The 227,337-nt window shown below is 43.4% G+C and overlaps 1 protein-coding gene across 6 annotated transcripts; it reads right to left on the bottom strand.

Moving 5' to 3' along the window:
* Positions 1-56,304: 56,304 nt before the first annotated feature.
* On the bottom strand, positions 56,305-161,791 carry LPAR1 (lysophosphatidic acid receptor 1). Of its 6 annotated transcripts, none has more exons than XM_074953507.1 (5): positions 125,638-125,770; positions 117,069-117,145; positions 110,110-110,857; positions 98,638-98,889; positions 97,574-98,058 (listed from the first exon to the last, which is right to left on the bottom strand). In XM_074953507.1, the coding sequence occupies exons 3-5, from the start codon at positions 110,846-110,848 to the stop codon at positions 97,859-97,861; spliced, it is 1,191 nt and encodes a 396-aa protein (XP_074809608.1). In that variant the 5' UTR covers positions 110,849-110,857; positions 117,069-117,145; positions 125,638-125,770; the 3' UTR covers positions 97,574-97,858. The 6 variants fall into 6 exon arrangements, with proteins under 6 accessions (XP_074809609.1, XP_074809608.1, XP_074809604.1 ...); XM_074953503.1 differs by lacking the exon at positions 117,069-117,145 and adding an exon at positions 161,636-161,791 and having other exon boundaries at positions 97,577-98,058; positions 125,638-125,791; XM_074953504.1 differs by lacking the exon at positions 117,069-117,145 and adding an exon at positions 160,685-161,092 and having other exon boundaries at positions 97,577-98,058; positions 125,638-125,791.
* Between the last annotated feature and the right edge of the window lie 65,546 nt (positions 161,792-227,337).

The following is a 227,337-nucleotide window of genomic DNA, read 5'->3' as shown; positions in this document are numbered from 1 at the left end:
GAGGAGGATAGTTTTGCTGAGAGCAGAAGCATCTTGCTCATCAATCAAGGGGCAAGTTCTCATTTTGTCTTTATAAACAGGATTTAGCTTCTGAACTAGTGAACTAATCTGCAGTTGAGTCAAGGCCTAGACTCCCTCGAAAACCAGTGAGTCCAGTCCTTATTACTACAAATTAGTTCAATAGTTACCGTTTAGGATTTCTAAGGAACAAAACACAACACTCCCCTCAAAGCAAAACTTTCTGTTGACCTTAATTTCCCTGCCTTCCCATTCTCTCCTTATTATCCCATTTTCATGTGTTTAGCTTTTCCTCCTTTTCCTCTTCCCTTTCTGCTTTCAAATCTCCTTTTTTTAAAATCCTTGTTTCCTTTAAAACTTTTTGTACATATTCACTTCCTTTAAAAAAAATCCCATTCTTTTTCCTTTAATTTCCTTCTTCTTTCACACTCTGAGATAATATTTGCCGCACAAGATCAGACCATTAGCCTGTCACATCCTGCCCCGAGCAATGGCCAATACATGGATGCTACAGAGGACAGTGAACTCTCTTAATGGACACTGAGGGCTGCCACTGAAGTCAATGGGAGTTTGCCTGAGTAAAGCTGAACATAAAAAGTGAGGGCCAGATGCTCCATAGGTGTGTGGGGCTGTGTGAGGCAGGGTGAGGAAGGGTATAAATCTCTGCCCCTGCACAGCACAACACCACTGCAGTTCCTGGAGCACAGGGATTGCTCCCCGCGCTGTACCTCCCAGATAAGAAACCCTTCAAGAGGTAGGGTCCCTCCCCTTGCCCTGTGCACTGGCATGGGAGCAGGCCAGATACACAGGAGAGAGTAGGCTGCCTCCCCTGAAGGGATCCTGCAATGGGAGCACTTCTCCTGCATGCTGGGTTGCTTTGGGAGGAGTGCTGCATCTCCAAGGTGAAATTCCTCTTTGTGCTCCAGGTAGGGCAAAATGGGTCTGTGTAGCCTCCAACTAAGGACTGGGCGTCACAGGCTCAATTGAGCCCTCAATAAAGACTTTAGTATTTGGCCCTTCAAAATTTTGCCTAACATAAAATGTATCCAATGATGAACACTTGAACTGAGGAACAAAATGAACACTTTAGCAGGCTGGGCTATCTCAGCAAAGGAAAGAGTTTAAAATGAACTTCCAAACTGCCCTTGGCAGACCATATGATGAAACAACTTGGATGATAGCTCAAACAGAACAATAGTTAGACTCGGGAGTGGAGGATGGAAATTTTCTATTCGCTCTTTGTCCCAGTGGGCCCTGGTAAGACCTTATGAAATACGCTTGTTTATCTGAGAATTCACAAAGAAATTGAACACTTTTTTTAAAGCCCTGCTTCATTAGTTTCACAACATGTCCATTTTGTTATGTGCACAAGTAACACTGAAATATTATTCTGATGAGTTACAGTATTTGTCAATGCATACTGGATGGTTGTATAATTTGTGTTAGAATGAGTTTATAACTCAAAGGTTGAGTCACGCTTTTATACACCTCAATAGGAGTTCTACATGCAGAAAGGGCAGGATTAGGTCCTAAACCTGTTCCCAGTCAGATATTTCCTAGTTTTAGACTCCGATTGAAAATTGTACTTATACACTAGAGGTGCTCACCATACGTTTTTAAATGCCTTGGATCAAAAGTGATGGTGTTCAAATCTAATCTCCAAGAACAAGGGGTTGTTGAGGGGGCGGGGGGGATTTTCACAAGCACTCAGTTTTTTGCCTGATTTTCCTCCTGTTGATGTCAATGGTGCAATTCTCATTGATCAGAGTGACAGCAGTTAGGCAAATACTAACCACGTGTGAAAAAAAAAAAATCACAGCCCAGATTCACAGGCCTTGTGCACAGTAGTGAATTTCACCCTTAGTGGAAGCACCTATAGAGCAAGAGGGTCATCCTGTGGAGGGACAAATTCAATTTTAAATTATGGTACAAGGGCTGGGGTGTATGTTTAGGCCTAAATACACCCCTCAATCCACAGCACAGCTCCCACTGACTTCTTAGATTGCACCAAGAGTAAAATGTGGCAGTGTAGTAACTAAACTCTTACTTATCATTCATTACTGCTTCAGAGCCTTCTTGTCACATCCAGCATCACTCTAAGAAAATACCCTCTCCTTTAGCAATGCCATGGTTTCCTCTTGCTGTCTCATCCCCATCTGTTTTCTCTCCTTCTTCCTTCTCTGCCAGAGATCCCAGTTCCCATATGTAGACTTCACTCCCAACCCTTTTCACATTCCTTGTGCTAAAGTTATCAGCGAGGAAATAGTGCTGATATGCAGAGTGTCATTGGGAGACTACAGATGAATTGGGGTGCAAGGCAGCTGTTGTTTCAGGCTGTCTGCACCCTCAGGAAGACAACACTGCATCAGTTATTTGTGGGTCAGATCCGGGCTGCAGACATCTGACCTGGGCTAGGGCTACACTAGAGAGTTTACAGCAGCGCCATTATAAGCTCTCTAATGTAACCGCCCTCAGCTAATGGGAGGGCTCTCTCCCGTCAGCTGAGCTACTCTAGCCCTCCGAGTGGCGGTAGCCGTGTTGGCGGGAGAAGCTCTCCCACAGACATAAGTGCCGGTGTGGACAGCGCTTAGTCAGTATAACTTATGTCGCTCATGGGGGTGGCTTTTTCACACCCCTGAGCGACAAGTTATAGCACAGTAAGTGCTAGCATAGACATAGCCCTAGAGTTCCTTCTCTGGTAAAGCTGCTCAGGATCCCTGCAGGTGGTGTTTTTTGTGAGGAAAATTTAATATTTTCTGAACCAGTTTTTAATCTCTTGGTTCCCAGAGAAGAGAGAGAGGAAAGTTATCCAGCTTAGAATCTGGAATCTCATAGTTATATCTAATATGTAATCAGAAAGTGATACATGGTTCATCCCAGCAAAATGGAAGCTTTAGAGTAGTCATTAATGGGCCAGCGTGACTTCTGTGTTTAGTCAAGCTGTTTGCTTTCATCTAGGAGTCACCACAGAAGTCAGGTCTCAAAAGTGGGATTTATTAGTTGGAAAATAACTAGAAATAAAGCCAGCAATAAGGAAAGCAATGCAATGTGCTAGGTTTTTATAAACTGCAGTTTCAGCTCTGCTTCATGCTGTAGTCACATATTTTTTTACATAACCATCACTCAAAACATTTTGGATACAGCCACAAGAGCGTGGCTTAGTGTTTATAAACCACTGCTGCTTATTTCACCCAACCCAGGAGCTCACCATTACCAGAAACAGTGAAAAGAAATAAGCTGCTTCCTCTGGCCACAGTAGGGAGCTGCAGTCCCTGCTAGGGGATGATGGGATAAGAGTGCGAGGGCACATGTAAATTGTATACCAATGCGGCAGTGTATACGCCCAGAAGTCTCTCAGCCACCCTGTTGACCGAGAACTGCTTACATAGCTTGGGACACTGATATAATCTCAAGAACCACTGCTCCAGTAGAAGAACTACTTACATGGTCTTCATTACCATAGTATTTGAGGCTAGGGAAATGCTATTATCCCATTTTACAGTAGAGTAACCGAGGCACAGACTCCACAAAGAGACTAAGTGACTTGCTCCAAGTTACACAGGATGTCTGCTGCAGAGGAGGGACTAGTGCTGAGGTCTGCCGAGTCCCAGGCTGGCACCCCGCCCGCTGGACCATCCTTCCCGCTCTAAACAGGAAGGACAGTCTTGTGGTGAAGGCACTGGCCAGGGACTCGGGTAATCTAATTTCAGTCCCTGGCTCTGTTATATACTTCCTGCGTGACAGTCAGTATCCTCTCTTCTAAGTAAATACTTCTGTGAAACAAGCACCTCTTTCTATCCCAGGTGCAACTCCTCCCTAAAGGTCTCAAGAGCGGATTTAGATTGACAGAGCGGCTGAACTCGAAACAAATACATGTAAAGCTTGAGAGATTGAACCTGCATTTCTCTCTGATTCCAGTGCTGGCTTCAGCTAATCACCCCTCCTCCTTTCCCCTCACCTGGCATAAGAAGTCCTCAAACCCTGACGGCTGTTTCCATGCTGCTTAATGATATTTCCAGCCCGCCCAGTTAAAAGCTCATAATGTCACATGCTATAATCTTTCCTCACCCCACAACTGAGAAAGCGCCTTCTCACTGGAATAATACCCCTTTTTGTTGCACTTTCCTGACCAAGTCCTTCGCTCAGTGACACCGTTTCAGCCCCATTAAGGTCAATAGGGAGGTACCGGTGCGAACAAGAGAGAATTTGGTTGTCCTTGTCCAGCATTCCAGCCTTTGCAATATAAGAGTGAGCCTGAAATCTATGGTAGTTAGCAATTGTTCTTTTAAATGCAACAAAGAATGTTTCCACCCTTTTTGCATGGGGAAAGAAAAGATCTTTACCTAGCAAAACTTCCCACGATATGGGTAGAACTCACCCTTGTGTAGAGGACCACCAGCACATAGGCCATTTAAATGATTCCCTATTTTGGGGATGTAAGTGGTGCATAGACGTAGCGTTGGTGCAGTGCACGTGGGTGAATTTTATCCTGAGGATTCCTGGCTGTTGTATATTTTTCAGCTTGCTGTACAGAAATTGCATTATTTCAGTTTTCCTCTTTGTTTGAGATTTCAGCTTTGTTACTGTATGTTTGCTACCAAGAGGGGTATACAGTGTTCTGTTAACAATTTACTTAAACGCAAGTTGTTTTTCATTTGGGTTGAAGGGGGGGTAATCTCTTGTTTAAAAAAAATTGAATTTTTTTTTTTGCTGTTTGTTTGGATTTAAGTGTTCATGAAGAAGGTAGTAAAATATCAAGTAGATTTGATTTCACATCACATTTGACAAAAACATTCAGAGCATATATGAAGCTTTACCACTGAGGACATATAGTGTGAAGTGACTAACCAGAAAGTCCAAAGGACACAGAAATCCTCCTATTCATATTTTTATAGATTTTTATTAAAAAAAGTATGATTAAAATACATTTTGCATGCTTGGATTCATATTTGTAATGGTCTTTCATCAGCAACATGATGCAATCTTGGCCAAGAAGTGCCTCAAACATGTCCATGGACTAAACCTGATTGGTTAATCTAAATCAGATTCTTTCTAATGGGCTAAATACATGTTCTGTTCTTATAACTTCCTGTAATTATCTGATGTGCATTTCATAAATGATGCTTCTGAATGACATCCCAAGCAACAATGTATATTTCACAATAAATTTTGCACACTGGCACAGCCTGTGTAATTCTGGTGTGTAGTATTTAATAAAATGAAAGGTATATCGGGGGGGGTGGGAGGGAGAACACATGGGGCCCTCTTTTTATTCACCCCCCTCCTCCTAAATTCATGGCTTTGGAGTTTTGATACTGGGTAAGTTATTGAAACAGGATCTGTTTCATGTCAGAACAGAGGGTTTATCACGGTTTATTTTCTTCATTACATTTATATTAAACTATAGTTCAATGTTAACGTAGGACACTAATGATGGAGCTAAAAACCTGTATCCAGTACACATAGGTATTATCTGAAATAAAGGTCGCACTTTAAATTTAGGGTACATTTTTGTTTCTAATACCTTATTTTGTAACCCTTTCCAAAATGTAGGACTAAGTAAGCAAACATTGTATCAGCATCCGACAGCCAGAATAAATCAACTAAAAATGCACCAGAGCCATTAAAAAAAAATTACAAACATTTGAAAACCATTTGTCTTTTTACTGATGTGTTGTAAATCAAATACTGTTTATAGACCAATAAATTTATCCTGCAGCATGCGTGCAAGCACTGAATGTGTGTAAGTGAGCATGCATGCAACTTTGTATGTTTATCTGCTGTCCCACAGGACTCCTGTAAATGAGATGTGATAGCGCATGAATTTATCTAGGCGAGAAAACTTTTACGTAAACAAACAACTCCATGGAAGAGTGGGACTGCATTGAATTGAGAATCGCTGGATGAATGAAAGAGGGTTATTCACTCTCTGGGATGGTGAGCTCACTCAGGGCTAAATTTATCTTCTTTACGTAAAGGTATATTAACTTCAGAGCAATGATACTAGAGAACAGGCAGGCTTTAGTTACACCACAGACGGGGGAGCTTCTAGGGTCCTGCTGAAAAGCAGGAGGATGACACAGTATCCCTGTGAGGAAGGAACATCAGGGAACTGGAAGTTCTGCACGTGAGGAACATGACATTTTCTTCATGGATGAAATGCCAAACATACTCACCCCTGGCCTAAAAGCAGCCAGAACTCCAAGTTTATTTGGAGTCTAGTAGCTTCCGCTTACAGTTCCTCATTGTTATAATGAATTATTTGTATTGCAGTAGAGCCGAGAGTCCCCAATCCCATTGTGCAAGGTCTGTATGCACACACAACAAAAGGATGGTCCCCCCTGAACGAATTTACATTCTAAAAGGACAGGGTTCTGCTCAGTTCTTATTTGGTTATGGGTTGTGAAACAGCAATTCTTATCTCACTGTGGTGTCTGACTATGCATATCGCATAACAGTTACAGCTCTCAGTGGGTTTGCATGGCTCCTCCTCATTTGGAAAGGACTCCTGACTAGAACCGTACAAACTGTTCGGAACAAAACCTGAAACCACGCCAAGTCGCCTGCTTGTGGGTGTCATTACTAGCTCAGAGCAGTTCGTGAAAAGGTTTTTGGGAGCTTTTCAGCTGAACCTAGGCTCCACTTCAAGTGAAACTGGGCTGATTTGCAAGTCAATTTGCAAACACCTAGAAGATAATAAGGTGATAAGTAACAGTCAGCATGGATTTGTCAAGAACAAATCATGTCAAACCAACCTGATAGCTTTCTTTGATAGGGTAATAAGCTGCGAGGGGGAGGGGAAGAGCAGCAGATGTGGTATATCTTGTCTTTAGTAAGGCTTTTGGTACTGTCTTGCATGACATTCTCATAAACAAATTAGGGAAATACCACTTAGATGGAGCTACTATCAGGTGGGTAAATAACTGGTAGGAAAATCATTTCCAGAGAGTAGTTATCAGTGGTTCACAGTCATGCTGGAAGGGCATAACAAGTGGGGTCCCGCAGGAATCAGTTCTGGGTCCGGTTCTGTTCAATATCTTCATCAATGATTTAGATCATGGCATAGAGAGTACACTTATAAAGTTTGCGGATGATACCAAGCTGGGAGAGGTTGCAAATGCTTTGGAGGATAGGATTAAAATTCAAAATGATCTGGACAAACTGGAGAAATGGTCTGATGTAAATAGGATGAAATTCAATAAGGACAAATGCAAAGTACTCCACCTAGAAAGGAATAATCAGTTGCACACATACAAAATGGGAAATGACTGCCTAGGAAGGAGTACTGGAGAAAGATCTGGGGGTCATAGTGGACCACAAGCTAAATATGAGTCAACAATGTAACGCTGTTGCAAAAAAAAAAAAAAAAAAAAGCAAACATCATTCTGGGGTGTATTCGCAGGAGTGTTGTAAGCAAGACACGAGAAGTAATTCTTCTGCTCTACTCTGCGCTGATTAGGCCTCAACTGGAGTATTGTGTCCAGTTCTGGGCGCCACATTTCAGGAAAGATGTGGACAAACTGGAGAAAGTCCAGAGAAGAGCAACAAAAATGATTAAAGGTCTAGAAAACCTGACCTATGGAGGGAAGATTGAAAAAATTGGGTTTGTTTAGTCTGAAAAAGAGAAGACGAGGGGGAACACGATAACAGTTTTCAAGTACATAAAGATTGTTTACAAGGAGGAGGGAGAAAGATTGTTTTTCTTAACCTCTGAGGACATGACAAGAAGCAATGGGATAAATTGCAGCAAGGGAGGTTTAGGTTGGCCATTATGAAAAATTTCCTAACTGTCAGGGTGGTTAAGCACTGGAATAAATTGCCTAAGGAGGTTGTGGAATCTCCATCATTGGGGATTTTTAAGAGCAGGTTGGACAAACACCTGTAAGGGATGGTCTAGATAATACTTAGTGCTGCCTTGAGTATAGGGGACTGGACTAGACCTCTCGAAGTCCCTTCCAATTCTATGACTTATGAATTTGCCACAGTAACACACCAGGCAACAAACAGCATTTTGGGGAAAGGTCGTAGATGGGTCCCCATGTCCAGGGACAGATTAAACCATCAGTGGGCTTTGGCCTAGGTAAACATGCACTCCTGGCCTGGTGCAGAGGGAGATGTTTTAGAGAGCAAGCCTGCTCTGTCGTCACCAGGCAGCCGCAGTTCCTGTCCTGTGGGGCTTGGCCTGGCTCCTTGCTCCGGGCATCGTGAGATGGTGCAATGCCACTCACTCCAGTTGGGCCCATCATGACGGAGGAGTGGCTGGGCCAAACCTGAGTGGGGCTGTGACCCTGTGTGCCAGGTCACAAAGCCCAGAGCGAGGAGCCAGGCTGGGAGTCATTGCTGTGGGGTGGACTCACTCCGCAACATCTCCCCTCCCCACCGGTCTGGGATCAGGGCTGAGGTCCTGGGGCATAGGGTGAATTTTATGTTATGGTGGGAAGAAAAAAAAAAGCGAAGTGAGTTGGTGGATTGTCTTAGCGAGCAGTTTGGGAACCACTGGACTAGATGATCTAATAGTCATAGGTTTTCCTGGTGAAATGCTGGCTCCATTGCAGTCAATGGCAAATCTCAAATGATTGCTTCTCTCAGGTTTCTAGGGAAGGTAAAAACTGCTGTTTAATGTATGGTCACTAGGTGGCACCATTCTAGATATGACTAAGTTTTCTTCTGATTTTATTTTCCCCAGTATAAAAGCCCCCAATGCGTACATGGCACTCTCAGACTGGTAAATTGTGCTAAACAAACAGGGTCCCTCTCCATTTTGCAAGCCTGGTGCTGGAAACTCTCCCCAAGTGTGCAGGTCAACAGCATTTTGGATTTGATCACAACCTCCCTCCCCGCCCCCCGGCGACTTGCATGACAAATCATGTACACGAAAAGAACACATTCTTTATTCTGAAATGTACATTGACTCACATGACTTTGTACAAATATTTTTCTTGGATTGCCACCATACAAGCAGTTGCTACTAAACAATTTGCCTTTTTATGCCATCGTAGTCTGTAAATGAGCACAAAAGGTTTGACAGGTTTAAAAATAATTTTTGATAACACTTTACGGATAAGATAACTATATGTTGACTATGAGAAAAAAATTTACATATAGGTGTAGAGAACTACATTAACCTACTGAGAACGAACTGAGTCACCACAACATTACTGATTTTACTCAACTGACTTTGGAGAATAAGTCCTCAGATGTTCACTGGTTCATGCTATTGTGAGATGCATACATGGAAGGTGCTATTTAAGTCCAAGTTGGCCTAACATACACAATTTGGATCTGGATCAGAACTCCCCCATTGCTGGATTATTCGAATAATCTTTGTCCACTATGGAAGGTTATGGTATTATATTAACATTACAGTGAATACAGACATACCTTTTGTAAGGCGGGGGAATAAGGAGTCTATTGTGCTGGGTCGGTCTGGTGGGTTAATTGGATGGTTTGGTGAAGGACCTAGATGCGATCTGACTGGGCAACTGGTTCTTCTTGTCTGCCTGGTTCTCTGATTTTGCTCCTTTCTAGGATTATGAAAAGAGAGCTGGGATTTTCCTAGTGGGAAATCAATACTATCTAGTTGGTGTGAACACAGCACCGTTCACTAGTGACTCAAAGTTGTTATCATCTAATGACTGTAGTGGCTTATGCGAAATGAATATTGTTGGCTCAGTCCAATGTCCAGCAGACAAATTTCCACCTCAAACCCAGCAACAGCACTACTGGAATGCTGGCTGGTGGACTCAGAAGGGAAATCAAGGACAAAAAGAGCATGGGGGGTGTGCTACTTGCTCATCCCTAGAAGTAGGTCCTCTAGGCCAGATTGAGGCAGGGCATAGATCTCCAGGGCTGTCAATCCAGCACTGTCCACCAGCAGTAACTGCACATAGGACAGACATTTACATTCCTAGCCTTTGACCCAGAACAGGTTACATACTTATGCGTGTAAAGTAGCCCCACCGACTTCAAAATGATTTCAACGAGCCTGCTCATATGTTTAAAGTTAAGCATGGGTGTAACTGCTTTGCTGGATCAGGGCTTTAGTGTGAAACATTCTGTTTTCTCTTACTGAATCTTGACAAATATCACCAAAACATCCAGGTAGAAGCAAAAGAAAAGAGCAATATAGCATTGATCCAGAGTGTTTTTTCTCCATTCGGTCACTGGATGTTAGCTCTCAGTCCTGTGGAGGAAGAGGCTAAATTCAAACGCTCATGGCCCGTTAGGATTCCTATAGTTCCCAGCACTGGAGCTGAATCTAAATAGCTGGCTTTCTGATCTCCTCAGGCTAGTTTATTATTGCTACAGAACTTCATGTTTCATTCACAGATGGTTGTTTGGATAGGAGCACAGCTAAGTTATCCCAATGCACTCAATAGAACCAGGACCAAGAATGAATGCACACTCCCACATGTACATTAACATAGCGCTGACACGATCTCATGATCTCTGCAGAACTTTCCCAGTTACTGATTTTTCTAAACACTTCTCCAATTTATTCTAAACTCAACATTTCAATTATTTGTATTAGTAAAGTGTGTCTAGCAGTTACAATGGGGAACTAGGAGTCAGGACTCCTGGGTTTTGTTCCTGACTGCCACGGACTCACCAGGCGACCTTATGATTACAAAGGGCTTGACCATGAACCGCTGAAGTCAACGGGAGTTTTTACAATAATGGGAATGGGAGCAGGATTGAACCCTTAAGCCTCTTCCCGCATTCAGTTTCTCCAGCTGTGAAACTGTTATAATAACCCACTTCACAAGGATGTGTTGGAAAAATCAGAAGAAAAAAAACTTTCCATTTTTGAAGCACTTGGATGAGAGGAAGGTGATCAGGAACAAACAACATGGATTCACCAAGGGCAAGTCATGCCTGACTAACCTGATTGATGAGATAACTGGCTCTGTGAATATGGGGAAAGTGGTGGATGTGATATACCTTGAGTTTAGCAAAGCTTTTGATACGGTCTCCCACAGTATTCTTGCCAGCAAGTACGGATTGGACAAATGGACTATACGGTGGATAGAAAGCTGGCTAGATCGTCAGGCTCAATGGACAGTGGTAAATGGCTCAATGTCTAGTTGGCAGCTGGTATCAATTGGAGTGCCCCAGGGATCAGTCCTGGGGCCAGTTTTGTTCAACGTCTTCATTAATGATCTGTAATGCTCAGATAGTCGATCTGGAAGTTGATCAGGAGTCGATCGTCACATACCAAATTGGTGGATACGCAGTTACATGCTACCATGCGTATCATCTCCGTCACCCTGCATCCGACTCCACTCCCATGGCTCCCAGTTCTAAGCAATATTGCTCCTCCTCATATCAGACAAAAGGTTGCCACTGGCAGGTTACTGGAGAAAGTACATGCCAGCTCAAGCCTGCTGCTGCACAATGACCTTTTTAAACCACCAGCTGCACGTTTGCTGTCACGTTGCCCATTATGGTCTCATCCGCCATGCCAGGATGTTAGGATGGAAACACTCTGGCAAGAGGAATGGATACCTGTTATAATCCACAACCAGTCCCTCATCACTGACTCCACAATCTGCCCACCTGGCTTTGACCTGCCCTGTTGAACAGGTTCTGGACCTGGCAAGGTCCCTGTGCAGCCAACCAGTATCACTGGGGCCTTCAGGACAGCCCTTTGTGCAGCTGCGGTGTAATAAAGATGATGACACACATTGTTGATGAATGCCTGCTGACTAGGTTCAGCGGTGGCCTAGAAGAACTGCATCACACCACTGAAGATGCCATCGCTTGGCTAGAAGACAATGCACACGCTAAATAATAAATTAATGATCTGGATGATGGGATGGATTGCACCTGCAGCAAGTTTGCAGATGACACTAAGCTGGGGGGAGAGTTAGATATGCTGGAGGGTAGGGATAGGGTCCAGAGTGATCTAGACAAATTGGAGGATTGGGCCAAAAGAAATCTGATGAGGTTCAACAAGGACAAATGCAGAGTCCTGCACTCAGGATGGAAGAATCCCATGCATGGCTACAGGCTGGGGACTGATTGGTTAAGCAGCAGTTCTGCAGAAAAGAACCTGGGGATTACAGTGGATGAGCAGCTGGATAGGAGTCAGCAGTGTGCCCTTGGTGCCAAGAAGGCTAATGGCATATTGCACTGCATTAGTAGGAGCATTGCCTGCAGATAGAGCGGAATAATCACTTCCCTCAATTCGGCACTGGAGTATTGCATCCAGTTTTGGGCCCCCCCGCCCAACTACAGAAAGGATGTGGACAAATTGGAGAGAGTCCAGCGGAGGGCAACAAAAATGATCAGGGAGGTGGGGCACATGACTTATGTGGAGAGACTGAGGAAACTGGGGTTGTTTAGCCTGCAGAAAAGATGAATGAGGGGGGATGTGATATCAGCCTTCAACTACCTGAAGCGGGGTTCCAAAGTGGATGGAACTCAGCTGTTCTCAGTGGTGGAGGATGAAAGAACAGGGACCAATGGTCTCAAGTTGCAGTGGGGGAGGTCTAGGTTGGATATTAGGAAACACTATTTCACTAGGAGGGTGGTGAAGCATTGTAATGGGTTACCTAGGGAGGTGGTGGAATCTCCATCCTTAGAGGTTTTTAAGATCAGGCTTGACAAAGCCCTGGCTGGGAGGATTTAGTTGGGGATTGGTCCTGCTTAGAGCAGGGGGTTGGACTAGATGACTTCCTGAAGTCCCTTCCAACCCTAATAGTCTATGATTCACCACCAGAAATTTTTAAATATATTTGGACAGAAATTAACCTTTCTGGGGACCCAAGCAGATTGTGTTAGTCAGGAGTAAATGAGTATATCAGCAAGTCATTCATCTCTACTGTGTGCTACATTTCCTGGGGAGGGAGAAGTAAGGCAGTATTTTGTGGTTATCTTCCCCCCCACCCCTCAACCATCTCTCCCTATATATGGGATATAGTAAGGATGGATTCGGGGGGCAGGGGGAGAAAGAAAAAGTGCTCAGCTTTGGCCTAACTTTGCTGCCAATGAAAAAACTTCCATTGACTTCAGTGGGAGCAGAGTTAGTTACCACTGACTGCACTGGGAACAGAGGAGTTAGGCCAACACTGAGTGCTTTAGAAAATCCCATCCTAAATCTCAATTTTTATAATGTCAGTGGTTATGCAAGATAAAGCTTTACATCTAAGGTGAGATGAGGCAGGAAAGTTTCAATCAGTGAATGCAAGTTTATGAATTGCTGCATGTTATTCATAAAGTTATATAAATGTGACCTGTGGCTGACCTTCCTTGGCAGCTTCTTGACTTGCAATTAGAGATCTGCTGGCTACATTTTTGTTCTGGGGCCCAGACAGTTTGTCTAATTCCAGATACAGTACTCATTTTTGGCAAGCTGGATATCCAAACACCCTGAAACGGTCTCCTGGAATGGCTTCCCTTGAGAGTCATATACTTTCATTGGCAGATGAATGGAAGGTTTTTTGGTTCTTTTCCCCTCTTTTTTCCAGCTATAGTACGTTTGTAAGGAACAACACTGGCATCCAGTGACTGGCTAGGATAACAACAGGTGATCCCAGTGGATGCCCCCAGCACAAATACAACATGCTCCTATGTATCCTCTTTAACACACACACCCCTGAAATATGGTCAAGTGGGACTGTGTTTCCTGTAGTCTTCCACACATATCTGTATAAAAGCACTAATGTGCGACAGAGTCACAGCAACGCAGTTACATTGTCCTGTCCTCTCCCTGCTGTCTACGGGGCAGTGTTCATCATGGTCTTGGAACACACTGCTGTGTTCAGGTTGGGAAAGAATGAGCATTGTTCCCAGGCTCAACACTTCCTTCCTGGCTAGGCAGTTGCCAGCCCAGCCTATGCTGGTAGAAACCGAAAGCTGCTGCCATCTGGTAGCTCTGGGGTTGGCTTTCATGAAATGAGCCGGTGGTCTCAGTCCGGTCCTAGAGAACAGGTCTATACCATCAATGGCATTATGTGGTAGCCTGTTGGAGGGCTCCACAGAGAGGCCAAGGCTTGACGAGGCACCTTCTTCCTAGCTCTAGCAGTGCCCTGCCGAGAGCATGGGTAAAGCTCATTGGCAGGGTGGTATGGAAAAGCTGTTGCTCCCCATGCTGTACCTGTTCTGTGGGTGACAGCCTCTAAGGCTGTCAAGCAGGCAACTTTCATCATCAGTCAGTTCACCCCACCCAGCTGTTAAACTCCAGGGTCATTCAGGAGCCAAACGGGTACAGTGGTGCAAGGTCTCTGATACCTATCTACAGTAGATTTGCAAAGTGTTGAAGTGTGACTGGGATGGTTCTTGGAAGAATCAAGAGTGATGGACTCTCACAGTCTGCAGTGGTAAATTTACCCATACTCCTCCTCTGTGGCGTCTCAGGCATATCAATGGGATTGGGGTTCAGCTAAGTGATCCAGCAGCATTTTGCCAGCACAGCTTTATTTAAAAGCCATTTACCCAACCGTCTGTCCAAATGAGGCATAACACACACAGTAGCCTAGTGGAAATTTCATTAGACCTACCACAGTCAATTGATCGTTTGGCATTCTTCATGGAAGAAGGCAGACCCCTGTAAATGATATGCTGGATTGCTGTGAGAAATGTTCTTGTATCACCATTATTGATGGATCGAGTTCTGACTAGTAATTAATCCCATCTGAGTAGTTTATATGAGATGTTGACTACCACTCCCGTGCACCCAACAGATGTCAATGCTTAACTGAGCACTGAAATGAAAGCATCTGGCGCTTAACCCATCTCAAGCACAAAAGGTTAGTATTTGACCGGGGAACCATTTGAACCTGCACATCAACAGATGCCTGGAAATGACACACCTACAAAATAAGTGTTCAAACAAATGGGATGTCTCTAAGAAATGTTCAGCCATGTCCTTCATTCCCTCGCCACACTGTGGCCTAACCTGGACTAAAATGAAAACAGAAATGCAGAATTATCTGTACAGTCAGAAAATTAGTGCCTGATCCAACTCCCTTTCATGTCGGTGAAAAGATTCCCATTGGTCTCAGTGGGAGTTGGATACAGTCCACAGTGATCAGAAACATCTTATGGTCACTAAAGTTATTTTAAACACAAAATAAGCACCTACTGCACATCAGTGATCTTGCCATAGGATATGATCTCCTCTGTTCTCATGAACTAAGCAGAGTCCAGGTCTGGCCAACATTTGGATGCAAGACCTCCAAGAAATCAGCCTGTTGTAGGAAATAGTTCTGGTGATTCAGTAAGTGACCCTTTCCCCTGAATCAGTACTGAAGTAACACTCCTGCCTGATGTGTTGGGGGTGGGGATGGTGCAGTGTTACCAGTGGCACTGTCTTTCAGATGAGATGGAGACCTGAAGTTCTTGTTTTTTTTAAAAGTCCTATGGCAATTTCATAAGATTAAAGATTTTGGTCTTAGTGTCCTGGCCAAATCTGAATTTAGGTAATTACATTTTATTTAAATTTCCACTGCTGCTTCAACTAACAGTTATTCTTTATTCCTAAAATGCTTTGAAGCATTGCTGTGTGCCATTAAGTAGTTACAGCCTTCCACCCAAGGGTTGCACTGGTTATGTTTCAGTGGGAAGCACAACTATTCCTAAGTTTGTAAGGTGTTTGGGAATCCTTGGGATGTGGGACAATATATAAATGAGATCAGTCGTAGTGAAAACCATTTTCTATTGTGGGTCACTTCTTATAACACGGACGTTGTCATGGACTCTCTCTCACTCCAATCCTGCTTCCACACAGGTATTATACTAGATTGGTTATATTAAAAAGCATATTAAAAGAGTATTAAGGAAACAAGATTAAAATAACTCTTAAATGTGATGGGTGTGGCTGCTTGGTAACATCTGCTGCCATCCTCTTTCCACCACTCCTACCCCCGATTATCCTTGCTGGTTACTTTTGTCTCTGGGTGCACAACTTCACTTCTATCAGTAGTGAATCTCCTCCATTTCTCTCAGACACTCCAGTGAGGAGCGTAGCATAAATGGTCACTAGAGAAACCTTCTGAAAACTCTAACGGACTCTGAGGGCTGGGGTACACTTAGCGGAAGGTATCACAGCTCAAAGACTAGCAAAATTCTGACTACAGCAGCTCCATGGATCACCTGGAAATGCTCTGGACCACACAGTTTGGAGGGCCACTTGCTAGATACCGTTCCTTTCATGAATCTGGCCCTCTGTCTGACCTTCATGTTCTGTCTGATGTGGCTCTGTTTCCACAAAGCAAACTGGAGAAATATGAAATGATTCATTGGCTTTCATGCTGATTGCCTGCAATTTTCACAATCCTGTCAGATTTGGGATCTTTCCTCCTCTTGATGGGCCTGATCCTGAGAGGTGCTAAAAACACCCCTTTACTCTAGTGGATATAGGATCAGGCCATATGTGCATACCCCCTCCCAGTCATATTACAAGGAGCTCCCTGTTTGGATTCAGAGGAGAATGAGTTGACACCTTTGCACTTTGAGGATAGGGTGAGGTGAAGAAAAACTATCACATTCAGTAGTGGCAAGATCCACTGTGGAAAATCCTTTGTGTGTCATCACTGTCCCACCATTCATTAGCTCCTGGCAGTCTATAGCACCATAAGTCACATCCCCAAGTGGCAAACGTAAGGGACCAAAGAGGCAAAATATTGTATGTTGGGGGGCGGAAGGGGGGGGGGAGAGAAACATAAGTACTCTTTCCCTCCAAAAAAGGAGCCAAGAAATTATGGGGGGGGGGGTGATGTCTTGGCATGAGTGTGCCTTTATTCTATTGTGTTCAACACCGTGGAGCTTTGGCTTGGAAATGCATTGGTGCCAAAATACGATGCATACTCCAGTCACAGCAGTATACTGTACTGTCACAAAGACAGCACAGCATACTTTTGGGGAGGATAATGAAACAAGAATGGCAGGAAAGCAGCAGTCATGAGGTGGGATCTCAATGACCATTGTTCACAGAGTCCTTCAGTACCATTCTGTCAGAACATTTTGTGAAAGAGGGGACTTGCCACCCAGAAATCAACTAGCTACCACTGCTTTAACCAGAGGAGCTGTCGAGACGTAGGGCTTTCATTTCCTGCTTTGTTCTCGGATCAGAGCGATTTTGGCCAACTATGTTTGCCAGGTTGGGAAGACTTGGAGCCTCTAAGCATCTGTGGGCTCATATACATCACATAGGATTACCCTTTTGCAGAGAGCATATTAGCTCATCCAAATGTTTGACATTGCAAGTTACCAGGATGCAGAATTACTGGCAACACCATGTTGGTTGGGAAGTGGAAGGAAAGAGCCACAGGAACAAGGCATTCAATATTCCTGGTCAAATCATCAGCTCATTGATTCAGGCACCTTGCCTACGGAAGTGATCAGCGTTTATGGAGAAGACAGCCCCCAGGCTAAAGAAAGCACATAGATAACTGTGGATTGGAGGGGGATTAAAATACCCCAGTTTGGCCACATTTTTCAAACTGTGGTCCCTAAAATTGGGCTCCTAAATCCATATTTAGGCATCTAAATAAATGGCCTAATTTTCAGAGATGCTGATCGCCCACAGCTAGTTTTAGACGCCTACATTAGAAACTGGTGTCCTACGTACCTAGCCAAAAGTCTCATAGAAGATTAGGGTTGGAAGAGACCTCAGGAGGTCATCTAGTCCAATCCCCTGCTCAAAGCAGGACCTAATTCCCCCACTAAATCATCCCAGCCAGGGCTTTATCAAGCCTTACCTTAAAAACCTTGAAGGAAGGAGATTCCACCTCCCTAGGTAACCCATTCCAGTGCTTCACCACCCTCCTAGTGAAAGAGTTTTTCCTAATATCCAACCTAAACCTCCCCCACTGCAACTTGAGACCATTACTCCTTGTTCTGTCATCTGCTACCACTGAGAATAGTCTAGATCCATCCTCTTTGGAACCTCCTTTCAGGTAGTTGAAAGCAGCTATCAAATCCCCCCTCACTCTTCTCTTCTGCGGACTAAATAATCCCAGTTCCCTCAGCCTCTCCTCATAAGTCATGTATTCCAGACCCCTAATCATTTTTGTCTCACAAAGAGCCCAGCATGGAACCCTGATCACGAGACTCTCAGTCCTGTGCCTCAACAAGTCCATCCTGCCTCCCTCATTATTACACCCTAAATACATAAAAGTTGTCAGATAGTGACCCTTGCAGAGATTACAGCCCTACTGAATCAGGCTCAAATTCCTGGTGAGTGGGACGATCCAGGGCTGAAGGCTGTAATACCATGGTGGCGCTTGTGCCTGCGAATAAGGGATTGTTTTCAATCTCATTCTGGAACGCTCCGGCTGGGACATGTCTGTATGCATTACATTAAATCTCTAAAGGCTCCCCTGGCTTTTGCAGAATCAGAGATTTGTTCCTGGAAGTTGGACGCAGGCCTCATCTGAAGGAGCTGACTTTTGAGCCTGTACAATAAATCCTTGGCAAGAGCCTCAAACTTTAAAATAGGCTCGTTCTCTAAAAACAAAGCCAGAAGGTCCTTTTTCACATAACGTTTTTATAAACCACTTCAGGAGGAGAAGCTTTTTTTTTTATTAATATATTTTAAACAATGCATGGTAAAAATATGAAGGACCAAGACTAAGTTTTAACCATGGGAAGCTCACTGTGGCAGTTGAAGTAATGAACAGAGGGCAAAAGACAGTTTGCAGTGATTGAGCTGAGGGATCCCAGAACCCTAGGAAGATAAGGACAAGCACAATGGGGCTCTGATCCTGTTTGAGGCCCTGGAGCATTAGAATAATACAAATACCAATAATACTAGATTAGAGGTCTCCTGGTATTTTATCCATCCACTTTGAACAGTAACTACACAGTTTTAAAGTAATAGTTTGCATTAGGGTGACCAGATGTCCCAGTTTTATAGGGGCAGTCCCAATAATTGGGGCCTTTTCTTATATAGGTGCCAATTACCCCCCACCCCGACCCCGATTTTTTGCACTTACTATCTGGTCACCCTAGTTTGCATTCAAGAAATGGCTCAATTTAAGCATTCCCCACCCACATTTTTTGGCCAAATCTAGAAATATGCTGAAATCCCATGCCTTTTTCCAGCTGTTTTGACTCTCAACTGGTGGTTCTGTTTGAAAGTGGGAAAAGGAAAAGCTTTCTTAATGGTTTCTGGAGATTGTGGTAAGTGACTGAAACTTTAGATGCTGGAGGACTCATAAGATAGTCTAGGAATTAAGGGGTCCTTGCCAGTGGACTGGGGAAAAACCAAGTTCTGCTTAATTTAATATACTGTACTCTTCTCAACTATTGTATACATGACGGGGAAGCCAACTCTACAAAAAATGGGCCATTTCAACTGTTTCAAAATGCTCGCGTCAGGACTTTGCTTAAGCAATTCCTCTGCAACAGAGAATAGTTAGTCTCTGTGGAATAGGTTAGGTTAAAACTACATTAGAGAGATGCCTTTTAGGAAAATAAGTTAACTTAATAGGGCACATGCATCTTTGGTGTAATTCCAATTGAATGAGTTACATCATGGATGACTTTGACCTTAGCTGTTCATGGAGAAGGATAGTCCAATGGTTAGGGCAGTTGTCTGGGACTCGGAAAACTAGAGATCAAGTCCCTCCTCTACCACATGCTTCCTCTGTGACCATGGGTATGTCACTCCATCTCTTTGTGCCTTAGGTTTGCCATCTGTCAATGGGGATAACGGCACTTTTCTTCTGCATTGGAGTGTTGTGAGGTTAAAGGTGCTCAGATACAGCAGTCATGAGGGTCACAAGTATCTTAAATAGATATAATTTTAAGCATAAACAAAGCAGGGTTTAACACAGGAGCTCCCCAGGAGTACTGATCCTGCAAACACTTACTACTGGGCATAGTGTTCATAATCACGGTTGCTTCTATTGAGAACAGGACTGCACATGGCAGTAAGCACTATACCTGGTGTTTGCTGGATTGAGTCAATACAGCTAGTATGAAGAGCATGAAGTCTCCTATCTTCCACCATGTTCACACAAGAAGCGTCTTTCACCCCAGAAGTGGATCCCAACATCCGATAACCATTCCCTCCATCAACAAATCTTTCCCTCCAACACTACACATGTTCTAATAAGTCCTTATGAAAAGATGTCAAGTGATACAACCTTCACATACAGCATATAGAAGAACCTCATTAATTTGTATTTATGGTACTATGAATTACTGAATGTTGTGATTTAGTGAGTGAATAAACACAATAAAGAAAATCAAGGATGCTGCATAACAGGAGACTAGTTAAATTATTTTGACAATTATTTTTATGATACTATTGAAAAATGAGTCAAAAGTATAGAAATGAACTATGAACTTGTAGAAAACAAGCCACAGACTATTTTACAAAAACAATGATGTTTTGGTAATACAGGGCCCAACTGGAATGCTGTTTTATCCCATCTTTGTTGGGATATGGGGAGAAACCACCATTTCTGATGTGAACTGTACTGTATGCAAATTAACAACATGAAGATTAGCAGGGTTTGACTGTACTTTCTTTTGCGCACACAACATTCTTTGCAGTGATAGAGGATTTTGAAAGATAAGAATAGACGTAAGCCAGTAATTCCAAAAAGATACAGAACAATTTTTAAAGCTATTCTGCAGTAACTAAACAATGTATAAGCAAGATATATAGTCCACTGAAGAGACTTTAGCCAACTGGGACCTGCATTTGACATTACAAAAAAATGAAACGGGCAAACAGAACATATCAGAGGCATCTGAAATTAATGTGGGTTGCAGCATATGCCATATTCATCTCATGCATGTAAAAGTGTGCCATAGTCTGCTATCTTAGACTATACTAGGATACTAAAGCAGAATTGTAGCATTATTATAATCACTCTGAATCTAAAGTGAAGTAAGAACAACAATTTAGAATAACTTCACAATCATACTTTAACGGAGCACAGACTCACCACCGTGGCGCCTCCTGCCGGTCCACCGTGGCGCCTTACCTCCAGTCTAGCCGTGGAGCGCCCTCTGCAGGTGGTGTCCCACCCATTGCATGCTCTGCTGTGCTGTGCTGTCTGGGACCCACGTTGCTCCCTGACTTGTGGCGTCTTCTTCTGGACACAGCCCACCAGGTGTGGTCACCTGCCGCCCCAAAGTCTAGTCCCTTGCCTCAGGGTCAAGGCACAGTCCATCAGCCATGCTCCTCCATGGTAAGGTGCAGTGTAAGAGGAGGACCCAGGCCCATCCACTATTCTGGGTCCCGACGCAAGGACCCTCCAGCAGCAGCCTCCCATTGCCCTCCTTCAATCCCCTCTTCTCCCTGTGTACCCTGAGCCACTTCCCCTTGGCCCTTTTCATGAGCGGCCACTGCCTGGCAGGTACCAAGCCAGAGCCTGAGCAGCACTGCTCTAGCCTAGGTGCTCTGTCTACAGGGATCCAGGACTTCTCCCTTGCTTATCAGGAAGAGACTACTGTCTTCTGCTTTGCAGCCTTTATATAGGGACCATCCTGGCCCTGATTGGTTGCCTTTCTGCCCTTCTCTGATTGGCCAGGTTCTGCACAACTGCTCCAAGGCTGCTATTAACCCTTTGCCAGCCAGTGAGGGGCAGCAACCCCATCACACACGCTCCTCCTTAAGACCACACTCCAGGGGCGGGGTGTCTACCTCCTCAGCTTCCCTCACAGCTGGGCGCACAGGAGATCCCTCTCCTGTTGCAGGCTCTCCATTCTCTGGAGCAGCCTGCTTCCCTCTTCCAGTGTTTGGGTCACCACCGTAGCCTGCTCAGCTCCCGCGTGGGTTTCCCTCCCCGTTTGGGTCCCCACTGTAGCTCCCCCAGCTCCCATGTGGGTTCCCGGGTTTAGCTGGGGCCTCTTTGCCCCAGTCCCCATCTCTTTTTGGGCCTCAGCCTTTCCTGTCCCTCCAGCCTCGGCAGGCTCAGACTGGGCCTGCTGCTCTGGCCTCCCCCTCTGTCTCTGGGGGCAGTGCCTTTTTAAATGGCCCTTGTTGTGACAGTGAAAGCACCTCCTATGCCTTCTGGGCCCCTTGCCACAGCCCTCCCACAGTCTGTCCCTGGCTTAGCCCTTCCTTCAGGGCTAGCCTGAGCCCTGCAAGTCCCCTGAGGGCACTCCCTCTTTATGTGCCCTGATTTCCTACAGGCCCAACAAGCCTGAGGCCCCTGTTTCCCTCACAGGGGGCGCTCTCCCAGTTCTTTCCTTGTCCAAGTGTGGCCTCTGTGCCCCAACCCGGTAAGGGCACTCCCTTCTAAAGTGTCCCGGTTGCTCACAGGCAAAACAGCTCTTCTGCCTTGGCACCGGCCTCCCACCCTTGGTGTCTGGCCTCCCAGGAGGTCCATGTGCCCATCCCTGCAGCAGCCGGCATAGTCCCCATGGCTGCTTGGAGAGCTGGGCTGCACAGGTCCTCCGGTAATAGTCCATCTTCTCTGCCCTTGGTCTCTCAAGTCTCTAACATGGCACAGTTTTCCCAGTCCTTACTCTAGTCCCCTTGTATCGTGGGGGACACCGTGTATGCCTGTTCTTTTCGTTTGTTCTCCCTGTATACCCTGGGCCACTTCCCCTTGGAGCATGCACCTTCTTGGCCCTTTTTGTGAGGGGCCACTGCCTGGCAGGTAACAGGCCGGAGCTCTCTCTCTGCTCCCCTGAGCCTGCCCAGCACTGCTGTAGCCTAGGTGCTCTGTCTACAGGGAGCCAGTCCTTCTCCTTTGCTCATCAGGAAGAGACTGCTGTCTGCTCTGCTTTGCAGCCTTTATATAGCGTGGCCCTGATTGGCTGCCTTTCTGCCCTTCTCTGGTTGGCCAGGTTCTGCACAGCCGCTGCTATTAACCCTTTGCCAGCCAGTGAGGGGCAGCTGCCCCATCACACATACTTTTCAAAAATGCATTTGTTACGGTTCGGAGGTGAAGCTGTACCTTTGTGTGTGGATGTGCACTCTCTCTCTCGGGACCCTTTCCACGTGACAGGCCGACCCCTGTACTTCTCTCACGGTGGAATCCTGCAATTCACACCATTTTTAGACTGTACTGACCAAGGTAAAGCATGCTCCATTTATCAACCACTTCACCTGTAGTTTGGGCCCCTGCTATCAGGAGCTGCGAAGCGCCATTTAAAGTGGGTGTGTATGGCGCATAGATATGCACACTCCTCCTTGACCCTCCTCTTCCCCTCTCAGCCCCCTCCCCACAACAGCCTGACCCCCATGGCTCAAGAGTCCCTACACTTACCCCCTCCAAATCTGAGTGTGGGGGGTTGTGGCCTCGTGCATGAGGTCGCAGCATCGCTCAAATCTGGGCCAAACCTGAGTGGCGCTAAGACCCTGCATGCCAGGCTGCAAAACCACCCACCCAGATTTGACCTGGCCACCCATCTGGCCAAAACTGAGTGAGTAGCACTGAGACCTGGCGCATGGGGTTACAGCGCCACTCAGGTTTGGCCCAGTGAAAACCGGCTGGGCCATGGCCTGGGTGGCTCCCTTGCTCTGTGGCCTGTGCCTGCTTTAGACTTCTCTCCTGGAGCTCATGAACGGCATGAAATCACAGCGACTCAGGACAGCTTCTTTAAAACAAGTATTATTTATCTGGCCACTCAGCATGTGGACAGCTAGCCTAGAATATGGAAGTAGAGTTGTGATCTCTTGGGTATTTCAGGTTCATGGGCCTCCAGACAGAGACTTGTTGTGAGTACTTCTACTGACTCCAGTGAGACTGCACACCTGTGTAAGGGTGACAGGGCTGGATGCTGGAAGCCTCCATACGCCTTTAAGAAACAATACGATTCTAAAAATGGCCAATAACGAAGGACATGCACTCTGTTTTAATGTTCCCTCAGACCAGGTAAGTGCTGTTACAGACATTTGGAAAAAAATGAACAAAAACAACACTTCAGGTGAAATCCAGGACCCATTAGAGTCAATAAGCATTTTGCCATTGACTTCAGTGGGACCAGGATTTCACCCTTCATATTTTCACAGGCTACACTTTTACTTCCCACAGCCAGCAAGTTGTCCCAAAGCCACAAACCAGAACAAAATAGAGTTTCCAATCACATTTTCTCCCCACGGTATATCAATAGTGTATAGGACTAGGATAGGTTTCAGAGTAGCAGCTGTGTTAGTCTGTATTCGCAAAAAGAAAAGGAGGACTTGTGGCACCTTAGAGACTAACCAATTTATTTGAGCAAAAGCTTTCGTGAGCTACAGCTCACTTCATCGGGTGCATTCAGTGGAAAATACAGTGGGGAGATTTTATATACACAGAGAACATGAAACAATGGGTGTTACCATACACACTGTAATGAGAGTGATCAGGTAAGATGAGCTATTACCAGCAGCAGAGAAAAAAAAACTTCTGTAGTGATAATCAAGGTGGGCCATTTCCAGCAGTTGACAAGAACGTGTGAGGAACAGTAGGGGTGGTGGTGGGGGGAAATAAACATGGGGAAATAGTTTTACTTTGTGTAATGACACATCCACTCCCAGTCTCTATTCAAGCCTAATGTAATGGTGTCCAGTTTGCGAATTAAATTCCAATTCAGCAGTCTCTCGTTGGAGTCTGTTTTTGAAGTTTTTTTGTTGAAGAGTTGTGACTTTTAGGTCTGTAATCGAGTGACCAGAGAGATGGTAGTGTTCTCCGACTGGTTTTTGAATGTTATAATTCTTGACTTCTGATTTGTGTCCATTTATTCTTTTACGTAGAGACTGTCCGGTTTGGCCAATGTACATGGCAGAGGGGCATTGCTGGCACATGATGGCCTATATCATGTTGGTAGATGTGCAGGTGAACGAGCCTCTGATGGTGTGACTGATGTGATTAGGCCCTATGATGGTGTCCCCTAAATAGATATGTGGACACAGTTGGCAACGGGCTTTGTTGCAAGGATAGGTTCCTGGGTTAGTGGTTCTGTTGTGTAGCGTGTGGTTGCTGGTGATATTTGCTTCAGGTTGGGGGGCTGTCTGTAAGCAAGGACTGGCCTGTCTCCCAAGATCTGTGAGAGTGATCGGTCGTCCTTCAGGATAGGTTGTAGATCCTTGATGATGCGTTGGAGAGGTTTTAGTTGGGGGCTGAAGGTGACGGCTAGTGGCGTTCTGTTACTTCCTTTGTTGGGCCTGTCCTGTAGTAGGTAACTTCTGGGTACTCTTCTGGCTCTGTCAATATGTTTCTTCACTTCAGCAGGTGGATATTGTAGTTGTAAGAATGCTTGACAGAGATCTTGTAGGTGTTTGTCTCCGTCTGAGGGGTTGGAGCAAATGCAGTTGTATTGTAGAGCTTGGCTCTAGACAATGGATTGTGTGGTGTGGTCTGGATAAAAGCTGGAGGCATGTAGGTAGGAATAGCCGTCAGTAGGTTTCCGGTGTAGGGTGGTGTTTATGTGACCATCACTTATTAGCACTGTAGTGTCCAGGAAGAGGATCTCTTGTGTGGACTGGTCCAGGCTGAGGTTGATGGTGGGATGGAAATTGTTGAAATCATGGTGGAATTCCTCAAGGGCTTCTTTTCCATGGGTCCAGATGATGAAGATGTCATCAATGTAGCACAAGTAGAGTAGGGACTAGGATAGTATCCCTTTAAATAGTTTGTGAGCCCTCCTGTGGTGCTCCCTGTATTCAGTGTTTCAGAAAACAGCCAGAGCAGGCATGTGTATACGTAGCTAGGCCTTGCATGTTGTGAGTATGTAGTAAATGTATTTGATCCCCTCTGTACCCAGGTGGTTCCTGTACATTACGCTTGTTCTGTAAAAAACAAAAGACACACACAATTACTTCCATAACCCTAGCCGATTTGAAAGAGAGATCAAAACCAATCAATAGATTTAAATGCAAAAGGTCTCTTTACTTTACTTTACTCTTTACTTTCTTTGCTCTTTTCAGGGATGGGGTTAATTAAGATAAGTCAATAATCCTTTCAAAAGCCCTGTCATAGTATTTGTGCTCTACATTCACTTCATATTATTATTATTAATTAAGACTATGCCTCATTCAAAATTGCACATGCAATTTCACACCTAATTTTTGCAGGCAACTATCATCATTGCATATTCAAGTGGGGCATTTACTCAGGTTAATAACCAGCTACTGCCATCATGCATGCAAATCCTCACTTAGATGATTGTGTGTGCAAATTAGATCCACAATTGCATGCATGTTTTTTACATTTGTACACATACAGTTGAGCCCTATGTTTTTTCTGGAGAAGGGAAAGGACATGATTTGCAGTTCTTTTTGTTTGTTAAACAAACAAATCAGGAGATTGGAATTTGAAATGTTCTAAGAGTTTCAAGACAACATCTAGTCCAGGCTCCATATAATGACTGTCCCTCCCTGACTTGTTCTAATAATCAGATCCTCTTAAGCCGTAATGGCATCATGGAAAAAAGGAGAACTATCAATGTTATGGTCAGTTGAAAACAAAATAGGGCCCGATCCTTGGCAAGAAATGCTCAGCAAGAGAACTGAGCCCTTGCTGAGCCAAAACAAACCTCAGAAAAAAGCAATAATTCCACATCCTCCATATTAAACAAACATTCCATTCAGTTTATCGACTTATATTGTTTTATTGCTTTGGTGTCCAAATTCTAAATTAAGTCCTACATTTTATAGGAAACCAGAGGTCAAAAGCGATCCTTCAAAAGCAATAGACATCTCTTGGCCTCTGCATGGCCTTTTGGACCACCCACGATCTTCTTTATTGCATGTTGTGGGCATGCTTCCAAAAAGAGCGGAAGATCAACTTCAATAACAATGTTAAGCATAAATTTTAAAAAATCTTTGTTCTTAGAACGGACTTCCAAAAATAAAAATAATGTTGAAAGGCAGCAAAGTGAAACCTCCATAAACTAGTGTTTTATGAGGGACTTCTCTGCTGCTTTCACCAACATATTGCTACACTTCGAACCAAATTGTGACTATCCTTCTCTGGCTGTACTAGATGTGTCACTGGCTCAGAGAAGCTTCTTCCTCCATTTGTGCACCCAAACAGGAGTTAGGTGTAAAACTAGTTGTGGCCAGCTCTCCAGGCTCCCACCTGAAAGCCAGCGACAGAAAAGTGGGTGCTGAACCATTTTTAAAGGAGTAGGTTGGGATTTTCAAAGCAGCATATGGGACTTAAGCACTTGACTCCTACTGGAATTCAGTGAGATTTGAGTAAGTAAGAGGTAAAATAACACAGCTCTCCCTCCTATGCTAAAAGTAGAGAGAAAACTCCCCACTTCTTTTCTTGGTTTGTGTAAATAGCACTCTTCCACAGCTCCCTCTCCTGATAGACTGAAGGCTCCCTATCCTGTTTCAATCTGACAGTGTTGCCAACTCTCATAATTTTATATCAAGTCTTGTGATATTTAATGTTTTTCTTAAAGCTCCAGCTCCAGGAGTCATGTGATTAGTTGAGAATCTTAGCTTTCATTTGCAGTAAAAGGTTCTCTTCATGTACAGTGAAGTCAAAGCATGCAGAGAGTAGGAATTGGTAATAAGAAGTACTGCCACCTAATGGTTAAACTTTTATCCTAGATTCTAACAGGCCATCTACAACTGAAAATTCACATACACCACAAATATTCATCATTCTCTGATTTTATACTGATTGTCCTAGTGTCCACTCAACAACGAGGCACGACTTTTAAGGAGAGACATTCCAATCCACACTTGCAACTGACTAATTTTTTTTTGTCATTTCCCTTTGATCTCCTCATTTCTGAATTATTTTGTCAAATCACTGTTCCTTACACGTATGTAACTCCTGTTGCAAAAAGGGGAGTTGAATGGATCACTTAAATTACTCTGTAAGCGCTACACTGCTGAGGGGAGGAGGTTCCATATCTATGTGCGGTTGATAACTCTGATATCAAATATCTTCAGTTTAGAAGTCAAGAAATGATTATTTTCTCATTGTTATGCCTGCAAATCAGCTGGACTCTAGTAATCAAGCTGCTCTTTCTGTGTTTTACCTTTTCACCAGTAATATAGATTCTGCAGCCAGATCATAGCTGGAAATTTGGTGGGTGATGCAAGAGGCAGAAGAGCCTCCTGCTCATTCATAGCTGCAGTAGGCCTGCTGTGCTAACAGGAGTCAATAAAGGAAGCAGATATGACTCCAAGACATTCAGGGAATAGAACAGCAGAGTAAGAAAAGGGATATTTTTTCCCTTGGTCATTTTCCTAATCATAACCACTCCTCAATTCTGATCATCATGACCTGCCGAGAGGAAAGTACATCCCACAAAAAGGCTAAAGAGTCCATCTTAATATCACATGTTCCTATGTTCCTAAAACTGAACCAATATCCTGCCAGTTTGTCTTCTGTTCATTGCCCTGCTTTTGTATAAATTGATTAAGAAATTATGCATCTTAAAGGTCTTTCTACTTTGATTTAATTAATCCAAAGAGGAGGGGTTACTTACTGCTTTGTGGGTTATGAGTTTGTCTAGCAGGCTAACATGATCACCAATTTCAAATAACCAGACACTCCAAGAAGGAGGTTGTACAAGACGCAGACAAAGAACACAAGTACCCTGCAGTTAACTAGCAGAAGTCTAGAGACAGGCCTTGTTATCCTTACCACAGGATTTTGTGCACAAGATATAATAATAAAAACTCTGAGGTGCACTTTTAAACCATTTTAAATGACTTTACAGGATGTAGCAGATATAAAGCCAAGTGTTTGGAGCCAACTTGAAAGACTTGGGCTTATGCTAAATGTGTATAAAAAAATCGGTGGATCTATAAAATATTGGTGATAGGGGAACCCCAAAAGGTTTGACGAGTTGGACCAGATGCTTTCCTGAAGCTTATCTAAGTCACCATGCCTGGATCAGGCTCTTGCGTGAGATTTCTGCTTTCAGATGAGCTAGAAATACCACAAGAGACTCTCAAATATTTTGGTTCCTCTGTTTCTTTTGCCAGCCAAAAGCATAAGCACTAGAAAATGACTGAAAAAAGGGAAACCAAATATTTTCAACACTTAGAGACATTGGGGTCAGGACAGATGAAGACTTGGGTGAAGTATCAGTTCTTATTTTATCTAATGTGGTTGGCTCAGCCCTATTTTAAGCGTGTTTTCAGTGCGAACAAGATTGGGACTAACAATGACATGACACCTGTCAACTTCAATTGGAGCAGGATCAAACCCATGTGGTAATGTTCATAGATTATCAGAGTTGGAAGCGACCTCAGGAGGTCATCTAGTCCAACCCCCAAAGCAGCACCAATCCCCAATTTTTGTCCCAGATCCCTAAATGGCCCCCTTAAGGATTGAACTCACAACCCTGGGTTTAGCAGGCCAATGCTCAAACCACTGAGCTATCCCTCCCCCCTTGATACATGTGCAACAATGTTAGGATACATTCTTGATCAGGGTATGTGAAAAGATTGGGGGTGCACACAAACAAACCCACTCTTGTATGGTTGAACTCCCTCCCATACCCCAACCCGCTGCCCCAGCCTGGAGTCCCCTCCCACACCCAAACTCCTTCCCGGAGCCTGCACCCCACCCCAAAAACCCCACACCCTGCCCTGCCACATCCTTCACCCCAAACCCCTCATCTCCAGCCCCACCCCAAAGCCTACACCCCCCGCTGGAGCTCTTCCCTTTCCCCCCACATCCCAACCCCCTGCCCCAGCCCGGTGAAAGTGAGTGAGGGTGGGGGAGAGCAAGCAACGGAGGGAGGCGGGATTGGGGCCTCAGAGAAGGGGTGGGGCAGGGGGCAGGACAGGAGTGTATGGTTTTGTGCAATTAGAAAGTTGGCAACCTTATGTACCTTACCCAGCCCCTGGTTCAGAGAACAGGCTAGAAGGTTCCCTTGTCCTGTTCCTGTGGCCGCTTCTTTGTGCCCCTCCCTGCAGCCCCCGTGTGAGCCCAAGTTGCTATTAATTCCATAGTTGCATGCAGTGTAGATTGCCTCACCCACCTTCTCTCTTTTCCTATTAACTCCTCATTCATCAGGGCCAGAGAGGGCCTCTGTGCCAGGCCTTGCTCAAATGTTGTAGATTCCTGCTCATCCTGCTGCATTTATTGAAGCAGGCTTGTTGTTGAAATGGTTGTTAGGTGGGACTTGCTTTGTTAAAAGGATGGAAATCTAGTTCCCCAGCAAAATTGGACCATTTTCAAAAAATCGAAAAGAAAGGCAAAAACCAGTTTTCCAATTTTATGTTGGCTTTTTCACATCCTTCTAAAGCAAACCAGTTGAACAAACCCTCGGTGCCTTCTTTTATACTTTCTCCTCGGGAAGATGGCCTGGCCTGTTTCTTACAGAGGAATAGGGACAAAGCAGCATGTGTTTTATGGGCTAGTCATAAAGCATATGCATTTTCCAGTGGCCTCACAGGTGGTTTTGTAATCTGGAGTCCTACCTATCTCCACATGCCTTGCTGCTTGGCAGTCACACATTTAAGGCCTTCTCAGTGAACAGTTCCACATTGTTACTGGCTATAGGTCTTTAGTATCATGCTATTTTTAAATTAATACACAGCCAGTTTTCCCTCCCTTATGGAAAAGTGATATAGAGTTTAATAGAGCTAGTGGACTAAATTTTGCCTGCCTTACTCATGGTGAGTAATGTCTTACCCTGTGAATAGCTCCATTGACAACAATGAGTTGTGGCACAAGGCACTGCTCAGGGTGAATAAAGATGGCAGAATCTGGCCCTAAAGCAATTTGATTTTGATTTTCTGCTGGTTGAACTGATAGAGAGGGTGGGACTGCAAAGGGTATAGGGTTATTTTTTTGCTTTAAATGTTAAGATATTTCAGGCAGAAAAATATTCTTTTCCCTCCCTCTGGTTGCATTATGGTCTTTCCCTACATTTGTCCCACAAAAGCACTCCCCCACCAAAGTTACTGTATATCACTTCTTCACTTGTCTCATGTTTCCCCTCAGTAAATGTACATCTAACTCCAATGTGTTTTAACTCATGCATCCGATGAAGTGGGCTGTAGCCCATGAAAGCTTATGCTCTAATAAATTTGTGAGTGTCTAAGGTGCCACAAGTACTCCTGTTCTTTTTCCAGTGTCTTTGTGACTGCCCAAAAATTCCTCCCAGACCAGTTTCCTGGAAACCAAGGGTCAGCTCCAAGATTTCTTCATTAATCATTAAGCTTACTGCAGCTAGCACCTACATGACATATGAGTTCTCTCAAATGACACCCAGCACAAAGTGACCTCACACCTTTTCATATGCCACCCCCCTTTGCCTGCATTGCCCTCTCTGTACTCCAGGTGTCTCACTCTCTTCCTCCACGGCTTTATATCCATGATCCCTTGCATACAAATGAGCCTGATCCTGGAACTCTTAGTCAAATAGTCCCATTAAAACCAATATTAGAGAGAGAGAGAGAGAGATAGAGAGAGAGGTTACACCTACATATACAGTCAAATCAAGTATGTTAATCTAAGTGTCTTATACATTCACTAGCTGAGGGAAGGACATTGTGAAAGTCGATGAGTGAACCAGGAAGGCCTTGCTGAATGGTGCAGTTGTATGTGGCCAACATCTTGCAACTGGCCACAGAGGCAAAGAGAGAAGTAAACAAAGGCCCCACTTATTGTCATTCTCAACACATCTGATCACTCTGCTTCTGAAGCGATTGAGCTTTAGAAGCGGAGTGATCAGATGTGCTGGGAATGATAGCATGGACAGTCAAAACCAGGGGGATCTGTCCAGAGATAGCCATTGGCTATGTCTGGTGCTTGTTCTTGCCACTCAGTATGCTGCCTGGAAGTCATATTGAGACTCCTTAGGGGAACTATCCAAGCGGGGTGCCTGGAGCTGAGACAATGGCTTGGACTACTTGCCTGAGAAAGGATTAGAGGATCAGGTCATATATAGATGTCATCCAATAAATAGGAAGACATTTATATTTCGATTTGAGCATGTCCACTTTTTCATGGCACAGCAGCAGAAGAGGAAAATATAACAACAGGATAGGGAAAACTCCTAGCACAGCAATAACATGAGCAGATGACTGGAAAAAAAGTCAAGGAAATGCACAATTAGCATGCAGCTCCTCACATTCATATTGATGGCTCCCCACAGTCTTGCTCATATTTTTTTCCAGCAAGATCATTTCAAGTGGTGGAATCCAGAGAGCAGCTGGCAGCATCTAGTCTGATTCACATGCCCTCAGATGCAACAGGCAGGTTTATAGCTAAACCAGTGTCCTTTGAAGATTAACGGTATTTGTCCAAAAGCATCTTGACAGGCTCAGCAGCTGAGTGAGATGGAACTTTCTGCTTGACAGTTCTCACCATCATCAAATATGTGGATCACGATTCTAACATATCATGTCTCAGACCACAATCCGAGTTTCTTTCCTTTGACGTAGGTGGACAGGCATATTAAAATTTCCCGCAAATTTCCTCCCGTACGTTGGATTTTTTAGATGTTTTAAAATCTAAATTTGCTCTCTTCGTTAAACAAAACACAAAATTCTCCAAATCAATCTTTGTTTTGCTTTGGTTTTCTATTAGGGCAGCTATTGTGACAAATCATCCTACTCTTACGCAACAGGACTGCTTTTACAAAACTAGTTAGGCATAGTTATTACCAGCATTTAGTTCTATTGCATTACAGCTCCTAGAGGCTCCCATCAAAGATCAGGGCCCTGTTGTTCTAGGGGCTGAACAAACATATAGTAAAGAGACATTCCCTGCCCACAATTAAGGACAAGACACAACAGGTGGATGAAACAAATGGTAGGAGCAGAGCAGAGAGAATGAGGTCACAAGATGAGCACATTTTCACAGAGACTAGCTTTTGCCGGGGACAGAACAGGAATGGAGTCTTAGAACTTAGTAAGTAATCTAGCTAGGTATGTGTTAGATTATGATTCCTTTAAATGGCTGAGAAAATAGCTGTGCTGAATAGAATGAATATTCCTGTCTGTGCGTCTTTTTTGTAACTTAAAGTTTTGCCTAGAAGGATTCTCTATGTTTTGAATCTAATTACCCTGTAAGGTATTCACCATCCTGATTTTACAGAGATGATTTTTTTTTACTTCTATTAAAAGTCTTCTTGTAAGGAAACTGAATACTTTTTCATTGTTCTAAGATCCAAGGATTTGGGTCTGTGGTCACCTATGCAAATTGGTGAGGATTTTTACCAAACCTTCCCCAGGAAGTGGGGTGCAAGGGTTGGGAGGATTTTGGGGGGAAAGACGTGTCCAAACTACGTTTTCTCAGGAACCCAGATAAAGTTTGGTGGTGGCAGTGGAAGTCCAAGGGTAAAATAGTTTGTACCTTGGGGAAGTTTTAACCTAAACTGGTAAAAGTAAGCTTAGGGGGTTTTAATGCAGGTCCCCACATCTGTACCCTAGAGTTCAGAGTGGGGAAGGAACCTTGAAGTACTCCTTTTCTTTTTGCGAATACAGACTAACACAGCTGCTACTCTGAAACCTGTACATACCATGTAGATCACCTGCAGCCTCGCTGTCCTCACATGACAATGTTCTGTAGGTATAACCCATGCTTGGTCGTCCTCTGATGACCAGACCACTTATAGAGGTTTGTATTGATGCCCCAGGTTAGGCTGCCTACAGGGTTGACCCTGCGACTTCTGGATCTAAAAGCATGAACCTCTGTCACTTGAGTTAATCAACCAGGTCTCTTAGCCCAAAGGCAGTAGTGGACTCAGACAACCTCAAAGGGGGGCTTAAGCCAGTAGAGGAAGACTAAGAGATACACTATATTAGCATAGGTTACACTAGCATCATGGGAGAAGCCAGTCTTAAGGCAGGATTAGGAGGAGAGGAAGATAATGGCTCCACCATTTTTACAGGAACGTGTTCCACCCATAAGGGGTGGCCTGGAAGATAGCATGGAGGTTCTTGAGGGAGAAGTAGACTAATAGGGGGTGACTATTGCGAGGCTGATAATGTGATAAGATGTGTACATTTGACCAGTAGGCTGGAGCCAAGCTGTGACGTTCCTTAATAGGGCGACCAAGAAGCCTGTATTTGATGAGGTGGAGCTAGGGGAACCCCTGGAAGGATTGAAAGAGGTGGTGATGTAATTGAAACTGTGAATAAATATCTCAGCATCCACAGGCTTGGGAAAATGTGGAACTCGTACATTGCTCACATCAGCCTACAAAGAGCAGGTTTCATCTGTGGTGCTCAGGGTCCCCTTTCAGGTACAACAATAAAAAGGCCAAACAATGCTGATGACCCATTGAGGATCTGCACACACTCGCAAGGCTTACCCCGGAACTGGGTGCAATAGAAACCTCGCATCAATAGCATTACACAATGGGAACTGTTTGACCCAGGTCATAGCAAAAGAGCTTTCCAGCAAGTTGGAAAACAATATAAAAGGGGGGGAGGGATGTCATGACTGGGCCCCACACCTGGAAACACCTGAGGAAAAAGACTGAACTGGGGGAAGTAGAAGGGATGTCTAGCCTGTGTATGGAAGCATGATGGACTGTTTGTACTATTTAACAGTGAGTCACTGCTTGATTCAAATCCTATCTAGTATATAAGACTTAGACTGCGATTTTGTTTATTTCTTAGGTAACCATCTTTGATCTGTTTGCTATCACTTGTAATCACTTAAAATCTATTTTCTGTAGTTAATAAATCTGTTATATATTTTTTACCTAAAACAGTGTGGTTCGAGTGAAGTGCTTGGGGAAAAATCTTAGCTCAGGAACGAGAGTTGGTGCACGTTCACTTTCCTTTGTAGAAATGATGGACTGGGTAATAACTCATATATACTGATCAGGCTTTTGACCGGGGCAGGACGGTACAGCTCCGGGGTCCTGGACTGGGGAGCTAGCTGGAGCCTCTCTATTGTTGCTTCATGAGTGGCTGGCAGAACATTCATGAACACAGCAGGGTGTGGCCCCTGCCAATGGATGTTTGTGTGAGGGCAAGCTTGGAGGGCTTTGCAGCCTGTCACAATGTCACAGTGTGAGAGCACACCCAGACCGGTAAGACAGAGGGCTCAGTGATACCCCGGGTCCAGGTGGCACCCCGGGATGGGGGGTATCACAGTCTGTCTGTACCAACACCAATATTCTGAGCCTTCCAGTTCCCCTTCGATTGCCATTTTAAACCATTCTTTTAAGTATAATAAAAACAAATTGCAGGCTAAATCTTGACATGGCAAGTGCCAGCCTGAGAGTGTTTTATCTTTAAACATTACAAACAATATCCTGAATGAGTGGAATGTAAAAAAACAAAAACAAACCGTCTGTCATACTCAGTGGGGTTTTTTTGGTTTTGTGTTTCGCATTTGTCTAGTCATATTTTTATATTTACAAAATACTAATTTTCCGTGCAAATTATTTCCTTTGGCTAAATTACAACACGGGATGCCTTAAATACATCGGGATTTAAATATTGCACCGTGTGCTGGTGCAGCACCACCGTTTTAATGAGGGTTATATGATCAGGAAAGGTCATTAAGAGCATGACTGTCAAAGCGCATGGCATCCAGCTATGCACACAAAATATCAGGTGAGGCTCTGTGCCTAATTGGCATGTGCATAAACCAGGACTGTGCAGGCAAACTGGGGATAAGCACATGCAAACGATCAGTTAGACATATTTATGTATGCATGTCCCCAGTTTGCACATACAGCTGTGCTCCCAAGTTAGGTGCAGAATTGCGTATGAATTTCGTGCACAGTTGTGTTTTTCATCATTTGAAAACCAGGTTCCAAGGGTCATTAAGTGAATCATAGAGGTAAAAGATGGAAAAGCCCTGACAGTTCCTATGAACTGATACCCCTGCCCTCACAGGAATGTCCCTAACAATGCTCAGAACTGGCCACACTCTGGATCTGCTGGTTGGGTTGGGATTGGAGATTGAAGGAACAGATGTTATAGCCACAGCATTGTCCAATCATTGTTTCCTGTGGTTTGAAGTTGGGGCCAGTTTCTCCTGTTGGGGATGAGAATCAGGACCACCTGGCAATGGGGAGGGGGTGGAAAAGGGGAAGCTTGCTCCAGGCTCCCAAAATGACAGAGAGGTGGGTAGGCCTAATTTGAGTGAGTCATTGCAACCTGGCTTATGGGTTCACAGCACCACTCAGATTTGCTAGTTCAGGGAGTGACTCACCTAATCTGGCAGGGCCCAGATCCCACCATCATTGCTGCTGGCATCATCTTGTTGGGCCCAAGGCAACCTGCCAAGCCAACAGCTGGGAAGAAGGAGTGGGATCGCGGGCCAGGGATACCTCTCCCACTCGCAGTGGAGCTGGAGCTCAGGGGGAGGTTGGACTAGGAAAGGTCTCACAGCTGTACTCAGGGTGGAAACTCTCATCCTCTTGGGGATGACAGTGACCCCGCAAGCCTTGGCCTTCTCTGACCCCCCATCTCCTCCCATCTTCTTAACACTTTCATCTCCATGGTAATTTTTTTGGAAGGGTGGGGGCCTTCATTTCAGATTCTGTCCCAGGCCCCCCAAAACTTCTGTGCAGCTCTGCTGGGGATCTGTTTGGGGCTGGGGATCTCATACAGCCTGAGTGCTCCCAGACAGCAGTTAGGATGAATAGCATGTGGCCAAGAGGCCTATAATCTATCAATGGCTGAGCGCAACTTCATAATGATCTCTTGTCCTGGTAGCATGACCCATAGGCTCCCTTTTCCACAGCTTCACTCTCGCAGCCCACAGCAGCTTATGGATGGCCTGTAAAAGATACAGCCGGAGGGAAGGCAGGAGTGCTGGTGAGAGAAGCCTCCTGGGGAAGCTGAATGGTTGGTGGTCAGAAAGATTTTCACAAGTCCCTGACCTTGGAATTCATCTCCCATCTTAGTCCAGAACAGCCTGAATTGCTTTACCTTCTGGCTACTTGCAAAGCCCGTTTCTCAGGGCAGGGTTTTGTGGCCAGCTGGGTGCCCTTTGGGAATTGGCACAGTGCAGTGATTTTCGTATAGGCTGGGGATGGTGATGCTATTTTAGTTTGCCCTGGTATTAGTGAGCAAAGACAGCGGGTGAAATCCGGGCCCAACTGAAGTCAATGGGAGTTTATCCAGACTTCAAGGGGGTCAAGATTTCACCTTGTCTTCCTAATTGATTACACAGTTGCAGAGTGTGGGATTTTCAAATGTCCTCAGCATGGACCTAACTCTGCTCCCAGTGATGTCAGGGGGTGTTTGACCATTTAGCTTCAGGGGAGCAGAGTTAGTTTGAGCTGAGCGCTCGAGAGCCAACGGATGGACGTTTTGTGATTGTTTAAATCCAGATAAATACATTTTCTAATAGAATGTTTTAGCTGCTTTGAAATACTCAAAGCAACAGCACCTCCACAGGGATATCACTCCACAGTTTAGCAGACCTGGCAGTCAGGAATGTTTTAATAATCAGCCTCAATGTTCCCTCTCTTAACTTCACCCTCCTATTTATAGCCTCCCCTTTCCACTCTCCAAATAACTCCTCCTGCCCTGGTATTTACACCCTTCAGTCATTGTGAACGCTGTCATGCATGTCCTCTCCAGAGTCATTCCACAGCAAAGCTTTACTTAATCCTATAATCTGCCGTCATTATTCAATCCCTTCCATTCACAAACGATAGGAAATGGTCAAATTATGCAGGTAATTGGAGACAGCACTCAAGTGTTTGTGCTGATATCTGATGGATCATGTTCTGAAGGGCCTTCAGCAGCGCTGCCCCAGTTGGCAAGGTTTTTTCTATCCCCCATGGCAGAATGCAGTGTTTATTTCTTTAGAAGTCCAAAGAGGTGAAAGGTCAATGAGCAACTCTGGATTTTTAGCACTTCTACCTTAGCTGAAGGTGGAGGAGGTGCTTTAAGAGCAGACCATGAGGTGGGCTTTTTCCTGTGACTGACAGGCATTTGGTCAGGCAGGTCAGGAATGTTAGCTATTTGCAAAGGGCCTCCATGGCTGGAATTTCGAGAATTCTCCAGCGGAGGAAGAAAGTTACATTTGGCCAGCAACACACAAGCCAAAAACTTCCTTCATATTTTCAGCAGCACTGATAACCAAACTCCTATACGTTCCTGAAGCTTCCCTTCCTAAGGCCTCTATTTATCATAAACATGACAACACAGTGAAGATTTTTGCATGTGAGTGCATGGTAGACGAGTGAATCAGCAGATCACCAGCTGTGCAAACTTTATCAAATGCCTTATGGGAAGAGCCCATCATAAAATTGCACCAGAGACTGTCTGGAAACAGGTGCTCTGCAACAACATTGCAAGGGCAACAAGGTTGTCTTACACAGGGTGGTCCTTAGGAGTAAACCACCAGGCAGTGGCGGACATGAAGGTAAAAAAAGGGGTGGGGCGGGAGAAAGAGTGGCAAGTTATTCCCTAATCTTTAAAGGGGTTAATGCTGTGGATTCAGTGTGAGTTTAGCACAATAAGCATCTTGCAAGATCAAACCCTTAGACAACACTTACAAGGGGGAAAAAAAAACTAATTCCAAGGACAGTTATACAAGGGCAGTACATAAAAGGCCAAATCCTACTCCTAAATCTGATTTAGGGCACAAAATTAAGAGAGGTAAATTCCAGATTTATAGTTTAAAATCAACTCTTATCTAAGTATAGTTGCCATCCAATAGTTGTGCATGTTGTAATACACCATACGTTCGATACTTTCCACGGCAGAGTGAGTTCAGAGAGTAAATGGCAGCCTTAATGCCAAGCGCCTTTGGGTAAAATCGTAGCCCCATTTCAGTCAATGGGAGTTTTACCATGGACTTCAAAAGGAGCAGAGTCAGGATTCTGGTTTTAGTTATGGAGGTGTAAATCTGGAGTGACTCCACTGACTGCAGTGGGGTTACTCTACATTTATACCTGTGTACATGAGCCAAGAATCTGGTCATTAATGTTATTACAACATAACTTTTTATATTTCATATTCTTGGTTTTTAGGCAGTGCAAATAAAATATCACAAAGAGACACGGCTCCTGGGATTAAAAGCCTTTGACGTTGGTCATAGATTTAAATCCAGCCCAGTGTAGCGCCATCTCAAGGCCTATGGGAAAAGAGTTGATGGCCCACTTTAGTTAGTGGACAGAAAACGGAATTACCACCTTAGCTGAGCACTAAATGGACCCCTATAGCAGTCGTGATGGAGACACGAAGGACAGCATGGACATAGGGAAGGAACTAACCTCGAAGTCAGAACATCTCGGTCAGGACAGAAGTGCATTGTGAGGAAGCTTGCCTTGCTGGTCCTGGGCTGAATTGGTCTGTGGATAATTAGTGGGAAGACCAAAATTCATGAAAGCACAAGCAGCAATCACTCTCCTAACAAAGGGCAGCACCCTCAGTTTGCCTTTCTTAAAGTGTCTGGTGCACTTAAAAAGCCTGAGAGCAAAATTCTGCTCTTGCCTCAGCATTTTGATTATTGATCCAGGTCATCTGATCTTTAATGGCTTGAAAATGCTCACTGCTGCTGAGCAGACTGGGTTTTTTTTTCTTTTTACAAGAGTGCAAAGAGAGATTTGGAAAAGGCCAAAATAAAATGGTTTCCTCTCATGTTGGAATGATTGGACTGACTCAGGGAAGGAGGCAGGGGGTGGAAGGATACGGCGTTCTTTACCACCAATTCTAATTCAGCTCATGTTGGCCAACATTTGTTACCACTTGATGGCTGATCATAGGCCGGTACAAAGTGAGTTTGTTGGTCTCGGTCCCATCGCCTGCTGAGAGGCATCAGTTAAACCATCACCACCACAACCACCATTATTCGTGGATCCCCCTAGCCGAGGAGGCTAAGGACTGAGTGGGCACAGAGGCTGAACCATCCCTTCTCCCTCAGTGCCATGGAGGAGATATATTGCCCAGCAACATGGGGAAATGTGCGCTGCCACTCACTATGCTGCGTCTGACCTGTGGCTGACCAGATGATTCTAATCTCCAGTAACATCAGAGAGACTAACACCTTTCCCCTACCATAGGGCCTCAATTCAAAGCCCTTTCAAGTCCTTGGGCATCTTTCCTCTGTCTTCAGGGTTTTGAATCAGGTCTGCCATCCCATTCAATAAAAAAAATCAAAACCTATTCAAAACTATGTAAATGAGAAGACTCACAGGTGGGCTGAGACCTGGTACTCCAGATTTTAGTCCCCTTGCATTAAAACGCCTGCTCTAGAAACAAAGCCCCTCAAACACCGAGTTTGCCACTCTGAGGCTTTTGATTATAGTAGCACGGCCAGGTGCTGTGATGCTAAGGCCTTTTTTCTTGTTCCTAGACTTGCCTGTGTGAAGCCTGTGTTGCTTTGTGGCCTGTCCGTAAATAATGGCATGGGTGCACAGTAATGCTGCTGACTTCAGCGGTTGCACTCCAAATTTCTGGTCCCTCCAGTGCTGCTGTACTGTAGACTGATTGTCTTAATGAAATGCCTGCACAGTATGCCTTGCATACCAATCATACTCGCTTGGCTCCACAGAAGAAATGGGGAACACATTTCCATACAGCACAAAGAGGGAAAACAAAACAGGAAACACAGGGCTGGCAGCCTGACAGCTTAGGCTGCATCCTACACAATGCCCAATAGAAAACACCCCACAACAACTTGGCAGCTGGCTAGTGGAGGGCTGCTTTGATATGGTAACCAGAGTCCTTATCTTCCTCAAGGCTGAAGGTTTCATAGTGGAGTCTGTGAAGGCTCTCTCTTCCCATGTATGAAATGAACACGCCTGTTACAGAAAACTAGGGACCATAGCTTGGTGATGCTTTACACTAAATGGACATGGATTAATAATCCCATCTGACAACCACGTGTCTAGGTAAAGAATTCACTGCACTAGATGCCAAAGAAAGGCCTCAATAATTCACTACTTGCAAAGTCCTTTGGGTCTACAGCACATGTTAGGGCTTTATTATTCTGTTCCTTCCCTTACTGTGCTGTCAGGGCAAATTCCCTCCTCCCTCCTCTTGTATTTCTACAGCGATGGCACCGGGGAATCATAATGAAAACAGACCTCAGGTCTGGAGGCTGTTCTCAGACCTTCCATCTTCTTTCTCATGAACTGAAACGAGAATGTGTCTGGCTGAATAACTAATACAAACCTTCTAAGCCCTTATGGAAAATACAGCACTCTTATTGCAGGGAACTGATTTAGGGCCCAATTTGCACAGGAGCTCAGCAACTGCAGCCTCTTTGACTTCAAGGGGAGTTTGAGTGCTCTACCCTTTCAAAAATCGAGCCCTCACGTTAGATCCTGCATGGTGCTGAGCAGTCTGGCCACTATCTAGCAAAACAGCTGCTTAACTTGAAACACGTGCATAGTCCCATTGAAATCAATGGGAGCACACGTGTTTCTAGTTGCTTTGCTGGATCAGGGGCCTAATGCTGGCGAATCTTCAGACATATCACAGTTAAAGCAGAAAGCCGTTTACTTTTCATGTTTTTATTTTTTTCACCCTGACATCTGCCAACAGTGAAAGCTGTTTATGTTTCACCCTCTTCCTAGATCGTCATATTTTGAGCCCTGACCAAATTCCAGTAGGTAATTTCATTCTGCTTTCCTATAAACACTGTCCTGTGTAGCTTCAGTTGCATATAGCATCTGTGTCTTTTTGCCATCTAGTGCTGCAGTGTGCAGTGAAGTGGTTGCTGTCTTACACCCCAGATGTGGCTGCATTTTTGAGGTGGGTAGAGGGATCTTTAGGTTATTATCTGTATTACAGGGGCACATTAGAGATCACTTCCACGAGCAAGATTCATTCATCATTCTGAAGTCTCTACAAACACATAATAAAACACAGTCCCTGCCATGAAAAAATAATAATAATCCAGATAGACAAGATAGGCAAAGGGTGGGAGAACAGAAATACTACCTCCCCTTTCAAAGGGGGAAACACAGATAATGTGCTTTCAAGGACACACAGAAAGTCTGTAGCAGAGCCAGGAATAAAACCTATATCTCCTGAGTCTTAGTCCAGTGGATTAACCATTCGAGCATCATTCCTCTCTACAGCTGAGCCCTAATGTTAGTTGAATGCGAATGGGTCTACGGGTTAAAAGCAGTATTATAAGTGACTGGTTAATTTCAGTACTGCCGAACTCCTGTGTAAAAGTGCTATATTCTGTCTGCGCAAATTATTATTATTCCTTGTGCTATTATTACAGCATGTGAAGTCCAAATGTTTGTAACATCACGATCATTTCTATAGCATCAGAATGCAGTGCCAGAAAGGGCTGGTTAGTAGGGAGGGGGAATAGGCCCATGGAGGATCTGCATTGCAAAGGAGAGTATTTGGGAGGAATCTAAACTGGGGAGTAAGCATCTTGGGGGTGCACTTGGGAGCAGTTTGCCTGAGGGTCTGGATGGGGAGAGACGCATGTCTTCTGTGGCCTATGCTTGTAACACACCAACCTGAACTGGGACCCTGCCAGCGAGCCCACCTCTGGCAAGGCTGTAAATCGTTCAGCAAGCTAGGAGTACCAGAACTAGGAGGGCAGGGGGGCTTGGCACCCCCATAATGGAAATATTGTGAGGGCTCCAGCCCCCGCAAACTCATGCAGTCCTGCGGGAGGGAGACAGAAATGAGAACGGGACCCAGAGGGGCTGGACCAGTTGCTGCCGGGCCCAGGATTGGGCCAGGGAGGAGGAAGACGGACCCAGAGTGGATTGAACAGGCCCAGGAACAGATAGGATCCCCTGGTACATTCATTCTCAGCCAGGAGCCAGCTCTCCCCCGACAAGGCTGTCATCACTCCCCTTACTATCTCTCTGTGTCCCCATTCTCAGGGACCGTCTGCCCTCTCCTAGCAAACTTACAGCACAATTCTGGTCTGTAAAGCAGGACTGCCACTGGGCTGGGGGTAAATAAGATCAGGATCAGGTTAGGGCTCGTAAAGAAACCACAACTAGAGGGAAACCCACCTGGTTTTGGGTTTCATTACAAAGGCTCATTCAGCTTAACTGATGAATGATGGGACCTGCCTTGTTTTGCCCTCATATGCTTGAGTTGCACACAACATTAGCTAATGAAATCATGGTTTTCTTTATTAAAATCACACACACGTGTCATTATTAGTTCGTAGCAAACCCCATGGGGCTTCACAGTAAATTTATGCTCAGTATGATTTTTTCCTCACTGCTAATGAAAAGCACACTCTTGTGTTTGGAACATTTCCATATTTTTGGACAATAGAGTTACTCACTGAAGGTGGAAATGGACAGCGAGGTTGCTTTAAACATTAACATTACTAGTAAAGCCACTTACTCCATACAGGTTTCAGAGTAGCAGCTGTGTTAGTCTGTATTCGCAAAAAGAAAAGGAGGACTTGTGGCACCTTAGAGACAGTGGCTGGATCTCTTGATGATTACCTGTCTGTTCATTCCCTCTGGGGCACCTGGCATTGGCCAATGTCAGAAGACAGGATACTGGGCTAGATTGATCTTTGGTCTGACCGAGTATGGCCGTTCTTATGTTCTTAAGTCCTATATAGCCAAGGCAGTGTATACTTTTACCGTGTGCTCGTTGGCTGATGTAATCAAGGATGAGGAGTCTAGGCTACAACTCACCACTTAACACATGTTAAAAGCATACGCTGTCTTGTGTACACTTGACTTTTAGACCAGGCTATCTCACACCTTCTAACAACAGAACTTTACATCCTAGTCAAAACAAACCTGTAGGAACATACTGGGCCAGATCCTCAACTAGTATAAATATTTTAACGCCTTTAAAATCTCTGGAATTACATTGATTTACACCAGTCGATGAGCGAGTTCACAAGGTTTACAATTTGCTTACAGAAAAGTAAGAGCAGGAAAATAAATTGTGTAACTCCACTCGGTTACACACCACTCTTAGCTCTGTCACAAAACTCCTGTGTCTTTAACAACCACAACTGCATTTGCAACAGGGGTCAAAGGCACCTTCCAAAGCACAAACAGTGGCTGCTGTTTTGCAATCTGAATTCCCTAATGATAGAAATGTAGCTCTATCTCTGTCTTCCCACATCCCAAGCAACATGCTTTAGCTTCCCCTTCCATGGCTGTTGCAACAGTGCAAATATGAGACATGTGAATGAAATCCGTCTAATTCTATTCCGTTATCTGACATCACTTTGGAAATCAAAGGTCAGATTCAGAAGCCAAGGGAGCCTATTCTCAAAGTCTGCAACCTTTCTAGAACAGTATGTCATTCACTAAAAGTTAGACCATCTTCTAAGGACAGCCATAAAATAAAGAACTTTGCTTTCTACTGAAACCCTTTTTGGGTTTCCAGAATCAAACGTTTTGTACAATTTCAGAGCACTTAATTACGTTCAGTGGGTGGTTCATTCAATGGCTGGTTTCAGCCCAGCTCCCACAAAAAATCATATATATTTTGAGATTTTTATATTTTGCCTATACATTGTTAAATGCTTATCCTGTGAATGTTCATGATGTTTTGCTGAGTGAAATGGGCATGGTTTTCTTTCCACCAAGGGCAGCCCGGTTGCACCAATATTTAATTTAATTACCTAGAAACAGTCAATAACTGGAGTAGTCATTTCCTGCTGGCCTCTACCAATCTCAAGTAGTAGGGTGGATGCAACCAAGGCTCTCCTCATTCCAGGAGAAAGTAAGCAAGCATAGAGCACCCTGTTACACCCTGAGTACCCACAAAATCATAAAAAACTCTAAATGTTCTTACTCCCCTGCATGTGTGTCATCATCCAGCTTTTAGCCATCCTTTGAGCCTCATTTCTTCATCTATCAAAGGGAGATATTAATTCTTCTCTAGCTGACAGGAGAATAATGAGAATGAGAGGGATAGTACTTGTAAATGCTTTGAGATCTTCAGGTGAAAAGCATAAGAGAAGGCCAAGCTGGATATGAAGAAATAGTCTATTGGGCCAGAAAGTTTGTATTCTATAGGTTATTTATTGGTCCAATAAAAGGGACCACATTATCTACCTTGTAGTATATAGATAGAGGGTCGTATCCTTTTAAATGGCTCATGAACCCTCTAACTATGCTCACCATAGTCTGTGTTTTAGAAGCTGCCAGAAACCAGCCAGGGCTGCAGTGGGTTGTGTATAATTAATAAACACCACTATTTGGAACCCAGCTGTGGTGGTCTGGTTCCTTCAGGTTGCTGTTGCCATGAATACCACACCATAAACCCTTTTTCTCAAGGCCTGATGTTCATTGTAGGGTTTGGAATGTGACTATTTAAATATCACACCCTTTATTGAGGAGGCCTACAGTAGTCGTGAAAGGGTGTGATATTTAAATAGTCACATTCCAAACCCTACATCCTGCTGGTAGAACTCTCTTGATTTTAATTTTGATTAATAAACAGGTTTACGCATTCATCCGTATGGCTTTAGATTGACAGCTATTTTTGCAAATCGCTTAAATACGAGTTACGAAGCATACAAATGGCAGAGCCTGTTCCTTAAGTGCGTGCCAGCGAGCTAGTTGGGAATCTGTAAATCGTCGGGAAAAAAGTATGCAGGGTCACCAGATAGCTGAACCAAATATCACTTAATTCATGTAAACAATTCTGGCCACTTAAGATGAATTAAGTCTTGCCCTCTGGGGGTCACCCCATGAAAACAAGAGAGTATAAAGTAAACTGGATATGAACAGCATGATATTTATCAGCAGTAATGATCCTCTGGATTTTGCTGATATGGACTAGTTTATATCAAACCAGTGTTTTACATTCCTAGCTTCCCCCTTATCAGTCAAAGTAAATAATCTTCACTCAGTAACCTGTAAAAACCTTTATTTTAAAAGGGATGATTTCCACAGATCCTTCCTTCATCTCCCGGCAGTGGAAGTAACACAACTCATTTTTCCCTGCCCACCCCCAAATCTCAGGTGTCTGGATCATTGCTTACTGTACAGAGAATATTGCTACCCTTCTCCTCACATGCACACAGGAGTGCGAACACATGCCCCCCTCACCTGTAGCTGGGTCGGTAATTGTTGTTATATAGCAGCAGTGCCTAGTGGACGTAACTGTGCTAGGTGCTGTCCATACATGTACTGTACAAATAGAGGAGCTTGCAATCTGGATAGTTAAGAGAAGCAAAGGGTGGGAAGGAAAACAGAGGCACTGAGAGGTGAAGTGATTTGGCCAAGATTATAGCAGGTCAGTGGCAGAGGTGGGAATAAAATCCAGCGTGAGAACCTTGCCTCCTTGAAGTCAATGGCAAAACTCCTACTGACTTCAGTAGGCCCAGGATTTTAGCCCAGATCTCTTAAATCCCAGTGCAGTAACCTATCCATTAGGTAATGCTGCCTCCCATCAGTATTTATTTAGACTGGGATTTTCAAACTGCCTAGCACTGGCCTAACTCAGCTCCCACTGAAGTCAGTGGGTAACTCTGTGCCCAGGGAAGTCAACCATTTAGCAGAGGTAGGCCATCACTTGGCCCTTTTGAAAACCTCACCCTCCGCCTTTGTCTGTGGCTCCTGCTTCTTAAAGCCCCCTTCAAACACTCCTTACCCAAGCCACATTCCAACTGACTTCGTAGTGGTGAGTCTCCCCACCCCAGGTCAGTCATTTTTAAGCCTTGAGCCACCCTGAGTCAGGAAGCTGTATGTTTTCTTAATGTGCCTCTTTAAGAAATGCCATCTGAGGTAGGCTGCTTGCTCGCGGGATAGTGCATTAGCTGTAAGATCACGTATCTGATGCTGGCATCTCCCCCGACACAAGAATTTTTAAACAAATTAAGTGTCGTCTGCTAGCGTCCAGCAACAGCCCCAACTCAACCCTCATTGTTAACAAATGGCAGAGAGGTCTAGAAGGCAACAGCAGCTGGAATGGCTCAAACTCATGCACGTTTTTGAGCAACTCCCTTGAATTGCCAAGTGTATATAGATATAAAAGATCCCGAGATGACACTTGAGGAGAAGAGAAAAAATTGCAAGCTTTTTAACAACAGGGAAGAACAAGCCATCCCAAAACCCAGAAACCGGGACGCTGGGACAATCAGAGCAATGAAAAAGCACAGGGTTTCAAGCTTTTCAGCATCCTTCAATTAGTTAGTGGTAAAGTGCCACTTATTGAAAAGTAGTTGAGCTTTATGTCAAATGTGGGTGGGAAAAGGGAAGGCTTCTCCTTGTTTAAATTGGCTCTTTGAGCTCTTAATAAATGAAATGCACCTAAAACAACACAAAGTCTTTTAGCCTCCATCTGGAAAAAGCCATACCATGCAACGGCCATTATTCCTTTTGAAAACAAAAAGCCTTCTCTGAACTTGTCAGAAACTCCCTGAAGAAATCACCATCGAAGCTCTGCGTGAAAGGGTTTCAGTCCTCTCTCTTTCTTTAATTTTTCCCTTCCCCGTCTCCTGATTTCTCAAATCACTCCATTTCACTGAGTGTTTCAGAGGGTCCCATGCAAGGCTGTAGGCAGCTCAATGTTCAGCTCTGAGCAGCTGACGATGAAGAATTATGTAGACAACATGGGGGGAGTTCAGAGAAGAGCAACAAAAATGATTAAAGGGCTGGAGGATTCTTATGAGGGAAAAGTAAAAGAGCTAGATCAGGGGTGGGCAAACTTTTTGGGCTGAGGGCCACATCAGGATTCCAAAACTGTATGGAAGGCTGGGTAGGGAAGGCTGTGCCTCCCCAAACAGCCTGATCCCCGTCCCCTCCCACTTCCTGCCCCCCTCAGAATCTCTGACCCATCCAACCCCCCCGGCTCCTTGTCCCCGACCATCCCCTCCTGGTACCCCCCACCCCTAAATGCCCCCCCGGTACCCCAACCCCTATCCAACCCCCCCCTGCTCCCTGTCCCCTGACTGCCCCGACCCCCTGACAGGACCCCTGGAACTCCCACGCCTATCCAACCCCCATGTTCCCCATCCCCTGACCACCACCCCCTGAACCTCTGCCCCATCCAACTGCCCCCTGCTCCCTGTCCCCTGACTGCCCCCCAGAACTCCCCACCCCCTTACGATGCTGCTCAGAGCAGTGCCGGCATCTGCGCCGCCCGGCTGGAGCTCACAGCCCTGCCGCCCAGAGCGCTGGTGGCATGACAAGCTGAGGCTGCAGGGGAGGGGCCGGGGGCTAGCCTCCGTGGCTGGGAGCTCAAGGGCCAGGCAGGACGGTCCCAAAGGCTGGATGTGGCCCGCGGGCCGCAGTTTGCCCACCTTTGAGCTACATAGATGGATTGCTTGGGCAAGCGATGAATAGAGAACATGCCAGCCACGTAGCACACAGATATCTGAAGGGCAAACACACCCAGGAAGGGAAAGAATTAGACAGGACAGTGCTAGGCAGTATAATTAAGATCTCATCTACATGATGGTTAAAGCCCCATGGTCATTTGTGAAATACTGTGTCCACGCATAGGCCACAAGTGATCTGACAACCAGTTAGAACAGACTGATTTTCAACTGGTTTAACAACGGGTTAAACCTAAAAAGTTCAACTTGAACCAGTTTAGTGTCAGTGTCCATGCAGAGTACCAGGCGGCCGAAACAGTGCAACTAGTCCTCCCACTCCTGTCCCGCGGTGGGGCAATCTCCCAGCATGCAATGTATCCCTGCTCAATGGAATCCTCACCCAACTGCTGAGGGCAGGAGACAGAATTAACAAGGAACTGAATTCACTCCCACAAGAGAGAAAAATGGCCACAGGCATCATCACTTTCAGAACGAAATGTATGTGGACACAAACACCTTCCCCCGCACTTAGGCTCATCTCAATGAGCTCTCCCTCGTATCGATTGGGAGAAGCTGAGATACTACAGAGCTGGGGGCCCTGCATACCTCGACAGATAGATCTGTCTCTTTCCACGCAGGTGGTCTCCCTTCTCTCTCTCTTTCCTCACAGTAGGGCCAGCTTTCAAGGAGCTCCCTCACAATGGTTTCTGTTGCTCACACAACCATGCTGTTGTCCAGAGCCAGGCTAAGGATTTTGGGGAGAGCTAGTAAGAGGATCCATGGGGGTATGTGTCATAGGTAATGGACTCATTTTACAAAGAGCAGACGTGAAGGTTGCCCTTGGCCACCTGCTGCAGAATCAGAATCAGCTGCGTGTTCTTTTTTACACCTAGCATAAGATTTACCTTTCCAAGGCTATCTGCGTATGCACTTATTTGCTCTAAAAGCTGAAAATCTTCATTCTGTTCCTCCAGGTCAGGGGCCTGTGGCCACAAGCTTCATGGGCCCTAAGAAGAGTTGTGCCCAAGATTCTCCCTGCCCTTGTCTTCTCCTTCCACCTTCTGCTTTCCCCATCTCTGTCTGGCTCCCCCTTAATTTCACCCATCTGCTAGTCTCCTATTTAACCACCCGTCCCAGCCCCCAGGGGATTGGGACTGCAGGACTGATCATATAGCTGCTGCTTGGCACCTCTGGGCCACCTAAGAGACTTCCTCCACCCAGCACAATTCTGTCACCTCAACTTTTCCTGCTCTGAGACACACACAATGGGAGCTGGAGGGGAAGCCAAGCTGGGTGAGAGCTCTGGGTGACAGGCTGGCTGGCCAAGAGGAGAAGGAAAGGGAGCCTCAGCTGCTGGCCTCTCGCCTGCCAGTCTCCAGGAAGCAAAAATTTACAAAAAATATCATAAAATGTTGGCAGCCAGCCAAGAAAAGCCAGAATTATATGGGCAGCAGGCCAGGGAACAACAGGAATGAGAGGGTCTGGCCAAATGCCACAGGTTAGACAGGTCTTCCATAGGAAACCATCCTGCACCAGCAAACAGATGGAGCAAATAGATGACCTAGTAAGTCTTTGCAGCCCTAACTTTATGATTCTCAGGTCCTTCTTCTCTTACGTTAAATAGATGGCACAGCACTTCCCTGTTCTCCAGACTTGGGCCCTGCACCAAATGGGCAGACTTGTGAGAACCCATGAAGCTCATTGCAGAATCTGGGCCTTAGTATCTAAACTCTAGACCCGTGGTTCTCAACCTATTTACCATAGTGGGCTGCATATGCGGCCCAGAATGTGTTATATGGACCGCATCCAATACTACCTGTATGGCCCTGGGGATGTCACATGGGCCGCAGCTCTGTGCTGATTGGGCAGCAGGTTGAGAACCACTGCTCTAGCCTACTTCTCCAAATTATTGTTCAGTTTGGTGCCTAGTGCACGCCTAGCCTGTGCGCCCTGCATCAATGCACATGTTGTTTATTCAGTGTTAATAGACTTCAATATAAATAGTCCGACTTCCCCAGAAAATGGTTATCCAGGTCTAAAAGAAATCCCAGAAGTACCACAATGTTTTCATGAGGCTTGATTTGTACAGTAATTGTTTATGTTGGCTTCCTGCTCGTTATGTCAAGGCAAGGCAAGCTTTATGAAGCCTCTTTACGTTGCACATGACAAGTCATGGAGGCTCCGTCGTTAAACTTTAAATATTACATATAAAGGACTTTTGGGGAAAAAATTGAGATTGTGTCTATTTTGCATCTTTATGAGGTGTTAAAAAAGCGTGAGAGGATTTTTTTCCCAGGCATGTCAACTCTGGTTTTGCTGAAGGACTTACTCAGCTCACAGTATATAAAATGTTAGCTTTCTACCTTAATTGAAGGCCTTGGGTGGGTTGCTGATTCTTTAACAAAGACCTTTTTTTTTTGCAAGAGTGTTAACTAGTCAAAGTTAAACAGAGGTTAAAAACAAAAACAAGGGTTTTAAGCAGTCTGAGGGCTGAACTACCCACAAAAGGGCACTAAAATAACTAAATCAGTTTTAGTCCACTGTCTTTCTTATTGTGGTGCAAGTCTGTGTGTAGACACGCTGATTTTGGAATCTAAGTGTCCTATTTCAGTTTAGTTTTAGCTGATATTTTATCTACTTCATCCAAATCAAAATGGGACACACATTCTGGCATGGGAGTCTACACACAGACTTGCACCACAATAGTAGAAGATAACTGAAATTGATTTAGTAATTGTGTGTCTGTATAGAAGGCCCAAGTAAAAATCCCATCCCTTCTCAACTGCTTAACTTTCTCTCCCAGCCGTTCTAACGCCATCATTTCACAAGCTCTTCTGTCATCATAGTGCGTCTTAGATTGTAAGCTTGTTGTGGGGTGTGTGTTTGTATAGGACCTAGCACAATGGGGTCCTTGTCCATGACTGGAAATGTTAGGTACTATGTAATGCAAATAATAAACAAAAGGCTAAATTTCTATTGTGAAAATCTAGCCGAAAAAATCCCAACCACTATCAGGCCGCCTTTACAAATGACAGAGCAGGAATAGAAAGCACAAGCCTAATTCTTTCCCTCATGCTTAAAAAACTCAACGCTATGTAACCAAGCCTACCATTATGCTCGCGTAACTCTCATTTACGCATTGTGGCTCTCTATCCCCCTTTCATGGCTGGACCACATAGTGAGATTTATGAGTCTGCTACTGGCAGTGAGCTGACAGAGCTGGGTTTTCTTAGCTCAGGCAGTAGAGGCCTGTGGTTTTAGAGCCACAGGTTCCGAGTTTGATCCCCCCGTACCAACAACCCACCTGGGGCATCACGATACACTTGCACCCAGGTCACCCCTTCAGAGGCATGAATTAAAATGATTAAAATGCCACAATCATGGATTTAAGCAGCCCAGAATAAGGGCCAATGAGGGTTTGACAGTCTGGAAGAGGAAAGAGAATACAGAGCTACACTCAATGCCAAAAACGAAAACATTTAAACTGGCTTTGATTTTAATATGATTCACCAGAAGTAAACATCCCACAATGCTGCTAAATCATCCCGGGGCTCCAAAAAGCAAGTGTATTGCCTGCTGGAATGGAGCTGATTGCACCTATATGCAGCCATATTTGTAACAAATTGTCCCCACAGGAGAGCTCCCCTAAAAGGTCTTCTCACATACTTCATATTATACATGCCAAACACTTCCCTATAGTAGGTATAATCTATAAACCTGTATCTGAACTTGACATACCATTAATTTGCCAAGTAGTGTTGGCTCCATCCGTAGTTAAGAGTTATGAGAAAGTACTTTCATTTAATTAGGGGGAAAAATAACTAGATTCCCTAGTCTCCCACATATACAGCTCTCCTTACCAGGAGTTTATTACAGGCAGGGAGGGAACATGTTGTGGGAGCCTCGTTAAAGTGTTGGCAGCACCGTCACTGGTCTGGATTTACTTAGGACGATGTAGCAGACAATATGATGGTTTAAGATCACAATATATTTGTCCAGCTGTATTTTTATATTGTAGGGGTTTTTTCCTGGTAGCTTTAGAAATACTTATGAGGATGAGCAACTGTGTCTAAAAGCCCGTAAACGAAGAAAAGGAGAGGAAGGGATATATCGTATGACAAGGCATCGTCTCTGAACGTGAGGTAGCTGAGCGCTTGAAAAGACTTTTGTGACGCTTTAGAAGGACTTTCTTCTAAAACTGGACAGCTGAATTAACTCGTAAAAACTGGATGCTGTGGTTGGAAATTGAGTAGATTGTAATGGTAGGTAGCCTCAATTACGTAGACTAATCCCTAACGGCAGGAGTGGAAGACTAAAATGCGATGCTGGGAGGCTCCATTGGTATTTATATAAAGCTTTGACCGTCTCTTAGCTCTTGTCTACGCTGCAATGGATAATCGTGTTTTAACACAGGGTAAACACCACTCTTGTCGATTTTACGTAGACAAGGAACAAACATGTGTCACTAGTTGTGTTTCACCCTAAACAACACTTGGCATTTCTTCAGTGCCTTTATTAAGGACTTATCTACACTACAATTTGCAATCTCATTAGTTAATGTGCTAAAATATGATTACAAATTCTAGTGTAAACAATCCTTTAATAAAGACACTAAAAGGATGCAAAGTATTTCATTTATATAAATGTAATTCGTTATGTCAATAATGCAACATGTAAAGAATGAAAATACTTTTAAGGCAATGTCACCACAGTTTATGATTAGAATGGACAAAACAGAGTTCTAGGTACAAAGCACCTTCATGGCTTGGCTAAGTGTCCTAGGGTAATAAGTCTTTCCTAACTGTATCTTGTATTATTCTCATGTATTTCAAGGAATTTGTGTGTGCGCGCGTTTAAACCTCTCAAAACCATGGTGTCCCCTTTAACATCACTCGAGAACTTTTGTGCACATAATTTTATCGAAAAATTGTTTTAGGCGGCGTTCAGATAGGATGGTGCTGGGAGCCCTACAAATATAGTCGAGAGAGATATCTACTCCCTCTTGGTAACTGTACATGCGTCAACAAACATTTAAAACACAGTGCTGGTCAATACTGTTTGAAGTTTATGCAGATATTTTAAGAATAAAACTATTGGCTCTTTGATGTGCAAACTACCTTGCCTTTAAATCGGAGAACTTTTGATGGGGAAGAATTCCCTACAGCCTCTTTGCCTTTTGAAATGCCTTGTGCCTGCGCTTAGCTCTACTGACCAATAACTGGCTGGGATGCCTGTCTGTAGCTGTGACCCCAGGCACTGAACTCTAGATCCAGATCTGAACTTTAAGTGTAATTTGGATTTGTGGTTTTAGTGATAGGAGCGAGTCGTAAAGTTCAGCTCTGTTCCAAACTTCATTACACTCTGCTCTGGGTTTTCAGGTTAGGCACATCTCTAGTTATTACAGAATCTGAGCTCTTCAATGGATATCGGAGGTCACTGATCAAGAGGCAGGGTTCACAACAAAAGAGATGCTGCAGCTAGAACACGATGTAGATTTGTGTTTTTACAAACTATAAATTTGTACAATTAATAGCTTCAGAAAAATTTCCCTGCCTCATCATGAAAGTATATATCAAGACAGCTGCAGCTATCCACTCCATCTAGAGTAAAAACAGGGAACATGGAACACAATAGAGGTAAGGAAGCTAAACATTCAGTGAATGTTCTTTTTTTTTTATCTTGCAAAGAAATCTGTGGCACCCCCAAGAATGCCCTAACTCAGGGGTTCTCAAACTTCATTGCACTGTGACCCCCTTCTAACAAAAATTACTACACGATCCCAAGGGCTTCAGCCCCGAGCAGAGGGCCTGTAACCTGAGCCCCGGGCAGTGGGACTCAGGCTTCGGCTTCAGCCCCAGGCCCCAGCAAGTCTAACACTAGCCCTGGCGACCCCATTAAAACAGGGTCGTGACCCACTTTGGGGTCCTGACCCACAGGTTGAGAACTGCTGCTAACTATTTCCATTTGTCCACAGAGAACTCTGATGCTAGGGCTGCTGCCAAATAACTGAACTGGGAAAAACATTTTGGTTATTGACATGCAAATGACCTCATCAAACATTTCACCTCATTAAAGAACTCCCATGCTTACAACTGTCTGAGCAAACACCACCACATTTGAACTTGGGAAATATTTGCTTGGGCGAGACATACAAGTATGTTGATTATGTTGGGAGAAACTTTGGAATTTTAAAAAGTCTCCCAAACCCTTTTATAGGATTCCTAGAACCATTGTTGAAAAAAATTATTTAGCACTGTATTTTAACACAACTGGAGACAATTACACAACCGCCTAAAGAAACTGAGAAATCCAAATGACAGATTTCTTGGTTTCTCTGCCAAAATAAGTGACATGAGAACCATCATAGACAGGAGGTTGAAAGAATCATTCTCTTCCAAACTCTTGTTTTCATTTCCTTTGCTCATGGCAGCTGTGATTACATTAGCTTCCAAAAGAACTAGGCAGTTGGCAATTCAGAGTTCTCAAGGATATAGGATGGTAATTTCATTAACATACAGCACCAATTACATTTTTAAAAAGCCACGTGCTCAGTTCCTCCAGTGGAATCTTATAAAATAAGTTTTGCACTCTATTAACTTTAAGCAAACCGCTGAAGTTCCCCTTTACGTAGTGAAAAGCCACCTGCGTAACAAGTGCTCCTGGATTAATCTCTTTGATGCATGAGATGTAATTGCTGTTGCAAGTTCAAAAATTCTAGCTTCCAGCACTGGCTAGCGTCACTCTGGAAATGGACACTGGTTAGAGGACGTAGGTGGTGACTTCTGCCCATTGTACCAGCAATTAAAATCTACATAGGGACCATCACTTGACGAAGAAATAGAAACATCACAAAACATTCATCATGCACGCTAGGCTTGTTAACCCTTCTGTCTTTTGCAAACGATTCTTGCTGATTCAATCTTTCCCATATGTTTTCCAAAACTTTCAGTCACCCACATTTTAAAATATTTGGGGGGGGATGAGAGGTGTTTGCTGCTGTCTTCTGGACCTCATTCCGGGACTAGAGTTGCCTGTTTCACCAATCGGCTGATCCCTTTTCCCTTCCTTCCATGACAACCCACCAACTTTGAATTTCCACCATCAGTCCTACCGACTCCCACATGTGACATCAGAAATGCCTGCAGGAAAGGAGGAAAACCACTATTATACCCAGATAGTGCGGTGCCCCCCATTTCGCTGCAGGAGACACTGGAAGCTGGGAAGACTCTTCAAGTGCTGAGTCCTCTATCATGCCTACCTCCTCACTAAAGCAACCAGCAGAAGGGAAAGCAGATCTGGGAGCCAGGAGAACAGAGATGACATCCTCCCCAAACCTATTCCCCTCTTTGGGGAATCACCCTTGTTCTCTGAGCACTGACAGGCATGCACACCAAACATTGTACACTCATTGAGAAAACTTTATTAGTGGCTTAGTGTGGAGGGTCTTTTCCCCCCGTTAAGTTCAAACAGCCCATCTTCTACTTCTCATTGTAGTTACATGCGTGAAAAATCATGAGTTCATTGGTTCTCAACCTCAGAAAAGAATATAGCTGTATGTGTTTTGTACAAAGTACGCGTAAATATCCGTCCCTTGTTTAACTGACGCATGATCCCTGGACGCCTTCTCTAAGCCCACCTGCCCGCTCTCATCTCCCCCACTTTCACATTGCCCCTGCATACCTGCTAAACATTACAGGTGAAAATCCTGGCTCCACTGAAATCAATGGCAAAACTCCCATTGATTTCACACTCACTGGCAACTTTACGCTCTCTCTGCCTCCTTGGTGCTGAATTCCCTTTTTCAGGAATCCTTCTTAAATCTACATACTCTATCCACCTCTGCACAATAGCCTCATGACAGTATTCCAACACCTGTTACGTAACATTCCAGAGCTTTAAACTGACTGATAAACCTCAAGCAAGTTATTATTTAGGCATCTAACAACATGGAAAACCACCTCTCATGAACTTTACTTATGGTCCATTACATTGTTATGCACACTTGGGCGCACACACACAAACAAGTAATTTGGCATACAAAGGTCCCAAGTTCTTTAATACAAAGATCTCTTCTTCACTAAAATTTATTTGATGGCAGACCATGGATTTTCATTAGTATTTAATAATTCATACGAGTTTATATTTGGACAGGTGGTATCTCTTCTTAAAAGTAGCCATGTATGAGATGTCCAGATATTTGGCTGGCTTATCATAATGGAGGTTTCAGTTGTTTGACAGATTATATATTTGGTCTCATTAAAAAAATTAAATTGTACCTTAGCTCCAAGTAACTACTGTTGATGAGATGAAGGGTAAATAATTGTTTAGATACCCTCAAAAATGTCTCTCTCAGTGCAAAAAAAAAAAAAAGATTTCTTTTTTTAAAAAAATGTTTACAAAGTACGCTATATTATGTATTAAAAAAAATCCCTTTGCATTCCACAATGAATGAGGAAAAACACTCCAACACCATAAATACATCTTACAAAACACTCTTGTGCTTCAGTTTAGCCTCACGACTGTCTCTCTTTTAGAGCATTAAAGACATATCCTACGTTAAGGAGCTGACCATGAATAAACTTGGGACCTCTTGTGTACGTTACCTATTTCAAGACCACACTTCAAAAAAGAAAGTTAACTACCTTGTGACTAGAGTACTGTTTATTTCATAATCTAAACAAACACTGTAATACAGTCTATGCTTTTCTACTTTCCTGTGGACATTACAATGAGCATCTTTTTCGTAATTAAAATAATCCACCAACACAGAGAACAAGTGTGCTCTCACACCAGTGAAGAAGGTAGGAAGAGTCAGAATTTCCATCATTTTCCTGTGGCCTGTATTAGAAAAATATTTTTGTTTTGTTGTAGTTATGGTATCGTAGCTAAGAATACAAAGACTACAGCATGGTTTTTTCTCCCTGCACAGTTAATGTCCATCACAAGCATGCGGATGGTGATAAATATTAAGTGTCTATTAAATGAAATGCGTTCTTTTTTTAAAAACAAGACTAAGGGCCTACATGTAAATGCAGTGAAGCAGGTATACGCTTAATTAATCGGAGTTGATTTCAACTGGCACCAAGACAAAGCATATTCTGACAGTCTAGTTAGTGTAGTCTAAATAAGACTTTCCTAGTGCTACTTATGAATTCCATTGCAAGGCATCGGCTTTCTACTTTCAGAAAGTATAAGAAAGGACGAGGGCTATAGCATGGCCAGTTCTGCATACATGGTTGGTGTTGTGCGTGGGTGCGTTTTCTGGAAAAAAAAAAAAAAAAAAAAAAAAAGAGTTCTGTAGTCCATTAGTATTTAAAAATGTCTTGTGAGTTTGTTACTTTCCTTGTGCCCAGCCCTCTCTATGTGGTTTTCGAGCCTGTTATTGTTCGTCCATCAATAAAAATTCTCGGCGGTTCTTTTTGATCTTTCAGTTCCTTTTTAAACCACGGAATGATCATTACTGTGTACTCCAGCCAAGATGGTGTGATTGAGCGACGAAGCAGAGCGGTCAGAACCCTCGGTGGGGCCGTTGGCATTCTCACTGCGCTGACAGCAGAGGATCTGTTTGAAGGTAGCACTCATCTCCTTGTCCCGGTAGGAGTAGATGATGGGGTTCATGGCAGAGTTGAATTCAGCAAGTAGCAGGAAGAATTTTTCATAGGCCAGGACATTACACTGAGGACAGCAAACATCAAGGAGCAACAAGACTAATCCTGGGGTCCAGCAGATTATAAAAGCACCTAGTGAGAAAGAACAATCAAATATCAATGCTTTAATCACATAAAAGGCTGTGCAAATGATCTGACCAAAAGCAGCAATGTTTAATTTTATTTTTCTACAATAAATATACTCCCAGCAATGATTTCTTTGAGAGGTTTCTCTTAAAATCTGAAAATAACGTTTTCTGGCAGCACTTCAAACCAGAAGAAGAGCCACCCCTCCCCTTTAAATATCCCCTCCTTGGCAAATATATTTCCATTTAAAGGTGATAATGAGGAGCATTTTTCCACTTCAGCTAGAAACCTTTGATTAAATCTTGCTCTGGGGAGACAATGCTGCAATTTACTTCTCAAGCTAACAACAACAAAGACAACCCTTCTGTTAGCACTGTGAATGAAGCAGCAGAAAGAGAGAAGCGATGCAGGGAGTAATTCTCAAGGAAAAGAATTTGTTTGGGTCCTGCTAATCCATTTCAGGCCCATTATGTAACAGAAAGTACTAAACATGCCCTCCGTGCACTGAAAGGTAGTCGGTCAAAGGGCTTTATTTCCTTTCTTAGAGCTCTCTTCAGCAGAAATTCAGAAGCTCCTAAGGCTTCAGCAGCACGATTGTCAAAGAATCTTGCATTGATTAAAACACTTCCCCCCCCCCCTCCCCAACACTTGCAGAACAGATTGTGGGTAAAGCTCAGAACAAAATTCTGTATTTAAGTGCAGGGATGAAATCAAGTAGCTATTATTTTAATAGGGACAGTGAGTTTAGGTATGGTACTCTCTTACTGGGCACTTCAAGATGCTTCCAATATATACATAGAAGAGGAAGCTCTGACATGAAAATATTTGAGAGAGAAAATGGGGGGATTTCAATGCTCCTGAGATTTGCTGGATTGACATCAATGAAAAAATAAAGTCCCTACGTACAGACATATTTAGCACAGCAATGACAATACAAGCTTCCGTATATCGCCCTGTACATTCTATTCTGTTTAGGTTCTTATGCTGCAGCCATCACAGCGTTAGCGTACCCCCATTGTGACTGGAGGGGTCAACTCAAGGGGGAAAATAGTTTACTATGCATGGCCCGTTCATCCCACAGCCTCTTTGCTGTGTCTGCCAAGAAGGTGTCAGTTATTCTCACCTATGGCAAATGGTGGTTTTGTGCAATTTGGACACCTTTCATTGGGAAACAGATAGGCCATCAAATTCATTTCACACAGGCCATTGTTCAGCCACAGACCTTGCTCCAACAGAATGAAGGCCCCAGAACACTTATGCGAAGACTCAGGGTTGCACTGTTCTCTTGTTACCTACTTTTATAGACATGCTTGTATGCTCGGTGCCTCTGGGTGAAATCTCAATTATCTTTTTTCAAAATGGTTGAGTAAATAAATGCCATGCACTGACTGCACTATCCCCAGACCAATCCAAAGCAACACCACAATTTAAAGGAACTTTCAGACACCATTCCTCCTCAGGCACCTCCCATTCAAACTTCACCGAAAGACTGAGGCAAAGGCAACCTTCATAGCCCGAAGAATCACTGATGTCCGGGGTGACATGGAATGACTTCCAGGTCTGATAAATGGAGGGAGAAGGAAGAAGGTCAGAATGGATACTCAAAGAGCATGGGTGAAAGGGCATTGCGTCCACCAAGCGGATTTTAGTGTTGGTTTTTTTTTCAGGGAACGGGTGCTTTGCAAATATTGTGGCTATGCATAACAATAAAGTAGCCATGAGACCTTATTTCTCCACCTGTTGTAGCTCTTACATGATGCATCTGTCTAGGATTCAAATGAAATATCTTTGTGGCAGAGACTGTCTCGCTCCATGTTTTGAAAATACCTAGCACATTTACAGGTTTCAGAGTATCAGCCGTGTTAGTCTGTATCCGCAAAAAGAAAAGGAGTACTTGTGGCACCTTAGAGACTTGTTAGAACATTTAGGGGGCTATCACAACAAGCAAAAATCATCATCTTCATAAATCTGTCTTCTTAAAGAATAGGAAACAAAGGGTAGGAATAAATGGTCAGTTTTCAGCATGGTAAATAGCGGTGTCCCCCAGGGGTCTGTACTGGGACCAGTCCTATTCAACATATTCATAAATGATCTGGAAAAAGGGGTAAACAGTGAGGTGGCAAAATTTGCAGATGATACAAAACTACTCAAGATAGTTAAGTCCCAGGCAGACTGCGAAGAGCTACAAAAGGATCTCTCAAGACTAGTGACTGTGCGATAAAATGGCAGATGAAATTCAAGGTTGATAAGTGCAACATAACGCACATTGGAAAACATAATCCCAACTATACGTATAAAATGATGGGGTCTAAATTAGCTGTTACCACTCAAGAAAGAGATTTTGGAGTCACTGTGGACAGTTCTCTGAAAACATCCACTCAATGTGCAGCGGCAGTCAAAAAAGTGAACAGAATGTTGGGAATCATTAAGAAAGGGATAGATAAGAAGACGGATAATATCATACTGCCTCTATATAAATCCACAGTATGCCCACATCTTGAATACTGCGTGCAGATGTGGTCGCCCCATCTCAAAAAAGATCTATTGGAATTGGAAAAGGTTCAGAAAAGGGCAACAAAAATGATTAGTATTGAATGGCTGCCATATGAGGAGAGTTTAATAAGACTGGGACTTTTCAGCTTTGAAAAGAGACTACTAAGGGAGGGGGATATGATAGAGGTCTATAAAATCATGACCGGTATGGAGAAAGTAAATAAGGAAATGTTATTTACTCCTTCTCATAACACAAGAACTAGGGGGCACCAAATGAAATTAATAGGCAACAAATAAAAGGAAGTATTTTTTTCACACAAAGGATGTTGTGAAGGCCAAGACTGTAACAGGGTTCAAAAAAGAACTGGATAAGTTCATGGAGGATAGGTCCATCAATGGCGATTAGCAGAAGCTGGGAATGGGCGACAGGGGATGGATCAGTTGAGGAGTACCTGTTCTGTTCATTCCCTCTGGGGCACTTGGCATTGGCCACTGTTAGAAGACAGGATACTGGGCTACATGGACCTTTGGTCTGACCCAGTATGTCCGTTCTTATGTATGTTCCACTATCTGTGTTGTTGTATGTTCCAAATTTGGACTGTCTTGGGTAAATATGACATAACTGATTTACAAACAGTGAACAATTATGCACAACAGATGAATGGTACCAAACATTTAACTGTGATAGAATTTTTTTTTCCAAAGACATGCCTCATGAGAATAAACCCTTTGAGAAGATGGCATACAACACTATTAGCCGCTTGGACTCAGAGGGAACATAGTCTCCTACTGTTAATGTTTGGAATATCAACAAGAAAAAATGTATAATATGAGTAAGAACAAGATTATGTCATGGAGGTCAGAGATTCCATGACTTTCAGAGACCTCTGTGACATTTTCCACTTCAGCCCCAGCATGGTGGGGCCCCCGCAGTTCTCAGCCATGGAGGGCAGCAGGGGGCCTGGAGCTCTCAACCACTGCGTTGTTGGACATCCCCCATACAGCAGGGCTTGGGCTCTCATTCCCTTTCTCTGGCTGCAGTTGTCCCCCCGTCAATCCTTCCCCCCTATATTTTTAGTAAAAGTCACAGACAGGTTGCGGGCTTCCATGAATTTTGGTTTACTGCCTGCAACCTATCCGTTACTTTTACTAAAAATATCTGTGACAAAATATCAATCATAATTATGAGAAGATACCGCAGGAGTGAAGTATAGAACATAAAGGACCATCCGGAAACAAAGTGATGTTTATTTAGGTCTCTGCTTCAGTGCAAGATGTATAGTAGTCACATTCACACTTTATATCAACCAGTCACAATCTGTCAGTTTGGTCAATCATTGACGACAGTCTATGTTTCCTCTACCCATATATGCGGTCTTCAACCAATGGCTTTGCTTACACAAACAACGTGAGAGCCAATGAAAGAACAAGAGGCCCTCTTCTGAAGAAACAGACATCACTGGAAGTAGATCTGACAAGCGTGATTGAGAAAAGAACACATTTTCAGGTTGATGGATTTTGGGGCTTGTTTGTTTTTTAAGCAAAAGCAGACACATTGCAGATCCAAAACCAAATGAAGGTAAATGGAATTCAAGCCATTACCCCAGCATGCACAAGTCAGGCTTTCTGCAAGGGAAGAGCACTTGGTCTAGTTTTACTCGAGTTTCACAGATGTTTTTATTGCAGTTACAGTGTGAAAACAGAGCCCTGTTTTAGCTGGAAACCTATCCAGTACCAACTGCAATATAATGTTGTATTAAGCTTCACTTTGATGAGATTATTGGAAACTCAGAGACAACTTGTTCCCTTAGGGCTCAAGTGAGCCCAGCCCTGTAACAGACTATTCCAAGCTAGTCCCACCTGTGGCACTGGCTTCCCCGGACGAAGGAGGGGCAGTGCCAACGTAGCTGGCCCTGAGTGGGAGAGAACATATGACACCAAAGAGTGGTGCACGTGTCACATTCCTCCTCTGCTTGTAGTCAACACACCCAAGAACTCCCAATGGGCTGCTGTGTCTCTCTGCTGCCCCCTACTGCTCTGGTTTTAAGCCACAAAACAGCCTCAAGCCTTCACATTGTCCCACAGTAACCCACACGCCAAAGAGTTACGTGCTAATTTTTAAGTTACCGGACTGAACGGCAACTCTTTTAAAAGTTCTCCGATTAGCAGATGATGCATTTCCTAATTAGCGCTCTTTGCCCTTTTGCCTAAAATGGGATAAGATTACATTTATTCCATGAACATTCATTTTCTCCTACTTTACAACTGCAACATAAAATAGAAGGTGTCTGATCCCTGCCAAGTCACGCACCACGGTGATTTGCCTATTCCCAGTTTTCCAAGCTCAACAATTCCCCTGCTCCTCCCCCCTAAACGGGAGAGGAATATCAGCACTTCTTGCGAATATAAAAATAAAGTGTGTTTCGCTTGGACAAGAAAACAACGAGGCAAAGCCTGAAGGAATGAAAGAGACCAAGGTAATAAAATCTGAAAGAAAGACAGGAGGAAGGAAAGGGAAGTTATTGCACAGCTCTGATAAGATGTGATGTATTCTGAAGCACTCACTTCCTCCTGTTTAACCATATAATTCCCCCCCAACATACTCCCCTCTGTCCCAGGCCTGGCTGCAGCATTGCATTCACCATTTGCAAGCAATGCCTTTAACTTCGTCATGCCTGGTGCCTCATTTGAAAACTGGGGTGAATAGTACTCATATTGTATAGTCTCACTTGGACTGGAAGCTGTCTGGGCAGGGAGGTCTTTTTGTTTTGTGTTTTCACAGCTCCTAGCACAATGGGATCCTGGTCCAGGATTAGGACTCCCTAGGCACGACCCGTAAAACAAACAAACAATAATAGTGATACTTACGCAGCCAGGAAAAGTGCTTATTTACCTATAAACTACTGTAAGTCCTCTGTATTATTAGTTACTCCACATTAGTCCTTCCATAAATATGTCCATCCACTCTCCCATGCACAGGACTGTCCTCTCCCAGTACCCAAACTCCTCCCCACTTTTGTCCCCCTCCACTACGCCAGTCTCCGCTGCCCTGCTCTCCAGCCGGTCTCTCCTCCTGTTCCCATCAGAGGATTCGGCCTGGGCAGCTGCCTCTCTTGAGTCCACTCCCTACTCTGTTGGAGACATTGAGACCTAGGGCTAGGAGAAGAGGAGCGCTGCAGCTGTGAGGAGGATACTGGGTGTTGCAGCTGGTTACCTGCAGGGGAAGAAGTGTCGCAGCACTTGGTTGGTGGCGGAAAATGCAGGGTCGGGAGACTTTTGGGGTGGGAAGGGCAGGAGTGGAGTGGTGGGAATGCTGCCTGGGAATGATGTGAAAGTGAATTGGGATGTAGCATCCTGTAGAGGACAGGAAAAAAATGACTGCATTAAAATTAGCCCCAGACTAGCAGTACCCATACACTTGCAGGAGGGGTTACACTGCACTTGGTTAGAGCTGTCACTCAGGGCCAGGTGTAGCAGGAAGCATCTCCGGAAAACAACCTTAATTGAGCAAAATAAAGGCAGAAACGAGGCTCAGAAAGATCAAATCCTATAGGAGTCAAAGCGTGGTCAAACAGAGCAACAGGGATAGCGTCCATACTGCATGACAATTTCTAGGATTTTAGTCATGACAAATGCTAAATAGCTAAGTATGATTAATTTCTCCATAGGGAAAACTGTTAGCTCCAGTAACTTGGAATGTAGCTAACTAGCCACGAGACAGCCACATGGTTTTCATGCCTTTGATATCAGTAAGCTTCCTTAGGCTGCAATTCTCATGTGTGTAGCATGAAGAGCTAAACTCCCAATGAATTACATTAGCATTTATTTACAGCTTATTGTCTTTTTCCATTAATACAAAATTCAGAAGGTTCATTCTAAGTTGCATATTATTATCTGTAACAAGTAATAGTGAATACAGTTAATGGTTCTGCAAGTATACAGAATAGGAGTAATTTTTCTTCTATTTCTAGCCAGATATGATGCTCCCTTATTTTCTCCAAAATGGCTAATGTATCACCCAAAACTCTCAGCTCAAGAACAAATAGTTATTACTATGAGTTTGAAGCTTTGGTTGGAAATTTTGAGTCAGGTTTTTTCACATAGTTTTTATTTCAATTTCTAAAATGTGCCTGTCTGAAACTCAAGCTCCATGAAGATATTTTTAAAAAAGGCCAAGTTCTAACCAACCCAATTCAGCTCTCCACAACTCATCACAACAAAAGCTCTGCCCTTCCACTGACTCCCTCAGAAAACGTCTAGGGGAAAAGATGTTCCCTTACAAAATACACAGAAAGTCAACAAACTCAGGCTTCAGCAGAGCAAAGGGGAAGCAAGTTCCAGATTTGAAATCCCTCCTCTCAGAATGAGCTAGCCGATAAACATATGTAGGGACAGTGGCTTTGTTGAACACAGGGCAAAAGAATTCTACCTAGCAGTAAATGCCATCGCAACATGCCAACAGTTTCTGCCACTTTCAGAGAGTTCATCTGAGCAAGCTGACCCTCTGGTATGCATTGCTGAACAAATATGGAATAAGAAATGTGTTCCTGCATGAGCGTGACACTATTGTACACCAACACAGCAGTGTTTTGTTGAAAGCATGGTTGTGCTCTGACTATATACATTGTACTGTATGCTCTGCTGCAGTTCCCACCAGTTGTTTTTTTTAATTAAATGCTTCGATTGTATGCAAGAGGCAAACGTGATCTGTAACCGTTACGATGACATCAGAAAAACATGCCATATTCATCCCACCATAAAACAGTATGTACATATTGTAAGAGAATTCAGAGCAGGAGAACCAAAGCTAAGAGAGGAAGTGATACACCACGGAATGAGGGAAAGATGGCGTGCAGAAGGTAGCATGCCAGACAGAATACCACAAAGAGCCATGAATTGGTCATCCTACCGCATCAGTGTTTCCAGCAACATTTCACCAGGCCAGCCATTGGAACTCCCTATAGACATCACCATTCCAGAGTCACCTGTAAAATCCTGGTTCCATTCAAGTCAATAGCAAAACTCCCATTGCGTTCCATAAGGCCAGAATTTCTGCTCAAATATCACCACATTTGCTGCATTTTTCGGTCCACTTGCGAAAAGAATTTTCAATAAATTGTGTCTACCAAGATTACATCCCTCTCCTTCCTGAACCCCTATCTCTTTTTGATTCTTCCTTCAGATTGTTGGGATGTTGAGTTTGGTCCATTTTCATACAATGTAATACCCAGATTACCTATTATGCAGACATCCCAACTTTTCCCAGTATTTCTTTCCCCTCCCTTAGGGAATAAAGCACATGTCTGCTTTGATATCTGTTGCCATCTGATGCTGATCATTTAGGCATAGAATTTGTTCAGATTTTAGCAATGTGTGTGTGTGTGTGTCTCTCTCCTGTCAACAAATTACCCTCTTTCCTAGGACCGTGGCTGTTCTCCTCTTGAGCCACTTACACACTTCAACATTCTAGTGACTTAGTATCTTGTGAAAACATCCTTCATGCTCTGCCTTTGCTCTGTTTGTGGCGGGAACCAGTGCAAACATCTACTGACCTCACAGGGCTGACTTCCTCCCTGGGCTTGCTATTTAATCTCTCACCTTTGTCTTCCTTACCCTTTAGTTCTTTTTTTTTAAAAAAAATCACTCCATCTTTCCACATTATTGAAGTTTCTAGCATGCTGTTACAGTAGATATTTCTAGGGGGCATGCAGGATTCTTTGGCATATGTTAATCTTTGAACTCTTTTTCTGTTCTCTACCTACATCAATGTCATCACATGTTCTAAACCATTTATAATTCATAATATATGTGTACGTGATTTTCACTTCCTCACTATATTCTTTAGGTTGAGTGCATAATTTTAAAATCTTAAAAAATTAAAATAAATTTTTAAAAGTGTATATGTTGCTAGTTCTTTTTGCTTTTGGTTATGCTTCCTACAGTTCTACAATTTAGAAAGTGACTTTTTCTGAAGTATTATTCTCATTCCTTAACTTCCTCCATCCTCCTAGTATCTCCTCTGCTGGTTCCTCATCGCCATCCAATTACCTGCTTAACTGCTCAATAAAAGTGTGAAGCTGTCCTGCGGTAGCTCAAGAGCCTGGGTACCACTCACATGGCAGACTGTTAGGAAACATGACAAAACCCCCAAACTGGTTGTGAGTTCTATTTGCACCAACCAATCATCAAGAGTAAACTCCGCAAGTACTTACACACAGACAGTCCCCTTGGGTACTCCCCAGTCTCGCCATCCAGATAAGCATAACTTTGTGACAGATGGTCCCTTACATCAAAGACCACAGCAATATTCAGGTTACTCCCAGTCCCAAAAGTAGCAGTCACTCACCCCAGGTAAATTACACCTTTGATATCATAAAAAAGACACTGCTTGTAGCCAACGCTATAATAAACTATTTAAAATTTATTACTAGGAAAAGGAAATAAGACAGTTATTTACAAGGTTAAAGCAGGTAAGCAGATACACAAATGAGCTACAATCTTAAGTCTGAAAAGGTAATAGAAGCTTCTATAATAAGCAAGCTCTAGATTTCTTTTAGGGCCAACCCAGAGTCCAAGCAGCATAGAGATACAGTTCCTTCTTGTTAAGGTTTTTATTCGTTCCCTCCCATGTACTCTAAACTGTGAACTCAGCAGATGGGAGGAATTCACTTGCATGACTCTTTCATGGGGTGTGTGGAGGGAATAGCTGAAACACAAAGCCTTCTATCCTTTTTAATGTCCCACTATAGTCCATCTGGCACTGATGGCCTTTTCCTGTTGGGAAGGACGTAACCTCTTCTGCTGGAGATCAGCATTTCACACTAGTTAATCTCTCTCTCCTGTCTGGTGATAGTTACAGAGGCTTACGATACAAATGATTAAATATTACCTTACAATACGGAATACAGATGTTGATGAATGCATGAAGCAACTCACAAGCATTCAATGAACACTAAACACATTCTTATAATCTTAGTGCCTATTTGAAGAATACTAACACACAGGTGGGCAAGACTGGTTCCAACTATGTATTTGCCAGCGTTCAGCTGAGACCTGGGGACCTTGGCATGAGCTGACACCTAGTTTGCCAGCAGCACAAGATTTACCACTCTAGCCAGCCACTTCGGCTGCTTTGTCCATCACTATCTACCCAGAACTAAACGTGTCACTGACAGTATTTCTGAAAAACAAAAAACTCTTTACAGTTAAGCCTTCATCTTATTTAAAGTTTCCATCTCTATTGCAGGTCTCGGCACATGCAGTTTCTTGACACTAATGTCACTGGCTTTAACATGAATCAAAACAACTTTTTCCTTCCTGGCTCTTGTTAGAAGTTTGTGCACCCCGGGAGCAATGTCTCCTACACTGGCATCCAGAAAGCACCAACTTCTAGAGAAGTTGCAACATTCCCGATGGAAAGGAATTCTATCCTAAACTAGTGAGGAAAAACCTATTGAAATCTGTTGTATTCCTTCACGTTTAGTGCACTGTAATGGAAGACAATCAGAATGTTCCAGAGAAAAGACTGCATTTGCCCGTGACCGCTAGTGAGTATGAGTCACAACTGCACAGTGCGCTAATTAACATCACAGGACAGCACATCTTGAACAGGACGTAGCATGCAGGGTTCATCACCTAAATTCTTCACCACAGTCCTTTTCTCTCCTCTTCAAAGGAGCAGCAAAATCTCTGTGCCCTCTTCAGATTTTTTGTGCTAAACTCTTTTTGGGCAACTACACTGCTTGGTTTGCTATGCCAACTTGGTCACCACATTGTTGTTCTACCCACAGCTGAGCTCCAGTTTTCCACTACATTATAGACTACATATTTGTCATGATCTTGGCATGGTTGCTTCACTTTTTAAGAGAAAGAAAGAAAGAGGAAGAGAAAGAGAAAGAGAAAGAAATAAATGGCAGTTTTCCCCCCAAGAAGATTGGCAAGTGACAATTTATACTGTGAGAAAACCAATCCTAGTTTGAGCATAAGCTTTTGTGAGCTACAGCTCACTTCATCGGATGCATACTGTGGAAAGTGTAGAAGATCTTTTTATATACACACAAAGCATGAAAAAAATACCTCCCCCCACCCCACTCTCCTGCTGGTAATGATAATAATGGGGGGTGAGAAAACCTGGATTTGTGCTGGAAATGGCCCAACTTGATTATCATACACATTGTAAGGAGAGTGATCACTTTAGATAAGCTACTACCAGCAGGAGAGTGGGGTGGGAGGAGGTATTTTTTCATGCTTTGTGTGTATATAAAAAGATCTTCTACACTTTCCACAGTATGCATCCGATGAAGTGAGCTGTAGCTCACGAAAGCTTATGCTCAAATAAATTGGTTAGTCTCTAAGGTGCCACAAGTCCTCCTTTTCTTTTTGCGAATACAGACTAACACGGCTGTTACTCTGAAACCAATCCTAGTTTGTTAGCAGCACATGAGGTCTAGGAAAAACACAACATACATATAGTGAGCCTGCTATAGTCTCAGACTAATACACAAGCAAGTTTGCTCTGGAAGACTTGGCTTGATGGCAATCTTTCCACTGACAGTTGGATAAAGCCTTAGAACAGTCCTATTGTTTAAATAGTAGTTATGTGCACATGTGTTGTCTGTGGCTTCCTTATATCTAATGCTTGCAAATCACCAAATGCCCCTTCGTTTTCGATTTAGAGTTAAGAGCTCTTGAAACATCTCATAGCAACAGCTAAAACCCAGGAAAATATGAAGAGAAAAAAGAAAACGGGAGGCAGTGGGGATGCAAAGAGAAAGACTGATCACCTTATCTCTAAGTTGTGGGTTCAATTCCAGCACCAGCGCCTACTGAGAGCCGCTGCTGTCTGCTAGCTGTTTAGTAGCCACGTGAAATAAATTTGAGGGTCTCTGTCCCAATTGTAAGGGACCATCTCCTCCATCAGACTTGACTGACTGACTGAGACACTCCTACAAGAGAAGCCAAAGACTGAAGGGACATGGAAGTAAACCATATAGGTTTCCAATTATAATAGCTTTTTTTAAATTAAGGAGCACACAAAAGTCCTGCGTTTCACATATACAGTGTAAGTTATTTATTAAAAGGCATTCTTCGGGATTGGTGCATGAAATCTCCTTTCCTTGAACAACTGTAAAATCTTGGGCTGAAACAATTTAGCAACATGCATTTAACATCTCTTAAATTAAAGATCTGAAGGGGAAAAAATAATTCACCATTAATCCAATAACTGAATTTAGTGAGGTTCATGAATAAGTGAGTTCATTTTTTCCCTAAAGGAAGACAGTAAACTGTTTATCTATAGAAAAGCATTTTAAACAAAACAGGAAATCATTAAGTGACAATGGTCAAGATTTTGGCTGGTTTCTAAACCAGAAAGTTATGGGAAGCTAATGTATGAATGAGGTCCAGCTGTTCCCAAGGAAATTTAAATATTTTTCCCCTCCATAAAATAAAATGACAGTTCCCGAGCCTCACCCTTGCCAAAAACTTGACACAAACAGGAAGTTTTGGTGTCTATCATCATCTTGCAAAGTTAAATAATGGCCTTAGCGCTCCTAAGGGGGCACAACGGGTGACACAACCTCGCCTGTAATAGCAACTTGGCTGGAATGGGTGCATAAAATATCGTCGATGACAGGGTCTTGCAGAGTCCGACCTTTGCGGTACTTGTGCCATTGGCACAGACCTATGTAATACTGTGTTACACATTGGACAAGGGTCAAGGAAAAGCAGATGATGATTAAAGGAATTCAGATTTGGGGAGAGCTGGAAGGAGGAGAAGATATTTTCAGTGCATACATCCCCTCCCACCTGCAGCTTTTTAGGCTGGATTTGACTATTTGTTGGCAGCTGGACTACACAAATTTATAGCTTATGGCTACCACTGGATGTTATTTGCTTTAATTTTTTGAAAGAAACTGGCCCCCCAAAAAGTGAAGTAATTAATATTAGTTGGTCTGAAGCAGATGCTTAGAAGACTATGTAATCCCCCCCTTTCCTCCCTGGGTTACTTGGGAGCCAGCAACACTCACCTGCGTGCCTGATGATGTTGACATTAAAAGAGATCCTGAGTATACCAGTGGTGATGTTGGATAGGTGAGAATCCTTTATCTACTCCTCTGCTGCAGTCCCTTTACTCCTAAAGGAATTTACAATTGGCGGTGCCTCCCTCTGGCTGGTCCCTGTACACACTCAAGGGCGTGCCTCGGGAACCTCCAGGAATAAACCTATACTAACAACCACCACCTGTGGCATGGGTCTAACTCAAATATATAAATAATATACATCCCATGTACTTAAATTAGAGTTAACACACCTTTACCTAACAACAAAGTTAATGGTATAACCGACTAAGATTAAATGTCACTATTAATTTAAATCCACAGAGGGCAGTTGAATAAAACCAATTAACAAATATACTATACAGTAATAAATGAAACTTATCTAACTGGCATTTACACAGCCACTCTTTACCCCACCCCGGAGTGTAAACTCCTCTGGATTTCAAGTCCTAGGCGCTTGCGTGGGCATGCTGGAAGATCTGCAGCTGGAGACGGCACTCAGTTAGTTAGTTCTGTGGATCAGTCCAGCCAAGGCAACAAGCTGCACAACCCCACTGACGATTGGAGCCAGCCCCACCAAATGTCAGCAGCTCTGGGTCCTGGTTCGGTGTGATGATCACTCTGCCTCTCCTCAGACTCAGTCTCTCTGCTGTGCCCCTCCTCTTGCAAGTACTTGCCCAAACCAGAGTGGGGGTTACTCCCAGCCCTTCACTGCAGGCCCACCTCAGTCAGCTCCAGGCACAGCAATAGTCTCTGCCCTGGCTCCAGGGAAGCCACCAACCACCTATGAAGCTCCCTGCTCAATCAAGGCCCCTACAGGCTCTCGACAGCAGCTTCTGGCTTCCTAGCAGCAGCTCCTGGTATGGACAGAGCTCCACACCAGCAATCTGGCTCCTTTCCCAAAATTGAGCCCATTGCCTGCTCTCCTTGCACTCCTTGGAAGAGCAAGCATCTCACTTTTTCCCCAAGGCATCATGGGAGTTGTGGTCTCTAAGTCTAGATTGCAGCACACAGGATCTTCCCAACTGGAACACTCCCAATAAAGTTCAGAGGCCCCTCTAGTAAAGGGGGCCTACAACTACTATGTCCAAGATTTTTTAAAATGACTAATGAGTTTGAGGTGCCGACCTGAGAGACCTTAAAAGGACCACCTTTTCCAAAAGTGCTGAGCATCCACTCTATGAGAATCCGGCCTCTTTAGAGATGCCTCTAGTCGGACATTCAAAAACGTAGGTACACAAAATCACTAGGCAAGTTTGAAGATCTGGCCATATTTTTCTAAGCAGAAGCACTTAGCCAAGTAGGTCTTTTTTATGTAAGGCATTAAGCGCACCTGAACTTATACTCGGAATTTTAAAAGTAATTTCGCTGTTACGAATTTCTTTGACACTTGGTGCCCCTTTAATTTTTAAAAAAGCCATTCTGAACCTTGCTACAGCAGTAGACATGCTTATGCAAACACGAGGGCTCACCACAAGAGGTCATCTGAGGCACAGAGTGGACAATTGGCACGCTGAATGAAGCCGCTTACAAACCAGACTTCGTGAGCACCTGAGTCTGCAATGTATATTTAACACATTGAAGACTTTGGCGTTTCCTTACTACCACACATATTGCAGTTTTTAATCACAGAAAATTATTTCATGCTGAAGTTGAAAGTGCTTTCTTTTAAAAATGTCCTACCCCTCCCTCTCCCCGCTTCTAGTATTTTGGTACTTCTCCAAGTTCAATCACAATGCTACATTTAAACAATATGGTTTGTTTAATATCTTTTCAATGTGATTTCTTTTGTTGTTAAAGTCCTTAAGCATTACTTGTATTATGATTGGATCAGCTCCAACTGCAACGTAAGTTTCTGACAAAATGATGTGTGTGTGAAGTTTAAATATTAGGAGATGATGTGATCCCACTATAAGTAGGATGAAATTACTAGTGATAGCAGAAATAGAGTTATTAGAAACTCTTGGTTTCCTTAAGAGAGCTAAATTTGCTTCTAACTTAACACACTTCTGGAAAAAAGAAAAGGAGTACTTGTGGCACCTTAGAGACTAACCAATTTATTTGAGCATAAGCTTTCGTGAGCTACAGCTCACTTCATCGGATGCTCACGAAAGCTCATGCTCAAATAAATTGGTTAGTCTCTAAGGTGCCACAAGTACTCCTTTTCTTTTTGCGAATACAGACTAACACGGCTGTTACTCTGAAACACTTCTGGAAGCCACTCAGACATTATAGCCATGAGGATAGTATAAAATCTGAACAGAACAGAACAAGAATCTAAGACAGATAATTGTAATGATCAGATTCAATTCAAATTCCAAATCAACTCTGAGCAATCCAGATGTGTTTTCTCCCATCTAGTTATAGTTTAATGGTATCCAATTATGGCTAGGTAGTTAAGGAACGATCATAATCTTTTAAAGTAATTAACAGATCAACCCAACTACATTAAAGACTGAATTTTGATCTATAAAACACTGACAGCTGCACTCCCCTGGCGCAATATAGATCAATACACCCAGAATGAAACACACAAGAACTGGGGACAAAGCACTCTCAGCCAAGGGGATCGGGTTATGGAACAAACTTCCAGGGGAGATAAGGAAAATCCTGAGTCTGACTGTCTTTTTTGCAGGAAACACTGCAATACCTTCCTGTCTGAAAAGGCCTTTTCCACTATAAGAATGAGACTCAGCTATCAAACCCCCTTCTGCCTCTAAAGGTATTTCTACACTGGCAAGTTTCTGTGCCACAAGTTATACCACTTCTATTAAAATGCTGGAATTAAACTGCTGTTGCGTGTCCATACTGTGCTTCTCGTGACGCTGGAGGCGCATCCACATTAGCAGCTCTTGCAACGGCAAAGACAGCAGTGCATGATGGTAGGTATCCCACTGAGCAACTGGCTGCAGGGTGCTTTGGGAAGGGTTTGCAATGCCTCGTGGGACAGGCACAGTGTCACATAATGCAGGTTTCCCAGTCCCATTGTTCCATGGGCATCCTACTACATTATCAGCAGCTTTTCAACGGAAGGTGGGGGCGGGAAGGAAGAGTTTGTGACAGGGAGTGCGTGTGTGTGTGTGTGGAGGGGGGGAGAGAGACAGTGTGTTTTGAGGGGACAGAGTGTGTCAGCATGCTGTCTTGTATGTTCAGACAGCGGCAGGAAGCAACCAGTCCTCAGGCAGGGGGAGGGGGAGGGGGAGGGGGAAGGGGGAAGGGGGAAGGGGGAAGGGGAACCCCCCCCCCCCCCCACACACACACACACCCTGCCTCTGTGTTCAACAGCACCAGCATTCCACATTAATGGTTTGCTTTGTGTCCCGGAGCGGATCAGCACAGCACACAAGGGCTGTCAGAAATGGTGCTTTGAAAGGAGCGGGGCGTGTGTCTCCAGGGCAGCCGAGTTCCAAACAATGAGCAGAGCGGTCACTTGAGGCGTTACGGGACAGCTCCAGAGGCCAAGTACAGCCCAGAAAGCAATCAAGTGTCTACACTGGCAATAGAGCGCTGGAGCCTCGTCGAGGTGGGTTTTTGCAGCGCTGCAACTGAGGAGTTGCGGAGCACAAAGTGGCTTGGCAGTGTGCACACGTGTGCAGTTTGAGCGCAAACAGCTGCTTTACTGTGCAGGAACTTGCCAGCGTAGACCAGCCCTGAGCCCCTATCAACCAAAAAACAAAGTTATCCTGAAACCAATAAACCTTCAATGAAAAAGTTAATTAATGAAAACTAATTAACTAAACAAACACACACACCCCGCAAACCTTACCTCCTCAAGCAGAATTTTTACCCTGAATAGGGAGAGGTGCCAGAGACTCCATGAAGTCTGCCAGGGACCTCACTATTGCTATCAACTTTATGTTGAAGACTGTCAGATACTATTGGCAGGAGTATAAAACCCTCAGACAAAAGGCAGATAGTTATAACTCCATTTAGTCACAGAAGAAAGTCATTGGAAAGGGCACCCAAACTTTGCTCAAATGAGCACTATACTGGCAACTTGTCAGAAATCCAAAGGTGAAGTACAAATATGCATGAAATGGAGCAGAGCAAGTTTAATTCTACATACATTGGATCTAGGTGGCCTAGATCAGGTTGAACCATAATATGCTGGAAAATGTAGCCTCCAGCCTGGACTTCCGTATTCAAGATGACATGATAAAGCATAGAACTTTGGGGACTGTATTTAGCTTATACCTAACAGTTCGACTGTCTCTGCTTCATAGTTTCCATAGCCCTTCAAGTTTTCCTGGGATTCAGCTAACTGGCAGTGTCCGGACAAGCTCCCTTTACTACCAGGGAAATTAAAAGCAACAGAAACAGCCAGATGACATGCACTGGAGACGCTATACCACTACATATCAGTTAACAGAGGTTTAATTCATTTAAACTTCTATCTGTTGTAGATAATTCTCGGCTTTCACTGGTGTAGATATGTAACAAATCCACTGAATCTAACAGAGTTCCTTCAGATTCACAACGTGTAAGATATGAACACCTGGCTCAAGGAGTTGAATTCCTTTTCATGTTGCTAATCAATCTGCATGCACAATATACATACACCTAGGCCTCTCTTGGGTCACTCGGCAATGTGTTCTCATATTCTAAATCCACCGGTCAGTAAAAAACAAACACTCTCACACTGAGAATAGCACTTGCCTTTCAGCTGTGGACATTACCACAGTCTTCAAGTCATCATGATACTGCTAAAAACCTATATATAAATAGGTGTGATAAATAAGGGGGGAGGGGTAAGCTCCCTTTTATGGGCACCCAGCCAGCCAGTAGCTATAAAATCCCTCTTAGTAGCTGTTCTCTAATTGCTCAACCTGTAAAGGGTTAAAAAGTCTCACTGTTATGCATAGGTTAAGAGGAAGTGAGTGGACACCTGGCCAAAAGAGCCAATGGGAAGGCTAGAACTTTTTAAATGGAGAAAAGACTCTCCTTTTGTCTGTCTGTTGTTGTTCTCCCGGGAAGAGGCGGACAGGGCAGCAGTTATGCTGTGAGAAGCTTGGGGCCAGGTATGAAAAATCATCAGTATCAGATGAAACTACAAGAAACTACTCATTTAAAACCCCAGATGTGTAAGTAAATCAGGAAATGTCTAAGAAGACATGATTAGGTTTCTCTCTTATTTCTTTATGGCTTGAGGATTCCTCTGTGCTAACCCCAGGTGCCTTTGTTTTGCTTGTAACCATTAAGATGGACCTCAAGGAAGTTATTCTTGGTGCTTAATCCTTGTAGTTACTCTTTTAAAATCTAGCAATAGCCTGAGTTCCCAAATGTATTTTCTTCTTTTTAAAAAAATAAAAATATAATTTACCTTTTTAAAGAACATAACTGGATTTTTGTGTCTTAAGAGGTCTGGGCACATGTTGTTTAGTTAGCTGGTGGCAACAGCTGATTTCCTTTTTTCTTCCCCCTTTCTCAGCTCTTCCTGGGGGGGGGGGGAGGGCTTGAGGGTACCCCACAGGAAGGAATTCCCAAGTGCGCTTTCCTGGGCTCTCAAAGGGGTTCTGCGCTTGGATGGTAGCAGCATCTACCCATCCAAGGTCAGAGAAAAGCTGTAACCTTGGGAGTTTAATATAAACCTGGAGTGGCCAGTATTAATTTTTAAAATCCTTGCAGGCCCCCACCTTCTGCACTCAAAGTGCCAGAGTGGGGAATCCACCTTGACAATAGCCTTTTGATAATCATGACGAAGGACAGTGGTGTTAATGTTTGGAAGGCTGCTCGGTCTGCATATTTTTGACAATATGACTATTTTAACCTTTGATTCCCTGTTTGCCGCAGGCACGATGAAAGACTAGGGTTGGGCTGTGGTAGAAAGGAATCAAAAACTAGTGCTGACTCAGTCTTCTTTTAATTGCAGAATTTAACTGTTCTGATAGGCACAACGGCATTACAAGAGAAACCACCCTCAAAATTATTTCAGTACTAGTAGCAGAAAGCTCATGCTGTCTCACAACTATAATTCACAAAATCATGTGTGAAAAAATGGCTGAGAACTTAAAAAGTGGAAGATAACAGAACACAAATCCCAGCGATGATTCAACCAGGTGATATTCTAGACAAAGAGCTCTCAAATATGTGTAACCTTTTCCCAGTTACTCCACAGTGACTGAAGAAGAGCTCTGGGTAAGCTCAAAAGTGTGTCTCTCTCACCAACAGAAGTTGGTCCAATAAAAGATATTATCTCATCCACCTTGTCTCAGATATTTGAGGCATTCAATTCTAAAATTATTCTAGCATTTTTCAGGGCTTCAGCATGTCTGATGGGGCCACGCTCTGTTGGGGTGTTGGGGCAGATAATACAACCTGGTCAGGGGAGGTATTTCCTTTCCCTATTAGCTCCAGCCATATTTGGTTGTTCTCATCAGCAAAGCTCGCGCTGACAGCTCTTCACAGTGGTTGATGGGTCTGATGTCTGGGCTATGCAACTGGGGTTGACTAGCTGGTTGGTTCGTTATGCAAAACAGCTCTGCTGCACTGAGTGAGGAGGAGAAAGCTCACTGTGTATCCTGTACTGCAGTCACAGCCTTATAACAATTGCTTGTGAAGCTGGTGGATGGATTCAGAAGTTTTTTTGTGGCACTGGAGCTGTATCTTTCTGCCTGTTCACCTTAGGGGGTTACGGTGCAAGGAAGCGGACGGTTTAACATCCCTGCTGGACTTGTGTCTGCTCTCACACGGCCAGACAGGAATAGTGGTCACACACACTATTTCCTGCTCAACTCAGAAGAGTGCCTCATCCGTCAGTTGCCGCTCTAGCCACTGGATCTATCTGCTTGTCAGCTCCAGGCTAGACTATTGTAATCCACTACATTTGGGCAGATTGCAGAGGCCACCTGGATGTTAAAGCACCCGGCACCCCACCTACTAACTAAGAGCTGTGGCATGGTCTTACCAGTGCTTCATGCTCTACGCTGGCTGACTATTGACTGAGTCCATTTAAAGATCCTGTTCATTTATAAATCCTTAAGTGGCCTGAGGCCTGGTTACCTCAACAGCTGCCTCTTGTTCTGCATCATGGAATGGTCCCTGTATTCATCAGGGACACTGTGTTAAGAGCTCTCATAGTATGGGAGGAGAGCTTTTCCGGTGCACGACCTGCCGCTGTGGAACTGACTTCTGAACCTGAGTTTTACTACCTTTCAGACATGTTGCAAGATAGCCTTTTTCCTGCAAATGATTGCCCAACGGATAGGCAGGGCCCATGATTGCACTTGGGTCCTGATTCTTCGAATAAGAGAACATGATGGAGGATAGGAGGCACGAGAGCGACGCTCCCACAGAGGGACGTCTCTTGCTTAAGAATAAACATAGGAAGGGAACGCCCAGGGTTACTGCAGTGATGGGGACCTTAGAAATGCGTCCAGTACAACCAGTGAAAAACAAAACAAGAAAGTATCAGACGCACCACAGTTGTGAAAAATAAATGAACAAAGTATGTGCTGATATATATATATTTTAAGTTGTGCTTGCAGTTATGACTAGTTCAGTAATTCACAGAAGGTCTGGAAGACTTTTATTCAGTAGAAACTCACTTGCACTAAGGGATCAAAACAAGAAAAGAAATGGCTTTGTCTGCAAAGCTGGTATATACTAAGATTATACCATGAACAAATAAATAGCACATATGGCAATCCATCTGTGTATCAATTTATATAAGCAACCAACGGGCTTCTCTCTTCTGAGTATACAGGGGAGTATGCACCAAACTCTTGCAGCATTCGTATTGCTAGAACAGATCTGGCTAAATGTCTAGAGAAGGTACTTCTTAAAAAATAAATCTCAAGATTTATGAAAAAAATGAGTGAAGCATCAAATACATCTGTAACAAAGGAGGTAAAAAGTCACTACCCAAACAGAAGTTATATGATCGTCTCTGAAAAGCTAGTTAAGAGCTGCTACCTGCTTAGCATTTTTCCTGGCTGTACATCATGCATTTTCTGATGAGTACCAATACAAAACAGGTCTGTCCTATGCAGCTTTTGTCACAAGAGGATGAGCTGTCTTCCTGTGCTGAGTATATATATAACCACAATTTACAAAGCTGAGAAAGCACAGTGTCAGGTAACATCTGCTGACAAACTGATTCCTGATCAAAACAGCACTTTGACAGTGTTTCCGGGATACTCCCATGTACAGTTAAAGGGACTAGCAATGTGTTAACTCGGGGGAAGGGGAAGAGTATGGGTTAAGGAATCAGAATCCCCAAGCATTTTGTATCCTTGTCTGTGGCTCATTTAACAAATGTTACTTTTGACATCTATTTGACCATAGCATTGGTAATTAATTAGTGACAGAGGATTTATTTTTTTAATTGAAGACTTTGTAGCTGTTTTTCAGTGGTGCAAAAACTCTCTTTATTAACACCAAGAAAAGTGCTGGCACTCCCTGAGCATCGTACTGAAATACCACCCAGGCAAAACTCCAGCATGTGTGAGCGGAGGTGGAAGACGGGAAACCTCCTCCACTTAAAGCACACTCAAGAGAAGACAGGAAGTGAGCTAAGCATCCCACTGGGTTCTAGAAGAGGAGCCAGGCTAGCCAATCCTGCATCTCTTCATGGCATCTTGTTGTTCTTTCGGGGTACTTTCAGTTACATGTGACTAGTCCAGAAGGAACCTAATAAAACCAAGACCGTCTAATCCCAAAACTCATTCAGCTTGGAGATAGCTATTATAAACAGAGGACGTAAAGATGACCAGTTCTCTGCAGTGGACTCAGGTCTGTTTCAACAACAACAACAACAAAATAATCACTAATTCTATGCAAGTTTGAAAATGAAAAAAATATGTTTTAATAACCCCAGAGCAAAATGACAAAAGATCTAACCTGCAGCAACACTAAACCTACATTGTATTTTCTTTTTTTATACAGATTGCCATTCTCTCACCATGTTTCATTTGTTTTGAACAATGCACCCTTCTCTGTCCATGCTAGACTAGATTGTTATACAAAGGTCTTGCTACAACATGCTAATCCCCTGACAGGGTTAAAAATCACAGGTTTGTTTTGTGGTGTGGACAGGGACTTAATTTACGTAGTTTTCCTGAGCCTTTCTTCAGCCTTAAGCTACAACAGGGAAGTAGTTCAGCAGAGGAACAGAGCATGCAAGATTGAACTGGATTTCAACCATGTTGTAACTAGATCTCCACACATGGTAATTTCTACAGTGTAACTGCGTCCAAAATCTTGTCAAATTATCTTATATTTCCTATGCTTCTACTAGTTACTGTAGTGAGCTCCAGTCCATAAGCCTATTTATCTTGTGGTGTCTTTTTCCAACCCAAAGGAAAGGCAATAAAAGAGCAGGGAGACAACAGCCCTTCCATCTCAGAACCCCGTAATGCCGCTACTTTTCAATATGATTAATTTGTACTATCCTGGAAGCCCAACCAGACAATAAAAACACAATTACCAGAGGTACCACAGAAGTATGAGGCCACTCTTTCACAATATTTGTCTTTAAACTTGTCTAGTTCCCATGAATTTGCTTCCCAAGCTCTTCCTGCGATTGAAGAATCCTAGAGTGGTCTATCAAAATAACCCACCTAAATGCAGATGGCAAAATTCCAGTTGGGGAGGAGTTGGGTGTGGACCAAGGATAAGGCCAGTATGCTCACTAATGGTGAGGATCCACTCGCAATAACCACCTCTTGAAGGCAGTGCTGATGACATTACCACTAAGTCTGTCGCTGTGGAATGTTGGTTGTGGCAGTGACCGTCCCCTCACCTCCCGCATAAGACCAGTGTACACTGTGAGGGATGCAAGTTTCACCAAGTTTTTTTTAAAAAAAAATCTTCAGTGGTCCAATCTAGCCCACATAAGTCTTCACCATCTGCAGCTGACTATAACTAAATGTTTGCAATAAACTATGCTAGGAAATGTTTGAGGTGTCTGTTATTGATAGCTATCATATTAGTACATGATAATGTTTCTGAACCCCAATATTAGCCTGGAAACGCCTCTCTCATTCTAGCAGTTCTTTCAACCACTGGCAACTGCCTATCCTTTGGCAACTAAGTTTTTCATTTGTTTTTTCCACCTCTATTTTTAATGCACTGATTAAAAGTTTATTTCCCAGGGACTTTGAGAGAGAATTCCTTTTGAGATTTATTTGAAACTGGTATGTACATGAAGTGGAGGAGTAAGGCTTGAAGCTTTGGGGTTGTAAGAACACAGAACGATACCATGGATTTACTAAGGTAAGCAAATGAATCCTTTGTACTCAGGACAATATATGCTGCATGCCCAACTCTGCATTCTCTGCTTTACTGATAAATTCAATGTCCACTCTTTCAAAAGGTGTTTCTTTTAAAGACAAATGGGATTGAACCAAATATGGATCTACCCAAAAGCTTTGGGGGTGTTTGGCTCCAGGGTTTTAGTTACAGTAAAAGCCAGTCAATTTCTGGTCCACCTCTAGAGCCAAATTTCACCAAGACTCAGGAGGAGAAATCCTGATGCCAACAAAGTCAATAATTAAACTCCCATTGACATCAATGGGATAGGATTTAATCCAAGGTGTCCAGATCCTGGGTTCAGGCTCATCTGTACTCCTAAAAGGAGGGGGAAATGTTAATATAAGATGTTTTAGAGTATCCTGTACATCTTAGGAAACTAGCTAGTCCTCAGGTGATGGATGGAGTGTTATAGTAGTCAGAATTCTTACCTGGAGGGAGTCCTGACTGGTCAGTGTCCCTGGTCTGAGTTTTAGCATGACTAACTTCCCCTGTTGTTGGTACCTGATTAGTTCCTTGGATTGGGAGCAATCAGGGAGAGGCAAATAACATTGCTCAGACAAATGAAGATTTTAAATTTAGGAAATAAAAAAGTTAATTGGGGTAAAAATTTCAGAAGTGCTCAAGTCACGAGGAGCCTAAGATTCATTAAAACACAATGGGACATTGGCACTTCTGAAAATTTTATCTTATGTGCGTGCCTGTAATGTTAAAGTCATAGAGCCTGATCTTTCCACTGACTTCAGTGGGCTTTGGATCAAGTTCATAGCACACAATGTTACTACACAGTAATGAGAGAGAGAGAGCGCAGGTGGGTTGTTAAGTACCATTTGAAGGGAAAACCAAATGACTCATAAATCATGGTACTGACTGTAAAAACAATTACTGTTGATAAGTGCCATTACTTACTAAGGATAAGTAAAGATTTTATCACAGATCTTCCTGTACTTCACAAACAGAGGCATTTCTCAGTGCTCTGTTGACACAGATTAGTTCAAACTGTGAAGCAATAACTTCATAGTAACAGGCCTTCTTTTGCAACGTCACGGTCTCTTTCACATTTCAGACATGATTATCAGCAGGTTTATGATTCATTTTTAAGAAATAACATTTTGCAGACTGAGAAAAGATGGATCGAGTTATGTTGCCATAACAGTAAGCCCCAAGGAATGATCTGATATGAAAAGTGGCTCTTCGTACAATTGAGAGCTTTTCAAATATACTGAGGCTATTAAACTACTTTCTTAGCCTGCCAGATTGTATAATTTGATACCACAGTTCATCTTGCACACTCTCCATAGCACTGATAGCTACAGATGGCTGAATAGTTATCACTTGATTAATGAATATTTTCACGAATAAAAAAAACTAAGAACAGTTCATTACGATGCATATATTGTTCATTATTCACACATACTTAGAGACCAACTAAGGCTTAGTGAAAATTTTTGAATCCGCAAAGTTTAACATGAATTTTTACTATTTCAAAATGTGTCACAGACAAAATATTCTTCAATATTCTCCCCATTTAAAAAGTTTAACTCATCCAGTCAGTGAGCGGAAGCAATACCATGTAACTTAAGTGTCTGACCAAACACCACACAATCAATAGCAAGGAATTAAGAGTTAAATTTTCAAAAGTCCCTAAATCTCATTTCCAAAAGAGACATAGGAATCTAAGTGCTGACCTCACTTCTGAAAAAGAAGCTTCAGCTTCTAAATCATTTAGGCGCTTTGAAAATTTTATCCAAAATTAACAGTTTGCAAATAGCCTAGTGGCTGAAAATTATGTATCCAAACTATTCAGCAAATACTTACAAGTAACTAATTAACAGTTAAATTGGTTACTTATATCAGAGACAAGGTGGGTGAGGTAATATCTTTTACTGGACCAACTTCTGTTGGTGAGACCAACAAGCTTTCGAGTTTACACAGAGCCCTTCTTCTGGTCTGGGAATTAGGCCCTTAGATCAGAATTAGTTCATGAACCATTTGTTAAAGGGCTGAATCCATAATGGCTATTATTGATCTCGATCAGCTCTACTGTTATCTTAAACTTCATTTGTTTTATGGACAGTGAACAAAATAGGTTATCAAAAGCAGTTACAATATAGCAAATACTGTCAAAGAGCCAGCTCTTCTTCTGGCAGTCACACTCCATGCTTATTCAATCTTGAATGTGAAGAAAAATGCAGGGATATTTATGTCCATAATAAAGTTTTGCAACAAGTCAGCTATGTTTCATTTTATAAAACAGGCTCAGAATTACTATGCACTGCCAGGATAAAAACCCAGGTAAAATTTGGCATCCAAGTCCAGCTCGTAGGCTCTGAGACCCTTGAGATTGGGCCCACTGAAACAGGAGAATGCGGAGTCTGAGCTGAAAGGTGCTGACTGTAATGCTCTTGCAGTATCTCCTGATAATCAGTTCTTCCGCTTACCATCCAGCATCTGTGCAAGGTCCGAAAAGCGTAACTCTTGCCCGCCATCTGAATGGGAGCAAGGTCACGAAGATAAGGTTAAAAATAAACAAGGGAGTGGAGATGTGAACAAGGAAAAAATGGTAGAGAATAAAACCAAAGAAAGAAAAGTCACGTAGGACAAAACATGAATCACTGCTGTATTCTCTGGAATGTGTTTAAGAGGTCACATTTTCCTAAGTGTACACAGCTTTACATACACCACTTATGCTTATGTGGCAGGTCAGGAAAAGCGATATTGAACTTGTGAAAGCCTTCTGCTCATTAAAAATCGCATCACAACAAGATGGTGTGAATTTAGTGTTAGTGAATTTGCTGGATTTACAGTAATGGAGGCTGAAGTCCTCTAGCTACAGAACAACAAACTAATAAACTGGGAGTGATCAATTTATTTTTATATATTTTTAAATGGACACCTCTACCACTACAAACTGCCCTGACCACACCATATAGCCATCAATGGTAAAAACTTTCAGTCATTACTAACTGGGATTGAAGCTAAGAAATCTTATTTCATGCAGACCACCAAATAGCCAGCAGCAGATAAATTTCTGGTCACCATTAACTCAGTCATTCTTATTTAGAGATACAAGGCCCTATAGCCCAATAACCAACATGCAGAGCTATCTAGTCTGCTGTGATTGCTGTCTGGCTTGTAGCATCAATTTAAAAGGACTCTTTCAGAAATGAATTTATGTGTTAAGTCATTTTTAAATGGAAAGTGGTGTAACTCTACACTCAATTAGAAAGTAATAGTTGGTCTGTCAGGCTGGCCATTTACATCACAAAGGGAACAGGAAAGTCCTCCATGGCCTGTGCTTTTAGCCTATGACTCAGCAGTCCACCTCTGATTCTGAAATAAGCACACTTGTTTCTTATAAGTTCATTAACTGGAACAAAGGCCTTCCAGTCTTTGGAAGCGGGGAGGAGTTGGGAGGGTAACACTGCACAACATTCAAAGAAGCTGCCCACTCAGAACTAACTAGGATATTTTCATTCTATTCAATTAGTTTCATTCAATGATCATTTTCAAAATAATTTACACGCTATTTATCTTTATAGTGTGGATTAATTCCCTGAGCTGGTATACACAGACCAAGTTAAGTCCTGCAGAAGAAGACAGACAATGACACTTGAACGAAAGAGCTACAACTCCAGAAGCACATGTCCTCATTTCCACATGTTCATTACCATCTGTTTAGATGTGTTACATGCAGAGTATCTATACTGAACAACACTATCTCCTCAATAACGAGCCAAGATTACATTCTATAGTTATATATAGTAAGATATAACTCTGACTGGCTGTTTTACGGACATAAAAGTGCAGAGTTCTTCATGGAATAATCACATAAGCTCCAGAAGCTATGTACTGTAAACAAATGCTGATCTTTTGCATATTGTACAAAGTACATACTGTACCACTATCAATGACGTAGGAAAGCACTTTCTGCCCCTCATTTAACAATATATTTCCTCCTCTGATTAGGAACTAGACTTTTAAGCAAGATGTTTGATTGCTGAGATGTAATTTGGCAGTTTACTGATATCTTAGTCAGCAGAAATAAAAAGAGATTTGTTTCAGATCATAGAATCTCAAGGTTGGAAGGGAGCTCAGGAGGTCATCTAGTCCAACCCCCTGCTCATAGCAGGACCAACCCCCAATTTTTGGGGCAGATCCCTAAATGGCTCCCTCAAGGGCTGAACTCACAACCCTGGATTTAACAGGCCAATGCTCAAACCACTGAGCTATCCCTCCCCCCATACAATATTATGGTTGGAAGGGAGCTCATAAGGTCATCTAGTCCAACCCCCTGCTCAAAGCAGGACCAATCCCCAATTTTTGCCCCACATCCCTAAATGGCTCCCTCAAGGGCTGAACTCACAACCCTGGATTTAGCAGGCCAATACTCAAACCACTGAGCTATTGTTTCTTAGTTAACATTTAAGACCGTCAACTTTTAAAAAAACATCACTGGACTTTGGTTATTTTTGTTTATGCTTCCCTTTAGAACCATGAAAATAAAATGCTTTCCTTTATGGTCTTGACTACATTGCAGATTTTGATGTGTTTGGGGTATTAACCACTGTTTCTCTCTCTCTCTCCCCCCTCCCGCCCCCAGCTTGCCTGTTGAGATGTAATGGGGAGATAGGTGACCCTGGTTCTATTCCTAGCTCTGTTGTGAACTGCCTGTGTGACTTGGGGCAAGTCACTTGAAATCAGATTTTGAAAGCCATTTTCTATGCCCATAACATGCAGGTGGAACTCTTTGCAGGCATAATTTTGCCCTCACAATAGCATGCACCTGCAAGTTAGGTCAGATGGAAGTTTCATGTGTTATCTGCACAGTGGCCATATGGAGGCTGAGGCCCTATCATGCTAGATGTTGTACAGCACATGGTAAAAAACAATCCCTGAACAAACAAGCGTTTTATTTTATGGCTGCAATTATTTACTCAGATATCAAAATCACCAACACTGCAAAGTAACTGCTTCAACCCACTAAATAGACACCCACATGAGCTAAGCTGCAGGTGCAACATGGAAGCCTAATCACGAGCAGGCTAAACATTTGGCCCTTCATCCCTGGGCTTCAAGTCTCCCATTCTGGATAAGGAGATCGTACTTTGCTGGATGTAGGAGTTGCCAAACTAGACTCTCTAGGGCTAAATTCTTGGCTCTGAATCTGCCAGTTTTGTGCAATGGGACTGGTGTAGGGGGTGTAATTTAAAGCATTTCTAAACTGTTCCTACCCCAACCTGGGCTCAACTCATCTGTATAAAGTTTGCCTCCCTCTCCCTCCAATTTTCAAAGTTGTAAACTTTGGAAAACTCAAAGCGTATTTCACACAGCAATGAAAATCTCCAACAAATGTACAGTGTCTTCTTTTGGGAGCAATTGCATGTGAATAAAATATGCACTTGGAATGTGGAAGCTGGGTTGGGATGGTCTGGGGCTCTGTCATAGGAAAATAATAAGTGGAAATTTTACCCTGTAATCTCTGAATTAAAACATCTCTCCCTGCATTGTTGCTACTTCAGAAGAGACCCACCAAGAATCAGTGATACACTGGCCCTCCTCAGTATGAAAGGGCAAAGGCCCAAGTCATAAAAACATAACCTGGCCCATTTCCAGGCAATTCTTACATACTTTACTTGGGGAAGTGTGGAATGCACCTCTTGCCATGTAAATTAGGATTTTTGGCAACCCCTTCAAAGTATTGTTTCCATTTTAAACCAATACCCTGCATTGCACACCCAGTGGGTGGAGAGCTTCAAAGGGGGCAGGTGCAGACAGGAACTGGAGTGGATTAGACTAAAATAGGTCCATGCATACTATCCCTCCATTTTGGAATCTCTCTACTGAATAAAATGCTTGTGAGCATGGCATTGCCTCTGCCATACCAGAGAAACCCTCAGCTGAGAGGACGAGTTACCAAACCAGAAATAAAGGGCTTGGAACAAAATTTGCATTTCTTTCTACATATCCCAACCCTCCTGCCTGTCCAACAAAACAAAACACACACGTCAGCTTAACAATAGAACAAAACAGTAACACACACACACACACACACATCCCACCACAAAAAAACCCCCAAGATAAAAACAAAAACAAATCCCAGACTCAAAATAAATACTTGCTAAGACCCATGTCTTAGCAGCCCTACAGAATCCTAGGTCTGGCCTTCACCTGCCATTTTTACCAGTAAAATTATGTTGGTTAGGGTGTGATTTTTACCTAATACTGGGAAAAGTCATAGCATGGACACAATTATACTAGAGTAAAGGTGCCCTATATACTGGTATAGCTTATTCCCCTTCCCTTGCAGCAATAAGATATATCGGTATAGAAGTGCTTAGACTGGTGTAACTATGTCCACATTAGGGAGGTTTTGCCATTGTATGGGGGTTTATAAAGCGGTACAACTTTCTAAATTGGAACACTTACACTTTTAGCCTGTGCCCTGTTCTCCCTCACCATCCTCTCTGCAGAGGCTAGAATTAAGCTCCTTCTTTGTAACCCTTTCACCAGTTAAATTAGAGCAACAAGGTGAAGAAGATACCATTAATATTGAAATGTTCTCATTGTACAGTGAAAGGAAAGAAACATTTCACCATATGTTTATCATACTTCTATGGTCAACTGCCTCATCACCTAAACACTTGCCCAAATGCAGGTATGCATGTCAATATATTTTCAACTTTTTTTTAAAAAAACCAAAAGCAGACTCTTCAGCACTCCTTGTATATTAATGGGGACAACACAACTTACTTTGTACTTTAGTAATGAGCCAGTCCTTTCATTTTTCACATTGCATGTCAGTGGAAGAGATAAAATGTTTCAAAACACAATTTCCGTTTCTCATTTTTAGGTTCACATGATTTATAAATCACCGGCTTTTTGTTGTAAATATGTAGCTATCATTCCTAAAATATTATAGTTTCCAGAAATATGTACAGTTATATCCATATTAAAACGTACATATTTTGACCTGTGTGTTACTTACAAGACTGGCAATGAGCAGTGATCCTGACTCTACATATAAATCTGTTTCTTGGAATGTTAGCACAGCTGCACACCATTTAAGATGACTGTTCCATAGAATTTTCTTCACTGTTTGTTACTTAATTAGGTCCCAGTATTCCAGGACAAATATTAGTGAAAAAAATATGTGCACAATGTCAGTATTCCTGACGTTGCTTTGCTTGGCTACAAAGTGAAAATGCATTCAACTAATTCAGGTTCATACCTGGACCAAGATAGCAATTTGCTATTTGGCTGAATGTTTCTTTTAGATATAGAATTTTTTCAAGTTACCTAATTTAGCTGTTCAAAGTAGTAGCTTCTTATGCGGACATGCAATAGACTTATATAGCACATTCATTTTAAAGGTCTGATAAGAGAACTAATCTTTATTCATTAGATAGCTAAAGAAAGAGTAAAATGCATGAGTTCCAGAAAAAAACATCAAATGAAGAAAAAATAACAAACCTGTATATAAGAGCAGAGTGGGTGCTGAGACCACATCAAAATCTTAAACGCACAAGCAAAAGAGTGAGTAACAGAAAAAGGAAACTACCAGATCAGAGGAGAGAGGGGGAAAAGCTATTTTTGCGCCAGGAGATAAAAAGCTGGAGGCCAGCAGCCTTTACTACTTCTGAAGGCTGTGATTTCTTTTCTTTAAAAGATCTCTTTCAAAAGAAAGGAGGAAATTACCTCACAAACTTTAATGTATCTTTGCAATTATTCCTGTGTTGTTAATCACATTAATACACACACTGCATACAAGACAGTATCTTTATATAATAAAACAGGGTTGTAGGTTTTTACTCAAATGCAAAGCCTATAATGAAACAGTGAAAGCTGTTCCTTTACCCTCCCCTCCCCCCCCCCCCCGAACTCAATTCTTAGGGTATGTCTACACAGCAACTAGACACCCACGGCTGGCTCACGCCAGCTAACTTGGGCTTGCGGGGCTTGGACTGCGGGGCTGTTTCATTCCTGACTTCTAGGCTCGGGCTGGAATATGGGAGGATCCCAGAGCCCGGGCTCCAAACGTGGGATTTTTCTTTGCTGTACAGATACACCTTTAGAGACCCATTTTCAGTCAGGCTTATTATTACATCTTATGATATTACACTAAAAATACTGATTTCATTTAAAAACAATAGTAATTTACAAAGAATAGATCCTCTCCTCCATTCTGGTTCCCAGAAATTATTTCAACCTACTCCAATACTCAGCTGTTTCCCTGATAGTACAGTAGTCTGCAGCAGCAAACTGCCCTCTGGATACAAATGGCACATGCCAATTTATGTAGCAAGTTTATATTTTACCTGTCCTAGTTGCAGAACGTAGCTGTTGCTCTGTGAGAGTATTTCTAAGGCACCTATCACCATGGTACTTAAATTTTTCCTTTTCACAGTCACGTTCAATTTCCTGGAATTGATTTTTTTAAATTAATTGCAACTAAATATGCCTTCATTAACTTCCACAGACTCAATATTGCCAACCCTAAGCATTCCAAAATCATGGTTCAGGCCTCAAAAAATCATACAATTGTCTTTAAAATCATGAGGTTTTAAAAAATAATAGATTTGGGATTCTTTTCATTTGCCTTCTGGTTTTTGAATCCTTAGGGTTCATACTTTCAAGTTTCTGCAACCATGAGGGATAAAAACTTCTTCTTTTTTTTTTTTTTTTAAACGAAAGGTGAGATTTTGATGTATTCATGACTCCAAGAAAACCACCAGATCTCACAAGACTCGCAATAAAATTGAGAGACAGCAACACTGGAATGCTGATTTTGTTGTAATGGTTGCAATGCTAGAATTTGCATTGTTTGAGGTAGTTTTTAAACTTCATAGCAGCAGTAGGACATTACTAAAATCATAGAATCTCAGGGTTGGAAGGGAGCTCAGGAGGTCATCTAGTCCAACCCCCTGCTCAAAGCAGAACCAATCCCCAATTTTTGGGGCAGATCCCTAAATGGCCCCCTCAAGGATTGAACTCACAACCCTGGGTTTAGCAGGCCAATGCTCAAACCACTGAGCTGTCCCTCCCCTCAAACAAGTTAGATTTCAGAGAGAATACACCATTCTCAAAAATGATAAAATATCTAGTGGCTATACGTAACAGCCAATGGTCTACTAGTTATTTCAATAGGCCAATATGTAAACTAACATGTCATGTATTTTGTGGCAGACACATGGCGATGTAAGGTGGGTTTGGCAACCTTTATGCATGTAGGTAATCCTGCAAGTTGTCCTGACTGACAGCTGGCGGACAACTCACATGAACGAAGACTATTTAGATGAATAGAAGGGTTGTAGGCTCAGCCTCATATTGTTACTAATTATTTGCAATTCAGTAGTGCTGAGGTGCCTTAACTGGGGATCAGGGCCCCACAGTTCTAGGCAAAACATGCAACAAAAATATGGTCCCTGCCATTAATTGCTTTCAAGCCAAGTATAAGACAAGAGGATAACAGATGGATACAAACAGGTAGGCAGAACACAGGGGAACAATGAGACCCACCATTATGAACAGTGGGATAAGCAGTGTTTTAATGACATCATCGCAGAGGTATTTTTAAGGAGGGATTTGAAGCAGGAAAGCTGACCTATCTGAAAACCCATCTGATATGCCTATAAGAAACATGACTGCACAGAACTGTGAATGTTTCCTAACACTGCTCTGCTGGACTGCAAAGAAAATGTACCTCAGACCTGCCACATCCCAAACAAATGCCATCAATTGGAATTAGTTTTACAATGACTATGAAGCTTTATTTGGAGGACTGTAGGTGTGCTTATTTATTTAGGAAAGAGATCAGTCCAGCAGAGAGGTCTGCCTGAATGCCATCACTGCTTACTATGTTTTCTTTGCAATTTTCTCCAGTCTATGGTAGATTGCACTTTCTAGAGTAGCAGCAGATCCTGGTCGGTCTGACTGTAACCACACACATATACATGGTTCATAATTTTTCAGTGAAAGAAAAGCTGTTAAATCAAACATAGGCTGTCAGCTAAGACATAAAGGCATCACTGAGAGATTACTGTGTGTTCATAGTGATTTGTGGATAAAAACCATGGAAGTGTTCCTGTTACCATAAGGGAGTGCCAACACGTCAGTCTTTGCATTAACAACCTGCTTTCTCCATCAGCTACTGTATAGTTTTAGGCATACACTCCTTAGCGTTTCCTTTAGCAAACTTTTACCTGTACAAATAGCGTGACTGTCTTGAAAGGGCCTTAAAAAGGGATTACTTGCATAAGTAAGGACTATTGGCAAGAAGATTTGCAGGATAAGGACATGCGTAGCGAGGTTTCCTTGGACTTTTTGTTCTATGTTATTTTTAAGCACATCAAATTTGCAAATATGTTGATGGAAATTTATTTCCGTAGTGAGGTTGAAAAATCAGACATTCACTGATTGTTATCAGTTTCTGCTTAAGTCACGTTTGCAGACTTAAGTTATAGAGTTCACTATCATAGAAACAATACAGTGGTTCCAAAAATTCCAAACACAGATGCTAAAGCCAACATTTTCAAACATGGGTTTGAAACATTTAAATCCATATTCTATCTCCTCTTATGAGAGCAGAAAAAAAAACAGCCACAGACATCAACATCAAATAAGTCTCTCCAACACATTCCTAATTTTAAGTTTAATACTGTACGTACAATGGCCTGTATTCGAAAGCTAACATTTACTGACAATTTCCTATTCTATATGTAGGGAAATACAAAACTTATCTGATACTATTCTGTGTACTTCTGCTGGCAAATCTTAACTTTAATAGCCATCACTGTACTAAGGCTATAATGAAAGGAAAAGTTATTTTTGAGTGCATCTACATATTAAAGTATTTTCTTGCTTTGCTGGAAGATCCTACATAAATTACACCTGGAACAGCTGCAAGTACTGTTTACTGTAATGTTTTATTATTAATAAAAATGAAACTCTCAGAAGTACACTACTAGAATAAAAATATTTCTCTCTCTGTTTGTGACACTTTGGGCAATACATGTAGAACAAGCCAATTTTCATGACTCGTTTAGCACAAGAATTACACAATTTGACAAAAGTTAATAGCTGACATTTTTATCTAATTTTTTCCCCAGTGTTCTAGTTTTCAGTAAGGTCCTGTGGTTTTAGTTCTGTTTTCTAGGTAAGTTCTCTGAGGTACATGAAGGTCAAATGATTTGTGCAAGTTACAGTATGAGTCAGATTTGGCCTGGACAAGAAACCAAGATCCTCCAAGCTCCCAAACCCTTTGCTTTCAAACCACACGGCCACATGGGAACAAGTTTTCCAAAAATACAGTAGTTTGGATGAAACCATATTACAAAAGTGGTATGGGCATCTTTCCTATAGTGTGAATGTCCCCCTTCTGTTTTAACACATCCTATTGCACTGGAACATTGAGCGTGGGTCATTCTAAGGCCTGAGGTCTAAATCAAAGAATTTTACTTGCGTTCTGAAATAATCACATGTAGATCATCTTATACCCATTGAATTTCTAGTTAAGAAGTTACATACTTGGCCCACCCCTTCACAGAATCACAGATCTTCCCATTGCTCACTAATATCTTTGGGGTAGAGAGATTGTCTCACAAAAAGGTCTCAACCTCTAGTATTGTGAAGGTGTCAAGACTGACAAGTACATCTTTGTATGCAGTATTGTCATAGACCTGATGGTCCTAGGATATTAAAGAGACAAAGAGGGTGAGGATCTTTTCTTGAACCAACTTCCGTTGGGGAGAGAGACAAGTTTTCGAGCTTACAAGAGCAGCTCTGTGTAAGCTCAAAAGCGTGTCTCTCTCACAACAGAAGTTGGTTCAATAAAAGATATTACCTCACCCGCCTTGTCTCTCTAAGTACATCCTTGACTGTAATGCCGCTGAAGGAGAGTAGTTTTCTCAGAACTATTTCATTTCCTTTAGGTGGGGCTTTCAGCAGCTACATTTCACTACTCAGCCAACTGTTCGTTATTTCAACTTTGCCCAGCAGAAAACATTATTTTCTATATTCCAGGTGCAAGGATATGTCCAATACTTTTGTTAATGCATGTGTCATAAATATAAAGGGAAGGGTAAACACCTTTAAAATCCCTCCTGGCCAGAGGAAAAACCCTTTCACCTGTAAAGGGTTAAGAAGCTAGGATAACCTCGCTGGCACCTGACCTAAATGACCAATGGGGAGACAAGATACGTTAAAGCTGGAGGGGGGGAGAAAAAGTCTCTCTCTGTCTGTGTGTGTGATGCATTTGCTGGGAACAGAAAGGAATGGAGTCTTAGAACTTAGTAAGTAATCTAGCTAGATATGCGTTAGATTCTGTTTGTTTAAATGGCTGAGAAAATAAGCTGCGCTGAATGGAATGTATATTCCTGTTTTTGTGTCTTTTTGTAACTTAAGGTTTTGCCTAGAGGGATTCTCTATGTTTTGAATCTAATTACCCTGTAAGGTATTTACCATCCTGATTTTACAGAGGTGGTTCTTTTACTTTTTCTGCAATTAAAATTCTTCTTTTAAGAACCTGATTGCTTTTTTCATTCTTCTTAAGATCCAAGGGTTTGGGTCTGTGTTCACCTATGCAAACTGGTGAGGATTTTTATCAAGCCTTCCCCAGGAAAGGGGGTGTAGGGTTTGGGGAGGATTTTGAGGGGAAAGACGTTTCCAAGCGGGCTCTTTCCCGGTCATATATCTGTTAGACGCTTGGTGGTGGCAGCAATAAAGTCCAAGGGCAAAAGGTAAAATAGTTTGTACCTTGGGGAAGTTTTAACCTAAGCTGGTAAAAATAACCTTAGGAGGTTTTCATGCAGGTCCCCACATCTGTACCCTAGAGTTCAGAGTGGGGAAGGAACCTTGACAGCATGTTAATTATGCGCACCAGAATAGGGCCAAAGCCTCAATTTTGCTATTTAAAGAAACCCATTGAAAGAGATCCTAAAAAGTGCTTTTAAACTGAGAGTCTCTACAAGTCACTATTCCAAGACTCTTTACCAAGAACTGAACTTGGAGAAAGAGTACAGAACAAGAAGGATTACTCAAGATTCATCTTTATCCCACACATTGCTGAATGTGTCAGTTTCCATTTCCCCTCCAATATGTGCCTCCCTACAAAAGGTGTTAATCTGAACTGAATTTAGGAAAAGGTCTTTTATAAATGAGGCATCATTTCCTCCCACTGTAAGGTACTGGCCCTCCCACAGGGATTCCTCCCTCCCCCCAAACATAAGACCACATGCCTCCTTTAGGCCTCCACAGAAGTTCTTCAAACCATAGTCTCAAAGGAACCCAAAAGGAAAATAAATCTGTCCTAGGCTATGTCTACACTACGGAATAAGGTCGAATTTATAGAAGTCGGTTTTTTAGAAATCGGTTTTATATATTCGAGTGTGTGTATCCCCACAGAAGTGCATTAAGTGCATTAACTCGGCGGAGTGCTTCCACAGTACCGAGGCTAGAGTCGACTTCTGGAGCGTTGAACTGTAGCTATCCCACAGTTCCCGCAGTCTCCGCTGCCCATTGGAATTCTGGGTTGAGATCCCAATGCCTGATGGGGCTGAAACATTGTCGCGGGTGGTTCTGGGTACATATCGTCAGTCTCCCCCTTCCCTCCCTCCCTCCGTGAAAGCAAGGGCAGACAATTGTTTCGCGCCTTTTTTCCTGAGTTACCTGTGCGGACGCCATACCACCGCAAGCATGGAGCCCGCTCAGGTAACCGTCACCGTATGTCTCCTGGGTGCTGGCAGATGCGGCACGGCATTGCTACACAGTAGCAGCAACCCATTGCCTTGTGGCAGCAGACGGTACAATACGACTGGTAGCCGTCCTCGTCATGTCCGAGGTACTCCTGGTCGCCTGTGTGAGGTCGATCAGGAGCGCCTGGGCAGACATGGGCGCAGGGACTAAATTTTTAGTGACTTGACCAGGTCATTTTTTTTAGTCCGGCAGTCAGTCCTATTGAACCGTCTTATGGTGAGCAGGCAGGCAATATGTCCTTCTGCACCGTCTGCTGCCAGCCAAAGATGTAAAAGATAGATGGAGTGGATCAAAACAAGAAATAGACCAGATTTGTTTGTACTCATTTGCCTCCTCCCCTGTCTAGGGGAATCATTCCTCTAGGTCACACTGCAGTCACTCACAGAGAAGGTGCAGCGAGGTAGATCTAGCCATGTATCAATCAGAGGCCAGGCTAACCTCCTTGTTCCAATAAGAACAATAACTTAGGTGCACCATTTCTTATTGGAACCCTCCGTGAAGTCAACCCTGTAAGCCGTGTCCTCAGTCGCCCCTCCCTGCGTCAGAGCAACGGCAAACAATCGTGCATCTGAGTTGAGAGTGCTGTCCAGAGCAGCCCAATGGAGCACTCTGATTGGGCTAAAACATTGTCGCGGGTGGTTCTGGGTACATATTGTCCGGCCCCCGTTCCCTCCCTCCCTCCCTCCGTGAAGGCAAGGGCAGACAATTGTTTCGCGCCTTTTTTCCTGAGTTACCTGTGCGGACGCCATACCACCGCAAGCATGGAGCCCGCTCAGGTAACCGTCACCGTATGTCTCCTGGGTGCTGGCAGACGCGGTACGGCATTGCTACACAGTAGCAGCAACCCATTGCCTTCTGGCAGCAGACGGTGCAGTATGACTGGTAGCCGTCCTCGTCATGTCCGAGGTGCTCCTGGCCACGTCGGCTGGGAGCGCCTGGGCAGACATGGGCGCAGGGACTAAATTTTTGGTGACTTGACCAGGTCATTCTCTTTAGTCCTGCAGTCAGTCGTATTGAACCGTCTAATGGTGAGCAGGCAGGCAATACGGATTGCTAGCAGTCGTATTGTACCATCTTCTGCCGGGCAGGCAAAAGATGACGATGGCTAGCAATCGTATTGTACCATCTTCTGCCGGGCAGGCAAGAGATGACGATGGCTAGCAATCGTACTGTACCATCTTCTGCCGGGCAGGCAAGAGATGAGGATGGCTAGCAGTCGTACTGTGCCATCTTCTGCCGAGCAGCCATGAGATGTGGATGGCTTGCAGTCCTTCTGCACCGTCTGCTGCCAGCCAAAGATGTAAAAGATAGATGGAGTGGATCAAAACAAGAAATAGACCAGATTTGTTTTGTACTCATTTGCCTCCTCCCCTGTCTAGGGGACTCATTCCTCTAGGTCACACTGCAGTCACTCACAGAGAAGGTGCTGCGAGGTAGATCTAGCCATGTATCAATCAGAGGCCAGGCTAACCTCCTTGTTCCAATAAGAACAATAACTTAGGTGCACCATTTCTTATTGGAACCCTCCGTGAAGTCCTGCCTGAACTACTCCTTGATGTAAAGCCACCCCCTTTGTGGATTTTAGCCTCCTGAAGCCAACCCTGTAAGCCGTGTCGTCAGTCGCCCCTCCCTCCGTCAGAGCAACGGCAGACAATCATTCCGCGCCTTTTTTCTGTGCGGACGCCATACCAAGGCAAGCATGGAGTCCGCTCAGCTCACTTTGGCAATTAGGAGCACATTAAACACCACACGCATTATCCAGCAGTATATGCAGCACCAGAACCTGGCAAAGCGCTACCGGGCGAGGAGGCGACGTCAGCGCGGTCACGTGAGTGATCAGGACATGGACACAGATTTCTCTGAAAGCATGGGCCCTGCCAATGCATGCATAATGGTGCTAATGGGGCAGGTTCATGCTGTGGAACGCCGATTCTGGGCTCGGGAAACAAGCACAGACTGGTGGGACCGCATAGTGTTGCAGGTCTGGGACGATTCCCAGTGGCTGCGAAACTTTCGCATGCGTAAGGGCACTTTCATGGAACTTTGTGACTTGCTTTCCCCTGCCCTGAAGCGCATGAATACCAAGATGAGAGCAGCCCTCACAGTTGAGAAGCGAGTGGCGATAGCCCTGTGGAAGCTTGCAAGGCCAGACAGCTACCGGTCAGTTGGGAATCAATTTGGAGTGGGCAAATCTACTGTGGGGGCTGCTGTGATGCAAGTAGCCCACGCAATCAAAGATCTGCTGATATCAAGGGTAGTGACCTTGGGAAATGTGCAGGTCATAGTGGATGGCTTTGCTGCAATGGGATTCCCTAACTGTGGTGGGGCCATAGACGGAACCCATATCCCTATCTTGGCACCGGAGCACCAAGCCGGCGAGTACATAAACCGCAAGGGGTACTTTTCAATAGTGCTGCAAGCTCTGGTGGATCACAAGGGACGTTTCACCAACATCAACGTGGGATGGCCGGGAAAGGTACATGACGCTCACATCTTCAGGAACTCTGGTCTGTTTCAAAAGCTTCAAGAAGAGACTTTATTCCCAGACCAGAAAATAACTGTTGGTGATGTTGAAATGCCTATATGTATCCTTGGGGACCCAGCCTACCCCTTAATGCCATGGTTCATGAAGCCGTACACAGGCAGCCTGGACAGCAGTCAGGAGCTGTTCAACTACAGGCTGAGCAAGTGCAGAATGGTGGTAGAATGTGCATTTGGACGTTTAAAGGCGCGCTGGCGCAGTTTACTGACTCGGTTAGACCTCAGCGAAACCAATATTCCCACTGTTATTACTGCTTGCTGTGTGCTCCACAATATCTGTGAGAGTAAGGGGGAGACGTTTATGGCGGGGTGGGAGGTTGAGGCAAATCGCCTGGCTGCTGGTTATGCGCAGCCAGACACCAGGGCGGTTAGAAGAGCACAGGAGGGTGCGGTACGCATCAGAGAGGCTTTGAAAACCAGTTTCATGACTGGCCAGGCTACGGTGTGAAAGTTCTGTTTGTTTCTCCTTGATGAAACCCCCCTTGGTTCACTCTACTTCCTTGTAAGCTAACCACCCTCCCCTCCTCCCTTTGATCACCTCTTGCAGAGGCAATAAAGTCATTGTTGCTTCACATTCATGCATTCTTTATTCATTCATCACACAAATAGGGGGATGACTACCAAGGTAGCCCAGGAGGGGTGGTGGAGGAGGGAAGGAAAATGCCACACAGCACTTTAAAAGTTTACAACTTTAAAATTTATTGAATGACTGCCCCAAAAAAAGAAGGCTATCCTCTGTGGTGGAGTGGCTGGTTGGCCGGTGGCCACCCCACCGCGTTCTTGGGCGTCTGGGTGTGGAGGCTATGGAACTTGGGGAGGAGGGCGGTTGGTTACACAGGGGCTGTAGTGGCAGTCTGTGCTCCAGCTGCCTTTGCTGCAGCTCAACCATACACTGGAGCATACTGGTTTGGTCCTCCAGCAGCCTCAGCATTGAATCCTGCCTCCTCTCATCACGCTGTCGCCACATTCGAGCTTCAGCCCTCTCTTCAGCCCGCCACTTACTCTCTTCAGCCCACCACTTACTCTCTTCAGCTCACCACCTCTCCTCCTGGTCATTTTGTGCTTTCCTGCAGTCTGACATTATTTGCCTCCACGCATTCGTCTGTGCTCTGTCAGTGTGGGAGGACAGCATGAGCTCGGAGAACATTTCATCTCGAGTGCGTTTTTTTTTCTTTCTAATCTTCACTAGCCTCTGGGAAGGAGAAGATCCTGTGATCATTGAAACACATGCAGCTGGTGGAGAAAAGAAAAGGGACAGCGGTATTTAAAAAGACACATTTTATAAAACACTGGCTACACTCTTTCAGGGTAAAGCTTGCTGTTAACATTACATACATAGCACATGTGCTTTCGTTACAAGGTCGCATTTTGCCTCCCCCCACCGCGTGGCTACCCCCTCAACCCTCCCCCCTCCCTGTGGCTAACAGCGGGGAACATTTCTGTTCAGCCGCAGGCAAACAGCCCAGCAGGAATGGGCTCCTCTGAGTGTCCCCTGAAGAAAAGCACCCTATTTCAACCAGGTGACCATGGATTATATCTCACTCTCCTGAGGATAACACACGAACGGATGTTGCTTGAACGCCAGCAAACATACACTGCAATGCTTTGTTGTACAATGATTCCCGAGTACGTGTTACTGGCCTGGAGTGGTATAGTGTCCTACCATGAAGGACGCAATAAGTCTGCCCTCCCCAGAAACCTTTTGCAAAGGCTTTGGGAGTATATCCAGGAGAGCCGCGAATGCCAGGGCAGAGTAATCCTTTCACATGCTTGCTTTTAAACCATGTATAGTATTTTAAAAGGTACACTCACCGGAGGTCCCTTCTCCGCCTGCTGGGTCCAGGAGGCAGCCTTGGGTGGGTTCAGGGGGTACTGGCTCCAGGTCCAGGGTGAGAAACAGTTCCTGGCTGTCGGGAAAACCGGTTTCTCCGCTTGCTTGCTGTGAGCTATCTACAACCTCCTCCTCATCATCATCTTCTTCGTCCCCAAAACCTGCTTCCGTATTGCCTCCATCTCCATTGAAGGAGTCAAACAACATGGCTGGGGTAGTGGTGGCTGAACCCCCTAAAATGGCATAGAATCATAGAATCATAGAATATCAGGGTTGGAAGGGACCCCAGAAGGTCATCTAGTCCAACCCCCTGCTCGAAGCAGGACCAATTCCCAGTTAAATCATCCCAGCCAGGGCTTTGTCAAGCCTGACCTTAAAAACCTCTAAGGAAGGAGATTCTACCACCTCCCTAGGTAACGCATTCCAGTGTTTCACCACCCTCTTAGTGAAAAAGTTTTTCCTAATATCCAATCTAAACCTCCCCCATTGCAACTTGAGACCATTACTCCTCGTTCTGTCATCTGCTACCATTGAGAACAGTCTAGAGCCATCCTCTTTGGAACCCCCTTTCAGGTAGTTGAAAGCAGCTATCAAATCCCCCCTCATTCTTCTCTTCTGCAGACTAAACAATCCCAGCTCCCTCAGCCTCTCCTCATAAGTCATGTGCTCTAGACCCCTAATCATTTTTGTTGCCCTTCGCTGGACTTTTTCCAATTTTTCCACATCCTTCCTGTAGTGTGGGGCCCAAAACTGGACACAATACTCCAGATGAGGCCTCGCCAATGTTGAAGAGAGGGGAACGATCACGTCCCTCGATCTGCTCGCTATGCCCCTACTTATACATCCCAAAATGCCATTGGCCTTCTTGGCAACAAGGGCACACTGTTGACTCATATCCAGCTTCTCGTCCACTGTCACCCCTAGGTCCTTTTCCGCAGAACTGCTGCCTAGCCATTCGGTCCCTAGTCTGTAGCGGTGCATTGGATTCTTCCATCCTAAGTGCAGGACCCTGCACTTATCCTTATTGAACCTCATCAGATTTCTTTTGGCCCAATCCTCCAATTTGTCTAGGTCCTTCTGTATCCTATCCCTCCCCTCCAGCGTATCTACCACTCCTCCCAGTTTAGTATCATCTGCAAATTTGCTGAGAGTGCAATCCACACCATCCTCCAGATCATTTATGAAGATATTGAACAAAACCGGCCCCAGGACCGACCCCTGGGGCACTCCACTTGACACCGGCTGCCAACTAGACATGGAGCCATTTATCACTACCCGTTGAGCCCGACAATCTAGCCAGCTTTCTACCCACCTTATAGTGGGTATAGTGGGCATGCAGCTCATCATAGAAGCGGCATGTTTGGGGCTCTGACCCGGAGCGGCCGTTCGCCTCTCTGGTTTTCTGGTAGGCTTGCCTCAGCTCCTTCAGTTTCACGCGGCACTGCTTCGGGTCCCTGTTATGGCCTCTGTCCTTCATGCCCTGGGAGATCTTGACAAAGGTTTTGGCATTTCGAAAACTGGAACGGAGTTCTGATAGCACGGATTCCTCTCCCCATACAGCGATCAGATCCCGTACCTCCCGTTCGGTCCATGCTGGAGCTCTTTTGCGATTCTGAGACTCCATCATGGTCACCTCTGCTGATGAGCTCTGCATGGTCACCTGCAGCTTGCCACGCTGGCCAAACAGGAAATGAGATTCAAACGTTCGCGGTTCTTTTCCTGTCTACCTGGCCAGTGCATCTGAGTTGAGAGTGCTGTCCAGAGCGGTCAAAATGGAGCACTCTGGGATAGCTCCCGGAGGCCAATACCGTCGAATTGTGTCCACAGTACCCCAAATTCGACCCGGCAAGGTCGATTTAAGCGCTAATCCCCTTGTCAGGGGTGGAGTAAGGAAATCGATTTTAAGAGCCCTTTAAGTCGAAATAAAGGGCTTCATCGTGTGGACGGGTGCAGGTTTACATCGATTTAATGCTGCTAAATTCGACCTAAAGTCCTAGTGTAGACCAGGGCCTATTAAGTCAAAGGAGCCAAACTTCCAGATGGTTTCTCCCAGGGCGAAGCCATGAATTCAACAAGGAAATTTAAAATATTTTAGAGAAAAGCTGTTTACTGAAGATGCATCAGTATTACTTGTGGATGTAGTAGATTTCACTGGGAGGGGCAGTAGGGAAAGAAAGAAATATCTTTAGTTTTAAACTGTCCGAACATCAAACCAGAAGTAGAGTTCACAGGAAGGACTTACCACAGCATTTTCTAAACTCAAAGTTCAAATTACAGTCGCTTCAGCTATGTGCGCGAGCATTGGTTTGTTTTTGGAAAACAAAACTGTTGAGAAGCCTCGAGTCAGACATATGCCAACAGTGTCCAATATGTCAATCTCCATTATTTTGACGATCAAGTAGACCAGTAGAATTCATTTTTATTAAAGTATCATCCTTGACAACCAAACAAGTATTAAACTAGTTATGATAAAGCTGATTTCATGGCGAATAAGAGATAAACGATAATGAGTTGCAAGAAAATAAATTCCATTAGGAGTGCCAATTGAGTCAAATTCAGAGAGATTCTTTATGAAAAGAGTGCATGCAAAAACAGTGTTTTTTCTCAAACCAAAACCAAATCACTAAATGACTTTCAAAACTAAGGTTATTTTTCTGGTAAGGATTTACAGATTTTGGGCCAGATCCTCAGGTCATGCAAGTCTGAATAACTTCACTGACTTGAATGCAGCTATCTAGATTTACAGATGAGAATCTGGACCTATAGTTTGCTGATGCAAGAACTGACTTATCAATTGCATAACACATTTTTTAAATTTCCTATGTATTATAACTGGGTCTAAACCAGTTAGTACAATAGTCAAGATAGATTAAACAGGAAAAAAAATCAGGAAAGATTTTATGCCTGGGCTGGTAAATTATCTGCCTACTCTTTCCATGATGACAGTAATGACAAAAATTCAAGACATGTATGGCAAACTACATGGCAAAGGTATAGCGTAGCTGGATTTTCCTCGTCTATCATTCTCACAAACTGATTGTACTCAACCTTTTATCTAACAATACCTAACATTTTACGCAGGGGACATGCAAAAAAGGGCTGCATTATAAAACTAGCAGTATAGATCATCTTTAAAAAAAGAACTATAGCAGCTATTTCCTCCAATCAGAGCTTTGGACGTGTGTTAGTATTAAGTCACAATTGCTCTGAAAGTCCTTACGTGAAATCATCAAAAAACCCCAACGCAAATGACATCGAACACAAAAACACACAGTAAAAACAAAAATCAGACCTCTCTCAAACATATTTAAAATGCAGAAATCCTTAAGGTACCAAATTTGATTTCAATTTTTCATTCAAATCGTATCTTTGATGGTATAATATAATAGTTATCAGACATGTACCATATCCATCATTTATAACTAATGATTTTACAGTATGTTACAAACTCATTGTTTCTTCATGAATAAATACGTACAGTGTAGTAAGAGAATTTAATCCTATGAAATACATTAGATATGATCAATTTCGTCTATAGATCATCAGCTGCAACTTCCCAGTTTACTCGACCGCGGGCTAAATTCACAGTCTATGTGCTTTTAAAATATACCTATCTAAAAACACCAGGAGACCAAATACTGCTTCTCCTGTTTTAGAACAGAAAGTCATTGATGGCCAGACTCCGATTCCCGATGCCAATTCCTGAGTTTACAGAACTTGTTTTCCCTTTAGGCCTGAATCAACACACAAACAGCATTACCGTGCAGGGTTGGCGAAGGATGAACAAGCCCCTCACATTGAAGAGATTCTACTGTGCTTCCCAATTCCAGGAGCCCCCCGGTTCTTAAAGGTGCCCTTTGCAGAGTGGTTGTGGGAAGCAGAGCCCCCCACCAACACCACAACTGCCTTCTCTGTCAACATTAAAAGAAAACCCCTAACAACCCTCCAAATCAGGCCATGCCTCCTAAATAGAACAGTGCTTTAAAGTTAAGAAGAGATACGCATTTTCAATGTTCTCCTGGGGGACACAGATCAGCACCCAGGTCGCACCCTCCAGCAGCACCTGGCTCAAGCCAGGGAAGCTAATGATCCAACCAGTGGACCATATTCAATGATGAATCCTGGTCACGCGCCACCTCAGTCAGAAGAATGATCTCAGGGAAAATTATATTAAGGCTTCAGTGCACTGTGTGTTGACAAACTCTACAGGACCAGGATGAACAGATGAAACCATGAGTTTCCAGTCAACAGGGTGCCACAATTAACCACAGATGCCAAGTTAAATCCCTGCTCTACTAAAAGATCCTGATACTGACGTGTCGCACCGCTACAAAGTAGTGTTTGCTTTCGACCATAGAAATAATGGTCTATTGGCAGGGAAGGTCTGCCAGAGTTTAAGTAAAGCCACATCCAAGCTCTGCCTAGACAATCTTGCCTTCACCTCAGTCCCTGAGTCCACTCACCTGAGAGCTGATGAAATCCAGCTAATAAAAAGTTAGGTCAGCGGCCTTTAGATTTGAGGAAGTAATAGACATTCATGAAATGTAAGCATTCACCATCATATGAGCTGTGTCTATATGCCAGTATGGGGAATTAGCTCATTAAAACTGCTAAATGATATGGGGGTTGCTTTATATTTAAACAACAAACCTCTCTAATGCATGACAAAGATGGGCGGACACACTTGTGAGGTGCACTATATGTCAGTTACAACAGACAGACAACATACATATTGAAAACATCTTTTAAACAAGTCAGTCTCCACAGTATTGGCTGGTTTTCATCCTACCATGTAACAACTGCATGTCAAAAATCAATCAATCACCTGGTTAGGGACAAGTTACTGATAACACAGTGGAATTTGCTGTAACCAACTGCATATGTCGAGAAGTAGGTGACTTCCTGCTACATTCCTTTAACCAAGCAAAATGAAAATTACCCCCAGCCCGGAGGATTAATTCAGTTCATAAGAGCTCACTATATTACCTTAGTTATTGTCTGCCACATTTCATTTCAGTTTGGTACCCTGCTTGTGAAAGAGTTTCAGAGTCAGTAAAAAGAATTAAAGTCTCTTGTGCAAATCATAACTGTGGCAGGAAAAACACTCCCCTCAACAAGCAGTTCTACCCTTCCAGAAGTTTACCCTGAACTTTCAGATGTTTCCATCACATTTATCTCTCCATGGCAATGGTGGGGGTGGCCTTTAAAGAAAGTGACACTCTTTTATGGCAAAATGGTTAACAACTAAAATTCATTATAATCCTGCGTCCACCTCTATTTCAAAGTCTTGCAGGTTAAACTAAACTGATCACTCTCACACACTGCCAGTGCCCTTACATTTCAGGGAAAACAAATTGTGCGGGTTTTCCAGTTCCCAAGGAAGTCTAGGTGCAAGCAATCAGGAATTCATTGCTTGCTCCACCTAGGTCACAGAAGGCAGCTACGGAGTTAAAGTCAATATACATAACTAATTCTGGTAAAATAATATTGACAATGTGCAGGGAGGGAGGCTAAAAAAGGAAGGAATAAACCTGTGGCTCTGTTATATGCAACTTTGTCACATTTCTATCATTTAATTGGGAGGAGTTGTTACTATAATTTCAATGACAGACACAAGAGCCCAGTTCTGCAAACTCTGACTACTGGCTGTAGTTGCTCTTTTGAGTAGCCCCACTGACTCCCTCCTATGGAAGCACAGTACCAATACCACAGTGCAGTACGGATAGCCTCTAATGAGGCTGCACACTATAATGTGCGCCATGAATGACCCTCACTATTTGTTCATTTGTATTACCATAGAGCAGCGTTCTCAAACTGTGGGTTGGGACCCCAAAGTAGGTAGTGACCCCGTTTTAATGGGGTTGCCAAGGCTGGCATTAGATTTGCTGGGGCCCAGGGCCCAAGCCCCCCTGCCTGTGCCCAAAGCCAAATCCCAAGCCCCACCACCCGGGATCGAAGTCCAAGGGCTTCGGCCCTGGGCAGCGGGTATCAGGCTTCAGCCCTGGGCAATGGGGCTCACATTCCAGGCCCCCTGCCTGGGGCTGAAGCCCTCAGGCTTCAACTTCACACCCCCTGCCCCGGGGTGGCAAGGCTCAGGCTTCATTTCTTCCTCCCCGACCAGGACAGCGGGGCTTGGGCAGGCTCAGGCTTTGGTCCCACCTCCTGGGGTCGTGCAGTGATTTTTGTTGTCAGAAGGGGGTCGCGTTGAGATGAAGTTTGAGAACCCCTGCCATAGAGGCTATGAGAGACAGACAGTCCCTGCCATGAACAGCTAATATTTGAAATAGATAAGACACTTTTTTGCTTACCCTGTGTGTATCCCCATGTTACAGATAGGAAACTGAGAAACAGAGATTAAGGGCCAGATTTTTAAATGTCTTTAGCCATCTAAATATGCAGATATACCGCAAGTGCTTTTAGGAATTCCACTCGCAACTTATCTGTGTACCTAGACACCTAAATAGCATTAAAAAAAATCTGGCGGTAAGTACTTTTTCCAAAGTCACACAAGTACTGTAGTCTAAGATGATGCTCGGATTTGAACTTAGATCTCTGGAGTCCTGGTTCAGAGCTTTAATACCCGTCTTCCTCATATAGCAGTGAATGTTTCCAGCCCTGCATCTGGCTAGTGAAGAAGATTCAGATAACAACTTAACTAAAAACCCAATAGGAAAACTGGTTTAACTTCATCCTCAAAGAGCGTTCGAAGATAAGCAACAAAAGGGAAAAGCTGCATGTTTTAAGCTTATTGTATCAGTTCGGTTCTTTCTGCAAATTCCCTTTTCTACTTTAATATAACACTGCAATTATGAAATGCTGTCGGTATGGTTTGAGTCTCAGCCTAACTGAGACCCTGCTTTACGTCTGTGTTTGTTATATGAATCAATTCTGCATAAGCAGAGCAAAAAGGCATGTTATGGAGAAAGAGCTTTATGTTCTTGTTATATTACAGATTACCAAAGAGGCCTTGTTAAAAGAAAGGCCTCAACTATGAAATCACTTCCTTCTGTTTAAAATATTTTACTCAAGGGGAAAACAAACGGGCATGAAAAGCAAAAAAAGAAAAAAAAAATCTAGTTTCTGCTTTGACTCAGTCCCAGGATTCAACACCCTAGCAGTTCTGTGGGATGACGCAGTGTGCCGGCTCCCGACCGCTCCAGCCAGAGCTTCAAGTCCTCTTAGTCATTGGGGAAACAATGAGTCCTCTTATGCAACTCAATTGGATTCCACCCCACACATGTTGACAGCATAGCCATCAGAAGAGGATTCTTTTCCCTCTTGGGTGGCTGTCCGCTTGGAGCAAGGCAATGAGATGTGGGGATGGCAGACACTGTTAGGCATTTACTGGGGCTGATAAACAAGAAGTTCTTTTGTTTATCCGCCTCCCCTTGAAACTGCAGTAAGGAAGGATGGAAAAGAATTCTACGCTCATGGGCTAACTTCAGAAAGACCAGTTTATGTAAGTTTAGAAATCAATTGAAAGAACCCCTTGTTGACTGACTTATGGGGAGGATATTTATGGATTCAGAGAACTATAAAATAAGATCAACATTACATTTCTTTGCAGTGTTTGTTGATTTATATTTGAGGATTCCTCTAGAGCCCCTTTCCCCCCCCACTCATTTTTCATTCTGATCCTCACCTTACCCTCCCCACACTGCACCAAAGCAGCTCTGTGCTGAGCAAACCCGGCCTTCCAGTTCTAGAGGACTAGCACGCACTAACTGCATTCTTGAGTCAGCTGCAGGGAATTTCAGGGGAGAAGATCTTTTGAGAATAAAACCAAGGCACTTCCTTTCCCCTCTCTCTGTAGAGGGGCTGAGCTTTGCCTCAGACTTTAATGCACTACATTGCATTGACAGCTAGACCACCAAGAAAGCCCAACTTCTCCTCTTCTGGGTAATGTACTGACGCAGAAAGAGAAAGCTGATTTGGAAAGAGCCAAGTAGAATAGAGATAAACATTCCATGAGCTTTTCCACACGGGTCTGAAAATATATCTTATCCCATGGCTGGGAAACCAATCCCAGCACAGTTTCCCTACAGTGTACTTGTGCGGTCAGTTTGCTATACAGAAAGACATTTAGAAGCTGCTATAACTGAAATCAAGCTCATTTTGCTCACCATGAACATTTTCAACCAGACCTAAAAGCAGGCCTCTAGAAGTCAAGATTATGTTACCCCCCGCACCTTCTCTGGCTCCCCTCCCCCCCCAACAGTCTGATTTCTTACTGAGATCCATACTGGCGAATAATATAGTGTGGATATAGAAAGCTATGCTTTGAAAGTCTCACCGGAAAGCCCAGCTAGAAACTTCCACCTCTATTCATTGTGCAGTGATTGCATGAAAGGCATCACTCACTGGCTGATGGATCACCATTAATCCATGCCAACAAACTGTTGTCCCACCATTAAACCATGCCAACAAACTGTTGTCCTTAATACTGAGGAATAACTCATCTGAGAATTAGAGGAAATTAAACCTGAAGGCCAGAGTCCAAATGCACCTGGAGGCCAAAGTGGGAAAGCTAAGTCCATGTTTCATACATAGGCAAGTGTGCTGATTTTCAGAGGGGTTCAGCACCGGTGACTGTACAGGTGGTCAAAGGCTATAAAAACCATGCAACCTAATCAAGGCCCTCATTCAGTAAAGCACTTACATATGTGCTTAAGACCCAATGGGATTTAAGCCCATGCTTAAGTTCTTTGCTGAACTGGGGCCTTGATGGTAACTTTAGAGACCCAAGTTTGAATATGTTGGCCTCAAATACTAATTTTTACTTTTTTCGGTAATCCTTACAGTGGTCATCACTATGAAATCAGCATTTGCAAACCACAGCCACAAAGGTGACAGCTATAATAACTGTGTGGCTATGGTTGCTGAATGTTGACTTTTAATTGGCTTCTACAGATAAGGAAAATTACTGGAACAGACTGGTCGTCTACCTACTTCAGTCCCTTGGTCCCCACAGCCATCAATGTCCGATACTCCAGAAGAAGCCCCCCAAACATATAGCTAATGGCAAAAATACACCCAGTAAGTGGTACAGTGAGTTCCTTCCTGACCCCAGCTAGCAGTCAGCCCAATACCCTGGATCATGAGGATTCACAGCCCTTATAGATTTCATGTAAGCATCTAATCTATTTTTAAAAGGCTACTTCAAGTGCCCTATACTTAATATCGTGTTACGCACAGGACACACATTTCATAGAAGAGTTGGCCACACAGTAAAACAAAAACAGTAAAGTGCTGGAACCTGCGCATTCATTCTTGTTTTTTAAGGAAAGCAATTTTATAAGACTTCTCAAGAAGTGTTTTATGGGACTACAGCCACGTCTACACTAGCACTTATGTCAGCAAAACTTTTGTTGCTCAGGGGTGTGAAAAAAACACTCCCCTGAGCAACACAAGTTTTGCTGGCGTAAGCGCTCAGATGAGCATCTGTCACCAACATAGCTACCATTGCTTGTTGGGCCTGTTTTTATTATGCCAACGGGAGAGCTCCCTCCTGTCAGTATACTGCAGGCACACAAGCGCTCTTACAGTGACACATCTGTATTGGTACAGCTGTGCCACTGTAAGCTTGCGAGTGTAGACATGGCCTAAGATTAGTGCATACAGAGAATATGAGCATCACTGAATGGATGTCAGCACTATTACGGAATCAGTAATGTCAAGTGCAATGAGCCTGTTAAAATTATGTAGCAATCTGCATATGCTAACAATTATTATTCAGAACAACATACCAAGGAGCCATGGTGGTTGTTATTTAAAGATACTAGCAGTGACATTAAATTAGTGTGATTTATACTAATTAACCTTCTGAGTTTTTTCTACTGTTTTCAGCAATGCCCCAGGAGAGAAGGTCTCTCAGTTTAAGTTCTCAGCTCAGCCTTACTATTAAGGAAAGGCTGTATCTGATACTCAACTCTTCAGCATAAACTGGTTGAACTGCGAGGAGAAAGGAGAAGAGTGGAGAGAGATTTCCCCTGACTTTTACCTGCACAGACAATCTTAATCCCAAGCATAATTGGCATTAACTACCACATGAGATTTACTCAGTATTTTTTACTATTTCAAAGCACGGATAGAAATGCTTACTATTTGCCTGGTTTACGGGATTTAACCAGCCAGCTACATGACAGGAAGTACTTTACTGCGACACAGTTGGAAAGAGTGGCAGTTCATCCAAAAGGGAAAACATAGATTTGCTTTCAGAAGATATGCTCAGAGCTGAAGCTTTCTTCTGAACCTCATCTGCCTGCCTGAATTTGGCGAAAGGGAGGTAGGATGGGTTGGCTTTAAAAACAGTGCTGAGTGGAGCAGGGCAGTCCATGAATCAAGGGAAAAGTTTACCCATTTTATCTTACCCACCTCAAAACAATTTTTTCTACCCTAGAGAGAAAAGCAAAACATGATAATGATGCAAGTAAAGAGACAATACAGTAACATGGATTGTTGGTAAATTTCCAGCTTGTTCTTGCTATGGCACACAGACATTTGCTCCTCTACCGAAGCGTGAGCTAAGTCAGCACACCAACACTTACCTGCTTGTATTGAGGAAACTAAAGCACAGATGCTTGCCTCTTGCTCCAAGATTAATCAGTAGGCAGTTAAATATAAACTTCCACCAATTCATGTTAATGTAACTAATAATATAACAAAGATGTCCACGCATTTGAACATTATATAATAGAGATCTGAACCTAGCGAGACACACTTTCACTTCACTTGGTGAGATTTAATAGTTTTTGACAACATCAGTCACTGAACAGAGGGAACGGTTTTGTGCCACAGAAACAAGTCAAGCATTTGTTACCTGGACTATCTCCAAATATGGCAACAGACACCTGTGAGAGTGCGCCACTTCTTGAGCAACAAGAGAGGGAAAACACAGCGGGTACTTACCTGGGAGATGAAAAGCATGCAGCAAGTAGCAGCTACCTCTGTGCCACTTCTGCGCTGCAGCTGCTTAGCTCTGCCAAATACACAGGCCTAGCACCAGGAAGACTCTCGGTGGATAAAGTTTCTTTGAAAGAGGGTATATGTCTGCATTGGGGAGGTGTATAATGGACCAGGAAATGTAAGTGAAGCTCCACCTGGGGAAGGGACTGTTTCTGCCTTTTGCATATCAGCATTATAATCCATGTCCTGTTTTCCATCACTCCCTGAAGTGTTCCCCTTAAAAAAATTATATTACCAGGACAGATGTTGAATTATAGAATGATTGAGGTTCAGATATCACTGCCATAAATATGGTAATTGCAAGACTGGTATGAACACTTGGTGTTCGCTCGCTCATCACTCCCTTTCCCATCCCCCACAAATTTATGATGTGCCAATGGGAAGGTTGAGCATGCATGTTCCAGTTCTCCTCTAGCACTAATGAAATGTTTTATTAACTTACGCTATGGGAAACAGAGAGGAACATTTTTGCTGAAGTAGACACTCACCAAGCACAATGACCACGGTCTTCAGAAGACTCATCATGGTGTCCCGATTTCTGCGGGGCCCAGAACTATGTCTGGACATTCTCATAGTCCTTTGGCGGACATACCCAAAGATATGAGCATATAGGACCACCATGACCAAAAAAGTGACCAGGTTGAAAACAGCCCAGAAGACCAAGTAAGAGTCACTATAGAGTGGCGCCATATTGGAGCAGTGAGTGATATCACAGATACAGTTCCAGCCGACACTTGGTATGGCACCCATGACAATGGCCATAGTCCAGATGACAACAATTACTACCACCACTCGTCGGTTGCTCATCCGAGTATGCAGCTGCATTCGGAAGACTGTAATGTGCCTCTCAATAGCAATGGCCAGCAAATTGGCTACAGAGGCCGTCAGGCTAGTGTCAATGAGACCCTGGCGAAGAAGCCAGGTGCTTACAGTCAATCTTCTAGTGTTGGGTCCCGTGTTAAACATTAGGTAAAAGTAGGCCAGCCCTGCAAAGAAGTCCGCAGCAGCTAAGTTGGCCATTAAGTAATAAATAGGAAAGTGGAAGCGGCGGTTGACATAAATAGCCACCATAACCAAGAGGTTGGCCAGCATTATGAAGATACAGACGGTAATACCCAGTCCCATCACAAGCTTGCTGACAGTGTTCCATTCAGTGGCTAAGTATTTTCCACTCCGGTTATAAAAGAAGGCAATGGTTTCATTGTAGTAGCACTGGGGTTCACTCATGACTGTGGACTGAAAAAAAAAAAAAAAGAGAGAGAAAACAGACATCAGAACTTAAAGCAGCATTCCAGGGACTGCAAACCTGCCTCTGCAAGTAAGGCACATGCTGAAGCAAGGAAACATGAATAATTCTGCAGACAACATATTTAAATTCATACCCAAGATGACAATACAATTGTTGTTACAATGCTAGAACTGGCAGTCAGACTACAGGGAACCAAAGGTGCTTACATCCTGCTTGTATCCAGTCTTTGGAGGTAGAATTTTTTCTGTGGTAGCTGTAAGCTGCCTAGTAATTCTAACAGCCTGCTACATACACAGTCCTTCTAAAAAATAAATCAAGTTTAATACAGACAATGCTGCCCATGATATGTAATGTGAGAGCTTTAAACAGTATTAAAAGAACCATTAAGTATGTTACTGATACATAAAAATAGACTAGACTGCCTTGGGTAACTGTTACCATTCCTCTTCTTTCAGGGCACCTCCTTTTTAGCATGCATCTCAGCAAGCTCATCACTCAAGTTTTCCAATGGTGACATTCAGTAAAGGCTTTCCCCTACCATTCCTTCTGTTCTCTCCAGCATGGAATGCATGAGCTTACTTTAATAGCTGATCTCTGATTGTAAATGTCTTGGTGCAAGGGCTTGTCTACTCCATATCCTTCGTAGTACTCAGTACGCTGCCCATGAAATAAATAAAAACACCACAAACAAAAGCAACAGACCTGTTATTTTCACTATTTTCCCTCCCTCAATTTTAGTCTAATCAAGTCCCTCAACACCTGGGATTAAATAGTTTAAGCATCACTCCTTGCTCAGGTCTGTGCCTTAAATCAAAGTATCACCCAAGATAGCTTTTTTTAGTTTGGGGTGAGGTGAAGGAGGCAGGGAATATTCAGAAAGTTTTAGCCATACTAATATTAACAGCATCAAGCTTTATTTCTTGATTTCCTGACATTACAGCTGTATCAGGAACCAACTTAGAGATGAATGGTTTTTATCTATTCATTCTCCTTTCAGGATTGCCTTTTGACTGCTTATACGGGCTCAACAAACCAACCCTACACCCTACCAGTATCTTAAAACTTTTCTTAAAACATAAAAAAGGGCACTCTCTCATTAACTAAATTATTTCCTTCCCAAATCATTACGCAGGATGGAATTCCCAAAAGGCGAACTCCAGGGTACATACACTTATTTTTATATTATTGTTGTGGCACTATGTAGCACAACTTAAAGATGGTTTTAAAAAATCTTCTATTTATTCACGGTGTCTGACTCTCCGCTCTATTACACTAGTTTTATGCCTATGGAACTCAACTGACTGCACTGGAATTTCACCTGTGTAAGAATGGGTGGGAATCATGGAGTGGAGAACAAGGCCCACTATTAGAACTGGTCAAAATAAAATAATAATAATAAAAAATTTAATGACAAAATTGTTTATCCTCCTCAAAATAATTCAGAATTTTTCAGCCAGCTCTACTCATTGTGTATAAACCTGTACTTTTAGTATTACTAACCCGTTAGAACTAAGTATGCACACAACTGGGAAACAGAATTGGGGGGTGGAGTGGAGTAAAAACAGCCCCAGAAAGATTTCTTTGGAATTATTAAAAGTTATTTGCACTAATTTTTATTTGTGAAAGTCAACACTATTAGGGCAATTCCTGTAAACCAACATGGCAAAACTTTCCATGTACACACAAAACGTGTTGCAGAGCAGGTAAAACTTAAGTTAAGGAATAAAAATGTCCTTTTAGTTACAATAATTTTACCCTCCAACCTAAACACTTCTTAGCAGGCTGAGCTTAACTTTTATAACTCTTCAAATAAAGCCCTTTCCTAGACGTTTGGCCTTTAAGTCCTAATTATTTATCAATTAAAATCTCTTATAGAACCCCTCAATTGAATAGGACAACTCATGTACAGTGGATACCTTCAGTAGGACAGACTTAAGGACATAACACATATGGCTTTAAATTCTTTGTCTAAAGACTGAGAGAGAATAATAGGTCAAGTATAAAAACGCTTGGGAGAGAGGGGAAGTCGTATAGGATTTAATTAGTGAACATTATAAAAAGCTTTGCCAGAATCGGATTATCGGAAAACCAGACTTTTTGCAAATTTTACAGGAGTAAACTGGATGAAGTTCTCTGGCCTGTGTTATGCAGGAGGTCGGACTAGATGATCTAATGGTGCCTTCTGGTCTTAAATCTATCAATGGATGTTCTCTGTTACATTCATGCACTAAGTTTAGTGGCTGGAATTTCTTTTTCACAGATAGTCAATCCCCATATTTATGGTCTAGCTTCAGTGTTGCCTCTCCGCAACCGATTAGAGAAGTCAGTTTATCCTTGCAAATACAGTTTTGAGGACTGCATTTTTGTAGTTGTTCTGCAAAACAGAGCTAGCTTAAAAAATGCAATTCATATAACAGCTGAGTATATAGCATTGTCCCCTTCCTGTCAGAACCCCCACCACGCCATACACCCATAAGCAAGCTATGATAAAATCAATGCATTACAGGTAGCAATGTTAAGTGTAATGTATCTCAGTTATGTATAAAAAGCCAATCACCAAGCCAGCAGGAAATATATATGCACACAATGCATATATGAATATAGGGTATGCTTAAATTAGGATTGGTTAAATTCAGGAACGCTATAGAACTTGAGTATCCTAAAAAGTACCTGACTGTAGAGTCTAATAATACTGAAGACAGTGGGGCACAGTGCTCTACAAACTGCTCTTTTGAGGAGTTTCAAAAAGAAAGAGCTTTGCTTTTCAGTGGATGTTAGTCTAAAGTCTGTAACTGCTGGTAAGAGTCATCTCTATTCCCAAGGGAAAGAAAGGCATTTCTACATTTCAGACATGCAGGTGTTTGCTCTTGAGAAGGAAAAGGGCAATTGATTCATGGTCACTACTGGAGTTTTAAGAGACCTCAAGAGGAACATCTGGGATACTAATCAGGTGTGGTTTGCTGACATAGTTCAAACAGGGGAGCTTACAGCTGATCAGCTCTCCTAATTCCAGCACACATCTTTATAGAAGAGTTAACCACCCAACTACTGATGCTGAGATTCCAAGGCAATTCATTTATATACTGAATGATTCTACACGACAGCTTATGGCCAAGCAATAAAAGAATAGGGGATGTCTTTGGACATCCAAAGTGTTAACCTAACATAATGGCATAAGCAGACAGGCCTGTCCCCAGCTCCTGCCCCTTCAGGAAAGAGGCAGGGAAGTTTATATTTTAATTTCCTGAAGTTTTACTCTCAGCATTTCATAGCCCAGTTAAAAACAGATGTTCAAGGTCCTAAACTTTACCTTATCCATGTAATAGATTATTTTTGCAGAAGTTGATTTAAACTGAATTGCAAATGTTCATCTTAAATACATCTTTATAATGTCCAGGAAATAAGTCTATTATGAAGCATAGATGAGACAAATGAAAGGCAGAAGAGAAGGAAGCTAGACTCAGAGTACCTGGTTAATCACATCAGGCTGAGCTTACTTCTCAAAGAGCCAATTCCTCCCAACAAAATAAAATAAAAGTTTGTTAAGAGACAGTCACATTTGTAAAATTGTATTTATTAAAACAGTATTAGAAATAGTTCTAACCAAAGCAAGGCAGGGCCAGGAGATTCAGCACTCAGATTTAATGAATAAAATTCACTCTGCCCCTCTAACCAATGCCCAATCTTCACTCTTGCAGGAAAGCCAACTTTGCACAGGGCTCAAAGATGGCTATTTCCTATCTTTTTTCCTTTAGGCTCATAACTTCCATTTTTTAAAAACCCCACTAGGGCCAAATCATTGATATTGTCTTGTGACCACCCTGCAGGATATAGTGGGATGGGGAAAGAACATCCTGCCTCAGCTACTCTCCCTCCTCTGCCAGGTGTGTGAAAAACCTGGTATTAAGAGAATTGCAACAGCATCCACTCCATCGCTCTAGGGAATGGCACGGGAACAGCTCAGGGGCTAGCAAAGAGGAGCCAGTGAGTCAAGAGGACCAGGATATCTGAGGTTGGTGAAGATTCCATCACCACCTTTTCTCTTATGGTAGAGAATGTGAGTGAGAGGGGGGTGCTGGCTGGCTGAAGCAGGAACTCGAGAGAAGAGCTCTGGGAATTCACTGCAGCAAGACCGGGTTTTCAGGGTGAAAAACAAATACTGACAAGTTTTCAGACCACTAGCAATTGACTGATATTTTCTAAATGGAGCATACGTTAGCACTGGGAGGGTCTGAAGGGTTAATGGTCACGGTATATAAAGCCTGCTGGGATCTGACAGTTTTCAAAGCTCATTAGTGAACAGCTCTAAAATTAGCTACCCAGCCTACCTAAAAAAGAACACTCAAGTGCGTTATTTTTTTATTTATCATTGTGTAATCTTCAGACCTGGAAAATGGCTCATTCTGGAATTTCCAAATGTTTATTCAATGGTACCTGACGTTTTAAAAGCTGAAAGAATAAAAAAAAAAGTTTTAAAATCCCCCCCAATAACTTTTTATCAAAAAAGCAAAAAGCTCATCTAGAATTAAAATTAAAAATTCTGCCACATTTTTCTTATGTTGTTAGAAAACATGCAGAAGGGATGAAGGCTTTTTGTTTTTTTTTTTTAAATGTTGAGGGAGGGATCAAAATCATGCGTATAACAAAACATCAAATAAAACTCAACACCTGAAATTTTGCAAAGGGATTCAAGTTGTATGCAGCCTTCCCGAAGCCAATGAAACTCAGAGCAGACTGATTGCTTTTGCAAGATGAGATCTTGACTACCTTGCTTCCTAATTAACAAAGACCCCGGAGAGAAGCAGTAATCTGAGTGCCCTCAGAGAGATCCAGAAGACAGTTTCTTCAGCAGAAATTTAGAGTCAGGAAGGATGTGGGATTCTGTACTGAGAGAGACTTGGATTCACATAGACTATTTACTACAGGAGTTGTCAGGAAAAAAGCACGGCTGCTTTGAATTTAACTACATGACTTTAAATCTACCAATGTACCCGGAAGGCTAGACTTGAGAGACAAACCAGCAATCCCAGCCAGGGGCCCAGAATAAAGGGTAAAAGGTTAGTCAGCATATGAATAATTCCCCACCCATGCCATAATTACAAAACCGTATTTCAGAAAAGTAACATTGCAAGTTGAAAAGGGTCTGGTTAGTGGTAAACATAGAGTTAGAGCACAGACTAAAATGACTCGGCTGCAGAGTGCAAGATAAAAAGGAGGTACAAAAACCAAGTGTAACAAATACTCTTTTTTCCCTCTTTTTTTACACACAAATGTATTCATCAAAATGTATTTTTGAGTAAAGATATTAACCCTTATTTTCAAGTTCCTAAACTTAGAAGAAAGTAAATTCCTTGCTGTGAAGTCCACAAAAGAGGGAACGTGGGCACAGAGAGCCTGATTCTCCGCTGCCTCACATCATGTGTAGCTATTTACATCTTACAATAGGAGTGTAAAACATTATCTGGTAGCACTTTACATACATTTTGAACAGTCATTTTAGTTTGTGCTCTAAATCCGCATGAGAATCATGCCCAGAACGTCCACAGCCCATGACTGCCAAGACCACCACAAAAACCCAAAAGAACTGTAGGCATCAAGAGATGCACTGAAGGAAAGTCAACACCTTCTTTGGTTTTATAGGTAACCTGCCACATCATGGGGCAGCAATGAACAAGTCTGGCTGCTCACATACATGAATGGGCAGTGCTAATAACCATACTGCTCCTCTCTAAGGGCATGTCCACACGTACCGGTAGATTGGCACTGCAATCGATGCAGCGAGTGTCGATTTAGCAGGTCTGGTGAAGACACGCTAAATCAATGGGAGAGCACTCTCCCGTCGATTTGTGTACTCCACACCTCCCTGAGAAGTATAAGGGAAGTCGATAGGAGACACTCTCCCATCAACACAGCGCAGTGTAGCCACCACGATAAGTGGATCTAACTACGTCGAATTCAGTGACGTTATTCATGTAACTGAAGTTACGTAACTTAGATCAATTTAGTGCGGTCGTGTAGACCAGCCCTCTGGTACATCTACAGTGAAAGTAAAGATGTGATTGTTGCACAGATAGGGATACCTGTGCTAACTTTAACCTAGCTAGCACAGGTAACGATTGTAGTGCAAATGTGGCAGAATGGGCTTCAGTACAAGCTAGTAAGCCCTCTGGGTTGTCTGAGTATGAACAGAGATAATACCTTGTTCCCAGTGAAGTTAACTAGCTCATCTTCCTCTACCAGTCACACAGGTGCTCAGGGAAAGGGCTATGCATTACCTGCTTGAGACACAGAAGAGGGAGAATGTTTCAGTTACGGCAGGGCTCTGGAACCAGTTCACACGTCTGGATTGAACCCCAGCTCAGGGGAGTTTTCTGTTACTCCATTTTTTACTTATGTTACATGACTGGTTTTCTGGTTATAAACATTATCCTTTGAAGAAAACCCTGGCTGACTACCTTGGTGCTTTTGTTTCTCCCAAGCCAACCCAACTAATAGTGCAGCAAGTGAAACCTTATACCTTCTTCTGAGGCTCAAAATTCGTATTTCCAAAGTCATATATTTTTGATACACCTTCAAGATGTAAGCTGCGAGTTCTATTAACAGTGGTTCTGCCTCTCATTTATACTGCAGCCCTTTTAAAACCCCTCCAACCACGTAAAGAGGTCTCAAAGGGGTGGCAATTCTTATATTTACACCCATTTTAGGGTCCTTTCACATGGCTCTGGCAATGTAAGGTCCTTTTACATGGCTCTGGCAATGGGAATCAAGCCCAATATCTTTAGTATGCTTTTTGAACAAGTTGTGTTATGGCCCAGTGAAAGCTTGAATGACTATGGAGTGTAGCATCTGTCCTCAATATTGAGCGGTTTATGTGAAAGCGTACCAAAAGGAATGAACAGCCACTGGGGACTCTGCAGAAAGGAACAGTTTTACTACAAGAAAGCATAATTCATTGGAGACACAGATCCTGTTGGAAGCCATGATTACGACCTCCACAGGTTGCCTGTAAAACCAAAGAGGGTATTGACCTTCTTTAATGGTTATTCACTGTAAAGTTATTATGAAGAAAAATTCAAAAATAGTTCCCCTGGAATGAAAAAAGAACAGGCAGCAGGAAGTTTGGCTCTCTGACTCTCAAAATCCCTTTCTTACCAAGGGACGGTTGAGCAGTCTGCCAAAGGGTCCAACAGACCTAGCCTCAGATAAATGGAGTACTGGCAATTTTACTGAAGTTTTGTTTTGAATAGTAAAAGGAATTATGTTTCAGTCAGGTCCAGTTAGCCCTTTAAAACGTTACTACCGCATGCTCCCAGTCCCCCTGCAGATACCCTCGCTATCACTGCCAAAAGCATTTCCCTGCCGCCAGGCCAGCAAACAACAAACAACAACACACAAAAAACCCAACTACATATTTGGAATTTGTTGTCCAAGGCAGTTGAGGGAAATGAGAAGCCAAAAAAAGTTTAAAAAGAAATTTAAAAAGTGACATTTAAAAACAAGCAAACAAGAACATGCTATCACTAAAGCAAGTTCCTTTTCTGATATTTCCAGGCTTCTCAGAAGAATTCTACCCTGGAATGAGGAAAATGTAAAGTTTCTGGTGGTGCTTTCCTTTTGGGAAGTAAAGAGGACTGACAGAATGAGCAGCTACCTTCTGTCTTAGGTCTGTCTACTGAATGGCTGCTACTGGCTCCTTAACATGCAAGTGGTTTTAGATGAGAACTTAAAATGGAAACCGACATCTTCCAAAAACATGTAATCAGGCTGAGGTAAGGGAGAGGGGATGCTATTCTTCCAAGCTCTACTTGCAAAAAGAAGCTCTACTCCCCTAGGATGCCACTCACAGTAAATCATGCAGATGTTCAAAATACGATCACCCCCTTTCTCTGGAATCCTTGAGCTTGTCGCCTCCTTGGAGGGGGTTGAGATATCCCTGGGCTTTGACTCCTTCTTGCACTGGGGGTGAAGAGAGGGGTTTGAGGAGTGAGGCAGGGCAGGTGTGGTACTCTTCCAAGACCACTCTTGTGCTACAATACCACTGTCACTCAGTAGGTTGTGCAGGTCTTCATAATACGGTCCTTTATCTTTACATGCTTCGATGAGCAGAGCAATAGTTAACAATGGTAACATTTAAAGTATTGCATTAGGCATCTGAGTTAGTATCTACTGAGATTACTAGTCCAGTCCACGCACAGCTTGCGTCTCAGATTCTGCAAATGAAGGTACACCTCACTGCACCAGCCAGCCTTGAAAATGTGGACCAAATGCACTTCAGCAACCATAAAAGCCAGAGACTGACCGACTGTAATGAAAAACCTATATTCTGAAACAAGAAAGCATCATGAAAGAGGTGCCAGCTCACCATTTTCAGATAATGCTGAGCACCCAACCTAAAATGATCAGGCTCCTTTAACAGACGTCAAGCCAGGCAGCCATAAAATCACTCATTACCACCTTTGGAAATCTTGGCCAGAAAATCTCTGATGTCATTGGACTGCATTGCACAGCAAGTTGGGATGTTCACTTGGCAACTGCAGGTTTACTGCTCTTATTAAAATATTTGTAATTGCACCAGTTCTCAGAGGCCTCAATCAAGTTCTAGGCCTGATTGTGTTAATTGCTATACAAACACAGTCTCTGCACTGATGTACTTTGGGATGAAAGAAGCTATCAAAATGCATTCAGAGCTTTCAGTCCATAGTGAACTGCAGTGCCCAATCCTATTTATATCAAAATACCAATTGGCTTCAATGGGCGCAAGATTGGTTCTCTACAATAGGATGCTTGGATCACTCTCTACCTCCAAATAAGATACACCTTCCAGCTTTTCCATGCAGTGTACAAGGAAGGTAAGCATATGGGAAAACTTAGCCAGTAAGGAAAATGTTTATTTAGAATTATGTTTACTAGTATAGGACATTTAGCTTGGGGTAGAAAAACAAGTTTTTAAATGGAAATAGTAAGACTACTCAGTATTTACCTCTTGAAACACTTTTTCCTGGCAATATACTGGACCTTTGAGTACACAGACAGCATTGATCAGTCTCTCAGTTTACTTTGCTTTGATGGACTCTTTCATGAAACACGTGTAAACGGAATATATGAAGATGTACATAACAGAACCCCTCTTTTTGGGACACTGGCAACAATGGGCTCTCTATCAGTGACACATTCAAGCCCGACCAACCAGAAGTCCATAAAACACAATGCTATTCTACTCTGTAACCATGAATACATATTTTGAACACTGACCATTTCATTTGGTGCAATGAGAAAGCCACACAGTATTTTAGTTTCCCCTTATGAAATGCCTGTAATTGGGTGGATTCATGTTTATCACTAGTTATTCATTTCCTGGCCTGTCTGACCACTGTGGATTTGCTCTCTCATTCGAAGTACTCAGCGCTACCAGAGATCTGGTTTGGTAATGTCTTTAATCTGTTTACTCACCTGGAGGGGGAAAAATGCTACATACTTCACTCTGCTCAGTCCTGCAATTGGGAGCCAACCCCAAACCACAGACAATGCTGTTTTGTCTAAGTGGAGGGGACAGTAATAGCTTTGCTGCTTTTTTCTATATTAAGGCTGTCCTCAGGAGTCAATAGTTACGAGCATTAAAACTAAGTCTATTATCAAAACAGACTTCAGCGGGGACGCTGAGAGCGACAGTTCAACAGCCTATCAGGAATAGCCACTGTGGAGACAGAAGAACCCAAATCATCCTACAACAATCTAGACTAGGGAGATACTAGTAAGATAGTCTCATTAGTTTAAATTACAGCAACGCTTTCTGCTGGAATGAAAAATGTATCAACATTTCTCCCCTCTAATGTTTGTTGTTCATTTTATTCCAACACTGTCAGTGTAATTCCACTGATTGTACTGCAATTAAAGAGTTCAATTAATCACCTTTTCAAAGCTGCTGGCACTACCACTATTTAGCCACATGTCAGTGACTGGAGTTTTCTACTATGCCACATTTGGAAGAAGCAAACCCCAATGCTGTGCATTTCCCCCTTTTCTGAAGCAAATAGTTATTTCACATCACCTACATTAAAAGTCATGATATCTTGACCAAGGATTTCACCTTCACAATGGGCGTAAGGAGTGTAAGGAGGAGGTCGGCATGTCAGCATGTCTTACAGGATTGTTCAGTATAACGAGACAGGGAAAAGAGCTCAGATTAAGCACATGGAAGAATAAAGCGACAGTGCAAATTGAGGGCTGCTAGAAATGGGACTGAAAATACACAGGTCCAATATCAGCTACCATTGCATTCTCCCTGCCCTTTTCCCCTCCTACTCACTGCCACACTTTTAAAAAGGTACAGCATTAGTACATGGGAATCCAAGTCTCCTCCATGAAGAAGCAGGAACATGTGGAGAGGAGGGGGGAACAGAAACTTATTCCATTTCAAAAAGAGGAGAATTGCTTTCTGAAGACTGGTTTGGCAAGCGCAGAGAGGACAATGAAAGCTGTCTTCTGTACTCCCTTTAGAGCCATTCCAGCTATTTATTTGTGTGTCTCCATTTACATCTAGCACTAGGTAGCTCTCGCTGGCAAAAATCCTCTGCTGGCAAAATCAAAAATCAAAATATAAACAAAAACACAACAAGAGAACGACAGCCTTTCTAGCGTGTTTGAAGTGCTCGAAGAGCTCTTAGTTCATAATAGCAAATAATTTCTTCTTGAAGCAGTGAAATGTAAACAGGATGGATCAACTGTTTCTGGCTTCTAATTTCCCACTGTGGGAAAAAAATATAATAATCTCTCCCTTATCCGCCACCTCATCTTTAAAGGCAACCTTCTAATCACTCTATGCAGTAAATTATCTTATCTAGAACATCATTAGTTATTGTTTCCCCTTGCAAACAATATACAGCCTTCCAGGCATCCTGAAATGCTTTCTCAAGATTCCTGCTGGCCACTCAGTAAAGCTTTCTACCTACTACACTATGAGGCTCCTACAACGTCTCTCTCTGTGTAGCATTTTTGCCTCGATGAAGGTGAGGGGGAAAGATTGGCTGAAAGGAAGGAGGAAAAAGGAGTAGGAGAAAGTCACACTTTAAAAAAATCAGTCCAAGACTCTGAAGATGAAGAATCATGTTTGTTAAGTGCTGGTTATGTTGTGTCTTTACTACTACTTCAGTGAAGGGGGGTGATTTTTTTACTATTATTATTTGTATTGCAGTAATGCCTCTGAGCCCTAAGCATGAATCCGGATCCCAGTGTGCTAGATGCTGTACAAACACAAAACGAAAAGATGGCCCCCTGCCCCAAAGAACTTACAACCTACGGCTATCCATTTCTGTATGTGGGAAAAGTAACCAACACCTGAGAGATTTATTCTTAGATTCTTTCATCGTTCCAGTGCCTTTCCTTGAAGGATTTGAGAGGTGTTGGTACGTACAGTGAGCAGCTTTAACAGAAGTTATTCGTATTTCCTAGTCACCTCCTTCTCCTAAACTTCATAATCTTCACAAACTTCTAGGACTTAATCTGCATAGCCATCAGGATGTGCACACATTTTCACGTACAATGTGAGCACAAACTTGAGATGGAGAACATTTTAAGTTACATGCAAGTTTTAACAAAAGGGAGTTAAATTATATTGAACACTGTACTACATACAGTGACAAACCATAACCGTCCTTCCTGATCCACACACAATTTCACATTAAACAAAAGAAAGATTAAAATGGGGCAAAGATTTTAGGCACTGAAGGCAGAGAGGGACATTACTTATTTTGCAAGTTAGTGGTGAATCATATAAGATCACAGAATATCAGGGTTAGAAGGGACCTCAGGAGGTCATCTAGTCAAACCCCCTGCTCAAAGCAGGACCAATCCCCAACTAAATCATCCCAGCCAGGGCTTTATCAAGCCTGACCTTAAAAACTTCTAAGGAAGGAGATTCCACCACCTCCCTAGGTAACGCATTCCAGTGCTTCACCACCCTCCTGGTGAAAAAGTTTTTCTTCATATCCAACCTAAACCTCCCCCCACTGCAACTTGAGACCATTACTCCTTGTTCTGTCATCTGCTACCACTGAGAACAGTCTAGATCCATCCTCTTTGGAACCCCCTTTCAGGTAGTTGAAAGCAGCTATCAAATCCCCCCTCATTCTTCTTTTCCGCATACTGAATATAAAAAAAGAGGAGCTAACAGCCATACCAAATTGAATTGCAAAATTAATGTACAGTATGGACAGATTATGGATGATCTATGCTTGTACCAAAGAAAAACTATGGAAAAACGGTGATCTTTTATACTAGTTAAATCTTGACTAACTCTTTAAATCCTGTGTTAAAAGATGTGATAGACCCAAAGAACCTTGTTTGGGGTTAATGTAGGATGATCTTCAGTAAAAAGATACCACTCGAGGATTTCTACTGTTATTCATTATTAATTAACTCCAGCAAAAGTGGCCAATAAGAATATTACAAATTCTTACAATAAGACTTTTAGAAATAAAATGGCCTAACCATTTGGAAATTAGAAAGACAAGTCCCTACCGTGGAATGTGACTATATCTTTTTAAAATGTATTGGAAAAATAAAAATAAAAACAAAACATCTGAACACATTATGAGTTACTAGAATGAAAAACAAATGGATTCGTTTAATGTGTTGAACAGCCTCCTGGACCAGAGATTGCTTATACTAGGTTTCAATTCTGTGTGAGCAAACTGCCCTGAACATTCACCACCCTTCAGCTATAAATTTTACTCAGATCCCTTATGCCATGCACCCAAGTACCTAATCATTTTTTATCTGTGGTAACAGTATGCTGGAAGGGGGAAAAGGGTGGTGTACCGAGAACCTGAGACAGCTCAGCAGGGTGAGAGGGCTTATGAAGGGACTCTAGTGAGGCGGTTTTGATCATTCAGAAGACTTTACCAAAGCATCAGAACCTTTGACAGTGCTGAAATTAGTGATGGGCAATTCTCAAAAAGATTAGACAGTCTAGTGCCACCAAACAACTTTTGGAAGCTCATCTGAATTTTCAAAACTTTCAAAAAGCACCTGTTACCCACTCCAGAAAACGTTCAGGAAGGAGATCACCTTACCAACCTTAGTTTTTGGGGTGATACTGAAAGAATTTTACCTCTGGAAGTGCCATCAGGTGCAACTGTAGGCCCCACTCCTGGACAAGGATCTACAAGTGTGGACTCTTGTTCCTACACAGAGACCTACTGAGGTCAGTGGGAATCCATCCATGATTAAGGGACCATGGACCTCCCCGTGCAGGATCAGGGCCATAATGAAAGGATGGGGGTGGGGCAGAGAAGAATTAGATTTGCTCTTTCTAAAATAAATATATCCAGTGTTCTCAACGTATTTCCTAGATAACTGTCCACTGAACGTGAGGAAATCTGATTACATCCATAAATTGAGTTTTCAAAAAGAGGATCAATATTTTTTATGTAAATTAAATGTAATCCAGCTCCCGCAGGAGGTATGCGACCTTACTTCCAAACACAGAAGAAAAAAATCCCTGAAAATGTTGTCTCAATCTCCTCTGCAGCAAAAATGAAGTCACCTCTGCTGACTGGACAGAATAATATACGCCACAAAAACTATATTTTACTGAAGCATTGGGACTTCCTAAGTAGCCTGGAAGACATTTAAGTTTTATTAAGTTTTAAAGATTTAAAGTGCTTACAGAGAATACAAACAAAATAACAAACAAAGAAAAATCTCTGTGTGTTTAGTTTGCATTAATTGACTTGGTTCTAACCTAATCATCGTTCCCATAAGCCATTTTGGTTCCTTATGTTCATACCGGCTGTAAAAAATAAAATAAAATAAAATAAAAACCACACACACCTTACTTTTGCCTACAAATAGCAGCAATTCAAAATCTCACGTAGTAATTTATATTCACTTGTAGTGATCCTGGATGACATAGCGTACTACAAGCTATATGCCAGTTGGTTTACAGTCATTACACATTTTAAATTGACTAGCACCACAATCCTAAAGTCAGATTCATGCAGGTGCACTGATCACAATGGGAATTCATTCAGACACACAAGTCTGCCTATCTGGATCTTAATGAAGAATCAGAGTCTAGTTTTGTAATAGTGCGGTGATAAAACAGACATATAAAAAGAGATGAACTCACAAGTGTTTAGAGATTATATCTACGCTGTGTGTACACTGCAAAAAAAAAAAGTGTGTTAACTCGTGTTAACTAACCTGCGGTTTTTTTGTTTGAGGGGTTTTTTTTGTTTGTTTGTTTTTGCAGTTTAAACATACCCTACACGTGACTGAATTGTTCTTTTTCTAATGTAGGGGTAGGACAGTCCCTGCTAGCTCATGCAATATTTGGTCAACGTATATGAATTTAGTAGCAATATTTTGACCAGTATTTGGTCCTGTGTTTTCTCATTAACAAAAACAAATGGAGAGTAATTGTGTGAGTGAGAGAGAGAGAATGAGCATGCACATGACTGCGCCTAGAACAATTAGGCCCTGATCCCAGTTGGGACCTCAAGGTGTGACTAAAACACAAATAACAGTGGACTGTGAACTAGCTTCTATTAATAAAGTACTGTAGCTACTAACAGAATAGCGTCCCTTCACAAAAAGGACAACATTATGCAATGAATGCCGAGTATATCCAGAGTACAAAACATTAGAAGGAATTCTATCAATGACTTGAAACCAAGCTAGCCAATGATTAGGAATCCAATCTTCACATCTTTCTGTACACAAGTTTGATCAACTCTACTCTACCAGAATTTTGTATTAGTCTACTCACCTCAATTATCTGTGGTAGCGACATCTTTGAGGAGGGCACCAAAGCAGACGGCGCTGCCATGGTAGCTCAGCAGATGTTAACTATGTTAGGCCCTTCCTCCACACCTGAAGTATTGACACAGTTGGTCAGATCTCAATCATGCTGGCATCCACTCCTAGAAGGAAGGAAAAAACCTTTAGATCATCAAGAAAGCCATGTAAGCATAACCACCCAAATACCAAACTGCCTCCAAACCAATCTCCAATTAATTTAATTGCATGGCACAGTTTGCCTATTGGATACATGACCATTTAGAGAAGACTTTCAAGAGAAGTTTCAAAGGGCACCTTTGAAAGTTTCGTTCAGGACAATAAAATATTTAACCCAGCCATGTAAAACTAAATTTAAACATACTGAATCCAGCAACATGTTAACAAAAAAATTCCAATGTATGTTTTAAAATAAATGAAATATCGTGACATACATAGTACCAGCATTATGTGCATACATTTCTTCACCAGGAAAATTGTTTCAGAAAAATTAGTTTTCAGCTTGAATGATATTAACGATTTCTAAAGTACCAACATGATAAACCAACATTTTATTTTTTATTTGAAACTAAGATAATATAACTACTCTCAGATCTCTAATTGTAAACCAGAGATGGATCTCCCCTCCCCTCCAAACTGTCTAAATACTGCAGCATGATACAGTATGATCACATTAACTGCATAATTTTTCCCCATCAAAACAGACTAACTACTAGTAGCTTGAGTCTCAACATAACTGATACTCAGTTTTAAAAGCAAAATATGCTCATTCAAGAATGCAATTCAATACCTGAAAATTCCCCAAACTTCTTCAGAAACATCCCAGTGTTATATTTAAAAAAAAAAAAAATACAAACATTACTGCTCATTACCCATCTCTAAAGGAGACAGGCATTTGTAGTTAAAGGTAATATAATGATCTCAGCTTTCCCAAGACATGTTGAAATAATTTGGAGGATGAACAGAAGTACAGCAGCCCTTGATAATTTTTAGTTTGCATCATTCTTTTTTGTTTATGCTACTTACACCACCTGAACGTTTTTTTGTGAAGTATGGTAAATGTATTCCCTTAGGTCACTTATTGGTTTAAGGTTCAATTGTTGACTGATTTTTGTTTTATGGGGGGAGAATTTATTCAAACATTTTAACTTTGTCTTCCGTTGCCATAGATATATTCTTTCTAACATCCTCATTTTGTCAGGTATCTCTTGCACAGTTTTAGATAATTTATCTGGATAGTTTAATTGAGTGCGTAAAATGATATTTTAAACGAGTCTGCCGCTTCAGTAAGTATGCTAAAGCATTTCAGAAAACAGCAATGACCCTTTTTCTGAAAAATTTTAAGTCTGGCCTTTTGCTGCCTGTGTCTAGTGTGGACTTGTGTTGTTGATCTTCCAGCCTTGTATTACCACTGGTGCATTCCAGAAGCAGTAACAGTGGTGGGGGCATGAGTGTAGACAAGGCGCTGTCATTTATACCCCTATGTCATCTCACCCTTACCAGAGCTAGTCCAGATGTCATTCTGGCAAAACTGCCAGCAGCTGCCTGATCCCACCATTGCTACCACTAGTATAGCTAGTAATGCAACAGTAGAGGTTTAAGAAAAAGAAGGGGAACAGACAACACCATGGTGTCTTGGTAATTAATACACATGCATGCAATACAGTTGCAACATTCTATGCATCTGGTACTCTGTGTGAAAGGAATATACTTCAAATGGTCTCTCACTTAAGTTGCGGGTATTTAAAGATGTACTCAAATGTAGTTTGAGCTACTGGTCTCAGGCAGACATACACACATTTGTGAACTCTGGGCATGATTATTGCAACTCCTCTATAGAAATGAAGACACATTCTGAAAAAGCTCCCAATGATACAAAACAGAGCGGCCTGTGCGCTTCGGAATAGCACATTGCACCTCCTCAAGCTGTCCTGGCTCCCCACTGAACATGAAGTACAGTTCAAAGTCTCAGTCCCGATTAAAGTCCTTCGTAGGATCAACACTAGGTGCCTAAGAGATGTTTTCTTCCTTGGTAACCATGACAACCTCCCACAATGGCTACATGCCACAACTCTTGAACAACATGGGGAGATTCATGGAGTGCCGGAGACAGACCTTTCAGAGGAGCTGGGCCTACACTATGGAACTCACACTCACGGACAGAATGATGGTGCTCAGGACTAAATGCAAAACACACCGACAGCCAATATCTTGGTAAACAACTCAAGACATTTCTCCTACACGTTTTGAAGGAGGTAAGGAGAGCGATTGCCTTTACCGCTATTTCGGTCCTTGCAACATGCTCCGATACTAGAATAATAGTTCAAGACAAATTTGATTACATTAGACATGCCATCGTTAAAGTTTTTCCCACAAACCAAGAACAAAGGTGCAGTAGGAAAACAGATTTGTTAGTCAAATGCAAAAGAGTTCCCTATTCAGGTTGCTTTGGCCGAGGTTATACCAGCTTCTTTGTGTATTTCCCTTCATTATATGTACAAAAAATGAAATAAAGAATGGTGAAAAGAAATTAAGTTAGTGTGTTCTCTGAAACTAGTTTTAAGATGATCAAATTCCAGTATCTCAACTTTTGAAAATGGAATTTAGCAGTTTCATTCACAAACAAAACAAAAATCCCCAGCATCCCTGTATACTGATATATATATTAATGGCCATGGAAAAGATTTAAACGTTTTGTAGGCAAATTTAATGCTGTCCCTACCTAACATTGCCTTTCCTGGAAGATGATGTGGAAAACTGCTCCCACTGACTGTACTGAACATCCAACAGATATGCAAAAAAAAAAAAAAAAAAAAAAAAAAAAAAAAAGAGTTAATTGGTATTTATCAGACTGAGGCCACAGTGTAGTCATCTAGATCAACCCTGCCAGAAAAGGAGTACTTGTGGCACCTTAGAGACTAACAAATTTATTTGAGCATAAGCTTTCGTGAACTACAGCTCACTTCATCGGATGCATGCAGTGGAAAATACAGTGGGGAGATTTTATGTACACAGAGAACATGAAACAATGGGTGTTACCATACACACTGTAACGAGAATGATCAGGTAAGGTGAGCTATTACCAGCAGGAGAGGGGGAAAAAAACAAAAAACCCACAACCTTTTGTAGTGATAGTCAAGGTGGGCCATTTCTAGCAGTTGACAAGAATGTGTGAGGAACGGGGTGTGTGTGTGTGTGTGAATAAACATTGGGAAATAGTTTTACTTTGTGTAATGACCCATCCACTCCCAGTCTCTATTCAAGCCTAAGTTAACGGTGTCCAGTTTGCAAATTAATTCCAATTCAGCAGTCTCTCATTGGAGTCTGTTTTTGAAGTTTTTTTGTTGAAGAATTGCCACTTTTAGGTCTGTAATCGAGTGACCAGAGAGACTGAAGTGTTCTCCGACTGGTTTTTGAATGTTATGCTCAAATAAATTGGTTAGTCTCTAAGGTGCCACAAGTCCTCCTTTTCTTTTTGCGCAAACAGACTAACACAGCTGTTACTCTGAAACCTTTTTGAATGTTATAATTATTGAAGTCTGATTTGTGTCCATTAATTCTTTTACGTAGAGATTGTCCAGTTTGGCCAATGTACATGGCAGAGGGGCATTGCTGGCACATGATGACATATATCACACTGGTAGATGTGTAGGTGAACGAGCCTCTGATAGTGTGGCTGATGTGATTAGGCCCTATGATGGTGTCCCCTGAATCAATATGTGGACACAGTTGGCAATGGGCTTTGTTGCAAGGATAGGTTCCTGGGTTAGTGTTTTTGTTGTATGGTTGCTGGTGAGTATTTGCTTCAGGTTGGGGGGCTGTCTGTAAGAAAGGACTGGCCTGTCTCCCAAGATCTGTGAGAGTGATGGGTCGTCCTTCAGGATAGGTTGTAGATCCTTGATGATGCGCTGGAGAGGTTTCAGTTGGGGGCTGAAGGTGACAGCTAGTGGCGTTCTGTTATTTTCTTTGTTGGGCCTGTCCTGTAGTAGGTAACTTCTGGGTACTCTTCTGGCTCTGTCAATCTGTTTCTTCACTTCAGCAGGTGGGTACTGTAGTTGTAAGAACGCTTGATAGAGATCTTGTAGGTGTTTGTCTCCGTCTGAGGGGTTGGAGCAAATGCAGTTGCATCGTAGAGCTTGGCTCTAGACAATGGATCGTGTGCCAGTAAGTTTCCTATTCTTAATTCACTTTCCTCAAAGCCAACATATATTTAGCATGCCAAGTAAGAGCAGATAGTAATGTAGGAAAGCTGTATTCCACATGCTTCTCTGAGTCAGTCATGTCTTTTTTTTGTTTAAGCTCAGTCTCTGCCTGCCATTGTGTAAGGTATTCCTCCCTCCTAAATAGGGTCATCCTAGAAAGCTTGCTTCAGTTTCATACATAGCCCAGCATGCTTACATCACATGTAACTGAAACCGACCATCTTCCATGCACCAGGGTCAGTTTTTCCATCTTCTTTATATAGCTCTCCACTGAGCCCTCTTCTCCCCAGCTTAGCTCCTGCAAGAAATCTTTTCATTCTTTCCACACGGCATTCTGCTCCAGATCTCTACTACTGTCCTCACACTGAGGAAAAAACATGGGGACCTAGCCTTCCCCAAAAGGCCTTCAGAGGAAACTAAATAACCAAGACAGAGCACTTTAAAACTCCCAAATCCTTCGCAGTTTTGGCTATTTTATAACTCTCTGCTGTTTAGACTAAACAATGATGCCCTCTGACAAATACAGAAAGCAGATTAACACTGTGTGAATATTAGTGTGCGCTTATTTTATTTTTTACCAAAAGAAACTTCTTTATTTGATTAAACACGAATACGTCAGTAAAGATCTTTTCTAGTCCTTGGCCACTAGCTTCCCCTGCCGCTGGTTTGATAGATTTTATCACTTTCTCTCTAGCCTTGGTAAGCCTAGCGTAAATGCCTCATGAGGTCTTACTACCTTCTCCAAAGACAGCTGGAGATAATAGTCCACACACACTACATTTTTCCCATTGCTTCTTCTCTTCTCTTTTTATTCCCCAAATGTTGTTACTGTTGGAAATAGTGGTCAGGCTTCTAATGATAAAAAAGGGGAGGCTCCGGGCTGGGCCAAGGGGTTTGGCGTGTGGGAGGGGACTCCGGGCTGAGGCAGGGGGTTGGGAGTGGGTATGGGCTCTGGGGTGGGGCCAGAAATGAGGGGTTCAGGGTGCAGGAGGGGGATTCGGGCTGGGACAGGGGTGCGGGCTCTAGGGTGGGGCCAAGGGGGTGGAGTGTGGGAGGGGGTTCTGAGCTTGGTCAGGGGGTTGAGGTGCAGGCTCCAGCAGCAAGTTTGGGTGCTGAAGGGGACTCAGGCTTGGGGCAGGGATGTGGGAGGGTGTGTGTGGTCTGGGAGGGAGTTTGGGGGTGAGGGTGGGCAAGGGGTTGGGCTCAGGCTCCAGGAGCGAGTTTGGGTGTGGGAGGGGGCACGGACTCGACTCACCTCGGGTGGTGCCCCACATGTAGCAACATGTCCCTCAGTTCCTAGGCGGAGGCACAGCCAGGCGGCTCGGTACGCTGCCGTTGCCTGAAGGCGCTGCCCCTGCAGCTCCCATTGGCCATGGTTCCCGGCCAATGGGAGCTGCACAGCTGGCACTCGGGGCGGGGGCAGTGTGCGGAGCCCCCCTGGCTGACCCTTTGCCTAGGAGCCAAGGGACACTTTGCCACTTGCGGGGAGCCGTGTGAAGCCAGCTTGGGAGCCTGCCAGACTCGCACCAACCAGACTTTTAATGGCCCAGTCAGCAGTGCTGACCAGAGCTGCCAGGGTCCCCTTTCGACCGGGCATTTCAGTTGAAAACAGGACATCTGGCAACCCTATCTCCTTATATCCACCAGACAGCATCAAAAGACGAAAAAGATTCTGAATCCATTCGTCCTTAAATTGATTATGTTCACTATATCATGTACCAAAGTGAGAGATACAACACAAAAAGCATAAAACCTATTAAATGCTATCTTAATTTGATTTTATTTAGAAGTTTAATGCATCTTGGCTCATAACTCCTCGAATGGGGAGAAAGTGGTTATATCTGTTTCCATAAAAACTAACGATTTGTTTTAAGGTTTCTCCAAACAAATATAAACTAGAGTTAATTCAAAATTCCTAAACATACTCTGAGGACACGTCTAGTTATTCATTCACTTTGCCATATTTAATTGCTTCTACAAACATATAAATTATTTCTTTTAGCAGCTACATTTAACAGCCAAATAAAGAGAAGTATTTTAAGACTCTTCTGGGAATCACCAGCTTAAGCAGCAGAGGGTGCCACCAGATACAACGAGGGCTGAACTAGAATGTGTGTCCCGCGGTGTGAGCTTCTTCATTTGTTACATACCATAGATACTTTGACTAGATGCATTAGAGATACTTTAAAATGTTGAGCACAGCATCAGAGAGGCTACAGGCCTGACCTGCAAGATGCCAAGTGTCTAGGGCAGGGGTGGGCAAACTTTTTGGCCCGAGGGCCACATCAGTGTTGCAAAACTGTATGGGGGGCTGGGTAGGGAAGGCTGTGCCTCCCCAAACAGCCTGGCCCCTGCCCCATATTCGCCCCCTACCACTCCCCCTCAGAACCCCTAACCCATCCAACCCCCACTGCTCCTTGTCCCCTGACTGCCCCTTCCTGGGACCCCCTGCCCCAAACCACCCTCCCACTCCCTGTCCCCTGACTGCCCTGACCCCTATCCTCACCCCCACCCCCTGACAGGCCCCCCAGGACTCCCACGCGCTATCCAAGCCCCCCTGTTCCCTGACCCTTGACTGCCCCAGAACCTCCACCCCATTCAACTGCCCCCTGCTCCCTGTCCCCTGACTGCCCCCCAGGACCTCCGCCCCAACCGCCCGCTGTCTGCCCCCCGGGACCCCACACCAAACCCCCCCCACCGCGCCGCTCAGAGCGTCAGGAGCTTGCAGCCCCGCCTTCCGCACAGCGGCTTAACAGCAGAGGAGGGGCTGGGGGTAAGCCTCTTGGGCCAGGGGCTCAGGGGCTGGGCAGGATGGTCCCGCGCGCTGAAGTTTGCCCACCTCTGGTCTAGGGTGACCAGACAGCAAATATGAAAAATTGGGACTGGGGGGTGAGGGGTAATAGGAACCTATATAAGAAAAAGACCCAAAAATCGGGACTGTCCCTATAAAATCAGGACATCTGGTCACGCTACAAGTGTCTCCTGACAGATACTCTCTCATTCACTGCATTGGCAGTTGAAAGTGCTCAGTAATATGCAGGAACTAGCCAGGAAAGAGGAGAAGGCAGACCATAAAGAGAACCAAAGAATCAGAGACTTTCTCCGCAAGTGAAAATGGCAAGTGATATGGCTAATTTTTACCACCTGGCGACTTATTTGCAGTGAGCTGTTCAAACATAATATTAAGAGTTGAGAAGTAAAACTGAGACCTCAGGCCTCTACATGGGTTACAGTATTATTTTATGGGGTTTTTTTGGCAAACAAGAGTCACTCTAATGCTATGATCACAGGTGCCCATACAATCTCCTCATTCTGAAAGTTTACTTTGCATATGAGACTGAAGAACTAACCAGCACCGTTTTTTATTTGAATTGTATGTCCGTATATTAGGGAAACCAAATACATAACCTCATCTTTGAGGACTGAGTTCATTCTACACAAAAGGCACATTTCCAGCTCCCAAAATTTTCTTTTAGAAAATGAAAACTGGAGATGGGTTTTCAAGGCAACAAAATGGACCAAACAGATTTAAATTAGCTTGTAATTTAAAGATAGGTTACAGTGGTTATTTGTATGAGGCATTTAAGGTCTTTTGCAGTTCATACGGACATGGGAATTTGTCCTATATAAAAAGCAGGGAGTATATAGATTTTAAGTATTTTAAGTAATCACCAAAACAAATAATGAAACAGTTAAATTAAGTACTATCAATAATTGTATATTACTAATATACTGTAGTATACCACTAAAAATAAGGAAGCGTGAGACACCACTACAGCTCTTTGGTATTCAATTTTGGAGAAGTGAGAAGAGAGTGAAAATGTTGAGCTTATACAGCACGAAGATTAGTGAAGAACACGGTGGTGGTGTTCTGTCGACAGGCAGAATTCTGTTACGATAACTGACGGAAGTATCAGAAGTTATGAAGAGGTTCACATGCCCTGCAGGGGCATCTCCTTGTAGCTAGGTCTGGGAATTAGCTCTGGCCCCATCTGGCGCCTCCTTCCATCAGTTGGTTACTCACGCTGTGGCCCCGTTCTCCCTTTGTAACTCTGCCCTCCGACCAGGTCACTAGATTGTTTATCTGGACGGATAGGACTAAGTCCCATCGGACAAGCTGTCCATATGCTATTTCAAGCAGTCTTCCGTTCCAATTTTCCACGTCCTGTGCCACTCTCTCAGTGACTGGTAGGGGAACCCAGGCCTGCCTTCTATTCTGGGTTCCAGCCCTGAGGCCCTATGACTAGCAGTTTAATCCCAGACCCTGTTATTTCCCTGGGCTCCTTTCTACCCCTCCTCTCTCTCCTTGCCTATCTCGGAGTTTACCACTGGAGCTTCCTCCACACCCTGCGGCTACTTCACCCCTCCAGGCCTACATAGAATCAGAATCAGAATCATAGAATATCAGGGTTGGAAGGGACCTCAGGAGGTCATCTAGTCCAACCCCCTGCTCAAAGCAGGACCAATCCCCAATTTTTGCCCAGATCCCTAAATGGCCCCCTCAAGGATTGAACTCGCAACCCTGGGTTTAGCAGGCCAAAGCTCAAACCACTGAGCTATCCCTTCTCTTGTAAGACTGCCTAGTCCAGGCAGGATCCAGGGCTTATTCTCCCCTGGCCAACTCCCTTCTCTCTAGGGAATGACTACAGACTTCATACCTGCATCCCCTCTCCTGCTCTCACTTCCTAGCTTTATGGTTCTATCCCAGCTGGGCTTCATCTGTCCTAGGACCTATCAATCCCTGGTTCCCCTCCAGGTGCAGCATTTGAGATTAACTGGCCCCACCTGGCCCACATTAACCTGCTCAGGGCTTGGATGTGGCGTACATCCCATCACAGAAGTATTGCCGTTTACTTCCAGTGTGGTTGTAGCCATTTTGGCTCTAGTATAGAAGAGAGACAAGGTGGGTGAGGTAATATCTTTTAGTGGACCAACTTCTGTTGGTGAGAGAACAACAAGGAGTCTGGTGGCACCTTAAAGACTAACAGATTAATTTGAGCATAAGCTTTCGTGGGTAAAAACCTCACTTCTTCAGATGCATGTGTGGATACAGACTAACACGGCTACCCCCTGATACTTGTTGGTGAGAGAGAGGTTTTCGAGCTTACACACACTGAGAAGTTGTTCCAATCAAAGTAAAAAGTAGCCTAGAGCACAGTAGCCTGCTGATTCAATGAACCTCGCCCCAGTCCTCCACTTTCTTCACTGTCTTGCCACTGAATACCAAGTTTCAGAACTCATCGTTTAAGTCCACCATGGGAACAGCACGAGTTACTGGAGGGACTGCCTACCTCTGCGTGACCACGGCCTCCCACAACGGCTGCATTCCACTGGAGCAATCTAATTGTCAACCTCAGGAGTGAGGCTTGTGTGAGCAGAAGTCAACTTTTAAGACGATCTGCTTCTTGAAGAGATCAGAATGACCACAAACCTCAATGAATGTGAAGTTAAAAATACCTCCATGTTTCAGAACACGCAGACACCATGTACAAGAAACCAACAGATCAAGGTTCATTCAAAAGTACAAAATACTGAAAAGTGATGGGGACAATGTATTAACCAAAATCACTGATGCATGGAACTCTCTCTTCTCTTAATGTATATATGCACACACACACAAATAGTGCACACCCACAGAAAATCCCTGTAATAGAAGGGGCAACAGGATATGAGAAACGGGGTCACATCACCCACAAACATATGTATAGTTTCTGCTGAGTATTTTTTTCATAAAATGCTTATCTGAATTCCTCAACTAGCCTATCACGTGCAGTAAAGGAGGAGAAGTCACTAAAGTAATAGTAATTAAGCAGCTCATCTGGACTTAACAGCCAAAACCAGTAGAGAACATGTCAGAGCAGCACTAAAACACTGAAATCCCTGTCACAGTCAGATACACATGCACAGATTAACCTAAACCAACAGCCCAAAGCTAGTATCGTGTGTGTTGCTGCAACAACCTGCACTATTCTGAGTAACTAATTTTTATGTATTATATATAGAACCCTGGTTGGAATCCAGCTGGTGGCCGGATAGGTGGATTTCCCACCGGAGCATTCGCCTAGAACCACACTGTTGTGAGCCCCACCCCTTCATCTTTCATAACATCTTCTAGCTTATGGCATCTGGTAAATTTTTGAAGTGCTGGCTGACAAGAAAAATCTTAAAATCTTTCCAAGTAAAGGTTAAGACAGTTTCTAAGAGCTCTCCAGATTTAACATAAAATAATAGAGCATAAAACCTGAAAATACATAGGAAAACCATTGCACAGGCAAATTATAAAGGTCGGATCACAAACTAAGCAGGGGGGAAAAGTCAATACTGCCTGCTTGTACTGTGTCTGACTACTTGACCTGCTTAACAGAACTATTACGGTGAGAAGCTTCTGATAGATTATCAGGTTCTTGAAAGTGCTCCATCTGGAAATTAATAGGTCCATATTAAAAATACTCCACAACTCTGGCTGGATGATATACAATAGGCATTGCTGTAGAAACACACATACACGCACACAAAGTTGATTATGGTCTTGCATCAGTATAAAAATCAGGAATAACTCCATTTAAGTCAATGAAATTACATGGATATAAAATTAGTGAGTTCAGAATCAGGCCCTGAGCCCCTGGGGGAAAAAAAAAGGAAAAAGAATCCTCAGACAAAATTTAGTAGAGCAAAAAGGCACAGTGCCAGAAAATGCAATCGCTTATTAAAGAGGAACAAGTCTGAACCACAAAAGGACAAGGGCAGCTTCTTACTAATGAGGTTTTGACAGCTTGCTGTATTACAAGGCATTGAAAGAGTGCCAAGAATTAGTGAGCAGATTCAAACACATCATAACCAAACTATGAAATGGCAGGTGTTTAACACAAATATTGCTCTAATTACACCTACTGTTTATAGACAGTTATCTTTACAGTAAACACATCCAGCAAACAGACAACTATATGTGGGGAAGTACATAGGTGCCATACATTTAATGATGAAACTGCAGATTATGGAATTTCTTCTGCTTTATGAACATGACTAATCTCTACCAGATGCTATTTGGCCACAAGACAGTATTCAGCATCTAGAAAGCTTCATTTATTTTAAAACTCCAAGAATTGGGTTCGCTAAGATAATTGACACCGTAGTACAGATCTGACATACACAACACACAAATATCCCTAATGAATAAAGTGCACATCTCTCAAAAAATGTTGTACTTGATCATGTTAATCTCTGGATCATCTGTCCCAGACTCAACACGAAGAGGAACAAAAGTGTCATTTTTAAAGTTATTTTTAAAAGGTAGAAGAATAGATCTCTGTATAGAAGTAAAGGTGAGGTTGGAAGTACATGGGCAGTGGGACAGCATGTTGTTTGAACTCCACAACTAATTTGTTTGAGACCCTAAGTATATATTTACTTCATTGGAAAGAAGTCAAAGCTGTCATAAGCAGACTCATTAGGCCGAACGGTAAACTGGGATTTTAGAATTAGTAACTTTTCACTATGCCAGATTCTCTCTTTGATGATCTGCTTCAACCTTACAGTTTTAAACATTGAACCCAAATCAGAGCTAGGTAAGGAGTACTTGTGGCACCTTAGAGACTAACAAATTTATTAGAGCATAAACTTTCATGAGCTATAGCTCACTTCATCGGATGCATACAGCGGGAAATATAGTGGGGAGATTTTATATACACAGAGAACATGAAACAGTGGGTGTTACCATACACCCTGTAACAAGAGTGACCAGGAAAGGTGAGCTATTACCAGCAGGAGAGCAGGGGGGGAAAAACCTTTTGTAGTGATAATCAAACTGCTGGAAATGGCCCACCTTGATTATCACTATGAAAAGCGAGATCTTTCCAAGGGACAATGGCACACAGACAGACCCTCAGACATGCACCCATGAGCCCTGGATTGTCCTAGAACTCCCTTCCTTAGCTTCTGGTACAGAGGGCCAGGATAGTAGCAACTCACCTCTGCATCTTCTTCCAGACACAGTTTCTTCTGGTGGGCATCCATTGGCTGAAACTATATCCCTTAACCACTCTGTGACTCACTTTCTCCATATCAAAAGTGAGGGGGAGGGTAATAGTACTGCCTGCTATACCGGGGAGTTCTGAAACTTAAATCCTTATTTTTTGGAAAGTTCTTCGAGGTACTTGGATGGAAGGCACAACAGACTTACCAACAACTATGTGCCCCACCTGAAACTGGGTGCATACCCTAATTATTCTTTGTCATTGTGATCCATTTTTTTACAAAATATCTAAAACCAAAAGTACATGAGAAGTAAGTCATATTGCTTCTCATATTTAACAGTGTGTGTCACTTTTATTGCACGCTAACTAAATGCACTGTTTCGTGTTTATGTTTTTATATATGCACACACAAAGTGAATGTTTTCACTGTTCACTTTAACAATTTTACTGTTTTAATATTACATCTAGGCACCAATGTAATAAAAATTAACACAAAAATACTCAAAAAGAGTGTTTGTTAAAGATATTTATTTTATACACATAAATGTACATTTGTGGTTGTTTTGTGGGGAGACGGAAGGAAGAAAGGGTCGCAGTGGTTCCTGGTAGTTTTCTCGAGAATTTTATTTTATCATTTGGTCAATGCAGGCGCTGTTATGTGCTAGCAAACGTCACCGTAAAGTATGTAAATACGAAAGAGAGAAAATGGATCTAATTCTGCTCTGTTACAAAAGAGAATCTAGTTTAGTATTATCATATTACAGTCGTGCTACACACTACTAAAAATTTTAAGCATCTCAAACTACAACCACAAAATGTTGTCCTCTAGCTTCATCATCACAGCATAGACCATGTTACACCAAGTTTATGGACAACTAGGTTAAAGTAGCTATAAGAAATTTAACAATATTTCTATTAGACAAGAACACCAAATTGAAACCATTCTTGAAAAAAATGCTTAAGCAATTACTACGTTTTGTTTTTTGCAAGCGACCAAGGGCAATATTTTTATTAAGGCCACAAGGTCTTTGAAAACAGTGTTTTATTTTCAGGCCAAAAGTCAAACCTGGCAAATGCAGGTGAGAATCTATTGACTTCACTGTGACTTGACCCAGGTCTAAATTTGGCCAATTGTGCAACAGGCATTGGTTACTCTTGTTTTCTATGCAATAATTTACTCCAGTAGTTTACTTCAAACAAACCACTGTATAAATATGGCAACTATTTTTGGTTTTTATGGCTGCACCAGTATTTTAAAAAATGTGGACGCACAATTAGTTTTTATGCCAAAGTAATGTTTTATTAGGAGACATGGTCTTATTTTGTAGCAGTGAGCAGATTGTTGAATCTTGACCTTGAGTTCAGTACATGCTGTACTAAGACAAATAAATTTGCAGAAGCTAAACTCATGTGAAACTTTACCAAAATGACCTAGCTAAGCACACTGACTCAACTCAAATTGATTAAACTGTTATGACCCCAAAGATGCATGTTTGTTTATTTCCCCCCCCCCCCCCCCCCGCCAACCACCACAACCCATTACTCATTCCAGAATGTATTTTGCCTGAAGCTACAATCTAAGATAAACTCCTGCACTCTGCATTCAATTGCGAGGCGATTACAAGGATTACAATACATAATGCCTTTGTTTCAATAATTGGGGGTCTGGATAGCGATAGGAGAAGAGAATGACAAAGAGGAGGGATGCATATACAAAGATATTGATGTGACCAGTTACTAGACAACATCAAATTACTTAGATCTTTTGAGCAAGAGAAAATGTTTGCTGACAACACACATATTTAATGGGAAAATAATCTTTTCAGTTAGTGGAAAAGATCAAAGCTATCAAAATGTCCAGAACTGACATCTTGCATAAACAGAATTTATAATAGTTAAACGATGAGAATTCAAGTAAATAAAATACATGGCCCCAATCCTGAAAAAAAGTATCAAAGTACTTGATTTAAAGTACACAGACTTCAGTGGGACAACTCACTTGTGTTTGCAGGATTGGGTCTCATTTGTTAACACACTCGGATGTGTCAATCTACCAAGCCAGTATCAGCCAGCGTTTAGAGACATTTGTTTATAGACAGTTATCTACATTCTCATTTCAGCAAATCACTCTGTTTATCATCAACTATGTGTCTAACAAAAATCAAATTAGTACTTCCTTAATATTAATATCTGTGGCCAGCTCTATGGATGACAGAAGTTCTGTAATTTTACCTGATATTCCAGAAATTTGGTTTAGACAATTCGTACAAAATTCTATTCTCCCACAACCCCCAACAAAAAAGGAAAAAATTCATAACGAATTTGGGAGGGCTTCTGAGGACATGAAGTGTCACCTCAGAATAAGAACTTAAACAAATAAACATTTTTTTTTAAAAAAAAGACCAGATATCCCTACAATGTATTTTGAAATAGGGAAATCTGTAATATGCTATTTAGAGGAAAAAGGTTTTCAAATCGAATGACAAATCAATATAGACACATTTGAAAGCAGCAAAAAGCAGATTTCACGGAACCTTTGCCAGTTTAAGACGGTGTTAGGGTGGTGTATCAATTCAGGATCAGTGAACAGAGAATTTATTAATTAAAGAGGCCCATTTCTTTCAACTATCTATTCAAGTCTCTTCTGAAATCCCACTTCTGCCATGATATCTAAACAAAATTTGCTGATGCACAATGGCAAATTTAAGGGGTAATTAGAAATAAACAATTTAGTAGGCTGTATAAAGTAACAACCCTGCCTTACCAAGATGTGGCCAGTCACCAACTGGATCACTTTACTTACACTGTGCACCCCTTGCTCCTCTCCTCTTCAACTTGTGAGCTTCTCTGAGCAGGGACTGTACCTCCTTTTCTATTTAGGATGTGCCTAGAACAGTGTGGTGCTACCAAGTAGAGTTAATAATCCCATGAGAGCTTATTAATGTAGACTGTATTTCAGTACAGTCAAGAATTAATTAATTTTATTCTATGAACTGTGTTATTCAATTAACTTTGGCCTGAGGGGAAATATTGTTAGCTTGACTCCTTTACCAGACTTCATTATACTGAACATGATAAAGGGATTTTGGCAACCATTGCTATTTCTCTATTAATCACTATTTGAATACATTTTATAGTATTGTAATTAAACCAGTTTAAACAGCAGCAAATCTTCAATTACAGTGCATAACTCAAAAGAAATTCCCTCAATAGCAATGAAGGTAAGAATCTCTTTCAGACATCCACAAGACAGAAGAAACAGGAGTTCTTCTTAGGTTTCAACATTGCACTGCAACTTTCCGTAAAAGGAAGAGGCAGCTATTAACTGTTCACATGGTTTTGGACACAGCAAATGACACAAGTAACACCACCCTTGCAAGATATGCAATATTACCAGACTTCTCAGATGAAAAACAGCTATATTCTCCCACATAAAATATGTAACCCAGAGCCCTAACTGCCCCTCAATTCTACTGACTGGAAGCATTTTTTATTGGAGTGAACAGAGAGGGGTGGAAAACAAGAGCTGGCTACAGAGGCGCGCATTCTGTTCCCCACTGAGCTTTTACAGATGAATATGGATTCCTGAAGTTTTAATACAAGTTGTCAAAAGTCTGAGCAGGCAGTCCCAGAAAACTGAAAGACAACTCCTTCATCTCCCCTAAAGCAACATGTAATGGAACAGAACTCAGCTGTACGTTGCACATTGAAGAACACCAACACACAACTCCATGATCGCCAGAGTATTCACAACACACTAGCACATCCACCTCTCTCTCACACGCTCCTTTTCTTTCTTTGTTAGCAGCACATCTCAAACACTGAGAGAAAATCATCGGAGGCAAAATACACCGTTTAGACTGGGTTCATATCATATCCCTAAAAATATAAATGGCATTCGAGTGTCTTAAATTAAAGAAGGAGGGGAAGGAGCCAATCTATACAGTGAAACCTCCCAAAAATGTATTCAGTAAAAAAAAAAAAAAAAAACCTTTGGCGGTGGTCTCTGTCCATTTTCCAGAGGACAAATGTCCACATCACAAAAAAACACCAACACCATAACTGGCTCTAAGGAACCGGCAACCTTTATCAAGCCTCAGCAGAGAGGTCAAAGACTGATTGAATAGGCACAGAAACCAACTACTATCTCACTTCTCCAGGAGTTTCCTCCATGTCATTAAGGCATACTGGCAAGGAATGGGAGGAAGTTTGCTGCATCTCTATTCTAGTTTTGAGGGCTGTCAGTATAGCACCTTTCACAGGAGCGAACTTTACAGAGACAAAATTAAAGGCAGCTCCTAATCAAGATCGCATAATCTGAACGTTACAGCAGAATTTGAAATCCAAACCAATATCCAGCTCCATATTTTGCAAAAAGGCCTCTCTTCCTCTCCTTATAGTGGGATGGAGCAGTTATTTCTTAGCATATAGTCAATTGCATATTTCTTAGTACATAGTTAATTGCCACTTTTCATTTGGTATTAAATAATTACATCTCTTTTCAGCTCATTTTATTTAAAAGACAACTTCTCTTGTAAGTGGCATTTTCTCCAACAAAATCAGTCTCTACCCAGATGGGGTTTTGCTTACAAAACTCCTGAGCGGGCACTAGTGAAAGTGGAGAATTTCTGAGAACCAAAACAGATTGTGTCTCAGGTCTCTGACTGGTTTTCCCAGTGTGAATTCCATCATGCTTTACTTATTAAAAGACAGGCTTTGAGCTCAGATCAGAGAGAAACAATGGGATGGGATGGAATGAAAGGGACATCAGGGACATCCCCCTTCAAGAGTGACTTCAATTTTACTTGGTTTACTTACTAAAGCACTAGACATTTGACCTCAAAAGTTTCCTTGAAGTCTAAACTGAGGGCCTTCCTTCAATAAAAGTTCTATGTGTTCAAACTCTAGTTAATTAAGGTAAAAGGTCAAAAGCATGTTATTAAAAAAAGAAAATCAGATCAACCTCCTTCATTTCCACCAACCCTGCTGCCCGCATACCGTTCACTCTCAGGGCTCAGAGACAGTTATTAAAAAGGGGCTCTGGTCAAGCTTCCAACTTTCTGTGGATATAAAGGATTTTCAAACCTTTCATTTTCACAAGCATTGTACAGATATTCACCTTCTTAATATAAAAGAGAGTACTTGTCAAAGCAGATTACCCAGGGTATAACTGCTCTGTGAAGAGACCATCTTCTGTGCCAACCAATTTACCGTTTCTGTACAAATTAACCCCTATATTTAATTTTGTACCATGCACTTTCTTCCCCCTTCTGCATCCCATCACTTGTTCTTTCTTGCTACAAAAGCAGCTTTCCCTAGTTATTTCATAAACAAAATTTACCCTCACATGCCGTAATATTTTTCCACAACATGACAATCAACAGATGATCTCAGACTGAGGGATGATTTACATCAGTTGCATTCACAGCTCAGCTTTTGCTCAAAAATGACATCAGACAAACCTCTTGAAAAGGACCTTTGTGGCTAATCAAGGAAAGAGCATTGTCCTGGCAATACTGTGCATACTATAAAACAGCATCTTTTCCTGACCAAATACATTCAGCAACAAGTTTACTACAAACTGGAGAGACTTGTATTTTGAGCAGCCTCCACATATAAGCCGAATAGTTTCACTGACTCTGCAAGGATATTGCTTTGTCTGAACACAGGCACAATTGACTGTTCCTTCTTTATTGCTGTTGTTCAATTGGTTCTTTAAATAATCATCTGCCATTTATCTGCTAACTTCAACAATGCACCATAGTACAAACCAGGGGGCCACTGCTAGGAATAGGCTCATTAAAGCCAGTGGGACTACTCATATAAATAAGGGTGTGCAGGACCAGGAATCAGGTTCTCAGAACAATCTCATGTAAGGAGAACACTCTGAAGCAACAGTGAAGTGGTCATTGTATTATGAGAAGAAAACACTATGAAATATCATCTGAGCTATAATTCAAGTATTGTAATGAACTCAAAGAGCCCTCAACATTTTATTCTCTCTTATACAGAAGGCTTTTCCATGTGTCTAATCATTCCGTTCACTAGAGTTACCAATTTTGGTTGGACACATTCCTGGAGATTTCCCTCACATGACATAATCCTTAATTAAAGATTAATCTTTAATTCCTGGACGTTTGGCAACCCTACCATTCACCTGTCTTTGGACCCCCTCTATTTCGTTTGTATCTTTTTAGATAGAGTGACCGCAACTGAATACAGTATTACTTCAGGTGTGGGCATACAGCTAATTTATATAATGGCATTGTATTCTGAGCGTGCCTTTCTATCCCCTCTTTTATATAACTTAATGTTTGTTTTGACTGCTTCTGTACATAAAGAGGCTTTCAAAGAGCTATGCATGATGACACCTAGACCTTTCTCCTGAATGGTTTATTTAAAACAATGTTGATGAGTAGTTCAAATTACTCCTTTGCATTTGTCATTGACTTCAATGGGAGCAGAATTAGATTAACACAGATCACTTTTGAATACCATCCAAGATTTCTGAATTAGATATTTACTGTTTATTAGGACTCTCTGAATGCTTGAAATGAATGTTATTCTTCCTGCAACATGTTAGCATACAATGGTTTGTTTTTGCGGATGATTCATAAGTAAGAGAACACTGGCTCTGCTTTTAAAAAAAAAAAAAAAAATCACAGCAGCATTTGGGCAAGGGGATTTACCCTCCCCCAAGAAAAGAATTAGATAGCAAGTGGTATTAAGAAAACAAATCGGAATAGATTTCCTCTTTACATGCCTTGACAATGTTCCTTTAAGATACATGGAAAGTACAAAGAGCACCTTAGAAAAAGGCTATAAATCTCAGTGCTAGCATGAAATCATCTTAAAAAGTCTCTTCCGAATTATAAAAACATCCCATCATGCATGCAGTAAGATCAACAATAGCATATCTGATTAAAGAAAATAATTTTCTTGACTGTGCTTTCTGTGTACAAAACAATTATTTCCCTTCCCTTAGGGTATTAAACCAGATTTTTATCTCTAAGAAGTCTATTTCCTCAGTAACAGAAATTCAGACCTGAACAGCACATTTTACCAAGCTCTATGTAGCTTGAGGATACATTTTGAAAGGACAAACCCAGGGTACTTGATTTGATAAATGACATGAACTCAGAACACAGTTTAGAAAAATGCATTAAACTGCAGCGTCGGACTGAAGACTGAAATCCACTAACCGCTGAATAGGTACAAAATAGGCAACAGCAGTTCAAGTTTCTCCACACTGTCCCAGCGTGCCTGAGCCCTGGCCTTCAGAAATAAAAGGGTCCAAAACAGTCCAATCTCTTTTCCTATTCAGATCTGGATTCTTCAGTTGAAAGAGCCAACATTCAGCTGTCCACAATGACGACCAGGTTCCTATCTCAAGCTGAGTTTCCAGAGTTCAAGTTTTTCCCTCCATTACACATCTGTCAACACTGAACTTTATATACCATTATGTCAGTCATTCATCTAGCTTGGTTAAATCCCTCGTAAGTTCTTCACAGTCTTCTCTGGACTTCACTAATCTAAATAACTGTCATCTCAAATTTTGCTACCTCACTGCTCAACCCTTTTTGCAGATCATTAACAAATACATTAAAAACATGGGAGCTATCACAAAACCTCAAGGCACCTGGCTGTTAACCTTTTGCTATGATAGAATTGGCCATTTATCCCTATTTCTTTTTTCCTATGCCTTAGCCAGTTTTTGATTATTTACACACAGAGAATGCAAATTTCAGAGAAGCTTATTCCGTGACACTGAAGCGTTTGATTCTGAGCTTCTTAAAAAGGTACTGATGGGCTGTAGTTTTTAGGCTTTCTGGACACATACAAAGAGTGTCCAGGTTACAGTATGTTTGGCAATGGGATCTAAAAAGGGGCTAGATCTTGTTGCATCCGATGAAGTGAGCTTTAGCTCATGAAAGCTTATGCTCAAATAAATTTGTTAGTCCCTAAGGTGCCACAAATCCTCCTTTTCTTTTTGTAGATCTTGTTGGTAACTCTAGTATTGTGGTAGCACTTAGGAGCCCCAGTTATGGACCAAGGACCCCCAGCGTGGTCAGTGATGTACAATTATTGTTCAGGCAAACCTTGGATTCAGTTAAGGAAGAATGTCAGATGTCTTAACGTCATATGTTGGGTGGCCCTTTCTTCATTTGGGGAGTTCACTTTATCCATCATGTGTTAAGTTCAGGATGGGAAGAATGAGAGCAAAATCCCCTTGTTCATTTAGCAGTGGAGAATAGGAGACTTTCTTTGAATGTCCAGAATATCTTCAGCTTTCATTTTAAAAAATTAGTATTGCACTGGTTCATATGTATAAAGTGGTCTTCAAAGTCTGCACGCTGCTCGAGTGCATTTGCTAATGCTTGGAGCTCTTCCCAAGCAGCTTCAGAAATGCTGGATCTGTATGTTGCCACAGAAAACAGTGCTGCACTAGTTCATGCCTGGAGGCTAAAAAATGTGTTTGCAGTGTTGTAGTCATGTTGGTCCCAAGAGGTTAGAGAAACCAGATGGATGAGGTAGTAAAACTTCTGTGTTGCTCAAAAGTTTGTCTCTTTCAACCACAGAAGTTGGCCCAACAAAAAAATCTCACCTTGCCCACCCTGTCTCTCTAACAAACATTTGGTCAGTTTCAATGTTGCTATTGAGGACTCTGAGGGATGCTGTGAAACAGACAGCGGGCATGTTCCTTGCATTCTGCAGCTTAGGAAATCTTTGAGCTGAGCTCATGTAAATATCAGTTTGGAAGTTAATTTGTCTGAGCGTCTTCTTTCCTCTTGTGAACAGTCCATAAACTGGATGTGACTTTTTTCTTAAAATTAGCTTGTTCACTGTATTATGTTTCTGAGCTTCTTGGTGCACAGGCCGTCTCTTGCTATTTGGAGTGCTCAGCATGACCAACCATGAGTCCTGGATTCAGTCCTCTGGATGCTACTGCAATAGAAATACTGGTAAATGGTGAATAGTCTTTCCGAGCCCTATTTTGAGCCTACTGGTTTTCGCAAACTGTTCACATAAATATCTCCATTTACTGTTTGGTCATTTTAATGACATAGTCTGGTTTTTGTCCTGTGCCTGGGTGATCCAGCCACTGCAATTAGTAGGGCCACTGAATCTCCCCTGGGAGGTGCAGTTTAGGGGAAGAGATATAGCAGGGATGAAGAGGCTTGTGACTTCTTTAGGACAATTAAATATTGTACCTGCTGTATTATGTATAATATAGCCAAATATAATCTATGTATGTCCACTCCAAATTTAAAAGTAGCTAGGCTCCTTAAGTGAAGGAGTGAGAGAAACAGTACAAACCAGACCTATTGGTTGCCTCTCTAGGAAACTTTACAATCAATTTTCTCTTGTCACATGCACAGAAAGTTATTGTGTGAATGTTATTTATATCTCTAACAGTAAATAAATGGTTTTAAAATAAGGTGTTGGAATGAGGACTTCTGATAGGAATATGTCTATTTGTACACATATTTTTGCATGTCTAAAATCTTCTCCCCAAATTTTCATGTGAATAAAAATTCGTCAACAAGATGTTCACAGGAAAAACAAGCAAAGAAGGGTCTGAACATGGTTGGCAGAATTGTGAGTCAGTTTTAGTGAAGGTGCCTGTGAATAGCTCTGAAGAAGCAGTCAGTGAAGGGGAATGGATGGACAGAAAGGTCCCACTTCCCTTCCAGCAGTTAAAAGGAAGGAGGTTAGTTGTGGGACTTGAATTTGATCAGACCCATACCTATTGTGGACTGATCTGAAAGTCTGCACCCCTAACTTTTGGTGGTAGGCTGGTTTGCAGGTATAGATAATTGTGCACATGTGACGGAAGAGGAGAGGGCTTTACTTAGTTACAGTGCTAGTCTTTTCCTACTTGGTAGAACATGTTACTACGTTGGCTGTAAGCAACTGCAGAATCCAAGTTGTTGTGGAACTACAGCCAAGTGGGATGCAGCACTAACTTTGTTTAGGGCATGTCATGCAATAAGTACCAGGCGACTATGGCTATTGTCCGATAAGCCTGAATGCAATGGCGTGTGTGTATGTTCCTTTCTGAACACCTCAAAGCAAACAAACAAAAAGCTTGTTTCAGGAAGAAGAGGTACTTGGTAATTTAGACCCCAGTATCCTGTGCAGTGCCCTACTGAAGTCACAGAGGGGATCAGCCTGGGTGCAGTGGGTCAGGCACATAGGTCCATTTTGGGGCCACCTGTGAGTTCCAAAACCAACCGTATGAGGAGATTTTAATTTTCCTTTTGTTCTCTGGATCCCTAGGACTCCTTTGCACTCTGACTGTATCTTCACAATAAAAAAAATATGTTTTACTGGTTTCCCTATAGCGCTTTACATTTACGCTTTTGTTGAGAACTATCATGACATCATTCTGAAGTGTGCGCACATGTCTATCTCCATCCATGCAAATGTTCACTGAATCCCATGGGGAGAGTTTGAGGTAACTGCCATTTTAAATATTTGTAGAGAGTTAAAAACAGTTATCGTAGTTGCCCCTGATTTTTTTTTAAACCGTTTTACACTTTCTTACCCTTTAAAACGTTTTCCCCTCCTCTCTTGCTGTGTGAAGGACCCAAGCAAACAAGCAGGAACTTATTGACTATACTAGGAAACAGTGAAATCGAATACACAGGTAGTGCTGTCAACTAAAGACTTCTGGTGTTACAAGTAGTGTTGATTTTAAAGATGGCTGTATCCCTCCAATTTACTTTTCTGTCAGACTTATCTTTTTTGAATTCCAGGGAGAGCATCCTCTAAACTTTCTGATCAGAATGCTTGCCAATTCTGTCTATTCTATGGGCTAGGGAATTTTAAAGTTGGTTTACCTAAGAACTAAGATTGCTCAGTTGGGTGCATGCTAAAAAAATAAAGTTATCTTCTTGTTGTTGTTGCATCCTAAATAATTGCACGATTGTGCATAGTCTTCAGCATGTGGTAACTTGTTTTCACACATCAATCACTTGCTAAATTGAGAACTAAAATTAAAGAAATACATGTTCCTCTTTCCAGACAAGCTTTGGAACTGATCCACATTTAAAAATCCTGAACGTACTGAACGACCAGCATGACCTTCCTGATGATAAAAATGAAAACTGGCCTCCTGCTTCAGCTTTCTAGTAAATGTTGTTGGCAAATGAAAGGTGGGGCACAACTGGCTGAGTCGTGGCATTGAAGAAATTGAGGAAAGCAAAGTATGTGGCAGAGGGGTGGGGGATGGGAAATCATCCCTTTAGACTGCTTTTGATCTTTAAAAAGAAACTAATGTCAGCAACCAGTCTTGATTTTAAGTCTGGTACTATAGCCAGGACTTATTAGTGCCCATCAGGAGCATGTGAGATGAACAGTAATGAAAGTAATGAAGTAATGAAAATTTTAATTTGCAAGCCTTGGGATTTTGGTTGTTCTGGGCCACTTGGTTTGCTGGCCTTGTATTGTGCCAAAGATCAAAGGTATGATCTTCTTTCTGGGTCGCTGCTGTTCATCAGATAAGTTTGTTTGCGGCCTTGGGTGGAGGGAGGGACATGAGAATAGAGAATTTAAACCAGGCTATTAAGATAATTCTTCTTTATTGTCAATTGTTAATTGTTGCCAAACTTTAGCCAGCCTAACTACACAGAATACAGTACTGCAGAGTTACTTAAATGAGCAATTAACTGGACCAATGCAAATGTTAAACTAATATTGCACCAGAAAATATTTTCATATTTCCAGTTTGTTTTGAGAGGCTGATAAAGTTACTGTGTCTGCAATAGTGTGAGCCTGAAACCCATTAAACAAAGGTCTTGACAGTCTTCAATGTACAGCTATAGCAGGGAGAGATTGGCAAATGTCTATTTAAGATAACACGAATTAAACTCCCATTTGCACACCATGGTCAGGGTCCATGTAAATCTATATTCAGATGTTACATTTGGGATTTGGCTTGTTTTAATTCTGGACCTCCTTGACTTCAGCAATTCCGATTATTGTATTTTGTGGTAGTTTATTCTGCCTGAAGATTGAACAGCTGGTTTGTGGATGTGGAAGGAGAATGGTGTATTTGCTTTAGCTGTGCCCCCCTCAAGGCTGTTTAGAGAATTGTGATATTCTGTTATCATGCAGATGTAGATATCTAATGAAAAGGATATAATCTGAATGTTTAAATGCAAATTGGCTCCAAAAGAATGTCAGTGAATTGTTCAATTAAGAAAAAGGGCCTCTAACCTATGAAAGAAGCATGATTTTTTTTTTTCACTTTCTCTTTGAAAGGTTAGATTAAGAGTGAGTTTGCAAACTTCATATAAACTACTATACATGTCAGGTCTTGCTGCTTTTTCATACTGAGAAATGTTGGAGAAGGGAAAGAACTTCCTGATCTCTTCCCATTCTCCCTATGTGTGAACATTTTACACCTGGGAGTAGGGGATTTGTTTGCCTTCTGTTGTCTTAACTTTGCATAGAAATAAATACTGCTAATGGTAATAATTCTCGAGTGCACTTAGACTCAAAAACTGTAGCTAAAAGTTTGACATTTTTTCAGTGAATTCTACAGGATGACTATGTTGTGAATAGTATTATTTCATTTATTCTAAATGTACTATTCTTTAAATTGCATTGATTAACTTCTTGTTTTCAGATTATCGGTCAGGATAAAAAGTAGTAACTGATCGATTTTTCCATGGCCTTGCAAACACTTAAGCACATTATTTACTTTATTCTCACAGATATTCACATTGAAGTCAATCAGAGGGAGCAAGAGTGTTACCTGTATGAGCAAAGTTGCACACTTGTTTGAGGCTATGGCTACACTGGCAACAGAACAACAAAACTTTTGCCTTTCAGATGTGTTAAAAAACACTCTCCCGAAAGACAAAAGTTTTGCCGACGATCAGTGCCGGTGCGAACAGCGCTTTGTCGGCAGGAGCGCTCTCCTGCCGACAAAGCCAACACTGCTTGCTGGGGGTGGAAGATTTTGTCAGCAGGAGACCCGACAAACAGCAGCTACGCTGTGCGCCTTTTAGCGGCACGGCTGTATCGACACAGGCGTGTCGCTAAAAGCTGCATAGTGTAGACATAGCTTCAGAGTTTGCAAGACTGGGGCTTTAACTTATGCTGCAGACCTATCTTCAATGAGCTATCCATGGTGACTATGATGAGAATTTCCATCCCTCCCCATCCTCTCCATGTTCCTTCAAATCCAGAGTCCATCAGCAGATACCCGGAGTTCTGATGTGTTTTCAGCGGTTTATTTTGGAAGTATGAGCAGCTTTCAAAAAGTGCCAGAAACTGTTGCAGATTCTGGAAGCAGCATAACACGGTGCTGCATTTTTCTGTTTTTATTGGCTTTTATACAAAAACTACCCTTTTTATTTTAAGTTACTAGGCAACCACGGACAAAAGTGACTCCCTTCAATCAGACTGAAGGAAAGATACTTAGTTTCCGGTAATGAAATGCAATCTATGCATTTTGTAAAAAAATTCTTAATTGGAGTTCCATCTATGCTGGCAAAACTGTACAGTCTGGTGTCAGTCAAAACCGACAAACAAACCTTTAAATGATCCAAAAGATCAGTGTAGATGTTAGTTATACTACGTCTTTCAGGGCAGTTAAATCACAATCTCATGGGCTGAGCAGTTTGTGTTGCCTTCTTCCAGTATGGTTGGTTTTTTCTTTCCCCCCTCCCCCTCTTGTTTTCTTGGTGGTTCTTTTTCTTCACATTTATATCTGACTAGCAGTACATCAAACAAAAACGTTCATCTGGTCTGACTGAATCAGCAATATTTGCACCTCCGATAATGAAATTTAATTTTGTCTTGTTTAAATGATAGTACATTAATCAACAGTGAAAAGGACTAGTTTGAAGAACAAGTTAATCTTTCATTGAGTGTCAGTGAAATATGGGGGAGCATACATTAGAAAAAATCTAGTCCAGGTTAATTATAGCTGAAAGTTGTTCTGAACTGGTAACTTGAGTGATAGCTACTCACACAAGGAGAGAGACTAACACGGCTGCTACTCTGAAACAAGAAGAGAGGTAATTCTCAAATTAGTCTTACGTTATTTTGATTTCTGATGCTATTCTGACTGGTTATTTCCCCCCCCCGCCCCCGCAACCTGTCATGCAAAATCTTTTATACTCTAGTAATTAACATGAAGTGTAGAACTATCAAGTAAACCCTGAAAAATGCTATTAAGTTTAAAGCAATAAACATTACCCCAGGCAATGTAACCAAATTGTCCATTTACATCCTGCATTACAGCTTCCTTACCACATCAAAGCAACACCCCTACCATTTAACACAGCTCATCTCACAACTACTTACACATTGTAAAAACCACACCTAATCTCTCTAATGAATCACTCAACTCCTACCTGTTCCAATGCCTGTGTTGTATGAGAACCACAAACCACCCAAGAAAAACCCAGCTCATATAATTTACCTCTCTGTTCTACTATCCAGACTGTCAAAAGAAGAGTCCCGCGGGTCTAGGAAGATACAAATAAAAAAACCACGTTGACTGCACCTGACCTGAATAACGGACAGATATCATTGGTAAAAGAGAATCACAATTTTAAAAAGTTATGTCCCAAGAAAACTTAGCTGATGCAAACTGAAATGCTGTTTTGCTTTTCGTTACCCACAAAGGGCAACCATGAGACAATTTGTTAATGCACCGGCACTGCTGGCTGAATGTAGCAGTAACAGATATATGTACGGAGATTTAACTGCCAAGATCAATCCCTCAGCCCTTCTAGAATTCCCAACTATGCAGCTAGACCTGAAATTTGCAGGCCTTTGCATTCTTCTGCACCATTGATTTAAATAATTAATATTTGTAGTCTAATAGAACACTCATTCTGGAGGGAAAGGAAAAAATGGACATAACTTCAAACAATGTAACAACATTAAGTCACCAGTGTCACCACTAAGCCTGCAACGACGGCTCAAAACCAAACTTCAGCAAGGCAATTCAATGATTATTATGCCAGCACCAATGACAGAGTACCTTGCAGCTGAATCTACACATGATAGATCAACTGAAATTCATGTGGAACCTTTACGGATGCCTAGGGCCCTACCAAATTCACGGTCCTAGGATTTTAAAAATAGCAAATGTCATGATTTCAGCTATTTAAATCTGAGATTTCACGGCGTTGTAATTGTAGGGGTCCTGACCAAAAAGGAGTTGTGGGGGGGAGGGTTGCAATACTGCTACCCTTACGTCTGCGCTGCTTTCGGAGCTGGGCGCCCCGCTAACAGCCGCCACTTTCTGGCCACCCAGCTCTGAAGGCAGTGCAGAAGTAAGAGTGACAGTATCCCCTAAAATAACCTTGCGACCCCCCTGCAATTCCCTTTTGGGAAACCCTGCAACCCCCCCCAATTTGAGAACCTCTGGTCTCCCTGTGAAATTGGTATAGTGTAGGGTAAAAGCACACAAAAGACCAGGTTTCACAGGGGGAAACCAGATTTCACAGTCAGTGATGCGTTTTTCACAGCCGTGAATTTGGTAGGGCCCTAGCGATACCCCATAATAACAGACAGAACAACTTCAAACAAAGAAGCAAGACATGTTATGCCCATATCTTTGTGCAACAGGAGGATGAGCATATTGGTTCTCTTTCATCCCACATGCACACCCCCAAATAAAAGGAGTAGTCAGAGTGAGCTATGCAGTATCAACCAGGCACTTCAGGTATTGGTTACTTATTACTGCAGTTGATATATGTGTTAAGCTCAGTAATATTAAATAGCCACCAATATCTAGTAAGAAATCATAATACATAGGTCTATATTAGGGCTGTCGAGCGATTAAAAGAATTAATCGCACGATTAATCGTGCGGTTAAACAATAATAGAATACATTTATTTAAATATTTTTGGATGTTTTCTACATTTTCAAATGTATTGATTTCAATTACAATACAGAATACAAAGTGTACAGTGCTCACTTTATATTTATTTTTGATTACAAATATTTGCACTGTAAAAAACAAAAGAAATAGTATTTTTCAATCCACCTAATACAAATACTGTAGTGCAATCTCGGTCATGAAAATTGAACTTACAAATGGAGAATTATGTACAAAAAAAATAACTATTCAAAAATGAAACAAATGTAAAACATTAGAGCCTACAAGTCCACTCAATCCTACTTCTTGTTCATACCTTGCAATGCCGGCTACAAAAGTGCCATGCAAACGCCTGTTCTCACTTTCTGGTGACACTGTAAATAAGAAGAAGGCAGCATTATCTCCCGTCAATGTAAACAAACTTGTTTGTCTTAGCGATTGGCTGAACAAGAAGTAGGACTGAGTGGACTTGTAGGCTCTGAAGTTTTACATTGTTTTGTTTTTGAGTGCAGTTATGTAAAAAAAAAATCTACATTTGTAAATTGCACTCTCACGATAAAGAGATTGCACTACAGTACTTGTATGAGGTGAATTGAAAAATGCTATTTCTTTTGTTTGTCATTGTTACAATGCAAATATTTGTAATCAAAAGTAATATAAAGTGAGCACTATATACTTTATATTCTGTGTTGTAATTGAAATCAATATATTTGAAAATGTAGAAAAATATTTAATAAATTTCAATTGGTATTCTATTGTTTAACAGTGTGATTAAAACTGCGATTAATCGACAGCCCTAGTCTACATATAAAGTGAGGATTGAATCTCTAAGTGCAAAACTCACTTAACTTGAGCTTACAACCAACATCTCCATAAGAAAAACATATAGCCATAGTCTTTTTTTTAATCCAAACAAGAGCCAGCCATCTTCAAATGGCCAATAAGTTCCAAGAACAGTCTTTGCTTACTGCTGACATAGGACAGGTTGCCAACACATCATTTTACATGTCCTTCCTAAAAAGAAAGAAAGAAAAATACTTAAAAATGGAAGATAGTATGGGTTCCCTTTGCCAAATTTTACCATTCTCTTAAATCTCCAACGTGTTATGCAGAATGGCCTCGATTTTGATTTCAATCCCATTTTTTTGTTGCTTTCTCCTCTGTATATTATAGGATGAGATTTTTTTTCTAGCACACAAAGAAACTAACATTCATTAAACCATATCTGAAATTCACCCTGTGCAGAGACGACAGGTTTCAGAGTAGCAGCCATGTTAGTCTGTATCCGCAAAAAGAAAAGGAGTACTTGTGGCACCTTAGAGACTAACCAATTTATTTGAGCATAAGCTGCTATAGCTCACGAAAGCTTATGCTCAAATAAATTTGTTCGTCTCTAAGGTGCCACAAATACGCCTTTTCTTCCTGTGCAAAGAGGTTCATACAGCACTTCAGTCCCTTAAATAAGGACTGAGTAGGATTTAAGTGGTGCATAGACCTCCTCTAGCTGTATTTCACTCCACATGATTATCAAGATCATCAGCACCCTTTTCAGTAAGCTTAAAAAAAAACAAAAAAAAAACCGAACCAAAAAAAAAACACATTTCAGAGAACTTTGCCTGTTAGTCAGAAATGGAAGCAGAAAGAAGATACTGGACTTGCAAACTTTGTACCAACACATTTTTAATAACGGGTAAGATAGCCTCCAGTTTGTATGTAGCATGCCAAATTCAAGCTTAAATTTTTTTTCCCCCAAATGCTTGGTTCTATGATGTTTAACAATCTTAACATTGGTACAAAACTTTAGTGTACCACTCAATCCTCATTGCTACAGACAGCCCAAACAGCGTTCCCTCTAATATCATTTATAGTCTAATTTTTTGATGTAACTGCAAACTGCTTTCTTGTTCTCTGCTCATAATATTTCCACCGAACAGACCACCTATATAGCTGCTTGCGTGAGAATCACAGGCTATGAAACTGCAAGGAACAATGCTTAGCCCTGCTTTGCCCTGTATTTCCCCATTAGAAATGGGGTAATTTTAGGCATCCAACTTCCCTGATAATATTTTTAAAAATAAGTGTCTGCACATTTGCCAGTGCAGGATTCTGTCCAGGCCATTCATCCCAAAATTGACCTAAACAGAGTCAGAGGCAACATGGATATCATATCCGCAACAGATGTCTGCGCACACTGTCAGAAAGAGGTAAAGCGTGCCAACCAACCAGGATCTTTTAACCTGAGCAGACAAGTCTAAGGGTAATGTTTTCTTCTGTCAGAAGTAGAAGAAGAACATTTGTTTTCTTTTTAACAAGAAATTCTTCTTTCCTCTAGAGTAAACACCACTTGAACTAAACTACTCACAGTTTTATACCCACTAATCTAATTGCCTGCATTGTGGAGGTCAAAATGAATGTGGACTTTCTAAGAGGAGGATGCAGGACATACAGCATGATTAGCAAGTTGGTCCATGCACAGCAAACTATCTCTACAGAAACTTTGAATAGGTCATATTGACTTTAGAAAGAATATTGTTCCACCATACAGAAAAGCAGAGCCATCCTGGTCTGAAAATGGAGAAGCCAATTAAGAAAGGAGGACCTATAGACAAATTGTTGTCATACAAAGTAGACTTTTCATGGTCAGGTTACAAATTTGTAAAGTAATATTCGCATTCTCAGAAATATTAGAACATATTTTAATTCTAGAGCATATTCTTCCGCCCACCAATACCCATGAATCTGGAATCCAGGGATATAGTTAATCAGCTTGGGGCTACTGGTGGGGAGGGTGGGAACAGAAAGGGAGGAGGAAGCGGGCTGGAGATATTAGAGCAGACGTTTTTCAGACTTTTCCCTGTTTCTTCACTAAAAAAAACAAACACACACAAAATACTGGACTGTTTCGTACGTTAACATTTTGTTATAGCACAAGTGCTGAAACAGCGAGAATGTACTGGCAATATTTGCACTTCTTTTAAAAGCAGTTATACCACAAAGATTAACCTAAACAAAACCCAAATCCCTCGAAACACAAACAGCAGTCTTTTTCCTGTGGAGTACTACTTTCCTTTCTGGAAGCAATCTTGCCTTCCTCACCTAAATCCTAACTTGGGGCTTGATCCAAAATCCACTGAAGTCAAGGAGGGTGTTGTCATTGACATTCATGGCCCTTGGATCAAGCCCTTTAAAGTTTCTTAAAAAAAAAATAAATAAAAAAATATATAAATATATATAAATATATATATATATATATATAAAAGTTCCCCAGTTACTTGAAAATTTCCAGGACAGTTCTTACACTGCAATACTGTAGAATGTAATGTTTATATAACATTGCCTAATAGCATATACAGACACACTGTTGCAAGACACACATGGTGAAGGTTGTATTTTGACTATTACTTAAAATAGCTCATGAGCAAATTTCTTGGGAAATAATATGGATTTTTTTTTATATCATTTAATTCCGACAGCTAAAATGGGTGTGTCAGCCCAGACCTCTTCCATTCAAAAGGGAAATTATAACAACCTGATATTAAAGGGGCCCTTTCAGTTCAAAATCTAGTCAATTAAAAGAAGAGTTTCTGCTAATATCTACAACCACATTTTCCTATTTTTAGAAGTCTTTTTCTCTCCTTTGCTGCTGTTTAAAAGATCCTCACAAACAAGAGCGGAACCTGTGATGGGGCGAGGAGGGGGAGAACAATGAAACTGACTATGGACAAGATGTTAATCCACAAAGTAAACACACTGAAAAGACCAGACTTTTTGTTCAGTTACATGTTTCTTATTTGGGTATTATTTTTCACAACTGCAGTTAAAAATGGCACTTCTGTCTGAAGTTTTTGAATTTGACAGTGTCCCTTAAAAATACATACAGCTTTCATTCCCTAAAGAGAAACAGCTGAAGTTGACAAACTCAAATTATATTCTTATTGCCATTTTTCAAAGATACCAGTCCCACTGTGTAACTATTTCATTCCTTGGGCTTCTTCTAGGTGTTCCTGACCCACAGAATCAAGTATGTGTGCAAAGTGGACACATTCTTTCTTAAGATCCAAAATACCTTGTGTAGTTTTGTAAAATTATATATATATTTACATATAATCAGTCACCATATAGGACTTCTGCATTTACTGCTTGGGCACTGTAATATGGTTTATAAAAAGTTAGCATGGTGACAGGACACCACGTAACATTGCCCAACCCCCAGCACTTAAGATTTCTGATGGAAATATCTCACATCTGGAAGTTAATGAACAAAACATCTGGGAACTGAAAGAGACAAAATGGTGGAACAATCCCAAGGAGGAAAGCTGCTTAAAGAAATATTATTCTATTGGTTTAAACGAGAGACTTCTATTTAACTTTGGCCACATTAAATTCAATGAAAGATTTCACAAAACCCCTGTTACCTTATGATCAGGCCCTTCTGAAGCAATTCACTCCTCATTAGGATACTCTGAGCTGTTCATCACAACTGTGTTACTGTCTGCCCTATTTAAACCCTATGTGCATTTACAAGTTCCAAACAATTTCTCCTTCAACTCTGCATGATAGATTTTCTAACAAGCTTCATCCCTGTGCTGAGAATGCTTTAATAGTTGTCCAATTTTCTCTTTGCATATCTTAGGATGAAAACTATTTTTTATATTTATAATGCACTGCAAAACTTCCCAGTGACAAATATTTCATCTTGACTAGATCTCTTAGCACCTCTTAACATAAGTTAGTTGTTGCCTACTTGCACAGATCACTGGTTCAGTTACTAACCGGACTCAAAAGCTGTTTTTCATTTTTAAGTCATGTGTTTTGAAGTAGAGGGGAAAGGAAATATCACTAGTCACTTTTCTCCTGAAGTTTTTCTTCTCTAACTCTCTCTGTATAGCTGATAATATAAAATGATTCCAAGGAGTCTGTGACTAAGAGTTAAGCACCCAATTTCCACTACCCCACCAATGAAAAAATGAATACAAGGGAACAACATCAAATGGCAGAATTCAAAAAGAGGGCTCTCTGAAGTACATTTAAATGTATTTCCTTAATTATTTTGGTTAAATGCTAAACAAAACAAAAACCACACATATACCACCCAAGATCACCAGATCCCTTGAGTCATTAACATGATTTACAGGTTTGTATTACAGTAGAACCTCAGAGTTACAAATACCTGGGGAATGGAGGTTGTTCGTAACTCTGAACAAAACGTTATGGTGGTTCTTTCAAAAGTTTACAACAGAACATTGACTTAATGCAGTTCTGAAAATTTACTATGCAGAAGAAAAATGCTGCTTTCCCTTTATCTTTTAGTAGTTTACATTTAACACTGTACTGTACTGTAGTTGCCTTTTTGGAGGGGAGGGAGGTTTCTGCAGCTGCCTGATTGTGTACTTCTTGTTCCAAATGAGCTGTGTGGTTGGCTGGTCAGTTCGTAACTCTGAGGTTCTACTGTAAATACAAATCTTAAGTATGGACCTATCAAAGGGGTTATATAATTGTATATTTATAAATAAAATCACAGTGAACCAGTTCTGTATTGAGATTCCAACTAATGTCAGTACCTAATCCGTTGCTGAAACCACTGGAATATTTCATTTTAATGATACAGTACACTCATGCTAGTAGAAGGCTGCATGGCATGCAATTTTGACTGCCAAATTGAAACATGATTCTCAGACCTTAGTAACTCATTTTAAACCAAATGGGACAACGTAACAAACCTGACTTGGCATGAGAGAGTCTCTTTCTTTCCCAGTAGTTTCGTCTAGGCGAAGTCAAGTCACAGCCAGCCAAAATTTAGACAAAAAGTTACAGAAAGTATGTCATCTACTGAAGCTCAGAAGCCATATTTTCTCAAACTTTTAAAAGATTATAGCAGTGAGGGAAAAATATCAAGACAGTTTCTACTTCTCAATCAACAGATACCAGGGATCTTTGTAGGAAAAGTCAGGGGATGTAAGAAAACTAGGAGAAAGGCTCCATGATTAAAGGCTGGAGCTTGCATATGCGGAAGACAGCTCATATCAATGGGAGTTTGGGGAGGAGAAATATTGATAAAAGAGCTATCAAAAGAATCTTCTATTGAATTTCCAGGCAGAGAAGTTTCCAAGTCACCACAAAAAGCAGGAGAAAAGTAGAAAAGGGGAAAATAATGGGAGGGAAAGGAACAGAAGAGGTCTCTCCATCTCCTGTTTCACTCTGGTTCTACTCTCTCTTTCTTCTCCTTTCGTTTAACTTCAACCCTTTTGTCCTCAAACTCTCCTACAGCTCCCTGTTCTCTCTAACTTGTTCATACGTCTGCATTCCCATCTGCTCTTCATTCACTGAACTATAGTCCCTCCTCTTGTCCTTTTACAAGTTCCACTAGAACATTCAGAATGTAGTTGATAATGTTGGCAACAGGGTCTCGGTCTCTATTGAGCCAGCTTTTCTTTTAAGTGACTGATAGGAAAAAAGAGGTGGCAACCACTGAAGTAGGACTTTTCAGTGTGTGTCTGGTATAAAGAAATCCAGGGACATTGCATGGAAAAGCTGGATTGGTCCTAAGTAAATCAATGCTGGCAGCACTATTAATGTCCATTAATCAAAGAAACCACCATGACTTATTCCAGGCAGATTTTTAACTGTTTTGATCATTATGTTAGTCAAGAAGAAACAAGACCGGTATAGCAAGATTGCCCATTAAACATGATTAGTGGCAAGCTATTTACAAGACAACACACTATATAACATACACAGAGAGGAATAGGTGATACGCACAAACACCATGCTGTCTATATTCATACATACATGCACCAATAAATTAAGCAGATCAAAGACTGAGATACCAAAATAGAAAACACACATATTTGTTTTAAGAGTGTACGGATCAAGAACCATGCCGGTAGAATCTGGTCTGTCAAGGTCTCAGCAACATGGGTCACAGCCCTGCCCGGGGACAGGAGAGATCCAGGCAGTGAAAGGGTTAACCATTAAGAGCTGGAGCACCTCACCTGTATCGACCACCTCAGCCAGGATGGAAGTACTAAGTCTAGGGCAGCTTCACTCTTGGGCATCACAGGCCATATGGCATCAAGGAAAAGACACAAAATAAACTCTGAGCCATATCCCTCCAGCGCAACAAGCCTCTACCAATTCCAGCCTCCAACTCAAACCTAGGTCCCGCCCCTCCATTGGATCTCCCTTGGCCGCTCGGAGCTCAGAGCCCAGCTGCGGCTGGGATTACGAAAGGGGAATAACGCAGTGAAAAAAAAAAAAAAAAAAAAAAAAAAGAATTAAGCTCAGCCCTTAGGATCGGCTCGGGGACGCGAGGCAGCGACCAAAACGGGGAAAGCCACGTTCCTAGACAGAACCCAGCGGCCGAGAACCCGCCAAGCGCCACCCGCCTGGAAGCCAACACGCGACCGGGTGGATTTCCACAGCCCGCCGGCGGCGTGGGGCGAGCCCCACTTCCTCCGTTACCCTTGGACCCGGCGGCGAGACCCGCCCACGTGGAGCCCAGGCGCGCAAAAGCCGCCGGCGCGTCCGCAGCTCAGAGCTGGGTCTGGGCAGCCGCGGCTCCTCATTCCCCAGCACGGAGGGCCGAGGGGACCCGAGGGTGACCAGAGGTCCCGATGTTATAGGGACAGTCCCGATAATATTTGGGGCTTTGTCTTATTTAGGCGCCTATTCCTTCCCCCCCACCCCCACCCGCTGTCCGGTCACCCGAGGGGAACCCCACCACCCCCAAAAGCCATCGCTGGCTTGCACAGCTGCTGGGCGGGGGGTTAGGGTCAGACCCTGGAGCGGGGTTTGCTCCGACCTGATGCGAAGAGGAGCGGCTGGAGAAGAGAGGCGGGGGGGAGATTAAAAGCAGCGGCTGCCCAGGGCGCAGAAAGGCGCGTTACGGACGGACAGACAGAGGCAAACCCGGACAGTCTCCCCGCCGGGCTCCCCGCGGTTACCTGGGCTGGCCGAGCTCGCCTCCTCCTGCAGACGGCCGGCCGGCCGGACCCCGTCCCACGCGGGGCAGAGAGACCCAGCGGGCGCCGCTCCGCCTGCAGCCCGCCCGGTGCCGGAGTCCCGCTGCAGCGCCCAGCCCACTCACTCTGCGGCGGGAGAGCCGCGCGGGGGGCGCGCCCAGGCGGGCTGCAGCGCCAGCGCCATCCTCCGCCTCCTCCCACCCCGCCGGGCGCCGCGAGTGGGGCAGCGGCTCTGAGCGCGCGGGGCTGCGCTGCGCCGGGGCAGTGGGGCGCCGCCTGCTGCAGGGCCGGGGGGGTGCACGGAGAGCGCCCCCCTCCTCCGCCCTCCGGCCGCCGCAGGCGTCACCCTGCCCGCCCCCGCGATCAGCTCTGCCCCGCACGTCCCCCTCCGGCTGCCCCCGCGATCTGCCCTGCCCCGCACTCCCCCCTCTGTCTGCTCCCGCGATCTGCCCTGCCCCGCACTCCCCCCTCTGCCTGCTCCCGCGATCTGCCCTGCCCCGCACGCCCCCCTCTGCCTGCCCCGCGATCTGCCCTGCCCCGCCTGCCCCCGCGATCTGCCCTGCCCCGCACGCCCTCCTCCGCCAGCCCCCGCGATCTGCCCTGCCCCGCACGCCCCCTCTGTCTGCTCCCGCGATCTGCCCTGCCCCGCACGTCCCTCTCCGCCAGCCCCCGCGATCTGCCCTGCCCCCCACGCCCCCCTCCGCCTGCCCCCGCGATCTGCTCTGCCCCGCACGCCCCCCTCTGCCTGCCCCCGCGATCAGCCCTGCCCCGCACGCCCCCTCCGCCTGCCCCCGCGATCAGCCCTGCCCCGCACGTCCCCCTCCGGCTGCCCCCGCGATCTGCCGTGTCCCACCTGCCCCGCACGTCCCCCTCCGGCTGCTCCGCGATCTGCCCTGTCCCGCACGCCCCCCTCCGCCTGCCCCCAGGATCTGCCCTGCCCCGCACGCCCCCCTCCGCCTGCTCCCGCGATCTGCCCTGCTCCGCACGCCCCCCTCCGCCTGCTCCCGCGATCTGCCCTGCCCCACCTGCCCCGCACGCCCCCTCCGCCTGCCCCCGGGATCTGCCGTGCCCCACCTGCCCCGCACGCCCCCCTCCGGCTGCCCCCGCGATCTGCCCTGCCCCGGCTGCCCCATCTCCCCACGTACCCGCTCCATCAGCCCCCTCTACCCCGCACCTGCCCCACCTGCCCCCCGCGCTTGGGCCCTGCCCCGCATGCCCCCCCCCAGCTGCCCCCGCGCTCCTGCCTTGCCCCGCACCCACCTCCAGCCGCTCCCGCACGCGGGCCCTGCCCCCACGTGACCCGCACCCCCCCACACACCTGTCCCTGTGCTCGTATCCTCCCCCCACCTGTCCCGCACACCCCATCTCCCCACGTATCCCGTCCATCTGCCCCCCCCCGTGGTCATGCCCTTCCCCCAACCTGACCCCCACATCCGACCCCCTCATGCCACTTCCACACACCCCTCCAGCTGCCCTCCTGCTCATGCCCCTCCCCCATTTGCCTCCCACATCCCACCCCATGCCCCGCCTCCTCTCCACCTGCCTCACACACCCCTACAGCTGCCCCCGTGCTCGTGCCCCTCCTTTCCTCCTCCACCACACATCCCACCCCCATGCTCATTCCCCTCCTGCACCCACACCCCTCCAGCTGCCCCTATCCCCATGCCCCACACACCCCTCCCTCTGCCCAGTCCCTCTTCCCCACCTGCCTCCACCCCACCCCCATGTTCATACCCCTTCTCCCCACCGGTCTCCCAGCTCCCGTGGTATTTCCTTCTCCCGGCTCCATCCCCACCCGTTTTGTCTCCCTGATTGTCCCATTCAGCAAATCTCTGTGCCCTGTGTCTGGCCATCTCTCCTCTCATTCACTCGCCAGTTCTCCCTTTCCTATTTAGCACCTGTATTTATTAAACCCAGCATCGCGATCTGCCCAGATCCCAATAATCCCCCCACTCTCCTATACACGTGCATATAGTTTCCCAGGACTCAGGGTTTCATTCAGTTCTTTTAGGTCTCTTTCTCCCCCTGCCAGTCATTGCAGCCTTCATGGATAGCAAACACTATAGCTAAGGCTGAGTCTGTCACCCCGGGATTGGTGAGGGGAAGAGTTTCCTGAAATCCATGCAAAAGCTGCTGGTTTCATGATCATTACATTGTGGGTGGGGGAGCACTTGCTTTATAAATCCAATCACCTATGATGTCCTCCTGTTCTCTGATTATTAACAAAGACTTCGGTTTTTCTCCACAGACTTTTTTGCCATTTATCTCCTTGCCTTTCCCCTTCTTCACAACATGAAAGCCTCCTCTGCTTCCCTCCCTTTCCATTCATTCCTCTGCCTTATTTCATGTAACTCAGCAATCTCCTCCTGTCTGTAACTCTCCCCTGCTTTTCACAAACATGCTACCTATTTAGTCTTATAATAACCACATTCTCTTTCTCTATCCTGGCATCCCTGGTCTTCATGAATCCCTAAATCCCTTTCCTTGCGAGTGGATTTCAGTTCCTTACCCAGCCACAAAAAAGTCAAGTTTTCAAGTCAAGTGTAGTTCAATCTGGATGTATGATATCAACAGATTAAACCTTTAGGTGCATTATTTGTATACATCTTACAAGGATCTCTTGCAAGGACCAGTTGCAATTGAGCCCACTGCATATTGTCTTCTAGATACAGCTTTTTCCATGTACCCTTGAGAGGTACATGCTATGAAATAATGAATCCTGCTTGCCGATTGTGTTCAAAAATGTATTAGAGCAACACCCAATCGTTAGGAGTTCTGTCAGCATATCATTACAAACTCCAGGCCTGAGTCTCCTGGCAGTTACATCAGTGTAAAGGAAGAGTAACGACATTATTACAAAGTTTCAATCGTTCATACAACTGGTGTTAATCAGAGAAGAATTACATTCTTTGTTTTTAGTTGGGGGGGGGGGAACCTAAGTTATTTTAAACTGATACAGGCTGATTTTTTCTCTCAATATTAGCATTCATGTACTATCTACATGATAGATAAGGCTAAGAGTTTAAGAGTTTACACCTCACCCCATTTTCGGCATGTGTGACTTTATAGAGTGGGTGTTGTGGCCACTGGGGGCCAGGGGTTGATGAGGGTAAAACCGCCCACTTCACAGAGTGGCTGCATACATGAAAGGGGGCGTCAGGGCTGCTACTATAGTTAAGAGCTAATAGAGATTCTACTGTCCTTCTAAAGCTACAGGGGACCACATTATTTGTGATCCATATGAAGAGAGCATATGAGAATAATGTATCTTCAGTGCACCAATAGGATTATCAATTTGCCAAAGTCAGGAAACTCAGCGTTCAAGTTTTCAGGTGGACCTCAGCGACACTTGTAAATGTTCGTGTGTGAAAGGCAGGTGCAGGGTGTGATCCATCCACCTTCTGTCAAAGCATGGCCCAAGGTATGTGTTTGTTGGGGGTTGAGCCATGATGGAACTGGTTTAGCAGTCGAGAGTGGAAGGTGAAGAGGAGATATTCAGCAAAGTTGTGTTTCCAGTTTGTATTTCAGAGTGTGTAGGTTTGCATGCATCTGAAATTCAAAGCAGAATTTGGAGTTGCTAAACCTGTATACAAATCCAGGCCTTAACCCAGGCAATCAAAAATGGATCAGGTTTTGCACAGCTCTGTTTATTTGCACAATGGATCATTTGAAATTAGAGCCTTTTTATGACTTGACAGAAACACGCTATTATTTCAGCTCTGTATGCTACATAAAAGAGGTTAAATGTTTCCACTGTGCAGACTTTTTTACCATAAGCTTTTACTATCAAATAACTTATTTGTATTGCAGTGGCATCTAGGGGCCCCAGTCATGGACCAGGGCTCTACTGTGCTATATAATGGAAAGAGAGCCCCTGCCCCAGAATTTATAATCTAGACGCTGCAATGATGTAGTTCTCTTTGGAAAGATTCTATAGCTTTAAGAGATATTCCTTACACTTGAAAGAAGGAATACAGACAAAATCAAACATACACTATAAAGTATATCAAAGCCTTGTCATGAAGAAAATATTTCTTATTGTGTTTCCAAAGGAAGTGGAAGACAATACCACTAACTATCCTTAAATTACATCCCTGTTTGTGCACCATCAATATAATAGTACCCACTAGACTCAGTGGATACTGATGACTGTCATGTAACAGGGTATTGCTGTTACAAAGATCATCAATATCAACATGAGCAGATCTCTGAATGTAATATCTGGTTAACTCTTTGTTGTTAGGCATTAGGAAGAACTCAGCATTGTTGGTGTATCAAAAATAGCAATTTAAATTTTTAAACAAAATTGCACATCTAATTCACAGACTGATATACTGCTACTGAGCATGCACATTGGGTATCTCCATGGTGAAAAGACCAGTTACATGTTTACCTGGCTGTTTGCATGCAGAAATACCTGATTTGCACATGCAGCCATGCTAACTCCTGTGCATAAAATCAGAATTCAATGACACACCGTGACAGACTGTACCCCTATGTCTATCCTTTTTACAAGACTATGATAAATTTTGTACAGAATATGTCTTATGAGGTATCATTTAAAACTCATAATCTGCTGAACATTATTGTCCCAGTAAAATATGTGTAGCAACCCTGCATGTAAAGTTATAAGATTCTACTGCATAACGTTGCTGTGATATGTTCCAAAGTTAGAGAAGCAGGCCCAAACCAGTTTTTCAGAGACAAAATACCCCCACCAGGTATCAGCATAATCAAATGGAATATCATGGACTATCACCCAGCTAAGCGGCCATTTTTTGGCAAGAAGAAGGGGGTGAGCAAGAACTTTACATATTGGCAATGGAACAGCTAGAGTTTTCCATGTGAACATTCTGGCTGTCACCTGAACCCCAGCTGGAGGTAATCCTCAAAGAGGCGAGAAGGGTATAAGAATGAGAAACAGATGCTCCCAAATCACCTCTATCCCCTCATCTCTACTCACGACACCAACAATATTTGAAAGACAAAGGAAGCATTACTGAATTGTGTGTGTGTGTGTGTGTGTGCGCGTGTGTGTGTTGGTGTGTCCTGTCTGAAGCAACCCAGCCAGACTGCTGTAAGCTTATGGTGAGAAAAAACTTTTTTGCTTTAAGTTCACTTAGCTTGTTAAGTTACGTGTTGGTTACAAAGAAAATAAAAGGTAAAAGGCAAACTAATTCTGATTTTTATACCTCATTACTTGCAATCACTTAAAAACTATCTTTCTGTAGTTAATAAACTTGTTTTATTGTTTTGTCTAAACCAGCGTGTGTTTGGATTGAAGAAGTGTTTTTGAACCTCTGCTTGAGATAACATGATTTGTGCATATTGTTTTCCATTGATGAAATGACAGACTTTCTATGATCTTGTATTGGCCAGAGGGAGGGAGCTGGGCAATACAAGATGCACATTTCTGGGAACTAGTCTGGGACTGGAAGTTTTCTGGTGTCATCCTGTATGTAATTCATGAATGACTGGCCAGAGCATTCATCTAATTCAGCTGGGAGTGATTTTGCATGCTAGAGGCTACGTGTAAACTGGCAAGGAGTGATTGTACTCACTGCGAAGCAGTGTAAAAGGCACCCCAGACTGGGGAATTGAGGGGACACAGCTGTTCAGCAGTCCAGATTGTACCCTGGGTGGGGTAATATCACACATACACATGCTTTTTTTGTGTGTGACCTTAGGGGTCCTGCCCTAAAAATCCAAAAATGATTTCCTCAACATTATAATATTTTAAAACTCCTTAATAGTAAAGATGATCTTGTGTCGGGGGTAACACAAAGGATGAGATAGCACAGCTACCTTCTGTCATGTGAGGGATCTGGAGCCTTGATTCTGCAGTCAGAGTTGGATGGGACTCTTTGCAGGGGTATGGTTGCTTGGCCTATGTTTGCAAGCAAGCCAGCCTGGAGCTGCCACTTCTTAACAATCATGAAGATGATCACATGGAGTGGGAGGGATGTGCTAGTCTAATTTGTTCTTCAGCTCTCTGGCAGCTGTCTCTAAGAGTTTGTCTTCATGGCAGAAAAAACGGGGGGCATGCATTCTTAATTTGGGTTAGCTAATTAGAGTTAAAACAGTGAAGAAAGACACAGCAGCTCTTCTTTTAACTCAAGTTAGCAGCTGGAAATAACACCCATAGAGGACCCGAGGTTGAATTTGAGCTAGTAACCCGAGTTAAAAGTCAACACAGTGTGTCTTCATTGCTATTTTAACCCCAATCAGCTAACCTGGGTTAGCTACCCCAAGTGAAGGTTAACCCTTTTTTTCCCTCTCAGTTAAGACATACCTTAAGTGACAGTCTCATGGGAGCCTGGCTGACCTTGCTGTACTTCCAGGCAAGTACAACAAGACTGCAGGGGATGGAGCTATATAAAGAAAACGACACATATTGAAAGTAAGGTGGCCACTGCCACATCCCCAGAATATCAGACATTCCAGTACTTCCCGGAACAGCGTGGGCCCACCCTGCCAGTGTGACCTCACACTCACAGAGGATGCCATTTTGAAGAGCACATGAGGTCATGTCCGTGGGGGCAGATCTACATGCTCTTCAAAATGGTGTTCCCTGTCCACAATTCTGGACAAAAACACATCTGGTTTTGTCTCAGTACCACACAGGGGACAAAACTAGAGAAAAAGAGGACTGTCCAGCTTACAATGGGACAAATGGCTTGCCTAATTGAAAGGATAGAAGTTCAAATCCTTTTCTTGGGAAAGGTGATGGCCTCTGTGGTTAAAACCAGCAGTGATCTTTCAATTACCACTAAATCTACTATAAATTTCAGACATACTTACTTGGTATTGTAACAGTGACTTGTTATTTATCCATATATCAGATAATCAGATAACAATTGTTCACGCTGGCTGTAACCATGAAAGAAATGAGATCTTCACTGAGTCTTAGGAACAGGCAGACATTTAATACCAAGAGAACACCAGACGTCTGGAGCGTATTTACAAAATCATGTACAGATGTACTGAATATGATTAAATATGGAAGCAGTTTCTCACATCTAAAAGCCTGGAAAAATACATATTTCAATAATATGTTATCTAAATTCTATGCTCCTATTTTTGTAAGTAGATTTAAATCATAAGTACCCTTTACCTGTACACACATACAAACATATTTATATTTAATTCTTAGAACTGATACACTTTCAGCACTTCTGGAAAATTAGTCATGAAAATCTAATAGAGGCTAGGCAGCTAATCCCCCTTCATCATGAGCTTGAAAAATTATTCTAATGCTTTTGATTTAAACTGAACAAACAAATCCAGGAAATTCAGAATTAAGATGGAAAATCTGGTGTCTGCCCACTCATTTGTTTATGTATAATAATAAAGAGTTCTTTTAACAGTGGATGATTTCACATAGGATTTGCGATGTGCTATCTTCAGGTACAACAGGTCTTGTTAAGGAAAAAAAATTCAGCCTTAATTGGGTTTTTTATGCTTCAGGTCAGACCACAAATATTTTTTCTTTAATAAAGCAATAAGAAAATCCCAAACCTTAAGAAATGTCTGAGGTGAACACCACCACAATTAACTGCACTACAAAAATATTTTAAGTGGACATTGTTTAGCTGAACAAATGAAAAGGCCTTAAAAATCAACTCTGAAAATATTGTAATTTCTCAAACCAAGGCAGCTCAGCATTGTCACAGCATGTGTTATGCAGCGTAGCTATGACTCATGCAGAATACTGTAAACGCTTTTCAGGGCTTGATATTTTATCCACTATATATATTTAAGACCAGAATGTTAGTTACCAATTGTAAGTTCTGTAAGGTCTGTATGTTAAGACAGATCTGAGTAAATAACAATGGTAGCTGATATCCTGTGAATACTTACTCCTAGAAGAAGCTTTACGCAGATGGGAAGTGCCATTGAAGGAAAGCCAGGGTTTCAATGCAGAGTATTTGCCTAGTACCTTTTCCCAGTTGCTGACTTTCACGTGGTAAATAACCACCCCGACTTTCACAATAAGCGAAAAAACAAGCTAATCCCATTTTAAAACAAGGCCAGAACAAGCCAGTCCCAAAGAACCCCAACACTCTATGTGACTAGATCCCCCTGGCCTGCAGTCTGGGACTGTGGTGGGCCCAATGTGCACTCCTGACTCTCTCCTCCCCTTGCCCCTGCTTGCTGGGAGCTGATCAAAAAAAAAAAAAAAGAAGAAGAAGCAACAAGCTTCAAACCAGACAAGCTACAAGCCAACAAGCAACTCACCAGCCAATTAAGCCAAAAACAAGCCCAATTTCTCCTTTTTTTTCATGGGTTTGGCATGTGTGTACCTTTCCCAGCTGACTCTGTATGGCTTCCTGCAACAGTTTTAAAGAAACAGTACAACACAGCCTCACAGTTGAGCAGATCCTCCAAAAATCTATAAAGATTTCAAGGCAAGAAACAGTTTTCTATGCAGGGTCCCTCTCTGGCATGGAGCCGCACCTTCTCCCTGGTCAGGTCTACCAAAGTTGGTTTCCTTCTGTAGAGTATTCATACCCTAAATAGTTAACAGTATTGTATTGCAGTGTTGACCTAGTGAGTATTATATAGCAGACCTGAAGAAGAGCTCTGTCTTCCAAAATCTTCTCTCTTTCACCAACAGCTGTTGGTTCAATAACAGATATTACCTCACCCACCTTGGGTCTCTCCAGGGTATGTCTACACTACGAAAATAGGTCGAATTTATAGAAGTTGATTTTTTAGAAGGCGATTTTATACAGTCAATTGTGTGTGTCCCCACACTAATGCACTAAGCACAGTAAGTCAGCGGAGTGCGTCCGCAGTACCGAGGCTAGCGTCAAGTTTTGGAGCGTTGCACTGTGGGTAGCCATCCCACAGTTCCCGCAGTCTCCGCTGCCCATTGGAATTCTGGGTTAAGCTCCCAATGCCTGATGGGGCAAAAACATAGTCGTGGGTGGTTTTGGGTACATGTCGTCAGTTGCCCCTCCCTCCGTGAAAGCAACGGCAGACAATCGTTTCGCGCCTTTTTTCCGTGCGGGCGCCATACTGCTTTCAGCAGACGGTGCAGGAGGACTGCTAACTGTCATCATCATCCACCGCTTCCTCTGCCACTCTGCTCTCCAGATGCTATGAATCCACCTCGCAGGTCCTCTGTATGACCATCATCCTCCACCGCTTCCGTTGGCACTCTACTCTCCTGCTCTCCTGGTGGTCTCGCAGGGCCGCTTCCGCTGCAACTCTGCTTAGCTGTTCTTATCTCGCTTGTCACGGCAAGCGTGTAGCCAGCTCAGCTGTTGTGTCCTGGCAGCAGACGGTGCAGTAGGTCTGCAAAACTGGTCATCCAACCACCGCTTCCCCTGCAACGCTGCTCTCCTGCAGACACCATACCACTGCAAGCATGGAGCCCGCTCAGATCACCGCAGCAGTTATGAGCATTGTAAACACCTCGTGCATTATCATGCAGTATATGCAGAACCAGAACCTGCAAAAGCAGGCGAAGAGGAATGGCAGTGCAGGGACGAGAGTGATGAGGACATGGACACAGACTTCTCTCAAAGCACGGGCCCCGGAAATTTGGCCATCCTGGTGGCAATGGGGCAGGCTCATGCTGTGGAATGCTGATTCTGGGCTCGGGAAACAAGCACAGAGTGGTGGGAACCGCATAGTGTTGCGGGTCTGGGATGATTTCCAGTGGCTGCAAAACTTTCGCATGCGTAAGGGCACTTTCATGGAACTTTGTGACTTGCTTTCCCCGCCCTGAAGCGCAAGAATACCAAGATGAGAGCAGCCCTCACAGTTCACAAGCGAGTGGCAATAGCCTTCTGGAAGCTTGCAATGCCAGACAGCTATGGGTCAGTCGGGAATCAATTTGGAGTGGGCAAATCTACCGTGGGGGCTGCTGTGATCTATGTAGCCAATGCAATCACTGAGCTGCTGCTATCAAGAGTAGTGACTCTGGGAAATGTGCAGGTCATAGTGGATGGCTTTGCTGCAATGGGATTCCCTAACTGTGGTGGGGCGATAGACAGAACCCATATCCCTATCTTGGGACCGGAGCACCAAGGCAGCCAGTACATAAACCGAAAGGGGTACTTTTCAATGGTGCTGCAAGCACTGGTGGATCACAAGGGACGTTTCACCAATGTCAATGTGGGATGGCCGGGAAAGGTACATGACACTCGCATCTTCAGGAACTCTGGTCTGTTTCAACAGCTGCAGCAAGGGACTTACTTTCCAGACCAGAAAAAAACCATTGGGGATGTTGAAATGCCTACAGTTATCTGTGGGGACCCAGCCTACACATTAATGCCATGGCTCATGAAGCCGTACACAGGCAGCCTGGACAGTAGTCAGGAGCTGTTCAACTATAGGCTGAGCAAGTGCAGAATGGTGGTAGAATGTGCATTTGGGTGTTTAAAAGTGCGCTGGTGCAGTTTACTGACTCGGTTAGACCTCAGCGAAACCAATATTTCCATTGTTATTACTGCTTGCTGTGTGCTCCACAATATCTGTGAGAGTAAGGGGGAGATGTTTATGGTGGGGTGGGAAGTTGAGGCAAATTGCCTGGCCGCTGATTACGCACAGCCAGACACCAGGGCGGTTAGAAGAGCACAGCAGGGTGCGCTGCGCATCAGAAAAGCTTTGAAAACCAGTTTCATGGCTGACCAGGCTATGGTGTGACATTTCTGTTTGTTTCTCCTTGATGAAAACCAGCCCCCTTGGTTCACTCTACTTCCCTATAAACCAACTGCCCTCCCCTCCCCCCTTCGATCACCACTTGCAGAGGCAATAAAGTCATTGTTGTTTGAAATTCATGCATTCTTTATTAATTCATCACACTAATAGGGGGATAACTGCCAAGGTAGCCCAGGAGGGATAGGGGAGGAGGGAAGCACCGGGTGGCGTGGTGGATGAGGGGAGGAGGGAAGGACAAGGCCACACTGCACTTCAAAACTTATTGAATGCCAGCCTTCTGTTGCTTGGGCAGTCCTCTGGGGTGGAGTGGTTGGGTGCCTGGAGCTCCCCCGCCCTGCGTTCTTGGGTGTCTGGGTGAGGAGGATATGGAACTTGGGGAGGAGGGTGGTTGGTTACACAGGGGCTGCAGTGGTGGTCTGTGCCTTTCCTGCAGCTCAACCATATGCCGGAGCATATCAGTTTGATCCTCCAGTAGCCTCAGCATTTCATCCTGCCTCCTCTCATCACACTGTTGCCACCTCTCCTGTTGCTCCAGCCATCTATCCTCTCGCGCGTCCCTCCTGTCCTCACGTTCATTTTGTGCTTTCCTGGACTCTTCCATTGTCTGCCTACATGCATTCTGCTGGGCTCTTTCAGTGCGGGAGGACTGCATGAGCTCAGAGAACATTTCATCGCGAGTGCGTTTTTTTCGCCTTCTTATCTGCGCTAGCCTCTGGGACGGAGATGCTAGTCGCAGCGTTGAAACATTTGCAGCTGCGGGAGGAAAAAAAAGGGAGATTAAAATTGAAAAAGACACATTGGCCATTTAAAAAGAGGGGCTGATGTTTTTGGGTTAACGTGCAGCACAAACCCAACTAAACCCTCCCCACACCCAATTCTCTGAGATGATCGCTTCACCCGTCCCCCCACCACGTGGCTAGCAGCGGGGATGATTTCTTTTCAGCCACAGGCAAACAGCCCAGCAGGAACGGCCCCCTCTGATGTCCCCTTAATAAAATTGCCCTATTTCAACCAGGTGACCATGAATGATATCACTCTCCTGAGGATAACACAGAGAGATAAAGAATGGATGTTGCTTGAATGCCAGCAATCACTGGGACCACACGCTGCCATGCTTTCTTATGCAATGATTTCAGACTACGTGCTACTGGCCTGCCATGGTAAAGTGTCCTACCAAGGAGGATGCAATAAGGCTGTCCTCCCCAGAAACCTTTTGCAAAGGCTTTGGGAGTGCCTCCAGGACAGCTTCATTGAGATGTTCCTGGAGGATTTCCGCCCCATCCCCGGACACATTAACAGACTTTTCCAGTAGCTGTACTGGCTGTGAATGCATCCCAAGTCTTTAGGGCAAATTAGTCACTAAACACGCTTGTTTTTAAACCGTGTATTATATTTACAAAGGTACACTCACCAGAGGTGCCTTCTCCACCTTCAAGGTCCGGCAGCCCAGGTTGGGAGGGTATTGGATCCAGGGTGATAAATAGTTCCTGGCTGTTGGGGAGAATGGTTTCTCCACTTGCCTGGTGTGCGCTATGTTCAACCTCCCCCTCCTCATCATCTTCCTCATCCCCCAAATCCTCATCCCTGTTGCATGAGACTCCCCCCTTGCAGGAGTCCACGTACAGGGGTAGGGCAGTGGTAGGGGCACCCCCTAGAATTGCATGCAGCTCATCATAGAAGCGGCATGTCTGGGGCTCTGACCCCGAGTGGGTGTTTGCCTCTTGGGTTTTTTGGTAGGCTTGTCTAAGCTCCTTAAGTTTCATGCGGCACTGCTGCGGGTCCCTGTGATAGCCTCTGTCCTTCATGCCCTTGGAGATTTTTTCGAATATTTTGGCATTTCGTCTTTTGGAACGGAGTTCTGATAGCATGGATTCATCTCCCCATACAGCGATCAGATCCAGTACCTCCCGTTTGGTTCATGCTGGAGCTCTTTTGAGATTCTCGGCCTCCATGGTCACCTCTGCTGATGAGCTCGCCACGCTGGCCAAACAGGAAATGAAATTCCAAAGTTTGTGGGACTTTTCCTGTCTACCTGGCCAGTGCAGCCGAGTTGAGAGTGCTGTCCAGCGCGGTCACAATGGAGCACTCTGGGATAGCTCCCGGAGGCCAATACCGTCGAATTGCATCCACACTACCCCAAATTTGACCCAGCGATGTTGATTTCAGCCCTAATCCCCTTGTTGGGGAGGAGTGCAGAAATTGAATTTAAGAGCCCATTAAGATGACAAAAATGGCTTCGTTGTGTGGATGGGTGCATAGTTAAATCAATCTAACGCTGCTACATTTGACCTAAACTCATAGTGTAGACCAGGGCCTAGTATTGTATTGCCCTGGTAACCCAGTCCTGGACTCTTACAGACTTCCTGCCGCACTCAGCCTGTACCGTGGAGGATAATGAGACTAGAAGCAACTTTGTGTATCTTTGTCATCGTTTCTGAATTATGAACATTATACCTTCTGCCCACACAGGCAGAGGACGTGCCAGAAACTGATCACTGTCAGGTTGTGAGAGGCTAGCACTGGAGTAGCATCATTCTAAATAACTAAAATGCCTATTTTTTAAAATGGTATTTTGTGTTTATTGCTACTGCCACAAGGCTACCTTGGTATCATAGGCACCAATGTCTGTGCAGTTCCAGGCACAACATTTTATGCAAATTATCTTCTGACATGCAAATGAGTTCATTAAATATGTTGCATCTCCACATACAGTTTGCATAGGGCCAGAGACTTCAGCTGAAGGTCTTTAGTTTCTGTCTCAAACAGTGGTGAGGGTCAGACATAGAGCAGCACAAAACTTGATGGCTGTGGAAGATGGGTGCAGCTGGTGAGTGGCTGTGGTGAGCAGATGGGGGCTGTGTACAGTAGGGGAAGCCAGGACAGCTGTGTTTGTAGGGGTGTCTGGGCAGTTGTCAGAGGGGCTGGGTGGCTGGGGAAAGCCGAATCTGAAGGTGTCCAGGGAGGGAAGGCTGGAGGTAAGCTCAGTGGCTGGGGAAAGCTGAGGGTAGAGGTCTGGGTGGGTGGAGGGAGCTGAGTTTGTGTGGGGTTGCTGGGAGGGCATCTGGGATAAGAAAAAAAAAAGAACTGATGGGGGAACTAGGGGACAGGATTAATTGCTGGACAGGTGACAGGCAGATGTGAGGGTGAGAGCTCCTGCAGCAGGGACCAAAATCACCTTATCCAGTACATGTGGGAGAGTGGGCAACACTGTCACATGCACACACCCTGGGGATGGGCAAGGCAAGGGTAGTTCAAAAATCAAGAGACAGACCTAAAAAACACAATGCAATTTTTTTTTAAAGTGGGGCATCAGTTTTTGGGCCAATCTCATGATTTTGCGGGGTCCGACTCAGGATTTTTGATCTCTTGAAGTTGGCAAGACTGACGTCCGTACTGGATGCAGACATGACAGTGGGAAGCTGGTTGTTTACACAAATAGTTTCAGAGCTGAAAAGGCCATTAGCATATTCCTTCTTTGTTAGCATTTCAGCTGTTTGGGGGTTTTATTTAATTCATTCATTTATTATTATTATTATTAGAAAACTGTGTGTGAGAGTGAGAGATGCAGAGAGAGAGAGAGAGAGAGCAAGCGAGCAGGCGTGTGCATGTTTTGGGAGTGAAGCCAGGATGTTGTTCTGACCAGATTCTCAGACAATCAAGCACAGGCCCTGCTGTCAAACATTCTTCCTTGCAGACTGCAGCTGCAGAGAATGATTGCAACCTCCCAGGGGAAGAAGGGAGGCTAGCATTGCCCCTGAAGAAGAACAGCACCGGCTGGGAAGTTGGTGCAGTGGCTGGAGAAGTGCCGCTTTATCATAACCCCTCAGTAGCCTCCTTAGTGCGTGTGATTTGGAGCTCCAACAATAACGCAAAGCTGATCTCCCATGAGGATTGCTTGTTGGCCCACGGAACGGTAACCTGTGCCTTCTATGGTGAATCTGGGCCCATTGTCTATATTTTAATTTTTTTAAATGGTATTTGGACTGAAAACTGTGTGCTGTTTCACCACAGCGAGAGAGTTCTCAACAACTGACACACACACTCCCCTTTTCAGAAAAAAGGTTTTATATGGAGAAGTCTGAAAGATCCTTCTCTCCTGTACATAAAGTCCCACACATGCTTTTGTGATGGCTTTGTTTAAATTCCAGCTTTTTAAAGCGTTGTGAGCTAATCGCCAGTTGGGTAACTAAAATAGGTGCAAGTGACATGTTTACCCCTGGCTGCTAACAAAACGTTAGAAGATGTGCAATAGTATTTACTCTCAATTATTAAATATTATTTTCATTGAAGTGAATTTTGCTACGCTGGACAGCAAGGACCCCCCCCCCACAATACTAATAAATGTTCAGCTCTTTTTCTTTTCCTTCTCCTACAGCTTGATCCTGAGAAGTGTTGAGCATCCTCCATTATCACTGAATTCAATGGGAGAACACCTCACAGGATCTGCAAGACTCAAGAGTCTGAAACTTCAACCATATAAAATAGTGGAAAAGGAGGGCTGTAACATTAGCCAACTACAAAGGGTTTGGATACATTTAGTTAATGAAAGCCTTTGCTTGGAGGTAAGATTGGGAGATGTATGTCTGCAAAATAACAGCCCCAACAAGGAACATATGAATGCCAGATGGCTGGAGCTGTTCCATTAATGAACTGATGTTTTCATTGTTTTGAATATGATTGTGTAGCTCTCTGCGTATAATGATTTGATTGCAGCATTAAAAACTTTGGATAACTTTCCTATAATTATTCAGTTCTATGCATGTGAAAGAGGGTATGCCTGCGAGCCTTGTTTTCCATTGGTCTCAATGGGACCAGCAGGTGCTCAGCACCTCTGGAAATCAGGCCAATGCATATATATGTCATGCAGTTTTCTAATGGATGCAGAGCCAAAGAACAATGGTTTCTTTTCAAGTATGGGCTAAATTCACTCGTGGTATAACTCAGTTAAACGCAGGGATGAATATGACCCTATTTGTTCATAGAGGAATATATTTGGGGAAATCTCATCTGGATATGACAGTGTCTCTCAAGTGCCTTACAAGATTACTTCACAGAACATCTCATTTACCCAGAGTACAGTTTGCTTAAATGTATTTCTTATTAAGGAACTCACTAGTCATAATTAATCAGTGTCCAGCAAAACCTCGCCTCAGGTACCATTTGCCCAAACATGCTCCCCACTTGCACAACTCCACACATATTCACTTTCAGCTTGGACCCACAATGGCACAAGCCCCCTTCTTCCCAATCACACTCAAATGCAGAGCTGTCACTGTGACCTCATATATTTTCTTATTCACAAACAATATATAATAGACTAATGCTGCACTTCTGTCTATATCCGTGAGATATCTTAATCTTGCTGTGGTTCAGCCAGGATCCCCGGGCCTAAGCAGACGTATTGGACTGGGACTCCTGCTGGGCAAACTGGGGAGAAGGGTCCTGGATGTGTAGGAACTGGCAGGAGAAGTGGACAGCAAAGCTCCCTGCTGGCACCCTGGCTTTCCACGCACACCTATGCCCAACCTGACTGGAGTTCAAATCCCTGACCCCTAGTAGGGAAGTTCTGGTCCCCAGCTCCACTCCAATCCTCAGTTCATCTTGTTCATGCCTGGGAGACAGAAGATTAGGAAAGATGGAGGTAGGAGCCTGGGAAGAGGGAGCTAGGCTGCTCACTGGGGCCAGGGAAACGCAGCAGGGAGCCTTATTGCCCACCTCTGCTTCCCAGGACTGAGGACATCTGGACCTTCCCATCATTTATTTCCTCCCCGCTTGTGTGGGATGTGCTAAACTTGACAGAAAGAATCCCAGTTCCACAGAGCTGGTACAATCTCTCAGAGCAGGGCCTCTCTTTGAGGAGACACAGCAGGTTCATCGGAGGGAGCAGAGGTGCTCATGGTCCTTCTCTGGAGAACTGCCTGCCCTTCTCCCTGGCCCCTCTGGGTAACAGAACATGGGAGCAGGGTGTGGGTGCAGCTGCAGTGAAATCTGCTGTAGAAGCTGCGCCAGCAGCTCTCTTCTCTAGAGGGCCTGATGTGGTTTGCTCAGAAGGAGTCCCAGTCTGATGGACTCTACCTGGTATTTATATTATTGTAGCATCTAGTCAGGGCCCCAGGGCCCCATTGTGCGAGGTGCAGATCAAAAAGACAGTCCAAAGAATTTACAATCTCGCTAGGGGAGACAAGAGATGCAGACGTAAAGATAGACAGGGGAGTGCAATGAAACAATATCCGTCGGCCGATCAGCAGCAGTCTAACCTTTACGTTTTTTGTAGGTGTTATGACAAAGTGGACTCTCATTGTAGAAGGTTACCTTATCTGAGAAAAGCTGTTACTACTGCTGGCTGGGACTGTAGGGCTGTTAGGGGGAGCAGCGGCTAAAAGATTCTAGTCTGGAAACCAGAGAGGGGAACATAGGGCAGGAGGGCTAAGGCGGCAGCCACGGAGAAGGAAAGTTCTCGGGGAAGATTCAGTGCTTCGCCCACCTCCACGGGGGCAAATATCACAGTTATGAAGCAGAAGCACAATAACCACTGTTTAATTATTTAAAAGCCGCCTTCCGCCTCGGTGCAGTTTTCAGTGTGTGATGTCTAAGACTCTTATAGAAGAAGCCTGAAAGGAAGGTTAGAATGTCGGTGGAAATGACAAAAGGGAGTGATTTTAAATCTTCCAGATCTGTGCCTCTCAAGAGCGTGAAAAATAGCCAAAGAGTTAAATGTCGTTGTCCTCCTTAACACAGTCACATTTGGGACTGATCTCTGAATATCCAGGTTTGATTAAGGGATTTACACCCTGCTTTAAGTTGAAAACTAAACACAGCTTTACTTATAGAGCTTTTTAAAAAGTATATTTTATTTGCTACTTTTCTTAACTGTGACAGCACTCTTAGCAAAATAACAGCCCCTTATGCTTAGAAATGTGTATGCTGATTGGCTACCAGTATGAAATGAACACAGTGTTGCTGTTCAATCAAATAAATTCATGCTTCCCTTTCAGCTGCCCAGTTAGACATTTCCACTTGCCCCAAGTAATGAAGAAAGTGTAGGCAGTCATCTCAGCCCCTTTCATTAATAATTAAAGGCCCTTGTCTCCTGCAATTAACTATTACCTTTCAGTTATGAATGACTGTATTTGCAAACCCACAGATATTATTGTTTTCTGCACTTGCTCATGTGCGCGCCTAAGGTCCTGCCTAAGAGCAAGATTAGAGTATGATAGGGAACAGCTAGAGAGCTATTTGTTTCAATAGCAGAGGGATATTTACTTTGCTTGTGTTCTTTGGGGCTATGTTATATAGGGGGCCAGATTCTTAGCCAGTGTAAATTGGAGTAGCCCCCTTGCCTTTGAGTTATGCCAATTTACACAAGCTGAAAATCTGGCCCAGTATTGGATCAACCCAATTTATGTTTTAAGCCTCTCTTTGCTTTCCCCACATCTGCGTTTTGATCAAGGCCAGAAATTACCTCCTTGTACACTTAGGCAGCTTTGAAAATAACCCCCCCCACACACACCTTTTTTTTAATGGGAATTGGCTATCCAAATTGCAGGGGCCATTCTAACACTCCCTGCTTTAATTCTTTCAGACATAGTTGGCCTGATTCTGATCTTGCTAATACTGATGGAAATCAGAAGTAATTTGATTTTTTTTATCAATCGAGTTGCACCATAAAACTTGTAGAGACAAGATCAGAATTTGGATTTCTGCTTTATCCTAACCATGTCATGTAAGAATAAAGACAAAGTAGAGAATATTTCTTACAATAAGGATAATATATAAGGATCTCGGAGGCTTGTTCCTATAGTTTCATCAGATAGAGACGATGGATTTTCCTGTGGTTAAGGCACTTACCTGGGCCTTAGGAAACCTGGATTCAATGACAAACTCCCATCAGTCTCCTGATGATTTCAAATTAAGGCTGGGTGCTTTTCTAGAAGATGCACTTTAATCAGACAGAAGTATTGAACTCAGTAAAAGGATAACTGGGTGAAATGCTATGGCCTGTCTTATGCAGAAGGTCTGACTAGATGATATAATGATCCCTTCTGGCCTTAAAAATCTATGACCAATTAGCATTGGCATGATTCTAGGCCAGCCTGGTGTGGAAATTTATCATCTGTTCGGAAGAGATGACCAACAGTGATTAGAGGAAAAATGTAGTTCCGAGAGAGGGCATTGACCTTTGCACCACCTACCACCATTGTGCTGAGTATAGAGATTCTTACACATTCAGAGAAAAGACGATTGAATAAATCGAAACATTGGCTGGGTCAGTTGAATTTATCTCCTACTGACTTCAGGACACTGTTTGGGATTAGTAGAACAAGAAAGGTATTACTTTGATTGGAGAACTGAATCAAAATCAGCAAATTTTACATTAATTATTATTATTATTATTATTTTACTTAGAACAACTCCTAGATTTTCAGGATGGAATCACAGCTAAGACCTTGGAAGTAAGGATAATTAGCCAAAACTCAACTAAACACTACCATTTTGATACAATAGAAAAATGCAGCCAGATATTTGGCTACTTCAATAAAGCTGCATGGTTATTGAGAGACTGATTTTGGCACATACAATTAGTGATGGTTAATAACAAGATAGAGCAGCAAAGAATGTTCTATTCCCCCCCTCTTATTGTACACATTGTATCTTTTGCTCACAGAAGAGCATGAGACAGGTTTCAGTCAACACCTTTCTGACATAAACAGAGCCCAAATTGAGAAGCTGTCCCCTTTATCCCCCTCCAGCAAGACACACAAGAGTCTGTTCTTTTGTAGGTCTGTATAGCCTATGAACATTAATTAGCGATATGGAAGAATTTGTCTCCGAAAAGGGTGGAGGCTAAAGAAAACTCTGTTATTAAAATGCCTGAGCTGGACAGAAGTCTGTGGATTTGTTTCTCTATCTGCATTCAGCATAGACATATTAGAACCCTGTTCTTCACTCACAAAGAGTAACTCCCATTGAAGCCAATGGCATATACATCCTGTAGCTGGAGATTTGGTCAAATGGAATAATGGGGAGTGTGAGTGAGATGTGAGAAGTCCATATCTGTACATTGATAGTCTGACCTCTCAGTGGCCCATTCTTTCTACCGCACAACTAAGCCACATGACCAAAACTTTTATAACTTTGTTCCATCCTGAATGGAATTTTCTGTTCTACCGGGTGAATTCCATTGAAGAATACCAAGAGGAGGAGTTAGCCATCTAAGTACCTTTGCGAATCCCACCTGAATGTCTGCAAGATGGGAAGAATTTTATAGGACCAGGATTTTATACAGTTTCTTGATTATATGAATGCATGTGCAGGTGGTATTGTGCATGTTTTCTTTTGGCAGGAAATACCATGATGCCTGCTTCCTTTCAGTTGGCAATGATGGGGCAAGATTCGCAGGCAGAATTACACTACAAATACACCTCTCATTTGCACAAAATCCTGCCCTAAACCAGCTGAAGGCACTGGCTCTATGTGACTTGCCAACATATAACAAAAAAAGTATGCATAAATTGTGAGGAAATATCTGAGTCTGTTGCAGGACATGTCTTGGAATGTTATTTGCTCACCGAATTGTGTGTATTTTAAGAATAAAATCCACACGCAATCTATGGGTAAAATTTAAACTTGGCATAAATGGGCAGGTCTCCATTCACATAAATGGATTGGCACCTGGTTAGGCCAACGATGGGTTTGTGATATGTCCTAGCCAACCTGTGGCAGACAGTGGGAAAAGGTGTGAATTCTAAAATTCAAGATAGAACTTGTGTGCTATCCCCAAGCAGTCAGCTACACAAGCACATCCCTAGAACATGAGGGCACAAAAACCACGATTTTGCCTGTATACAACTCAAAAAACAACCTTGCTTAGATGAAACACTTCAGATATTTTTTAGCCAGCAGGAGACCCAAGAGAGACCAGCACTCATTCATGCTCAGCTCACCCACTGTTAGCAGAAGTCAGTACAATCAGTTGTACTTTTGAAACCTATGTTTACCAGATTTCAGGAAAACAAAAGGAACAAATATGGGTCTTCCCCTTTAAGGAAGACTGATTATGAGGGTATAAGATACCTGTTCCCAAGAGTTATCCTCTGTCTCCTATGAACATGCTTGTAGGAGGAAAGGCTGAGTGACTCTGAGGTGAGAGAGCTAGCAGCAGGTGAAGTGAGAAGCTCTGGGAACTAACTAGGTCAAGAGAAAATACTTGAGAATCAGATTTGTTTTAGCAGAGAAATATCTAAATATATAGCATGTATATTTTACAGAACATAGCATTAGAAATATGGCATCTATGTAAAAGAGTTATTGCATTGAGGAAAATTCTTTAAAAAATTATCTCAACAATTGTCATGACCTATGAAGAGTATAATCTCAGCTGGTCATTCAACGCAGCTGTTGGACATGACTCTTTCTTTAACTGTGACCAGTTCTCCATCTATATTGTCACTAATACAAAACTGTGTTTACTAAAATAAATTAAAGATTACACTTTGTGGGGACTGTAATGACTATAATATTAACAAGAGCAATCCTCCGGGGTCAGTCCTGTCCTTCCAAAATACAGGTGCACTGTGTATATATATTTTTTAACTCCAAAGATGCATTGCTTCCCCTATGAACACAAGCACTAGAGGTGTGCAGGCTGCAGGCTTGTCTCCCCAGCCCAGAAAGGACTAACCACAACCAAAGTCTGATTCTGGCGCTCAACTTTAAGGAGTCTGGTGGCACCTTAAAGACTAACAGATTTATTTGGGCATAAGCTTTCGTGGGTAAAAAACCCACTTCTTCAGAATCATGGAGTGAAAATTACAGATACAGGAATAAATATATTTTGGTACATGAAGAGAAGGGAGTTACCTTACAAGTGGAGAACCAACGTTGAAGGCCAATTCAGTCAGGGTGGATGTGGTCCACTCCCAATAAGTGATGAGGAGGTGTCAATACCAAGAGAGGGAAAATTGCTTTTGTAGTGAGCCAGCCACTCCCAGTCTCTGTTCAAGCACAAATTAATGGTGTTAAGTTTGCAAATGAATTGTAGCTCTGCAGTTTCTCTTTGAAGTCTGGTTTGGAAGTTTTTTTTGTTGAAGAATGGTTAGTTTTAAACCTGTTATAGAATGTCCAAGGAGATTGAAGTGTTCTCTTACTGGCTTTTGTATGTTAACTTTCCTGATGTCTGATTTGTGTCCATTTATCCTTTTATGTAGGGACTGTCTGGTTTGGCCACTGTACATGGCAGAGGGGCATTGCTGGCACATGATGGCATATATCACATTAGTAGATGTGCAGCTGAATGAGCCTCTGATGGTGTGGCTGGTGTGGTTGGGTCCTATGATGGTGTCGCTAGAGTAGATATGGGGACAGAGAAGGCAACAGGGTTTGTTACAGGGATTGCTTCCTGGGTTAGTGTTTCTGTGGTGTAGTGTGGTGTGTAGTTGCTGGTGAGTATTTGCTTCAGGTTTGGGGGCTGTCTGTAAGCGAGGATTGGCCAGGAGTGGACCACATCCACCCTGACTGAATTGGCCTTCAACATTGGTTCTCCACTTGTAAGGTAACTCCCTTCTCTTCATGTGCCAATATATATTTATGCCTGTATCTGTAATTTTCACTCCATGCATCTGAAGAAGTGGGTTTTTTACCCACGCAAGCTTATGCCCAAATAAATCTGTTAGTCTTTAAGGTGCCACCAGACTCCTCCTTGTTTTTGTGGTTACAGACTAACACGGCTACCCCTCTGATACTTGCCCTCAACTTTGTTTCTTCACAGTAAAACATAGAATCATAGAACCACAGGGTTAGAAGGGACCTCAAGGGTCATCTACTTTAAGCCCCCGCCAAGTTGTGGGATTTGTTGTGTCCAAACCATCCAAGATGGCTGCCCACCCTCCTTTTAAAAACCTCCAGTGAAGGAGCCTCCACAACCTCCCTAGGCAGTCTGTTCCACTGTCCTACAGTTCAGTACATAAGCCCAGTCTTTCCCCCTGACTTGGGGTCTTCTGCAGGGGCCTATCTATTCCCTAGAACTTCCTGCTCTACCAGCCGTTTCCCTAAAAGTCACCCTGTCACAGACACCGCTTCCTGTAACTGCTTCGTAGAATCATAGACTCCTGTAACTGCTGTAACTGAGTGCTTCCTGTAGCTCACCAGTCTTTATAGCAAAACGCTTGAGCCCTTCACAGATAGGTCTGATAATCCCTTCCACCAGTCCCAAACACCCGTACATAAAGGGGCTCTGCCTCAGAAAAGGGCTGGCTGGCTTCAAATCCCCCTGGCCTTTAAAGGGGCAGACCATGCTGTTACCTGATGATACTTGTTGTGGTGATAAATGCTCATATATTGGGAGTCAAGATCAAGTTCTCAGTGTTAAGAAGGAACAAATACCCTTCTAGTAACTTTAGATGAAATAGTCTATATTGTCATCCTGGTGCACGGAGTACAGCACCCCACACATAACTTGCACTAGCATTTAAAGGAGTCAGCTGTACAGTAAATTCCCTGACCATCAACCCTGGTATTTCAGCCCATTACAAAGAAGCCTAGAGCCATAAAGTCACCATGGCTCCACACGGGTGGTTTCCAGATACTCTATTTGGCACTCAGATAATGTTGGATTGCACACTCCTCCTTTAAGTGACATCGGCCCACAGCATCGTAATAATCCTCGGGCTGCTCATTCTGCAAAACAAAAAGCCTACAGAATAAAATGGAGGACTCTAAAAAGTGACAGAAAATAGCATTTTGTTTTTCCTAGCCTGCTTCCCATTGGGTGGAGCTCTTTGATCCCAGCCTCAGGGATTTGGTTATGCCTGAGTTTCTCTGGATGTCCTTGAGTGTAACTAAGAGCAGAATCTGGGCCCAAGACAAGCCTGGTTCTCTCATAGGGAAAGAAAGGAGCGTTTCACGTAACAAATATTTGGAAGCAAGGAGGAGTCCTCATCAACATGACAGGCTGCCCTCATCTCCTCTTCTCTACTATTCACAGTGGTATTACACAGCCCCAGGAGCAGGTCAGGATCAGCTGGATTAAAGCCACATTAGCACACCCACACCACCACCCTGGTCTATGAAAGAGGTACTGCACAGAATCTCATCCTAGCGTTTCCACTTTATTTCAGTGTTTTAGTGATCTTTACAGCTTCAAAATAGATTTAACAACCCCTCTCTCCCCACACCCCCGGACACTGTTTTTAGTTACTCCATGTAAGAGGATAAGAATAAAACCTTATGAAAGCAATAGCATTGATTGTAAGCTCTTCAGGGCAGGCGGGATCTGTACTGTGCTTTTTTACAGTCCCTAGCACAGTAGAGCCTGATCTTGACTGGAGCCTCTGAGCGGTACAGTAATATAAACATGAATCAAGAATGATGATATCTTGGATACCTGCACTTGCTGGGTGGTTGAAGGCCTAGGGACTTCTGACTTTGTGCCTCCAAAGCACATGAGATGCACTGGCGTCTGGTATAATTTCTACTACTGACATACCATGTTACATGCTATTACTTATGTAAACCTTGTCCTGGTTTTTCCTCACACTTTGGAAAAACTTGTATTTCACAGCTATAATGTCACAGCTATGAATTAAAGCCCTCTAATGATATCATAGCCAGGAGGCCTGATTCTTTTCGCTAATTGGTAGTTAAAATGTCACACTCAGTTTTCATTTATACAGAAGATAGATACAGATTGTGCAGAGGAGAAATGCATGGACTTGAAATACAAGCTTATGTGATCAACTGAACCCATTCTCCAACAACAATATGAACCCTGTGCTGGGATTTGAAACGATCAGATCACAGCTTGGAAACATTCTACGCAAGCTCCACCCTCTTCTCTGCAGTCTGAAGTCTCAGAGACTCTACGCTGCAAAACTGTAAAAAGCCAGGAAACCATAAAATAAGCACAGCTGTAATCCATAAAATCCCCCTTCAGTTCTGAGACAACTCTTAAAACAGTCTAACTTTGAATGTTCCTGTTTTGCTTTTCCACTAAATTTGAATGTAAAAAATAACTTTTGGGAAGGGGGAGGGGGGGTGAAGGAGAGAGACCGGAACATTACAAATAAATAAATCCAGTTATCACTCCTTCTTGATTTAATCACCATTATTTTGTTTTCCTCAGTTCAAAAAATTATGCTGGTCACACAGCTGTCATTGGATTATGCAGACTGAATATATTAGATATGAGAGAAACCTTGAAATAGGATAGAATATTCTTGGAATATAAATAAGTGAAAAATTGAATTTTGTGTAAACAAAAATCTAACTTGTACTAACAAAAATTACTTGTTGTCTGCAGTACAATCCCTTGGGTTTCGTTGCCTCCTCAGAGAAAGATTATCTGGAAAGTAAACTGAAAAAAAAAATTAAAAAAAATCCCTTTAGTCCAAGGACTACTCAAGTATTTTGGGATATCTCCATTTTACAGGCATCCATATGTCCCAGGAATGAGGGAGCAACACAACTGGTTTCTGTATTGTTTATTAGCTTAGGAGGGGTTTTTTTCTCTACCTGGAAAGCTCCTTTGGGATGATCATTTTAAAATACAGCATATTTTTCTTTCATTTACAAAGACCTTGGAGATCTGCTTGTGGTTTCATGAACTCTGACAATTACACTGTGTCCCTTCTCCTCAAAAGAGGGAAAAGGTCCTCTCCAGAAAAGTCAAACTATTCACAAAACATTTTGGATCTCAAATCGAGATCTGGCCAATGTAATGTCCTAAATCAAGGAGACAGTTTAGGGAAATAATCAAGGCTCAGTGGCAGTCAAAGGTTAAGGGGACTGACTGAATCAGAAATACACACATACAAACACACATTCCTCCTCATTATTGCAAGTGTCCCTCTTTCAGAATAAACACAGACACTGACCTCCTTTGCTCTTCATCTGTGTCTGTGCTTCAAAGCTTCAGAGGCTGCATGTGCAACGAAAGAGAGCAGAGTGATTATGCCAGCCCTGATAAACATCTCCTTCATATTAAATATTGGCTGGATTTTTTTTTTTAACATAAAAGATGACCTCTTCAAGGCTTTGAAAGGTGAGCACAGGATCAAAGCAGCCAGTACTGAGGTTGCCAGACGGGAATGTCATCAGTGCAGAAGGAAAACCCATTATTCTTTTAAAAACAAATAAATGCATAAATATAAACAAGCCCTAGCGGTTTCTAAGGGGCTTGGGCCTGGGTTGTATGGAACATCAGGAACTAATTACACCTCTCTGTGGTGGGGCTGGGGCTGACCCTCCCCGAACTCAGTGCCGCCCGGAGCTGGGGTTGAGCACCTGAGCCCCATGTCACCCGCGGCTGGGGCTGACCCACCAAGGTACGCGCCATCCAAGGGCTCAGCTCTGAAGGCAGCACTGCCCTCCAAGAGCAAATTTCTCCACTGCTGCTGGCGGGCAGTGCTGCCTTCACCTGATCCCTGGGCAGCAGCTGCTGCTGCTCTCTGCTCTGCCTTGCAGCCGGGACAAATTGGCAAAAAAGTAGGGATGTCCGGGACAGAGCTGAAAAAGGTGACCAAAATGGGACGTGTGGTCACCCTAGCTCAGAGGCCCCAGCTGAGACCAGGGTCCCATTTTGCTAGTTACTCTACAAAGTCTTGGTCCTCCAAGCTGGCAATCTAAATAGGCAAGACACGTAAAGAGTCAGAGAAAGGAAAACTCATTTTCCCCATTAGCAGCTGAAGTACAGAGACATTAAGTGACTTGCACAAGGTCACACATGAAATCTGTGGCAGTGCTAGGAATTGAAACCAAACCTCTGGGATCTCAGACTAGTGCCTAAACCACAAATTTGTCCTTCCTTTCTGTACACTTTGCGTATGGGGGGGGGGGGGTGAGGAGAAAGTAGCAAAAAGGTACCTTAATTAACCCAGGATTTTGTTTTTGATCAAAAACTACAAACAAACAAACAAAAAACCTAGTCACATACACATGCACAGTGGGATAGATTTAGTCCCAATATAAGGGGTACAACTTTGTTTATTTCACTGGAATTGTTCCTACTTACATCAGGGCTGAACTCAGCCCACTACGTTTTTGGGGACACACATGACTAATAGCACTGTGGCTATGCATATGAAACACACTCTTCAATTGTTCAATCTGCTTTTCAGTTGTTTAAACTTTTCACCTCCTGGCTGAGTTTCTAACCTCTGAACATTCTGGTTTGAGTTTTCTCTCTCTCTCTCTCTCTCTCTTTTCTTTCTTTTTTTTTTTAGGGCTGTGCACATTCGTCAGCACTTTGAGCATGAAGTGTTGGAATAAATACTTAGTAACGGGACTGATTCTGTCAGCCTGACTCATGCTGAGTAGTATCTTCCTCCTTTGGTTTCAGTGGGATGCCTTGCAGAGGAAGATGCTTCTTGGTGTGAGAAAGGGTGGCAGAATCTAGCCCCTATGAGATATGAAGCACGAAAACGAAGCTAATCCTTCAGCCAGCATGCACTGGAATTTGCATGACAAAGGAACCCATATTGTACCATTGCTACCACAGTGACTGCAAAGGGAACTGTTCATTCTCAGCAATGTTTAATGATTTTGTTCTGTGACGTTTCACATTACTGGGAAGCGGGGGTGGGGGGCGGGATGTGTCGTCTCTCTGTAGCTAATGCTGAAGCATGGCTCTTGTTAACAATCCTCAGCCCCACTTTGCCACTCTTTTTATACTGCCTATAGGGACTAGAGCAGAGGCATAAAGCCCCAGTTGTGGTAGAGGATTCCCTCCAGCACAGAGACACTACAGAAGACAACCACGAGGCTTCCCTCTGAGCCCCGATATAGGGGGGCATGGGGGTGTCTGCAGCACTGTGGATTCCAGGCAGTGCAGTGGCCTATAGGCCAGCTTGGGGAGGCTGCCCTAACTTAGACAGGCCCCCAGGGCTGTCCAAGTTATGCCAGAGGATTGGGATTGGGAGGGCACAAAGGTGGCTTAAAACCAGCATTGCCTTCCCTCTCCCCTAGGCTGAGAGTTCTGTGCGAGGTGCAGCCCAGAGTCTCATCCCTGGTTCACTCTATCCCCTTGGTCAAAAACCAGCTGAACTCTTTCAAATTTGGCACAGCCTAAGCTGCCACTATACAGAATTGTTTCCACCAGCTGGGTGGTAAATTAAAAACCTGAGTTTGTGGGAGGTTGCGTCCAGCATTTTTAAGTGTGCTGACATTTTAAGAGTTTGGCTTGCTCTGTTTAACTTCTTCCTTTATCTACAAATTTCAAAATGGTCTGATACATAGAAAGAGCGAGAGCTCAGAAAGCCGCACAGACAAATTTTGTATATCGAGAGCCTACATCTTATTTACACTAAGGTCCCTTTGCATCACTCCCATTTTAATATCACGTTGCACGGACAGATTGGCATAATGAAATCTTGGTGTAAATGTGAATCAGATTCATCATTTGCATGCAGACATTTTTTTTAAATGTTATATTCAGAAAATTGCACTATTTGACATCTTGGGTAGGGTTTGCTCTACGGACAGGAGTAGTTTAAATCTATGATCAAAAAGTCATACATTCCTATATATAAATGTACACACACACACAAGATCTAAATGGTCACATTTAGACACCAGGTCAAGCCCCAAGGACGAGTAGGCAGCACCGTAACAGGTGTTGGGGTGGGAAGGGTCAGGTTTGGGTGGGGTCTGAAAGCGACTCCACCCTCTCAGGCTTGGGTAGGGTTCAGGTCAGCTTGTGCTCAGATCAGACTTTAAAATTAGGCCTGAGCAGACGTCTAACTTCTTGATCTCTCCTTCAGTAAAATGACCCACCTTCTCTGGGCTCAGTGTGTTCTGGAAACAATGCTCCTTACTTCATCCCAGCCAGCAGAGAGGGCATTCCGGATTTCCCCATCTCCCCCCACCCCCTTTTTTTTTTTTTGTATGATTAAATTCACAAGTGATTTTCAACACCTCCATCTGAGAGAACATCCAGTGCCTAGGGCCCATGTCTGACCACTGGCACTTGTTTTACACTTGGTGTAACTGTATTGACTTCAATACTTCAGTACAGTAACTCCTGGTTTACACCATTGTGAGATCATAATTAGATGCACAGTTCTGGGGAAAGATTACCTGCATGTAAAGGAATTCTTTAACGTAAGTTCTTCCTTCTACTTCTTCTATTTATCCTTCTTAGGAAGGAGGGCTGAGCAAGCCAGGGGAGATTCTCCTTCTGAGTTTACAGCAGTTTGATTCCTGGCCAAAACGAGACTCCAAAAACCTCCTACAATATGGAACGTAGACATTACAGCTGTTTCCTGTAGAGTTCCTAAAGGGTGGAGCTGGAAAGTTATGTGGGCGAACATGTGGGATCATGGTTGTTTTCGCTATTGTAATGGATATTTTGACAGGGAGGTTTTGACAGTTCATCGTGTGATGGGCTGTCAGTTCACCTCATGGCACAGGGTGTCTGACACTGAGCAAGACAATGAGCCGAATAATTTAGGGCCCAATCTTGATCCCACTGAAGTAAATGGTAAAACTTCCATTGACTTCAAAGGGACCAGGAATTATCAGCTTCTGAGAGGGAGCTTTACTATGTATTAATTTTAGGGCTGTCAAGCAATTAAAAAAATTAATCGTGATTAATCGTACGATTAATCACACTATTGATATTAGAATACCATTTATTTAAATATTTTTGGATATTTTCTACATTTTTTCAAATGTATGGATTTCAATTACAACACAGAATACAAAATGTACAGTGCTTACTTTATATTTATTTTTATTACAAATATTTGCACTGTAAAAAAACAAAAGAAATTGTTTTTTTCAATTCCCCCATTACAAGTACTATAGTGCAATCTCTTTATCATGAAAGTTGAACTTAAAGGATATAATGCTGCCCACTTCTTGTTTTCAATGTCACCTGAAAGCAAGAACAGGGGTTCGCATGGCACTGTTTTAGCTGGCGTCACAAGATATGTACGTGCCAAATGCGCTAAAGATTAATGTGCCCCTTCATGCTTCAACCACCATTCCAGAGGACATGTGTCCATGCTGATGGTGGGTTCTGCTCGATAACAATCCAAAGCAGAGCGGACCGACGCATGTTCATTTGCATCATCTGAGTCAGATGCCACTAGCAGAAGGTTGATTTTCTTTTTTGGTGGTTCAGGTTCCGCATCAGAGGGTTGCTCTTTTAAGACTTCTGAAAGCATGCTCCACACCTCGTCCCTCTCAGATTTTGGAAGGCACTTCAGATTCTTAAACCTTGGGTTGAGTGCTGTATCTATCTTTAGAAATCTCACATTGGTACCTTCTTTGCTTTTTGCCAAATCTGCAGTGAATGTGTTCTTAAAATGAACATGTGCTGGGTCATCATCCAAGACTGCTATAACATGAAATATAGGGCAGAATGCAGGTAAAACAGAGCAGGGGACATACAATTCTCCCCCAAGGAGTTCAGTCACAAATTGAATTAACGCACCTTTTTTTTTTTAAATGAGCGTCATCAGCATGGACTCATGTCCTCTGGAACGGTGGCCAAAGCAGGAAGGGGCATACGAATGTTTAGCATATCTGGAACGTAAATATCTTGCAATGCCAGCTACAAAGGTCACATGCGAATGCCTGTTCTCACTTTCGGGTGACACTGTAAATAAGAAGCAGGCCGCAATATCTTCCATAGATGTAAACAAACGTGTTTGTCTTAGCGATTGGCTGAACAAGAAGTAGGACTGAGTGGACTTGTAGGCTCTAAAGTTTTACATTGTTTTGTTATTAAGTGCAGTTATGTAACAAAAAACAATCTCTACATTTGTAAGTTGCACTTTCACGATAAAGAGATTGCACTATAGTACCTGTACAAGGTGAATTGAAAAACACTATTTCTTTTGTTTGGCTTATATAGGCCCCTACAGCTGAGCCTGCTTCCAATCAATTTCCTGCTCCCTGGCTCCTCCTCTATGTGCAGCCTGTGGTGTTAATTGGCCCACCTAACCATTGGCCTAACCATCTTAACACCTTCCAGTCCTGTGTGGGGTGGACACCCCATCACATGGTGGCACAACGTTCTCCCAACACATCCAAAAGCTTGGTAAGCAACACTGGCCAAAACGCGTCAAGCAGAAAGACGGAGGTCGTGTGTACACTACAAACTTATGCCAACTCAAGTTGCGTTGGCATACAGCTGCCTCAGTTAGTACATTGCTCATGCATGTGCATATAGTACTTGGCTCCTTGGGTCAATGGCATGCGTACTCACCAGGAGTGCTTGTATCGATTTAGAGTACAGTGCACCATGGATAGATATCTCATTGTGCAACTTGCCCAAGTCCAATGCAAAGCAAAGTTTTGGCAATGTACGATGGGGCCAAAACGAGTCATGCAGGGGGTTCTGGGAGCCCATAGCTGCCAAAATGGTCACTTTGGCTGCTGTGGGATCCCCAGTGTCTCTGTTATTGGGGCAGGAAGAATAAATTGTTATTATCCTGATTATGGGAATCAAGGACAGTGGAACTGTACTTGGCCTTTTGTTATGATGGAGGGACTTACCATCAACTAAGTAACACTTGCTAGGCAAGGGACATGGGTTCCAAAACTCTGTGAATTGAGAGAGGCTAGAGACAGGTATTAGTACCTAGTGGTGTGGGCCCCGAAACATCAATTGTACCTCCGTCTCTCTCCACTGTGGAACATCAGAGCTAATTTTGGGTCTATTAGGAGTCTAGCTACAGGTGCTGAGCTGAATTCACTTTGGCCTTATGGTGCACCAGCACTGAGGCTGCAAGCTGAAATCACTAAAGAGCTAAAATTACTAAGAGCTGAAATCACTGAGCACTGTGTTAAGTAGTGGGGAGCCTGAAGATCTATTGCGGAGCGGACCAGTTCATGGGACGGCTAGAGAGGCTCGCGGACCGGCTGGTGGAGCAGTTCGTGGGACGGCAGGAGCTGCTTGCAGAGCAGTTTGTGGGACGGCTGGTGGAGTGGAGCGGAGTGAAGCCCTATGGAGCTGCGGGGCAGTCAGCTTCAGATTATGTAAGGTGCCCCTTACCTCCCCCCCTACACACACACATTTTCACCCAGACTGGGAAGTAACACTCTGAAGATGAAGTTTTGAACTCTGGGGCTGGACTTTTGGGTTGTTGGACTTTTTGGACTTTGGGTGATTTTTGGGTTGTTGGACTCAAGAGACTTTTGGGTTGTTGGACTCAAGAACCCGAGGGAAAGGACATGGCCCAATTTGCTGGGGTGGGACTTTGCTCATGGTTTGGTTGATGAACCCTAGTTGTGGTGTTTTCCCAATTTAATGCTGATGTCGTTTACCTCATGTTATTAAAGATTCTCTGTTACACCGAGACTCCGTGCTTGCGAGAGGGAAAGTATTGCCTCTTTGAGGTGCCCAGGGGTGTGTGTAAGATTTTCCCAGGTCACTGGGTGGGGGCTCGAGCCAGTTTTGCATTTGCTTTGATGAGAGGGAACCCCTGTGTACTGAACCCGGGCCTTGCTGCTATCAACTCGGCCTGGCAGAAGGGTTACATAAGTAAGCATGACTCAAACAAGGAGATCAGTAGAGGAAGTAAACGCTCTTTGTCACTTTTCAGAGGAAAAACTACCACTCTTAAGCAACCACAAAATTTGCTAAATCAGAAAAATCTCTGATAAACAAAAGTGGTCAGGATATGTTCTGAGAACAGCTTTTCTCATAGTATTTTGGTATTTCTGCTTTTAGTGCACATTTTATTTTTGTTCTTCTTCTATTCAAATCAGCTCACCCCTAATTCCTGACAATAAGTCTTCCTAACATGAGTGACAGCATTACACGGTCATCAGAGCTGTCGTCTTGCACTTGTTTTCCCCCGGATGTTCCCAGTCTGACCCTGCTCATCCTCAGCTGATAGTGAGTCCTCAGCCGGCGTCCCTGTGCCACCAGGAACTAGCTCACACACAGGACATTGCAGGGGCAGGGCAGGGAACAGGCACTCAGAATAGCAGTGTCAATGAACCTAGATATAGATTGCTCATTTTGCACTGAGAAAAAAGGTGATTTACTGGACACCCTCTGGAATTTAGGGCTTTTTTCTCAGCTTGGAAAAAGGGTCTGTGACCTGATTTATCAGCAGTACTGAACACCTGCAATTCCCATTGACTTGCAGGATATCCTGGAACATGTCAGCCCATGTCGTCTTCTTTCTCCACCGTATCTGGCTCAGGCAGTCCACAGGAGGGGGTTTGTGGGTGCTCAGCACCTAAGTTCCCTCAAAGCTGCGTGGCCATGCAGAAGCCTATTAAATGCTGCGCAGGTGCTCAGGGCAGTGGTGGGGAGAGATGCCTCTCCCTGCCGGCCCCAGCCCAGCCCCAGCCCTGCTGCGGGGGGGAGAGGCACCCCTACCCCCCGGCCCCAACCAGCCCCGGCCCCGACCTGTCGCAGCCGTGGGAGAGGCACCAATCCCACAGCCCCAGCCCCAGAGCTGCTGCAGTAGGGAGAGTCACCTCCCCCCCCCCAACCCATGTGTTGCTGAAGGGAGAGAGAGCTGGGGGGAGTCCTCTCTCCCCCCTGTAGCCCCAGGGCAGCCTGCACCACAAGCCCCTCATCCCCGGCCCCACTCCAGCCGGAGCCCTCACACACCCCCGCCCCGAACTCCAACCCTTTGCCCCACCCCTGCACCCCTCATACCCAGCCCCAACCCAGAGTCCTAACCCCCCCCGCCCCCACTCCAACCCTCTGCCCCAGTCCTGAGTCCCCTCCCACACTCCGAACCCCTTGGCCCCGCCCCCGCCCCATGTATTTTGTTACGTGCACCAATATGGAGGTGATGCGTCACACATCACCTCCATACTGGTGCACATAAAATTCATTCCACACATGGGCGGGAAAAATTAGAGGGAACACTGCTCAGCACTTCTGCAAATGTGACTATTCACTGATTTTTATTTTTTTTTAAATGGCTTCAAATAAATTATTTGGTGTAGTGTGGTGGAAGACCCGCTGCCTTGCAGAAGACCTGGGTTTGGGAGCAGTCAGGGCTCTCTTGCTTCTCCTGGGTTGATGGAGATCAGCAGTCTGGGATCCAGTGGGCAGGCTTGAGTGTCTGTGCTCCTCAGGAAACACGCAACCGTGCTGCCCTGACTGTGGTGAACTAATCTACAGAGCATCATCGGCAGTAACAGTAACGCCACCTTCCACCCCATCTCCCCTTGAGTCATCAAGAGTGGGGATTGAACATAGGACCTCTGGATCCTAAAGCGCAAGCCTCTCCTGCCTGAGCTCCGTGGTTGTTAACCAAGGCGAAAGCAGGCTCCCCAACCTGTGTCCCAGCATCCCCCCACACGGAGTGAGTCACACAGCTTTGGAGGAGGTGTCACTTAATATCCTCTACGCTGCAACCCATCTTGCTGTGCCCCTGCAAGGTGAAAGTGGAAGCGGCAGGAAAACGAAGTGTTTAAAAGTATCCATTTCATCTGCTGGCACAGTAGGAACAATTCACCCGGCCCATTAAAGGTTAAAAAAAAAAAAGTCGTGCTGAATTCCCATCACGTCCCATTGTAGCCTTCATGTATCGGAACACAGGATTCCAAGATTTGTGGCAGGAGAAAACAAAAGCCAAGAGGGCTTGCAGTGCCCTCAGATAGCTTTAGTGGAGTGGGATACATTTCTCAAGGGGTCAAAAGGTAACAAGTGTAACTAATTACCGTTCTCTGAGTGCTTTTCACACCACTTAGCATCGCCCCGCTGCACAGCGGAAATGGAGTGGCCACGCTGCAGGTGAATGCGGCAGGCTTCATGGGACAGCACAGCAGCCTCGCATGCAGCCGGGAACAATTAGTAACGGGCAGCTCTCGAAAGATTTGGGTTTGGTTGAATAAGCTATCGAATGTTGGGATGCTTACCAAACCAGTCGAATAGTCTAAGGCTGAACAACTGAGTTGGAAATCTCACTCAGGCAGGCTTCTTTCACATTTCTGGCCAGAAGCTGCCTTTCCCCTACTTCCTTGGAACATCCAATTCTGCACCCATCTGGAAAAAACACTCAGCCACACATGTCAGAAAAGTTTGGTTCCAAACCTGTGCTCAGACTCAGGGGCCTCTTCTTTGCCTGGAATTAGTTTGCCCATTACTATTTTTGGCCAAATCCATCATTCCTGGCAGACCCCACTTTCATGTTGAAGTCAGTGGGGTGCACCAATAATGTAGAGGCAGCCTGTAAATAAATGAAGGGGCTTTAGGGAGTAGAGTGAGCTGGGCAAAATATCAGTAAGGAATTAATAAACAACCCCACAAATGTACACGTTTGCAAACAGCAACTGAGCAGCTCAGTGACTGCTATCCTCCAGAGAGCAGATTTTCAGTGGACTGGCTTCCCTTGTCAGACCAGCCCTAAGAATTTACAGTCACAATTCCATCATCCAAAATTATGAAGCTGCTTTCTCATCAGAAAAGAATCACATTTTTCTCCTGGAGCAGAGCATCTCTTGGAACATGTCCTCACGGAAGCACTGCAAACATGCAAGAGTCTCATTTTACAAAATTTCATGTGAAAGCTTTTTTTTTTTTTTTTTTGCTACTTTGTATGATTTCATCTCTTTCCCCTGCTCTCCAAGCCCTACAAACCCGGACCCTCCAAGCAAGGAAGGCAGAATCCAGACTTCAATAGAGCTCAATTTGCCATCTTGGTTCAATTTTCCGCTCTATCACAGACTCTCTTTGCGATCTTGGGCAAGTTACTTAGAAGCCTAAATACCTTTGAGGATCTGGGACTAACTTCCATGGAAGTCTGACGCCAAAATGCCTTTGCAGAGCTGGACCTTAAACTCTGTGCCTCGTTTTCCCCATCTGTAAAATAGGAACAACAGCACTTCTCTATCCTCCCCAGGTGTGTTGTGAGGATAAATACGTTACAGATTGTGAGGCACTCACATACTGTGATAATGGGAACCAGGTACGTTTAAAAGTATCCTTTCCTTCTTCCACAGCAAGAGCACTGCAGCTACCCATTAATGTTTCAAAATTTAAAAATTGATATTTAGATATCAAGTGCCCTTCAGGCCTTAAAGTCAAGAAGGGCAGATTTGAAAAAGAAGATGCTTGGCTAAATTCATTCTTGGCAAGAGTGGCTGCAACTCTATTGAAGTCAAGAGAGCGGCAGCTGCTTATGTAAGGGCTGACTTTGGCCCATTGGTTTGGCATAAGCGTCTGTTCTGTATAATCACTACCTTGGAACATTACCATCTGAGGAACACAGGAAACAAACAGAGCTAGGGGAGTGAGGTTTTGCTTCTTCTGTCAAAGGCAAATGTGTATAAAGGGGAAAAAAAGTGGAATGAAAAGCACTCAGTTGGAGAAAATATCTGTGTGACTAATATGTTGGTGAAATTATTCCACAGCAGTACAACTTAAGTGACTTAATCCAAAATATGTCCCTTATAAAGGGGACAACCAAGTAAGCTACTGATTAATGGCCAGCTCTCACTCACAGGAATATAAAACTTTGTATCCTCAATACTTTCCTTTTGTAGCTTTTACTTTAGCCCTGGGAAAAATATTAATATATTATCTTGGTTATGAACATGCTAGAATTTACAGCCAGTTTGGGACTCTTGAGGATTTTCTAAACGAAATTTTACTTTGAACTTTATTTTTTATTCCACATGATGAATGGGGTTTTTGGCTACGAGAATAAAACCGTCCCTCTGTATACCATTTCCAAATTTCTCACTAACTGAAATTCCGAGGAAGATCTCTGTTCTGTGTTTTCTTAGTCTTATTTATTTGGAGTCAGTTTCTGCTGTCCTGAGGTGTGACCCTTTGACCTGCACTCTGATTTTCACTCTGTCTAGTATAAAAAACCCACACTTTTAGTCCATCACCCAAGACCTGGTGTTTGGAAGCATTTCCATTCTGGAGATAAGCCAGATATCTCCTTTTCTGTCAGGCATAGATATATGAACCACTAGGTTACAGAACAGTCCCTCTCACAAGCCTCTCCCTCTTGTTCCTCCGCTCACAAGCCTCCGCAGACTTGCCGTGGAAGATGGAAACACACTGTGTGCGGTTTGGAAACTGAAAGCCCAGCTTTGGCCCACGCAGTGTGTCATGCTCAGCACAAAAGAACATTTAAACCTGTTCCGGTTACAAAAAGCTCCAAGGACAAAAGGTTGGGAATTACGAAAGAAAATCAGCAGGGTGTTATTCTTAACAAGTCTGTGAATATTTTCTTTTACAGAGAAAATGATAGTTTTGCTTGTGCATATCCATCCAACATCATTACTAAGGGAAAGCAAACTCCTGGGATGTAGAGTGTGTCCCCTAGATCCATGCACAAAGGGCACTGTTTAGGTCTCCTTCCACCCATGGAGGAAAGGTGAGCTCCCTCTATGGCACCATTCCCACCCCTGCCTCCTGGGACTCTGCAAGAGACCATTGGTGTGGAGCTTAGGCAGGAGGAAGTCAGGGAATGGATGGACCACATTATCTGCCATCAGTCCTATGGTAAATACCAGGCTGTATTTCTTTTTCCATCGAGACCCTTTGCACAGTCTCCCTATCTGTACTTATACGCCTCCATTACCATAATATCTGAGCAACTCAGAGTCTTTAATGTCTTTATCCTTACATACCACCATGAGGTAGGGAAGTGCTATTATCCCCATTTTACAGATGGGGGGACTGAGGCACAAAGTCTTAGGGTGTGTTTACACAGCAACTATACATCTGCTGCTGGGCCCTGCCAGTTGACTTAGGCTCAGGCTGCAGGGCTGGTTCATTGTTGTGGTTTTGGGCTCAGGATGGGAAATGGGACAAGTCCCAGAGCTCGGGCTCCATCCTGAGCCTGGAAGTCTACATAGCAATGAAACAGCCCTGCAGTCTGAGTGAGCCCCATGAGCCCAAGTTGGCTGGCACAGGCCCACCTTGGGTTTTTCTTTTCTGTGTAGACATACCTTCATCATGCAGGGAATTACAGCCAGGAACTGATCCCAGTCTCTCAAATCCAGGGCCAGCACCATAACCATTGGAGCAGGGAATCCCTTTTAAGGGGGATTCCAGGGCTAGCTACAGCCAGGCGACCAGCTTGGCTTCATAGTGAAATCCTTGCTGATCTTAAACACAAAAAGAAGCTTGCAAGAAGTGGAAGATTGAATAAATGACCAGGGAAGAGTATAAAAATATTGCTCAGGCACGCAGGAGTGAAATCAGGAAGGCCAAATCACACTTGGAGTTGCAGCTAGCAAGAGATGTTAAAAGTAACAAGAACGGTTTCTTCAGGTACATTAGCAACAAGAAGAAAGTCAAGAAAAGTGTGGGCCCCTTACTGAATGGGGGAGGCAACCTAGTGACAGAGGATGTGGAAAAAGCTAATGTACTCAATGCTTTTTTTGCCTCTGTCTTCACGAATAAGGTCAGCTCCCAGACTACTGCACTGGGCGGCACAGCATGGGGAGGAGGTGACCAGCCCTCTGTGGAGAAAGAAGTGGTTCAGGACTATTTAGAAAAGCTAGATGAGCACAAGTCCATGGGGCCGGATGTACTGCATCCAAGAGTGCTAAAGGAGTTGGCGGGTGTGATTGCAGGGCCATTGTCCATTACCTTTGAAAACTCATGGCGATCGGGGGAGCTCCTGGATGACTGGAAAAAGGCTAATGTAGTGCCCATCTTTAAAAAAGGGAAGGAGGAGGATCCGGGTAACTATAGGACAGTCAGCCTCACCTCAGTCCCTGGAAAAATCATGGAGCAGGTCCTAAAGGAAACCATTCTGAAGCACTTAGAGGAAAGGAAGGTGACGAGGAACAGTCAGCATGGATTCACCAAGGGCAAGTCATGCCTGACTAACCTAATTGCCTTCTATGATGAGATAATTGGCTCTGTGGATAAGGGGAAAGCAGTGGACGTGTTATTCCTTGATTTTAGCAAAGCTTTTGGTACGGTCTCCCACAGTATTCTTGCCACCAAGTTAAAGAAGTATGGGCTGGAAGAATGGACTATAAGGTGGATAGAAAGCTGGCTAGATCGTTGGGCTCAACAGGTAGTGATCAATGGCTCCATGTCTAGTTGGCAGCCGGTATCAAGTGGAGTGCCCCAAGGGTCGGTCCTGGGGCCGGTTTTGTTCCATATCTTCATTAATGATCTGGAGGATGGCGTGGATTACACCATCAGCAAGTTTGCAGATGACACTAAACTGGGAGGAGTGGTAGATATGCTGGAGGGTAGGGATAGGATACAGAGGAACCTAGACAAATTGGAGGATTGGGTCAAAATAAATCTGATGAGGTTCAACAAGGACAAGTGCAGAGTCCTGCACTTAGGACGGAAGAATCCCATGCACCGCTACAGACTAGGGACCGAGCGGCTAGACAGCAGTTCTGCAGAAAAGGACCTAGGGGTTACAGTGGACGAAAAGCTGGATATGAGTCAACAGTGTGCCCCTGTTGCCAAGAAGGCCAATGGCATTTTGGGATGTATAAGTAGGAGCATTGCCAGCAGATCAAGGGACGTGATTGTTCCCCTCTATTCAACATTGGTGAGGCCTCATCTGGAGTACTGTGTCCAGTTTTGGGCCCCACGCTACAAGAAGGATGTAGAAAAATTGGAAAGAGTTCAGTGGAGGGCAACAAAAATGATTAGGGGACTGGAGCACATGACTTATGAGGAGAGGCTGAGGGAACTGGGATTGTTTAGTCTGCAGAAGAGAAGAATGAGGCGGGATTTGATAGCTGCTTTCAACTACCTGAAAGGGGGTTCCAAAGAGGATGGATCTAGACTGTTCTCAGTGGTAGCAGATGACAGAACAAGGAGTAATGGCCTCAAGTTGCAGTGTGGGAGGTTTAGGTTGTATGTTAGGAAAACCTTTTTCACTAGGAGGGTGGTGAAGCACTGGAATGGGTTACCTAGAGAGGTGGTGGAATCTCCTTCCTTAGAGGTTTTTAAGGTCAGGCTTGACAAAGCCCTGGCTGGGATGATTTAGTTGGGGATTGGTCCTGCTTTGAGCAGGGGGTTGGACTGGATGACCTCCTGAGGTCCCTTCCAACTCTGATATTCTATGATTTTATGATTCTATGAAGCGTGATGGCAGAGCTTCATTCAAGCGTTGCTGCCAGTGAGCAACTCGAAGGCCCTAAACATTTTATTTTTCATAGAATTCTTTCATTTTTTACAAGGGGCCAAAATTCTGAAGCTCTGACTGAGGAAAACCTCTCCCTTGCTGCAGAGGGAGTTTTGTCTGTGTAGCGAACTCACAACTTGGCCCAAGGTAAAGTCAGTTCGGGGGCCCAACTGAACTGTCATCCTTCTCAATGGGAAGATCCCTGCTAAGCTAGCTCAGCCCTTTTATAAACGGAGGTTGGCAAGGTTTTACATCCAGTTGATGTTTCTTCCTGCGACAGATGGCTGTGTCTAAAACCAACATTGTAAGTGGTGAAAGATTTACAGCAAATCTACATTTTGGGCTTATAGTGGTGGTTAGTGCCCAGATACCACAGCGAGGACAGTGATAGAGATGCCGAGAGATAGCGTTACAGTCTATTACCTGGCAAGCAGAAATTACTATTATACGATTAGATTCCTGCTTTTTATCCACTTCCCTGTTCATTAGTGTAGGATTTGGGAAGGCACTATACCTGCTCTGCTGTGTCTCATCAAATAGAACTGCACTGGGAGAGAATAAACTAGCATGACCCTTGACATTTCTGTTGATTTTTCCAGGAGCTCTCTTGCAAGCTAAATTTGCGTAAATGCGAAACAAGAGCAGCTCAGTGCTGCCAGGAGACAAAGGCACTGATGTATTTGTATACAATCCAGTTCAATCCAGCGAGGAATTCACCCTTTAACACAGGGTGACTCTGGTGAGGGATTTTCAAAGCAAAAAGGTGTATTATATATAAAATCAATACCAGAATCCCATACCTTCGTTAAGCGTTAAACCAAAGTTCAGCAATAAATATCCACATTAGAAACTTAGACTTCTAACTTTGTGATAACTTTGATATTATTAAAGTTGAGAAGATATCTGACGTACTACAAATCCATCACATATTTGCTGCTTCAATACCTAGGATCTTTCTTACGGACTTATCTGGCCCCTGTCATGGTATCCGAGTGCCTCCCGCTCTATCATATTTATGCTTACAACACCCCTACAAGGTAGGGCAGTTCTACCATCCCCATTGCACAGATGGGGAACTGAGAAGAGTCTAAATGACTTGCCCAAGGCCACACGAAGAGTCTATGGCAGTGCAGGGACGTGGCCCCAGGTCTCCCAAGTCTAAGCTGAACCACAGAGGTATCCTTCCTCCCATGTCTGATCCAAACATTATTTTTATGTGTAGGTGCAGACTTGGACATCAGGACGTATCTGCCCTGTAATCATATCACCTTGGGTTCTGATCACATCAGGTTTCACAAACTAAGCTGAACTGGACCTGGCCAGTACTCAGTTATGAAAGCTCTGGAGAATGTCATGGTACTTCAGAAAGTGGTTGGTGGGGATAGCGAGATGTTACTCTTCCTTCTGTGTCAGTATGGACAATTCCCCAGCATGGCTTTAGAAGGTGCTGTGCTGTTGAAAGCAATGGCTTTCGGATAACACTTTTTGTAAGCATACAATTGCTATCAGGGTGTCCAGACCAAGTTCACACATCTCATGCTTATTGGTTCCAGTATTCTGTAATTCAGGCTGCCGTGGCTTGCTGAAGTGGTTACAATTAGGTCACATTATCAAGGTTTTCTTTGCGATATGATGGCTAGGCTTACTTAAGAAAAAGAAACCAACTCCAGAGATTCTCAGGGCTTGTCAACCTGGCACAATTTGAGCCGTGAGGTCCGGCTCTGGAGGTCTATTTTCTCCCAGTGCAATGGTTTAAAGCAATAGTAATCATCTAGAAGATCAGTCAATTTACCCCTAACAAGCCATATCATAGATAACAGGAGATTGACAGACGTAACAACCATGACCCAAAGCCTGGAAATGCTTATTGGGAGAGCCTGGACAGGAGCTTTCAGCACATCATTTAAAAATGATGTTACGTTCATGACTGTTGGCAGGTGATGTAATGGAAAAAAATGGATTGCTTTAAAAAACAAAAGAAGTCTGCAAAGTGTCCTTCAGGGCTTAGACTCTGCTCCTCTTTCTCCACTACACATCTCAGGAGATCCTATGTTCGAGTATTGCATGTGTCATCTCTGCGCTGAAAACGTACTACCCCTCACCTGTCCCCTTGTGTGTATCTATTGATGGTCTGACCCGTCATCCAAAATGTCCCGCTACTGACACAAGCCCAACATGGCAAAAACCAGGTGCTTCCTCTTTCTCCCTAAACGCTTTCCTCTTCTTCACTTCACTTGAAATCACTTCTTTCTTACCCAGGCTCACAGCCTTGGAGTCATTCTCCCAGTACCTCCAGACAGGCACCAGATCCTGTCATTTCTTTCTCTACAGCATATTCAGACTTCATTCTGTCCCCACTGTCCTTTTAGCTAAAACAGCCACTGCCCAACCCCCAGGAGCAACCCCACAAAAAGTAAACAAACGTGGAAGTACAACTCAAGAAAGTAAACACTGGTGATAAGGTAACGAGATTTCAGTTTCAGGATTCCACAGGGTGATTCCAAACAAAAAACAAATAAGGAAAAGGACTTTTAAAATGATGAAAAGTATCTTTAACAGCACCCATTCAACTGACTCACTGGATTATTGAGAGAGATGATATAAATGCACATAAATAGACAGGGAAAACAGAATATGACAGACAATGCCACATTAAAATGTGTGTAGCTCTTTAAAAAAAAATCAAAACCTAATAATTCTGTTTGTTGTCTTACCTACTAAATGCTGCATTTTTCAAGAGAAGCAATTTTTTATTTTATTCTGAGGCTCATTTTAAATTGCTTTGCTTTTGTTCGGCATAGCGGCTCTCTTGCTACTTTCTAGCACTGCACGTTGCTTTCCCGTTTCAGACTGGTGGCAGCCAGTTAAAATTAAAGTCATATGTCTTTCTTGTTACAGCCAGTAATGGATTAGGGGCGTGTGCGTGCGTGCGTGCGTGTTCTTCATTCCCGTTAGACAGTTCCTAGGCATTTCAGACATCTAAAGCTTGCTGTCATTAAGTCTGCACTTACTTTGGATCATCATGGCACAATACACTAATTGTTATAATTATTTGTTTTATAGTAGCTCCCTGTTGCACTGGGTGCTGTGCAGACATATAATAGACAGTGCCTGCCCAGAAGAGCATAAAATCTTGAGCCAAAATCATGCAAATGACTCGACGTAGGCAGATTCCCACACCCACATGGAGCCCCACAGACTTAGGGGTCCCCCCACCTGGAGTCTGTTATGGGATCAGGCCTAAGTTTGACATAATGCACAACAGGCTGGAGAAAAAAGAAAAAAAACAAACAAACAGGGAATGGAGGAGTCACTGGATGGGGTAACTGAACACGCACAGACCAGTTCTGTGCACAATTTGAGGTAAAAAGAGGGTTGTTAATGGTGATAGATAACTGCCCTAAGGCTATTAAATCAATATTGTACCAGCACATGGAAAATTATCCCCACAGAGAGAATCTGAATGGTTGTATGTTAGTGGTGCAGAGTTGCATCATCACATTATCGAACTCTGGCTACTTTTTCCACAAGGGAAAGTAAAGCACATTTCCTGCAACTATCTTGGATCATTTCAGGCTCCAAACGCACAGGCCAGGCCCGATAAATGGCCATGAGTATTTACCAACACCAGAGAACAAAAATAGCTTTCATTTGCTGCATTCCCGGCTGACCATGCAATGACTTGTGGTTGTTATAGGCCACCGCAGAGCTCCCACATAAAGAGCTTTAATGTGCTCTAAGTTCCAAAGCCAAACAAAAGGCTGCTCTGTGCTTTGGAGACCTTAAGGGCTGGTGTCACGCTGATTATCTGGTCTTGTGTCAATGTTTGCTTCTGGGGGGACCTTAGCTACAGTAGGAAAGTGTTTGAAGCGGCCACCTTGCCAGTCTGAAGAGTGAAAACATTCTCAAGGGATGACCTTGTCTGCAGCTGGCACACCGCCCACCATGCCAGCCCTTGTGAAATGTTTCCTACAGTCTCTGGCTGCTGGATTGGTGGGAAAAAATAAAGTTCCTGGTGTTAGAAGATGCTGTAACTCGTGGAACTTGACCAGCTTTTGACACTGATGTCGTAGGATGCATGATGCGATGGTTCAGAAGTACAGTTTCATTCCCTGTGGTGCTGTCCCTTGTCGCCTCTTCCCGGTTGTAGGCAGTGCAAAAAAGGAAGCTGGCCTCCCCTTGCCACTGTTTGTCAAGGTCAGCAAACTCAGTCCATTTTTCAGCAGTGGTAGCGCTAAGTCTGGAATCCAGTGCCAAGGGTCTGCAGCTAGCTTTGGCTTACAGAAACACGCCTCTGTCCCACCTCCCTAACCGACCTCTGTGCTGATCCAGGGTTCCCCTCTATAGACAGGCTAGGACTGGGTCCTGGCATGGGTGTTCCACGTGCAGTTGTGTGCATGTTAGAAAACCACTGTAAAGAGCAAAAGCTCCACATTTGAGGGCTATGAGGTTCACTCTCTCCTTCCCGCCGGCCCAGTGTTTTGTCTTGAATGGAAAAGCATTTCTACCATTATTTTTGCCATGTACCCAATCGCATCTGCTGCTCTTTCTTGCTGAAGGAAATATGTTGCCTCAGTCGATGAAATCATTCAGATAATTAATTCCCAATTAAACACTATTGCCAAAGCTCAACAAAATGTCCCCCCCAGAACAAAACAGCAAAATGGACACATCGGCTCACAAACGCCTAAGAAAAAGGGCTTTGCTGTGAAACGAAGCATCCCAAGGTGAAGGGTCCCACTTCTCCCAATGCCAGCAAAAAAACAGACAGAAAACAATGCACAGAGAAAGCCTTGGAACCATTCTAAAGGGAAATGGGTTGGGGCCACCAACACCAAAGCTGGATATGAGCTTCCACAAAGTTCAGGGGTGTTTGGAGCAGCCCCATGTGGAGGGTGTGAAGATGATCCAGAGAGGACTCTCAAAAGTTTGGTGTTCTTGTGTTCTGGGGTTTTAATGCTGGCCTGTCTTTAATTCTTACAGATGTATTCAGTAGCACAAGGCTAAATCAAACAGGATACCCAAGGCTAGGTTTTGAGAGTTTCAAAAGCCATAGGCCAAGAGTAGCCTTCACTCAAGACTCCCACACACTGCTTGGGAGTGTGGGGGTCTGCTGCTGTCTCTGTGCATTGATTGGCACACTCAAAACAAGCTGCACCTCATGCTGGGCAGAGCTAGGAGAGTGCAGATCAGTGCCAGCATGCTTTCCAAGAAACTGCCATGGGAGAAGATCAGCCACCAGCCCTACTCCCTCCCCTATCACAAGTCAGCTCTGCAGTGGAGAAGGGACTGTCAAGGGGAAGGAAAGAACGTAGGCCTCCAAAACCCTAATAGCAGCCCTGAAAGTTCCTGGTATCATTCACTTCCCTGTCATGGCCTTTCTGATTAGACAAGTTTCTGGGGGGTGGGGGAAAGAGTGCAATGTTAGGCAAATACACAGTGCTGGTTTAAACAAATTCCTCACCATTTAACTAGTGGAACTCACTGCCATGGGATATCATTGAGGCAAATCATTTAGTAAGTTTTACAAAATGTGGCCACATTTCTAGGAATAAAGAGAGCCTCTGGAGTTGGGCTAGCTGAGGTCAGATTTATGAGTGTTACGGGTTCTCAGATTTCAGGCAGAATCCAATTTTCAGCTGAGGCCAGGGAGAAATATTTTCCCACCGTACAGTATTAATGAATGAGCTGCACTCGGCGGTCTTCTGTTCTTTTGTGACGCATCAAAGCTGGTCCTCGGGAGAGGAGAACAGGGCATTCGGATGTGGCGTCCCTTTCCCTCTGCCACATGCTTAGTGGCTGAGCCCTGGGCTCTGACTGAAGGTGCATGGCAGGAACGTTCTGGTGGGGAGGTACCAGGAGAGATGAGTATGGATGTAATTTGTGCTCATTCCCCCACTAGTGATTCATTTTAATTTTATACCCACATTTTTAAGGTAGTTTATTTGAAAATGCTCCTTCCCTCACATCACCCAACTTGAACACATGCATACAACGTTTCCAATATGCCTTTTGGAATTTCCTGGGGCATATCATGACTGGGATGCGGTTTCATGGCCAGTTACATTGTCCTCTCATGTTACGTTGCCTATCATGCTATGTGGATCATCCAGATGACACATTAAGTCCAGGAAATTAGTAATAGACCATTGTGTAATTAAAAACATGCTTTAAAAAAAAAAAGGATTGGTGACTTTTTACACTCATGAAAGTAAGAGATTGAACAGACAAGAGGGGCTTGAACTGCAAAGTTCAGATCCAAATATTTCCAAAGTTTGGGGCTGTCTCAATCCAGAACGATAGCTTGGACCATTACAAACGTAATGAATCTAGGTCCAAGTCCAGAGCTGAACTCAAAGCTCCTTTAGATAGCAGGTCCTGGCTTGGGACCATCGCTGCTGAAGAGCATTAGCTAAATCGAGATACACAGTAGTCATACATCACAAGTGCTTCCTCCCATTAGTACGTGATGTAGTGGATCGTGTAGGGGTGCTATAGCCTTCAGCTGGATGCAATCAGTCTTGCTGAAAAGTTTATGATTTTGTTGCCTTTTAGTGGTAAGCCAACATACGATAGATAGTAATGGGTATTGTCACAAAAGTCACTTGATAAAATGTCTTTCTTGTTAGTAGTTCTGCTATGTGTGTGCATTCCCAGTCATCGTATCTGCTTGCCTTAGTGACTAATTGTTTTAAATAACTTTTTAAAATCTGCGAGTACTGCAAAATCCCTATAGCTAAAGAACAGTGAGCTAGATTTTCTGACTCACAATCTCCGGGATTGTTGAATTGCTTTAACTGTAAAATCTTTATCACTGGTGAGGATGCAAGAGCCAAGAAACAGACTGACCTTCAGATGATGGGTCTGCAGCAACCATAGTTAATAAACTGAGCCAATTTGACATACTATATGGGGACCCAGATTTTCTTAATCTGGCCCTTAATGGGTAGAGGGCAGGACCAAGCAGAAATATAATGCTGACCTCTGAGGAAACTACTTCAGCTCTTCCAGCAGAGTAATAGAGAAGAAATAGCACGGCACTGGTATGTAACCACCTGCCTGCCCGAGTTACAACTGTCATAATTTTACTGTACCTGTCTCATGGTTCTGTGTTTGCAGTTTGAGGGCTCTGGGAAAGAAGGAGGCAAATCTGTTGAAGAAAGTACAGAATCTGGATTAGAGCATCATGAATGTCACTATAGATGCAACCTAGCTGATGAATGGCACTGTCACAAGGAGAAGAAACTTTAAACAAAGGCCCTTCATGGAGCAGAAAGGCATTTTCCTGAAGCATCGAAAGATCTGTTTACCTAGCACATCCTTGACGGAACCCTAGGTGCTGCAGTATTCTCAGCTGCCATCTACCATTCACTGCCTGATTCGTGAGAGGTTCTCCCCCCACCTTAAGTCATTCATGTCCAGATGCGCTGACAGAAGTAGGGTTAGGAATATTTGCACAGGCGAGAGAGAATGCTGAAAGACCATAAGAGGGATAGAGGTTCATTCAGGGCTATGAAGTAGCATAACCGGGGCCAGTGAGCCACATTCATCACTAAGGAAATAGGAAAGCATTCCAGCAGGTAGAGAATTAGTAACTGTGAAACCCTTGTAAGTGCTGGTAAGTTCAGTCCATCCTTTTATTTCCATTCAGAGAGAGCTCCCCCCCCAACCAAACCCCAGCTCCAAAACACAGAGGAGGGGTGGAGGAGGTGTTGCAGCCTGAACCTTGGACCAGTTCATATTTTGCAAACTACACCGGAAGCCCTAGGCCTGAACAACCCCAGACTCTGTGGGGCTGGAAATCCAAATCCAGATCTGACAGGTGCAGCTTGAGCCCATCCTTCCTTAGGCCTTATCTAAATTGCCTGGGTATAACTTAGGCCTGGGACAGGGGGGAGGAGGAATCAATCTAAGTCCATCAATCGACCTACTTTGATGGACTTTCCGTGGTATCTTCACCGCGGTGAGTCAACTGCTGCCACTCCCCCGTTGACTCTGCCTGCGTCTCTTGTGACGGTGGAGGACAGGAGTCAACAGGAGAGCGCTCGGGGGTCGATTTATTGCGGCTAAACTAGACGCGATAAATGGACCCCCGCTGGATCGATCGCTGCCTGCTGATCTGGCGGGTAGTGTAGACATACTCTTAGGGGTGAATTAAACTGACATAATTAAACCAGTGCAAACCCCTGTGTGGACACTGATTTCAGCGTGGGAGCAGTTTAAATCAGTTAGTCACCGTTTAAAGAGAAGTAAGTTGCTTATACCAAAACAAGAGAGCGTCCACACTGCCTTTGGCACTGGCTTAATTATATTTATTGAAAAAACAGTTTAAGTTATAGCAGTGCAGCATTTCCCTGTAGACAAGCCCTTAGTGTGTTTAACCACCCCACATTGCTCTTCAGCCAATGACAGTTTCAAGCCCCTCTTTCTTTCCACCTCTCACCCTCCACCACCCCTCTTTAATCACATCCATTACAATGAAGAGTACAGGCGTGGCAATGAGGAAGGAAGAGATGGAGAAATAACATAGCCAGGAGTCTTATAGGTTGTGACGGTGCCCCCCATAAGGCTTTATGGAAATATGCTTATGAATTTATATGACATAACTGGAATATGTTCTATGCTACATATACCATGTAACATATCTATGTAAAGGTTATGATCTACTGAATCTATTAATCCTATTGGTATGCATGTATCAATTTTGAATTTGAAGTTATGAATATTTGCTGTGTATTGGCTTGATTTCTAAAAGAACCTTATTGGTCAGTTCCTGGAGAAAGGAATTTGCAAAGTTAAGTGCTCAATCAAGAAGCACTTAAGGAACAATGCATCTTGGAAGGCTCCAATCCACATAAGAAGTCTTCCTGGAGACAGTCCAGATGGCAGGTGGGCAATGGCTGCTGCCTGTAAAACTGTGAGTCATGCATGGACCTGTGACTGGCCCAGGTGACTCCAGAACTCCATCTGGGAGCTGGACTGTGCATAGGAGAGAGGAGGGGGGTCTCCACCCACAAGAGAAAGTCTATTTAAGCCCATGGGAGACCCCTCCATTTGGTCTTCAGCTGGCTAAAGAGAGAGCCTCTCCACCCCCAAGATATAAACGGGAACCAAGGACAGTAACCACAGGGGGTGTGAGTGATTGCTGGACCCAGACTAGAAAGAGACCTAGAAAGAGAAAGAGTCTGTAAAAGGAAGCTTACTGGAACTGGTGAGGTTTTGTCTGTATTCAGTTTTATTAGACATAGGCTTGTGGGTTTTATTTTATTTTGCTTGGTAATTCACTTTGTTCCGTCTGTTGCTACTTGGAACCACTTAACTCCTAATTTCTGTATTTAATAAAATCACTTTTTACTTATTAATTAACCCAGAGTATGTATTAATACTTGGGGGGGGGGAGGGGCAAACAGTTGCGCATCTCTCTCTATCAGTGTTACAGAGGGCGAACAATTTATGAGTTTACCCTGTATAAGCTTTATACAGGGTAAAACAGATTTATTTAGGGTTTGGACCCCATTGGGAGTTGGGCATTTGAGTGTCAAAAGACAGGCACACTTCTGTAAGCTGCTTTCAGTTAAGCCTACAGCTGTTAGGGGACATGGTTCAGACCTGGGTCTGGGTTTGCAGCAGGCTAGCGGGTCTGGCTCAAACCAGGCAGGGTGCTGGAGTCCTAAGCCAGCAGGGCAGGAAAGCAGGGGTAGAAGTAGTCTTGGCACTTTAGGTGGCAGCTCCCAGGGGGTTTCTGTGATCCAACCCATGACATAGGTATCAGGTGGAGAAGTGTCCCATTGACCTATTAAAGGTTTCCCACCTATTTGTAAACCACTCACCCTATCAGTGCTCCCTATAGATCCTTATTTGTCAGGCAAATACCAGGCAAAGCGTTTGATAATGAAAATAAAGCTAGGCTGGTTAAAGAACAGTCAGGAGGCCACCTCCACCAGCTCTCCCAATATATTCAAACCAATGTATGTTATGGTCAAACCTTCTTATCCATTTATATTAAGATCAGCATATTATATCTTGTGTGTGTGTGTGTGTGTGTGTATTTGATGTGCTACAATATTAGTGCTTCTGCTGTGAAGCTCCTAACACGCAACAAAAAGCAGCAGACAACCACCACACTCTTGTGTCAGGAACTATGTACCAATATCTTCTTCCCCTTTATCAGGCCCTGGCTGGAGCAAACCACAGGCTTCCCCCTCTTTGTGTTTAACAGGAAACTTCCACCCACCACTCCCTTAACTTTCTTACACACACTCATCAGTTTTGGACACATCATTTCTTGCCCACTCTTGAATCCCCCATCGGGTTTGGTGAAGGAGCTTGAAGCATTTGGGAGCTGGAAAAAGTTTCACATCCGTGGAACCAGATCCTCAACTGGTGTAAATCAGCAAAACTCCAATTGACTTGCAGCCAAGGCCCCCGGTTTAATATCTTTGCTTTCACTGAGCTTGGTGCGGGGCAGTAGAATAAGCGATCAGGATGGGGTTTGCGATTAGCTATGGGGTTCTATCAGGCCACTTACAGACTCAGAAGTTGTCTGTGGAGTTGAGCTGCCGTAAAACTCCCACGCATGGTTACAAGCCCACAATGTATTTTTTGAAGAATCGCTGGCTGCTTTGGGCTGAACATTTTGCCATTGCTATGTGTGTGAAACACTTTTCAAAATGATGGTCAGTTTGTGTCACCTGTCAGAGATGTGATCTGGAAAGAATTGCGGCAGAGATGGTGGTTATCACACTTCTAATTCAGAGGGCCTCATGCACTGTCTGACTTCCTGTGGTTTTGAGCTGGAGTTAGTTGGGCCACTTTGGTGTGTCGGGGCTTAGCACCAAGACACCTGCACTCATCATCATTTGCACTTGAGACAAACAGCTGTGCAAGTTGTAATGTTTTTTTCCCGGGGCTACGGGAAGCCCAGTCAGGCAGGCAAGTAACCCTGAGAGTTTCCAGCCTGAGCGCTATAGCAGACAGCTCAGAATTCAGCCTGCAATTTGTTTATGTTTTGCACAACTGGGGCACAACCCTCCAAGCTGTTTCCTGCTCCCCAAGCCCTGGGGCACTAAATATTAAAAATATATTCGGTCCCCACCAGGGCTGGATTAACTCTCCTGTGGGCTGGGGCTATTAGATTTTATGGGGCCCCTGTCCAAAGGGATACGGGCTCTGGGAGGGAGTTTGGGTGCAGGAGGGGGTGCAGGCTCTAGGCTGGGGCAAGGGGTGAGGGTGCAGGAGGGAGCCAGGGGGTCGGGCAGCTCCCAAAAGTAACCAGCACGCCCCTCTGGCAGCAGCTCCTGGGGGGGGGGGAGGGGGAGCAGGAGGTCTCTGCAGTGCGTCACTGCCCACAGGCACCACCCCCGCAGCTCCCATTGGCTGCAGTTCCCAGTCAATGGGAGCTGCAGAGTCGGTGCTCGGGGTGGGGGCAGCGCTCGGAGACATCCCCCCCAGGGATGTGCTGGCCGCTTCCGGGAGCGGTGCGGAGCGAGGGCGGGCAGGAAGCCACCTTAGCTCCACTGCGCTGCCAGCGGCGGTCGGGGCCCCCAGGCCATTTAAAATGCCCAGGCCCCTGGGCAACTGTCCCCTTTGCCTCCTCTGTCGGCGGGCCTGTTGCAGGCCACGCCTCCCCATAGCCTGAGGCCCTGGGCTGCAGCCCCTAAAGCCCCTGCGTTAATCTGGCCTTGGCCCCCACACGTCAGCAGTTCTCCTCCTTTTACCGATGGCTGAGCAATTCCAACGACAGGAGCTTCTCCACCGTGCCAGTGCTGTACTGCGTCCTGCAGTGAAAATATAACACCTCTCTAAACCAGACCGATTTTACTTTCTCTGGAAGAAGGATGTTGCATGCTAGAGATTTTTTTTTTCTTTTTTTTTCTTCCCCCCGACCTTCACTCCAGCTTCAGCAATGCATGTAAAATTATTCGTGTTTAATGTATCACCAAAGGAAAGGAGAGAGAAAATTCACGGCACAGCAGAGCCTAAATGAGAAGGTGACAATGCATTTACTGAACTGTCCAGGAGATGAAATGCTACTTTGTTACCCCTGAATGGGTTGGGTGGGGTGAGGAGAAAATTTCTCTTAACATGTCTATGCAGGGCAGCTGCACTATTTCTAATGTCCTAGTTTCATTTGGTTCAAACTGAGATCCAGTGACCATTTTTCTTTGAAATCCCAAAGAGAAAAAGGCTCAGACAGGACTAAATAGGCCCAGATTCTGGACAGATCACACCCCGTTGCATAGTCATTAAGAGACCTATATTGACTTCTGTGGAGTTTTTCCTTATTTACATTGGAGTAACTATAGTTGAGCCTGAGAAGGAGCCAGAATTTACCAGTGTACATTGCCGAAGAGCCACAGTAACACATCAGCTGCCCCCCATCAGCTCCCCCCGCTCCCAACACCTCCTGCCCACCAACAGCCCTGCCTATCAGTGCCTTCCCCGCCCTCCGACATCTTCCGACCAGCTGTTTCGTGGCGTGCAGGAGGCTCTGGATAGGAGGGGGAGCAGTGAGGCCACGGCAGGCTCAGGGGAGGGGATGGGAAGGGGTGGAGTGGGGGCAGGGCCTGTGGCAGAGCCAGGGGTTGAGCAGTGAGGCACTCTGGAAAGTGGGCGCCTGTAGCTCCAGCCCCGGAGTCAGTGCCTATACAAGGAGCCACATACTAACTTCTGAAGAGCCACATCTGGCTCCGGAGCCACAGGTTGGCCACTCCTGAACTAAGAAGAGAACTAATCTTATGCTTGTATGATTCACAGGACAAGGGGTCAGAAGACACAGGTGCAGCTAAAAAGCAACTAATGGAAGAGTATGTTTCATTAGCAGTCAGTGATGCAGCAAGCAGGCAGAGTTGTAGGAAAGAGATCTTTACTGACCATGGTGACCTGTGTTGCGTACTGAGAAGCCTGTGTTTGTCTGGTGCCAGCATGGCCCAGATGGACATTTGAGCCCACAGATTTCACACTGAACAAGGTCCCAACTGAAACGTGTCCCTCTTTCTCCAGTTCGCATCCTCATGCTACAAAAGGAATTAGGAAGAAAGAGGAAGATAAGCCTTGGCTTGAATTTACACCTTCTTCCAGCTCTTTGGCATGTATTTTGCCCCAACAGAGAGGAAGGTAGATCTGGTTTCCCTTACAGTCTGCTCTCCCAGATTGTCTGGGTGACTGTGGGCAAATCACTGCACCGTTCTGGGGCTTGCTTTCTCCATCTATAAACCAGGGATACTACTATTTCTTTTCTCTCACTCTGTCTGCCTTGTCTTGTTTCCTGTAAGCTCTGCAGAGCACAGATGGTCTGGCAACCAAACCTTAAGCTTTCTTCTCAAGAGGTTTTGAAGTGAGTGGCATTAAACAAATCAACTGCAGTTGCACATATTCCCAATGCACTGCATGGGGCTTTTGCAGTATGGATCTCATTAAAGGTCAAATAGAGCCATGCATGTAAAACCTGGCATGCTGTAAGCAACTAAATACTTTGCATCTCTAGACCTCTTTCAGCCAAGGATTTCATCATCAAGAGGCAACATTTCAAAAAGCAGCCTCTAATTCTGTGCATGCAAATACAGTATTTGCACGTGCAGATAGGTATGGGAGCATACACATCAGGTATTTAGGAACCTAATTATCTAATACAAATTAGACACCAGTAAAAATCAGGAGACACAAATCTAAGAACACTCCTAGATGGGCCTGATAAAACCCACTAAAATCAATAAGGAGTCAACTGGCCCATGGAAAGGATACATTCCTAATTTTTCTGAGCCCTGGTCTAAACTCAAATTAAGCTAAATTGATTTGATTTCAGCTGATTTAAGAGTGTCCACACAAGGAAGTTACAGCTGTTTAACTAAATTGATTTAGAAACCACTGAAATTGATGTGACGTCTGTTTGCAGATGAAGCCTGAGGCATAGAGAGGAGAAATTAGTTGCCCACAGCCACACACAGCTAGTTAGCATGAGAGCTGGCGATAAAACTGCAATCTCCTTCATTACCAGTATGCAACACTCCTTCCTTGAGAGCACGCCCTATTCCCAGGGCAACTGTTTTTCTTGATTCTTTGTTTCCCAAATATGATAAACAGTGGTCACAGTTGGCAATCGCAGTGTCCAAAAATCAGTCCATAATTGCAGCTCCAGTGAACTTCGCACTGGCGTTCTCAGCACATAGCCAAATCAATTCATCAGAGGTCTGTCAATCTGCTGAAAAGTGACCGAAGATTTCAGCTTGAGAGTGAATTTTTCTTGTCTAGTATTCCAAAAAAACAAACAAAAGAATGGTCTCAATGTCATTCATCTCATGCTACACAGGCAGACGCTTGTTTGCTAAAGGCTAGAATAATTGAATAAAGTCAAGGGAGTTAAGGCAATTTACACCAGCTGAGAATCAGGGTGATTTTGCTTTTCATTTTTCAAAAGGAAAATAAAAGGAAATAAAGAATCAAAGGATTTTATCAGTTAAAATTAAAAAATGTATAGGACAGGTCCATTGATATTGTATGCTGTCTTGCTTGTTTTTTTATTCACTTTCCTCTGAAAGCTGCTCAGTTGTTTGTGATTTAGCATCACATCTGCCTATGTACATAGGCATCAGAGGCACACACACAAAAAGAAAAAAAATTAAATAGATCTAAGTTACAACTCATTTTTAACATCTGAAAATAAAGGACTGCAAAACTCCCAGAAGAGCAGTGACAAAGGACCAGCCTTCTTAGAAGAACTAGGATAAGAGCAAGAACAATTATTCACAGACACGTTAACCTCCAGCAAATTATTATAGCCTATGAGCTGCAATAGCCGCTGTGCCCATGCCTACAGACTCAGGGGAAGAGTACTTCATCCTGATCCTAGTAGATGATCTGTCAATAACCATAAACTGTGCTGTTGATCAATGGCTTTGGGCAGCTTTTGCCCACAGAATAGCTCCCTCTATCAGAGGGATTACTGGGTGAAATTCTATGGCCTGTGCTATGCAGTAGCAGTGTTGCCAACTCTCACTATTTTATCCTGAGACTTGCAATGTGGAATGTTTTTCGTAAAGACCCAGCATATGGAGTCAAGTGACTCATGGAAAGCTCAGAAATATTTTCTAAAAAGTTTCTAGCGCTTATGACCGCAGAGAAAAGCTTGCAAACGTCTACTGAAGTGCAGCCTAAAGATGCAAAAACCAGAACACAAATTGTGACGTTGTCTAAATAAAATATACCCATGCAAATCATTATTGCTACCACTGTTATATAATTGCAACAAGCCATATACAAAGTGTAACACGTGGCCAGAAAGAGTTAAACAGTTTGCAGGCTAACTAACCCAAAGCCAACATTTAAAGACATGTTAGAAAGTATGTGAATGGTAATTAGGGCTATTTTCAGGGGTGAAAGTAACTTAAAGGACTTACCGGTACGTTGGAGTCCTAAGCGGGGGGGGTGGGGCCTCAACCGGAAGAGGCGGGGCCTTTAGCATCCCAGGCCCTTTACATCGAAATTTAAAGGGCCTGGGGCTCCGGCTGTGGTAGAGGCAGCTGGGAGCCCCAGGCCCTTTAAATCACCGCTGGAGCTACCAGCTGCAGAGGCGGCTGGGAGACCTGGGGCGCAGGGGCGATTTAAAGGGTCCAGGGCTCCTGACCACCGCTACTGCCCCAGGCCCTTTAAATTGCCGCCGGAGCCCCGCTGCCAGAGCCCTGGGGTAGTGCCGGCGGTCGGGGGCTCCGGCAGCGATATAAAGGACCCAGGGCAGTAGCGGTGGCCGGGAGCCCTGGGCCCTTTTAATCGCCCCCGGGCTGCCGCCGCTACCCCAGGGTTCCGGCAGCAGGGCTTGGGCAGTATTTTAAAGGGCCGGGGGCTCCCAGCTGCCTCCGCTACCCTGGTGGCAATTTAAAAGGCCCAGGGCTCCATCCGCTGCCAGGAGCCCCAGGCCCTTTAAATCGCCAGCCTGGGGAAGCCAGTCCAGTACGCTGTACCAGACCGGACCGGTTTACTTTCACCTCTGGCTATTCTATGATAAATAGGCTAGAACTTTGAAGTGCAAACCTGTATTGTTAAAAAATTAAAGGTGATGCTAATTATGTGTGTTTACTTATAGATGCTAGCCCTGTAAACAAACAGTTCCTTTCTGTCACGATAGCTATTAATTTAGAGATCAAAAGAGAATATTAACATTTAGATAAATCTTGGGTGATATGTCATTGTCTATGTGTCTTTTTCAAGTTTGTAATAAACTGCCTAATGAATAAATTGCCCTGTGTTAATTTGTGTAAGTAATTACCACTGGTGCTTAGAAAATAGGTCTCCATAAATGCCTATTGTTCGCGGAGGGACTCCAACCAGCCAAAGAAGGCCTAAATCTGTATAAAAAGGGCTTGGGTCCTGATCCTGTCATCTCAGATCTGCTTGATGCTTCAATGCAGGGGAAGCCTAAGCCATCAGGACTGAGATCTCAGCGCTGACTGCACCGCCCCAAATATAAACATTGGACTATAACCTATGGACTATTTCTGAAAGAACTCTTTGCAGCTACAATGCTCACCATCTCTGCTATGAATCTGAACCTCAAGAATTGTACTCATGTTTGTACGTATTCTGATCTTTTAACCAATGCGCTCTCTCTTCTTTTTAAATAAATTTTAGCTTAGTTAATAAGAATTGGCTGTAAGCGTGTATTTGGGTAAGATGTGGAATATTCATTACCTGGGAGGTAATGTGTCCGATCCTTTGGGATTGGTAGAACTTTTTATATGATGAGTAAGATTTTCAGTAATTTTCATCATATTTAACTTGGGTATCTGTGTGAAGGCCTAAGGTGGGGTTACTTTAAGGGAACTGTGTTGCTGGCTTCTGGATAACAAGTAAGGTATTATAGAAGCTGTGTTGCTGGCTTGGTAAATCTAAGTATTGGAATATCCACCAGCTTTGGGGATTGTTTGCCCCATTCTTTGCAGTTCACACTAATTGAGAGACCTCAGTTGGCCCGCACTGGGACCCCGGTCACACAAATAAAAAGAACCCAAAAAGTATTTTGTTTTCTTTTCGTTCGTGATTTTTTGAAAAACAACCTAATGATAGTTGAGACCCCTGACTCATGATTCTTGAACGCTTGGGCTGTGATACTGCAACAGGTCACATTAGATAGTCATTAAGGTCATTCTGGCCACTAATGTTGGGAGTCAATGGTGTACACTGATTTACATCAGCTGCTGATCTGTCCCTATGAAGCACTGGACATTGCTGACTCCTAGTTTAGTGCCTATAGTAAGTCTTTCTACAAGGCTATTCCTATGAGCGGAGGAATTGTATATAATATGTGCATTACAACAGACTTTTATGGTACCCACGGTATGCAGTATATTTTTGTTGGGCTAGCCTTCAAAGAGCTCTGTAGTGAAGGCGCCCTCATCTAGGTTTTAAAGCATAGGGCTCTGACATTTTTTCCCCATGCCATTGTCCACAGCTCTCAAGGACACAATCTGAGATCATATAGCACCAGGCAACGTTTACCAGTCTTTATATGTAAAGATTTGCTTTAGGTTCTTTTATAGACTGAGTCTGAACTCTGGTATTCCAACCCCCATATTTCCTATGCTCCAGTTGTAAAGCCAGAGAATTACCTAAAGCTCTTATTTACAGTGGGTTCTTTTCCAGAGAACTATCGGGAGGGAAGGATGTTTACCAGCATCCCACTGTGATGTAAGAGTTGGCTTTCCTGGTTCACAAACAGCCCTGGAGGATCCCACCCTCTTGAGGCTCAGTTACTTGCAGTACGCAGTCCTTGCCAAAAGAACAAGCTGTTGCACTAAAGGCTGCGTGCCATTCATTCATAATAAGGGGTGGGGGCAAGGAGTGGGGTTCCAGGGAGAGACTACATCATCTGAAAACAGGGGTGATTTTTCTTGTTTGCATTTAGTGGCTTTCACCAAACCAGTTGTGTGGGGGTTGTGTGTGCCACCTAGCAACAAGCACCAGGCCAAGGCAAATTGTGAATCAGCAGCTTCTAACCATTGTTTAGAAAGCTTCATACAAAACGTCTTTATCTGTATCCAAGATTGGGGGTTTTTTTTTTTTTATCACAGTTGACAAAATTTTTGCAAACCTGCTCAAGCTTCCAGTGCGCTCGCCAAGCTTCTAATTTTGCAGAGCTATCTGGAGACTCTTTTCTGGGCTGGGATTCTTTTCAGGTTAAGATACCCAGGGAGCTCCTCCATTCAGTGAGAGCATTACAGCCTAGCGCAACAGGGCCTTGGTCCATGACTGGGACTGTAGGCTCTAGCACAATACACACAATAACCAAGAATACAGGAGATGTCTTTGTTAGCCTGAAGTGGGAGATCTGAGGGAGGTTTCCCTTAGAAGCTCCCTTCCTAGCAGATTGAAGGATGCCTTTGTAAAAACACTGATAGGTACATTAGCTACTGGGACATGGCCAGAATCCCATCTCTCTTATCTCCAGATCAAGTAACAAACCATCTATGACTTCAATAGGGGCAGAAGCAGGCCCCTTAGGACTTCTCAATATGTAACTAACACTATGGCCAGGTGGGTCATCAGCAACCAGTACTGAACCCAAAACCTCTGGATCGAAAAGTGTGAACATCTACTGCATGATCTAAAAGACCCAGCTCTGTCAGCCTGAAGCCAGTAGTAGACTCAACCCTCTAGACTGTCCAGCCACTAGAGGGGGACAGAGCCAAACTGTGTAAGCATGGGTTATATGCACAATAACACACACTAAGATATGTGGTTCTAACAGATATCGACAAGTATTGGGTGTGTTTTGAGGCACAAGGCTGAAGGACAAATTGCATTCAAGAATCCAAGGAGAGTGGGTACATGGGATAAGCCTATCTTTTGAAGTTTTATTGAACTTATCTGTATAAAAAGTAATTTAAAATTATTCCAAAATTTCTGTTGTAATGGGAGACCCATATCACATGTGAAATTATTACACAGCAATTATTCAGATAATATTACTTTATACCCTGCATGCCAGGAATGTAGTCAAGCGTGAGGCTGCACAATATAGTAAAGTACAGATGGGCTTATTTCCTGCCCCGCCCCGCCTTACAAGTTCTGTTTCTGCTGACTGTATCAAGCTTATCTGCAATTAAAATACATATTTTACAATATCCTTCCTCAAATTAATGCAGACTCTCTAAAAATATTATTCAGAGAGCTTTTTTATTCAGTAGCTGAGCACTTTAAAAAACTCTGTAATTGTGTTTTTTTCTTTCAGTCACTCTTTCAGATGTTCATGGCCACCACTTTCCTGCCTTAACATTTTGCTCTATTTCCTTAATTACTTCCCTCTCTTAACAGTTGCAGGCTTCTGTACAGGTCTGAATTTAGTTTAGCTAGGGTTTTGTTGGGAAATTGGTGAGACTTCCCATGAGATGACTATATTTTAAATCATCTGCATTCTATCACCCCTATTTATCACACCCATGCAGTGTTAAACTCTAACACTTCTAAACTCTGTGCTAAACTCTAGACCCACCTGCAGAACCATGCTACAGCTGTAAGACCAGCTAAAAGACCTTTTCTCTTAGCCACATTCACCTTCACCACCACATCACCATTGGCAGAGTTGTTCCACAAATTCAACTGCCCAATTGACTCAGAATGTGCACACGGCCCCCCTCCACCCCCACCTGCCAAATATCCACACAACCCTTGCCTAACCTATAGAACTATCCTTTTTACTTTGCCAAGACAATCAGCAGAATTGTAGAAATTCTCTGGGACAATGGAAACAAGTCTAAAACCAGGAGCTGCCCTCAGTCTACTGGTTTTGATGATATTCATGCCACCCTCCAAAGGAGAAGTCTTGGACTATCAGGCAGCTTTACTGGCTAAGCAGACCTCTGCCTTTCATGACTGGCAAAGTCTAGCAAAAAAAGCCAACCCCTGTCTCCCAGGATAACGTCAATATCACTGTAATAAGGCCACAATCTCCTGAGCAGCTCCTCTTGGCCAGAAGTCATTTTACAGGCAGCCTGCCTCAGTTTCCCCCTCAAATGTCTCCTTAAACAAACTCCACTGTATTTTAAACAAAATTACCCCTTCTGAGTGGGGTCCAGTTTATTTAATCTCTCATACAGCCTCCAGTGGCCCTCTAGGCCCAAAACCCTTCCATCTTGACTAAGGAAACCCCCACAATATCTCTTCAGGGCTTGGGCTCTTCTTTTCTCAGGTTCCTTTGCTTTAGCACCCTTCCCCATTCCATTCAGGCTGGCAGGGCCAGATTATGACATTCTGAGGCCCTAAACTATGTCACGTGTAAGAGGCCCCATACAATAAAAACATTAATTATTATTTTTGCAGAAAGTCATTGATGTCATCCTCAAATGATAAGCTACGGAGTTTGTCACTTTTGATGCACAGAATGCTTAGGGCAGATTTCTGCCTCGAAAATGCTGCCAGAAAAGCTCTCTCTCTTCAAGTTCGCTTCTCTATCCTCTGTCTCCCCCAGGACCACTAATTAATCTCTAGTAAACTCCTCGAACACACAGAGGGACAACAAGCTCTATGCGCGACAGAGAAAAAGAATTTACCAGAAAAAAAGGCCAGTAGTCTCTAGACAGGGATTGAGAAAGTGAGAAAAACTAGCCTATATTCAAGCAAATATAATCACTATTATAGGCTTTAGTAGCCTATAAATCGTATATGCACATAGTTTGAAATAACTTGCTTACCAAGTACTCAGAATATTTTGATATATATGCATATCTTCCTTCACGTCTCTCAAAACCCTCTATTTATCCTTCTGTCAGCACTGTTTGATATTTACTGTGAGGGTTCCCGAAACTGACGGAGGGAAGCCAACACAAATGTGTCCTCCTCAAGCTCCACTCGACCCAAGTCCATAAGGTGATCACCAGCAAACTCAATCATGTGACAGCTTGGATAGCGCATGAAGCTGAAAGCGGCATGCACAGTAAAACACTAAATTGTATGTATGTACAGATCAAAAGAAAGAACACACTGACACTTAAGAAAACTAAGAAAAACAGGAGCGAAGGCACTATACGACTCAATGTGCTTGACCATAAACAAAAGATGGCGGCCCTCCGGCTATTACCAGCCCAGGGGGACGCTATACATGAAGTCACTCCATGGACAAGTCCCAGCTTGAGTATGAGCGTGGCAGGATGGCGTCACGACACGGCCGTCTCCAACCTCGCATTTTCCCCAATTTTATCATCAGCAGATTATTTATTTAAATCAGTTATGAAGGCACGGTCAGAATTTTACCAGTAGCAGCTGGCCAAAAAACCCGCTGCCTTAGGAGACCGATAGCAGAACTTAACTCATAGAAATATGAATTTTACAAGTGCAATCATCTTTTTTTTCCTCCTCAGCCCTGGCCTCCTGCCTGTCAATAATGAACAATTAGTGAAGGGTAAGGGTAGGGTAAGGGTATTTTGTAGCCAGATGTGTATATTTTTGCCATATTTAAACAAAAAATGTCTATATTTAGAGAGAATCTTCTTTTTCTTATGTCTCTTTCATTTATCAATTGATTTGGATAAAATTTGAAATGGAGTCAGTTTTTTTCTTTTTTAGAGGCCCCGCATATTGTGAAGCCCTAAACCAGGGGAGGAAAAACTTTTTGGCCCAAGGGCCACATCGGGGAATAGAAATTGTACGGCGGGCCATGAATGCTCACAAAAGTGGGGTTGGGGTGCGGGCTCTGGGGTGGGGCTGGGGATGAGGAGTTTAGGGTGTAGGAGGGTGCTCTAGACTAGGACCAAGGGTTTCGGAGGGCAGGAGGGGAATCAGGGCTGGGGCAGGGGTGCAGGAAGGGGTGCAGGTTCCGGCTGGGGGTGTGGGCTCTGGGGTAGGGCTGGGGATGAGAGGTTTGGGGTGCAGGAGGGTGCTCTGGGCTGGGATTGAGGGGTTTGGAGAGCGGGAGGGGATTCAGGGATGGGGCAGCGGGTTGGGGCATGGGGAGAGGCTCAGGGGGTGCAGGCTCTGAGCAGTGATTACCTCAAGCGGCTCTTGGAAGCAGCAGCATGTCCCTCCTTCGGCTCCTATGCGGAGGTGCAGCCAGGTGGCTCTGCATGCTGCCCCATCTGCAGGCACTGCCCCTGCAGCTCCCATTGGAGTACGAAGGAGCTGGAGCGGGGCCCTGCTGGCTTCTGGGAGCTGCGTAGTGCGGCCACCAACCAGTGCCCCAGCCAGAGCACCGGAGCACAGCTGAGCTGCTGGTGTGGCTCGCAGGCCAGCTTAAAACGGCCCGCAGGCCATAGTTTGCCTACCACTGCCCTAAACTGTAGCTTAGTTAGCTTATGCCTTTATCTGGCCCTGTAGGCTGGCAACAAAGTCTCTCAGAAACTGAACATAGTGGTGTCTATCCCCTGGTAGTTCAAAACAAACACAAAGTCTTATACCAGTATCAAACTGGGCCCAGCACTCCCAGACTTTCCCTGGCTGAAGCTCAGCCTTCTTCAGCCCTCTGGTTTCCAGGCCCCCAAACCTTGCTCCCCTTGATCAGGTTAAAGTGTTTTGAAACAAAGTTCTAATCAGTTATATTCAGTCATCTCTACTCACCAATCAGATTTGTGTTTTCATAATGCCCATTTTATAAATATTAAAACACATAAAAATGCCTGAGAAGTCATAGAATGCTACAGAATTGTATTTTATGGGTTGATATCAAGCCATGAAATTTAGAGCAGTGTGAAATGTTTGCAACCAAACCTCAATCCACATGAAAATCTCCTCGTCATTACAGACTCAAAACTCAGATCACAGTCATCAAAAGTTTTGATGTATTAAGTGAACCAAGGTCCAGTTTGTTCAAAGATGGCCCAGTTTGTGGTTTTATATTAAAACTATGAGAAATAAGCAGTTTTACATTTTTGAGGAAAACACAACAAACAAGCAAGCAAGCATATGTATCACTTGGGGCTTTTGCTGATTTCTTCTTTGATATTTTGGATTTGTTTGAAACTGAAAATGTAAGCAACACTCCCATGAGTTTTGGCTGGGTTTGCGATGGATAGTCTTTTTTTGATTGGAATTTGCAGCTAGGTATAATTGGCCGAAGACAGCCAGGCTTTTAGAAGTTCCTAGCAAAAGTGATAACTCCAACCATAACTCCATCTTGATAAAAGGTTTTGTCCGGGAAGTTCTTGTATTTCTGAATAGGTGTTATGACACAGATGCACACTGTAGCTTTTAAACAGCACATTGCATTATTGATGCTGTAATGTGAGAAAGTTGAATCACAAAATGACCACGTGTCTGGTGGGGTGTTTAAATCCTGCACCAGGATGGAAGGGGTTAAGAAGCTGCTTTGTGTTGGAGTAGCCCTGCTCTGCCGCACCTGAGGAGTTAAAAAGGATGATGTGCCCCTCAGTAGTGGGCAGTTCTGGGAAGAGAAGAGGCTCCTAAGCTTCCAGGAAGAGACCTGGTAGCTAGCAGAGCCTCTGCTCACACAAAAAGGGATCATAGGTCCGACCTCTCTGCTAAAACAAGGGGAAGAGGCTGTAGCCTATAACTTGTGCTGGAGACCCAGTGAACTTTGGGTCAGAGTCTACTCCAGCCAGGCCCCCCCTGAAGAAAGCTAGGCCAAATATCCTGGCTGGAACTTCTGTGTTTTTTTTTTCTTTCCCTTTGCCCTTTTGTTAAAGTCTCTTGCTAATCTTGGATTGTCTGTTTCCCTTGGAACTCTGAAAAGGGGAGAAATAGTCCAAAGGCCACGACCAGAGGGCTGAGAGCCTGCCATTGCTAGACGGACACTGAATGCGGCTGCTGGAAGGACCGGACTTGTGTAAGTGCACTTTCCACGTAGCAACCAAAGGGAGAGCTCTGCTGGGGACAGGTCTCAGACGGCAGTGTAATGAACTAAAATGAAGAAAGCATTCTGCTGCTTTGTTGTCTGAGGCCACTGATATCTTACGTGTGCATGACAGACATGATGATAGCCACAGCCATAAGGAATGTGACATGCGGTGCCTTGTAAGGCCTATGCCTGTGGACAGCCTGCAGCATGCATGGCACGAGAGGTCTGATGCTTCCCTTGGGCTCAAGAGCTAAGCCAGAGTCCATGCAAAGCTCAGAACATCTGATGGAACCCATACAGGTCTATAAAGCCTGCATAGGGGCACGTTAGCCTTCTAATGTTACTATATTGAGATCTTAGCTAATAACTTCAAAAATCTACCCACCAATTGTCCAGAAATAGTCAAAGGTAGTAGTCCCCACTAAGGCCAGCAGATGGAACTACTAGGGTAAAGCTGCTTCTGAGGTAAACAGAGCCGAAAACCTTTAGCAAAAAGAAGAGGAGTACTTGTGGCACCTTAGAGACTAACAAATTTAAAAGTTAAATCCCAAAAGTTAAATCCGCCTCACTTAAAAACAAACAAGAATCAACCCCATACAACCAATCAACCCTGCACTCTCTCAAACACCTTGTCTGATTCACTTCAAAGTCTCCTAAAAAGAACTTGACACAAGATCAGGCCTATGGTGATTTAATTGTATTGGTTCATTTTCAGTCACCCCCTCCCCAAAAAGCATCACAGAGGTCAAAAGGAATTTATAATGGAAAGCTAACTCTGGAGCACCGCTGCTTAATCCACAGAACCAGTCATTTACTAATCCATTCCCAGGGGGAAAACAGCACAGTAATATACAGAAGTTGCTCAGGAAACCGATGAATGGAAAGGTTTTAGTGGCAAGAAGTTTAGTGCTGTTGCAGAGCCAACCTGAGGGCTGGGGAGGCATCCTTTTCTAGCTGCGATGCATTTGCAAAAAGCACATTTGGGCGAGATCCTGCGACTTCCGTTTTTTTTAGACACACAGCTGGTGCCTACTAACATAAAGAGACACTGTTCCTCTTTGCTGCTTGTTCAACAGTGGAAGCGCCAGGTAAAACCTAGAGTCTGTATGAGGAAGGGGATTAAGTGGAAGGAGAGGTATTCGCGGGCCTGAAAAGTAGGGCCCTCAGCTGACCTTCCATCTCCAAGTCAATGCAGCGATATCATTTGACTGACTCCTGCCTCCTGCCTCCCAGTCTCCTGTTTAAACCAAACCTGTAACACACCAATGCAGCCATTGCTTTAAGCTTAGGAAGAGGTGTGTATTTTACTGCTTAAAGCATTGAGAAGCCATGTGAATAATACCAGCAAAGTCATATTGTAGCAATGTATAGAATCCCAGCATGTGGGATAGATGTAACATCAGAGTGAATTACCCACAGGGAATTTGTCAAGTTAGATTTTTAATTATGAATATCAATAATAATATGAACCATGTTTTCTTCCAAACCTCCTCTAATTTAGTACCCACTTACGTACACCTCATCCAGTATGGAAATCCTATGAAAAGTTAGAAAACCCTCCTCTCCAAACCTCACTGCTTTCATCACATTTTTCAGCAATGAGCCACCAAATGGGTAGACTATTTTTAAAAAAAACATCTGGACAGTTAACAGAAAGAGACCTCAACCTGTTTGTCTTTCATATCCCTACTGTAGCATCATATCTGGGTAGGATGAAAGAGCCTTAGGGATAAGGAATGTTTGTACAGTGACATGTGGTGGAAACTGGTTCAATATTATAATTCATCGTGAATGAACATCTATACTTGTGTTTGCTAATCATTGGCAAACAGATTCTGCTTACAGCGAACATTCGTTATTCATAATATCTAGTAGCTTAAGCACCTAATTTTCAGTCTATAGGTTGTTTACATGCCCTTCATTTTTTGACTGTTCATTCTTCTTTTATTGTGTGTGTGTGTGACTGGTCTCCCAAGTCACATGGCATTGTCTTTGGTTTGCCAAGACATTTTAAACTAGAGCAGTTATACTCAGACCTCAGTGGTTAAGAAGCCAAATTAGTGATCAACATTACCCAAAAGAGCCACCGTACTGTGAATTCACTGTTTCATTTACAATAGTACTATATATTCATATTTTAACAGTATGTTGGGAAATATTTAGTTGGATATATTGTATATATTTTATTCTCACAGCAA

Source organism: Natator depressus, chromosome 5 (genome assembly GCF_965152275.1).
Source record: "Natator depressus isolate rNatDep1 chromosome 5, rNatDep2.hap1, whole genome shotgun sequence".
Taxonomy (NCBI): Eukaryota; Metazoa; Chordata; order Testudines; family Cheloniidae; genus Natator; species Natator depressus.
This window is presented reverse-complemented; position numbering and strand designations above follow the sequence as displayed.

Bases quoted from the DNA above. Each gene is read 5' to 3' on its own strand.
- LPAR1 (XM_074953503.1), bottom strand. From the start codon at position 125,697: ATGGCAGCGCCGTCTGCTTTGGTGCCCTCCTCAAAGATGTCGCTACCA. The intron at 98,890-110,109 runs GTGAGTGTCTAC...ATGCCATTTTAG, and splicing joins GACCGTGGTCATTGTGCTTG to GGGGTTCAGCCACCACTACC. The intron at 98,059-98,637 runs GTGAGTGTACCT...TTTCTCCACCAG, and splicing joins AGGCGGAGAAGGGACCTCCG to CTGCATGTGTTTCAATGATC.